This window comes from Cervus canadensis, chromosome X, assembly GCF_019320065.1.
Source record: "Cervus canadensis isolate Bull #8, Minnesota chromosome X, ASM1932006v1, whole genome shotgun sequence".
Classification (NCBI taxonomy): domain Eukaryota; kingdom Metazoa; phylum Chordata; class Mammalia; order Artiodactyla; family Cervidae; genus Cervus; species Cervus canadensis.
Window position 1 is genome coordinate 17,963,873 of NC_057419.1, and position 288,358 is coordinate 18,252,230.

Genomic DNA, 288,358 nt, shown 5'->3' on the forward strand with positions numbered 1-288,358 from the left:
TATCTGTTTCATGAATAATTGAGTTGAACTTGAAAGACAACTCCCCATTCCAAAAGCCTCCCACACTACCAGTTAACTGTGATTTATCCTTTTACTTCTGAAGAATTTTAAGCATCTTCCATCTGATTTGACTGACAACCAATCTGTACTTCCTCTGTCTTTATTCTCCCAGGAAGAAGATGTTACTCGTGAAAGTCGCTTTAATTTCAGTGGTTATGGAATGGGTCACTGCCTTCAAGTGAAAGATGGAACAGCTGTCAAGGCCACACCTGCCAACCAGCTCCCACAGCCCCCCAAAGATGCAGATGCCATCAAGAAGAAGTTTGTGGACCGGGCAAAAAGGATTGACACGATTTCTCGAGCTGCCTTCCCATTGGCCTTCCTCATTTTCAACATCTTTTACTGGATCACATACAAGATCATTCGGCATGAAGATGTCCATAAGAAATAGATGTGCTCTTCAGATCCTGGGACCTTCTTGCCTAACTGCTGTGCTTGTAAATACACAGTGAAATTGTCTTTATATCACTTTGACAGAGGAGAAGACTGGGGGAGGGGGGAGGGAGGATCATGGGGGTGGGTTTCCTGGCACCTACATGAATAAAGATAAGTTATCCGGGCAATGAAGGAAAATGTTTGCACAAAATTAAGGTTTTGCAGAATCATGTGAGCATAATTACATTCATAGTCTTTAGCATTGCTCTTTCAGATGATGCATTAATTAGACATGATATGCAAGGTCCAGTACTTGAGGGCTATTTGTTTTTTGGTTTGGTTTGGACTTATTCTGGTACTGAAAAGATAGTTTGAACACACGTGTGTGTGCGCGTGCACACACACACACACACACACACAGAAAATGCTTACCATCTGACCATAGTGACTAGATTATAGTGAGTTGAGGACCAAACTTTTTCAGGAAAATGCTGCCTTGTTTTTAAAACAGCCTCCTGAGCTATGTTCTTTACAATGTCTGTAATTAGTGTTTCACCTGAGAAATCCTTTTGTGGTCATAAATAATTTCTACTTATTGAGAAAACAACAACAACAATACATACCAATCACAAAGAACAGGTTTCTACTTTATTGTCTGTGTAAGTGTGCATTTTAATATTCTTTTTCTTTCTGAGATGCAATTTGGGGATTTGAATTGTATATTGTGAAGTTGATTTGATCATATGCCCTCTTGAAAATAAATGCCCATTTTCTTTTAGATCCAAGTTAGCACACAACATTTTTTTCCGCTTTGCCTATATTTATGTGCAGTTAAGTGCTCAAGTGTGACTTAGCCATTGCAGCCTCTCAGCCACAGTATTTATGAAGATGATGTGTCCTAAACGATGTAGCTCATATTAGCTTGAACTTCCCATTTCTGCTTTCATTGTAGGTGTAACTATTAATCTTAATGTCAACTGACCCATGATTTCTACTGTCAATCCAAGTGAATATTGTTTGAAATATCTTTAACTAATTTAAAGAATTTTAAAGTTGTACTGTGATTTTCATAACCTGTTTCCTTTTTGGTACCAGAGCTATGTGGTTTGAATCCTGGCTACATGTTTTAAGTAAGAAAAAAAAAAAAAAGACGTATTTTTGCTTACTCAGATAAAAGACAACCTGTAAAAAATATAACGAAAAATTAAATTTTACATGTGCTGTAAAAGGGGTTATTAAAAATATTTGTTCAATTTCAATAAAGCTAAGTGTGCCACAGAAGCTAAGTCTTTCCACTTTTGCATTACAATGTAAATAATTTAGATGAGAATGGTAACTTAGACTTTTGTTTCTGGTCTTCCTCATAAACTTGAAGTACTTACATAGCTATTACACTTTTGTTGTAACATAAAAATGTAGCTCATAGTATCTCCATGAAGAAAGAAAAAATACATCATTCTCATTGTAGAAACAAGGAAATGGAGACAAGGAAGTATTAGTAGTCACTGTAAGCAGAAGCTAATACTGGATATGAGATACAGAACACTTTCAAGAGCACTTAGGAATCATAAAATACCAAACTGAAAAGAAATTTAAAATATCAACCTGTTCACCTATCCATCCTGCTTTTGTTAGGAATAGAGTTCCATGACGAAAAATAATTCCGATAGCCCCAGTGAAATAGAGGTAACTCATCTTGGCCCTTGTAGATTTTTCTTAACTAAAGGTATCCATCATAAAATTTTCAGGAAGATGTGGATTTCTAAGCTGATGTTTATGGCCTTTTAAACCTATTCAAATATTGAATCATTTCCATAGAAAGGAATATTGCAGAATGGCTAAAAGCATGAATTTTAGAGACAAAGACTAGCTCAGCCACCTATCAACAGGGTTACCTTGGATAAGTTACCTGATTTTTCTGAGTAGCTCCTATTTCAGAGACTTTTAAGAGGATAAACTGAGAAAAATGCAAGTAAAGCCATTAACTTGGGGTCTAGCAGAGAGTAAATTCTCAATAACTAACAGATAATAATAAAATTAGTATTATTATTATGAATTGTACTACACTAGGTAAGAAGCTATACAATTCCTAGCCTCAGCTAGATTAATGCCATGCTTTTTGCCTCTTTCCCAAAACACTATTTCTGTCTTATTGCTCACTCCTTCCCAAACAAATAAGGCAAAGTCTTTGATTGGTCTCAAATCTCTTGCTCCCACGGTAAAGTAGTAAAATTGAGGCTAAAATGCCTCCCAAAGATGGGCCTGACCACATAAGTGTACTAGGAAGAGCCCTGAGGCTACATATGGTGGGATGGGGAGGCACCTTGGAGGAAAACCCAAAGCTAAACAATCATGTCTAATTAAAGTGTATACTGACTGTATAATTTTCAGAGGGAGGGTGTAGTCCCCACATTAGAAAAAATGTTTAAATATTCACATCTAAATGTATCTGCCAGCCACACAAGTAGATAAAGACATCCTAGATGGCAAGAAGTGTTCTTGACTTTTCTCTAATTATAGTCCACATTCAGTGGGAAGAACTTTTTTAAAAATTGAAGTATAGTTGATTTATAATGTTGTGTTAATCCCTGAAGTAGAACAAAGTGACTCGGTTATATATACATATATATATATTCATTTTCATATTCTTTTTCATTATGGTTTATTACAAGATATTGAATACAGCTCCCTGTGTTATACATTAGAACCTTGTTGCTTATCCACCCTATATAAAACAGTTTGCATCTACCAAGCTCAAACTCCCAGTTCTTCTCTCTCCCTTCTCCCCTCCCCCTTGGCAACCACAAATCTGTTACGTATATCTGTGAGTCTGTTTTTGTTTGGTCTATAGGTTCATTTGTGCTGTATTTTAGATTACACACATAAGTTACATCATATGGAATTTGTCTTTCATTAGAAATCACTCTTGAGTTTGGGTTATATAAATAAAATCTCAAGGGAAAGATTTTAAGCACCACATATTCTGACAAAATACATAATTCCCTTATAATGGAAGAATTGAGGATATTTTTTCTTTCACAATAGTACTTGAAAGAAAATAGTTCAAAAGTAAAATCATGGCTCTGAGGAAAAGAATTTACCACCAGTTTTCACTAGATTGGAAGCTTCTGGAAGAAAATGGTTATGTTTCTAAGGGTTTTCTGCACTGCTTGCCAAAGCTGAAATGCTCGATGAGTATTATTACTATCACTAAGGGAAAACTTGGTGAAGGAGGCTATGCTGTGCCTGTTGGACAAAGTTTACCTAAGTTTTTTCCAATTAAGCAATGAAAAGTAACCAACTACTGCTACCACTTTTCAGATAATGGATTACTCGGGGATTTGACTTTTAAACATTTTTCAATTCCTACCACTTGGTTTTAAGAACAGATTGAGATGATTCAAGGCTTAAGACTCTTTGTGGCACTCTCAAACACCTTGGTCCAAAATAGATTCTACAAACCAGACTGGCTGTTGATTTTTAAAAATCCTTCCAAACAGTATTAGCACTAAGCTCCTCATCTATGGACAGAGAAGCCTGGCAGGGTACAGTCCATGGTGTCGCAGAGTTGGACATAACTGAGCATACACACACATGCTGCATCCATGCCACTGGAAAAAAACTGTCAAATTCTGAAAGCAAATTTTCCAATAAAGATTAAATGAATATCATTTTGCATTTTGCTTACTCCTTTAATATCAAATAAGTAGGTTCTAACTAAACCACAGCATAAAATTCCATATCATATGATTCACCACTTTGGAAAAGGAAAAAAAAAACCTCTTTGGAATATTTTTTAGGACTTTTGCATCTCCTAGTTTAAGCCTGAAGCCAATTTGTTGAATGAATATAAGCCATATATCTGCCAAATGCTCTTTTTAAATTACTTTTAACTTCTGCTTTAAACTGTTTCTTATTTTCACCAGTTTGGGTTTGGCTTTTTTCTCTTTTTTGCAGTACAGATTGAATGATTCAAGTAATGTACGCTCTTCACAGATTACAAAGTAGAAAATAGCACCACAACTTCATATTCATATAGTGCTTTCAACATATAAACATGATTTTATGTCTACAACAGCATTCAATTCTAATAATAATCCAAGGTAGCCAGATCACAAAGAATTGATAAATAAACAGAAGCTCCATGAATCATATACCTCACTCAAGTCATCTAACATATTAGAGGTTGAACATCTGCCATATTTGTTTCCTAACTCCTCAGACTATTTCCTTTTACTATATCCATGGACTTCTCTTGTGGCTCAACTGGTAAAGAATCCGCCTGCAATGCGGGAGACCTGGGTTCGATCCCTGGGTTGGGAAAATCCCCTGGAGACCACACTGTCTAAGAAAATAAAAGCCTGGAAAGTAAAAAGTCATTGTACCACTGACCCACACTCATGGATAACAAAATAAATTAGTAAAGGACAGCATACAACATTTCTATTGAAAATGCCTAAGAGAGCTAGTACAAATGGTGCATATAGTATTAAGAACATGTTCACTGAGAGTATATGTCTTGTGTTACTGAATGATCCAAAACACACTGGAGTTGAAAAAAAGACAAATGGAATTTAGTTTAGAAGGTATTTATTCCCATTTTTGAAGGAGTGAAAATGACCTTCACACTGTCACACATGTCCTCACTGAAGAAAAGATGCAATATTACTACTTTGGTGAAAATGCATCTCAAAAATAATAAGCAATTCAGCTTCCTCCAAGGTGAGGGTAGTGTGTATTAGATGTTTTTAGACCATGAGCCAGAATTTAGAAAGTTCATTATTAATTTGGCATAAATGATTCATAAATAGGTGAATGTGTCTTCAAAGAGGAGAGCAAAGCTCTGGGTTGCTCTTTGTGAAGTGCGTGCTTCACCAGCCTTTTCCCAGTAAGATTGGTCGTGGAGTAGACAGCTCGGTCAGTCCTCACACACACTGAAGTCTCATCAGAAGTTCCTGGTCCTCAAAAATAATAGAATCAAGAGATAGGAGACTCTTCATATGCAAGGATTAGGACTAACCAAGGCTGTATCACCTTCCATGGATAATCATTTCTTAAGCTAGCCCTACTTTCTGAGGAGAAGGCTTTAGGAGCAGGGTAGTGAAAAAGGCAGAAGAGATAAAAGGAAGACAGTAGCAAGAAAGCTCCTTTCAAGGCATAAATCAGATCATGCCACTCTATATTTAACCTCCAATGGCGTCCCATCTTACTTAGAGAATAAGTCAGAACCTTCACTGTGGCCACATGAGCTGACCTCCCCCCCAACCCTTTTCCACCCCTTCCCTCCAGGCATAGTGCCCAGTGCTTAAACATGCCAACCAGACTTCTACATCAGAGGCTTTGCTGGTGCTATTTCTTCTGCCTGGCACTCTTCCCTAGACCAGGAGTGGTCAAACTTTTTAAGACCAGTTAGTAAAATGGTTAGGCTTTGTAGGCCATATACTGTCTCTGCTAAAATTACTCAACCTGCTCTTATGGTGCGAAAACAAAGAGAATATGTAAACAAATGGAGGCTTCAAGAGTACATGAACCATGAACTTCCAGATGTTCAAGCTGGATTTAGAAAAGGCAGAGGAACCAGAGATCAAATTGCCAACATCCGTTGGATCATTGAAAAAGCAAGAGAGTTCCAGAAAAACATCTACTTCTGCTTTATTGACTAGGCCAAAGCCTTTGACTGTGTGGATCACAACAAACTGTGGAAAATTCATAAAGAGATGGGAATACCAGATCACCTGACCTGCCTCCTGAGAAATCTGCATGCAGGTTAAGAAGCAACAGTTAGAACTGGGCATGGAACAACAGACTGGTTCCAAATTGGGAAAGGAGTACGTCAAGGCTATATATTGTCACCCTGCTTATTTAACTTATATGCAGAGTACATCATGAGAAATGCTGGGCTGTATGAATCACAAGCTGGAATAAAGATTGACGGGAGAAATATCAATGACCTCAGACATGCAGATGACACCACACTTATGGCAGAAAGTGAAGAAGAACTAAAGAGCCTGTTGATGAAAGTGAAAGAGGAGAGTGAAAAAGTTGGCTTAAAACTCAACATTCAGAAAACAAAGATCATAGCATCTGATCCCATCACTTCATGGCAAATAGATGGGGAAACAATAGAAACCATGACAGGCTTTATTTTGGGGGGCTCCAAAATCACTGCAGATGGTGACTGCAGCCATGAAATTAAAAGACACTTGTTCCTTGGAAGAAAAGTTATGACCAACCTAGACAGCATATTAAAAAGCAGAGACATTACTTTACCAACAAAGGTCCATCTAGTCAAAGTTATGGTTTTCCTAGTATCCGTGTATGGATGTAGGAGTTGGACTATAAAGAAATCTGAGTGCCAAAGAATTGATGCTTTTCAACTGTGGTGTTGGAGAAGACTCTTGAGAGTCCCTTGGACTGCAAGGAGATCCAAGCAGTCAATCCTGAGGGAAATCAATCCTGAATTTTCATTGGAAGGACTGATGCTGAAGCTGAAGCTCCAATACTTTGGCCACCTGATGTTAAGAACTGACTCATTTGAAAAGACCCTGATGCTAGGAGGGATTGGGGGCAGGAGGAGAAGGGGATGACAGAGGATGAGATGGTTGTATGGCATCACCGACTCAATGGACATGAGTTTGAGTAAACTCTGGGAGTTGGTGATGGACAGGGAAGCCTGGCATGCTGCAGTCTATGGGGTCACAAAGAGTCGGATGTGACTGAGCAACTGAACTGAACTGGACAGGACCAAGACACATAGCATTAGTGACATGCCTCATACCACACAGCATATAGGTATAACTTTGGGCTCAAAGCAAAATCCCCTGAATGCTATCTTGGTTCCTTTCTAAATACTCCCACCAGCTTTATCCATGTATCCCAAGTAGAAACAGAAATGGAATTTTTCTCCTTCAAATGATTCTACCTCTATGTAATCATTTGCCCATTCTTTTTGAAGGCAGGTGGCATGGTTATAAATGCATAGTTTGTGGAGTGAGAACTGAGTTCAAATTCTCCCTTTGTCTCATTTTTGTCAGGATGAATTTGGGCAAAGCTTTAATGTCTCTAAGTCACAGTACTGAAGATATTATAAAATATATATAACATAATAATATCTACTTATACAATTGTAGGTAAGAGCTAAATTGATTGGTACCTGAATAAACAGTAAACCTAATTTCCCTCTATGTCTACTTTTAATGAATGTTTATTTCACTTAGGACATCATTCAGAATCTATCACCTGTGAATGAAATCTATTCTTGTGTGGTCTACTGTAACTCATACAATTTTAAATTATCATCTAAACATCAAAAAGCCAGACTAAAAGTGAAAAGACCCTTTCTATAGATAGTCTGAAAAAACATCCTTGGTAAAAGGGGGAAATAGAATTCATATTGTTTCACTTTGACCTATTACAGAGAGGAGAATATTTTCCTGATTGAAGTGTTGAAAATGTTTTAGTTGGCATACCAGGTTCAGTGGGAGGAAGTTATTATGACTTTTGCTGTGTTTAACTAACATTTGTGCAGCACCAGGACAGTTTACAAATTGCTTTCACAAAAAATTCTGCCAGATCATCCTGTGATCACAGGCATGGTAGCCTTGGGCAAGTTTCTCTCATAGCCTCAGTTTATTCTCCCGTAAACTAGAGAAGAATGTTTTCCCATCAGAGATCCTAGCCTGATCTGTGCATGACAACCATCATCATCACTGCAATTATCATTCTAGGGAGAAAGAAACTGAAACGACACTATAGTTTTAGCATGTGACACTAGGCAATGTCTGCAGAATGATGATGATGATATTTGCCTCACCTGCCCACCTTTCAAGGATGCTGTGAGACTAAAATGAAACTACAGATGTCAAAAGTATCTGAAAACTTACAGGGATGTGAAAAATAGGGCACAGGGAGGTAAAATAACTTGCCAAGAGCACAAAGTTTATAAATGAAATGTCACAGCCAAGATTCAAATTCAGTCACTCTTTCTGCATAATCTGTGCTCTTAGTCATGTTATTTTGCATCTTCAATATAAAAATGATCTTGATATACATTTATATATGATTATATATACAATTATCATGATGGGTATAGTATGGTTATTTTTGGCAGATTTTATCATGTCATTTAAAATTATTTATTTCCTTATCCATTTCCCCTATAGTCACTGAGACTTTCAAGGGCACAATATTAGTTTCCCAGGGATGTTATAACAAATTATTACAAACTAGGTGGCTTAAAATAGAAATTTATTCTCTCACAATTCTGTAGGCCAGAAACATGAAATCCAGGTATGAACAGGGCCACATTTCTTCTGAAGGTTCTAGGGAAGAATCCTTCCTTGCCTCATGGCTTCTGGTAACTGGAAATCCTTGGCATTCCTTGGCTTGTAGCTGCATCACTCCAATTTCTGCCTGCATCTTCATATGGCTGTCTTCCCTCTGCATCTCTCTGTCTCTCCAAAACTCTGTCGGCTTATGAGAACACTGTACAGGGGCCACCTTAATCCAATATGAGCTCATCTTTTTTAAAAACTCAAAGTATAATCAACTTATTATGTTACTTTCGAGTGTACAGCATAGTGATTCCATATTTTTATAGGTATACTTCATTAAAAGTTACTACAAAATAACAGCTAGAATTCCCTGTGCTGTACAAAGTATCTGCGTTGCTTATCTATTTTATACATAGTAGTCTGTATCTCTTAATCCTATATCCCTATCTTACCCTTCCCCTCTTCCCTCTCCCCATTGGTAACCATTACTTTATTTTCTGTATCTGTGAGTCTGTTTCTGTTTTGCTATATACATATTCATTTATTTTTTAGATTCCACACATAAGTAATATCATATGGTATTTGATATTTCATCAAGCATAATATTCTCAGGTACACCCATGCTGCTACAAATGGCAGAATTTCATTCCTTTTTATGGGTGAGTAGTAATCTATTGTTTGTGTGTGTGTGTGTGTGTGCGTGTGTGTGTGTGTGTGTGTGTGTGTGTGTGTGTGTGTACACACATACCACATCTTCTTTATCCACTCATCTGTTGATGGACACTTAGGTTGCTTCCATATCTTGGCAACTGTAAATAATGCCACTAGGAACATTGAGGGGCATGCATCTTTTCAAAATAATGTTTTCATTTTTTTCAGATATATGGTAGTTCTGTTTTTAGTTTTTTTGAGCAACATTCATACTGCATTAAGTTACATTCAGTGTACAAGGACTCCCTTTCTCCACATCCTCACCAACATATGTTATTTTTGATGACAGCCATTCTCAAATGTATGAGGTGATATCTCATTGTGGTTTTGATGTGCACTTCTCTAATAATTAGCAATGCCGAACATCTTTTCATGTGCCTGTTAGCCATTTGTATGTATTCTTTGAAAAATGCCTATTCAGGTCTTTGGCCCTTTTTTTTTTTTTTTTTTTTTTGATTGGGTTGTTTGTTTTTTTGATGTTGAGTAGTATGAGCTGTTTATATATTTTTAATATTAACCTCCTATAGGTCATATCATTTGCAAATATTTTCTCCCATTCCATAAGTTGTCTTTTTGTTTCATCAGTGGTGTCCTCTGCTGTGAAAAAGCCTTTAAGTTTAATTAGGTCCCATTTGTTTATTTGATCTTGCTTTTACTTCTTTGGCCTTAGGAGACAGCTCCAAAAACTACTGCTACAACTTATGCCAAAGAGTATTCTGCCTATGTTCTATTCTAGGAGTTTTATCATTTCCAGTCTTATATTTAGGTCTTTAGTCCATTTTTAGTTTATTTTTGTATATGGTGTGAGAGAATGTTGGATTTTCATTCTTTTATGGGTAGCTGTCTGGTTTTCCCAGCAGCACTAATGAAGAAATTGTCTCTTCTCCAGTGTAGTAGATTACATGCCTGGGTTTATTTCTGGGTTCTCTATTCTGTTCCATTAATCTATAAGTCTATTTTTGTGACAGTACCATACTGCTTTGATTACTATAGCTTTGTAGTATAATCTGAATTCAGGACAGATAATACCTCCAGCTTTCTTCTTTTTCCTCAAGATTACTTTGGCAAGTTAGAGTCTTTTGTGATTCCATATATTTTTAAAAATTATTTGTTCTAGTTCTCTGAAAAATGTCATGGGTATTTTGACAGGGAGTTCATTACATTTGTAGATTGCTTTGGGTATATGGCCATTTTAGCAATATTAATTCTTCTAATCCAACAGTACAGGATGTCTTTCCATTTCTTTACATTATTTTCAATTTTCTTCATCAGTGTTTTATAGTTTTCAGAGTATAGGTCAGTATGATCTCATGTTAACTAATTACATCGACAACGATCCAATTTCAAAACAAGGACACAATCTGAGGTTCTGAGTGGACATGAACTTGGGGGAAACACTACTCAACCCAGTATATGCACCAACTGTGTTTAATTTTTTACCACCTTCTATGCATGTAGCAGTGTAAGGTACATATAGATTCAGCCAGATATAGCTTAGTGGTTGGGCATGCAGATGCTAGAGTGAGACTGCCTGGGATCATATCTTAGTTGTGCCTTTACTAGCTGTGAGCCTTTGGGCAAAGGTTCCAAACTCTATGTGCATTGGAGTTCTAATGTGAAAACAGTACTTATTTCATGAGTTCTAATGCGATTTAAATTTGTCAATTCATGACAAGTGTTTAGAAAAATCATTAGCCCATAACAAGTGCTTAACAAATAGTATTAGCATTATTTTTAGAGGAAAAAACACAGCATTTGCTAAATAAAATAATGAAATCAAGGAGTGTCAGAAAGCACTGAAAACAGCTTATGTTCAAGCTGTTGATATTATAAAATATTGTCACATTAGCCCTTTCTCTGTGCATGGTCTTTTTAGAGCATGAATGAACATTCAATTTAAAAAAGAAAAGGGCTATAGGAGCAAAGACAGTGAAAACAAAAGCTTGCTTTTCCTTCTCCCTCAAGGGGAAAAAAATTCAACAGAGCTATGAATAAGCAGTAATATTTCTAAGAGACCAATGCTAGGAAAATGGAATTGCTTTTCTGAAAGAAAAGAGATTAATACCTGGAGGGTCTAAAATGTAATTATGGTATTGATCTCAAGAAAGCCTTGGCTGGATCTACGTTTTTTTCCCCTTTTTTGCTCTCCAGTGTCATTAAAATGGGCTCATATTTAAGAGTCTGCAGATTGCAAATATCAGAATATCACACATCAAGACAGGCTAAAAAAAAGTCTGTTAGTGAATTCTGGGAGATATCAAAGTGACATTCAATATACTCAATGCATGGTGCTCCTATTGGTTCCCTCTTACCAGGAATTTTCGTAATGGCTTTGGTGACTGGTTTAACAAGCTGTTAATGAAGTGGCAAGACAACACCAGGCTACATATCAACCTGAAGTTACTGTGTCCTGGCTCCATCCAGTCAGTGGGTTGACTGCAGGGGTAACAGAACTCTAAACCTCAGATTAAAAATGAATTAAGGTTGACTTAATAGTCCCACTTTCCTTTCTAGTCCCACTGAGGATATGATCTTTTCTTTATTCCAGCTATATCTTCTCAGCTTCTTTGCCTTCCAAAGTATTCAGAATCCGACAACGACATTCACCTTTCTCATTTAGTTGGACAAACAAACAATCCAATGTTTTGCTGGGAGTGTATGGTCACTTCTAAATACAATAAAAGCCTTGAAACTGATGACTGGGGACTCTGGATTTTTATGCAACAGTCTTAAGTAATTATGAATATTTTAGGGGTACTTTGGGGCACTTAGTGGGCAAGTTGGAACTGTATTTGAGACCTTTTGGGGATCTGATTCTATGGTTATATTTTTACTAAATCATTCAGTGTTCACTATTAGTGTTCCACATTCTCCTTCATAGAGAAACTATGCCAGCTGCAGATAACTTAAAATGGCTGGCTTTTATTCTGGAATGGGAATGAGAAATAAGTCTAGAAAAACAAAAGCGGGGATGAAAAATATAACATTGCATGCCTGGTTAAGGACCTTGGGATTTCTCTTGTAAGTAATGGTATGCCATTATAAGGTTTTAAGCAGGGGAAGAACAAGATTGATTTTGCATTTCAGAACATAATTCCGGCTGCAGAGTATAAAGGAGATCAGACAAAGATGAAAGAGAGGTGATCTCTAAAGTTTTTAAATTAAATATTCCTGTTGTAACTTGACAAGATTCATCTACTTCTGAACATAACCTAAGCAAAGGAGGAAAACTTCTGGCCTAGACAAAGACATAAACAAAATAGATCCTAGAAATGTGGATACAATTTTTTACTAGTTAAAATTTGTCTAAATTCACCATGTTATCAGCTAAAAATTCAGCAACATTTCACTTCTGGTTACAATCAAGATTTAAATATTGTACGCAAAACAATACAGTATTATCACTCTGTGGTTATAGGATTTAGCATTGGATAGGACTGGGGTCAAGTCTCAAATGTGTCATTCTCTGTCCCTTTTTGTCTCAGGTCCTTTGATGTGTTGCTTTTTCTCTTACAGTCTCAGATTCCCTGTCTGTAATGGCAATAATGATAGCAACACCTGATTTGCAACACCATTGTGAGATTCAAGTTTGTAAAGTGTTAGAACCATAGGATTTGTAGCAAGGGTCTTGTCTCCCAAACTCAGGGGCTTTCTTTACATGTGGAGAGAACTTACTGGGGTATTTCTTCTGGCCTCTCTCAGCTCCTTCCTGGAAAAGTGACTGAATCTGATTGGGAAGTTTGAAAGTGTTTTCCTGCCCGCTCCTCTCTCCTTTCTCTTGGGGAATGGCTGATCTTCCAAAATTACATGTTGTACTCTGGTCTTGCCATATGCTTTCAACATAATGGAAATGTTTCCCATAAAGGAAACGTTTTCAACATTTCCCTTTAGGGAAAGCCCACGGTTCTTCAGCATGATGTATGACTCAACAGATAAGTCTGAATAATTCTACAGAGCAGAGTTTTAGAGCCTGCACACCCACAGATGTAAATCACATTTTCAAATATCAGCACTATTTGCAAAAAAAGTGACACAGGTATATACCACACAGAATGTATCTTTGGTTAATGTTTTCTCAGGAAAATGTCTCTTGGTTTTTAATATCAAAATTTCACCTGAATACTTTACAGGGGAATGAGGGTTGTATTAAAAAATTACATTTATGCCTTAAAAATCAATACAACCTTTTAAACAAAAGAGTGTGTGAGAAACGTTCTCAAGTTTCACTCCTAATACAATTGGCATTTAGAATAAATCAAGTTTGGATGAATCAGAAGCATGCAGAGACATTGTGATGTTCTCCAGAGTGTCAACAAAGGCTAGGATGTTATTGGCACTAAGAGGTGACTGTGACAAAGCAACTGCTTGTTAACAACCATATTAACTATTGGTGTCAAGGAATTCATGTTTTAAGCATTTTACCTCATAATATGACAGTTTGCTCTTTACATATGGGCATTTTAATGTGCTTTAGTTGGTTGGGGGCATGGGTTGATTAGTAATACATAATATTTTTTCCCACTTAAAATAATTGGGAAAGGGATCCTTTAGAATTTGTGTGCAGAACATATAATTTAACTAACAGAAAACCAGTATTAAGCAAGAGATGTCTACATTTGGCCTTCCCATCTGCCTTACCTATCTGTCTGACTTTTCAATTAGTTCACAACTCAATGGAAAAAGCAGACAGCTCTTTGCTGGTCTCCACTAATAAATTACATATGACAAAAGGGACAGGATGTCACTTCTGGAGTCAGGTTACAAAAGACTGTGATTTCTGTCTTGCTCTCTCTTCTCTTTATTATTTACTTGCTCTGAAGAAGCAAGCTCCATGTTGTGAACTGCCCTACGGGAAGGCTTATGTGGCAAGGAACTGAGGGAGGTCTCTGGTCAACACCCAGCAAGAAACTGAATCCCTTCAGACCCTATGAGGCCTATAAGAAACTGAAGGCTGCCAATAATCATATAAATGGTCTTGGGAACAAATCCTCCACTGTTTGAGCCTTGAGTTGCTTGTAGTCCTGGCTGACACTTTGATTCCAGCTTTGTAAGAGACTCTGAGCCAGGGGACCCAGTTAAGCCCCGTACATATTCCTCATCCATAGAAACTGGGCAAAAATATATGTTAGTTGTATTAAGTTGCTACATTCTAAGGACATTTATTGTGCAGCAATAGATAATACATTCAGTAAATGAATGCTGAAGCAAGATTAAATGCATGACAAATTATTCCCCAAAGAGCTCAACTGATTTGAATCCTTAGGTACTTACTGCTAGGAAATCAACCAAGACTTTCTGAATCTGCTCTGGTGTTTATAGAAAACTAAACAGGGCATGAGCCCCAAAATTGGATGGATCCCATTAGTGTAAATCAAGCCTAAATTCAGAGAATTTCTTTCTGGAAAGGAACTTTGAGGTCATCAGCCAAATGCTCTCATTTTATAGAAATGAAAACTGAGGCTCTGAGGCACTATGTGACTTGCCCATGGCCACAAAGTCCTTGGAAGTGTCAGAGTAGATCCAGGACTTCTGGTCCCTTCTCCAGGGCTCTTCTGCAGCATCCCATGGCAGTGTTTAGAGGACAGGAATATGAGAAGGGCTGCAGAAACTCTGATTATAGAAAGTAAGGCTCAAGCAGGGCTAGGAAGAGTAGGTTGGATGAGGGAAGGCATTACATACAAGGGGCGTATGACAGAAAAATAGTTATGGGAGGGCACCTCATGAGAATTAAAATCTTCATGGTTTGGCCAATTAACTTGAAGATCATGTGAAAGCTAAGGGTGGGAAGTCCTTGCAAAGAAATTGTACCTATAAGGAAGAGAAGTCAGCAGAGGAAAAAGGACAAATCTTGGTGGACAGATAAACCAAGCAAGGAATACTCGCATGAGACTTTATAGCAGGTAGCCAGAGTGAATCTGGAAGTAAGAAAAATGGGTAGGCAGTAGAGGTGGAACTGGATAAAAGGCAGTCAAAAAGCACAAACTTCAGTAATAAATAAATACTAAGAATGTGATAAACAACTTGAAAAATATAATTAACACTACTGTTACACATGAAAGTTCTTAAGGGTAAATTCTATGAGTTTTCATCACAAGAAAAAAATTTCTATTTCTTCAATTTTGTATGAGATGATGGGTGGTCACTAAACTTGTAATCATTTCATGATGTAAGTTAAATCATTACACTGTACATCTTAAACCTATACAGTGCTGTATGTCAACCTCATGTCAATAAAACTGGGAGGAAAAAAGAAAAAAAGGCCAGCAGAAAAAGTTAATGAGCACCAGAATTTGGGAAACTTGCTAGTTTCCCAGTCTTAAAGTAGAAGAAAAGAGGAAGCCTCTATCTATAGGTAGAGGGCTCAGATCTGTGCTTATAATGTGCCAAAATCCTTACCCAGATCTTTTTTTTTTCATTTATTTTTATTAGTTGGAGGCTAAAAACTTCACAACATTGCAGTGGGTTTTGTCATACATTGACATGAATCAGCCATGGAGTTACATGCATTCCCCATCCCGATCCCCCCTCCCACCTCCCTCTCCACCCGATTCCTCTGGGTCTTCCCCCTTACCCAGATCTTGTGACAAGAGTATTGTCATTGTTATGACCATATGAGCTGCCAGATATGGTTATATTGTGATCCGTCTACAATGCTGTACAACACAGCCCTGTGATAGTCTAATAAGGCTTTGTGAACTAACATGTAAAATTAACCCACAAGAAGTCAACAGTAAAGAAATTATTAGGAAACTGATTTCTTTAAATTACTAATTCTTCAGACCCAGATTAAAGAATCTTAAATGTAATAATAGCCGATCATAATGAGGTTTGGTAGATTCTGCCATAATTCTCTGACTCCTGACACAGACATAAGGGCATCAGAGAGGAGTCAAAAAGACAGCGGACTGCAGTCACTAGTCTGGTTTCTAGTTCAGCATGACTGAACCTCTCTGCACTTCATTTTCTTCAACTGCCCACTGGAGATAATAAAAGCTGCCTGTCCCATGTCACAAAGCTTCTGTGAGGGCTGAAGTTTGAAAAGCATAAAAGAGCTGTACAAATTCACGGCTATATATAAAAAAGGTTCCTCTAAGTTTTCTATTGTTGCCACAAAAAGGCCTTTTTTTTTTTCATTCTATAATGGCTTTCTTCACAAAGAACAAAGAGGTTCAAAGGCTAAATTACATGAAATTACATCACATTGTCATAGCACATGCAATAAATAATGGGGCTTAAGATGATTCACAAAGATAATCAGATCGGGGCCCTACAAGAACACAGCATTTCCTTCCTATGATTCTAGCCAGTGAGAAAAGGCAGGGAATTTAGTCTTCAGGGTTTCAGCCACGAAAAAAGCACCAGAATCCAAATGACAGAAGTAGGAGGAAATGGTGAGATGAGCCTGGAGATGGCCCATGTGTATTAGTTGAGGTAACTCTGTGTGTGTGTGTGTGAAGTCACTTTAGTTGTATCCAACTCTTTGCAACCCTATGGACTATAGTCCACCCATGGGGCTCCTCTGTCCACGGGATTCTCCAGGCAAGAATACTGGAGTGGGTTGCCATGACCCTCTCCAGGGGATCTTCCCAACCCAGGGATGGAACCCATGTCTCTTCTGTCTCCTACACTGGCAGGTGGGTTCTTTACCACTAGCGCCACCTGGGAAGCCCTAAGGTAACAATAGCTGCTGTAACAGACAAGCCCCCACATCTCAGAGGTTTAGCACAACAGAAGTTTATTGTTCTTCACTCCTGCAAAGTCCAAATGGGCATTCCTGATGCGCAGGTAGCTTTCATCTCTTTCAAGCTGTGATTTGGGACTCAGACTCCCTTGAAGGCTTCAGCATCACCATGGACATAAAGGCCCACACTGAATTGTCTATGTCTGTCCGATATGCAGAAAAAGACAGGGAGAAGGAGGAATATCAGCTTTGAACCATTTATGCCTGGAGATGACACACATCACTATCACATACATTTCTGTAGTGAGAATTTGTCATGCGGTTCCAATAGATACAAGCAAGATAAGAAACATAGATTCTGGTTTGCCAGCACCAACTCAACACTACAACAAGGGAGCTCAAATTTTGGGAAAACCAGTAGCTTCTCTGCCTCACCTGGGAACAGAGAGAACACAGATCTCTACCATTTTGCATTCTTTTCTTTTCCCAGCATTTCTAGATAATACACGCATTAAAGTTTTTATAGCTAGAAATGTTACCAATAAAATAAAGAGCATTGCTTGGAAAGACACTACCATTTATCATTAAATTGTATGAAAATAGTCTGGCATAGCTCTAAATCTGAGATCAGATGTAGGTAAGCTTATGGTAAGGTGTCATTTAAAAATAACAACAACAACAAGCTTTGAAGTCAAGTCAGGCTGGATTCTAATCTCTGCTCTAATTCAAATAATACGGGACTCTGCACAGTTTACTTAACCCTTCTAAACCTCAGCATCTTCGGAAGCAGTGTAAGCTTCATGTAGGATGGCATGGAAGGTGCTTGGGCCATAAAAGTCATGTGCAAATAAATTAGAAAGTTCCAAGTAGACACAATTTATATGCTATGAGAAGTCAGAATGATGGCTACCTTCAGAGGGAACTATTGACTAGGAATAGAGTGAGAATGGCTTGTGGGATGCAGGTAGTGTCCTCTTTTGAAATGGGGGTGGGTGCCTGGCAACAAAGTACCAGTGTCACAAAGCGTGTGCAAAGTCATTAAGCTGTACTTACAACAATAAAAAGGTTTTTTACAAATAGCATCCTTCCCTTGAGAGACTCTCACAGTATTTAAATATTGCTCCTGAGTGCCACAAGCCTTTGAAGAAGGGTGGGGTGCAAAAAGGATCAGGAGGAGAGAAATGTGAAAGCAAGCCATAAAGAGGGAGGTGAGATGGTTAGGATGCATAATAAGGATGCAGAGTACCAAGAACCATAGATATCTACCACTTTTCTAAAAAATGTCATTTTGTGTTATGTATCCCAAATCCCGGACAATAACAAAAGGGTCCAAGCCACTGTTACACAGTGACATTGGTATTCTTATTTGGGCTAAGTTTTAATGCTGCTAAAAATACAAATCTTTCCTATGGGCACTCCACCACATGTCTTCCAGATTATAATGTGTCTTTCTGTTCCATATGCCATCCTGTCATTTCTGTCATTGTGATTCTTCTCTCCTGTGTCAGTTTGGGGAGCTAGGGTTATATGTATGTGTGTTTATTGAGAGGGAGGAGAAGGTGTTGATCCTGCCTAATGCCAGTCCTTGCAATCTATATCACTTACCCCGATCACCAATGAGGCCCTCCAATATCATGATCATGTAAAAGTCATTCTCTGCTAATATCACCCCAGATAGCCTAGCTTCTACAGGGGGAACCATGCAATAACTCAAGCCCATGCCCACTATACTTCCATATACATAATGAGGCACCTATCTACAGCCATAAATACATGGTAGTTATTACATAGTAACAAAGGGTCACTGAGATTACAACACTTGAAGTCACTTATCAACACATTTGGCTTCATTTTATAAGTATTTTGTAAATGTTAGCATTAGTAGGACCCTTGAGAGATTACTTTCCCATGTAGTCGATAAAGAAAACTGAGACGAAGAGAGTTGAATAACTTGCTTTAAAACTTAAAGATAGCTGTGGCAGAAAGAAGACAAAATTCCAGATGTTCTGACCCCTCTCCCTCAGCCTCTTCACTACCTCTTAAAGAGCTTCTGTTGACCTCCACATGTCTTGGGCATAAAATGAACAAGATTCTAGCATCCTCCATTTCCCATTTCAATCATAAGCCCCTAGATCTGATGTATATATAAACACCTATCTTGGCTTTGGCCTACAACAAATGTATTGAGATAATGTTGTTAGGGGTTTCTGAAGAAAGCTACATCAGTTAATATTTTATTTCTTCAATTGTTGAGTTTTTCCTTTCTCCTTTTTAAAAATATTTTGTAACTTAAAGATACAAGAATAGTATAAAAACCTTTATATAACTTTATCTAGGCTGATCAACTTTTAACATTTGCCCAACTGCTTTATAACTCTCTCTTCCTCCCACTTTCCTCCTCCTCCTTCTAACCCTCTCTCTTCTTCCCTCCCTCCTTTCTCTCTCTCTCATACACATTATTATTATTACTTATTCTTTAAGAGAAAATATAATTATTGCTATTTTTCTCTGAGAGTAAGTTGCATAAATCATGTCACTTTACCTCTTACACTTCAGTGTTTACTTCCTAAGAGCAAAGATATTTTCTTACAGTCACAATATAATTACCAACTTTAAGAAGATTGATACTGTCACAATTTTCTATTCTATTGCCCATATTCCAATTTTTTCGATTGTCCCCATCAACGTCTTTTAGAACATTTCCCCTACCCAGTCCAAGACCTAATCCAGTATGATATGTTACATTTAATTTTCATGCATCTTTACTCTTCTCCAATCTGGAACAGTTCTTTGGTTTTTCTTTTCTTCTATGATACTGACATTTTTGAAAAATGTAGGTCTTTTTGGTAACAGAACATTCTTTGACTTAGATTGTACAAGTTAGTTTCTGCTATATAATAAACCATCCCTAAACTTAGAAGCTTAAAACAAAAATTTATTAGAAGAAAAATCTATCATTTCTCACAACTCAGCAAGACGCTAAACAATTCTTCTGGTTTGGGCCACCTTGGCTGGGGCTGGATGGCCTAGGATGCCCTCTTTCATGTGTCTGGAAGTTGGCTGAACACAGGCTGGGGTGACAAGGATGACTTAAGAAGTCATGAGGCCAGCCTGGAGTCAGTGAGGGACAGCACGCCACTAGATCATGGATAGAAGTAGAAAAATTGTAGCCATTTTCACAATGTATCATAGCAGGGGATAAAATTGTTGTTGTCATTTTTAAGGAAGAAAATTTGCTATTAATGGAAGTAATGACAAGACAAAAGCCTCCAAAACAGTGATACACAAACACCTAAATGTATGACTTGAAAGAATTTGAAATGAAGATGCAACACCAGTGAGGGAAAATGATCTATAACACAAGCTGACTGGGAAAGGGTTTGTCACCTGGATTGTTTTTATTGGTCAAAGGGGTCACATTTTAAAGGCTGTAAATGAACTGGAATGCTCACCCGCTGAAGCTTAAATGCACTCAACACAGATAACTGAATGACAGAGAGTTCTGTGTAGAGTGATAGGTCCCTATTACAAGAAAAACAACACAGAGAGAATGTTGATAAAGGGAAACTGATCCTCCCCTTCCCAGATGCTCAGTGCTGCTAGGTAGCAGGGGAGGCCCTGGAATACCACGCTGACTTTTTCTTTTTTAAATAACAAAATCTAGACTTAAGTGTGAAATTTCCAGACTTCTAAATATTGGTTTAAGTATTTGTAAGAGCACATTTTCAGGCTGAGTTAGGCCCAAAGGCCATATTTGAAAACTTGACTTTTCTAAACTAAAATTTAAAAAATCAACCTATAAGAACAGAGAGCATTTAAAAATTGAATACAAGAAATACTTATCCAATTCCCTTATAGAGATATAATACCTCTCTTAACCGGTGACTGTGTAAAACATACTTTGATTTGTGCTCAGTAACTAAAAGACGCAGCATCGTGTATATAGCAAGGCTAAGCCTTTATGTTCCATAACTATTGTTTTTAGCATAATATATCCTATATAGAACAGTTCAGTTCAGTTCAGTCCAGTCACTCAGTCATGTCCAACTCTATGCGACCCCATGAATCGCAGCACGCCAGGCCTCCCTGTCCATCACCAACTCCCGGAGTTTACTCAAACTCATTTTCATCGAGTCGGTGATGCCATCCAGCCATCTCATCCTCTGTCGTCCCCTTCTCCTCCTGCCCCCAATCCCTCCCAGCATCAGGGTCTTCTCCAATGAGTCAACTCTTTGCATGAGGTGGCCAAAGTATTGGAGCTTCAGCTTCAGCATCGGTCCTTCCAATGAACACCCAGGACTGATATCCTTTAGGATGAACCAGTTGGATGTCCTTGCAGTCCAAGGGACTCTCAAGGGTCTTCTCCAACACCACAGTTCAAAAGCATCAATTTTTCGGTGCTCAGCTTTCTTCACAGTCCAATTATCACATCCATACATGACCACTGGAAAAACCATAGCCTTGACCAGACGGACCTTTGTTGGCAAAGTAATGGCTCTGCTTTTTAATATGCTATCTAGGTTGGTCATAACTTTCCTTCCAAGGAGTAAGCGTCTTTTGATTTCATGGTTGCATTCACCATCTGCAGTGATTTTGGAGCCCCCCAAAAACAAAATCTGACACTTTTTCCACTGTTTCCCCATCTATTTCCCATGAAGTGATGGGACCAGATGCCATGATCTTAGTTTTCTGAATGTTGAGCTTTAAGCCAACTTTGTCACTCTCCTCTTTCACTTTCATCAAGAGGCTTTTTAGTTCCCCTTCACTTTCTGCCATAAGGGTGGTGTCATCTGCATATCTGAGGTTATTGATATTTCTCCCAGCAATCTTGATTCCAACTTGTGCTTCTTCCAGCCCAGCGTTTCTCATGATGTACTCTGTATATAAGTTAAATAAGCAGGGTGACAACATACAGCCTTGACGTACTCCTTTTCCTATATAGACAGTACTCTGTAATACTGGCATAGGCAGACATTCAAGACACAATGGAAAACTGACAAAGGATAAGACTATCACACAATTTCTGAAACCAAAAGCCTGAATTTCTTTCTTACATAAGTAAGGGAGAGTTTTACTAGTCAAGTAGAGTCTCCCTGAGAAAAATAAACTGCTGATTTAGGGGATGGGTTTGTCCAGGTTACATTTATCAAAGAGACAGGAGTGGTCAGCCTCAGAAATGTGAAGAATCAGCAGCTTTCCATCAGCTGACTGTCAAAGTGTGAGACTGTTGCCGATTGGCTGCTCTTCAGAGAGTAATTAGTGATGAGTAAAACTGATCCTATTCTGAGGTTTGATTGTTACCATGGCTAGAGAGTGACCTGTCATTCTCCAGTCCCCTTAGAGAGATGTAAGGGCTTTTGTGAATTAGCAGAATTGTGTAGAACAATGGAAGATACCACAAGGGTTACACTGCCACAGCTTCACATGGGCATGTATGCTACTTCACAAGGAGCTGAGTTTAGTACCACATAGGGTAGAGCTTCTCTGTGAAGTCATGGCTGCCCAAGTATAAAGTCTGGGCTACACCTCATCTCAATCTAAGAAGAGCTCTATCAATGTATATGGGGAGATCTTGCTCCTCTGAAAGGTAACGTTCCCAACATCACGAACTACAAAAACCATAAGTCCACAAAATGATGTTCTATTAACAGCATAATCTAATTACCCCAATACTAGCATAAAAGGGGAGAATAAGAGAGAGCATGAGATACTGAAGAGAAACAAAAGGAGAAAGAAATAAGAAGCAAAGGTAAAGTTAGTCTTATGTCTTATTACAACTATGTTTGAAATCAGGAAATATATTAAAATTCAGCCAGCTGGACAGCACTCATTTTTTATATACTTCTGTGAAAGAGTTCCTGAATCCCATGACTAACTTTTTAACCCTTATTGATAGCATGTCCCTAGCTTTAAATTAAATAAGATGTGGACTACCTCTTTAGAAATATGAAGCACAGGTTAAGGGGAAAAAAACCTTCCAGAACAACTCCACAGAGAAATCTGAAGAACATATGAGTTGCAGGCTTACATCAGTAGAAGCTGAAGAGGGACCGGGAACTTCTGCTGAAGCAGAGATAGCAAAAAACTCAGCACGGGGGACCAAAAGAAAAAGAGATACAAAAAAATAGCACAGCCTGCGGTCCAGGAGACACATCACAACGTTGTGACGGTGTGAAACCTCCGAGGACACCGACGCGGATCCCCATCCCCCCTCTTCCTTCTGTCCTGCCGCCTGTCAACCTGGTCGACAGGGACGTCATTCGAGCTTGATGCCAGCAGCTAAAACTGAGCACCAAAGGCCCGAAACTAGATGGATATAAACGACTCTGTGAATATGCTTACCCTCATCAAAAAAACTTTCCTGCCACGGCACAGGAGGCCAGGATCCCGTCACTATCGAAAAGGATAAAGATAGAAAAGGGGGAGCTACCACTGGAATGCTCTGAAGGAGCTGCTCCTCCTGCAGAGGGGCCACCTGCCCTTGAGGGAGCTCCTCCGCCTCTTGAGGGAGTTGTATCAACTTCTGCCCCCGACTCAGAAGCTGTGTTTGCCGCCTGGAGCAGGATGACAACCAGGGCCGTGAAGATGGAGCCAGTACGCTCACAAGAGACTTGTGAGGTCCGGTGGTGCGTGGTCCACGGGAGAAGTCTCCCAGCTAACACAGATGGCTGGGTTCGTTTACAGTTTCATGCCGGGCAGGCCTGGGTGCCTGGAAAGCGAAGGAGGGTGTCTTCACTCTTCCTGATACCTTCTGGTGATTTTCCACCCCCACACCTAGAAGACAATATGCTGTGCCCTGAGTGTGTACATAGGAATAAAGTATTAACAAAAAGCCTGCAATGAGATCATAATAGCAGGAAAAGGGTACAGCTATGATTATAATTAATGATAGAGAAATGACTACAATCAACTCCACGGTGACTTTAGACTTTAGATAGTGGGGCCACTCCACTCTCTCCATGCGTCTGGCTTCCAGGGTGCACAGCCTGCTTACAAGGTCACATGAAGAAAGAAAGCCTGTGAACTGATGGGAAACACAAGCCGAAGTGACTGTCTCTCCAAAGATGCCCAGCCCTAAGGGAGCAGAGGATAAAGGAGATGGGGACATTTAAAAATACTAAGTCACTGAATGGAATTAATTTGCTTGAAAATGCCTCAAGTAAATTTCTACATTGGACAAGACATATCTTATAGGCAACAGTTGCAATTTGGTCATGTACACCTCAACCAGATATTCAACCTTGTCATCACCAGGCATGGTACAAGCAGAAATGTGTTGTCACTGACAATATTCTTGCCCCAAAGAATCTATTCACAGGGAAGCAATCAGTCCTGATGATGCCTCTTGTCTCAGCATAATTAGGTGAGCTTACCTTCTTTTTGGTGTCAGTTACTTAGATGCACCCATCCATATGTAAACATTCACAGCCTATGCACTTAAGATGTCTATATTCTATGTATATGTGAGTTATATATAATTTTTTAAGTGTTCCAGATTGAATAATACATTATAGTGCCTCTAGTAAAAAGGCAACTAGAAAATTTTAAAATTAAAACTTTTATTTTAAAATAAAAATATTCTAGGCCGGAGCAGGAGTGAGGCTGGACCAGGGCTGAGGCAGCGGACGCCCCTCCTTCCCATCTCAGTGGATCCTGCCCAGAGTAGGGGGCGGCTGCAGGCGAGGAGGGCGGAGTACGGCTGGGCAGCTGGGCGGTGCCGGCTGAGACAAAGCTGTTTGCAGTTACAAAGCAGGGATCTCAGCAAACACCCACCACAGAAGCACTGTGGCATTTCTTCCCCCTCCCGCTTAGCAGCCCCCAAGAAGACTAACTGCCTATTACACAGAAACTAGTGGAGACTCTGAAGCCCTTTGGGGTTTTTGAAGAGAAAGAGGAACTTCAGTGCAGGATTTTAATTTTGGGAAAATTAACCTGGTGAAAGACTGGATACGAGAAATCGGCGAAAGCAAGAATCTTCCGCAATCTGTAACTGAACATGCTGATGGGGAAATGTTTACATCTGGATCTTACAGATTAGGAGTACATACAAAAAAATGCCAATATCGATGCATTGTGTGTTGCACCAAGACATGTTGACTGAAGTGACTTTTTCACCTCATTCTATGATAAGTTGAAGTTACAGGGAGAAGTAAATGATTTAAGAGCTGTTGAAGAGGCATTTGTACCAGTTATCAAACTGTTTGATGGGATAGAGATTGATATTTTGTTTGCAAGATTAGCACTGCAGACTATTCCAGGAAACTTGGACTTAAAACATGACAGTCTGCTTAAAAATTTACATGTGTATAAGAAGTCTTAATGATTGCAGGGTTTTGATTTTGTTGCAAATCAATGAAATGGTTTTATGAGATGTTTTACATCTAGTATCAAACATTGACAACTTCAGGTTAACTCTGAGGGCTATCAAACTGTGGGCCAAATGCCACAACATCTATTCCAATATATTAGGTTTCCTTGGTGGTATCTCCTGGGATATGCTCGTAGCAGGAACTTGCCAGCTTTGTCCAAATGTGATAGCATCAACTCTTGTACATAAATTTTTCTTGGTATTTTCTAAATGATGTGTGTTTAGATTACATTAAAATAAAGTTGATTATAGACACTGAAAAATAAAATAAAATAAAATAAATATGAAGCACAGGTTAGATCTCTTGTGAGATTCCCTTCTCCTGACTTTTCATGTAAAGAGAGTCATAAGGAGCCTTAGAAAATTGGGGGAATCTCCAAAAAGGACCACAGGAAGTAGGTGAGTTGAGAAGACCTTGCTGGGTGTTCAGTAACAAATGATAATGCCACATATCCAATCAGTTTTGTATCTATCTGACCCTTTCAGTGGGAATTTTGTCTCCCCTTTCCACAAAATGTATAGATTTTATTTTATATGGCTTTTAAAACTATATGACAAGAGAATGTGTTATTTCTCATAAATGCTCATTCATCCATTCATTCCACAAACTGAGCATTTACTAAGGGTATGCCGGACTGGATGAAGCACTAGCTGAAATCAAGATTGCTGGGACAAATATCAATAATCTCAGATATGCAGATGACACCACCCTTATGGCAGAAAGCGAAGAGGAACTAAAAAGCCTCTTGATGAAAGTAAAAGAAGAGAGTGAAAAAGCTGGCTTAAAACTCAACATTCAAAAAGCAATGATCATGGCATCTGGTCCCATCACTTCACGGCAAATAGATGGGGAAACAATGGAAACAGTGACAGACTATTTTCTTGGGTTCCAAAATCACTGCAGATGGTGAGTGCAGCCATGAAATTAAAATACTCTTGCTCCTTGGAAGCAAAGTTATGAGCAACCTAGACAGCATATTAAAAAGTAGAGATATTACCTTGCTGTCAAAGGTCCCATCTAGTCAAAGATATGGTTTTTCCAGTCATCATGTATGGATGTGAGAGTTGAACCATAAAGAAAGCTGAACGCCAAAGAATTGATGCTTTTGAACTGTGGTGTTGGAGAAGACTCTTGAGAGTCCCTTGGACTGCAAGAAGATCCAACCAGTCAATCCTAGAGGAGGTCAGTACTGAATGTTCATTGGAAGGACTGATGCTAAAGCTGAAGCTCCAACACTTTGGCCACCTCATGCGAAGAACTGACTCATTGGAAAAGACCCTGATGCTGGGAAAGATTGAAGGCAGGAGCAGAAGTGGGCGACAGAAGATGAGATGGGTGGATGGCATCACCAACTCAATGGACATGAGTTTGAGCAAGCTCTGGGTTGGTGATGGACATGGAGGGTTGGCGTGCTGCAGTCCATGGAGTTGCAAAGAGTCGAATACCACTGAGCAACTGAACTGAACTGACAGCCTTCAGAGCACAACAAAATTCATCCTTGTGCTCAAAGCACCATAACCTTAAAAGAAGAAAAAGACGCAGATAAATTTACACACCAAGTGAATACACAGACAGGATCAGTGCCTGAAGGAGGTGGGTATTTGAAAAAGCATCATTCCTTGAGGACACTGAGAATTCACTAAGGTGATATTTGAATTGGATCTGGAAGGAAAAGAAAAGGTTTGCCAGGTAAAGGAAGCTGCATGTCCAAGGACTCATTAGAGATTCACTTTGGTTAATCAATCTACAGGATGAAGGTTCTTGGTGGGGAACGGAAATTAAAAGTAGGTCTGGCCTTGGATTTGGCAATATATTCTTAGTTATGATAACAAAAACACAAATGACAAAAGAAAAAATAGATTAATTGGACTTCATCAAAATTGAGAACTTCTGTGCAGCAAATGGCGCTATAAAGAAAGTGAAAAGACAGGACTTCCCTGGTGGCGCAGTGGTAAAGAATCTGCCTGCCAATGCAGGGAACATGGGTTTGATCTCTGGTCCAGAAATATTCCACATGCCACAGGGCAACTAGTCTGTGTGCTACAACTGAGCCCATGTTCTAGAGCCCACAATGAGATACCCTGCACCACAATGAAGAGTAGCCCCTGCTCATCACAACTAGAGAAAGTCCATGCACAGAAGCAAAGACCCAACGCAGCCAAAAATTTTTTAAAAAATAAAGAAAGTGAAAGACAACTTACAGAATGGGAGAAAATATTTGCAAATCATATATCTGATAAGGGTTTCATATCCAGAATATAGAGAGAACTCTTAAAACACAGCAACAAAAAAAGATAAATCTATGTGTAAATGGGCAAAGGGCTTGAAGAGACATTTCTTCAAAAAAGATGTACAAAAAGCCAATAAGCACATGAAAAGATGCTCAATGGCATTAATCATTAAGGAAATGCAAGTCAAAACCAAAGTGAGATACCATTTCACATGTACTAGAATGGCTACAATAAAAAAATAAACAGAAAATAACAGCTAGCAATATTAGATGTAGAGATGACAATGATGTAGATATATTAGAACTGTCATACTGATGCAGGAAATAGATGGGCTCCACATTGCACGCACTCGGTCACTTCAGTCATGTCTGATCCTGTGAGACCCTGTGGACTGTGGCCCGCCAGGCTCCTCTGTCCAGGGGATTCCCCAAGGCAAGAATACTGGAGTGGGTTGCCATGCCCTCCTCCAGGGGATCCTCCGACCCAGGGATGGAACATATGGTGTCTCCTGCATCGCAGGTGGATTCTTTACCACTGAGCCACCTGGAAAGCCGTGTCTTTTCACTTTCTTTATGGTGCCATTTGCTGCTGGGCTCCAGGTTAGACATTTACAAGCAGCCTCCGGTTTGCATTTCCTGAGGCAAGAGATAGGTGGGCTCCAACTGAGGCATTTACAATCAGCCTCCTGTTTGCTCTCCAAAATGGAAGTAACTACAGAAACAGGGTAAATAGCTAGTGGTTGTCTGTTGTAAACACCTTAAGGTAACAGTCACGGCAAGGACAAAGAGGGGCAAAATCCTGTTTGAGTAAATGATTAAGGGATCTCTGCTCCCCCGTTCTTTTGGGACAAGGGAGACATTACACATGTGCAGAAAGGCTCTTTGTGGGTCAACAGTCAAGAGATAACTTGAGGCCATAACGAGTCTTGCTTATCTCAGAAGCCTTCACTTTGAGATCCATCTTGGCTGAGGGGTGCATGCACATCCCAGGGGAGGGTCCCAGGGTAGGTCAGGTGTGGAAAAAGAAACCAGATCATTGGCCTGAAGGAAGACAAAACCCGGAAGAACTGCCCAATATAAATGACTTAACCATCTCTTCACTGCACTCTTCCTCACTAAGGGGGACACCCACACCCTTTCTCTCCCAGTGAGCATCTCTGCCTTGCTTCTGTCTCAACTAAGCTGTTTCTCTAGGTACTCTCCCACTTGTTGCTGTGCTATATCTCTAATAATAAACTTTGTACCTGCATTTACAGTTTCTGCCTCCACGCATTTTTCACTGGGGGCAAAGATCCAGGGAAAATTAGTTTCTAGCCTCTAGCCCTTGCTGGTCTGGTGGCTAGGATTCCTGGGTCTCATCCAGGCTACCCAGGTTCAATTCCTGGGCAGGGAATTAAGATCTCACTCCATGCCACTGCTTGTTGCTGCCTTGCTGAGATCAATACCTCCCTGAGGGGAATGTAAAACAATGCAGCCCCTGCGGTAGTTACTCAAGAAGTTAAACACAGAGTTAAGATACAACTCAGCAATTCTACTCCCAGGTATTAATATAGACCGAAAAGAACCGAGAGCAGGTATTAAAATAAAAACTTGAGCACAAGTATTCATAGCAACACTATTCATAATCCCTCAAATCTAGAAACAACTGAAATGTTCATTCACGAATATATGGATAAACAAAATGTAGTATATCTATATGGGGTTTCCCTGATGGCTCAGCTGGTAAAAAAAAAAATCTGCCTGCAATGCAGGAGACCCTGGTTTGATTCCTGGGCCAGGAAGTTCCCCTGAAGAAGGGATGGGTTACCCACTCCAGTATTCACAGGCTTCCCTGGTGGCTCAGACAGTAAAGAACCCACCTGCAATGCAGGAGACCTGGGTTCAATCCCTGGGTTGGGAAGATCCCCTGGAGGAAGGCATGGCAACCCACTCCAGTATTCTTGCCTGGAGAATCCCCACGAACAGAGGAGCCTGGTGGGTTACAGTCCATAGTGTCGCAAAGAGTCGGACATGACTGAGTGACGAAGCCCAGCACAGCACAGTATATCTGTACAATGAATATAATAGACATAAAATATATGTATTGTTACAGAGGTAATCTTCAAAAGTTTTAAAGAGTAACATAGCAGTTTAGTATTTGTGGAAGAGTCCAGATAATTGTAAATATTACAGAAGGGGGGAGTGGTGACAGGGAGGTCAGTTGCAGATGATTCCAGAGGTGATAAGGGTCTGGATTAAAGCATGGCAGAAGAAGTAAAAAGGCTAAGCTTTTTATGATATAAGCTTTTGAAACAGAATGGGGAGCAGTTCATGATTGGGTGCAGGGTGAGAGATCAGAAGGAGTTGGGGACACAGTGCTGGTAGAAGATGGTATTGTTACCCAGGTTAAGTGATAACACCAGGAACAGGTTTGAAGGGAGTCCTGGTACTTAAGCCTTCACAGACTAGGGGAAGGTGTGTAGTCAATGGATTAGCAGCATGATTATGACATCTGGGCAAAGACTGAACTTTTCGAATTGCTAAGAAACAATTGCCTCCTTTGACGAGCCCCAAGGAAAGTAAGTCTATTTTCGGTTCATGTATCTCTTCACTTTTCTGAATAGTGACCATAGGTTTTATAGAATGGGCAGTAACAGTCTCAGAAACTCTAAAAGTGAATCCTGATTGTGGTGTAGGTGAAAGGAAAGTGTCCAAAAGACATTTTCTTGACATAAGAAAAAAAAATGAAGTAGGGTAGGGAGCCTGGGCAAGGAAGTCATCTGGAGTCATTGTGTCCAAGTCATTCAAGAGAAGGTAAGTGCATGAAAAAAGGAGTAGAAAGTCAGCAGTAGGTGTGGAAAGCAAAAATTGGTCTTGAAAGGGTTTTCTGAGATAGAGTGGATGGGATTTAGTGAATGGTGGAGAGAAAAACTATGACAGACTGGGGGAAATGAGTGGAGGGTGATGATGGGTGGATAGTGGATACATGGGGAATAGACATGAAACAGGTTTCAGACAGCTATGATCCTTGCTGGTAAGGACAGGCATGTACTAAAAGAGTGAAGAAGGAGGCGCTCTAAAGCTGTGCATAGTGTAGACACAATGGGCAACCCTGGGTAGGGGTGAATAAATAGAGTACACTGGGGTAAGTCTAATCATAACATGAGGAAAGTACCACTTTAGATGGAACTGTCTCAGTGCATGGAGGAGACACATGTCTAACCAGAGAGAATACAGGATGCCCTCTTTGCCCAAGCATAGGCCTGCATTTCCATTACTAACGTATTGGAATCATGGTCACAGGCACTTGGATAGTGGCCCTCAGGCTTTTTCTATGTTCTTTACAGTAGCATTTGCAGAACGTCTGCCTACTATAGGAATGTGTGATACTCGACAAAAGCAAACCAACAGCTCCACAAACCTCCCCATTCTTTCATGAAAAATGCCAGCTAAGTCTTCTGGCTGATCCAGGAAAAATCAATGATTAAATGCAAAGTCCTTTACCAGAAAACATCAACACCAGACTCAATAAACTCTTTCAAGATCAAACATTTTTGTGGTTCACAATTATTGAAATAGTCAATTTGTCTGCCCATACCAGACTTGCTTCCTTTCAATTCATTCTCTAAAACTTAGCCAGGAAGATATATTTTAAACTAATTTTGAGCTTTCACTTACTCTAAGCCTTTAAATTGTTCCTTGGAATAAAGTTGAATTCAAACCTGGCTTGCAGGGCAGGGAGCAATCTAGCACTGGGTTCCCCTTCTGACATCTCTTTAGATTATCCTCTCCTCTGAATAGCTGTATTTCAGAGGGTAGTCTAAACCAAGTTTGGAAAGGTAGGCTGGTGTTACATTGCTTTGTAGCCTGTAAGCCACATTAGAAGTCCCACTCCTTGACTTCAAAAGTTCAAAGCCTTTATCCTATGACCCAAACCCACTGCTGAGTATTTACTCAACAAATGTTGTAGTTCACCAAAGCCCTGCACAAGGATGTTCATTGCAGCACTATGCGTCTAACAGCTCCAAATGGCAAACAACTCATATCACCCAGATAAGCATGAATAAAGCGGCCTCTTCTTGAAAGGGGAATAATCCACAGCCATGAGAAAGAAGTAACTACAGCTACATGCAACAACAGGAATGGACCTCACAAACAAAACTGGGAGGAAACTCGGGTATAGAAGAAAGACCACAGGCTATATTAGTCTGAGTATACAAAGTACAAAAACAATCAAAGCTAAACTATGGTATTATGAGTCAAGACCAGATTACCCTTGCAGAGAAAGAGGGCAGATTACTTTCTGGAATGGGATGGGGAGGGGGTGGGCAGAGCAAGGGGGGGTTGCTCCTCAGAGGCAGGGCGTACTGTTTGCTGAGCTGAGTGATAGTTGCATGGGTGGTCACTTTGTGAAACTTTGTCAAGCCACACACAGGATTTGTGTACTTTTTCTGTCATATCACAATAGTGTATACTTTTGAAAAATTCTCTGCCTTTGTATTTAGCATCTCTTCTTTCTGCCTAAATAATTTGCTCTTCCAACTTTTAAAACCCCTTCCTCCAGAAGCCCTTTCCTGAATTCCTCTTATTTTAACTAACCCTGTGTGTGTTCAAAGTCCCTCTGTTGTTCACTTATCTTAACAACTCTCCACATTTAATTACAACTACTTGTTGAATCAAGTTTTTGCAAATTGGCTTTCTATCTCTTTTCAGGCACATTGTGAAAGTGCACGCTGTTTAATAGAGGGCATGTAAAGGGAGTAAGATTTAATAATACTCTCCCGAAGGTAGACTGTCAGCCCTAACGCAGCACAAAAGACAGAAGGGATGAACTAGTGCTCTACTGCTTTGTAACAAATTACCACACATTTAGCAGCTTAAAACAACACACATTTATTCTCTCAGAGATTTTGTGCATCACAAGTCCAGTTTAGCCATGTCCTCTGCTCTGGGGTCTCATGATCAAGGCATAAATCAACGTGTCACCAGGGATGTATTTCTCCCAGTAGACCCAGGATCTGCTCCCAAGCTCACACAGCTCTTGGGTGAATTTAGTCCCTTGCCACTGTAGGACTGAGATCTCCACTTTTTTTTTTCATTTATTTTTATTAGTTGGAGGCTAATTACTTTACAGTATCGTAGTTGTTTTGGCCATACATTGACATGAATCAGCCATGGATTCACATGTGTTCCCCATCCCGATCCCCCCTCCCGCCTCCCTCTCCATCCCATCCCTCTGGGTCTTCCCAGTGCACCAGCCCTGAGCACTTGTCTTATGCATCCAACCTGGGCTGGTGAGAGATCTCCACTTTCTTGCTGACTGTCATCCAAGGGCCACTTTCTTTCTACTCCTAAAGCCCACCCACCTTCCCCGTCACACACTCTCTAGCTGACATCTCAACAGGGCAGCTTCCTCAAGGCCAGCAAGGGAGAGTCTCTCATTTTAGCAGGCTAAGAGGGACTCAGGCAATGCAAAAGAATTTTGCAAATAAAATCTCATCTCCTTGACCATATAACGTAACCTAATCAAGGTGGTGACATCTCATTACCTCTGTCATATTCTTTTGGCTAGAAGAAAGTCCTAGCTTCTGCCCACATTCCAGGGGAGGGTATGATACAAAGGCATAACTCACTAGGGGTTACTTTAGAATGCGGTCTACCACAGTAGGGTAATATTTGGAGACTGAGACCATCTTACTAGCCACGAAACTGCACAATGTAGATGAGGGAACCAGCCTCCAAGAGGGTACCTATGATCAGATCCTTCTATAAACCCCTCCCATGCTGCAATGTTACCAAAATGTCAGTCCGTGTGCCCAACGCTCAGAGAGACCAAACAATACCAAAACATCAGAATTCGGAGCACAGAAAGGTTTGCTACAGGGCCCTGGAAAGTGATGGGTGGCTCATGCCTTAAAAACTCCAACTCCCCAAAAGTTTTCAGCAGAGCCCTTTTCTAGGAAAGGGTAGGGAGGGGCAAACGTCTTGGTGTCAAATCCTTTGTTCTTGAGGTCAGGTGACAAAGTTCCTGCAAACCTCCACCAAACAAGTATTATTCTCCGTTCTGACAAGAAAGGGCAAGGTCCCAAGGCTCAACATTCACCCTCAGAACTCCAGGTCCTGGTTGAGAGGAGGGGGTCCCTGCACCGGCTGGTCACCCTGCCCCAAAGTGTTCACCCAGCACCCAGGCTGGGTCCTCCCAACCAGTGCCAGGCCTGGCTGAGGAGACAGATCTCAGCTGGTGGCGCCCTCAGGGCCGGGTCCCCAGATCTCGCCTAGCCATCCTTGCTGAGGGAGCTAGGCGCCCAGGGCCCAGCCGGTCCCCAGGCTCCTCAGGTACCTGAAATCGGGGGCCAGTCAGGACCCACAGTCTGTGACCCATGCAGATGGCCGCTGCCATTAGGTCGCAGAGACGGGAGTAGGGGAGAAGGTCACTGCCACCTCAAGGCCTGGGCCTGGCCAGTGGGCGGCCTTGGCCAGGGCTCTGGAGCCCTCCAGACACAGCCCCCAGCCTGTCCCCTGGGCCGCCGGTCCCCCCAGCTCTCCCACCAGCTGGAGGACAGGTGAGCTAACTGCCCCCTCAGAGGGCTGGGATCTGCCTCTTGCCTCAGTCTCCACCTGCAGACCACGACTCCCCGGACCGTTGGCCCACCAACGGTCATTCGTGACAGCTGCTCACTTAGGGGAGGGGCCAGTGCGGTGCTGACCAATGGCTGAGCAGGAACACCACTGCTTGCTCAGTGACAGGTGCTGGCTTGGGGTAGGAGCCCACTGTGGCACTGCCCAATGGCTGAACAACCATTAAGGGTCTCGTGGTAACTATTGTCTCATGATGCTGTATGGGCTGCCCAGCGCACAGCAATGGACACTCGCGGAGGGCTGTGCACTTCAGCACTCTATTATAGTATCTGCTGCTAGGTTGCTTCATCTGTGTCCGACTCTTTGTGACCCCAAGGACTGTAGCCCACCAGGTTCCTCTGTCCATGGAATTCTCCAGGCAAGAATACTGGAGTGAGTTGCCATTTCCTCCTCCAAGGGATCTTCCCGACCCAGGGATCGAACCCATGTCTCCTGCGGCCTCTGCATTGCAAGCAGATTCTTAACCCTTGAGCCACCAGGGAAGCCCCAATTAAAGCATCAGAATTGGTCTATGTCACCAAAAGAAATTGACAGAAATGATGACATGTGACTTTTGAGGCTAGATCAAAACAGACAATGTATTTTCCACCTCTCTGACACTCATTCTCAGGAACGCTGGCCACCATGCCATTGTTGTTGTTGTTTAGTCAGTAAGTCCTGTCCAACTCTTTGGGACCTCAGTCCGTGGGAATCTCCAGGCAAGCATACTGGAGTGGGTAGCCATTCCCTTCTTCAGGGGATTTTCCCGACCCAAGGATCGAACCTGGGTCTCCTGCATTGAAAGCAGATTCTTTGCCATCTGAGCCACCAGGGAACCCCTGGTTGCCATGCTATGAAGACATTAAAAGAAAGAGCCCTGGAGAGAGACATAGCAAAGAAAGTGAGACCTACTGCCAATAAGGCTGTCAGATGCAAAAAAGACTGCCAGAAATTTGAATTTCTGATAAACAATGAATAATAGTTTGAGTATGTTCTAAATATTACTTGTAACACACTTATACTACAAAATTATTTGTGGTTTATCTGAAATTCAAATGTAACTGTTTTGTTTTTATGTTTGTTTTCCACAATCTGCTAACTCAACCTGCCAACAGCCATGTAAGTGAAATGAATTCCTCTGTCCAGCTTCAATCAAATCTTCATCTCACTGCAGCCATAGCTGACATCTTGATTGCAACCTTGGGAAAGACTGTGAGCCAGAATCTCCTGCCTAAGCTGCTCCTGAATTCCTGACCCACAGAAACTGAGATCATACATGCTTGTTATTTTAAACCACTAAGGGTAGGGAGTTCTTTGTTACACAGTAAATAATGACTAATATAATAGACAACTGTCTACCCATTATCTTGGCCAGTCAGCCTGTCTCTCTGAGACAAAAACCAAGAACGGTTCCATCATATAAGAAGCAAACACCTTCTCTAGTCGGAAAGTAAGAAGACAGCTCAGAAATGACAGCTGAGCTCGTCATTTATTAAGGAAATGCCTCAGTATCTATTTGATTGAATTAAATCTGTCAAACAGGACCTCTTGGTTAGAGTAGTCAGAAGGCATTTTTTGTTGTTCCTGCTTACTGAGGTTGGCAATGGCAGCTTCAACATAACAAAGCCTGACAGCTTGATTCAACCCCAAAATGCTGATGACAGGCAAGCAATGTCTGTTGTAAATATGAGGTCCTGCTAGTCCTCAAGCAGAGATGGGAATGGCAAATGCACATTAGACAACTGAGAGAGCCACCAGGATCCAATCAGCCACTGGAGGAATGGAAAGATGTTTAAAAACGATAAACATATTAGTAAACACATAGCTGGAAAGAAAGGAGGAAATGGGGAACCGAAGGATTTTAATAGCCATGGTTCTCATCTGGGATGATTCTGCCCTCCAGTGAACACCTGGCAATTTCTGGAGACAATTTTAGTTGTCAAAATGGGGGCCAGAGGTGGTGGAAGCTACCAGCATCTAGTGAGAAGAGCCCTGGCACTCTTTTAACCATCCTACAGTGCATAGGACAGTCCACTCCCACATCAAAGAATTATCTGACCCCAAATGTCATCAATGCCAAGGTTGACATATCCTGCCCAAGAGAAATAGAAATGAACAACTTGTTATATTGACAAGTCAGATTGCTATAATTCTCTGGTACTCAGAAAATCTCTACTTTGGTTGGTTGGGACTGACATGCACATAGTGCTACACTTAAAATAAAATGCCTTTCCATGAAAAAAAAAGAAAATTTCTTCTTTGAAAACATTTTGTTCACTGATCTATTCTATATAGTTTCATTTATTCAGTCTATAATCATTCATATACTCATACATTTATTTGTTCATTCAATAAATTTTTGAGGTGCTTTGGGAAAAACTAACGTAAGACAATTCACTTAACCATTAAATAAATTAGTCAGCACCTATATGTAATGTGGTTAATTAATCAAATTTGTGTCCTTCCCTCAAAAAACATCAAATTTTGAGTTAATACTAAATGAAAACAGAAGAGAAAACAGGAAAAATAAAGCAAAATCCTGCTGACTTAACAATCAAAACTTTATGTAATCCCAATAAGGGGTAATTTTATTTGGACAAACATTTAAAGAGCAGTTGTCACAAGTCTATAAGCTCGGCAAAGACAGCATCATTGGGCTTCTGTGTGATGCTAGCTGGTCAAGACTGTTTTCATTGATTCACTTTCAATTTTCTTTAACCTTATACAGCATATAGCAATTTACAAAGAGGTTATTTTTAAAAGGTGTTTTAAAAAACAGCAGTTGAGTGAAACCCACTTCAATGATGATTGAAGAGCTAGCTCTAGGACATACACATGCCTTGCACAAAACTTCAGCTCAGAATAAAGTCTGAACAAACATTTCAAGTTAGGAAAGGTGAGGGTCATGAGTGTTCTGAATATACTTCTTATGAAAGGTGAAGTATCATAACAGTGCTATTCGAATCAGAAAATGAGAGGCCCTGGGAGTCTTGGAAGAGGTTTCAAAGGCAAGAAAGGTGTAGTCATAAAGCAGTCTGGCTGACATGAAGGGTGTGGGAAGGAACAGGAGAAAGGGATACCTGTGGAAAGGCCGTGACCACAATTTAGAGGATATTCAACACTCAATAAGATCCTCACATCTAAACAAAGGCATGGAGGGAGGGAGGGAAAATCTATCTTACATTGCTCAATATTACTCAACACAAGCTATCTTTATATCACCTCACACCTACTAGAAGGATTATTACCAAAAAGGTGACAAGTGTTGGCAAGGGTGTGAAGAAAAGGGAACCCTCCTACACTGTTGGTGGGAATGTAAATTTGTACAGTCACTATGGAGAACAGTATGGAAGTCGCTCTAAAACCTAAAAATAAAACCACTGTATGATCCAGCAACTGCAGTATTTATCCAAAGGAAATGAAATCTGTATCTTCAGATATCTGAACTGCCATGTTCAGTGCAGCACCATTCACAATAGCCAAGATACGGAAACAACTAAACTGCTCATTATCCAATGAATGAACAAAGAAAAAATGTGTTATAAAAACACAATGCATTAATAATATTATCTAGCCATAAAAAGATGATGCTGTGAAAGTGCTGCATTCAATATGCCAGCAAATTTGGAAAACTCAGCAGTGGCCACAGGACTGGAAAACGTCACTTTTCATTCCAATCCCAAAGAAACGCAATGCCAAAGAATGTTCAAACTACCGCACAATTGCACTCATCTCACACACTAGCAAAGTAATGCTCAAAATTCTCCAAGCCAGGCATCAACAGTACGTGAACCGAGAACTTCCAGACGTTCAAGTTGGATTTAGAAAAGGCAGAGGAACCAGAGATCAAATTGCCAACATCCACCGGGTCACAGAAAAACCAAGAGAGTTCCAGAATAACATCTACTTCTGTTTTATTGACTATGCCAAAGCCTTTGACTGTGTGGATCACAACAAACTGCAAAATTCTTCAAGAGATAGAAATACCAGACCATCTGACCTGCCTCCTGAGAAATCTGTATGCAGGTCAAGAAGCAAGTTAGAACTGAACACGGAATACCGGGCTAGTTCCAAATTGAGAAAGGAGTATGTCAAGGCTGTATATTATCACCCTTCTTATTTAACTTATCTGCAGAATACATCATGTGAAATGACGGGCTGGATGAAGCACTAGCTGAAATCAAGATTGCCGGGAGAAATATCAGTAACCTCAGATATGCAGATGACACCACCCTTATGGCAGGAAGCAAAGAAGAACTAAAGAGCCTCTTGATGAAAGTGAAAGAGGAGAGTGAAAAAGTTGGCTTAAAACTCAGCATTCAGAAAACTAAGATCATGGCATCTGGTCCCATCACTTCATGGCAAATAGATGGGGAAACAGTGGAAACAGTGAGAGACTTTATTTTGGGGGGCTCCAAAATCACTGCAGATGGTGACTGCAGCCATGAAATCAAAAGACTCTTGCTCCTTGGAAGAAAAAATATGACCAACATAGCATATTAAAAAGCAGAGACATTACTTTACCAACAAAAGTCCGTCTAGTCAAAGCTATGGTTTTTCTAGTGGTCATGTATGGATGTGAGAGTTGGACCATAAAGAAAGCTGAGTGCCAAAGAATTGATGCTTTTGAACTGTGGTGTTAGAGAAGACTCTTGAGAGTCCCTTGGACTGAAAGGAGATCAAACCAGTCAATCCCAGAGGAGATCAGTCCTGAATGTTCATTGGAAGGACTGATGCTAAAGCTGAAGCTCCAATACTTTGGCCCCTGATGCATAGAACTGACTCATTGGAAAGACCCTGATGGTGGGAAAGATTGAAGGCAGGAGGAGAAGGGGACGACAGAGGATGAGATGGTTGGATGGCATCACCAACTCAATGGACATGAGTCTGAGTAATCTCTAGGAATTGATGATGGACAGGGAGGCCTGGCATGCTGCAGTCCATGGGGTCAGAAAGAGTGGGACATGACTGAGCGACTGAACTGAACTGAGCCATAAAAAAGAAGGAAATTCTATTATTTGTGACAACATGGATGAACCAATGGAGCACATTATGCTAAGTGAAATAAGCCAGATGCAGAAAGAAAAATACTGTATATTCCCTGGTGACAAAGTGGCAAGGAACCTGCCTGCCAATGCAGGAGACACAGAAGACAGGGGTTCAATCCCTGGGTCAGGGAGATCCCCAGAGAAGGAAATGGAAACCCACTCCAGTATTCTTGCCTGGGAAATCCCATGGACAAAGGAGCCTGGTGGGCTGCAGTCCATGTGGTCCCAAAAGAATCGGACATGACTCAGCAACTAAGCAACAAGTAACCAGATTAAAACAGTTACTCATAAGAAAACATCAAAGTAGAGCTGTGGGTAGTGATGGTTGTTAGCAAGAGATAGGGGTGTTTATTTGTAGCATGCCACTGTGAACCTAATAAGGATTTGGAGCAAAATGGGGCTTGCTAACACAAGGGCTGAAGACCTGCCATCTGGACCAGAACGGGTAGGCTTTTGGGCAGTCATGGGGATGAAGCTAGGGGAAGAGGCCGGAATAAGAAGTAGAAAGAGGAAGAGAGGCAGGAGTCATCCTCAGTACTCACGTGAGGTTCATCTGGGTAGTTAGAAGATGCTTACAGGGGAGTGGTCAGAGACGCTGGCCCTGTCTACTGCTCTCTGCAGATATTTCTGCCTTCCCACAGGTAAGAATAGGTTGTTTCAAGAAAACTTGCCAGGCATTCCTGGGTCTAAAAGCAGGTTTACCAAAATAAAAACAATAATTATAATGCTGAAATATTTAAAGGTTTACAAACCCAAATCCGCAAAATTCAAAAGCCACTCTTAAATGAAGGTCTGGTGTAGTGTAAATTAGCTGGTTTTTCCCAGGGGGTCTACCTATTAGGGCACCTGCTGGGATCAGTTTCTCAGCAGTTACTATCATCACTGTGGGAAAGCTTGAAAACAGCAAATTATTTTTCTAGGATGAGAAAGTAATGACTTTGTACCTGTTCAAATTCCTGAGATTACAATTTGCAACACTCAATATTTTTTTCAATTCTATCTGCTCCTAATAGAGATATAAATATTCAACGGTGAAAACTGAATTAAGGGGATAATTACTGGATTAGGGTAAAGTTGCAATTATAGTAATTTGACGATTTCAATTACTCTGGCTTTCTCTTTGACAAGTATGACTGAAACAAGTTGAAATTGGAATCCATAGGTCATATAAAGATAAGATTACTAGACAACATTTGGTATGGAAATATTCACTCCTAGATATGCCTCATTAGAATCACAGTCAGAAAACACTGTCAATCTGTCCTTTTAAATAATAAATTGGCACATGCTGTCTGACCCAATAACATTCATTCTATTCTTCTTGTCCCCAATAAAATGTTATCAAGGAAACAATCAATCATTATCCAATATCACAGTCTGTCAATGGCTGCTTCTCAAATACTGGATGGAGCAAGGCAGTCTCTACTCAAATCCTGGCTCCTTCAGAGACTTGAGATATGATATATGTGAGCGCTCTGGTCTTGGAGATTCAGATGTTGCTCAAAGCATGGCTCCTCAAATTCTTGAATTTGAAATATGTGAGTTTCTTCACCTTTACTTTCTCCAATGTCAAAAACCAAGCAAAGTGAAACAACAGCAACCAAAACACCAAAATGATGCACGAAAAATTGCATTATTTAAAGAGAAAAAAGAGGAAAATATTTCCAGAATTTAAAAAGTCCTCTGTTATTCAGCCTGCATGGTTTCCAAAATTTAAATCAACTCTGCACAGTTTCTAGGAATTTCTTTCATTAAGAGGTTCTCAACCACAAGTGATTTTGCTCCCTAGGGGACATCTGGCAATCTCTGGTGACATTCTGGGTTGTCATAACTTGAGGGAGGTCTACTCAGATGTACTGGGTAGATGTCGAGGATGCTGATAAATATCTCACAGTGCATGGCACAGCCCCCGCCCCCCACATTACAAAGAATTATCCAGTCCAAAATGTCAGTAGAGGTTGGGAAGTTCTGCTTAACTCAATTACAAATGATGCATCCTTGGGGATGGTGTTTAACTGGACTAAATAGAGAAGCTCTTCATTCATTCCATGTATTTCAGAAGAGAGACTAATTCAAGATTATGGCTGAGAGAGTACGAGTTGCCAGACACTGGCAAAGTGGGACAACTTCAGATGTGACATGTGTGGAAGACCTCTTATGTGCTAGCTTCCTAGATATATTTTTTAATGACTCTATTTATTTATTTTGGGCTGTACTTGGTCTTCATTGCTGCCTGAAGGCTTTTCTCGAGTTGCAGAGAGTAGGTGCTACTCTCTAGTTGCACAGGCTTCTCATTGCAGTGGCTTCTTTTGTTGCAAAGCACGGGATCTGGGAACAAGGGATTCAGTAGTTGCAGCAAGTGGGCTCAGTAGTTGCGGCTCCTGGGCTCTAGAGTACAGGCTCAATAGTTGGGGCACACGGGCTTATCTGCCCTCTACATGTAGGATCTTCCCAGACCAGGGATCGAACACGTGTCTCCTGCATTGGCAGGTGGATTCTTTACCACTGAGCCACCAGGGAAGCCCTCCTAGGTATCTTTTTTAATCTGCAGAGTAATCCTCTGAGGTATACAGAACTATGCTCATTTAAAGAAGCCTAACCTAAGAGACTAAGAGAAGTTTAAACATGACCAAAGTTTCTTGGCTGGGTAGGGAGCCAAGATTCACTTGCAGGGCTTACCTCGCATGGTATTAGGAAGTAGAAGGTGGTACCTGAAACACAGCAGCACATGCTGGAGGAGATGACGTGACAGAAACTGAGATCCCTCCTACCACTTCTGCGCACCCTTCCCTAGCTTTGGCACGATTCTGCTTGTAAGAGATGTACCTGTGACTTTGTTTAGAAGACATCCTTAGGTGCCAAGAGTCACTTGGCCTGCCCACATGGAAAGCCCACAGTGCCTGGGATTCTAGTTGGCCCTGAGCAGCCCTCAGCCAGTAACTCAGGTCCCTCAAAGTACAGAAGTCTAGCTCCTGCTCTCAAGGCAAGGCAAAGGCTAAAAAGTAACGCCCACCCAGAGCTCCCCCATGGGATGAGGCTGGAGTATCCTCCATGGGACCTCACCTACAATACCACTCTTCCCCATCCTGCATGCCCCATCCCCTCACCCTTTTCTCCTGAGAGCACTTCCTTAAGAAATCACTTACACACAAATCCTTGTCTCCAAGTCTGCTGCTAGGGGCACCTAATGCATAAGAAGAGATAGTGTGGAGGTCAGGGAGGTTGGGGATGCTTCTCAAAGTAAAAGGACATTGAACTGGAGGATCATGGGAGATAAGCTCAGCAAGATAGGTGGCATCCAGGACCAACCAAGGAATCTGCACGCAGCCTGTGAGCAATGGAAAACTATCCTCAATTTTTTTTTTTTTAGTAATAAGGGTGAGCATTCTCCATGAAATGGAATCCACTACATTAATAAACCTTAGTTGATACTAAAAGTAAGTTATTGGATATTTTCCAAGTGTATTAGTAAGTAATGGGGAACTTGCAAGTACAGCAAAATGTAACAAAGGAAAATAAAAAATTCTTACAAAGTGAAACACTTCTCTCTATGACAAGTTAAGTTTCTAACATGAAAGGAAAACTATCGACACTTGGTCTCTCAGAAAAGTATGGTCATTTTTTGTTTGCTTTACTACTGACTATTCCCTACCTGCCTACTATGTGCCAAGCATTCAATAAGATTAGTTAAGAAGTAAATCTTAAGGTTAAACACTGAAATCATTTTCTGGGTTTTTTAAGTCTATGTGCTATACATATAACAAGAAGAGAGACATTACAACATTAAATTTTAGTCTGAGGCCTAAAAAGTAAGTTATTAATGATAATTGGATAGAAATACGTCTAAACTTTTTAAATGCCTGAAATATTCTGAAATAATTGATTTTGATGTTACATAGAAGGTTAGACTTTAGTGTATACTTGATAGTGTTACAATTCAATTTTAGTAGAACATGTATTGCCCAGATTCATTGGTCAGCAAGCTTTTACCGTAAAGAGTTAGATAAGAATTATTTGAGGTTTTGTAGGTCAGATGGTTTTTGTTAAAATTACTCAACATGGCTCTGCAGTGCAAAAGTAGCTGTAGATAATACAAAACTTAATGAGTGCAACCGTGTTCCAATAAAACTTTACACTGAAATGTGATTTTCATGTAATTCTCATATGTCACAAAGTATTTTGATTTTTTTAAACCACTTAAAAACACGAAAATCATTCACAGCTCACGAGCGGGCTACAGAAAAACAGGCAGTGGGGTGGGTTTGGTGCAACAAACTAGGGTCCTAGTTTTGGGTGTCCCCAAAGTAGGGCTAAGGCAAAGGTTTGGGGTGCAGGTAGTTTATTTGGGAGGTGACCCCAGGAAGTGGGAGTGAAGGAGTATGAAGAGAGAGAAAGACTGGAAAAGAGAAACAGCCAACAAAGGATGTGGAATCGTATCCGTTACTGAGGGCAGCTGGACTCGATGGCACCGAGGACTCTCTCAGAAACCAGTAAAATGTGCTCAGACATTCCCCTCTGAAGAATGGGAGGCTCTGGATGGCAGTGCCAAGCTGAAAGCATGGAGAACAAAAACCTCATATGCCTAAACTTTCACCTTGAGGCACAGATTAAAATCAAAGACTTTCTGTAACATGCTTTAAAACATTCTCTCTTAGAGCAATAAAAATAAAATACCCAAAAATCGAACTCTGACTTTGAGTCTGATCACATTCAAGGTTGCCTGCTGAATCACAGTAGCAGTTGGATTCATAGCCCTGCCATGTCTTTAATGTGAGTGAAGACAGTGCTCTGGAAAGAGTGCAATTTTAGCAATTCGAATGGAAATATCTAGAACACTTTGATGAATACTCTGAATCCCCAATTCCCCAGGAAGTGCTTCCCACTGGGCCTCGTGAGTCTGCAGAGCAGTTCTCCTATCCTTGCTTAGAGGAACTCTGACTACCTTGCCTGAGTGTGTGCCTTCATAGAACAAATTAATATTTTGTACCCCACCAGTCATTGTCACCCAGTCAATAACCATAATCAGAGTTCAGCATGCCCTGGGAGAGAGGCTGAGGATGGCATCAAACTTAAGAGAAGGTTTCTATAATGGAAGACCTTTAGGAATTTGTTAAATTATAGCAATGAAAATCAGAGGGATATTTTTGGGAACAGATCTTGAGGATTTTGAACCCAAAGGAAAGAATGTATAAAAGAAGAATAAAAAAGAATGTAATGCACAATAAAAAACAATACATATTTCAGGATGAGAATGCTGGGAGGAGTTATTGACTAGTATTGACTAGTATTCTGGAGTAGTCAGACACTTGCCTGTTCACTGTTCAGCTGTTTGCAGCAGCTTCAAATGCCCATGGATGCAGATGTGCTACGTTAGCAATACGTGCGTGGGTCAGTATGAGTTTCCTATTGCTGCTGTAAGAAACTACTACAAACTCGGTGGCTTTTAAAAACACAAATCTATTCCCTTACAACTGTGGAGGTCAGAAATCTGAAATGGGTCTCCTTGGGCTAAGATCAAAGTGTCCCCTGGAGCCTTCAGACAAGTGCTCCCAAATCAATACCCTCTCCTGGATCCAACCTTTTGCTCTCTCCTCCTGAATCCAGCACTCTCAAGCTCCAATACCATAGTTCTCTTCTGGATCCTAACACCATATGTTGGCTGGCTCCTGCAGCAACTTTGGGACACAGTCCCCTTTCTCCCTTGGAAGGTCAGTGCTTCTGGCAGGGCTGTGCTGTGACATCACCCCAATTTCTCTCCTAACTGGCTGCAGGATATAAAAGCATTCTATCCCTGTTTGCCACTTTTGAAAGTTTTAACAACCCCACCTTCCAAGTTGTTTTAGAGTGAGCTTCCTCAGATCATTTCTGGCACCAGATCTCTTAGGTTGTAGGAGTGCTCTTGGCAACACACGTAAAGGTATGAGGAAAGCAGGTTTGGGCACAGACAGAAGTTAACTGCAATGTTTTCACAACCTTGGCCTCAGGCGAGCATATCTGAAGCAATCTGAAACTGAGACGGTCCCTTAAAGGGTCCTGCCTCGAATGGCTGCTATCCAAAAGTCTACAAGCAATAAATGCTGGAGAGGGTGTGGAGAAAAGGGAACCCTCTTACACTGTTGGTGGGAATGCAAACTAGTACAGCCACTATGGAGAACAGTGTGGAGATTCCTTAAAAAACTGGAAATAGAACTGCCATATGACCCAGCAATCCCACTGCTGGGCATACACACCGAGGAAACCAGATCTGAAAGAGACACATGCACCCCAATGTTCATCGCAGCACTGTTTATAATAGCCAGGACATGGAAGCAACCTAGATGCCCATCAGCAGACGAATGGATAAGGAAGCTGTGGTACATATACACCATGGAATATTACTCAGCCATTAAAAAGAATTCATTTGAATCAGTTCTAATGAGATGGATGAAACTGGAGCCCATTACACAGAGTGAAGTAAGCCAGAAAGAAAAACACCAATACAGTATACTAACACATATATATGGAATTTAGAAAGATGGTAATGATAACTCTATATGCAGGACAGAAAAAGAGACACAGATGTATAGAAGACTTTTGAACTCAGTGGGAGAAGGCGAGGGTGGGATGATCTGAGAGAACAGCATCGAAACATTTATATTATCAAGTGTGAAACAGATCACCAGCCCAGGTTGGATGCATGAGACAAGTGCTCGGGGCTGGTGCACTGGGAAGACCCAGAGGGATGGGATGGGGAGGGAGGTGGGAGAGGGGATCAGGATGGGGAACACATGTAAATCCATGGCTGATTCATGTCAATGTATGGCAAAAACCACTACAATATTGTAAAGTAATTAGCCTCCAACTAATAAAAATAAATGAAAAAAAAAAAGGGTCCTGCCTCGAGGCAAGGGGGCCAGGGATTCCTACTGCATCAGCTAATCAACGGCTATGGCTGTCCCTGAGGAAGGGCCATGACCCTTGTGATGTGGCTCTCTTCAGAGAAGGGCAATCCTCAAAAAGGGACTTTGGCATCCAGCAGATGAGGGGATTGGTGCTTCAGTCCCCAAAGAAACCTGGGTGATAGATAGCATCTACTACCAGGAAATGGTAAACAAACGAACAACAACAACAACAACAAAAAATCAAAAGTTTTTCAAAGCATTGCCCCGGCAGCTTTGATATGTTGAGAGGACTTTTCCTGGCCCCAAAGTGGAAGCTGTGGGGTCTTGGACCTAACATCTAACAGTGGTGGGGTCTGGCCCTTCTCCTTGTCATTGCTTGCCAAGAATGGAACCTGACAAATCAAAGGACCTCCCCCAAAGGAAAGGAACTATTTTAAACTCCCATTTGTGCTAATGCCTGTTTCATCTAGTCTCTCTCAGGCCCTTGTGGCAAGGGAAGGGAGCTGAGGAAAAGTGTACCTTGAATGAGCCTTATCATATCCCTGATAAGAAAGTGAGAACAAGGAGCTCCATAATTAGTAGACAGGCAGCAGACTTGGGTAAAATTGTCCAAGAAGCAGCCACATAATCTATTATCGGGCCTCTACTGGCATCAAGTTCACGACCACCTGAGAACACCATGAGGTTAGCCTTGCCCCAGTTGCCAACTCCTTAGTGCCAAGTTCTCCACGTTTGTGACACCAGAAGGCCTTGTCACGAATCCAATGATAATATATTTCATAGATAATGGATCTAGAGCCCAGTGAGTTGAATGATGAGAAAGGTCAGCATGCAAAATGCTTCACTGAAGAAAATGGGTCAAAGGCAAAATGGGGGTTATGGTTCTGAAGAGAGGTAACTTATATATGGCCTTGGTCACTATATGGTGAATTTCTTGGGAGAACACGCCTCCCTGGGCTGGGAGCTCCATTAGGGGGAGTCAGAGAATTAAATGCAAGGATGTGAGAGGAAGGAACACCTCCATGTCCTTCAGCATTTAAAGTAATCTCCCATCAGTGCCCTCTGACACTCCCTCAGTTCTTGCTTTCTTCATGAAAAGTCATTCAAAACATATATGAAACAGGACTTCCCTGGTGGTACAGTGGATAGGAATCCTCCTGCCAATTCAGGGGACCCGGGTTCAATCCCTGGTCCGGGAAGATTCCAAATGCCACGGAGCAACTAAGCCCTCTAGCCAAAACTACTGAGCCCATATGCCACAACTACTTAGGCCTGGGCACCTAGAGCCTGTGTTCCACAACAAGAGAAGCCACTGCAGTGAGAAGCCCATGCGCTGCAATGGAGAGGAGCCCCTGCTCACCACAACTAGACAAAGCCCGCGTACAGCAACAAAGACTCGGTGCAACCAGAAATAAAAAAAATAAAGCATATATGATGCACACTCCTGTTCACAGCAACATTATTCAGAACAGCTAAAATGTGGACTCAATTTATGTATCCATTGACAGAGCAATGGATATACACATTATGGAATATTATTCAGCCTGTAAAAGGAAGGAATTCTGCAATCTGCAGGAACATGGATGAACCTGGAGAACACTATGCTAAGTGTAATAAGCCAGTCACAGAAACATAAATATTGTAAGATTCCGTTTATACAAGGTACATAAAGTAGTCAAAGCAATAACAATAGAAAGTATAATAGTGATTGCCCAGAGCTGGGGGGAGGGGAGAATATGGGGTTATTGTTTAATGGGTATAGTTTCACCTTTTACAAGATGTTAAGAATTACAGGGGTGGGTGGTAGTGATGGTTGCACAACAATGTGAATGCATTCAATACCACAGATCTGTGCACTTAAAAATGATTAAGATGGTAAATTTTACGTTGCATGTATTTTACTATAATATTCAAAAAGACAAATCGATAAATTAAAAATAAAAGAAAGTTAATTTGTTCATTTTAAAGCTTTTTAAAAATAAATCCACTCAAAATAAGTAACAGGAAGGATAAATACATGAAATAGATGAGACTTTAAATGAGGAGGTCAAGAATAAGACAGGAGAAAATAAAAAGACAAAACAAAAACAGTAATAAGTAAAAACCCAATCTAAAGAAAATGGAAAATTACTATGAATAAGAAGCTGAGATCCAGTGAGAAAAGCAACAAAAACAGAAACTGAAGGCGGTATGGTTAAAATAAACCTTAAATTTTTTTGGTTAAAAGGCGAGGTTAAGAATTAGTAGAAAAAAGGGGGAAATCTGGCTGGATTGTGTCAGAGGTGAAGTTCCAGGTGAAGTCCCGGGGCTAGAGTTGCATTTGGCTGAAATAGCAGGAGTATGACCCACAGACTGAGATCCCAGGAGGCTGATATCAGGCAAGGTCCATGCCAGGTATTTTAATAGAAAAGATTTAATCTAGAGAACTGACTGAACTGTTGTCAGAGAAACCATAAGAGAAAGGTAGGAAACTAAAGCAGCAACCTGTCCCTATAGAAGAGGTTAGAGTTATTGGAATTTAAAGGTTTGGAGTCCCACGGAATTGGAACCCAGAGCTGGGGGCATGGGTGGAAGGGGCGGGCACGGTCCAGCTGGTCCTGATGAGCTCTGAGGGGTCCAAGCGGGCTTCCTACTAGGAGTGTGGCAAGTACTGAAACCAACTGCCACTGTCAGAGTGAAGAACCACTGCTGTGGTGACTGACTAACAGGAACAAACGTGGACAGGAAAAAACAGGTGCCTTCTCCTCCCAACTTTGAAGTCTCCCTCTAGTGCCCCCTACTGGCAGAACCTGGCAAAGGCTTGCAAAGTCTCATCCCCAGCAAGAACACACAGCGCGGTCCAGTCTGGTTGTCACTGGAAACAAGCAGCTATTTAAGTTTCAGTTTAAATCATGAAAATTAAGTGAAATTAAAAATTCAGTTCCTCAGTTGCACTATCAGCATTTAGAGTGTTCAAGAGTCATGTGTGGCTAGTGGCTACCATGTTGTAGGAGATGGTGAGGCCCTAAATCACTTAAGAAGGAATGCAATTCATCTGGATTAGTTTCACTTCCTATGTTGCATCTTCAGACCCAGAGGAACCATTCATACTGTAGCAAAGGCACACTTTCTTCAAAAAAAATAATAGTCTTATGTCATTTAAAAAGAACTTTTCTTCAATATGATGGTGGTGGCGGGGCAGTGGCAATATTTTATTAAGCATTTACATTTAAGAGCCAGGTCCTGTTCAAAGTATTTTGGTTTCAGGATTTCATTTAATAACACAGCACTAACAGCTGAGTACTTTTATGATACAGACATAGAGGAATTTAGGGTGGGTAAGGAACTTGTCAAAACCACACAGTTGACAGCCAAACTCTTGACTTAATATCTGGAATATGTTTTCTCAGGCTATAAAATCGTCACAAGGAGATTTTATTTGCTTGCTATTGTTTGGTAGAACATTATTTTCTCAGAAAAAAATTAATTGGGCCAAGAAAACCAACAATTAATAGTGGTGTTTAATAACATAAGGAATTATGACAATGAAAGTAATTTTACTTTAATAAAATTCACTCCTAGCAGACTTACAACAACCCAGTGAGGAGAAATAAAGGCTCTTTCTGGTTTTTTGTTGAGTCATCCCACTCCATCAGATTCAATGTTAAGAAATATCTTGGATTGAATCATACACCTTTCAATTGGGTTTCCCTAGTGGCTCAGATGGTAAAGACTCTGCCTGCAATGCGGGAAACCCATGTTTGATCCCTGGTTCAGCAAGATCTCCTGGAAAAGGGAATGATTTGTTTGCAAGATTTTTGCTTAATTTATGAATAGAGATTAAACCTCCTTGTGTCCTCATTTTCTATTGCATTAACAACACAGTTATCTAAGTTATGTTAATCAGAGGCCACATGATCAAAACATGATTGGGTCAGTTATTAGCTTTGTGATATTAAATAGCTATGAAGTTTCTCTAAGCCTTAGTTTCCTTATCTCACACAGATATTGTGAGGATTAAATTAGATCATAGATATATGTAAACAATGTTGAACATTCTTGGACATGTATGATAGTGCTATTATTAATGGATGTTAGATGGTCCTGTAACAGAAGGCAAAAGAGACAGAAACAATTATTTCTTGTCTTTCAAGCATGTCTACAGTTATTTGTTCACTCAACAAACATTTATCAAATGCCTACTATGTGCCATACACTATCCCAGGTTCTTTGGACATATCAATGAACATATCAGACAAAAATCTGTGTCATTATGGCAATAACATTATATATAGTCACCATCCATTTTATAAACGACATTACCCCATTTGTCACAAATATAAGTAGGAATCCTCCCTGTCTTTACAAATTTTATATTCCATTACATTAAAAAGCATGTAAAACACCCTCTAAAAGGAACATTTATGAACATATGAAGTATTCCTGGCAACAGGAATTAAACATGTAGTGGGATATGAGAGTTGGACTATAAAGAAAGCTGAGTGCCGAAGAATTGATACTTCTGAACTGTGGTGTTAGAGAAGACTCTTGAGAGTCCCTTGGACTGCAAGGAGATCAAACCAGTCCATCCTAAAGGAAATCAGCCATGAATATTCATTGGGTGGACTGATGCTGAAGCTGAAGCTCCAATACTTTGGCCACCTGATGCGAAGAACTGACTCACTGGAAAAGACCCTGATGCTGGGAAAAGATTGAAGGCAGGAGGAGAAGGGGACGACAGAGGATGAGATGGGTGGATGGCATCCCCGACTCAATGGACATGAGTTTGAGCAAGCTCCAGGAGTTGGTGATGGACAGGGAGGCCTGGTGTGCTGCAGTCCATGGGGTCACAAAGAGTCGGACATGACAGAGCAACTAACTAGGGAAAAGATGCTAATTTAGGTATCAGAGAATCTAGGTTCTAGTCCTCTCCCTGCTTCTAGCTTCTTGTATTATCAATTACACTCTGTGAATTTCAATTTTTCTCACCTGCCAAAATGGGAGTAGGTATTATCAGCAATAAAGTTATTTCTACACATCTACTATAGTCATACTAGCAAGATGCCACATTTATGAAGAGTAGAAAAATATAGTTTTTCATAGTTAATATAACCAGAGGCACTGTTGTCGTTGTTTTTAAGTCGCTAAGTCATGTCTGACTGTTTGCAACTACATGTACTGTAGCTCACCAGGCTCCTCTTTCATAGGATTTCCCAGGCAAGAATACTGGAGTGGGTTGCCATTTCCTTCTCCAGGGGCACTTCCCGACCCAGGGATCAAACCTGCATCTCCTGCATTGCAGGCAGATTCTTTACCATTGAGCCACCTGAGAAGCTCAAATCAGAGGCACTACTATCATGCATAACTTTAGATGTAACCTTTTAGGGGATTGCTTAGTTTTTCTACTGAAGATTGAAAAAGCAGCTGTTTGGATAGTCCCCAAAGCAGAGTTTGAGACAAAGAGATCATGTCAGCAGAGTGTTGGTGATTTGTTTGAGGGAATCCCAAGAAGTTATAGAAAGAGAAAAGAACAGTGAGACAGGGGAGAAAGTCAACGTCTGGGTGTGTTAATGAAGTTACTGTTGTAGCAATTGGGACCCAGTCTTAAAAGGACTTTTGAGAAAAGATGGAATACCTGCCAGAATAATCCATCAAAATGAGAGGAGTCTGGTGCACTTTTTCACTGGGTCCTGTCCCTGACTGACTGAGGACTGCCCCAAGGGTGTCACCTTCTGAGCCCAGCAGCTTCCACAGCTTTAGCTCTGATAAGGCCATGAGACAGAAAGCAAGGTGTATTTAAGGTGTGATGCTGCTATGGGTTGAACTGTGTTCCCCCACAAACTCTGCATGTTGGAATTCTAAGTCCCAGCACCTCAGAAGGTGACATTATTTGAAGACAGATTCTTCACAAAGATAATCACATTAAAATGAGGTTATTAGGATACGCCCAAATACAACATGACTGGCATCCTTAGAGAAAGGAGGAAATTTGGACACAGATAGGGCTTCCCCGGTGGCTCAGTGGTAAAGAATCTGCCTGCCCATGCAGGAGATGCAGGTTTGATCCCTGGATCAGGAAGATCCCCTGGAGGAGGGAATAGTAATCCACTCCAGGATTTTTGCCTGGAGAATTCCATGAACAGAGGAGCCTGGTGGGCTACAGTCCATGGGGTCACAAAGAGTTGGACATGACTTTGCAACTAGAGAACAACAATAAGCACAGAAGGAGAATATCACGTGAAGAGGGAAGTTCTGCTGCCACAAGCCAAGGAGCTGCCAGATCCTGGGAGAGCAGCCAGGAACAGACCTTCCCTGGCACCTCTGGAGGGGGCGTGGCCTGTCAACACCATGATCTGGAATTTCTAGCCTCCAAAACTGTGAGCCAATTCACTTCTGTTGTGTAAGGCACTCAGCTCACGGGATTTTGTTACTGCAGCCTTAGCAAGCTAATGTACGTGCTGCTGCGACACATCTGCACGTGCAAGGAACGGTGTGACCCAGAAATGGCTGAAGTCAGAAGCAGGCGAGGGAAGTGACACGGGTGCTAAAAACATCTTGTAAAGAGTTCCTAGAAGGTGGACGTGCTGGAGCTGAGCGATAACCCTGTTGCTTTTCAGCTCCCCTTCAAGAAAGGGTGAGAAAACTATAACTTGCAATGGCTAAAACTATAACCCAGACTGTCAAAAGATATGTTCTGTGTGTTCACTATACTTAAAGCAGTGATAAACCCTCCTATAATCCTCTCAGTTGTTAATACAACTTTTGTTCCTAAGGCAGCTATTGAGATTCCATGTCCTCTTTTATATGAATGAATTACACTTGTTAACACATTCAACAAAGCGACATTTTAATAGCCTGGTTTCTAGAGCAGCCTCCAGTCCTTCTAGGGTAAGAATGGCAAAAACGAAAAATGAATGACAATCATGTTACACCTAAAAATCTTACATTTATATTCATATTTTTTATTGGGAAAGGTTTAAAAATTGTAATGCATCCACTCAAATGTGTCATAGAACTGCGAGGAAATTGGGAGCATGGATTTTTGCCTAAAATTTGAGTCTCTTTAACTGGGTCAGGAATATCCTGCTAAAACTGCTGTTCTCAGACACTGTCATTTTGTACTTTCCTTCCAAAAGCATCAATCTCAAAAGAAATATGTGCACAAATTAGTGAGAAGAGTTTTTCATGACACTGAATGTTTGATCTGAAGAAAAAGCAAGGCTCTCCATGGAAGTCATCATGCCCTACTTTGGTTAGAACCTGACTCTCCCTCCCCACCTGGCTGACCTGTCCTTCCTGAAAGTAAACCATTTTCTGGGATGAATATATACACTGAACCCTGCTGGCCAACAGAGATAAAGGGCTGGGTTTCAATATCAATGCCTCATTTAAAAAAAAATTAGACCTATTGCCTCATTGTAAAAGGAGTGCTAATCTGTCAAGAGTTTAAAACACAAAAAGTAAGTTGGAAGTAATTTGGACACTTCGTCATAAATAATATTTCCATTTGGAATACTGTAAATTAAAAAAAGGAAATGTGCCATTTAGGATCTATGTTGTTGGATAAGGAACTTAAAGTTCAGATTTTTCTTACATGAATTCATTTTTCTTTTCTGGCCACGTGCTGCTTGCCATGTGGGATCTTAGTTCCCCAACCAATCAGAGGTCGAAATCACGCCCCCTACATTGGGAGCATGAAGTGTTAACCAGTGGACCACCAGGAAAGTCTCTCTAACATGAATTCTCATTCCTTCTTTTTTTCAGCTTTATTGAGATATAATTGATATATAACACTGTGTAAGTCTATGGTGTATCATGTGATGATTTAACACGTATATATTACAAAATGTTTACCACAATAAGGCGAGTCAACACATTCTTCACCTCACGTAATTACCATTTTGTTGTTGTTCTTACAGTGAGAACATTAAAGCTCTACTTTTGCAACTTTCAAGTTTAAAATACAGTATTTTTAACTATAGTTACAGTGCAGTGTATTAGATCCCCATAACTGATTTATTTTATAAATGGAAGTTTGAACACTTTGACCAACGTCTCTCAATTTCTTCTGCCCTTCAGGCCCTGATAACTTCCATTCCACACTGTTTCCATGAGTTCAATGTTTGTAGATTCCATATATATAAGTGAGATTGTACAGTATTTCTCTTTCTGTTTCACTTATTTCTCTTAGCATAATGCCCTTAAGATCTATCCATGTTATCACAAATGGCAAGATTTTCTTTTTTATGACTGATATTCCATTGTATACATATACACTACATTTTGTTTATTCATTCATCTGTCAATAGACACTTAGGTTGTTTTGAAAGTAAGGTATTTAACTCTTATTATTTATCATTGCTTATTACTCCCTTCAGATATTACTATTTGCTCAATATATTTAGGTGCTCTGCTATTGGGTTGATATATATTTACAATTGTTACATTCTCCTGATGAATTGATCCCTTTATCATTATATAATGACCTCATCTCCTATTATAGTATTTGACTTAAAGTCTGTTTCACTTGATATAAACATAGAGACTCTGTCCAATTTTAGCTTCTATTTTCATGGAATAACTTCTTCCATCCTCTCACTTTCAGCTTATCTGTGTCCTTGAAGGTGAGTCTTTTGTAAGCAGCATATAGTTTGGTCTTGTTTTTTATCCATTCAGCTGCTCTGCACCTTTTAATTGGAGAATTTAATCCACTTAAATTTTATTATTGATAGGTAAGGACTTACTATTGCCATCTTGTCAATTTATAAGCTTTCATTTTAGCTTGAAGAACTCCTTTCAGCATTAATATAAGGGGGCTGTAGTGGTAAGTCTTTATATTACCTTCATTTCTTTTTTTAAAATTAATTTATTCATATTTGGTTGTGCTAGGTCATTGCTTTATGCGGGCTACTCTCTAGTTTCAGTACATGGCTTCTCTTGGGGTGGAGCACAAGCTCTAGGGCACATGGGCTTCAATAGTTGCAGCATATTGGCTCATTAGTTGTGGTTTCTGGGCTCTAGAGAACAGGTTCAGTAGTTGTGGTTCAGTTTGGTTCAGTTGAGTCACTCAGTCATGTCCAACTCTTTGTGACCCAATGGACTGCAGCACACCAGGATTCCCTGTCCTTCACCAACTCCCAGAGCTCACTCAAACTCATGTCCATCGAGTCGGTGATGCCATCTAGCCATGTCATCCTCTGTCATCCCTTCTCCTCCTGCCTTCAAACTTTCCCAGCATCAAGGTATTTTCCAATGAATCAGCTCTTTGCAGCAGGTGGCCAAAGTATTGGAACTTCAGCTTCAGCAGCAGTCCATCCAATGAATATTCAGGACTGATTTCCTTTACGATGGACTGGTTGGATCTCCTTGCAGTCCAAGGGACTCTCAAGAGTCTCCTCCAAGACCACAGTTCAAAAGCATCAATTCTTCAGTGCTCAGCTTTCTTTATAGTCCAACTCTCACATCGCTAAATGACTATTGGAAAAACCACAGCTTTGACTAGACAGACCTTTGTTGGCAAAGTAATGTCTCTGCTTTTTAATATGCTGTCTAGGTTGACCATAGCTTTTCTTCCAAGGAGGAAGCATCTTTTAATTTCATGGCTGCAGTCACCATCTGCAGTGATTTTGGAGCCCCCAAAAATGAACTCTCTCACTGTATCCATTGTTTCCCCATCTACCACCATGAAGTGATGGGACCAGATACCATGATCTTAGTTTTCTGAATGCTGAATTTTAAGCCAATTTTTTACCCTCCTCTTTCACTTTCATCAAGAGGCTCTTTAGTTCTTCACTTGCTTCCATAAGGGTGGTGTCATCTGCATATCTGAGGTTATTGATATTTCCCCCAGCAATCTTAATTCCAGCTGGTGCTTCATCTAGACCGGCATTTCACATGATGTACTCTGCATATAAGTTAAATAAGCAAGGTGACAATATACAGCCTTGACATACTCCTTTCCCAATTTGGAACCAGTCTGTTGTTCCATGTCCAGTTCTAACTGTTGCTTCTTGACCTGCATACAGATTTCTCAGGAGGCAGGTCAGGTGGTCTGACATTCCCATGTCTTCAAGAAAGTTCCACAGTTTGTTGTGACCCACACAGTCAAAGGCTTTGATGTAGTCAATAAAGCAGAAGTAGATGTGTTTTTTCTGGAACTCTCATGCTTTTTAGATGATCCAGCGGATGTTGGCAATTTGATCTCTGGTTCCTCTGCCTTTTCTAAATCCAGCTTGAATATCTGGAAGTTCATGGTTCACGTACCGTTGAAGCCTCGCTTGGAGAATTTTGAGCATTACTTTGCTAGCATGTGAGATGAGTGCAATTATGTGGTAGTTTCAACATTCTTTGGCATTGCCTTTCTTTGACATTGGAACGAAAACTGACCTTTTCCAGTCCTGTGGCCACTGCTGAATTTTCCAAATTTGCTGGCGTATTGAGTGAAGCACTTTCGCAGCATCATCTTTTAGGATTTGAAATAGATCAACTGGAATTCCATCACCTCCACTAGCTTTGTTTGTAGTGATGCTTCCTAAGGCCCACTTGACTTTGCATTCCTGGATGTCTGGCTCTAGGTGAGTGATCATACCATCATGATTATCTGGGTCATGAAGATCTTTTTTGTACAGTTCTTCTGTGAATTCTTGCCACCTCTTCTTAATATCTTCTGCTTCTGTTAGGTCCATACCATTTCTGTCCTTTATTGAGCCCATCTTTACATGAAATATTCCCTTGGTATCTCTAATTTTCTTAAAGAGATCCCTAGTCTTTCCCATCCTATTGTTTTCCTCTATCTCTTTGCATTGATCACTGAGGAAGGCTTTCTTATCTCTCCTTTCTATTCTTTGGAACTCTGCATTCAAATGGGTATATCTTTCCTTTTCTCCTTTGCTTTTGGCTTCTTTTCTTTTCACAGCTATTTGTAAGGCCTCCTCAGACAGCCATTTTGCCTTTTTTCATTTCTTTTTCTTGGGGATGGTCTTGCTCTCTGCCTCCTTAACAATGTCACGAACCTCCTGTCCATAGTTCTTCAGGCACTCTGTCTATCAGATACAATTCCTTGAGTCTATTTGCCACTTCTACTGTATAATCGTAAGGGATTTGATTTAGGTCGTAGCTGAATGGTCTAGTGGTTTTCCCTTCTTCATTCAATTTAAGTCTGAATTTGGCATTAAGGAGTTGATGATCTGAGCCACAGTCAGCTCCCAGTCTTGTTTTTACTGACTGTATAGAGCTTCTGCATCTTCGGCTGCAAAGAATACAATCAATCCGATATCGGTATTGACCATCTGGTGATGTCCATGTATAGAGACTTCTCTTGTGCTGTTGGAAGAGGGTGTTTACTATGACCAGTGTGTTCTCTTGGCAAAACTCTGTTAGCCTTTGCCCTGCTTCATTTTGTACTCCAAGGCCAAATCTGCCTGTTACTCCAGGTATCTCTTGACACTCCTACTTTTGCATTCCAATCCCCTGTGATGAAAAGGACATCTTTTGGGGGTGTTAGTTCTAGAAGGTCTTGTAGGTCTTCATAGAACCATTCAACTTCAGCTTCTTCAGCATTACTGGTTGGGGCATAGACTTGGATTACTGTGATATTGAATGGTTTGCCTTGGAAATGAACAGAGATTATTCTGTCATTTTTGAGATTGCACCCAAGAGCTACATGTTGGACTCTCTTTTTGACTATGATGGCTACTCCATTTATTCTAAGGGATTCTTGCCCACAGTAGTAGACACAACAGTCATCTGAGTTAAATTCACCCATTCTAGTCCATTTTAGTTCACTGATCCCTAAAATGTCGATGTTCACCCTTGCTATCTCCTGTTTGACCACTTCCAATTTTCCTTGATTCATGGACCTAACATTCCAGGTTCCTATGCAGTATTGTTCTTTACAGCATCAGACTTTACTTCCATCACCAGTCATATCCACAACTGGGCACTGTTTTTGCTTTGGCTCCATCCCTTCATTCTTTCTGGAGTTATTTCTCCACTGATCTCCAGTAGCATATTGGGCACCTACTGAGCTGGGGAGTTCAACTTTCAGTGTCCTATCTTTTTGCCTTTTCATACTGTTCATGGGGTTCTCAAGGCAAGAATACTGAAGTGGTTTGCCATTCCCTTCTCCAGTGGACCATGTTTTGTCAGAACTCTCCATCATGACCCATCCATCTTGGGTGGCCCTACAGGGCATGGCTCATAGTTTCATTGAGTTGGACAAGGCTGTGGTCCATGTGATCAGTTTGATTAGCTGTGACTGTGGTCTTCATTCTGTCTGCCTTCTGACAGAAAAGGATAAGAGGCTTATGGAAGCTTCCTGATGGGAGAGACTGACTGTGGGGGAAACTGGGTCTTATTTTGATGGGCAGGGCCATGCTTAGTAAATCTTTAATCCAATTTTCTGTTGATGGGTAGGGCTGTGTTCCCTCCCTGTTGTTTGACCTGAGAAAAAAATTATGATGGATGTAATGAGGAAAGTGGTGACCTCCTTCAAAAGGTCCTATGTACACACTGCTGTATTCAGTGCCCCCGGCCCTGCAGCAGGTCACTGCTGACCCACACCTCTGCCAGGATCCTGGGCACTCACAGGCAGGTCTGGGTCAGTCTCTTGTGGGGTCCCTGCTCCTTTCTCCTGGGTCCTGGGGCACACAAGGTTCTGTTTGTGCCCTCCAAGAGTCTCTTTCCCTAGTCCTGTGTAAGTTCTAGAGGCTCTATGGTGGGGTTAATGGTGACCTCCTCTAAGAAGGCTTATGCCACACCCAGGTCTGCTGCACCCACAGCCCTTGCCCCTGCAGCAGGCCACTGCTGACCTGTACCTCTGCAGGAGACACTCAAACACTCAAAGGCAGGTCTGGCTCAGTCTTTGTGGGTGTTTCCTGGTGCACACAATGTTTTGTTTGAGCCCTCTGAGCATCTCTGGGGGTTATGGGGTTTGATTCTAAACATGATTTTGCCACTTTTACTGTCTTCCTGGGGCTTCTCCTTTGCCCTTGGATGTGGGCTATCTTCTTTTGGTGGGATCCAACATTCTCCTGTCGATGGCTATTCAGCAGTGAGTTGTAATTTTGGAGTTCTCGCAAGAGAAGAAGAGTATACATCCTCCTACTCTGCCATCTTTCTTTATCTTAGTAGTTGTGGTGCACAGACTTAATTGTTCTGTGGTATGTGGGATCTTCCCAGATTAAGGACTGAACCTCTGTATCCTGCACTGGCAGGGGGATTTTTCACCACTGAGCCACCAAGGAAGCCATCACCTTCATTTCTTAAAGACAGCTGTGCTGGGTAAACTATCCTTGGCTGGTAGTTTTTTTTTTCCTTTCAGTCCTTTTAATAGATTATTTCATTCTCTCTTGGTCTGCAAAGTTTCTACTGAATAATCCACTGATAGCCTTATGGGGGTTCACTTGCATGAGAGAATTTTTTTTCTTCTGCTGTTTAAAATCTCTCGTCTTTGACTTTAGACAGTTTTATTATAATGTATCTTGGAGAAGATCAATTTGGATCAAAATTTGAGGATGTCTGTTAGCTTCATGAGCTTCCCCCATGGCTTAGCAGGTAAAGAATCTGCCTGCAATGCAGGAGACACAGGTGACACAGGTTAGACACCTGTGTCAGGAAGATTCCCCTGGAGAAGGAAATGGCAACACACTCCAGTGTTGTTGCCTGAAAAATACCATGGACAGAGGAGCCTGGTGGGCTATAGTCCACAGAGTTGCAAAGAGTCGGACACAACAACAAATAAGCGTAACATTAGCTTCATGAATTTGAATTTCCAAGTCTCTCCCCAGGTTTTGGAGGTTCTTGGCCATTATTTCTTTAAATAAGCTTTCTACCTCTTTCTCCTTCTCTTATTCTTCTAGGACTCCAATGATGCATAGATTATTTCTTTAATGGTGTCTCTAAGGACCATAGGCTTTCTTCACTTCTTTTCATTTTTTTTTTCTTTCTCACTCTTTTCTTTTTTCTGGTCACACTGTGTGGCTTGTGGGATCTCAGTTTCCTGACCAAGGTTTGAACTCGGGTCATGGCAATTAAAGCCTGGAATAATAACCACTAGGCAACCAGGGAAACTCCCTTTCTTTTTTCTTTTTGTTCCTTTGATTAGATAATTTCAAATGATTTGTCTTTAAACTGACTGATTCTTTCTCCTTTTGGTCCTATCTGCTGTTGAATCTCTCACTGAAGTTTGGTTCAGTCATTGATTTTTTAGCTCCAAAGGTTCTTTTATTTTTTCCATCTTTTCATTGAACTTCTAACTTTGTTCTTGTATTATTTTCTTGATTTCATTAAATTAATCATTTATGTTGCTTTATAGTTCTCTGAACATCTTTAGAATAATTATTCAATTATTTAAAGAATGATTTCATTATTTATTGGGCAATTCCTGTATCTTCACGTCTTTGGGGTCAGTTATTAGAGGTTTCCTATATTCCTTTGGTGGAGTAATCTTTCCCTGAATCTTTTTCATCTCAGTAGACTTCCATAGGTGTCTACACATTTGAAGAAGCAGTCATCTCTCCCAGACTTTACTGGCTGCCCTTAGTAAGGAAAGACCTCTAATGTGGGTGGGGCATACTGGTGTATGCAATGACCCTGTGCCTTGTGGTAAAAGGTACCAGGTGCAGGCGTAAGCAGAGACTCTGTCTCTGGGGGGCTATGGTGACTTGGTGGTTCTGGGTACCGGGGACCACAGCATCAACCAATACATAGTCCTTGGTGAACAATGTAAAGGGACCACAGAGGTTACAAGAGATGTTGGGGTCCTTAAGGACACTGTTACAAATGCATCTTGTGTGTAATCAAATGAGAGGCATGCTTCTGTTTACATAGAACCAGGCAATGGTCCAGGTTGAAGAATCCAGGGTCAGAATCAAGGCAGAAGCAGGGAGGAAGAGGACATGTTGTAATTTTAAAGACTGAATCAACAGCTTGTTGACTGACAGATCCTGGGGATTAAGACTGAGAGAGAGGAAAATTAAAGCTAGAGGATAATGCAAAGGTTTTTAGATTGGATGACTGAGTGATGTTGCTGTTAATTAAACTAGAGAACAACAGAAGAGAAAGGATGAAAGGAAAGATAATGAGTTACTGTGGTGAAGAGGCCTTTATGAGATGTCTTTGAGATGTGCAGTTACAATCATGGGTTTGGATCTAAGGAGAAAAGTGAGGCTATATAGATTCGTAAGTCATCTGTGAATATAGAAGGCAAAGAAATTGCCACCGTAATAAATGTTTTCAAAATTATTTCATTTAATGTCCATGACAACTCTGAGTTATACATTATTTTTATTGATGAGGACACTGAAATTCCAAAAGACTAAATCACTTCCCCAAAGCTATGTAGCTAGTTAAGCAGCAGACCAGGATTCAACTAACTCTTATTAAATACAAAGTTTACATTCTTTCCTCTGTGTCTTGCTGACCCTCTCTAAGCCATGGCAGTGACTGACTCTCCCATGAAAAGCCTATAGAGTGAGGAGAGAGTAGGTACAGTGTTGGGTGTGATGGAAAAATCAAATGCAGCAAGCTTGTAGTTTACATTCCACAAGGAGAATGTAAGAAATGGTGTGGTTGAACGAGAGAGACAGTAGCTACCCTGATAAAGTGATTCTCACACCTATTAAGGGCTGTTACTCTACTTTCCAGGAAAAAATTCATCAGGCTCTTTGAGTGAATGTGACTTTCAGACATGGCAAAGTAAAGAGGAATCAAGAACACTTAGGTAGCAATAAAAGAAACAGTGTCTTGGGTCTCCAGCCTTTCAGCTTCAATATGATCCTTTAAATGCTGTAGAGTGGCCATTAGATTGCCAAATTGGTAGCTGACCACCAACCAGACACATCTCTATTTTAATACCTTTCTAGCTTCCTTTACTATATCTCTGGAGAAGAGGCTATAACTTCCATCTTAGTTTTTCTTTCAAGAAAATGAAATACAAATTTTGGGGTAGACAATGAAAAAGAGTAACTATTATCTACTAAATGCTTCAGTATTTTCAAAATTAATACATTCACTCATGCATTCAATGACTCTTCATTAACAAGACACTGCTCTTGCCTTCTAGAATACTACAGTTCAGCTGCAGAAAGAGTTCAGTCTTCAATCACAAGTAGTTTCAATGAGAAGAAGCTACTAGAGAGGGAGAAATGAAGATGCAGACCTGCCCATGAGACAGGGCGAGACAATGTGATGCACAGCACAGGTGGAAATATTAGCCTATGAAAAGAGGACATCTCTTTAAGAATAACAGCCAGAGGAGAAGAAAGATTGGGTACAAAAGCAGTTTGATGACAAGAAAATTAAAGGAATTTGTGTCTAGTGGCATCTATTATTTTTCTTGTGGAATTTTCTTCTGAAAATCAAGAAGAAAGTTTCAAATCAGCAGAAAATTTTAGAACAATATTATGTCTTTCATAGGGCTTTTGCCCTGTCCCAAACACAAAGATGCCTACACCCAAACATGACGTAACAGAATTACTGGAGCTGGGAAATCAATTCTGACTACAAAGAGACAAGGACCAAGGAATTGTAATTTGGTCCAGGTATGAAGCTCACTGATGGGAGGGTTTGCTTGGACATAAGGACGAAACTGGAAAATATTGAGAAGCAAAGAAAAGTCAGCACTACAGATCTGTGGCTTTACCTAGACATTTGACAGGCCCCTTACAATATAAGTAAGTGCTCAAGATCCCTTTGAGTGCCTAAAATGCAGGTATTTCGTGATTTTTACTGACAGAAGAGTAAGGCAGTGCTCCTTAAACTAGCCAAGTTTATTGGAATCACCTAGTGTGGTAGTCATCTATTGCTGTATAACAAATTACCACAATACTTAGTAGCCTAAAACAAAGAACATTTACTACCCCATGCAGTTTCTGTGGCTCAGGAATATGGGAATAGCTCAGGTGGGGGTTCTGGTTCAGCATCTCTCATGAGACCACAGTCAAGATGTCAGCTCAGGCTGCAGTCATCTGAAGGCTTGACTGGGGCTTCCAAGATGGTTCTCCCACATGGCTACTGGCAGAAGGCTGCACTTTACAAGAGTCTCCAGAGAGGAGCCAATAGGATATAATGTATATATAAAATGGAGGATTATCTTGCACAGTTACAGAGGCTGAGAAGTCTCAAGATCTGTAGTCGAAAAGTCAGAGATCCACAAGAGTCAATGTTGTAGTTCCAGTTCAAGTACAAAAGCCCAAGACCCAGGAAAACTGAAGGTGTCAGTTACAGTCCAAAAGCCAGCACGCTTGAGACCCCAAAAGAACAACTGCTTCAGTTTGATTCTGAAGGCAGGAAGACGTATGTCCCAGCTCAAGGACTTAGGCAAGAGGAGTCCCTTCTTAGTCTTTTTATTCTAGTCAGGTCTTTAGTTGATTGCATGAAGCCCATCCACATTAGAGAAGGCAATCTCCTTTCCTCAGTCTATCTATTCAAATGTTAATCTCATCCTGAAACATCCTCACAGACACACCCGGAATAACTTTTGTCCAAATGTCTGAGCACCTGTGTCCCAGTCAAGCTGACACATAAAATTAACCATCACAAAGGCCCCAGTTCCTTGCTGGCTGTTGACAGGAGGTCTCATAACATGAGACTCTCTAGGGCTGCTTAGGTGTCCTCATGGCCGTGGTAGCTGGTTTCTCCAAAAGTATGTGATTCAAAAAAGAAAATGCCAGGAGGAAGCTTCACAGTGTTTTATGACACAATATTACTGGAAGTCACATACAGTCACTGCGGCCAAATATTCTTGGTAGAAGCAAGTCACTAAGTCCAGCTCACTCTCAATGAGCTGAAGAAATTAAGTTTTACCTCTTGAAGAAAGGAGGGGTGACTACCTACCACCCCTAGCCCTTCTGATTTAATCAGCCTGGGATTTTTTTTTTTTTTAAGCTGTCCAGGTAATTCTAATGGGCAGCCAAGTGTTCCCTCTAGCATATGCATCCACTCTTCTGTCTCTTAATAGTAAGCCTTCAGCAAGCAAGCACACAGCCCTGTGATTTGCACTTCACCAGCTCTAATGTTGCATAGTATCATGCCAGTGGGTGCGAAAACTTCCTCTGATAAAGAACTCAATTTCATTAATTTTTTTGAAATAATCAAAATACTTTCTTAATGAGAAAAACCAAGTGGTATATTTTACATAGAGGCCTGATACTCAAGAGAAGAGCATTTAATACCTAGAATTTTCAAAATCATATGTATTACAAAGGAAGGCTATAAAGTAAAACAAATAAAAGAGACTTCTGGTTAAGTATGAAGCCTCAAACTTATTGTTGTTATTCAGTCACTAAGCCATGTCCAACTCTTTGTGACTCCATGGACTGTAGTACACTAAAGCTTCCCTGTCCTTCACTATCTCCCGGAGTTTGCTCAAACTCATGTCCACTGAGTCAGTGATGCTATCTAAGCATCTCAAACTCTGTCGCCCCCTTCTCCTCCTGCTCTCAATCTTTCCCAGCATCAGGGTCCTTTCCAATGAGTCGCCTCTTCACAGCAGGTGGCCAAAATATCGGAGCTTCAGCTTCAGTATCAGTCCTTCCAATGCACATTCAGGACTGATTTCCTTTAGGATTGACTGGTTTGATCTTGCGGTCTAAGGGACTCAAGAGTCTTCTCCAGCATCACAATTCAAAAGCATCAGTTCTTCAGTGCTCAGCCTTCTGTCCAACTCTCACATCTGTGCATGACTACTGGAAAAATCATAGCTTTAACTATACAGACCTTTGTCAGCAAAGTGATGTCTGCTTTTTAATTAACTGTCTAGGTTTGTCAAAGCTTTTCCTCCAAGGAGCAAGTGTCTTTTAATTTTGTGGCTGAAGTCACTGTCTGCAGTGATTCTGGAGCCAAAGAAAATAAAATCTGTCACTGTTTCCACTATTTTTCCCATCCATTTGCCATGAAGTGACAAATGTGCCATGAAGTGCCATGAAGTGATGACATCCCATAGATGCCATGATCTTGGTTTTTTGAATGCTGAGTTTTAAGCCAGTTTTTTCACTCTCCTCTTTCACCCTCATCAAGAGGCTCTTTAGTTCCTCTTTGCTTTCTGCCATAAATAAACATATTAGCAAATGATACTTCAAGTTTATAAAGGATCAGATACCTAGTGATAATTCATAACAGAATATGACCAAGTCTGACTTTGGGGGTGTGATGGCTAGTTTTATATATCAACTTGGCTAGGCTATAGTTATTTAATCAAACACTAATTTAGATGTTTCTGTGAAGGTATTTGTAGGTGTGACTAACATCTATAATCACTTGACTTTAAGAAGATTACCCTTCATAATGTGATTGAGTCTCATCTAATGGATTGAAGGTCTTAAGAGCAAACACTGAGGCTTCTTGAAGAAGAAATTCTGCCTCAAGACTGTAACATCAACTGCTGCCTGTGTTTCCATCCTGCGAAACTAGATAGACAGATAGATATACATATACAGATGTGGATATTTGATATTTAGATACAGATTAACATATCTGCGGGCTTCCCAGGTGGTGCAGTGGTAAAGAATCCACCTGCCAATGCAGGAGATGCAAGAGACTTGGGTTCAATCCCTGGGTCAGGAAGATCCCCTGGAGGAGGAAATGGAAGCTCTCCAGTATCTTGCCTGGAAATCCCACAGACAGAGGAGCCTGGTGGGCTGCAGTCCATGGGCTCACAGAGAGTCGGGCATGACCGAGCACACGAACACACACGTAACTTATCTGTATACATCTTACTAGTTCTGTTTCTCTGGAGATCCCTGACAGATATAAATTTTGGTATGTGGAAGTGGGGTGTTGCTGTAACAAATACCTGAAAATGTGGAAACTGTTTGAAATTGGGGAATTTTGAGGAGCTGGACAGAAGAAGCCTAGACTGCCTTGAAGAAATGGTTGGTAGGAATCTGGACATTAAAGTGATTCTGATGAAGGCTCAGGAGGATGTGAGCAACACAGTATAGAAAGCTTCTATGATCTCTGAGAATACACAGTGTCATCATGAACAGAATGGTAATAGAAATACGAACAGCAAAGGTGCCTCTAGTGTGGTCACAGATGGAAATGAAGAAAATGTTATTGCACAGTGGAGAAAAGACATCTTTGTTCAAAAGGGGCAAAGAACTTGGGTGGATTGTGTCCTAGAGTTTTATAGAAAGAGTTTGAAAGTGATCAACTTGGATATTTGGCTGAGGAGATATCTAAGCCAAGTGTGAAAAGTGCTCTCCTTGCTGCTTATGATAAAATGCTAAAGGAAAGGGACAAGTTGAGAAAGAACTGATCAGCAAAAAGCGACCAGCACTTGATTTGGAAATTTTTCAGCCAATTCAGAGAGCAGCAGAAAATGAGAAAGTGTGTAAGAACATCAAGAGTGTGGTCGGACAACAGTTTGTTAAAGGGACCGGACATATGATTTATGGATCCAATCAACCAACTCAGCAAAAGCCAGGAATAGAGAGGTTGTGATTCAGGAAAGGTCTGTGGAGGATTCTCATGTCTAATGGCTCAGACGCCTGTGATTTTCACCTGAAGACTAACAAATTTTTGAGAATTTTATACCAGCAAAAACACTGTCACCCTGTGCTGAGAGGGACAGAGAGACGAATACCTTGGAGAGACAGAGATTCACAGGGGAACGCCACGTGAAGACAGAGGCAGATATTGGAGCAATGCATTTACAAGCCAAGGAATGTCAAGGACTGCGCAAACCACCAGAAGTCAGGAAGAGGCAAGGAAGGACCCTCTCCTAGGGCCTGGCTGACACCTTGATTTCAGGCTTCTCACCTCCACAGTGCGAAGGAACACATTTCTGTTGTTTTCAGCCACCTGGTTGGTAGTAGTTGGTTACAACAGCTCTAGGAAATGAATACAGGAAGCATGGAAAATAGATACTAGCTAAAATTTCCTCTTTCACTGAACTTATATACATTCTGTACCTGCTTGGCAGAACAACAGATACATGTTCTGATCTAATAAATAATTAGGTTAAATTAACTAATGATTAACTAAGTTCATTTATGACTTGGCTTGAAAGTTCTACTACTTGTCATTTTGCGCTGTTTGCCTCTGCTTTGATCTCCTATTTCCTTTTCCCCTCTCACACTGTTGTGAAAATACCAAACAAGATTTCTGCAGGTGAAATCCAATGGAATAAACAACAGTGTTCTCTTGACAAACATCACTGCTCATTAGTAAGGGATTTAAATTCTGCCTGGGCTTTGTTTACATACTCAGACACTAATTGTCAGTCAGCCTGGTATGCACAGTGAACCACAGCAGTGGAAATTACCAAAACAGAGGCACAAGACTGATGAGACTGATCCCCGCCCGGTGTGGCTGCTGGAAGCAGTCTCAACTGCCGGAGCCATAGAGGAGGCTTCCAGATCCCTAGGACCAAAGGGTCAGTCGTCGGCCGTTCCAGTGACTGAGCTCACGAGCCGTTAATCAGGCAACTGTATTCTGCTCTTGGGAGAGCCAGAATTGAGCCGCACTGCACATTTCTTTCAGTTCTCTAAAACTGCAAGGAATTCTCGTCTTCAGTTTGATACTGATGCCACCAACCATGCATGGCTCCCTCCCACAAACAGCTGTTTGTCAGCAGGGCCTCTGGGAATGTGGCTGTCTTCATCTACATCTACAAGCAGGTACCTGAGTCAGAGAGAGGCCGCACTGGCAACAGGATTCCTCAGAATAGGCATCCCGACCCACTGGAGAATTGAAACATCTCTTGCTAGGTCGTAACCAGAATGTTTAAAAGACAAAATAGACCAGGCTAGACTAATTAGAACTGAAACATCAGAATGCCTGCCATATAGGAAAGGTAACCATGTCTTCTTCACTTGTTTTTTTCAAAGTATGTTTGTGCATGTGTTTATGTGTATTAGATCATAACAAAACTGCGTATCCTTCTGATGGGGGGGGGATCATGTTTTTAAATGTTTGAAAAACAGAGCTCAAAGCATAATCATGATTCTCAAATTCCCTTTCATCTAAAAGACCACTAGCCCCTTGCACAGTTAACACAGCCACTCCATCTCCACTTCTTTTTAGTAACACTATGTCCCCAGGCCACTGGTGCCTGCTAGGGAAAATAAAGTGCAAAGACTCCAGTCCCTAGAAAACACAAAGAAAAGAGCATGATGGACAATAAGAAGAGCTTTGTGGCTTATTCTCCTTTCAGAGCTTGGTAATTTGCTTGAAACCTTTGGACTGTGGCCACATGACCTGTCTTAGTCTCTTTTTCTGGCTATTTAGGTAAGAGGGTCAAAGAGAAATGGATCATGGCTTCTCCTGAAGGTATTCCCAGACTGACAGCAAAGCAGGAAATTTCAGATAGTGCTACTGTAAGGTAATGTGAGTGCTTTCGAGAAAAACAAGGTAGCTGCTACCAAGGACAGGATGTTCTTAAAAGATAACTAGGAGTTTCCCCATCAGAGAGGAGGAATGACCCTGCAGGCAGAGAATGGAATATGCAGGGTACTTGAAAGGAATGGTGAGGCAATGGGGCCTGGCATGTCATAGGATGGCATGGCATCATATGATGTGGCTGAAACGTTGGGTCACACGGCAGAATGTCAGACCATGGGGTAAGGAGTGAAGGCAGAGACCAGGTCATAGAGGAAAAGCCTTGGCAGTTACACTAGAGTTCAGACATACTCAGTAGTCATTGGAGACCATCGAGGGGTCTTAAGTTGTAATAAAACAATCAGATTTGCAACATAGAAGGGTCATTTTGTAAGGACCACAAGGCTGATTGCTGAGATCAGGGATGGTAAGCTTTTGGAAGCAGGAAAGTTTGACAGAACACTATTACCTTAGATCAGGTAAGACATGGTGGGGACTTTAATTACATTGGTGTAGGAACACAGAGGAGAAAATAAGAGATTGAAGAGATAGAATCAGGAGAATCTAGAGGACTTCCCTGGTGGTTCAGTGGTTAGGAATCTGCCTGTCAATGCAGGGGATCCCTGGTCTGGGAAGATCTCATATGCCATGGGGCAAGTAAGCCCATATGCTACTAGTACTGAAGCCCATATGCCCTAGAGCTCTTGCTCCACAACAAGAGAAGCCACCACAATGAGAAGCCTAAGCACTGCAAATAGAGAGTAGCCCCTAGCAGCAACAAAGTTCCAGCACATTCAAAAGTAAAAATAAATATTTTTTTTTTAATGAGAGAATTTGGAGACTGGTGAAGAAGCAAGCAGAGTCTTGGATAATTCCCATTCTTTCCCACTGGATACGTGCATGGGCGGCTGTACTATCTATTAGGACAGGAATTATGGGAGGAGAAGCAACACTGGAGAGAGATGACAAATTCTGTTTGGGCTAAAATCAATTCATGTGACTACAGGACATCCAAATGAATAAGGATATTAGATAATAGAATCTGGTACCCTCTTTTGCTTTCTAAGCTGAAATGCAATCAAACAACTCAAGAAATGTATAGGCGTTAAATCAATGAACGTTTTCCTTTAAAGTCGCCAGGCAGTGGTTCCTACTATAGCCCTTGAAAATATATTTCAGAAGAAGAAAAGATTTGGCGTGCACTGAATACAAAAAATTCTGGAGAAATTAGGGCACCAATGCTGTTATCTTCAGATCGAGGTCCTGCTAAGACTTGAATAAGTTCTCTTCATTCCAGGATATGAAAACCAAGCTTCATTTTGAGAGCCAAGACATTTGCACTGGTGGAAAAGAGTCAGTCACAAATTTGTCTCTGACTCCAAGAAAACTACTGTTTTGTACACACCAAAAGGACTGGGTTATGACTCATTCAGCCTTGAGCTCTCCCAAAGGGAGTGATATTTATTCCTAGGGACAAGATGTACAGGTCACCCAGCGATTTCAAGACCTGTCTGTTGATTAGCCATGAGCATGTACGGAGCTGAGACAAAACAAACATGCCACTGGGATTTCAGCAATAAACCTGGTCCCGGCAAATGTTATTGCAGAACAAGACTCCAGTTTAATCTGTTGTCTTAAAGACCTCAGGAATTCCTTTGCCACTCAATGTTTTAAAATGATCACCATGGGGAGGTGGGAGGGGGGATCGGGATTGGGAATACATGTAAATCCATGGCTGATTCATATCAATGTATGACAAAACCCACTGGAAAAAAATAAATAAATAAATAAATAAAAAAAAAAAAGAAATGTGGAAATAAAAAAAAAAAACATTTAGTACAAGAGAAAGAAATTGCAACAGATCATATATATATGTGTGTATACATATATATATATTTTTTAAAGCTTAATAATATCACAAACATAAATACAGGGATTTTGATAAATTCAAAAAAAAATAAATAAAATAAAATGATCACCATGTATTTCCTCATCAATGAAGAAATTACATTTTGAAATGCCTTTCTGAATTAAATTACCCAGTAATAACTTTGGATATGTGTAGGTAGGGTGGGGGGTGCGGTTGGGGGCAGAAGAGTGTTGGAGAGAAGAAACTTATGCAGAGTTTTTTTTTTTGGTGGGGGGGGGTGGTGCTGAAGGGGAGGAAGGCACAGGGAATATTATGTAAATATTAGTAAAGTTAAGATCAGAAAAAGTGTCAGAAGTAAAAAAATTAGTATGTTTCTGGCTTCAAACACCATGCTTGCTTTTCATCCTTGGCACTCAGACATAACAGATATAGTTCTGCTGACTTGGGTTAGATTTCATCCTCTTTTCCAAGTTCATTACCTCAATCTCTCTGCAGATTGTTAAACAACTACCTGCCTCTGCCAATTGCAAGGGGTGCCTTGAAGAAAGGTGAGCAAACTCAAAAGGTGAGGGCCTGCTTCTTGGCTCCACACAGTTTAGCAGAGGTAAGAAATCAAGACATCAAAGGCTGCAGTTCGGCAAAAGGGATCCCACTTCTGTTTTGCTAACCTACAGCTCCAGTCTTGATACCACCCAAGCTCCAGTGCTGACTTTAGAGTGGCTTTTCTATGTCACTCTGTCCACTCAGATTCCATAGGCTCAGATGGTATTTATTGTCTCCTCCTCCTCACTGTACTAGCCACCATTTCTGACTTTTATCTCTGAACCCATCCTTCCTGAATTCTCCTGATCCCCCAAAAAGTAGCTGTGTGAGTCTCACTTGTAGGCCACATGATTCACCCTTAAGCACCAGTGATTCACCCTTAAGCATCACCCATCACTTTCTGATATATATTTGTGTTGTAGAGCAACGTCCTGTTTGGTGGTGGTGGTGGTGGTGGTGGTGGTTTGGTTGCTAAGTCGTGTCTGACTCTTTGTGACCCCATGGACTGTCACCCACCAGGCACCTCTGTCCATGGGATTTCCCAGGCAAGAATACTGGAGTGGGTTGCCACGCCCTTCTCCAGGAGATCTTCCTGACCCAGGAATTAAACCTGGGTCTCCTGCATTGCAGGCAGATTCTTTACTGCCTGAGCCCCCAGGGAAGCCCTGTCATGCTCCTTAAGAACATTCAAAACCAAGCATGCTAAGTCCATGGGCGCTGGTATCTGAGGGTCTACAGCTGCTGATTCAACATCTTTGAGAGGGTGGCACTGGTACCTCAAACACACCATGGGCATAACTGAATCCATGGTTTCCCCCGCCCCCACCCCCCACAGAGTGCTCCTCCTTCCATGTCACCTCGCCTCAGAGAGGGCACCAGCACCCCTCTTCTGCTCAAGTCGGGTTCATCCTCTCACTGATTCATCTGCCCACACAGTTGCAGAGCCCCTTCAATCCCACTGCACAATAGCTCTCAAATCCACTTCACATCACTATCCTTGTCCTGCAACAGCCCTCTCATTTTATAGTTCATTCTTTTTTAAAAAAAATTTACTTATTTATTTGGCTATACTGGGTCTTAGGTGCAGCACTCAGTGTCTTTGATCTTTGATCTTCGTTGCAGCATGGAGAATCTTCATTGAGCATGCAAACTGTTAGCTGTGGAACGTGAGACCTAGTTCTCTCGCCAGGAATCAAACCCAGGCCCCCTGCATTGGGAGTACAGAGTCTTAGTCACTGGACCACCAGGGAAGTCGCTATAGCTCCTTCTGCAATCAAAGTCTTATAACTCTTGTCTAGACTTGACACCGTGGCCCTCTGACCCAAGCCAGAGTGATCTTTCTAGAATGTAGTTTTGAGCATGGCATTCTGCTCCTTCACTTCTTTCAAAAGCTTTCTTCTGCCCACATGATACTTCCCAAGAGCCTCCATGCACTGGCCATTCTGACCACTCTGACCCCATCAACCACAGATCAACAAGCCTCTTGTGCTCTCACATGCTACTTTTTCTTGCCACCAAGTCCTCTACTCCTTCTCACGCTCCTCAAATGCCTGGAGGCCTCATATAGCTTTCTTCTTGTTCTAGAAATTAGGAACTTCCATTTCTAACAATGTGCTAGATAAAAGAAAACACTAATCTGAAAGCCTGTGGTTCCAAAGGGTGTATACTCAGAGTAGAGGGCCTCTATTTGGCAGAATCTCTGGCTGAAGTTTATCAAATAAAGAAGCAGGAGAATTCCCTGGTCATGCAGTGGTTAAGCCTCATGCTTTCGAATTTAAGAATTATCATCATATAATTAATAATGAGTATTATCATGATTATTATCAACATATCATTGTTATTAGCAGGATTCACTGAACTCTTCTGTATTCTATTCTTCAAGATGAACAGAGGATAAAACACAACTTTGTAAAGGCAATTTTATGAAAGTCAAAACAATGTAGCATAAAAATGTAGCTTTCAGCAGTCAAGGTATGAATTTCAAAACATCTAAAGGAATCAATAAACTGCATGTTTTTGGACAATCCTTCTTAAATAAGGATTTGATAATTACGGTGAAGTTACAAGTTGGGTTGGAAAATAGCTATTCTATGCTCCTATGAAGGATACAGCTATATGCTTTGGTTCAACTAAGCTGGGTTAAGAATTAGAACAAGGAGTTGAAAAATCAGGTATTCCTGAAAATAAGTTTTGATACTTGCAGTGACAGGCCAAGAAATAAATCCCAACCAGAGCTAAGATTTTGCTCAGAAAGAGATTAGGTGCCATGTTAACATAAAGACATTTATAAGATGTTGGTGCCAAATGTATAGATCAATATCCCTAAAAGACTTTCACTTAGACAAAATTTAAAGCAGGACACCCAAATATTTACCTGATGCACATGATATTTTAGTAAGATTCCCACAAAGTAACATAACCTTTCAATATATTCTAATTACAAAATGTACCCTTAAATAAGCAAGTAATTAGCTTGCTAGATAGGGATGCTTTCCATAAGGAATTTAATATGGAGAGATGTTTACATATTTGAGTATATTAGTTTGATAAACAATGCTCTGTAGCAATTCTTCCTGAAACTATTATATAACAGAATCCGTTGTCAATCCAAGTCAGTCCTGGTTGTTGATAATAAAACCATATACTTAGCATTGAAAAAAAAAATCAGACTCATGTTTTCACTCCTGAGAGCAGGGGTTCAATCCCTGGTTGGGGAACTAAGACCCTGCAAGCTGCGTGGCCAAAAATAAACTACAGAAGCTGGACTAGGGTTGAGTTAAAGGTTAGGAAAGTCAAAGTGCAGGACATACTAGAGGGGGGATTCTGGGCTTCAAAGGAGTGGGGTGAGGAGGGCTTGAGAGAGATGGAGGGAGAGCCCTGAGAAGGAGCAGGGTAGAGACTGTGTCAGGAGAGTGTGAAGATGAAGGAGAGCCCAGTATCACAGTGACATGCTAAGTCTGAAAAGAAAGACCCCCACTGAGCAATTCCCGGTAATGCGGATGGCCCCTGCATGCTTCAGAAGCGGCGTGCCTGTGATGCAGTGTTGTATGGATCATCTTGACTGTCCTGATGGGCGTGTGCACACAGACCGTGCTGCCCTGTCTGACCAGGGGTGACAGGGGAACAGGCCACAGTGTGGACCGACCACAAGAAAATCAGGTGCACAGAAGAGTCTGGATGTCTTTAGTCAGCATGTTAGATTTTCTCCCACCCAAGGGACTGCAATTCAGGGCAGTTTACTTGACATCCAAGGAAAAAGAGGAGAAGAAACTCCTATAGGCAGCTGACCCTTATGTTACAGTTATAGCTCATAGTAAAGTTAAAGGAGTGCTATGAAGTACATAGATGTTTCTGAGCAGGTAAATAAATGCAATAATAAATATGTTAAATATAAGTTAAAATGGATAAACTTATAGAAGGAGGGTGGTAAAAAGCATGCTGGATCATAGATATAAAGTAACATTACAAGGGACTGACGATAACCTAAAAAGATTGGTCTTTGGTTTCTGAAGACTTACCTTACCAAAAAAGGTAAACCGTTTCCAACAGGTGAGAGAAATAATGACATGGTTTTGATTCAAATTAGGGAGAAAGAGAGAAAGAAATGTGTGGAACAGAAGATGAGAGGTTGATTACCATTGTCCTAGAATTTTCACAATCTCTAATCTAGAAACTCAGGTAAACGAAATAAGGTTTTATCTTCTAGCTTACATAATGGAATTTATATAATGAGTAGGTAAAAGCCATCAAGCTTGAGATGTCACAATTCAGGATATATTTTAATGTCAACAACAATCATTTCAGACATAAAAATGTATTTTTCAAAGTCTAAAAAATATACTCTTTCACATGCAGTCCCAGAAACTATGTGTGAGAACATTTGGAGCTTACTGCCGACTCACTGGATTTTTATAAAGACTAACATCTTTCTAGGACTTCAATGCTAATTGGAATTTGAGAAAGCAATGTGAATGAATCCGTATGTAAAATATCAATACATCCTGAAACCCTAGGCAGAAGCAACACCCCCAGAAATTTGGCGGGACTGGGGGTGGGGTGGTTCAAGAATCTCAGAGTACTTGCTAATTAACTTGGATGTATTAGGATAAGTTAGAATACACTACAATAATAATTTCAAAATTCTCAGTAATATAGCACAAAAAAGATTGGTTCTTACTAATGCAAAGTCTAGCAGACCTGGAGACTGGGTGGGATTGCTGTTCTCCATTGGTGCAGTTTTCCACATCGCTTAGATATTATGGTTTCTCCATACCAATATACACTTCCATGGTTGCTGTGGTCTAGGATGACAACATGAAAAATCATGAACAGGCTTCCACCCATAATTTCCATTTCAGTCACATGACTACACCTAACTGCAAGAGGCATGGGCTGAACAGGCCCCCCACCCCTTAGCACAGCCCCAGAAAAGACGAGTAATCTCAGTGGCAAATATTAGTATTGTTTGCTACAGAAATGTAGCAGATCTTTAGATTTTACTCATATTTCCATAGAAAAGATAAAATAAAAATGTGTCCAGGTATTTTCAAGCTCTTTCCCACCTTCCTCCTACTTGTTCCTTGCTTCAGTATGGTGTAACCAAGAAAAAAAAAATAAATAAAAACAGACTTCCAATAATTATTTGTTTTAATCCAATCCACAGTAGAGAAGGACTAAGCTTTCTTTCTACCTATTGCAAGGTTTCTCACCCTTGGCATTATTGATCTTCAGAGCTGGGCCATCCTTGGGAGCTGCCCTGTATTGCAGAACATTTAGCAGCATCCCTGGTCTAGATCCACTGGATACCAACAGCATCTCTCCCACTTCAGTCTGGAGAACCAAAAATGTCTCTAGACACTGTTAAATGTCCCTGGGGGGTAAAATTACTACCGGTTGAGAACTGCTTTTCTATTTGCTTCTCTGGACCTCTAGAAGTGTTCAGATCATTTAACATATAATAGGACTCAGTACTAAGGAAGGGGAGAAACAGACCAAAGATAATACACTTTCTTTCAGATGTACCATGGAGACTTTAGGCAAATCTCAGAACCTTTCTTTGTCTAATCTATAAAGTGGGGAGAATAGTGTTACCTGGTTCACAAGGTTTTTTTGTAGGAATTTAATGAGACACTAAATAGCCCATGCTTTTCTCTCTGTCTCGGGAAACTACTTTTTTATATATCCAGTTCAAGCACATACATGGAACCTATCTTGACTTTCTGTTCTGTTCTGTCTCTTTGCATACTTCTGTGAGAGTTCTTCACTGTGTTGATTAACCATTATTATCATTAGGCCCTCTATTATCTATAGGTGACCTGTCTGGGAAACTTAGCCATCAGGACAGGAGTTGGAAACGAACAAGTGAAGAAAAGGCCTACAAACCCTCTGCACTGAAGTTCAGACACTTTTCTCACTGTGCAGATGTCTCACAAATGATTTCTTCTTCAGCCCCTGCACCATCTTGCACACAGGTACAGGGACCCAATAAATGGTTGTTGAGGGACTAAATTCCCAATTTCAGACAGAAGTCAAATAAGCTCCTCATGATCGGGTTTCCCAACATCACCTTAGGTTAGGAATCCCAAATTACATGGGATGAGGACAGGGAAGGTATTAATACAGGCAAGATCAGCGTTAGCAATAAGTGACAGGTGACAGTCTGACATTAAAAGAGGACATTAAAGGGCAGACATTAATTAACAAATACAAACCGCTGCTCTGGAGAGTAAGCAGTCATACACATCACAATAACCCCTTAGCTGCATTACACTGTCAGTGTATAATAATTGACATCCCTAATAATGACTCTGACATTTTAAAAAATGCTAATTTCTGCTCAGCATGTTCTATTTTAAAAACTCAGAGTAGTATGCAAGGCATTTGAGAAAGATTTCCGTCACAGACTTATAAAACATGCTATTTGCAATGTATCTTAGAGCTTATCTGTTTTCTATATGAAGAAAGTTCTGGAAAGGTGAAGTACACTTGTCCAAGGTCAGGTGCCCAGACAGGCAGGAATAGAACTAAAATCTTAGCTTGCTGACTCCATGGAAAACTCCTTTTCCAGTACATCTTCAAAATTATAAATATATTTCCTTAATTTATTATAATAGCCAAGTTTAATATTTGGCAACTCGGTAAGGGTACAATTCAACTATTTGGAATATTCTTGCACTGGTCCTTATTGAGCCTTTGTGTTGCTCAAAAAGGAAATCATAGTTTAAATCTGGTAGATGGGTCAAATGAAAAAGAAAGCATGATGCTTGACTCAGTGATTGAACTTTCTAGAAGAGAAGGGAAGTTTTACATGTAAGAAGTCAGAACAATGCAAAGTGGTGTGGAGGGTGGCAATGAATCTGAGTGTGTAGAAACTAAATCTAGATGCTCTGGGAATTAAGAGATAAGAGACATCAACCCATGGCATGTGGTCAAGGATGGTCAAGATGGGGTGGGACAGGTCATCTGAGTTGGATGTTCCAGATGCAGAGAACAATGTTAGAAAACACTAGAAGGGGCTGGAAGCCTAGATCACATTTTCTAAATCATTCACTCGAACAGGTTATCTAACAGTTATGAATTATTTATGAAGATGGAGGGGGTGGTTACAGGAAATATTAAAAATTTAACCTGCCCTGGAAAATCTAAATTGAAGAGAGAATAAATAAAATGACCCAATTGTTCTAGACTAGCACTGTCTGATAGAAATATAATACATGTTACATGTATAATTTAAAATTTTCTAGCAGCCCTATTTAAAAAAGTAAAAAGCAGATTAAATTCACTTTTAAAATATATCTTATCTAACTCAAAACATATAAAATATTATTTCAGTATGTACTCTCTATATAAAAATTATTAATGTCATATTTTACATTTTTTTACTAAGTCTCTGAAATCTAACATGCAGTCCACACTTACAGCATACCTCAATTTGGATGTTAAACTCATCAGAAATAATCTGCACTTAGATTCTATAAAATTTACAATTGAAAAGATGAATTCACCTACCCAAGCAGTTGCAAATACATATACATAAAAGTTTCCCCATAACTTAATCAAATACTAAAAATCATTTCCTGTTAATATTCCCAACCACATTGACAAAAGTGCTTCAGTTCTTAAATTTAAAAACAAATCAAATAAAACTAAATAAACTAAAAGTGGCTATGCTTTAGGCTCTGCAGGTCTAGATGTGGGTGTCAGGAGTGGGAAGCAGAGCAGCCAGGTGACCTGGGGCCCTTGGATGGCTGACTCAGAGTGCCTGGAGGGAGCCTCTGCGTATGAGTTAGCACAGCAAAGGGTGTCACCCTCTCCTACTCGCCAAGAAGAAAGGAGATATCAAGATAAAAATAGATCTCCAGGGAGACTAATCTGCAACAGAACAGAGAAAACAAAAGAGAAAAAAGCAAAGTCAGGAAGACCAAGGAACAGCTCACTGTAATAAGTAAAATGTGAGATAATGAGGACTAGAGCTGGAAGTGGGAAGGAGTTGATCTGAGAGGCTGTTTGTTAAACACAAGAACTGACAGGACTGAAGAATAGATGAGACATAGAAGAAGGGCCATCCGCTGAAGAAGTCAGAGGGACCTGGGTTTTGTTTCCTGGTTTTGTGTTTTGTTTGGGTTTTTGTTCTGTGCTTTTTCTCTATTCTCTCTTCTATGAGGATTAACAGGAAAAATTATAGTCCAGAGCAGTTCCCAGGAGCTCATGGATTCTTGAGATGGAACGCCGGGGAATGCAAAGGGTCTATTGTTAGGAATGAAAGAGAAAAGAGGAGGGGAGGGGAGGAAAGGGGGGAGGAGACATAGAAGGAGAAGCGATGAATTCTGAATTTAGGATTTACCAACAAATAAATAGATCAAACCATCTGAGTGACAGAGATCAATTCATTTCCAGGGACAGAGAAGCCTTCAAAGGAATGTCTCCAATGTGGTAAGCGACTGAACCAGACAGGTTAGGGGTCTGTTCCAGGGCCTCATTCACTTGGTCAACATTTACTGAGACAAAGGCCTCAGTGTGTGCATTCTAGATTCAAGTGAGGTGAACCACCCTGGGAGAGAGCCCTGTTAGGATCTCAGCCAGGACTAAAGCTCAGATACCCTCTGTCCACAGCAGAGTCATGCTCTGGGTCACTGGCAGGGTTCTGGCTTCAGAGATGGGTCAGTCTAAATCATATTCTTTCCACTTGATGATTCATTTGCCACCTCTAACAATGCTCTTCAAGGAAGATCTTACTGTTACTATCAACAGCAAAGTAATTAGATTCATATCTTAAAGGGAAAAGAGAAGATGGGGCTATGGAGAGGTGGGATGAGAAATCTTCATGGTAGAGATGGTGCTAAAGGCAGCACAGGACTTGGGAGAGGGAAGTTAGTGTTGGTCTCTCATCCATTAGCTGATACAAAAAGATGGGTGTGGAGGTATAGAAATGACATAAATTATGATGCAAGAAAATCCAGAGGACATCCAATTCAATATGAACAGATGGCACGTTATACCATTTAATTTTGGAGAGGAATAGTGTTCAAACTGAATTAGGATAGAATGGTCTAACTTTGTAACTTCTCTTTGCATAGAAATGTCATAATATTTTTCCACTAAGGATCAACGGGACCACCATATTTTCACTTGCTCCAAATAGATTTCCATTCTACCCTGGTGAACAGTTGTGATTTTTCATTTGTTAGTTATGAAACTTCTATTTCCTCTGCTTTGTAATTTGGAGGAATGTTTAGTATTCTGAGTTCAAACTGTGAAATACAATAGAGAAAATTACCCATCTTGGAAATGTAATTCCTTTTATTGCATAGCTGACTTTTTAAAAAAGAACTTTAAAGGAACAATCTATTCATTAAATTTAACCATTTGCATAAAACAAGGCTTTACCTCAATTTAGTCCTTCTTTCCAAACTTTTCATAAAAGGTAAAATTCAGTCTCATTAACTCCACACTTCTCTCCGTGATATTCAAGATTCTGAAATCAGAGAACCATAGAGCATGCAGTAAGAAAAAGCAGTTGCCTGGCGTGTCTTTCTTCCCTCTTCATCTGACATCTCCTACAAATCATTCACGTGAACTCCTCTGCACCCTTATAAAACCTCTACTCTTTTGGAGAAATCTACTTGTGTTTTTCTTATGTATGAACACATCTGATTGTGCCAGACCTTCAGGGAAGGACCTTCATGCACATCTTTGTATCTCCGGAGAGTACCCGTAACTGGTCTAGGAAGCATCTGGAGAAATATTTCTGTAAGAAATAAAGAATGGATGTATAAATGATCAAGCAAACGAACTGGAAGAACTGGATTTGATCTTCAGGTGGTAATATTCAGTTGGAACTCTTACCACCTTGAGCAACTCACTCCACCTCTCTGAGCTTCAATTTCCTTATCATAATAAGGAGAAATAGTGGACTGCCCAGTGAACTTGTAGGACGCTGGAAAGCACCACATTTGATAATGTGTGAAAACTCTTGACAAATGGTAATGCACTATGCAAATATTAGTTACTAACTGGTGTCTGGATAGAGACATAAAAACCTAGCCAAGTACAGGACATACATAGAAAGTAAATTCCACATGTCTGGGAATGATGCCATTGTTGACTCAGATCCCAAAGCAAAATCCTAAGAAACATCCTTTATTCCTCCTTCTCCTTCACTCCTAACACCCAATTAGGACCAGTGTCACCTGTTTCACCATCACAGAAGACAATACAGACATGAACAATTATACATTCAAGGCTCTACCCCTGCTGGTAACAGCAAGTCCACTTCCTCCCTCCATGTCACATCTCCCCACAATTGACCACAGCCTCCAGGGCCTTACCCAATTCCAGAAGTGGGACCAGGACACAAAGTATGGTATTAATTTTTCATACAAACGCTCTCTGGAGAAACAAGTAGAGAACTGCTTTCTGTCAGAGTTCTCCCACAATTTTGCAGTTGTAAACAAGTTCCGTACAGTTGACTTCTGCTGGAAAGTCTGGTCAACAGCCCATCTCAGGCTACAAGGATTGCCACATCATGGACCGTAATAGCTCGCGAGGTTAGGTCTGGAGGAGCCTCCAGCTAAAGCCATAGACTATGCCTAAACCAGCCCTTCTCCATAAACTCCAAAACCTGCCCTGGTCTCTGTTCACAAGCCCCCTTTCCTCACTCACTGTATTTATAGGGTCCCATTGTCTGTCTCTACCACTGGTTTGCAGAAGAGATCTTTCTGGCCCAAGTTTATAAGTCTTCCTAACTTTGAATCTTGGGAAGCACATATGCAGTTCTCACATGTCTTCCCACACAGAATATGGGTGCTTTCTCCTCTTATATTTACATCACCAAAGGAGTCAGTAGCTTTTACACAACAATGAACATCAGTTTCAAGGGTATCACCCACCTTGGGCACTCCATTCAGTATCTGTCTTAACATGCGATCTATTACACAAGCAATCACAAAGTTCTGCCCTTTTCAATGCCAAAATGTTTCCCAATTCCCTTCATTTGCGTCGCCACCACCTTGTTCAGGCCACGTCTTTCACCTGGATTGTTGTGGTGGCTTCCTCACATTGCCTGTTTTGTAGTGCTCTGGTCCAATTCTATATCCCAAACAGTAACCAGAATACTCTTTCCAAATGCAAATCAGATCTTGTCACCTCCTGGTTCAACACAAGTCAGATGCTTCCCACTGACCTCCTAGTGAACCCCTTGACGTGATTTTACAAGACCATCGTGATCTGGTCACTATGTATAATACTTCTTCAGCATTATGTGATATCTTCTTCTGCCTCCCCCACTGCTCACTAATCATCCCATTCCTTCTTTCCTAGCCCTATGCTCCCATTTCCCCAAAGGAGTTTCTTGTTGCCTCCTTGACCTCCCTGACCTAACTTTGAAGGAAGAGAGAAGAAAACAAAATATGTTTTCTTCCTGATGAGGAAGAAAACAAAAATATCAGGTGGTTCTCATTGCTTTTCATTTTGAGAAATCTCTAATTTTTCTAATAAGTCTCTCTGAGTTTCTCCTGAATAAGCTGGAGGTAGGAGGTGGGCACTGAACCAACCACTTATGTGATTCAGTCATCACCTGCCAAGAGAGTGACTAGACATTTGACACCTGTTGGTCTCAGCTCTGGGGGCTTCATGGGACACCCCAGACAATAAGAAAAGCCCCCACTTAATATCACTTGACATTAGTTTAACATGGCCTGGTTATGTGACTACACGAATTTAGCAGACTAAAAGAGAACCTTCTGGAATAATCATCTGTTTAAATAATTAGGTCATATATATATCACATTCAATGTTTTTATCTTATTCTGTTATGTTCTATGTCATGTCATGAAAGTGTAAGTGTTAGTCTCTCAGTGGTGTCTGACTCTTTGTGACCCCATGGACTGTGGCCCCCCAGGGTCCTTTGTTCATGGAATTCTCCCGGCAAGAATAACGGAGTGGGTAGCCATTCCCTTCTCCGGAGGATCTTCTGACCCAAGGATTGAACTCAGGTCTCCCACATTGCAGGTAGATTCTTTACCATCTGAGCCACCAGGGAAGTCCCATGTTATGTCAACTGTCATCATCATTTGTCAACTGTATGACAGAGGGTTAATCTGTTAGATGGCAGCATTTTCGGAATATACATATATATTGAAAACATGAAATTAGATAGATGTCTTTTTCCCTGTTTTACTGGCTTTTATCAAGCTTATATCCTCAGTATGGGGCTTCACTTTTCATGTGATTTTTTTTTCCTCTCTCAAGGGTTTTCTGTAATTGAGGCATATAACCTACTACTGGATTGTGGTAAAATTGTAGTATATTTCAACTAAATTGATGTGGCAGTTTCTTACCTAAACAATATTTTAGCCATTGTAGGCATTATGGAATTTTGAGACTCAAAGCTGCTTATGGTAAAAATATCAATTTTCTGTATATGCATTTATCTTTATAGCAATAAAAGAAATTTATAACAGATCAAAACAATTATACTTTAGTAAAGCAATGAATAGAATATTTTAGGTACTTCAAATATCTATATCTGAATTTCTAGATCAGTATTAATTTTGAAAAATGTTCTCTTTTGTCTTGACTTATTTGTGGAATTCATTTTTTTGAAGGGGATTTCATAGCTAAGGAAAGAATGCATGCAAAAAAAGCATTTTTAAAACTTTTAAATTTGAGTTCCTGTATGTGCTTAGTCGATCAGTTGTGTCCAACTCTTTCGCAACCCCATGGCCTGTAGCCCACCAGGCTCCTCTGTCCATGAAATTTTCCAGGCAAGAATATTGGAGTGGGTTGCCATTTCCTTCTCCACAGGATCTTCCTGACCCAGGGATCAAACCCACATCTCCTGCATTGCAGGCAGATTCTTTACCATCTGAGCCACCTGGGGAACCCTGAGTTTCCATATAGAGTTCCTGTATACCAGTCCTCCAAACTCTTCTTATGTTAACATCTTATATAACTGTAACAAAATGCATTTTAGTAATAAAATACTATTTTATGTAAAAATTTAGACAGCTGAGATTATTGCCATCTACTTTCTCAGTTGTCTTTTCTAGATTTAACCTTCAAGGAGGTAAAATCTAGGTCTAATTGGATTTGCACCCTAACAAATGCTATTTATTACCACTTCCTTGCATTGAATAGTTCAGTTAATTTTGATATTAAATTCTATTAGGTTTTATTCATGTATGTGACCTCCAATGATCACATTTTTATTCTGTACCTTCTATTGATTAAATTCTTAAAAGTTCATGCCCTCAATGAGCTTCCTTTCTAGTTGGGAAACAAACAAACCAAAAAGAACAAATGAGATGGGAAATTATAATTCCCACATGATGGGTATTACAATACACTAAAATTAGTTTAGTGGTTGTGGGAATATATAAAACATGACTCTAACCTAGTCTTGAGGGATCAGCAAAGACTTTTCCCATCAACTGGCTTTAAATTGTGACACAAAGGAGAAGTAGGACGTATACCAGTAAGGAATGGAGGGAAGATTACGCCAGGCTAGGGAATAAGAAGGGGGAAGGCTGGGAGGGGAGCCTGGATAGGGAGAGAGGAAGAAAGAGATATTGATTGATTAGTATTTGCAAGAAAGGGAAAATAAATAAGAGGATAGAACTAGGAAAGAAGGAATGGGATGATTAGTGAGCAGTGGGGGAGGCAGAGGAAGATATCACATAATGCTGAAGAAGTATTATACACAGTGACCAGATCACGATGGTCTTGTAAAATCATGTCAAGGGGTTCACTAGGAGGTCAGTGGGAAGCATCTGACTTGTGTTGAACCAGGAGGTGACAAGATCTGATTTGCATTTGGAAAGAGTATTCTGGTTACTGTTTGGGATATAGATTGGACCAGAGCAGTACAAAACAGGCAATGTGAGGAAGCCACCACAACAATCCAGGTGAAAGACGTGGCCTGAACAAGGTGGTGGCGACGCAAATGAAGGGAATTGGGAAACATTTTGGCATTGAAAAGGGCAGAACTTTGTGATTGCTTGTGTAATAGATCGCCTGTTAAGGCAGATGTTGGATGGAGTGCCCAAGGTGGGTGATATACTCTTGAAACTCATTTTCACTGTTGTGTAAAAGCTACTGAACTCCTTTCGTGATGTAAATATAAGAAGAGAAGGCAGCACTATTCAGCTTGAGAAGACTTGTGGGAACTGCATACCAGCTTTAAGATTCAAAGGGAAGGAGATATAGGGGAATCATAGGAAGTCATTCCTCACCTTGGTCCTGGAATGTGGCAGGGTGAAGGCCTCCAAAGAGCTCATGCAAACAAGAGATGAGATGAAGAGCCTGTAGTTGGGCCAGCTGCCTGGACAGAGGTACCAATAGCCAGACTGTGCTAAAGCCAAGCTCTTTGTCTTGAATCTCCACGTCAGGAGCAAGCTGGCACAGCAGAGCAAGTGGAAGTCCAGAATACTGTCTACTCCCCTTCCTCACAGTGGTCTGCATGACTAGGGTCCCAGTCTGAGCTGTGAAGAGAGGAAATCTTTGAATTAAAGGAGAGATTGATGGTTTACATTTTAAAGGTAAATGCACTCATCTTGTTTGACAAAATAGATACTATAAAAGGATCATCGATGAAAAAATCTTATTCCGAACTCTGTTTCAATCACCTAATTCTTCATAAGGGGTAATTTTATTAGTTTCTGAATGAGTTTCTTCTGGCTACTGAATCAGACTACCACAAACCTGGCTGCTGGCATCCTTTGACCTTGGCTGCATCACTCTATTCTCTGCCCTCGTGGCCACACTGCCTTCTCTTCTCTTCATGTCTGCAACCACTGAAACAGACACAGGTTCCAGAGATTAGGAACTAGCTCTATCTGTTGTTGCTGCTGTTTGGTCGCTAACTCCTATCCGACTCTTTTCTGACCCTATGGACTGTAGCCCACCCCGCTCCTCTGTCCATGGGATTTCCCAGGCAAAAATACTGGACTGCATTGCCATTTCCTACTCCAAGAGATCTTCCTGACCCAGGGATGAAACCTGCAGCTCCTGCATTGACAGGAGGATTGTTTACCACTGAGCCACCAGGGAAATCCAGGAACGCAAGAGACTCAGGTTCAATCCCTGGGATGGGAAGATACCCTGGAGAAGGAAATGGCTATCCACCCCAGTATTCTTGCCTGGAGAAGCCCATGGACAGAGGAGCCTGGAGGGCTACGGTCCATGGTGTCACAAAGAGTCAGACACAACTGAGCGACTGAGCACACACACATAAGCAACTACAAGTCTCTTGGGTTTTTGGACCCAATTTCAAAGTGTGGGGGTGGTGGTTTCCACACACCTCCAAGAAACAATTCTCTGGACAACTACTGGGTGTCTTATACTGTGTCCTCCCACATCAGACACCAGTCACAAGCCCAAGTTATTAGACTTTTGTACAGAGAAGGAAATGGCAACCCACCCCAGTATTCTCTCCTGGAGAATCCCATGAACAGAGGAGCCCAGCAGGCTATAGTCCATGGGATTGCAAGAGTCAGACACGACTTAGTGACTAAACCAACAACACAATTATTATTCCTCTTACCAACCAGTTATATATCAGATGTTCCCATGACCCCCTCCTTGGGTTCCATGAGTTTGCTAGAGCAGCTCACGGAACTCAGGAAACCCATTTACTCCCTGGTGGTTTAGATGCTAACTCACGTCCAACTCTTGCAACCCCATGGACTATAGCCTGCCAGGCTCCTCTGTCCACGGGATTCTCCAGGCAGAATATTGGAGTGGGTTGCCATTTCCTTCTCCAATTTACTCCCTAGCTTACCAATTTATTATAAAAGGATACAACTCAGGAACAGCCAGGTGAAGGAAACACATATGGCAAGGTATAGGGAAGGGCACAGAGCTTCTTTGCCCTCTTCAGATGCCACCTGTCCCAAAATCCCACATGTTCACCAACCTGCAAGCTCCCCAAGCCCTGGAGTCTTCATTAGGTAGGCATGGTTGATAAAACCACTGGCTACTGACAAAGGAACTCAATCTCCAGCCCCTCCTCTACAGGGGAGGGGTTGTTGGAGGTAGGGCTGAACCTTCCAACCCTCCAATCACAAGGATGGCTCCACTGACAACCAGCCCCCATCCTTAAGTGCAGCCCAAAGGTCACCTCATTAACTTAGCAAAACACACCACTGGATCTCTCTTTACAGGGAATTCCAAAGAATAGCAAGGAGAGATAAAAATAGCAAGGAGAGATAAGGAAGCCTTCTTCAGTGATCAGTGCTAAGAAACAGAGGGAAACAAATGAATGGGAAAGACTAGAGATCTCTTCAAGAAAATTAGAGATATCAAGGGAACATTTCATGCAAAGATGGGCACAATAAAGGACAGAAATGGTATGGACCTAACAGAAGCAGAAGATATTAAGAAGAGGTGGCAAGAACACACACAGAAGAACTATACAAAAAAGATGTTCATGACTCAGATAACCATGATGGTGTGATCACCCACCTAGAGCCAGACATCCTGGAATGCAAAGTCAAGTGGGCCTTAGGAAGCATCACTATGAACAAAGCTAGTGGAGGTGATGGAATTCCAGCTGAGCTATTGCAAATCCTAAAAGATGATGGTGTGTAAGTGCTGCACTCAATACGCCAGCAAATTTGGAAAACTCAGCAGTGGTCACAGGACTGGAAAAGGTCAGTTTTCATTCCAATCCCAAAGAAAGGCAATGCCAAAGAATGTTCAAACTACCGCACAATTGCACTCATCTCACATGCTAGCAAAGTAATACTCAAAATGCTCCAACCCAGGCTTCAACAGTACAGGAACCATGAACTTCCAGATGTTCAAGCTGGATTTAGAGAAGGCGAGAGGAACCAGAGATCAAATTGCCAACATCCATTGGATATTTGAAAAAGCAAAAGAGTTCCAGAAAAAAAAATCTCTGTTTTATTGACGACGCCAAAGCCCTTGACCATGTGAATCACAACAAACTGTGGAACATTCTTAAAGGGATGGGAATACCAGACCACCTGACCTGCCTCTTGAGAAATCTGTATGCAGGTCAGGAAGCAACAGTTAGAACTGGACATAGAAAAACAGACTGGTTCCAAATTGGGAAAGGAGTACGTCAAGGCTGTATATTGTCACCCTGCTTATTTAACTTATATGCAGAGTACATCATATGAAATGCCGGGCTGGATGAATCACAAGCTGGAATCAAGATTGCCAGGAGAAATATCAATAACCTCAGATACACACATGATACCACCCTTATGGCAGAAAGCGAAGAACTAAAGAGCCTCTTGATGAAAGTGAAAAAGTTGGCTTAAAACTCAACATGCAGAAAACTAAGATCATGGCATCTGGTCCCATCAGTTCACTTCAGTTGCTCAGTTGTGTCTGACTCTTCACGACCCCATGGACTACAGCACGCCAGGCCTCCCTGTCCATCACCAATGCCCAGAGTTTACTCAAATTCATCTCCATTGAGTCGGTGATGTCATCCAACCATCTCATCCTCTGTCATCCCCTTCTCCTCCTGCCCTCAATCTTTCCCAGCATCAGGGTCTTTTCAAATGAGTCAGCTCTTTGCATCAGATAGCCAAAGTATTGGAGTTTCAGGACATCAGTCCTTCCAATGAACACCCAGGACTGACCTTCTCTAGGATGGACTGGTTGGATCTCCTTGCAGTCCAAGGGACTCTCAAGAGTCTTCTCCAACACCACAGTTCAAAAGCATCAATTCTTCAGTGCTCAGTTTTCTTTATAGTCCAACTCCACATACATACATGTCTACTGGAAAAACCATAGCCTTGACCAGACGGACCTTTGTTGGCAAAGTAATGTCTCTGCTATGTAATATGCTGTCTAAGTTGGTCATAACTTTCCTTCCAAGGGGTAAGTGTGTTTTAATTTCATGGCTGCAGTCACCATCTGCAGTGATTTTGGAGCCCCCCAAAAATAAAATCTGACACTTTTTCCACTGTCTCCCCATCTATTTCCCATGAAGTGATGGGACTGGATGCCATGATCTTAGCTTTCTGAATGTTGAGCTTTAAGCCAACTCTTTCACTCTCCTCTTTCACTTTCATCAAGAGGCTCTTTAGTTCTTCTTCACTTTCTGCCATAAGGGTGGTGTCATCTGCATATCTGAGGTTATTGATATTTCTCCCAGCAATCTTGATTCCAGCTTGTGCTTCATCCAGTCCAGCATTTCTCATGATGTACTCTACATATAAGTTAAATAAGCAGGGAAACAATATACAGCCTTGACGTACTCCTTTCCCAATTTGGAACCAGTCTGTTTTTCTATGTCCAGTTCTAACTGTTGCTTCCTGACCTGCATACAGATTTCTCAAGAGGCAGGTCAGGTGGTCTGGTATTCCCATCTCTTTATGAATTTGCCACAATTTATTGTGATCCACAGAGTCAAAGGCTTTGGTATAGTCAATAAAGCAGAAATAGATGGGTTTTTTTGAACTCTCTTGCTTCTTCTATGATCCAGCAGATGATGGCAATTTGATCTCTGGTTCCTCTGCCTTTTCTCATCACTTCATAGCAAATAGATGGGTAAACAGTGGAAACACTAAGAGACTTTATTTTGGGGGGCACCATAGTCACTGCAGATGGTGACTGCAGTCATGTAATTAAAAGACACTTGCTCCTTGGAAGAAAAGCTATGACCAACCTAGACAGCATATTACATAGCAGAGACATTACTTTGCCAACAAAGGTCCGTCTAGTCAAGGCTGTGGTTTTTCCAGTAGACATGTATGTATGTGGAGTTGGACTATAAAGAAAACTGAGCACTGAAGAATTGATGCTTTTGAACTGTGGTGTTGGAGAAGACTCTTGAGAGTCCCTTGGACTGCAAGGAGATCCAACCAGTCCATCCTAGAGAAGGTCAGTCCTGGGTGTTCATTGGAAGGACTGATGTCCTGAAACTCCAATACTTTGGCTATCTGATGCAAAGAGCTGACTCATTTGAAAAGACCCTGATGCTGGGAAAGATTGAGGGCAGGAGGAGAAGGGGATGACAGAGGATGAGATGGTTGGATGGCATCACTGACTTGATGGACATGAGTTTGAGGAAGCTCCAGGAGTTGGTGATGGACAGTGAACTGTGGCGTGCTGCAGTCCATGGGGTTGCAAAGAGTTGGATATAAGTGAACAACTGAACTGAACTTACAGGAAATTCCAAGGATTTTAGGAGCTCTGTGCCAAAAATGAGGCTTATGTTCATGCTAAATCACTTCATTCCCTTTCGACTCTTTGTGACTCAATGGACAATATCCTGCCAGGCTCCTGTGTCCATGACATTCTCCAGGCAATAATACTAGAATGGGTTGCCATTTCCTTTTCCAATGGATCTTCCCAACCCAGGGAGCAAACCCACATTTCATTATGTTTCCTGCATTGGCAGGTGGGTTCTTTACCATTAGCACCACCTGGGAAGCCTGCCAGAAATGAGGATGAAGACTAAATACAGTTGACACTTGAACAATGCAAGTGTTAGGGGCACTAACTCTTCAAAGTCAAAAATCAGAGTGTAACTTATAGTCATCCTTCCATATCCTTGTTTCTGAATTCTCGGATTCAACCAACCAAGGATCACGTAATACTGCAGTGTTTACTATTGAAAAAAATCCTAGTATAAGTGGACCCTTGAGGTCCAAACCTATGTTGTTCAAAGGTCAAGTGTACATATACACACACACAGATATATATATATATATATATATATATATATATACACATATACATTTCTTATTATATATCACAACATCACAAGTAAGGAGTTTTAACTCAAGGGTAACACTAACAACACTAAAATAATAGACACTTGAGAATTTATCATGTGGTACCAGGAGTTCTCCTAAACATTTTATATGTATCATGCCATTTTTTTTTCTTCTTTGCTGGTCTATATATAGTGTAGGATCTCAACTCCCCGACCAGAGATTGAACCCATGTCCCTTGCATTGGAATTGTGGAGTCCCAACCACTGTAGTGCTAGGGAAGTCTCCATCATTCCATTTATGATCCCCCATTTTACAGTCGAAACTGAGGAGTCCAGCTTCTGGCCAAAAACCTACACGTGATTTTCCAGACCCAAGCAGAGGCAGGCGTCCTGATGTGTATCTGACTTCCTAGTCCAGGCACCTTCATTCAAAGGCCTCCTTCTTATCTGGGGCCTTCCTCTGGTGCCTCCCCTGAGGCCTCTTTATCAGAGGAAGAAGACAAGATCCTTGAACACACTTTCCTCCACTCAGACTCAGTCCTTTTCTACTCCTAGCCTCTCCCCTATCCCTTCCCCTACTCCCAGGTCCATAGAGCAGCAGCAGCCCCTTGTGTGGCCTCCCTCAACAGGCAGATGATCCCTCTGCCTGTGCTGACCCACCTAGCGGGCCCTCCCTCGGTGGAAAATGGAACCATGGGTCACTGGTGCTCTCTCTGCTCTTGCTTATACTATCACAGTAGGTGAGTAAATGCTTGAATGCTACTTTTCTTTTGGCTGGCTGTCTTCATCAGCTACTCTGACACCTGGCAGCTCAGCTCTTCGTAGCTCAGCTGAGCTGCAGACAGAAACTTGGGCCCCTGGAGGCTAAATAACTAGCCTAACATGCCTGGCTATAAAGTGGTGGGTCCCAGATTTGAACTTGGACTGTTTTCTAAAATCAGAATAATATACAAGATTAGCTGAGAGTAAATAAAGCCATGATGAGCCATGCAGGGTTCACAAAAATAGTAAACTTCACCACAAGGACAGAGAAGCCTGGTGGGCTGCAGTCATGGGGTCTCGAAGAGTCAAACATGATTTAGTAACTGAACAGCAACAACTGTAAGACTTGATACTCATTGCAAATAATTCACAGGGTTCTGGCAGTATTAATTTTCGATCTGAGCCCTCCTAAAGCCAGGTGTGCGGTTGAGAGAAATGACTCTCCCAGTTCTACAAACTCTAGAAAATTCCCATTAACTATATTTCTAAGTTTGTTTCCCTCTAATGACTCTGCAAAACACTGCTTGCTCTTTTCACCTGAAAAGAATGTTCTCACAAACCTGACCCATGGTAGTTTTTCACTGTGAAAATGGGGATCACAAAATATTCAGTGTTAACTTTATATGTGGGTATATTCTACAGTTTCTAGACAACATGTAAACTGAAACATGATTCTATTCTTACTGTCTGCAGATTAACATCACTATGCTAGCTTGCTTTGGCTTAATGTTGGCATGGTATATCTTTGTCCATACTTTTACTTTTCACCTTTCTGTATCTTACTATTTAAAGTGTATCTCTTATATGTAAGACAGACAAACCTAAACTAAGAAATATACAAATAATGATAACAACTTGTGTCTTTTATCTGGAATACCCAATCCATTTACATTAAATGCAATTTCTGATATTGTTGGATTTATGTCTACTATCTTACTATACTATCTACAATATTTTGGCCACCTGACATGAAGTGCTGACTCACTGAAAAAGACTCTGATGCTGGGAAAGATTAAGGGCAGGAGAAGGGGGAGACAGAGAATGAGACGGTTGGATGGCATCATTGACTCAATGTACATGAGTGTGAGCAAACTCCAGGAGATAGTGAAGGGAAGGAAGCATGGCATGCTACAGTCCATGGGGTTGCAAAGAGTTGGACATAAATGAGTGACTGAACAACAACAACAAAATCTTACAACCGTATTTGTTTTCTATCTGGCCCATCTGGTTTATGTTCCTTCTTCCCTTTTCACTTGTGTTCTTTTTAATTAATAACATTTTGACTACTATATCCCTAGTTGTTTTAGCAATAATTTTTTATCAAGGTAAATTTACATAAAATAAAATTCACAGATTTTAAAGGTATAGTTTGATGGTTTCTAACAAATGTATATTATACACTTATGTAACCATCACTCTAATCAAGATTTACAACTTTTCTATCGCTGCAAAAAGTTCATACCCCTTTCTAGTTAACATCTTCCCCAGTCATAGATTAATTTTGTCTGTTCTAGAACTTCACATAGATAAAATCATAAAGTATTTACTCATTTATGTTTTTGTTCAATACAATATTATGTTTATGAACTTAATCTATATCATTGTTCTTTTTAATTCCTGAATAGTATTTCATGGTAGGGATACAATACCACAATTTGTTTACCTGTTTTCCTTTTTTTTTCCTCCTTTGGATTTTTTATTTATTTATTTTCCCAATTATTTTTATTAGCTGCAGGCGAATTACTTTACAATATTGTAGTGGTTTTGCCATACATTGACATGAATCAGCCATGGATTTACATGTGTTCCCCATCCCAATCCCCCCTCCCACCTCCCTCCCCATCCCATCCCTCTGGGTCAGCCCAGTGCACCAGCCCTGAGCACTTGTCTCATGCATCCAACCTGGACTGGCGATCTGTTTCACACTTGATAATATACATGTTTCAATGCTATTCTCTCAGATCATCCCACCCTCGCCTTCTCCCACAGAGTCCCAAAGTCTGTTCTATACATCTGTGTCTCTTTTTCTGTCTTGCATATAGGGTTCCTGTTTTCCTATTGAAGGACATGTGGGTTCTTTCCTTCAGGGGTTATTATAATGAAGCCACAGAAACACTGGTGTACAAGACTTTAGAGGGATATATTATTTGAGTAAGTACCTAGAAGTAGAATTTCTGAGCCATCCAAACATCTATTCATCTTTAGTGTTTAACTTATAGATTATAAAATGCTTTTTTTTGGCTTACTACAGCCTAATACAAACTATTATTTTTTCATTTTCCTGATATGTTTAGAACCTAATACTCATTTTTAAAAAATTGGGAGTACAGTTGCTTTACATTGCTGTTTCAGTAGAACCTAACAGTCTTAAAATCCATTTCCCCTCCAGACTGCTTTGTAATTGTTGCAATGCATTTTATATTACTGTTTTAATCATTTATATACTTATTTTTCTCAAACAAAAATCATATTTTAAGATGTACAACATATTTTTGATACATTGTGAAGTGATTACCACAATCTAACATTTCCATCACCTCCCTGTAGCTAGTTTTTTCTTCTATGATCTACTCTTTTAGCAAATTTCAAACAGACATTAACTCCAGTCACCATGCTGTACACTAGGCTCCCAGGACTTATTCATCTTATAATAGAAAGTTTGTGCCCTTCGATCAATTACTTCTCCTTTTCCTCTACCCTTCAGGCTCTGATACACACCAATCTACTCTCTGGTACTATGAGATCAATACTTTTCTTTCTTTTTTTTTTTTCTTTAACAATTTTACATATAAATTAGATCATGTGATATTTCTCTTTCTCTGTAGGCTTATTTCATTCGGCATAATGTCCTCCAGGTTATCCATGTTGTCAAATGGCAGGATTTCCTTCTTTTTTAATGCTGAATAATATTGGATTGCATATATGTAACATTTTCTTTATTCATTCATCTATCAATGGACATATCTTGCCTGCTGTGAATAATGCTGAAATGAACATGAGATTGCAGATGTTTCTTCAAGAAACTGATTTTATGTCCTTTGGATATATACCCAGAAGTGAGAATTGATGGATAATATGACTTTTTTATTTTCAATTAAATTTCCATTTTGGATTTTTTGAGGAAAGTGACTGTATCAATTTACATTCTCACCAAGAATACACTGCTTTTCCAGATAATGTTTTTGATGTGACAATTTACATCTTTTATATTGCATACCCAATAACAAATTATTACAGCTATATTTTTAATACTTTCATTATTTAACCTTTACACCAAAGTTATAAGTGAGCCAGATACTATCATTACAATATTAGTGTACTCTTAATTTGACTATATATTTACCTTGACAGGTAAGTTTTATACTTTCATATGATTTCATGTTACTACTTAGCATTCTTTCTTTTCAACTTGAAGAACTTCCTTTAGCATTTCTTGTAAGTATATCCAGTTGTGATGAATTCCTTCAGCTTCTGTTTGCCTAAGAATGTAATTCTCTCTCCTTCATCTCCTTCATTGCTCTGTGTGTGTATTAGTCACTCAGTCGTGTCCGACTCTTTGTGACCCCCATGGACAGTAGCCCCGCAGGCTCCTTTGTCCATGGGATTCTCCAGGCAAGAATACTGGAGTGGGTTGCCATTTCCTTCTCCAGGGGATCTTCCTGACCCAGGGATTGAACCCGGGTCTCCTGCATTGCAGGCAGATTCTTTACCATCTGAGCTATAGGGAAGTCCCTCAACTTTGCTGGGCAAAGTATTTGTGGCTGGCAGATTACTCTTTTACCAATTTGAATATATCATCCTGCTCTTCCCTGGCCTGCAAGATTTCTTTTTTTTTTTGTTTGTTTGTTTTTTTTTTTTTTTTTTTTTTTTTTTTTTATTTTATTTTATTAAAAAAAAATTTTTTTTATTAGTTGGAGGCTAATTAATTCACAACATTTCAGTGGGTTTTGTCATACATTGATATGAATCAGCCATAGATTTACACGTATTCCCCATCCCGATCCCCCCTCCCACCTCCCTCTCCACCCGATTCCTCTGGGTCTTCCCAGTGCACCAGGCCCGAGCACTTGTCTCATGCATCCCCCCTGGGCTGGTGATCTGTTTCACCATAGATAGTATACATGCTGTTCTTTTGAAATATCCCACCCTCACCTTCTCCCACAGAGTTCAAAAGTCTGTTCTGTATTTCTGTGTCTCTTTTCCTGTTTTGCATATAGGGTTATCGTTATCACCTTTCTAAATTCCATATATATGTGTTAGTATGCTGTAATGTTCTTTATCTTTCTGGCTTACTTCACTCTGTATAAGGGGCTCCAGTTTCATCCATCTCATTAGGACTGGTTCAAATGAATTCTTTTTGACGGCTGAGTAATATTCCATGGTGTATATGTACCACAGCTTCCTTATCCATTCATCTGCTGATGGGCATCTAGGTTGCTTCCATGTCCTGGCTATTATAAACAGTGCTGCAATGAACATTGGGGTGCACATGTCTCTTTCAGATCTGGTTTCCTCAGTATGTATGTATGCCCAGGAGTGGGATTGCTGGGTCATATGGCAGTTCTATTTCCAGTTTTTTAAGGGATCTCCACACTGTTTTCCATAGTGCTGTACTAGTTTTGCAATTCCACAACAGTGTAAGAGGGTTCCCTTTTCTCCACACCCTCTCCAGCATTTATTGCTTGTAGACGTTTGGATAGCAGCAGCCATCCTGACTGGCGTGTAATGGACCTCAGTGGTTTGATTTGCATTTCTCTAATAATGAGTGATGTTGAGCATCTTTTCATGTGTTTGTTAGCCATCTGTATGTCTTCTTTGGAGAAATGTCTGTTTAGTTCTTTGGCCCATTTTTTTGATTGGGTCATTTATTTTTCTGGAATTGAGCTTCAGGAGTTGCTTGTATATTTTTGAGATTAATCCTTTGTCTGTTTCTTCATTTGCTATTATTTTCTCCCAATCTGAGGGCTGTCTTTTCACCTTACTTATAGTTTCCTTTGTAGTGCAAAAGCTTTTAAGTTTCATTAGATCCCATTTGTTTAGTTTGTTTAGTTGATCCTCTATGACCCACCTCCCAGAATATTGGAAATAAAAGCAAAACTAAACAAATGGGATCTAATGAAACTTAAAAGCTTTTGCACTACAAAGGAAACTATAAGTAAGGTGAAAAGGCCTGCAAGATTTCTGCTGAGAAACCTACTTATGTTGAAGGCTGGGCGTTGGGATGTGGTTTTTCTTGTATGTAATGAGCTTCTTTTCTCTTGCTGATCTTGCTTTCCCTGGAAAGATGCTCTCTTTGTCTTTGATTTTGACAGTTTTATTACAATGTTTCAATGAAGTCTTGGTTGGGTTGAACCTGATTGAGGACCTTTGACCTTTATGTACTTGGACATCCATATCTTTCCCCAGATTTGGGGCATTTGGGGCCATTATTTCTTTAAAGAAGCTTTCTGCTCCTTTCTCTTTTTTCCTTTTAGGATTTCTATAATATTATTTGGCTTAAGTTGTCCTGTAAGCTTTCTTCATTCCTTTTCATTCTTTTCTCTCCTCTGACTAGATAATTTCAAATGAAATGTCTTATAGTTCACTCCTCTTCATCAAGTCTGCTGTTGGAACTATCTATTGCATTTTTAAATTTCAGTCATTATATTCCTCAGCTCCAAAATGTGTTTGGTCTTTTTAATGTTTTTTTTTTTCTCTCTGTTGAACTTCATTTTGTTCTTGTATCTTTTTCTTGCTTTTGTTAAATTGTCCATCTATAGCTCTCTGAACTTTAGACCAATTATTTTGGACTACCTGTCATGCAGTTTGTGGATCTCCATTTCTCTGCAATCAGTTACTGGAAGTTTACTGTATTCCTTTGGTGGTGTCATGTTTCTCAACTCATTGTGATCTGTGTAAACTTGTTTGTCTGTATACTCAAAGTAGTCACCTCTTCCAGATATAACAGACTGATTTTGGTAAGGAAAAACCTTCACAGTGCATGCTGTGGCATTTGGTCTAGTGGTGTGAGGTGCCAAGTGTGGGGGCATGTGGTGTCTCTGGGTCTGGGGCGGTGCAAGGTTGCTCATCGACTCAGTCAGTCATTGATCACAACGTTGACAACTCCAGGATCCACTGTGGTGAGAGCTGCAGGGTATCTGGTGGCTACAATGGATGTTGGGGTCCTTAGTGATACCTCCAGGTCCAGAAGGGAGGGTCTGGGGCTGGTATTAGTTCTGGCCAGAGCTGGTGGTGTGCACATGTTCAACTATGGACACTGGCTGTAGGTGCCTTTGTGGGGGTGGAGGCCAGCTGAGGGGACACATACAGTGACAAGGGCCAATGTCAAGGGTTGGGGCCAACGGTGGACACAGAAGTACCTGCAGGCTTCCAGGCTATTTAATGTGCCCTCATGTGGCTGCAGGAGCTAGCTGCAAGTACACGCATGGCAGTAAGGTCCAGTCAAAGGAGGCAGGGCCAGCTCCAGGCATACAAGCAGCTGAGGTGCCTGGACTTTTGGCACACCCTCATGCATCTACTGGGGCTAGCTGCAGGTAGCCACAGGGTGGTACTGCATGGACCTAAGCTGGCATTATGCACCCACACAGTCACAAGTGTGTTAGTCGCTCAGTTGTGCCTGACTCTTTGCGACCCCATGGACTGCAGCCCACCAGGCTCCTCTGTCCATGCGATTTTCCAGGCAAGGATTACTGGAGTGGGTTTTGTGGCTAATTGTCAGTGCAGATCCTGGGTCCTGGACATCCTGCAGCAAGTTCTGGGCGAAGACAGAGGAAAACAGGAAGGGACTCAGGCAGCTGGCGTCTGTCTGCAAAGGCAAAATGAGGCCCTCAGGAACAGAAGCTGCAGGGGGCCACGGTGGTTGTGCTGGCCATTGGTTTCCTTAATGTCAAAAGTTTTGGGGACCTTCTGTGGAGTGGTCTGCTGGGGCCTGTGATGAGGTCCTCAGTGATGAAAGCTGCAGGGATCTGCAGCATCCTCAAGGCTTGTTGAGGTCCTCAGTGGCAAAGGCTACTGGGGTCTTTTGCAGAGCAGGTCACTGGGAACCACATTCACTCCCACTGCATGGCTGATACTAGTAGCCCCTGCCCATCTTCCATATTCCTAGCCATCTCCAGATGTCACAACTATGCCAGTCTCTGGGTAGCGTGAAATGAAGCAGGTCTTTTGTGCAGTATCCTGAAAGGCTGGGTAAGCTGGTCACTCATCACTTGTTCCTTTCTTTTCCCAGCAAAGGGAACTATTTTGGGCCAGGGAGCTCCCTCCGGGCACTGCAGTGTTCACTTGGGACTGGGATGATGCAGGCAAAATGGAGCTGTTCTTTCTACTCTTTTTTCATACAGTTATTTTCAGGTTAGTGGTCCACTGTGTTGCTGAAGCTTCCTAAGTGGACTCCTGAATATTCCCAGAGCTATTTTTGTTTGTGGATTGCTCATTGTTGTTCTCTGGAGGGAGACAGAGGCTTGGGTGTCCTGCTCTGCCATCTTGGTAATATCACTTTTCTGTCGTAATGTACTTTAATTCTACAAATAATTTGAAGACATAACAATAACTGTTTTGTACAATATTGATTCACGTATATTGACTATCTTTTAATATGCTCTTCATTCTCTCCTGCAATTTTCATGTTTTCATACAGCATCATTTTGCTCTTGCCTGGAGAAATGCCCTTAATATTTTAGAGCAGGTCTGCTGGCAATGAATTCCCTTAGTCTTTGATTGAAAATGTATGTATGTTATCTTCATTTTTGAAGCATATTTTTACTACATCCATAGTTTTCAGCTCAGTTATTTTCTATAAGCAGTTTAAAGGTGAAATTCCGTTGCTTTCTGGGTTTCAATGTTTCTGATAAGACACTGACTGTCGGTTATACTCTTGTTCTTTTGAAGGCAATGTATTCTTCTCTAACCCTTTTTCAGATTTTAGATTTGACTTTATCAGCTGTTTTTCCTTAATGCACATTAAGTGCAGTTTCCTACTTGTTTCCTGAGTCCCTGAGTTGATGTCTTGTATCAGTTTCAAACAAATTCTCAACTATGACCTCTTCGAATATTGCTTTTGCCTCATTCTCTTTTCCTATAGAATGTGAATTGCATGAATGTTAAACCATTTGAGTAGGTCTTACACGTCTTGTATACACTAATCTTTTTTCCATTCTTTCTTCCTCTGCTTCAGTTTGAGCATTTTCCATTGACCCATATCCCAGTTCACTAATCCTACATCCTGCCATGTCCCCTCTGATGCCAAACTCATACATGATGCTTTAAATTTTAGATACTGCCTTTTTCAGTTCTAAACTTTCGTTTTGATTATTTAGAATCCCAATCATTTTAAATTATCTGTTCTTTCATCTCTTTTGTCCGTATTCTCTATTTAGAATATATCCTATACCATATTTTAGAGTACTTATAAGCTAGCTTCAGTATCAGCAACATCCATGGATACACATCTATTTTTTTTTCCTCTTAATTGCCAGTCTTGCTTTTTGCTCATCTAGAAATTTAACTGTGTGCCAGATAGTGTGAATAGGAAAACCACAAAAGTTTCACAGAAAAGAGGGTTTCCCTTTTATTATGCAATTAAGGTGAGTAGCTAATAAACTCAATCCAATCAGAAATTCAGCTTGATCTGGAACATACTGCAAACTTTGTAAGACCCTGTCTCCTTCTGGTATATTTCTGTTCATAGGTTCTGTAAATACAGATCTCCTTGGCCCTAGAAGCTAACGGATAGTTCTGACTTTCAGATGTTTTCAGCCTCCATTAGCCTCCTACTTCATGCAGCTTTAAAATTTGGGAAATATCTTTAAGGGGAAACTCACCATGTGTTTGAAGCAATGCTCCTCTCTGGCAGCACTGTACAATTGAAAGATATTTCAGATATTTGTCTTTTAAAAGTTTTTGTGCTAGTTCCTCCATTTCTTGTACAGCCACCGATGATGAAAATATTCCAAGGTGAAAACTATGCGCCTTTAGAACCCCTTAATATTTCAATGTCATTACAGTACTATGCAACTGCTAAAAGGCTGCTGGCTTCTCTGTCTTCAAGCAGAAGCCCTTTGCCTGGAACAAGCGTGATCTACAGCCTGCCCCGAGATAAACAAAGGACCAGCAATTATCGAGTCATTTTGGAACAACTTGCCATTTTCTGTAATTTCAGTTCATCCACTTTGTTTCCACAGCTCTCTGAATCCTTTAAAATGTGACTTTGTAGTGCATCCAGTTTTGTCTGGTGGGAGAGTGGCAATGTATTTCATTTCACTGTTAAATGAAAATCAGGGTTTGCTTTTTTCGTCACTGAGTGTATTTGCTCTTTATTTTCATTTATGGACTTTGAATTTTAGGTGCAAAACTTCCTACCAGTCTGAAAGCTTCTTCCAGCACGCATCTCAAGGTTTAGGCTTGCTGAAACAACACATACATCTGCAAAGTTTACCAAGATCACAGAGCTGAAAGTTGTTAGTGAGAGTCCAGTTTTATGGATGCATTTTTCTTTTTGCTTTAAGTTGCACATGTTGTTAAAATGTTTATTTGCATCTCCTTCTCCATTAGTTTTTTCTTTACCATTATCCCTATTGACACGTTCCCTTTACCATTTGCAAGATATCTTCTCTGTATTGTAGATGTTAGTCCTTATTTTAAGCCATATCACAAATAACATATTTCCCATGTTGTCTTTTGACTTTATTTTTTAATAAAGATGTTTTGAGTTTTTCTTTTTATATGACTGAATGTTACGGCTTCTGGACGTTGTGAAATAAATTGATAATCTTTGGAAGTTATCCCTTATTTTCATCTAGTTTTTTGTTTCCTTTTTTTATACTTGAAACTTTGATCCTGGTAATGGGCACATTCTCACATGTCTTCTCCAGATGGCTACTTGGATTTCCTAAGATCACCTTTTGCTCACTGAAGTGGAATGCTGTCAATGTACATATTCTTATATGCATCTGGTTCTATTTCTGAACTTTCTGTTCTATTCTGGTGTGTCTATGTGTACACCAGAAACACATTTTTGCTCATTGATATTTTACTATATGGGCTTCCCTGGTGGTTCAGTGGTAAAGACCCTGCCTGCAATGTAGGAAACACAGGTTTGATCCATGGGTCATGAAGATTCCCCTGGAGAAGGAAATGACAATCCACTCCAGTATTCTTGCCTGGGAAATCCCACGGACAGAGGAGCCTGAAGGGCTACAGTTCACAGAGCTGCAAAAGAGTCAGATACAATTGAGTGACTAAACAACAGCAATTTTACTATACATCTTAATGACCAGTAGGGTGACTCTCCACTTGCTTTTTCTTTTTCAGAATCTTCAAGACTTTTCTGGCTTGCAGATTTTTCCACAAAAACTTTAGAATCAGGATGACTTGTTTCAAAGAAAATCTACTGGTATTTTTATTGGAACTGGATTATATCCAATAATGAACATAGAGAGAACTGACAACTTAATGACATTGAGTTTCTATTTAAAAAGATGTGTCACTATTGATTTTTTTGGAGGGGAGGGTCCTTTAGCAGTATTTGTTTCCTTTCTTCTGGTCTTGCACCTTTCTTGTTAGGGGTACTTTTTTGTTCTTACTATAATTATGCTATATTTGCTTTCTTACATAGTCTCATTTTGTGGATAATGGATTGGAATGAATTTTTCAATACTTGAAAATGAGATTGCTCTTCAGTATTAGAAGTACCAAAGAAGCTATAGGGATGTTCCAGAAACAAGAAGACTGCCTACACTGAGTTCAGCCTATTCAATAAAATACTGTTTTCATAAAATGAAATAATTTCATTGAAGGAGTTCAAGCTATTCTTTTCCACGATTTCTATCACTGTTGTTGTTCAGTCACTCAGTCGTGTCCAACTCTTTGTGACCCCATAGACTGCAGCACACCAGGCTTCCCAGTCCTTCACCATCTCTTGGAGTTTGCTCAGATTCATGTCCATTCTATCATTAACTCAGAAACCTGGGAGCACTCCTTGGCTACCCCCTCTCCTTCTGTTGACCATCTATGAATTGGTTTTTAACCAATGGTGAACATTGGACTCATACTTGTAGCTTTTAAAAATACATACAGCCAAGTTGACCCTTCTGATTCAGGTCTAGGGTAAGTCTAGGCATGTGTATGTGTGTGTATACACACTCAACTCCAGTGATTGTGATGCCCCTGCTTTTAAGAATTATTAATAAATAAAAAACTAAGTCCTGTTGACCATACATTCTAAATATCTCTGCCACATACTTTTCCATTTTTACCTTTGCCAATTTTTTTTCTGAGGCAAGCATTTTATTGGTTAATACAAGGATAGAAATTCGGTAATAAATATCACCTAATATATTTTACTCCTTGGAAGGAAAGTTATGACCAACCTAGATAGTATATTAAAAAGCAGAGACATTACTTTGTCAACAAAGGTCCGTCTAGTCAAAGCTATGGTTTTTCCAGTGGTCATATATGGATGTGAGAGTTGGACTGTGAAGAAAGCAGAGCACTGAAGAATTGATGCTTTTGAACTGTGGTGTTGGAGAAGACTCTTGAGAGTCCCTTGGACTGCAAGGAGATCCAACCAGCCCATCCTAAAGGAGACCAGTCCTGGGTGTTCATTGGAAGGACTGATGCTAAAGCTGAAACTCCAATACTTTGGCCACCTCATGTGAAGAGTTGACTCATTGGAAAAGACCCTGATACTGGGAGGGATTGGGGGCAGGAGGAGAAGGGGACGACAGAGGGTGAGATGGCTGGATGGCATCAGAGACTCGATGGACATGAGTTTGAGTAAACTCCGGGAGTTGGTAATGGACAGGGAGGCCTGCGTGCTGCGATTCATGGGGTTGCAAAGAGTCGGACACGACTGAGTGACTGAACTGAACTGAATATACAACACCTTCAAATAAATAAACAAACAAACTGAAGAGTCATGAGTGGGTGGGGCTGAGGCCTAGGGCTTGGAGGAGCTGCTCCCACACCTCAAAATGCTATTGCAATATAAACTTTGAGGAAATTCTGTGGCTGTGGCTATGGTTGCCCTCCTCAGCCTTGACAACCCACATACTCTGGGAAAGAGGGTGGAGGGGAAGGGTCCTGAAGCTAGCAAGAAAATCCTTAGCAATGTCCTTTTGGTTGCCACCCTGGGACATTGACTGCCTTGGTGACCCCTGTGCCTGGTCTGTCCCTCCCACTCTGCTTTCACTATTACCTCCAACGCAGACCCCAGCTCTTCCCTTTTTAATCCCATCTCTTCCTGTTTTGACTTGCTACCATGTGTGTTTCCTGAATTGGATGTGTTGAGTTATTTGGGGGTAAGTGGAGCAACACCGATCTAAGGAGAGGATGGCAGTCAGAAGGTTTCATGCCAGAAAGGTACATGAGACGGTGGCCCACTCCCTACCTACAGGCACGCTTCCTGGAAGCACCACTTGAGGGCTTGGGTGGGTGCTGGAAAGTAGTGGGCAGGAAGCATGAAGCTATGAGAGCCTTGCACCAATCATTTTGGGCTCCTTTGAGCATCACATCAGGTGGAAATGGGATGGGGCCTACTGCACCTCTTCCCCAGGCCTGGAGGAGTCAGGAAGGCTGGGAGTGGATGGGTCTTATTGAATCACATCCTCTTCCAAGTCCAGGGAGGGCTAAAGGCTCATGGCTTCGGCCTCCTGGCTCAATGAGCGTTGGCGTATAGGTTTCTCCTTCCCAGCATGGGAGCAGGGTTTCAAGGGGGAGGGGAAAGAGAAGGTGGTAAAGGAAGGTCAGAGGTTACAAGTCACAGACCTCCAGGGGCAGGGTGACTACAGTGGCCGGAGGCTGCATCTTCTTTTTGAGCCCGCTGAAGTCCTTGGCCGAGTGTCACAGGCAGATCTGCAGCCCCTTCAGCAGCCAGAAGCTGTCCATCTTCTGGAGGAAGTCACTGTGGGCAGGGCCGGGGGCCCAGGGGGGCTCAGTCCCAGGCAGAGGCTGGGCAGTGGGTAGCCCAGAGCTGCCACAACACCCACGTGTCTCCCAGCACACCCTAGAGGCTGGTGCAGAGGTGGGCCCGGCTGTGGCACTGGTTGACAGTGATGGCCTTGAAGGTAGGGCCACTCAAGTAGAACACGTGGTAGCTGTAGGCGTCATAGTTCTGGGTCAACAGCGGTTTGTCCTTGAGGTTTCGCCACACCTCCAGGATGACAGAGGGCCTGAGCAGAGTCTCTGCCCCCAGCTGAGGTGTATTGAAGTCAGGCTCGTTGAAAGGGGGGGGCTCAGGTAGTTCAGACCGGTCCCGGCCAAGCTGTGGAGCTGGTGTCCAGGTAGCAGGTGAGATCACAGGTTTTCCAGATGGAGAGGCCAGGCCCTGGGTTTCCTATGCAGATGAGGGCTAGGTGGGGGTGGGGTGGGGGAGGCGCCAGAGCAAGGTTCACAGGCTTGCGAGCATCCCCAATGAGTCCCCTGCCACCGGCTCCCCGACATGGACAGCTTGGTGGGCTCCAGCCAAGCACCAAGGAAGCAGCGACCCTGGCCGCCTGGCCCAGCCCAGCCCAGCCTGGCTCAGTTCTACTTATCCCAATTTAAACCAATACTTCATCATCTCATGCCTAGACCACTCCAGCAATCTCCTCATTGCGACTCTACAATCTACTCTTTGTCCCTTACAATCCAGCCTCTAAACAGCTAACAGGGCCATATATGTAAAAGAAAAAGCAGACTGTGCCACATGCTCACATAAATTCCTTCAAAACTTCCCATCTATGATTCTTAAACATTGATCCACTGACAAGTGCCAGTCCCTAAGTTTCCGTTGGTGTGTTGCACAACGAGATTGAGAACAATTAAGACAACATGGTGATTTTTTTAGGAAACTAAATTTATTCAGTTTAAATAATGTGCATTCTATGATTATATTTTTAGCATCAGTATATTCTGTTCTACAAAATGATGCAGGTGTGGGAGCCATTTTTAAAAACATTTTTACATGGTATAACAAAAAGACAGCAATTCCATGCTAGTCTCCACAATTTTAAAAATTACACCCACTCACATGGAACAATGGACTAGTTCAAAACTGGGAAAGGAGTATGTCAAGGTTGTATACTGTCACGCTGTTTATTGAACTTATATGCAAAGTACATCATGTAAAATGCCAAGCTGGATGAGCACAAGCTGGAATCAAGAATGCCAGGAGAAATATCAATAACCTCAGATATGCAGATGACACCAACTTATGGCAGAAAGCAAAGAGGAACTAAAAAGCCTCTTGATGAAAGTGAAAGAAGAGAGTGAAAAAGCTGGTTTAAAACTCAACATTCAAAAAGCTAAGATTATGGCATCCGGTCCCATCACTTCATGGCAAATAGATGGGGAAACAATGGAAACAGTGAGAGACTTTATTTTTTTGGGGCTCCAAAATCACTGCAGATGGTAACTGAAGACATATAATTAAAAGATCCTTGCTCCTTGGAAGAAAAGCTATGACCAACCTAGACAACATATTAAAAAGCAGAGACGTTACTTTGCTGACAAAGGTCTGTTTAGTCAAAGCTATGGTTTTTCCAGTAGTCACGTTTGGATGTGAGAGTTGGACTTCATAAAGAAAGCTGAGCAACGAAGAATTGATGCTTTTGAACTGTGGTGTTGGAGAAGACTCTTGAGAGTCCCTTGGACTGCAAGGAGATCTAACCAGTCAATCCTAAAGAAAGTCAGTCCTGAATGTTCATTGGAAGGACTGATGCTGAAGCTGAAGTTCCAATATTTTGGCCACCTGATGCGAAAAGCCAACTCATTGGAAAAGACCCTAATGCTGGGAAAGATTGAAGGTGGGAGGAGAAAGGGATGACAGAGAATGAGATGGTTGGATGGCATCCCTGACTCAATGGACATGAGTTTGAGCAAGCTCTGGAAGATGGTGATGGACAGGGAAGCCTGGTGTGCTTCAGTCCATGGGGTTGCAAAGAGTTGGACATGACTGAGCAACTGAACAACAATAACTAGTCACATCTGTAACAACTCTATTTCCAAACTAAGTCACAATCTGAGATACTAAGGATTAGGACCTCAATCTATCTTGGGGAGGGCGGGGGATGTGAGGGGAGGACACAATTTAATCCATAACAAATGCCTATGTAAAAACATTTAAATAGTAGTAAACAGGAAGCAGGTAAGTCTCCCTTTCATAACCCATGCTTGAGCCAATCAATACAGGATATTCAAATGCCCACAGGCCATTTCAGGGCTGAATGTGGACAGCAAGACATGAGGGGAGATTATGCTTTGGAAAAGAAGGTTCCTCACTCTTCTGTAAGCTTCCTCCTTCTGGATGGACTGGTGTGTGGAGATGGATACCTTAATATACTACTGAGCTGCTGAATCAAGCCATCTCAAGCTTGCACACCTCTCACCAATTACAGTAACTATGACATCTCCTCCACCGGTAAGTTTGTTTTGTGTTGGATGTTCCTTTAATAGAAGACCTAATGGATAAAAGGTGTCATCTGGAGTTGTACAATCATTGTCTTTCCATTGTTTCAGTATTTGGCATAAGTTTTCATTCTTTGGAATGAAAGAGAAGATACCCTTCCACAATGATTATGGATATAAGGCATTGAAGATAATCTAAATCGGGAAATGTCAAAGAAGAAAGTAAGAGTAAGCTAATGTATTCTTTGGCTTTCCTTTCATCACCAGAGCTGTTGAGACATAGACAATGCATGGCAACACTTTGGTGTAGAATCTGTACCAGTGGAAGCACAATGCGAGAGACGGATGACCTTGCAGTTAGCTAACCTCACATTAGACTGTGAGGATTTTATGGAAGGAAAATAAGATATCTGAAAACTTCCATTTTCCCCAACACAAACGTCCTGACTTTAACAATACCATGAAGTTGCTTATCACCTTGCCTTTCAGATTATGGTCATGAACCAGCAGCATCATGATCACCCGTGAGCTTGTTAGACATGCCGTCTCAGGTCCCCCACCCCGAGACCTGCCGAATCAGAATGTAGAGTTGAACAAGATCCTCAGATTATTTGTATGTACATGAAAGCATGAGAAACAATGGCATATTACATTACGAAGAGAAAGATGACAAAGAGAAATCTGTGAAGCCGTGCCCCCTGAAACGGTCAAGCTGACTTTCTGCTTGTTGTAAGGCACTGGCTCTGGCTGTATATTGGAATCACTGGGGGAGGTTTTAAACTGATGCCAAGGCCAAAGGCAGAACCCAGACCAACTGCATCCGAATCTTTGGAGTGAGGCTTAAGAAGTCCTTAGGTGGTTCTTATCAACAACCACGGCTGAGAATTATTAGTGTAAAGCAAGGGCTAGGAAAAGGAGAACTGAGAATTCATGCTTAATGAATACAGTTTCAGTTTCACAAGATGAAAAAGTTCTAGCGATCTATTGTGCAAAAACGTGAATATACTTAACATGACTGAACTGTATACTTAGAAATGATTAAGATGGCAAATTTAATATCATGCATTTACCACATAGGTAAATAATTCAGATAATCAATTTCAATTAATAAGTATTTCAAAATTGCATGATTTAAATGTTTTAGATCCCTTCTTACTGTGCCAAATGTTCTGGTTTGAACTTCTTTCTTTGTGTATATGTAACTCTCTGAGCATTTTCTTTTTCATTTTTTTTTTTAAATAAAGTGTTTTTTTAATTATTATATTTATTTATTTACTTTTGGTTGTGCTGGGTCTTCGCTGCTGCACATGGGCTTTCTCTAGTTGCAGTGAGCGGGGGTTACTCTCTAGTTTGTTTATTCAGCTGCACCAGGTCTTAGCTGTGGCACGAGGGATCCTCTATCTTCCCTGCAGCATTGGAAACTCTTAGTTGTGGCGGGATATAGTTCCCTGACCGAGGATGAAAGCCAGGTCCCCTGCATTGGGAGTGCAGAGTCGTGGCCACTGGGCCACAAGGGAAGTCCCTCTCTCGCCCTTTCTTAATGTGACAGCAACATGTCTGGAGGATGATCGCCGAATCATCAGGCACAAGACCAGTATATGATAATACCACTTTAGTCCACAACCACCCCAACAAGAATATCCTTAATTTATCAGATCCCTAAAGAGGCCTGTCATGGAAAATGAAGAACTCGTGCTTTCAAACACTGTCCCTATTGGGTACAGTGCCCCAGAAGGGTATTCCCATAAGACCCCAGGAATACTTTTAAGAATTAGTATAGCATAGAGCTCTGTGCCACTGTCTCTCCCATTAAGACTGCAAGTTTTTTATCAAGCTGCAAAGAGTCATATTTATCTTTAGATTCCTAGCAGCTACTTATACACTTAGGCAGGACACATATTCAATGAAATATCAATAAACACATGAGTAGATGAAAGATCTCCACATCCTCTTCCACTTCATACACCATTGATATTTTGAAAGAGACAAATGTTTTCTATAGGCACATCATTGGGAAGGATTAGTGCATACAAAGGATGAAAAAAGAAAATAGAATCCCACTCCTTTTCTTCTCAAGTGATGTACTAATGTGGAATAAAGACGTTAAGTTTTCTAAAAGAGCTAAGTTTTCCTGGAATTCCAAGCTCTACTGCAGTGACTACCAGTCAATGACAAACACTTCAGGGAATCTCAAGACTTTCTAGAGATGTTTCAAAGAGAAGTTATTTAAGGATTATTTAAAGAATTGACACTTTCATTTAAGAAACTCCCAAATATAAATTATTGTACAATAATTCTACACAGTTATGGTTCTAACAAAGATAACTGAAATGAAGTAAGAAATAGAGAGTCAAGTATTCAGATAGAGCTGAAGGCAACAGTCAAGAGAGAAAACTTGGCTGGGACCAGCAATCACCTCTAAGAACTCACCTATTACAGGATTTAAGATAACGTGGCCCACAACAAAGGAAACCATGATAAAATGAAAAGACAACCTATATTTGCAAATGATGTGATTGTTAAGGGGTTAATATCCAAAATATATAAACAGCTCATACAACTCAATAACAAGAAAACAAACCATCTAGTTAAAAAGTAGGCAGAAGACCTGACTATAGACATTTTTCCAAAGAGGACATGCAGATGGCCAACAGACACTTGAAGAGATTGTCAAAATCACTAATCATTAGAGAAATGCACATCAAAACCACAATGAGATTATCACCTCATCTGTCATCACGTCTACCATCACCTCACACCTACCATCGTAAAGTACACAAATAATGTTGGTGAGGATGTGTAGAAAAGGGAACCCTTGTACACTGTTGCTGAGAATATAAATTGGTGCAGCCACTGTGGAAAACATTATGGAGGCTTCTCAAAAAATTAAAAATATTAATAGAACTACCATGTAAGCTGGGAATTTCACTCCTGGGTATATCCGGGAAAAAACCAAAACAAACACCAGTTCAACAGATAACTGGATAAAGATGTGGGGGTGTGTGTGTGTGTGTGTATGGACTATTACTCAGCCATAAAAAAGAATGAAATAATGCCATTTGCAGCAACATGGATGGACCTGGAGGGCATTGTCCTAAATGAAATAAGACACACAGAAAAGGACACATACTGTATGAAATCATTTATACGTGGAACCTAAAAAACACAACAAACTATATATATAACACAAAAGAAGCAGACTCACAGATATAGAGAACAAACTCATGGTTACCAGTGGGGCAAGGGAAGGGGGGAGGGGTGACATCGGAGTAGGGAATTAAGGACAAACTATTATGTATAGAACAAGTTATAAGGATATATTGTACAATGCAGGGAATATAGCCTATATTTTATAACTATAAATGGAGTATAACCTTTAAAAATTATGAATTAGCATATCATATCCCTGTAACCTACATCATATTGTACATTAACTATATTTCAATAAAAATATTAAAAATAACATGTCCCACATTTCCCCTGATATTGCAATATTAATAAATTTATACTTTTATTGAACTGCACATTTGTAAATTTTTTAAACAGTAAGTGCATTTTGTTAATATAAAACTGTGAGAAGACACGGCACCATTTTGTTACAAACTGACTTTATTACAAACCGAGCTTTGCTCTTTCACTACAATGAGCATAGTGGTGAAAGAGCAAAAGTCCTAGAGCTACACTGGATTTCAATCTTGGCTCAGTTCCTTACTAGCCAGATGATCTTGGGTGTAGTACCAAACCTGTGTGAGTCTCAGTTTCTTGATTTGTACATAAGACACAGTTAATGGAGGATATCTTACAGTGTAGCATTGTTTAATAAAACTTTCTGAGACTATGGAAGTGTTCTATTCTGTATGGTCCAAATGGTAGCCACTAGCCACATGAAGCTATCAAGCATCTGAAATGTGGCTAGCACAACTAAGAAACTGAATTTTTAATTTACTTTTCGTTCATTTAAATGTAAAGTTAAATAGCCCCACATGACTAGTGGCAGTGTCCTGGAAACCATAGTTTTAGAGGGTTGTAAGGATCATATGGACTAAGCAGTCAAATCAGTGTCTGATACACAGTGGTACATAAATGTTAGCTACTATTTTCCAGCATGACATACTGTAAAAAACTAGTACTCAAGTGTGGATTACAGTTTTCCTCTTTTCCAAAATTTTATGTAATCATCTTTCCTACTATTTATAGTTCCAGGCTAATTATTTCCCCTTCCAGGTGGCACTGGCTTCAGGAAACACCAGACCAGTCTGCACAACAATTCCCCACATCCTCTTCTTGGGCCCAACACATAAACTACATGGTCACTTTCTCTCAAAGTTTTGCTGACTGTCAAGACTGGGGAAGTACTTCCCCAGTCACGTGATTAGTGGGAAGGAAATTTCCTGAGCAAAATGAGAGTTCTGGTAGGAGAAAAGGAGGAAATCGATGTGGAACACGCAGTCAACCACATGACACCTGCCTCCTACTCCTGATAGACTCGGTATCTCGTGCTAAATGCCTTGGCTGGTTACTAGAAGTATGTTTTACTGGTCCCTAACACTGCTCATACTTTGGGGGTAAGTGACTGATGCTGTGGGGAAATGGATAATCCAAGGTGAAGTTAAAGATGCTAAAGAAGTTTCCTTGCTCAGGACGATTATGTTGACCTCCAGTTACGCATACAGGCACTTTTGTCCCGTAAAGCTGCTGACATCTGCAGTACAAGAAAAACTGCATGGTGAAGAGACAGGACGTGCCTGATATATGCCCAGGAGAGGGATTGCTGGATCATATGGTAACTGTATGCTGTTTTTGTAAGGAACCTCCATACTGTTCTCCATAATGGCTGCACCAATTTACATTCCCACCAACAATGTAGGAGGGTTTCCTTTTGGGAGGACAGGTTTCTGAGGGGAGTCTCAGATTCCTGATGAAGTGGTCAAAGGAATATGATTATTACAGAGGCAAATACAACTGAATCATGCACAGCCAAGGGCGTCATTTCCTCAAACTTTGGCCTTTCTAGTCTGTAGTATGTAGAAAAATTATACTGGAGTACAAAGCTCACTTGTAAAGAGGTTATTTGATACACACAGATTAATAACTTTTAGTTGCTTTATAAATAAAAAATAAACATGCTTTTAAAAAATATTCTAGCTTTTCTACACATAAACTATTATAATTAAATTCTGTGTAGCTTTTTGGCAGCCTCCATTTTACAGCTTAGTTCCTATATTTTCTACCTGGTTGTTCTTCCAGAACATGTCATGGGCAGCTTCATTACATCTATGGAAACATACTGCTTCCAGATTTCCACAATTAATCCTGAAATTATCATATTTCCATTTCCAGAAAGTCTGAAATATTTTTCATTGAAATTTCATAGAAGTAGAGCTATAAAGTGCTATCTCAATTTGCAATGGATTACTAAAAAAAGAAGTAGCATATTATATGGACAGCCATAAAAACCAAGACAGTAATAACCTAGCTTTGTAAAAACCCACTTGCATCATCTGATCATTAAGGACAAGCACATCTGAGGCACAGGTGAAAATTAGCACTTCACTGCTACTAGCGTGAAATGCTGCTTCCTAAAATCATCTTTCTTTCAACTGGGACAGAAACTTCTATCCCACTTACAGATTTTAGAGCAAAAAGGATCAGAAACATTCTTTTTGGCCCATATCTTTCTGTGTCTTTTCCCTTCTCCTGACATTCTCTTATTATTTCAGAAATCTTATTTTTTTCCCAAAAGAAAAGAGAATAGGTTGAATTTTTATTCCTTTAAAATGCCTAATTTGACCCCTTAAAAATCACTCAACTAAAGAGAATTTTCACTTAAATTTCTCAGTCCCTAAAGAGTGTCCCATTCTTTAAGTTACTTTAGTTAGGATTTTACATTTTAGCTTTGCCAAGAGTTGGAATTTCAGATGGCTTAAAGGCATTTTCAACTTTATGAAAATAGTGGCCTGCGAGGTATACTTAGCCTTTTAAGAGAGATGCTTTTCAGAGAAATGCCCCAAAATTTTCACATGCCTGTAGACTTACAGTTTCAGAGAGGTTTTCTAATAAAATTGAATTTAATAAGGGTTTCCACCATTTTCATTTTAGTGGTATCACCTAGACACTCTGCCATTTAAATTTCCACAGGGGCTTGATATTTACAAAACCTTCTGAATCCTGAAAACCTTGTTTATCTGTTTGAAGTTGATTTTTATATGCTAGGTTTTACTAGGGTGCTTCCCTGGTGGCTCAGCGGTAAAGAATCCGCCTGCCAATGCAGGAGACGCAGCTTTGATCCCTGGGTCAGGAAGATCCCCTGGAGAAGGAAATGGCAACCCACTCCAGTATTCTCCCCTGGGAAATCCCATGGACAGAGGAGCCTGGTGGGCTACAGTCCTCAGGGTTCCAAAGAGTTGGACACAACTTAGCAACTAAACAATAACAACAACAAGATTTCAGTAAGCAGAAAATAATAAAAGGACTATTTAAGTTTTTTTTTGAAGATTTAAAACAAAATATCGTTCAATCACTTGCGTGTTAAGTGGAAACGCTAAGGCAGGATTTCTCCACCCCAGCAGTACTCACATTTGGGCTGAATCATTCCTTGCTGTGGAGCTGTCCTGTGCAGAGTAGGAAGTTTAGCAGCATCCCTGGCCTCAACCCACTAGATTCGAATAGCACCCACCTCTTGCTCTCCCCACCCACCACTACTACTTTTGACAACCAAACAGTATCTCCAATTACAGCCAAATGTCTCTTTACCCATTCTGGGAGGCAAAATGAGCCCAGGTGAGAAGTGCTGCTCTAAGGCAGGCTATTTTATGCATCTTCAAAACCAAAGACTCCACAGTGAGCCTCAATCTTCATTTTACAGAGGAGGCATATAATGTAAAATGAAAAAGTAGGACCAAAGCGCTATGGCAGGGGAAAATATTCTAAAATATAATCAAACTGAGAATATAATTATAAATCTGTCAGTTGCTTGGCAGCAAGGTCTGATTTCAGCTGAACTTCAGCTAATTTTAAAGTCATTTCTCTGTAAAGAGCAGCACTCACTTTTAAGTTCGTCCCCAACATTTGCTCCTTTTCTCTCTGAAGTTCTTTTCTGTAGCGATGGATGCTTTCCTTTATGTCTGATAAAGCAGCCACATCATCACTACTCTTTTCTTTGCTTACTTCACAATTCTGCACCAAGCTCGTTTCAACCTTCACTAAGGCAGAAGAAGGAGAACCAAGGGTGACCAATTCCTTCTCCAAAGCTACTGCCAAATGACCAACTAGAAAATCCTCACTTTCTAACTCTAGATATTTGAAGAAACTGTTCACAGGGAGAACTGTGCTGAGATCATGAAGGCACTGGAACAAAACTGTTTGATTCCTGGAATAAAAAAAAAAACAAACACAGTATTACAAAACTTAGTGCAAAATGGTCATGTACAACATATTGTAATAATCAGTTACCACTCATTTCTACATCCTCTAGTAATGAATAGAACCTGTAATGCATGCAGGTGGTCACTGATACAATTCAGACAGTAGTAATCAGACACAGCCAGCCCTGTGGTTGGTTGAATCTGTGGATATGGAACTCATGGATATGGAAGGCAGACCGTACTAAGCCAGCTTATAAAAGGAACTTCAGCATCCACGGATTTTGGTGTCCATCACGGTCCTGGAACCAATCCTCTGTGGATACAGAGGAACAACTGTATACATATCCTAACCAACTCAGTTCAGTTCAGTTCAGTTCAGTCTCTCAGTCGTGTCCTACTCTTTGCGACCTTATGAACCGCAGCACGCCAGGCCTCCCTACTGACTAATAACCTGATTAGGTTGCTTCCTGATTAAAGTTTTTCTCTGAGTCATGAAATCAAAATTATATTTGTAAAATTCCATTGTGGGGGAGCAAAGGCAAATCCTAAAATTATTAGGCCCTACCTAATCAACCCCACCAAAAAACCAAAAACAAACATAATTAAAACAGCTTCGGTTTCTAAATGAGACCACCTGTTTATTCACCTTGTACCAGGTGATGACCTGGACATGTCCTACAATGGCACAGAACACTACTAGAGGGATCCCTGTTGGAATACACACACACACATGCACACACACACACACACACGCACTCTTCCCTGGACCAATTCCAATTTGACGTGAAATACCTGGAATAGACTACTAAAATTCCTTCAAATGGTGTTCTTTGTTTCCAATTGAAGAGTGTCCCATAGAAACTTCCTGGCCTTTTGCAAAAGCAAATTTCTGGAAATTCTTTGATGACTTCACACTTCATGTGTTCTAAGAGCCATAGCCTCACTGAAGTCAGAACGAACATGGGTGACGTGATTTGAAAACCAGCTCTGTGCCATGTTGCAAGAAGTGTAAAGAGATCTTCCATGTGTTCTACGGCAAAAACACCACAAGCACTGTCATTAGACTCTGTCCAGGATCACATAAAAGGAGTTCTTAAAATTTTCTGATTCAATTAGGTATATGATTAAAAAGGACCCACAAAAATTACCTATAGGTTTCTTCTCTGGAAATGTCAGCACGTATTTCCCACTTGAAAGATCTTCTACACTTAAAAAAATTCTGCCACATTGAACATAATGAGCTTCAGAAGAGTTACCATTCTCTCTTATTTGTAGCAGCACAATGCAACAAAAATTACTGAATGTTAAAAGTGGCGGAAGAGCTGTTACAGCTGTAATCATCTGCACATATTCTTTCTTCAAGGGTTGTTCGCAAACAATGCTTTTCTCTTTCTCTTCTTTACTATCAACACTCAACTTGATTCTTTTTACCTCTGATCCTACTTCATATGGCACTGAGCTTAGTACTGGAGAAGAATTCCGAGTCAACTTAAATATCCTATTTTGACACTTAATAAGTGGAAAGGTGGAGTTAGGGCGTTGATCCACTGACAGCAATAAAGTCACATGATTCAGAGACCTGTAAAAAATACAGAGCTCAGTTAAGTCTGAAAGGTCATCAACCAGATGATTAAATGCCTTAAAACAGTAAAAAATTGTTTATTCTCTCCTTCCCTCTCATTTCAAATGTAAAACAGATTTGAAAATTAAGTATAAAAGCAAACATAGTTCCAAAGATCCTGTAATAGCACTTCTCTTGAAACCAGAAAGCAAAAACATTGTAAATATGCTGGACTTTACAAAGGGATTTTTTTTTAAGAGACAGGAAAGGTAAAATAACGCCAGTATTTTCTTTCTGGGGTAGATTTTTCACCTTTCTTCTTAAATAAGAAAAAAAAAACCCCTACTCTCTTAAAAAATATTTATTTATTTTTGGCTATGCTGGGTCTTAGTTGCTTCCCGGCTTGTGGGATCTTCCCAGATCAGGGATCAAACCCATGTCTTCACTGGCAGGTGGATTCTTTACCACTGAGCCACAAGGAAAGCCCTCTATTTGTGTTTAGTATGACGACGAGAACATTTAGATTACTATGCGGCATGCATCATACTTCTGTTGGACAGTGCTATTCCATAGATCAAGATGACACTATCATGTTAGAATTTACTTACACCTTCAAAGAAGATGTGGCTTTCACTCCAACAACCAAGCTATCTTCTATTACCCGATACCATATCTTCTCTACTAGCTGTTCTAAATCTTGAAAATGGTCTGATAACTTTTCATCGAAGGTACAGACAGGATTTTCTTCTTCACCACAAAGAGTAACAAGACATTCCTTATGGAAAAATATGTTTAAATAACTGATTACAAAAACATACCAAATGCAGCAAAACAAAAATACAATGTAAACCAGTTTTTGGCTGGGCCTTATGGCTTACATATTTTAAAGTGAATTATTATCAATGATATAGACAATACATAATTCACTAAAATAAAATTTAAAAAACATACAATTAACTATCTACTTGGAATTACCCTGAATATTCATTAGAAGGACTGACGCTGAAGCTGAAGTTCCAATCCTTTGCCCCTGATGTGAAGAGCTGACTCACTAGAAAAGACCCTGATGCTGGGAAAGATTGAAGACAGGAAGAGAATGGGGTGAGAGAGGATGAAATGGTTGGATGGCATCACCAACTCAATGGACATGAGTTTGAGCAAACCCCGTGAGATACTGAAGGGCAGGGAAGCCTGGCGTGCTGCAGTGCGTGGGGCTGCAAAGAGTCGGACACGACTGACCGACTGAACAACCACCACCCTTGGATCAAGAAGCATGGCCTAACTGTAAATAAGGCTCTGGATACCCAATACAGAGCCAGCAGGGATGTACCCTTGAGTCCATTTTGAAAAATAATCTGACAATACGTGCCCAAGGCATGCTGAAGACAATGCAATCTTTATTTTATCAGTGACTAACACTAAACTTAGAATTGGAAATTTTTGTATGAATAACACTGATTAAACTATATTTGTGAAAATTTTCTTCATTTTTTTTTTCATTCAAGTGTAGTTATTGCCAAAATTTTCTTCTTTTTCCTTTTTTTTTTTTAAAATTCAAGTACAGTTGATGGTAAAGTTTTCTTCTTAAAAGTCCAGGCCACACTCACTCACTTCCACACACATATGGATTTATAATACAAATGTAAATAGGAGGAGGAGTAATGATAATAAAAAAAATACAAAACACTTACTGAATGCTTACTATATGTCAGGCACTGTTCTAAATGCCATTCACGTATAAATATGTTTAACCATCACAATAACTCTAGTACCCTAGGTTGGTAGTATTATTATCTACAGTTCCCAGATAAGGAAAAGTTGAGGCAGAGGGAGGTTAAGTACCTTGTCCCAGGTCACACAGTTGACAAGAGGCAGAGCTGGGGTCTGAACCGGAACCAACCGCTTCCAGAGCCCATGGTGCATATTAACCATTACTCTATACTGCCCCTCTGCATGGTAATTATTGAAAAAAGATATGGGCATCTACATTCTAGTGAACTAAATGTGTTCCTAGGAATTTGATACTTCTGCCACTAACTGTGAGATTTGAGGCAGGGTATTCACCTGAAACAGAAGTTTTTATTACCTGCCAGAATTGCTTTTAAAGATAACAGTGTTAAAGGGCTCAAAACAGTGCCTTGCAGACCGTGATTTCACTGCATTAGTTTCTAACCTTTCTTCCCCTTTTCTAATACCAGCAAAATCACTGGGTTCAAGTAGGGAAGGGAAATGGGGAGACCGAACAATGGCTTTCAACAGCACTTGCATGAGGGTCCCCAGGAGATGAGAATAGTAATACAGAAATGCAACATGATGTGCTTCTGTTTCTTACATTAATGGAATCATTTGGTGCCAAAATCCTCATGTTGCTAAGACTGAAATACAGACAAAAGGCAAAGACCATTATAAGAATGGTAAATCTTAGAGGAAGTCAGAGTAAGATGTTAAAGTCACCTGAGGAAAGAAAATATGCAACTTCAAGTGTGTCTATGTCCAGCTTGTATTATCTGTAATTCAACCATACTATACTGTCTTTCTCTGTATGAAACAAATATATATAAACACTATTTTTTATGAAGTCAAAGCAGTTTTTGCTAATATTTTACACTACCACACCAGCATAAGTAACTGCAAGGTACCTGAAGAGGTTCTTACGATGGTCAACCACAAGGAAAATGAGAATAAAATTATAAAAAGCAAATAGGAGGACTAAAAAGACATAGCAATTTAGGGACATTAACTAGAGGAATAAATATTCTTAGAAATGAATCATGCAACAGACTAAAAGAACAATCATTATATTAAAGATAAAATTAGGTCACCATTAACACAAAATAAAATAATAATTAAGATATTCTGTTGAAGAAGTCAGAAAACATATACAGTTGTCCCTTGAACAAAAAGGGTTTGAACTGTGCAGGTCCACTTATATGTGAGGACTTCCCTGGTGGCTCAGATGGTAAAGAATCTGCCTGCAAAGCAGAAGACCCAGATTCAATCCCTGGATCGGGAAGATCCCCTGGAGGAGGGAATGGCAACCCACTCCAGTATTCTTGTCTGGAGAATCCCATGGACAGAAGAACCTGGTGGGCTAAAGTCCATGGCAAAGAGTCGGACATGACTGAGTGACTACACTTTTCACTTTCACTTATATGTGATTTTTTTTCAATAGTAAATACTACAGCACTACATACTCCCCGTTTGGTTGAATCTGCAGATGGGGAACTAATTACAGAGGGTGCACAGCAATGCTACTTGTGAATTTTTAACTGCACATAGGGCTGGAGCCCCTGACCCTGTTGTTCAAGGGTTAACTGTAATTCACTTAAGAGCAATTTCTATTCAAACTATACAAATAAAACAGTTTAATAGTTACATCTTTAAAAAAAAAAAAAAACTTGTTCCTCAAGGTGCCTGACAACTGAGATTTTAATATCTTACAGAATAATTTGCAAATTGGTTAAATATTGGTTTTTTAACCACTTTTCAATGTCATAAAAGCCCACCATTACATAATCCCTGCCATTGTGCTTCTTGATTCACTGAGCAGCACTTTCTAATACATTCCAATATTCCAATTTAAATAACTCTTAAATAGCTTTTAGATTTTCAATTCGTAAAATGATAAAATGGTCACATTTTTAACTTTACCTCCTCTGCACTTAATGTACTATCATCTTTTCTTTGAAACAGGTTCATTAAAGCCTTGTAAGATTTTGATATAATTTTTTCCTTAAGCAAGAGATGCTGCTGTAATTCCCAAAGAGAAATGAAACCAACCTATAAAGCATAAAGAAAAACCATTGTCAGAGATATAATTTCAAATGAAACCAAATATACTAATAATTCAGTAGGTATCTTCTCCAAATTTGCTTATTAATTCATTTTCCTACAGACAGCAATGAATACTCAGAGCAAAACTATTTTATTTAAAAAAATCTCTAATTACAAAGGAAAATAATACAGCAAATAAATGCAATAGCCATATCAAATTGAGACAATGTCAGTGTATTCACATGTTTCACAACTGAGTTAAGTATCGATATGAATATGAATGAATTTAATCAATATGCATAAAAAATAAGGACTACACCAACAAGAAAACTTTTTCTTATTGAAATAATTTCTGCAAAAACAAGATGTCTCATTATGAATAGAAATGCTTACTTATGATTTAATATTGCTTGAAATCTTCTGTTTATGTGACCTTTACAGCAAAATTTTCAAGGTAACACATAACAGATCCCAACTGTCACATGTTTATTTTTGTGCAAATAAACTCAATGCTGGGGTTAACTCTTAACTACAAGGGGGATAAAATGGCTCTCAATGGGCAAAGAGCAAACTGTTACTGTTATTATACCAGATAAATATATATCAGTACTAAGGATAAAACATTCATGAAATATATTTTACTTCTGAAAATTTAAAGAGTCACGCCATTGAACTTTTAGAAGCTGTTTCATTGCAGATGGTGATCTGAGACTGTTCAAGTATTAATTTGGCTTTTAATATAATATGCTTTTCTAGATTGAAAAAAACAAGATACACCCTGTATTTGCCTTTCTTTTAAATTACATTTTAAAACAGATAATTTTTTTTCCTTCTATCAATGAATAGAAGTTGGAGAATGAAGACTGAACCCTATCTTACCTCACTGCACAAAATATGTCAAGTGTCTAGCTAATATTTCATTTCATTTTATTTTTCTAGCTAATATTTTAAAACTTCCTATGTTGGCCTAGTTCTGAGGGTTCCACATCACTCACACTCCATCACTCACTGGTTGAGTAATTCATGACTGAGGGGACGTGAGATGTACCTGTCCAAGGTGGAGAACCAAGTCTGAAAATGCTGGAGGGGCAGGGGGTGGAAGAAGAGGGACACACGGGCAGGTTGACAATGAGGACCCCCTCAGAAATTTTCCGTGTTCTCTCTTCCTGACTCTTGTCAACATGATCCCAATACTCCAGGAATAAATCGTGAGTCATCAGACTACTGAAATGTTCTATGTTGTTACAAGTTTTGTTATAAAACTATAAAATAAGCCCATGACAATGTATTGAAACAACATACAAAGACATCTCACTTTCCCTTCCTAGACCCTCAATCCCACTGATAAAGACAAAAGACTGTTTACCTTTCCAGAACTTTCTCATGTGTATGTTAAGGGATGTTTTCATTCTTCTCCCCAAAAACAAATAAAACCCACCCCAAACCAAATACAGGAGCACACAGTACTGGGTAACACTGAATCTTGCTTTCCTGTTCTTATTGTGACTGCTCTCATACACGCAGAAAAGTACACAAGATAAATAAACAATTCACAGACTAAGGATGAAGTAGAAACCACTGGAACCATACTCAGGTCAAAAAAGCAGCACTTTCGGAGCAACCCATGGGCCTTCCCCAATCGAGAACCTCTCTCCACTGGAGGCAACACTACTCTCCCCTTTTAAGATAACTTCTTTGTTGGTCTTCATCACTTTACCATCATCATATCAACTCCTAAAGAATATGTTTACTTTGTGTGTGTCTTTTGCTTCTGAACTTTTGCAGGTGGAGTCATTCTGTATGCACTCACTTTTCAGCTCATCCACTTCTCACTAGTAGCTGTAGCTCGGGCCTGCCACTGCTCTGCAGCACCCCATCAGCTCACTACCCCAGCTTCCCTCGCCCCCTCCTGCTGGCGGACATCAGGGTGGATGCCCAGTCGTGGAGCATTCCCACCAACACTGTGAACCTTCCTGGACCCACGCACAACTGTCTCCAAGGTCCTGGCCTTGCCTTACCCCCTTCAACGAGTGGCTGGAAAATAAACTCTAGAGCGGAAAGAACAGTGAGCCGAACTCCAGTTCCAGCTCCACAAACCACCTCATATTTCTGGCTCGCCATCAGCTTCCCTGTATGCAAAATGGTGGAGAGGGTATATCTGTTCATCTCTAAAAGGGCTTCCAGCACTTAGAAATGTTTTTAGCCACAGTGAGAGCTAGTGGTAACATGTGGATACTTGTTTACAGATGGTATTTGGTTATTTTCTGTGAATCATTAATCAGAATGCCTTGTTTCTTCATGTGCTCACTCACCCACTCATGTGGGTGGCTCATTTTCTTTAAAAAATTATTTGTGAGATTCAGAAGAGGCCTAGGATAAATGTGTTCCTGCAGAGGACTTTATGTTGGTTTTGCTGGGTGACTAGGGTTTGAACTATGGTGTTGGAGAAGACTCTTGAGTCCCTTGGACTGCAAGGAGATCCAACCAGTCCATCCTAAAGGATATCAGTCCTCAGTGTTTATTGGAAGGACTGATGTTGAAGCTGAAACTCCAATACTTTGGCCACCTGATGCAAAGAGCTGACTCATTGGAAAAGACCCTGATGCTGGGAAAGATTAAGGGCAGGAGGAGGGGACGACAGAGGATGAGATGGTTAAATGGCATCACCAACTCAATGGACATGGGTTTGGGTGGACTCTGAGAGTTGGTGATGGACAGGGAGGCCTGGCATGCTGCGGTTCATGGGGTCGCAAAGAGTTGGACACAACTGAGTGACTGAACTGAACTGAACTGAGGGTCCTACTGCTTTAGTTTAAATACAGAATGCTTCCAGGGCAAAAATCGTGTTCTGCTTGTCTCTCTGGGTTCCAGCCTTTAGAGTTTGGTCTGCTAATCTACTCTTATATTAATATTTTCAGCTTTCTGAAGCTTAAAAAATATATATTTCAACTACCATTTTAAGTTGTTTTTATTATTAGAGTTGATTCAAAAAAATTAAGTGACATATTACCAGAAAGCCATGCTTTCATAAATTAAATTATTTGGCATCACTTAAAGATTGTATTAAAACGTACCTTATCCTTTTTGACAGCTACATAGTATTCCATGATTCAGTTAAATCATAATTGATTTACCATACTCCTAATGATGGATGTTTAGATTTTGACTGAACTGTATTTATAAATACTACTTAACTATTCCTATAAAATCAGTTTTGCTTACATGTATAAGTACAACCTTAGAACACATTTCTAGAAGTGAAATTGTAAGAGTAAAAAGACATGCAATTCACATTTTAATAGCTATAACAAACTTCCTTTCAAGAGACTGGGCCACTTTATATACTCAACAATACTGTTTTAGAATGCATTTTATATTAAGAAAATTAATCCTCTGTCAAATTTTACAATTTCCTTTTATAAAATTTGTCTTATTATTTTACTTTGGAGCACAAAAGTTTTTAATGTAATCTACCTTTTCCTTTACGGTTCTTTGTCCATTATGGTGCTTTATTTATCTACTGTTCACATTAACATCTAATATGTGTTCACTAAGTATTTAGTGAATTCACTTTAATATTAAAATACTTGCAAAAAAATTTTTTAAGGGCCTGCAAAGTATAAATATTTACTATCTGGCCCTTCGCCAAAAAACTTTGCCAGGGATACAGTAAAACATAAAGGACAACACAAGGAAACAGTCAGACAAATCCAAAAGGAGGGACAACTGGCTTGGCCTCAGCAGTGTCATTTTCAAAAGGAGGGGAGGGCTTATTCTAGAGAAAAAGACCAATGAGACATATAATAATCAAGTGCAAACACTGACTGGATCCTGAAAAAAGCAGCCATATGAAACATTCCTGTGGCAATTGAAGCCCTCTGAATATGGACTGAAGAGTAAATAAAACTAAGAGATTATATTAACTTTCTAAGTGAATAACGGTATTGAGGTTATACAGGAGAATGTCCTTATTTTAGGAAATTCCTGCTAAAACACATAAGAGTGAAATATTGAATATTTGCAACTTTCAAATACATGTACATACACACAAGCAGAAACACATGAGGCAAATATGATTTTTATAAAGTAACAACAGGGGAATCTACATGGGGACTAGAGATGATCACTGTATTATTCTATGAATTTTCTATATATTTGAAAATTTTTATGAATGAAAAAAGGCAGATTATGTGAGAACAAGCAACTTGTAATCACATTTCCATGTAAACTTGTATATATTCATTAAAAACATCAATAAGAATATGCAAGTCAGAGTGTTAAAACTGGCTATATCACAGTAATAGAATTAAAGATAATTGTTAGTCTCTTTTTAATATTTCTTGGCATTAAAGTTTGAGTATTTTACAAGGAATATGCAGTACCTTTGTACACTTGGGAGAAAATCAAAACCTTTTTTAGAGAGCTTTGTATGGAAAACTTGAAGGTAAACTATTCATGTTTGGAACATGTCATCATTCATCATATTTGCTGCTCTTTTAAAAGAGCAACGGTATACTGATCCTAAAACTACAAAATACGTGTTTTCCAAAAGTCAGATGTTTATCTTTTATAAGTTTTATCAAATTTACACAATCTTAATCAAAAAACTATCATTTTAGATGATACGTTTATAAGTAATGTCTTAATGGCTTTTACAGAGGGACCGAAAAAGGAAATAGATCCTTTGAAATACAGGTTTTCCCCACTAACCAAGAAGAAACGGTATAAAGCAAAGTAGCAATTACCTTAGGACACATCTTGGTTAGGGATGCACCAAATAAATCAAGATAGAGCCCAGGTGCTCACAGACCCAGGTGAAAGCCAAGGCGGCTGGCTGCTGAGAGGCTGAGATAAGGTCTGCAAAAGGAGCTTGGCGGGACTACTGTTGCTGCTTGGGATGTGTGCTGCAATGGCTTGTTGCAAAACAAATGCTGAACACTATTTTTCGCTTTCAACTTTTTTCACGAAAGCAAAACTCCTCTTCAGATTTCTTTTGGTTAGCAAAAAACAGTTTTTGCTAATGGAGGTCTTTCATAAAAGCAAAGTGGCGTAAAGCAAAATGGCATTAAGCAAAGTAGCATAAAGCAAACTTTTGAAAAGCGGGAGATAACCTGTACCATTTCTTTTGTCCCCAATCACTGTGTTGCTTATACTTTAAGGACCTTTCCTTCAATGTTCTTTCCTTCATTTAGAACAGCACTAACCCAAAAAAAGCAAAAGGAAACAGACACTAACTTGCAATCTTCTTTCCAGAGGTAGGACCACCAAATAATAATTCTCCTCTTTGTCCTCAAACAGGTCATCTTCACTGCTATCCAATGTTTCACCCTAGTAAACAAAAAAAGCACATTAAAACTGAAATTTTGAAATAAACTAAAAAATTCCTAAGATCAACAAAATACGATTAAAGTTTATCCGAAAAGCAGTGTGCCACATTATACACCATTTTCTCCTAACTAGGAAAAAAATGAATACCACTATTACCACCCATGGAACATTTGTAAACTGCCTCAAAAAGTATCAGCTTACTAGGTTTTTATAAAATGTCCTAACTAGAGAAAATAAGAATTATTGTCATTTTACTAATAAAAAAACTGAGGCTCAGAGGTATTTAAGATAGGCCTGAAACTTTCGGGGTATTGTTTCTCTTAGGTTCAAGATCTTAACACATTGTGAACTGTTACTTCTTTTAATAAAGCACTTTCATTTGATTTTATTCCTTAATAAATCTAATATCACCATGCTTTATTGGCATAAAATGTGCTCTTCAGAAGCAATGATGATGTTAATTTACTGTATTGTCATGAGCAAATACCAGATACATTATATTTCAAATTTACACCAAAAACAGTAATGGTATACTGTTGGTATAACATTTGGTTTACAAATGTGTAACATTTGTTGAAAGGAAAGTCAATATACTATTTAAAAGATTCAGTGTATGTATTTTTAAGTTCTCAAAGTTTTAAGTATGAAATCAAAATATTTAAAAGGTGGGTCAAAAATATGAAATAAATATTTAAAGGTAAGTCAAAAGCTTTAAAGTCTTCAAATTTTCTAAAATGTTTTTAAAGTAATGTATAAAAAGTAAACAGAACCTACTGAAGAGTTGAAGGTGTCATGGCCTATTATTTCAAAGGAACTCTGGCAATCTGAATTCAAGGAGTCCTTAAAAAGTAGCAGTACTTGTTCCGTTCCAGTTCCAAAGAAGTCATCTATCAGTACTGAACTAATTTTCTCCCACTTGGCAGCGATCTGAAAGAGAGTGGTAAAGAAGGAACAAAGAAAGAAACACATGAATACACATAAAGTGAGCTAAATCCTTTTGCTGCAAGTAGTTCTACTTTGTCATCTTCAACCTTACAAGTAAGTCATGAAAATGGTAGTGCAAACACTAAGAACCAAACTAAAATAAAGATATTGGGAGATCAGAAGACATAAGGAGTCATAAATTTGTAGAGAGCAAGATGCTTATATTTAATATTTATTCAACATTTGTCCAGGGGCTGTCATGTTCCTGATTCCTATATAAAAATTTTATTATAATTTATGAATGTTAGCACTTCTCATGACTAACTCTAGTGAAGATTCTTTCTCTAACTGGTTAATTTAATGATAACCCTCACTCCCATGAGCCTTGGTGGATATATATTTATGATCAGACCAATTACACAAGGAATTCAGTTGCGTTAGGTAACTAGAAGGTACTAGCAAACATTTTTAGGAGCTCTCAAGGCAGAGTAAGAGTCCATATGAAATGATAATTAATTAATATATCCTGAATTCTGGTAGGAGAGAACATAGTGATTATGTGGGGCACAGAAGGGAAGAGATCCTAATAGTGGGGCACCTAGAATCATCATAGCCTATTGGAATGATTTGTTAAATTTATACAAGAACATGAAATCCCAAGTTTAAAATAGAAGACAACTTCTTAAAGATCCATAAAGCTGAAGGCTTCCAGATTGATCCCCTGGAAAACTAACACAGAAAAGGATCAGAAATTCCTTCTCCCTCAGGCAGAAAAGCTGAAACCCCCATGCAGAACCCCAGAAGCATGGATACATCATCTTCCAGGTAGAGGAGAACTTGCATTCAAGCAAGAATACATAAGACTCTTCAAGCTACATAATCAAATATCGATCTTTCCTCTGTAAGGCTAATTCCAAAGCAGTGATGTTTCACTCAAAACAGTGAGTTTTCACTCATGCAGGGAGAAAGCTTATTTGTAAACCCATAGCCTCCCTTCTTCCCACCACCCCACCACGAGTAGCATGCATTATAATGAACCATGCCAAGAGACACTGGTAATAAGAATGTGCTCAGCACGCAAACACCACAGCTCTGCACACATGCATGTACATACATCTGCAATCTCTAGCTCCAGAAGAGGGTTGTCCAAAAGAAATACAGGTGAACCACCAACGCAAGGCACATGCATGACTTTCAATTTTCCAGTAGCCAATCAAAGAAAATTCTCTAGTAGCAGTAAAAAGGTGATTTTACTTTTAAAAGGCATTTTAGTCTATCTAAAATGTTATCATTTCAATTCAACAGAATCAAGAAAAATTATTAATATTTTACTCCCACTTTATACTAAGCCTTTGAAATCTGCTGTGTATTTGACATGGACAGCACATCCTAAATCTGACCAGCCACACTGCAAATGCTGAATCACCACCTGGAGCCAGTGACTACTGACCACATCAGATATCACACCTCTAAACATACTGGCCTCTTTCTACCTGACAACACACCACTACCTGTTTCACACATACTTGACAATGATCTCAATTTTGAAATGCCTGCTACAAAGATACTTGTCACAACTTGCAGAGATAATTTCTACTCAAAAGAAAAAGCCTAGGAGAAAAGCTAATCGTGTTTTTCTCCACACTCAGCTCTCTCTTTCAAGCCCTATCACTGGATTAAGGACTAGGGCCTTCATGAAGCATTGATCTCAGAACACAGTAACCTTGATTTTCACTATTTATTCTAATTTATGCTTATTTGTAGTTCACCTATCTTTGTAAGTTGCCTTAATTCCTGTTTGTAAAGAAGTAGTAAAAGGACAGATGGATGAAATCCATAGCCAACCCAAAGGAAGACTGCATCTGATGTTTTCTCCCATTTGGGGGCAAAACCATCCAAGGCACCATTTTATTATTCAATAATGTATTCATTTTACTATTTAAAACCTCTTGATATCACAAACAGGAAATTCCTTTCACTAGGCAATGAAAAAAATATTTTTCCCCTTCCTAGTATGTTCCACTCAATTACAAACCTCCTTTATTTACTTTATTTCTCTTAACTGCTAAACAAAGTGTAATTGCTCAAATGCAATTACTTCCCTTAACTCAGGTTTTCTGACACGATTATTCCCCCTTTTATCTGTAGATTCTTAACCTTTATTCTTGTTGCTAAAGTAATCAAGTATTTTACCATAAGCTACATCAAGTTTTCTTCTTAAGTAGGTATGTATAAATAAACACCATGATAGGGATAGGAGCTGTGAAACTCCCAGAGTGGCAAGGTATTGGAGACAATCTAGAAGCACTTAACTTGTAGGTATCAGCTCCCGAGCATTCAGTACTGAGCACTTGAGAATAGCTTAGAAGTACGGAATCCCTGAAGAGGTAGCATAGCGATTGTCAGTAGAGACGAAGGTAAATAACCTGTGGAAAGGCTGGTGTCTAGTGTAGAAAAAGAACCCTAGGATCCGATTTCAAAGCAGGGAGCCCACCAGTTACAGGCCCACGCACAAACAGTGATGCAGTCTTCTGCCCTGGGTAATGTGTCGGTGGCAGAGCTCTGTGGTGTCCGAGCAGGGGACCCATTTCAAGTAAGAGAGGACTATTCCACTGAGTGAATGAGACAGAAAGTTACTACTCCTTAGCCAGGTGAAGAGGGAACCTTAGGTAAGCACCATTGCTGATGACAGCCCTAGCCCTCGTCCAACACAATAGTAGCTACCACTTTCTGGGCTTCTTTTGAGCACCAGGCGCTGTCCAAGTCACTTTACAATGTCATCTTATTGAATTCTCCCCTCTTCGAGGCAGGATGAGTGCAAATTCATACAGACAGAAAATGAGTTCACAAAAAGCAAATACCTCCCTTAAGGTAACACTAGTATGGTGTTCATCTGGGATTGAAACCCAAGGTTAAGAGTATTCTTCCCACTACTCTGACCCCAATAAGGATTATAGGCTTCACTATTAACAGATGCTTTTCCCCACACCATTTCTTCAAATGAAGAGTAGAAAAAGACAGAAAATGCTATCTTCCCACAAAACCTCGAAATAAAAGTGTGATGAGCTTTTAAAGATTGCTTTCAAAATAAAAACAGGACAGTTTTCAAATCATTTTCCTTTTGAGAATTTAAGTCCTTTGTGTGGTGCAGAGGTTGAACATGGTCACATAATTCCTACTAGCATCAAGGTAATCTACAAGGAAAAGTCCCATAAAACACAATTTCAACCTATTTCCACACACACAAACACACGTATACACATTCAAATTAAAAAAAAAAAAGCCTTTCAAGTTTTCTGAAACATTTATCAATATTTCATATCAAGGTGATAATACCATGAGAGAAATTTCAACTGAGGTTCTAATGAAATGGACAGGGCACACCAACTAAGGCAGTATCTGCTTCTTGTTTTCCAAAGTAGCACAAGAACTTAAAAAGCTGTATAATGTACTAAAAACTGCTTTGGAAGATCTCAAATTATTAACACTTCAGCACACATAACTGAATGTGCTGATAAACATCTTATGCCAGGAGGATGCAATGTTAACAAAACATCAGGGTCAGAGAGATATTATTGGAGACAAATAATTCCAATCCTCCAATTTCCTTTTCATTTTCTACACCTTTTTACTTGTTATTGAACGTTCAATAACAGTGAGTATTTTAAAGCAATTTCAAACCTTACATTAAAAGACATGACTATTTATAGATAAAATGTGAATGCTTTTTCAGAGGACAACTCTGAGTTTCAAAATGTAACATAATGCAATTCTCTAAGCAACATTTTCTAGAAAAATTAACACGTTGCTTTTCTCTGGAGAACCATCATGTCTCTAAAAGGACAATGACAGGCTTCAAGGAACTCCTCTGGATTTCAAGTTTAAAACGACAACTACCAACTTTTTCTTTTTTTTCCAACTCTTTCAAAGTTCAACAACTGATATGAGTTTTCCAGAAAGGCTTCTGGTCTTGCTCTAAGTAAAAATACAAATCCAATTATTATCACATTATGAAAATTAGAAACAGTTATGGTAAAAAGACAAATAGATAGATAATAATTGTAGTTATGTATTCATGTATTTCCAAAAACTCAAGGGTTTTATGACTCAAAATGGCAAGGCAAAACTTATCAAATAACATTCAGATAATCATTTTAAGAAAAAGGAATGCTGTAACATACATGATTTCCTTTTAAGTGCAGGACTAAAAACCAATTTGGACAATAAGACTCTAGGATGAATCCTATGAAGCTTAGGGATGCTTAGTAGGTCTAAGATGATGCCAACTGAATGATTATAAGTACCATACCTGAAAGCTCTTTTCCCAAACAGCACAAGCATCACTGGACCTAAAGGATATGATGAAAAGGAGGCCTTCTTCACCTGAATCCACAAGTTGAACTGCACAAGGATCTCCAAATGGAAGCTGGCACACACTTGTAGGAGTCCCATTTAGGAATGAAATCAGCTGATTTTTTCGAGTAAGGGCAATCAGTGACATTCTTAACTGGTCATTGACAATCTCAGTTGAATAGACATGCACAAATGTTATCATGCTGGTATAAGCAGGAGGGATAATGTATGTATCACTTATTACTTCTGCCCTTTCAAGAGAGTATGCACAAAAGTGGGTATTCCAAGTTGCATAATCTGATTTTGAAGGCTTTGGAGTGCATTCTTCTGCAGATAAATAACATCTCTTTAGTCCTAATAAAACTATACCTAGATTTTCAATCTCCCCTGCCCACTCAACAGAGGAAAAGTTCATAGACACACTGACAACTTTACCAGTTTGAGAAGAGATATAAAAGAATGTCTGACCATGTCTCCATAAAACTAAAGGGCCATTAAGGACCCTTATACTGTCCTTCATCTCATAGCCTAGTCTAAAACTCAAACACTTTTCAAATTTATTGGTGCCATGAAGAAACAGTAGAAAATATTTGAAAATGTTCTCTTCTTTAATGCACTGTATCATAACATAAGGCAGATTAATTCCAGTTCTGAAATCTGAAACACAGTCACAGCACATAATTTTTAAATGAGAACATTCTTCTTTTATGCTAAAGAATCCAGTGGATTTCTGAACAAATCCCCCTGGTCCTCTGCCAAACACCATTCTTCTGACATGTAACACAGGTATTGTTTTAGGCCCTACATCTACAAAATTTCCTTCAGACAAACGAAAAATAAGGACTTCTCCATTATAACAGCAGAACCTTTCTTGTTCATTAGATGACATTGCTTGTTTGCCAGTGAATCTACAGTATCAAGTCCAATTTGTGTTGGTCCAGTTTTGGAAAGTAAGTCAATTCCAGTTGATGCTTTTAAACCTAAAAATGAAATGAGGAAAACTGCCACTGAGTAGGCAGAGCTGAAAAGAAAACACATGTTTTAGTTAGAGAACTGTTACACAGGTAACTGTAAACGTTATCAATATTTTTTAGCTTTTTATGCGATCTTAACATTGTCACACTTATCAAAAACTGTCTCAATAGCGCGATCTGCAGCAACATGGATGGACCTTGAGACTGTCATACTGAGTGAAGTCATACAGAAAAGGAGAAACATCATATGACATCCCTTATATGTGGAATCTAAAAAGAAATGATACAAATGAACTTATTTACAAAACAGAAACAAACTCACAGACTTAGAGAATGAACTTATGGTTGCGGGGCAGGGAAAGGATGGTGAGAAGGGATAGTTAGGGGGTTGGGGATAGACATGTAGACATGAAAATGGATAACCAACAAGGACCTACTGTATAGCACAGGGAACTCTGCTGAATGTTATGTGGCAGCTTGGATGGGAGGGGGACTTAGGGGAGAATGGATACATGTATCCCCTGCATGGATCCCTGCCTTGTTGTGCCAACCGGGCTTGCATAATTCAATGAAGCTATGAGCCATGTCGTGCAGGGCCACCCAAGACGGACAGGTCATAGCAGAGAGTTCTGGCAAAACATGATCCACTGGAGGAGGGAACAGCAAACCACCCTAGTATACTTACTGTGAGAACCCCATGAACTGTATAAAAGGCCAAAAGATATGACACTGAAAGACGAGTCTCCCAGGTTGGAAAGGTGTCCAATATGCTACTCGAGAAGAGCGGAGGACAACTACTAATAGCCCCAGAAAGAACAAAGCGGATACATGTATACGTGGGGCGGAGTCCCTTAGTTGTCCACCTGAAACCATCACAGCATTGTTAATCGACTATGTGCTCAGTCACTTCAGTCGTGTCTGACTCTTTGCAACCCTATGAACTGAAGCCTGCCAGGCTCCTCTGTCCATGGGATTCTCCAAGCAGGAATACTGCAGTGGGTTGCCATACCCTCCTCCAGGGGATCTTCCCGACCCAGAGATCAAATCCATGTCTCTTGCATTACAGGGGGATTCTTTACCCGCTAAGCCACCGGGGAAGCCCGATGTATCCTGCAATTCATATTAATTCTTGCATACTCCAATATAAAATAAAAAGTTTAAAAAAAAATCTGTATCCCAAATATCATTTCTGTAGAGCCCTTAAAAAACAGTTTGCAAAGAAGACAAATAAGTACATCACAGAAGATAAGTGAATTTGTTAACAGCCTCTATTAAAAGGTACAAGTGCTCCATTATAAAGAACTGCAAACTTTCCGGTTCAGAAACCTGGTTTCTCCCTCTATGTCTTAGCCCCTCTGCAATGGCATCTCAGTCAGTCAAGGATTCATATTAGATTGCTCCCATAGCCCAGGCACTTGGGTTTCTGTCTCCCTGAGAAAGGAGCTTCTACAGACTTGATGGTCAAAATGAAAGAGTGGTGAGGTGGGGGACTGGGGCGGGGGGTGGTAGAAACCAGGAAATGCTGTAACATGACTTTAAAAAAAATCTTCATAGGAGTAATAGAAATAAAATTTAAATCTTATTTTGCAAAAGCAATGCAGTTTTACATCCTAAGGAAGTCACTATTCTTATTCAAAGTAGAAAAAAACAGAGGATTAGATATTGTAATGAACACAAGGATTAAAACATTGCCATAAATTGTTCATGCTTATTATATGCCAGGTACAATACATGCATTATTTAATACTCACGAATATTCTTTTAAAGTAAGAATTCTTAATATCCCATCTTTTAATTTTTAAAATTTATTTATTTTAATTGGAGGATAATTACTTTACGATATTGTGATGGTTCCTGCCATACATCAACATGAATTGGCCACAGGTATACATGTGTCCCCCCCATCCTGAACCCCCTTCCCACTTCCCTCCCCACCCTATCCCTCTGGGTTGTCCCAGAGCACCGGCTTTAGGTGCCCTGCTTCTTAAATGAGAAAACTGTATTTTAATGAAGGTCAGAAAATTTTCCAAGGTTACAAAGCTAATCAGCAATAGCACTAGATTTAGAAGAGGGGCCCTCTGGCTCCTGACCCTATACTTCTAACCACTACATTGTCCTGGCACGTATTCCCTTGCTCTGAAGACTGGTTGTAAGAAAGGCAACTTGAGATAATTAGTAAGACAGAATAAAGAACAAAGGAACACCCCCTCCATTGAATCCATGTGAGAAAACATGTAAGTAAAAGATGGTGAAGTCTCTTCATTCACTGGTTATGTATGCTGAGTCACTCCTGTCAGTTTAATTCAGTCGTGTCCAACTCTTTGCGACCCCATGGACTGCAGCACGCCAGGCCTCCCTGTCCATCACCAAGTCCCGGAGTTTACTCAAATTCAGGTCCATTGAGTCAGTGATGCCATCCAACCATCTCATCCTCTGTCATCCCCTTCTCCTCATGCCTTCAATCTTTCTCAGCATCAGGGTCTTTTCTAATGAGTCAGTTCTTCACATCAGGTGGCCAAAGTATTAGAGTTTCAGCTTCAGCATCAGTCCTTCCAATGAAAATTCAGGACTGATTTCCTTTAGGATGGACTGGTTGGATCTCCTTGCAGTCCAAGGGACTCTCAAGAGTCTTCTCCAACACCACAGTTCAAAAGTATCAATTCTTCAACCCTCAGCTCTCTTTATAGTCCAACTCTCACATCCATACATGACCACTGGAAAAACCATAGGTTTGACTAGATGGACCTTTGTTGGCAAAGTAATGTCTCTGCTATTTAACATGCTGTCTAGGTTGGTCATAGCTTTTCTTCCAGGGAGGAAGCATCTTTTAATTTCATGGCTGCAGTCACCATCTGCAGTGATTTCGGAGCCCCCCAAAATAAAGTCTGCCACTGTTTCCACTGTTTGCCCATCTATTTGCCATGAAGTGATGGGACCAGATGAAGCGGCGGCTGCGCGGTGCTCAAGCAACTGTGAGGAGATACCCCATGTCCAAGAACAAAGGAGAAGCCCCAGCAAGATGGTAGGAGGGGCAAAATCGTGTTTAGAATCAAACCCCATACCCACCAGAAATGCTCATAGGGCTCAAACAAACTTTGTGCACACCAGGACCCAGAGACCCCACAGAGACTGAGCCAGAACTGTGTTTGAGTGTCTCCTGCAGAGGGACGGGTCAGCAGTGGACTACCACATGGGCAGGGGCTCTGGGTTCAGTAGAGCTGGGTGTGGCATAAGCTCTCTTGGAGGAGGTTGCCATTAACCCCACCATAGAGCTGCCAGAACTTACATAGGACTGGGGAAACAGACTCTTGGAGGGCACAAACAGAACCTGGTGTGCACCAGAACCCAGAAGAAAGGAGCAGGGACCCCACAAGGGACTGACCCAGACTTGCCTGTGAGTGTCCAGGAGTCTCCAGCAGAGGCGTGGGTCAGCAGTGGCCTGTTGCAGGGTTGGGGGCACCGAGTGTAGCAGTGCATGCATGGGACCTTTTGAAGGAGGTCACCATTATCTTCATGACCTCCACCAGAGTTTGGCCCCAGGAGTCACTACTGTAACAGTTACCAAATGCTTAGCATACGCTAAGAACCATCAGAGCACCCTCTGAATGGTGGGCCTGCTTCTCCTTAGATGTGTGATTTATTTTATTTTTTTTAGATGTGTGATTTAGAGCAAGTTATTTAGTCCCTTTATGCCACCTGACATCCACATCTGTGTAACAGGGTGTGGTACCAGCACCAAACCTACAAGGTACTAGAATTAATGAATAGAACTCGCTTGAAATAGAACCTGACCCATAGAAAGTGCTAGACAAGGCTAGCTCATTCTCATCATCATGGCTAGCTGTGGTTCATACAGTACCTAATCTTAGAAACATCAGAGCAACTGTATACTTAATGGTTTGTGAATGCTGAAAGGTCTCTTGTCATTTTAAATAACTCTAACTCATACTCTCTCTTTTCTCTTATTTGTGGATCATTTACGCCAAGAAAATCAAGTACTTTAGAAATAAATGAAAATGAGGTCATGTACAAGTAAGTAATATAGTTTTCCTCTTTTGAATGAGAAGCAAACTCCAAAGGCTTAGGTTTTTTCTTTTATTATAAAAATCTACCAACAATCCAATTAGAAAAAAAAGTATCACTGAACCATAATCTATTGATTTAACAATGTAGCCTGCATTTTATCAAAATGACTTGATTTACAGGCAATTCTACTTAAAAGTATATTAAATCATTCAAATTGGAGATGCTGCACCTTATTGTTGAACTTCCAAATACATCACTTGTGGTTTTAAAAGACCCTCACAAATTTCTTTGAAACTGCTGTCATCAAGAAGTGGCACTTAAATCTCCTCTCCTTGAGTGAGGCCTGGTCATCATGACTCATTTTCAGGCACAGAATACAGAAGAAGACTAGGTTACAGAGCATGGTGGCTTCCTCAGTGACCTCTTCCTTGGATTATTTGCACTGGGGAAAATCCCCTGCCATATCGTTAAGACACTCGGGCAGCCCCGTGGAGATGCACACGCAGCAAAGAACTGTGGCTTCCTTCCAACAGCTAGCAAGGGACTGGGGCCTTTTGCCAAGAGCCATGTGAGTGAGCCTTCCTGGGATCACATCTCCAAGCTCCAGTCCAGCCTTCCTGAGCCAGAACCACCCCTAAGCTGTTCCCAAAAACCTGGTCCTCAGAAATTTTAAGATAATGAATGCTTGCTGTTTTACATTGCTAAATTTGGGAGTAATCTGTTACACAACATTTCTTTTCAAATCAAATTTATGATATTGTTTTTGAGAATTTCTAGAAGAATTACTGAAGCAACTGGAGATACTGGCTAATACAAACTAGCAAAAGCCAAATGACTTCCTGGCTTGTTAGGCAACTCATGCAAAGATCTGGGGAAACAGGTATCCCAGAGCAGCTTCAGCTTTATCAGTAAAGCAGATAGGCAGTGAAACCAAAGGTGTAGCTTTTACTTGTGAAACTATGTTTTACTTGAAATTGGTTACATTACATGAAAATGTATGACTAATACCTTCTTTTTTTCAAATTTCCCACAGACATCTCAGACCTCTTAGGAGACTTATAACAGAGTTTCCTATTTTGGCACTAAATGATACTTTTAAACATTATATATTCCGAGGTAAAGATACAAGAACTCATCGTCTTTTACTACCTAGTCACATCAACAGGTCTTGACTTCCTAATACTAAAAATAAACAAAAATAACTTGCATCCAGAAAAGGATTTTGTAATTTTAATATTAAATGTCACAACTAATGGGTCATCAACACAATGCTCTGGTTTACCCACACCCAAGTGTGGCAGGAGTAAGGAGGACCTTAGTGCTAAAAGGTCAGTAGAATCATCCCCTTCAATAAACTTGAGAGTATGTATTGTTGCCCTTTCATAAAGTGAAGAGTTAGGAAAATCGGGCACCTTACATTGTATTCTCTTAATGCTATCACTAAGTTCCTTAACTTAGAAACTTCTTCCTTACAATTTTCTGTCCCAGTTGTGTCTGTGATGGTTCAAGCTTTCATCCCTCATTTAGGCTGCAGCAAACGCCCTTTAATCAGCCTTCCTTACTCTAGTCTCTCTCTCCTCCAATATGTCCATTCATTTATGCTGCCTCGGTTATTGTTCTAAACTTATCTGGTAACTGGTCCCTAAACTTATCTGGTAACTGGTCCCTAATTCAAAAGTTTTGCATGCACCTGTTGCTCTACTCCCCCACTCCCGCCCCAACCAGCCCCCAAATCTATGATTTGTGTCCCTGAACTATGACCTGGAAAGATAGACGCTGAGTGATAACAGAGATAAAAAGTTGCAAACCACTGCTACAAGCTTTCACTGTGAGCTCCAGGCAAAAAGCAAAGTTATTCTCATGGACTTAGATTCAAATAGATTTAAAAACACAACTGTTATATGAAAGGCTATTTTTTTATTTTTAAGTACTACTGCAAAAACATGCACATTTTCAAGATACGCTATTTTACATGGATCATCTTCAGAGCTAAAAATCAGAAGCGAAACTACTAATTTATAAAGATAACTTTTTTTCCTTCAAACTTTCTATAATAATCTCAAGGCTTACTGAATTCACATATCTGTGAATATGTTTTATTTTATACTAATGCAACATCTACATTAAAGGTAAAAGTTCTGAGCATATGTTCACAAAACAGAACTTTAAAGCTATGGAATAAGTGGTAATATTCATTTTTAAGATATAAATAATCTGGAAACAAGTGAAACTAAGGTTCAGTGTAGAGGTTCTTAAACCAATATAAACAAGTCTTGATTAATCAAATCAGGACACCAGGCTTAGTATTCTAGCCTATTAGTCATTTGACTTTTTACTTAGTACTCTTACGACAGTGGCTGCAGAAAAAAACAGGTAACTCAAACCAGTTAAGTGTTACCTTCAGTCATAGCTCTGGAGGAGGCTGGGGGAGAGAAAGAAGCAGGAAGGAAGATTTGGATGCAGATTATTTATAAAATACTAGGCAGTTAATTTGAGCTTTTCCTGTTCTGTGTCACCACACATCAAAGTTGACTGTATATTTTACACATAAAATGAAAACAGATGTACGAGTATATTAGAAAAATGATACATGCTAACCTAAATATAGGCAACAAATTATCACCCTTATCCATCCTTCTCTCTCAGTCTCCCAACAAATAAACAATGTTTCTGTTAAATGTTAATAAATACATTTGGCATTATAAATTTCAGAACCAGGTCTGGTACAGGAAGATCATAAAAGAGCACTATATTATTTATATATGAAAGCTATAAAATTCTCTAAGAAACCAATCGATAGACTGCGACCAGTGGAAAGTGTCTTTGGAATTCTACCTTTGGGAAAAAGGTAGAATTACGACATTCAACTGTAAACTTCACCTAATAATATTAAGCATAATAATAGTATGAGCATAATACACAGAGATAATCATTTTTCCAACATACAGGACATTGTTTACCTAGTAAATTAACTTGGCTACAGAAGAGGTTCACTGTTAAAACTTCTTCTACCTATATAACTAAAAGTCACTTGTTGAGGCCTGCCCAGAGTCAAATCTCCCCTTTCCCAGAAACACTTAGTGTGTCTGAAATGTGGATGAATGTGATCCACTAAGAGAATCAGGAAAGATTAAAGGTTCTTGATGCCATACTAAGGACTTCTAACTTTCTCTAAGGAATGTTAAACCACTGAAAGATTTCAAAAATAGAAACCGCAGGAGTGTACTTCTGAGTAATAAAGATCCTGGTGACAGTGTTGAAGGCAGGGGAGTGAAGTGACACTGGGGGTGGAGTCATAAATTAGGAAATAATTACAAGGACTTAATTAAAGGGAGACTTTGGAAGACAACCTGGCAGTGAACAGAAATGCATACACCTAGAAATTTCATTTCTAGATATGAACCCAGAGAAATAATCCTACATAATAATGAAGACTTTTTTCTGGAATGTTCACCATGCTATTTTTTTTTCCCAAAAGCAAAAACTTCAATGACCACCAATAGGGGAATGAATAGATATGGATGGAATAGCATATTATAGCTAAGAGGAATGAATTATATGTATATCATTGAGCCTCTTGATGGAAGGTGAAAGAGGAGAGCAAAAACGCTGGCTTAAAACTCAACATTCAAAAAACTAAGATCATGGCATCTGGTCCCATCACTTCATGGCAAACAGATGGGGAAAAAAATGAAAGCAGTGACGGATTTTATTTTCTTGAGCTCCAAAATCACTGTGGATGGTGACTGCTGCCATGAAATTAAAAGACACTTGCTCCTTGGAAGAAAATCTATGACAAACCTAGACAGCATATTAAAAAGCAGGGATGTTACTTTGCCGACAAAGGTCCATCTCGTCAAAGCTATGGTTTTTTCAGTAGTCGTGCATGGATATGACAGTTGGACCATAAAGAAGGCTGAGCACCAAAGAACTGATGCTTTCGAATTGTGGTGTTGGAGCAGACTCTTGAGAGTCCCTTGGACAGTAGGGAGATCAAACCAATCAATCCTAAAGGAAATCAACCCTGAACATTCATTGGAAAGACTGATGCTAAAACTGCAATACTTTGGCCACCTGATGCAAAGAGATGACTCACTGGAAACGATCCTGATCTGGGAAAGACTGAAGGCAAAAGGAGAAAGGGGAGGCAGAGGATGAGATGTTAGATAGCACCACCTACTCAATGGACATAAATTTGAGCAAACTCAGGGAGATAATGAAGGACAGGGAAGCCTGGTGTGCTGCAGTCCAAGGGGTTGCAAAGAGTCAGACACGACTTAGCGACTAAACAGCAACATTGTGGCTTGATTTCAAAAATCAAATGAAAAAAGTTGCAGAAATATGTATACTGTAGTATATTAGGCATCAAAATCAAAACAGATAAAACAGCATGATAAAACAGCATGATATACTTTGTTTACCTACAATGGCTACATTCCCTGACTGCTTTTTCTGTGCCAGGCACTGTTCTAAGCACTTTGGACTAATGCATTTCTTCCTCAGAACATCCTTATGCTATAGGTAGTATTATCCTCAGATGGGGAAACTGAGACATGGAATTTAAGGATATTCACAAAGGCCTGCAGATTGGAAGTGACAGAGACAGGATTCAAACGTAGGCAGCCTGGTCCAAAATGAAAAAGCAAAGGTGTAAGGATTCATGACAAATCCCAGTGACTGTCTATTCTGGAGAAGAAGGATATCAGAGTAGGGGAGTAGAGTCATACAGAGACTTTAGCCATACTTGAGATACTGTTTCAAGGATATATTCAAATACAATATTACAAATAAAATGAACACAATGTTCATTTTCCCCCATAAAAAAGTAAAGATACAAAAAAAGTTTGGGGAAAAAGATGCTCAAGTGTCCATCCTGTTTGACTATGCCTGGTGGGAGTATGGGGACTGTTCTTTTCTTCTTATAATTTCTTTGCAGTTTTCCGTTGCAACAAGCAAAAATGTCTCCAGACATGGTCAAAAAAGTCCCCTGGGGGGCAAAACTGCCCCAGGTGAGAACTATCTTAATACATCATGCACAATGCCAGGCTGGATGAAGCACAAGCTGGAATCAAGATTGCTGGGAGAAATATCAATAACCTCAGATATGCAGATGACACCACCCTTATGGCAGAAAGTGAAGAACTAAAGAGCCTCTTGATGAAAGTGAAAGAGGAGAGTGAAAAAGCTGGCTTAAAACATTCAGAAAACTAAGATCATGGCATCCGGTCCCATCACTTCATGGCAAATAGATAGGGAAACAATGGAAACAGTGAGAGACTTTATTTTCTTGGGCCCCAAAATCACTGCAGATGGTGACTGCAGCCATGTAATTAAAAGACAATTGCTCCTTGGAAGAAAAGCTATGACCAACCTAGACGGCATATTAAATAGCAGAGATATTACTTTGCCAACAGAGGTCCTGTCAAAGCTATGGTTTTTCCAGTAGTCATGTATGGATGTAAGAGTTGGACTATAAAGAAAGCTGATCGCCGAAGAATTGATACTTTTGAACTGTGGTGTTGGAGAAGACTCTTGAGAGTCCCTTGAACTACAAGGAGATTCAACCAGTCAATCCTAAAGGAAATCAGTCCTGAATTTTCATTGGAAGGACTGATGCCGAAGCTGAACGCCAATCCTTTGGCCTCCTGATGCAAAGAACTGACTCACTGGAAAAGACCCTGATGCTGACAAAGATTGAAGGCAGGAGGAGAGGGGAACGACAGAGGATGAGATGGTTGGATGGCATCACAGACTCAATGGACATGAGTTTGAGTAAACTCCAGGAATTGGTGATGGACAGGGAGGCCTGGCGTGCTGCAGTCCACGGGGTTGCAGAGTCGAAAACGACTGAGCGACTGAACTGAACTGAACACGCTTTATATCTTTAAACTTTATATAACTGTTTCAAAGATTTCAAAGTTAAATCTTGTGTTAAGTATCTCACACTCCAAGTGAGAAAGATGCTGCAGAAGTGAAGGAAGTTGCAAGTGAAGTAATTCCCAAATAGAGAAAGTACTAGGAATAATCTAGTTGTCATTCCAGAGAAAGAGGTGAACAGGCCTGGGGATGCCCACTTCCTAACCGCTCTTCCGCAATAACGGGACTAGGGGAGCCAAGCCCAGCCCCGCTACCTCTAGGCGAAGATCGGGTCAGGGAACAAGCCGCCAGCCCTACCTCTACGCGTGAGGCCCTCGCTCAACACAATAGCAACAGCCCCGGAGCAGCAACGCCAAAAATACTTACAGTGTCCTGCAGCTCCAAACCTCCCGCCTGCGCGCTGCATCTTGGGAGGTCCAGGCCGGAGGCTGCGTCCAGCGCAGAGGAGGCGGAGCCTGCCTAACCGGCCAGAACTCGGTTGCCATGGGAGCCTGAGGAGGCGGGGCCTCCGGGGAATGTTGTAAAAGTGAATGGCAGGCGGAGCTCGCACGGGCGGACCTCTGCAAGGGAAGAGCCCGAGATTCGCGGGCTGGCGGGGGAGAGTCCGCAGTTCAGGGGACGTCGGGGGCGGGGCCCGAACGCGAAGCGAATGGAAAGCCAGGTTGAAGGCCTGGTCCCGCCTCCAGACCCGAGCGGACGCACCAGATTGGGCGGCGTGGCGACGCTTCCGCCCTCCTTCCGTTGTCACGCGACCGCCTCCACCTCCCGCCCTTCTCTCTTTACCTCCTGGCCAGCTTGCCCAGTGCTGAGATATTCGGACCGCAGCTGTGGAAAGGGGCGACGCCAACTCTGATCATGTCCACGACCGCAACTATCGCTGAGGTGAGGAGCTGACCGCATCACTGCCGGGCCCCTCCATCCCGGACCCCGAAGCAGCCTCTGAGGCTAGGGGGCCGCGCGCCCAGGTGCAGGTGGGCTGGGCTGAGGGGAAGTGGGATGATGCCTGTAATGTCTAAGCGTCCCCTCGTGTCTCTCTTCTAGTATCAAGCCCAGAATAAAGCCAAGCTCATCTCTGAGGTCCGACGGAGGTTTGAAGCTGAGTATGTGACAGGTGGGTACCGCGATTTTGGTGTTGAGGCAGGTGTGCCATGAGCGGCCCCAACTTTGCTAAGATGTTTGTTTGGGTCTCTGTGGAAGCCGTTAGGGACCATTTCGATCCCCACGAGGACCGTGCCTTCCACGTTTTCTAGGTTTTCTCTTCGTAGTATGGCAAGGATACTGCTCCAGTTGGGCAAGTGACGTGTCTCTTGCTTCCTAAAGGGTTAATGTGAGTTGGAAATTAGTGTTTTGAGTATCTCGAGTTTATGGAACTTTCAGGACACTTGTTAGGCCCTCAGCTCAGGTGACGCCGTTCCTCTGCTGACCTGTCAGGAACAACAATCGAGATAATGAACCTGGAAATTGCCGAAATACTATTCACGTGTGCTTAATTGGGTATCTGAATCCCTAGGTTAGTTTGCCTAATTCCCCTTTATACAACCCAGCAGGCGCCCGCGAAGTAGGCCCCCCTGTGCTGGAGCAGGTTCTTTTCATCTCACAATGTACCTAGCAAAGTACCCGTGCATCCCAAATTGATTTATTGGGTGAACTTCTCTGTCCACATGTCACAGATAACTGGAGTTGTCCAATATTTAACTGATGATTTAATACCTGTACAGTAATTTTCAAAATCCTGCAGGATAATTTACTGTAAGGAGGGACTAAAGTCCAATCCTGACCCTGCCTCTTAATAGCTTACTTGTCTTTTCTGAGCCCCTGATTCCATATTTGTGAAGTTTGACTAACGAGGATGATTAAATGAAAATATGTATAGCAAACTGTGTAGCATGGGGTTAGCATATAGTAGGCTCTCAGTAAGTAGTTTTCCTCAGTAGTCTTTTTGGTTACATGAAAGAAGTTCAGTGTCTACATCCTGACTTCAGTGCTGAGGGTTCCCTGCAACTTTAGATGCCACTAGCTTGTATGTCAGTTGATGACCTAGAACAAATAAATCTGTTCCGAATAACCTGGTCAGTAAATCTTTTCATCCCTCCCTGTCAATTTTCTTCACACCCCAAATCTTGTACCAGAGAGTTGCAAAAGCATTTAATTCACTTTTAGCAAATGAGATAGCTGGTTCCAGTAAAGAGATAATTCTAAAATTGATTTCTATGGAAACATAATTCTTAGCTGTATAGTTTATAATATTGTAAGAAGTAACCCGGAACTTGACCTAATGTGCTAGTACTCACCAATAGTTGTTTGCTTAGGCCCAAGGGAGGAAGCAGGATATAGCCAGGAGAATTTAGTAACAGATAAAATCTTAAAGGTCATCTCCGTCCAGCCTTCTCATGTTTACAATGAAGAAAGTGAACTCTGGAGAGAGTAAATGATTTGCTCAGACTCCTTGGTAGCTAAGTTGGGGCTGGGTCTTCTGAATTCACTGTAGTAATCTTTCGACAACACCAGCATATCTAGTTAGATCATGACCCTCCCCAGTTTGAAACCCTCTAGTACCATTCTACTGTGTTTAGGAAAAAAAAAAAATCTCAAATTATTTTTGGTGACCTGCAACACCATCTTCATGTTACTGCTTATCTGGGTCAGTGCAGATTTCACCACTGCCCACAATAAGAAATGTATTATATATTGCAGTCTAGTACGCACTCTATACACATTACTGAAGCAACAGTTCATTAAAGAATACTTCTGTTGAAAACCTATGACTCCCTGGTACACTGATGCACAAAATTAACATCATAACCTACAAATGTGACCCACAGAATAGTGTGACCAGCTTCTTTTATGCCCTTTAAACTGACTTGAGTCTGTTTCCATCTTGGGACTTTTCCATTTCTCTGCCTGGAAGACTCTACCAAGCATAGCTAAGTTCTGCTTCTCCATCTTGGTTTAATTGGATCTGAGAGGCCTTTGCTGTTTATTAAATGGCCTCCCTGTCTTGTCTTCCTAATGGTTATCACCTGTAACCTTCCTCGTTCATTTGTTGACTTATTATTGTTTATTTCCTTCAGCAAAATGTGGGTCTGGGGCAACCTGTGGGCCTTGAGGGCAGGGTCTGACTCATCTCTATATACTTAGCATAGTTCTCAATACATAGTCATTGACTGAATATAGCAACACTTAAATATAAATATATATATATGAAGATGAGTCCAAGTCTGTATGAAGAGCTGTCCTGTCTCCTCTCCCCCACAAAAATCTGGCAAAGAGCAGCCCTCACAAAATGTCTCATAAAGACCAGTGTTGTTTCAAAGTAAAGCACTGTCTGGTATTAAGTTTAAGGAGGATTTTGTCACACCTGGGTATGTGTGAATGAGTTATCTGCACAGCCATGGCAAATACTGATTTAATTAATTTGAAGACTTGCATTGGTAAGGAAAAGAAAAATTCTTGAGACTTTCTCCCCTTAAAGTTTCTGTTGTTTCGTGAAATAGAGCATTGGGTATAGGTAGAGTAGGAAACTGGCACAGAGGGTTGTATGATTTGCCTGTGTTCTCCCTTTCAAGTTTACTTTTTAAAAGTTAGTTAGAAAAAAAAAATTTTTTTAAATAAAAAATAAAAAAATAAAAGTTAGGTATTGAGAACAACCACTTTCCTCCTTCCTCTTTGATTTTCCCCTTTCTCTCACCATTAACTATTTTGTTTCAGAAGTGGCTTTAGGTAGACTTAAGCAAACATGTTTTTTCTAAAGGAAAATATTATTTGCAGTGTATCAGTTTACACACTGGCTGAACTCCAACAGCTCTTTTGGAGGTGGGTTCTTGGAAATTCCAAGCATGTTTTTGTTTCCACAGAAATTGTTAACCAATTATGGATAGATTTGTAGCTGCAAAAAGAACAAATTTGAAGGTCATAATTGTTGTAGCACTGCTAATTGTCCTTTTTATCCCTCATTGTTTCTCTGAGAAATTTCATGCTGAGTCTCAAATGAGAAACTTTTCCCATTCTCTCTTCCTCCTTCTTGTGTCCAGGGCAGGAGACTAGTCTCTTGTGACAAAAATTTATTCAGTTCCTGTTTAATTCTGGGGAGCAGTGTGCCAATATTAGAGATAGAGCCCCTTCCTGAACTACTACTACAATCTAGTAAAGGCGTTAAGACAGAAATACTAAAGGCAAATGCTGCCCAGAGGAATAGGAATGCTAAAATCATTTCTGTAGGAGTCCAGGACCAAGAAAAATCACATCTAATTTGGGTGACTGGGTTAGCCCAGAGTTGGAAAAACCTTCTCAGAAAAGGCGGTGTTTCTCAAGAACTTTGGAAGATGCTAGAACTCGGCCAGCCAGATAGCGAATGTGATTCAGGTGGATCAAATAGTCCAGGTTGAGATGCTTAAGTGAGAGGGTATGGGGCATGTTTGAGAAGCCAGAGGAAGTCCACTTTGATGATCCTTAAGGAGAGTAAGCACACCTGACTAAAATTATTGGGAGTATAGTGTGGCGAACCATGGCCACTGAAACAATACATTTGTACTTTAGTGAGTTTGAAAAACAACTGAGGTTTGTGGGTTTTATTGTTTTAGGTTTGTTGTCTGATTCTACAAGTATGTGAATTTATTTAAATAAATTTGTGTTATACCAAAAACTGTCCAGAGGATCTCCCATAAACTTATCATAAAGAGATATAGCTCTTACAACAGTGAACAAACTTTTTTCTGTACATTAAAACAAACACTTAAAAGATCATTCTGTATGTAATTTTCTGTGTTCTATTTTTTATTGCCATGATTTTATTTCCCCATATTAGGAGGTAACCAACATTTAACATTACTTAATATTCAGTTCTGTAAATAAAAGAGAATTTTCTTTTATCTGAAATAGCCTCTTTTGGACATTTAGATTTTTTCCCGTTTTTTGTTGTTGTTGTTGTTGTTTGTTTGTTAATATAATATTTTGTGCAGTAGTTCAGTTTGTTTCCTGAAGAGTCATGTCTAGAAGTAGGATTATTGGTTTGAAGAGTGAATAGTTTAGGACACTGACATGTGTGTTTAATTCTCCTCTATATAAATTGCACCAAGCTTAATTCCCACCAGTACATAGGAAAGTGTTAGGGTCACTACAGCCTTACGCAGATTAGGATCATTTCTTAATGCTTTTTTCTTGGTTTTAATTTGCATTTGATTACTAGTAAGAATAAACTTCATATATTTATATCCATTTGTAGTTTAAAATTCTTTTTTTCATTAGTGTGTGGCTTTTAAAATTGGTTTGGGCTTTTCTTGTTTGTCACTCTGACTTTTTTTCATTTTTTTGAATGAATGTATTCAAAATTACCCACTCCTTTGTGGTTTCTTCCATTGCTGTTGCGTTAAATAATTGTCCTTCATTCAGTAACTTTTTCTAGTGCTGTTGTTTTGTGTTGGTCTCTTATTTCTTAATTTTGAAGTATATTTTACATACAAAATATATAAAACATAAAATAAATACCCGTATATTCACTACTCAGAACTTTCTGTGTATCCCCGACCCTGCCATTCACACGGTAGTTGCTGGTCCTGCATTTGCTGTTACTCAGTCTCTTGCTTTTCATTAGCTTTGCCACCTGTGATGTATTCCTCACCATTGCTTTATTAAGTTTACCTCTTTTTTGAACTTGAAATAAAAGCTGAATATATTTCTCCATGATTTGCTTCTGTTGCTCAAGAGTCATTCTTGTTGTAGTTGATTCCTTTTTACAGTCATGGTGTATCAACAGTTCACAGACTGAAAATACCAATTGATGAATTTGGGGTTCTTTCTAGATTTTACTACTGTATACAATGCTGCTATAAACATTCTTAAACATGTGATGCCTAGATTTTGTCTAGAGCAGTGGTTCTCAAAATTGGTCTAGGAACTATCGTTTCTTGAGACAATTTCAGAGAGCTTCAGAGTCCAAACTATTTTCGTAATAACACTAAGACATCATTTTCCTTTTTCACTGGCATTCTCTCGCAAGCATACAGTGGGGTTTCCCAGAGGTTACATGGCATGTGATGATATTACTCTGACAGATGATAGAATACAGTGCTTGTGTGTCATTATATTTAAATTTTTTCTCAGTTATGATACCTAATGTAGTAACTACCAGTAAATACAGCCCACAGAAACAAAAAAGTCTTTAGAGGCCTCAGTTATTTTTTTAAAACTCATTATTTTATATTGAAGTATAGTTGATTTACAATGTTGTAATAGTTTCAGATGTACAGCAGAGAAACTCATCCATACATATACATGTATCCATTTTCCCCCAAACTCCCCTTTCACCCAAGCTGCCACATAGCACTGAGCAGAGTTCCCTGTGCTATATGGTAGGACCTTATTGGCTGTCCGTTTTAAATAGAGCAGTTTGTACTTGTCATTCCCAAACTCCTGACCATCCCTTAACCTCATCTTTCCCCCCTGGCAACCATAAGTTCATTCTCTAAGTCTGTGAGTCTATTTCTGTTTTGTCAGTAAGTTCATTTGTATCATTTCTTTTTAGATTCCACATATAAGGGATGTCATCGGGTATTTCTTCTTGTCTGACATAACTCAGTGCAACTATCTCTGGGTCTATTCATGTTGCTACAAGTGGCATTATTTCACTCTCTTTTATGGCTGGGTAATATTCCATTGTGTATATGTGTTGCATCTTCTTTGTGTGTGCCTCTGTCAGTGGACATTTAGGTTCCTTCCATGTCTTGGCTATTGTAAACAGTGCTGCCTTGAACATTGTGGTGCATGTATCCTTTCAGATCATGTTTTTCTCTGGATATGCCCAGGAGTGGGATTTCAGGGTGGTATGGTAGCTCCATTTTTAGTTTTTTAAGGAACCTCCATACTGTTCTCCATATCACTTGTAGAAATTTAACATTCCTACCAACAACGTAGGAAGGTTCCCTTCTCACCACATCCTCTCTTGCATTTGTTGTTTGGATTTTTTGATGATAGCCATCTTGAGTGGTGTGAGATGATATCTCATTGTAGTTTTTATTCCCATTTCTCTAAAAATTAGTGATGTTGAACATTTTTTCATGTGCCTCTTGGCCATCTGTGTATCTTCTTTGAAGAAATGTCTCTTTAGGTCTTTTGCCCATTTTTTGATTGGATTGGTTTGATTATGTTAAACATTATGAGCTGTTTGTAAATTTTGGAGACTAATCCCTTGTCAGTCGCATCATTTGCAAATGTTTTCTCCTAATCTCTGGGTTAGAAGAATAGATGCTTTTGAACTGTGGTGTTGGAGAAGACTCTTGAGAGTCCCTTGGACTGCAAGGAGATCCAACCAGTCCATCCTAAAGGAAATCAGTCCTGAATATTCATTGGAAGGACTGATGCTGAAGCTCTAACACTTTGGCCACCCAATTCAAAGAACTGACTCATTGGAAAAGACCCTGATGCTGGAAAAGATTGAAGATGGGATGAGAAGGAGACGACAGAGGATGAGATGGTTGGATGGCATCACCAACTCAATGGACCTGAGTTTGAGTAAACTCTAGGAGTTGGTGATGGACAGGGAGGCCTGGCGTGCTGCAGTCCATGGGGTCGCAAAGAGTGACATGACTGAGCAACTTAACTGACTGAACTGGGTTATCTTTTTGTTTTATTAATTGTTTCCTTTACTGTGCAAAAGCTTTTGAGTTTAAGTAGGTCCCATTTGTTTATTTTTATTTTCATTATTCTGGGAGACAGATTGAAAAAGATATTGCTGGGTTTTATGACAGAGTGGGTTCTGCCTATGTTTTCCTCTAGGAGTTTTATAGTGTCTGGTCTCACATTTAGGTCTTTAATACATTTTGAGCTTATTTTTGTGTATTGTGTTTAAGAATGATCTGATTTCATTTTTTTTACATGTGGCTGTCTGATTTTCCTAGCACCATTTGTTGAAGAGATTGCCTTTCCAACATTGTGAAGTCTTGCCTCCTTTGTCATAGGTTAATTGGCCATAGGTGCATGCGTTTATTTCTAGGCTTTGTGTCCTGTTCCATTGATCTGTATTTCTGTTTTCGTGTCAGTACCATAGCGTTTTGATGACTATAGCTTTGTAGTATAGTCTGAAGTCAGGGAGCCTGATTCCTCCAGTTCTATTTTTCTTTCTCAAGATTGCTTTGGCTGTTTGGTGTCTTCTGTGTCTCCATACAAAATTTTGTTCTAGTTCTGTGAAAAATGCCATTGGTAACTTGATGGGGATTGCAATCTGTAGATTGCCTTCAGTAGTAGAGTCAGTTGCACGATACTGATTCTTCCCATCCATGAACATGATATGATATTTCTTTCCATCCGTCTGTGTCTTCTTCAGTTTCTTTCATTGTCTTACAGTTTTCAGAGTACAGATCTCTTCTCTCCTTAGGTAGGTTTATTCCTAAGTATTTTATTCTTTTTGATGATGGTAGATGGAATTGTGTCTTGAATTTCTCTTTTCCATTTTTTGTTGTTAGTGTATAGAAATGCAACAGATTTCTGTGTATTAATTTTGTAACCTGCAACTTTACCAAATTCATTGAGTTCTAGTAGTTTTCTGGTAGCATCTTTAAGATCATCTATGTATAGTATCATGTCATATGTGAACAGTGACAGTTTAACTTCTTTTCCAGTTTAGATTCCCTTTATTTCTTTTTGTTCTCTGATTGCTGTAGCTAGGACTTTCAAAATTCTTTAGAATAAAAGTGGTGAGAGTGGACATCTTTGTCTTGTTACTGATCGTAGAGGGAAAGCTTTGAGTTTTTCACCATTGAGTATGATGTTAGCTATAGGTTTGTCATATATGGTCTTTATTATATTGAGGTAGGTTCCCTTGATGCCCACTTTCTGGAGAGTTTTTCATTGTAAATGGCTGCTGAATATTGTCAAAAACTTTTTCAGAGTCTATTGAGATGGTTATATGATTTTTATTCTTCAATTTGTTGATGTAGTATATCATACTGATTGATTTGCAGATACTGAAAAATTCTTATATCCCTGGGATAACTCACACTTGATCCTGGTGTAAGATTCTTTTAATCTATTGTTGGATTCAGATTGCTAATATTTTATTGAGGATGTTTGCATCTGTGTTCATCAATGACATTGGCCTGTAATTTTCCTTTTTGTGGTATCATAAAGATTTTGTATCTTTGTGATTTTGGTATCAGGGTGATTGTGGCCTCATAGAATGAATTTGGGAGCTTTCCATCCACTGCAATTTTTTGGAAAAGTTTTAGAAGGATATCTAAATGTTTGATAGAATTTGCCTGTGAAGCCATCAGGTCCTGGACTTTTGTTTGTTGGGAGTTTTTTAAAATTAGTTTCAATTCAGTGCTGGTGATTGATCTGTTCATATTTTCTATTTCTTCCTGGTTCAGTCTTGGGAGACTGTACCTTTCTAAGAAACTGTCCATTTCTTCCAGGTTGTCCATTTTATTGGCATATGGTTGCTTGTGGTAGTCTCAGGATCCTTTGTATTTTTGTGGTGTCAGTTGTAACTTCTTCATTTCTAATTTTATTGATTTGAGTCCTCTGCATTTTTTTCTTTAGCTTAGCTAAAGGTTTAGCAATTGCATTTCTCTTCAAAGAACCAGGCTTTAGTTTTCATTGACCTTTTCTATTATTTTCTTCATTTTTCACTTATTTCTGCTCCTATCTTTATGATTTCTTTCCTTCTACTCACTTTGGATTTTGTTTGTTCTTCTTTCTGTATTTGTTTTAGGTGTAAGTTTAGGCTGTTTGAGATTTTTCTTGTTTCTTGAAGTAAAATTGCATTACTCTGAATTTCCCTCCTAGAACTGCTTTTGCTGCATTCCATAGGTTTTTTATCATTGTGCTTTCATTTTCATTTGTATCTAGCTATTTTCTGGTTTCCTCTTTGATTTCTTCAGTGATCCATTGGTGGGTTAGTACCATGTTGTTTAGCATCCACCTGTTTATATTTTTTAATAGTTGTTGTTCTTATAGTTGTTCTTATATGGTTGCTTGTAGCATTGTGTAACCTTGTAGCATTGTGATGGAAGAGATGCTTGATATGATTTCAGTTTTCTTAAATTTACCAAGACTGGACTTGTGGCCCAGCATGTGGTCAGTCCTGGAGAACATTACATATGCATTTGGAAATAATGTGCATTCTGCTGGGTTTTTTTGTGTGTGTTTTTTTTTTGTATTGGGATATAGCCAATTAACAAACAATGTGATAGTTTCAGGTGAGCAGCAAAGGGTCTCAGGCATTCATATACATGTATCCATTCTCCCCACACTCCCCTTCTGCTGCTTTAAACAACATTATTACTTAATTTTGACTATGCTGGGTCTTTGCCACTGCATGCAGGCTTTCTCTAGTTGTGGTGAGTGGAAGCTACTCTCTGTTGCCATGCATGGGGTTCTTATTGCAGAGCACAGGCTCTAGGGCGCATGGGCTTCAGTAGTTGTGGTGCACAGGCTTTGTTGCCCCACTGCATGTGCAGTCTTCCCAGAGCAGGGATTGAACCCATGTCTCCTGCATTGGAAGGAGGATTGTTAACCACTGGACTACCAGAGAAGTCCTATTCTGTTGCCTGGGATGGAATGGAGAGCCCTCAGCATAAAAGGGGTCCAGAGACCAAGAAGTTTGAAAACTGCGTCTCTAGTCTGTAGCCAACTGTGAACTGAGTGGGTGGTAGAATAGATACTCAGTCCACTTTACTAGATAATGCCAAACTAGTTTCCAAAGTGATTTCACCTGCTTTTATTTTAACCAGCAATTTTTGAATGTCCTTGTTTTTCCACACCTTAAAAACTGGCAGTGTTTTGTTTTGTTTTTTTAATTTTTTCCCATCTGATGCCATTGTTAGAATATCTTATTGTGGTTTTAGTTTGCATTTCTTTGAGTACAAGTGAGATTGAGCATCTCTTCATATCTTTATGGGCCATTTGGTTTCTGCTTATGAAAATCACTTCTTCAGATTCTTCTTGGCCCTTTGTTCTTATGTATAAATTTTAGAATCAGTTTATTATGGTTTTGCAATCCCGCCCCCACCAAAAAAAAAGAACCTCTCTGGGGATTTTGAGTGGAATTGTGTTAAATCAGAAGATCAATTTTGGGAAACGACATAACAATGGTTAAATCTTCAAACCATCAGCCAAACTCTTCCTTATGGAAAAATTTATAATTTTGTCCATAAAGGTTAACCCACTTTTATTCAGTTTATTTCCACATATTTTATATGTTTTATTTTTGTGGTGCTTTAAACAGTATCTCTTCAGAATGTATTTTCTAGATGATTGTTGCTGGTTTATAGAAAGTATGTTTGACTTTTTACAGTAATATTGGACTCAAGAACCTTATTCTTATTCATTTCAATTAATTTATCGCTAGATAAGTTAGCAATTTCTTTGTATATTGTAGTATCACCTTGAAATAATGATAGTTTTCTAACTTTTTAGAAAGAAAACTAATTGTCATTAACGATTTTTACAACTTTAAGTGCTTTTGCTTTATACTGGCTGGAACCTTTAAGAACACTGTTGAATCAGTCATAAAAGCCTACTTGTCTTATTCCTGATCTTGGATAGCCCCAAACAAGATCTCTGTAAATGTCTTTTATCAGAATGAATAGGTTTCCTTCTGTTCGTGCTTTGCTAGTTTTGGTTTTTGTTCATTGTTTTGTTTTGTTCCCATCACAATTAAGGGGTGAATTTTACTAAATACAGTTTCTTCATCTGTTGAATACATTTATTGTATCTGAAATGTTCGCTTGGTTTTTCTCTTTTAATCTGTTAATATATTTTATTGTATTAATCAGTTTTTAAATATTTATTTTGCTATAGTCAGTTGATATTTTCAGTAGCTAATATTTTCTTTGGAAATTTTGCATCTGTATTCAAAAATTGGTCTGTAAATTTCCTTTCTTGTATTTTTCTTGTGTGACTTTGATGTCAGAATTATTCAGGCTTCATAAAATCAGTTAGGAGTGTTTCCTCTTTTCTCTTCCCTGAAAGAAATGGTCATTGTGTAGTTCTAACTTGGTTCCTCATAAATTAACTGCTCTTCCAATTTGTTGTTGTTGTTTTACATTAGTGTTTGCTTTTATACCATGTATTTGCCAATATCTTTATCATTTCTTCTTAAGTGTCAGATCTTTTATCTGGTATCATTATTATCTTGAGTATAATCTTTAGATTTTCCCTTGGTGCGATCTTGGTGGTAAATTTAATTTTGAAAGTGTCTTTATTTTCACTGCCTTTTTAATTACACAGTTACCCTTGAGGAATGCCTTCACCTTACTAGGCTGAGGGAGAGAAAGTGGTTAGAGAAGTAGAAGAACCAGGAAACTTTAGTATCATAGATGATCTCTGAGAGGAGAATTTCAGGGACAGGAAGATAAGTAGTGAATAGAAGGAACCTCTGTGGTTAAAAGTACATAAAACTGGAATTTTTCTTATCAACTGCCCTCTCTGGAAAGGAAGAGTGGAAGGAAAATGACTTTTAAAGTGTAATTACACTCCTGGATATTTTACATAAACTCTCTCGATTATGAACCATCCAAGGAATCAACCCAGGCTTTGTTCATTTTGCATCTGCAATTCCTAGCTCTCTTTTGAGCTAGCATATGATGCTCATAACTATTGAATTATGTTTTATCCCCAAGAGAGGAAGCCTTTAGAAGATAGGTAGATAGACAGACACTTTGATTTCCTTAAATTGTGCTCTGACATTTTCCAGGTCAACTTTTTAAAGTTGTCATGGTCACAATAAGAGGAAAAGATGTTAAGAGTTTATCAATTTTTGTCCTTATTGCATATCTACAGACCATGTAATATGATTTAGTAACTTTGTATGTAGAATATATAGTTGTGCTTTGAGAACTTTTGTAAATAGTCCCCACATATTAAGTCATAAAGGAAGTCTTAGAAATTCCAAAGCAACTAGATCATACAGACCATGGTCTCACCCCAGGAAGCAACTGTATGAGAAGTCATAATCAAAAGGTACTTAAAAGTAAATTGAATGTTAGGAAATTAAAATAACACCTCTAAATAACCATGGATTAACAACTTCCTAGCAATGTATGCAATTCTTCTGCTAAATAACCCAGAGAGTAAAGAGGATATCACAGTGGAAATTACAAAATACTTAAAGCTGACCAAGAGAATGTCTGTGGTCTTTACATTCATTTCTTAGGAATCAAGGCCCAAATAAAAATCAATTAAAGATTGAATTCAAGAAACTAAAAAATGAACATGAGTAAATAAAGAGAAAGTAGAAGGGAATAAGAGCAGATAATTATGGTATAGGAAAAAAGATAGTAGATGTAATCAACCTAAGCTGATTTTTTGAAAGGACTAGTAAAATAGACAAACCTACGATGACCAAATAGGAAGAAAAGGAGAAGGCAAAAACATACACTAGGAACAAAAAGCAGATAGAATTATAGATGTGGTAGAGATTTTAAAAATCATAAAAGAGAATATAATGACAAGCTTTATCACAGTAAGTTAGAAAACTTAGATTAAATGGAAAACTTTCCAGAGAAAAGAAAAATCATCTAAAATTGTCTCAATAAAAAGTAAAAAGCCTAAATATATCAATGACTGTTAAAGGAGATTGAATTGATAGCCATAGTCCTCTCCACTGTCTCTGCCCTACCACCACAAAGGCGCACACACACATACGGCTCAAGTAAGCACTTTTGTTAGCCCCAGGAATGTAAAGATAATTCATGATTAGAAAATGCAGGGGAGGAACTTACTATGTTCACAAAATGCTTCTCAGTTAAATTTTGATGGGCACAGTTCAACCACCAAAACTATTTCGAAAGGTAAGTATTGAGAAGTGTCTTTCATCTCTTGTGTCTCTTCATTCCCTTTCCTTCTTGCCTTTTTAGCTAGCCACATCTGTTTTCTCTCTTTTTTCTATATTTGTTGAAGCAAAGACAAACATATTTGCAGTAACAAGATTAAATAAGGGAAAATGTGTATTTCAGTTAAGACAGAAACCACATTGGCTATAATTCACCTTTATGAAAAGCAAACAGAACTTTTACCAGGGGTAACTTGTTTTCTTAGCTCTTCTAGAAATCCTACAGCAGAAGTCATGGTTAATCATGAAACTTCAAAATGATTCCCAGAAAGTCAGGCAAAAGACAATGATCTCCAACATTATTTCTATAATTCTGCAGGATATATTACAACCTAGTTATCAATGCAGCAAGGAGAATAAGAGGTGTAAGGTTTTCAAGTCTTGTCATTATTGGCTCATGATAGCAGCACAAAAATCTCTAATCTGAATTCATATGCTCAATATGTACAAGACATTATATCTTGGTGACTTGCCTCTCTATCTGTTGGAATCTTCTTTCAACGTTCTTTGAGCATGTGAATTCAGTTCTTGAAGGATAGGAGCTGAAGCAGAAAGCCCCTTCCCTCTCTACAACAGACCAGAAGTCAGAAAAGTTCTGTTGTGTGTTGTGTCTTATTTATTTATTTTTGGTTGCACTGGCTCTTCTTTCCTGTGTCCAGGCTTTCTCTAGTTGCAGCAAGCGGAAGCTACTGTTGGTTGTGGTGTGCAGGCTTCTCACTGTGGTGGCTTCTCTTGTTGCAGAGCACAGGCTCTAGGGCACACAGACTTCAGTAGTTGCAGCGCTTAGGCTCGGTAGTTCCAGCATGTGGGCTCTAGGGTGCACAGACTTCAATGGTTGTGGCTCTTAGGCTTAGTTGGCTCTGCAGCATGTGGAATTTTCCCAGACGAGAGATCGAACCCGTGTGCCCTGCATTGCCAAGTGGATTCTTATCCACCTGACCACCAGGGGAGTCCCTGTGTTTGTTTTTAATAGCCCTGGAACTCAGAATGGTTTTTCTATTTGTAAAGCGTTGCTAAGAAAAAGAATCAGCAACAGAGGCCATATGTGGCCGTCAGAGTCTAAGCTCCTTAGATGTTTATCCTCAGGCCCTTTACCAATTTTGCCAACCCCTGTAGTAGCCCCAGAGTTTTCAAAGTGTGGTCTCTGAAGCAGCAGCATTCTGTAGGAACTTGGTGCAAGTGCAGATTCTGAGATGTCACCCACAAATTACTGGGCCCCATGAATTTAGAGGTAGGGCCCCAGTCATCCCTGTTTTAACATGCCTTCCTGGTGACTCTGAAAGGTATTAAAGTTTGAGAATCGCTGGTGATGGCCAATGGCTTAATCCCACCGTAGACAGCCGCCTGCTTGTCAGTCTCTTCACCTGAAAGCTTCACAGGAAAGAGGAGATTCAGGGTAGGTTGTGGCCAATCAGCAGAGGATGCCCTTAAGGGAATATTTGTTCTTTCAGCCTGATCACTCCCATTGTTGACATATACAGGCTCCAGCCAATAGAAGTCGTCCATCCGGTACAAATGTTCTTCCAGGGCCCCAGCAGGACTTTTAAGTGGATCTTGCTCAGAGTCTTGGAGAAATAACAGATGCTAAGAGGTTTTAAGGGCTTCCCTGGTGGCTCAGTGGTAAAGAATCTGCCTGCTAATTCAGGAGGCTCGGGTTTGATGGGTCAGGAAGATCCACTGGAGAAGGAAATGGCAACCCACTCCAGTATTCTTAACTGGAGAATCCCATGGACATTGGAGCCTGGTGGGCTACAGTCCATGGGGTCGCAAAGAGTTGGACATGACTTAGTGACCAAACACACACGCACCCACACACACATGAGATTTCACACTACTGTAATGTTTGAGTTGTATATTTGCTGCATTTTGACATTACGACACCCAGTTGATAACTGTTCTCTGTTTTTCATTATCAAAATACTGTTGCATTTTTTAACATTTTATATGCATTCTAGGCACATTTATTAATAACTACAATATAATTTCAAGATTTTCTCAACTGACTAATAGGTCAATTAGAATTTAGTTTTCTGTTCATGGGTAGCATTCTATCTTATGTTAATAAAAATTCATTGGTATTGTGTTAAAAGTTTTCAAAGTGTCCTTGATCTTCATAAGACTGAAAAGGCAGACCTTATCTACATTTTACAGAGAAGAAAAGTCAGGCCTGGAGTGACTTGCTCAGTCTCCCTGAACATAGTTAATAGCAGGGGTCTTCTGATTGCATCACTGTCCCATATCCTGAATCTGGCTATGAATTTTTTTTTTCATATTTGTTAACCTTAAAACATAGTTTCTGGCTGGTTTGTAATTTCACCAGCCAACAAATACAAGAGAGAAAAGTTAGTAATGGATTAGTTAATTAGTAATTTGCTGTTTTATGAGTAAGCACTGTATTCTCTTTATCTTGCAACGTTTAAAAGTGTGTATGTGAGAGAGCTCAAAGGAAGTGTGCATGTGCACGTGGGGGAAGAAAGAGAGTTGAGAGGAGTCATCTTTTCTCTGGAACAGTTAGTCCTGTCTGACTCAGAGGTATCACCATTGCCACTTATCTGCTGCTTTCTCAGCAAAATTAGGAGTGTCCAGTTGGCTTGGTGATATACTGTATAAATATAAGATCAATTTATAGAGCAAAATTCATATAAGGAGAAATAGTAGAAAGAGACAGTAAACCATAGTAAGTGTGGCAAAGTTCATTAGGGTTTCTTAACGGAGGAGTGGCCAGAAATGAGCTTTGAACTGTTTTGAACAAGTGCAAGGATGAAGTTTAAAAGTCTGCTACTTGAGATTCACGTTGGTTTGTGATGCAGTTTTCACTGGTCCTCAGCAAGGTGAAAGTAATCAGGACGAGGTATTGACAGTGTACACATATATCTATGTATGAGACTGATCTCTATATCTCTGTGCTTTAGTCACTGAGAAGTAAAGTGATGTCTTAGGTGGGGAGTGGGGAAGGTTTTGATATCTTCCTGTGTGTTTTGATATCTTCAGATACCCTCTGGGTGTACATCTTTAGCTTTTCCCTGTAACATCTGGATTTACCAAAGGACAGGTTTTCAGAAAACTCCCTAACACCTGAGGGTTCTGTGGAAATTCCTTCTACCCTTCTAGGTTCTTTAACTGGACTCATAAATTGATAAAAGGCAGATGAACAGGAGAAAAACAAACACATTTAATAACATGTATACCTCCTTTATACGTTGGGAGAGACCCAGGAGAACTGAGTCACTCTCCAAAGTGGCCCAAGTCACCACCTTCACTACCATCTCCAGCTAAAGACAAAAGAAAATGTTGGGGTGGGGAGTCAGGTATTAGAGATGACCAGGAAGAGCTCAGTAAACAAGGGTATGGTTGTGCAGATTTAAGTCCTTGCCTTCTATGTTGACAAAGAGTTTCAGGAGATTTCGTATCATTCTTCTCTTCCCGTTACAGAGAGGGCGGCATCCTTACAAATGGAGACTTCCCTTATAAAAGGATGAGTTCTTATAAAAGGATAACTTTTTCTTATAAAAGGATGACTTCTGCTCACCTTCTAGAGATTTTCCTGTATCTGCTGTTTATTAAAAATAGCTCAAAATAATCAGTATACCAGAGAAGCATGTTTGGGGCTGTGTATTTTGCCTCCCCTCAGCTCAGTTGTCTGGGAGCTGTGTTGCAGCAGACTGATGTCATAAACAGTACTGCACTTGGTCTTGTGGTCCAGGTCAAGTGTTCCTTACCTCGAATGCTCAGTTTTCTGTTTCTCTGTCTCCTTCCTTCTCTCCGTCTCCTTACCGTAGCCCTCTTCTCGGTCCTCTTCTGCCCCCACTTGTCTCGCCTCTCTCCCTCCACCTACAGAACCTTCTCCCCAGTCCTCTCTTGCTCTCTCTTTTCTAGCGCTCTATTTCCATTTCTTTGTATCTAGGGATAATGTCTAACAACAGGCATCTCATGTGTTTAAGTACATGTTTTATTAATAACAATCATTTTCATCTAAATGGAGATTTCTGATTGCAAAAATCTTCATTCCTAAAAGCTCTCCAGGAGGAGTAAGCTTTACATTTCTTGGTAAGGGACACTGTAGTGGTAATACCAACAGGGGTAGGAATAATGATAATAACAGCAAGTATGTTTGATTCTTCCACTTATGGCAAATAATTTTCCCAGTTTTCACCACTTAAACCACATGTTGTCCTGGGGTTCTCAAGAGCTTAGTCTCTGCATCCTTGGAGATGCCAAGGTCTCTCCAGGAACCCATGAGGTCAGAGCTGTTTTCACAGTGATGCTAAGAAGCCTTCTGCACTTTTCATTTGCTCTGATTACATGGAAGCATTGGTATGCAAAGCTGTCACCTCCTCAGCCTGAATCAAGGTGAACGGCCAATATAGTCTTCATTGTCAGCACTCTCAGTTAAAACTTTTTTTTAAAGTCAATGTTATTTTTTTTCAATGTTATTTTAGAAAGCCCCTAATGAAGCAGTAAGTTTTATTAAATCTTAAAGAAAGTGCATGTTCTTTAAGTGTCCTGGATAACAAAGTCGAGAAGTATGCATAAAATACTTTTGTGCATTTGAATTACCAACTAAATTAGTCATATTTTTCGTGGACCACCCTTTTTATTTGAAAGAACAACTGTTAAGTAAACTGTGGTTATTCAGACTTGGGTTTTTGGGAGAAATTTTCTTGAAGGCAGACAGTAATTTCAACCATATTGGTCCATTGGAGAAAGTTGTCCAGTGGCCAAACTGGATGGTCCTTCTGGAGGGGCAGGTGTTCCCAGGGGCCTTTTTGCTTTGAATATTGATGAATGTTTGAATAGCAGAGCTAAAATACCATTTTCCAAGGTTTACCTACAGCAGAGTATACGTTAGAAAAGTAGAGACCAGATATTGAAAGCCATATCCAAGCTAACACTCTACAATACATGACTTATGGCCTCATCTTATATTTTATAGTGCTTTAAACTTTCAACTACTTTTATATATATATGTACATTTTCATCTGATCCTCACACAACTCTGTGAGTATCTAATGCAATTTAAAGATGTGGAAATTGGGTCTCAAAGAAGATAATTCCATGAATGCACTTTATATTCCCCTGCCCTTTCATCTGTTATCCATGAGGGCCTGAAAAACAAAGTCGAGAAGTATGCATAAAATACTTTTGTGCATTTGAATTACCAACTAAATTAGTCATATTTTTCGTGGACCACCCTTTTTATTTGAAAGAACAACTGTTAAGTAAACTGTGGTTATTCAGACTTGGGTTTTTGGGAGAAATTTTCTTGAAGGCAGACAGTAATTTCAACCATATTGGTCCATTGGAGAAAGTTGTCCAGTGGCCAAACTGGATGGTCCTTCTGGAGGGGCAGGTGTTCCCAGGGGCCTTTTTGCTTTGAATATTGATGAATGTTTGAATAGCAGAGCTAAAATACCATTTTCCAAGGTTTACCTACAGCGGAGTATACGTTTGAAAAGTAGAGACCAGATATTGAAAGCCATATCCAAGCTAACACTCTACAATACATGACTTATGGCCTCATCTTATATTTTATAGTGCTTTAAACTTTCAACTACTTTTATATATATGTACATTTTCATCTGATCCTCACACAACTCTGTGAGTATCTAATGCAATTTAAAGATGTGGAAATTGGGTCTCAAAGAAGATAATTCCATGAATGCACTTTATATTCCCCTGCCCTTTCATCTGTTATCCATGAGGGCCTGAAATAAGTCAGAACAAATGGAGAGGAGATAGAATCTATACAATTTGGTAACTAACTAGGGGCAAAAAAAAAAATGGAGATGAAGGTGATTTTCTGAAATATCTTCCTTGGGGCCCTGGGAGGGTACCATTGCCCAAGAAAATAAAAATAGGAAAGGAAAAGATTCAGTCCACAAATATTTCCTAAAAGTCTTTTCATCGGCTCTGCTGTAATCCGCTCTGGGGGCTTCTTAGGATGTATAGACTGTGCTGTTAAGATTTCTGTACAGGAAGATAGGGCATAAATGCCAGTAACTCGGATTCAAGGGGAAATGCGCTAAGTGCCTTAAGAAAGGCATAGTTCAGGTCCACTAGCTATTCACAGGGAAGGAATTACTTCTGGGCCTAGGGAAAATTTTATGGGAGAGGAAGCATTTGAAACGAGTGTTAGAGAATGGTAGAATTTGGATGTGCAGAGGTGGTTGTAAGGAGACAAGGAAACTTCAGTTACAGGAGAATAGAGTGGGGCGTGGAAGGAGGGTATAGAGGTATGTAGAGGTTGATGTGGAGAAGGCAATGGCACCCCACTCCAGTACTCTTGCCTGGAAAATCCCATGGACGGAGTAGCCTGGTAGGCTGCAGTCCACGGGGTCACGAAGAGTCGGACGTGACTGAGCAACTTCACTTTCACTTTTCACTTTCATGCATTGGAGAAGGAAATGGCAACCCACTCCAGTATTCTTGCCTGGAGAATTCTAGGGACGGGGGAGCCTGGTGGGTGACATCTATGGGGTCGCACAGAGTCGGACACGACTGAAGCGACTTAGCAGCAGCAGCAGCAGAGGTTGATGAGAACACAGCTTGTGTGTAGGTGGATAATGAGACAATATTGGCAACAATTACTCTAACTAGGGCTTCCCTGGTGGCTCAGGTGGTAAAGAATCTGCCTGCAATGTGGGAGACCTGGGTTCAATCCCTGGGTTGGGAAGATCCCTGGAGAAGGAAATGGCAACCCACTCCAGTATTCTTGCCTGGAGAATTCCATGGACCTCTGTCCATGAATGTAGCCTGGCAGGCTACAGTCCAGAGGGTTGCAAAGAGTCGGAGCAACTAACTCCGACTGAGCAACTAACACAACACGCACACACATTCCAGTGAACTATGGGAAATGTTGACTACTACATACATCATTTCCATTTTGGATTTAGTTCCTTTTCAAAAAAGACATTTGTCAAATACATGTCTTTTTAAGTACAACTTAGTTATTTCTTTACACAAAAGTTCATTTTTCATTGACTAGGGTGAGGACTTCAAGTTCCAATAATGTAATTGCTCTTCCAAGATCTTCGTTTATGGTTTTAGAGAGGGTTATGCAAAATATTTTACTATGTTCTTTTTTTTTTTACACCTGTGGTGGCTTGTCTTGAAATAAAGCTGCAATTTTTAGATAACTTTATTTTAGTCACACTTAGAAATTCCATCAATCCTTTAAATTGCATTTTCATCTGAACTGCATCCCTGTGTCTATCTTCAAATAGCTTAGCTTTATCCTTCGGGTCTTTCTTCTCCTTTGGTATTAGTATTGGTTATCATTCACTGCAGAATTTATCTGACATGGATATTTATTACTGTTTTTCCCCTAGATAAGTCAGATAAGTATGATTCACGTGATGTTGAAAGACTACAGCAAGATGATAACTGGGTTGAAAGTTACTTGGCTTGGAGGCATAATGTCGTAGATGAAACACTGAAGATGCTTGATGAGAGTTTTCAGTGGAGGAAAGAAATGGCTGTCAATGGTAAGCTGTTCAATTTAACCTTGACTGTGTACTGTATCCCTCCCCTGCATAAATGTTACTATTTTACATTTATCAAATAGCGTATTTGGAAATATTCTTGGCATCACCATAAATACCAGGGTACGAGGTTTTATAAAGACCCAGTAACACTTTGAGAGAAGCATCTTATAAATAAGTCTTAAATGTCGGATTATTCACAAGGAAATCAGATTGCCAAGGAGCCAAATCACACTCAAGTTCTTCACTAACAGCACAGTCTCCTCTTCTGTAGCTTTTTGGTTTAGAACCTTAATTAAACTAGCAGCTCAGCATCTTCACCACCAGGCCTGGAGAGAGATACTATTTGCCTGTTTTTCTCAGTTGTTGCCTGGTGTCTGCCTCTATTCCCAGGGTTGCTTGTGCTAATAGGTGCTCCATGTGGAATTACTAGACGAATGGGAATCCCCCAAATGCAAGCTTATCCCCAAGGATGCCTGTAGCCGCCTCCTCTTAACATCTTGATTTCAAGGTCCAATTCTAGATTGAAATTGTGCCCCCCCCCAAAAAAGAGTTTTAGATCTTAGAGGGGATTATGTAGTAGTCTTCAAGTAAATGATGATCTCTTTTCAGGAAAAGTTACCCATTATCTCTCTCCTCCTAAAAAATTTAACAGGAAGAAACAGGCATAACTACTGGTTTCAGTTCAGTTGCTCAGTCGTGTCCAACTCTTTGCGACCCCATGTACTGAAGCACGCCAGGCCTCCCTGTCCATCACCTGGAGCTTACTCAGACTCATGTCCATCGAGTTGGTGATGCCCTCCAACCATCTCATCCTCTGTCATCCCCTTCTCCTCCTGCCTTCAATCTTTCCCAACATCAGGGTCTTTTCAAATAAGTCATTGAAACTACTGGTTTTAATGAGGTTTAAAGAAGGGTTTCCTGACTATAAGGATTATAAACTCTGGAGTGACCGAGTCTGGAAATTTAATATAAAATAGTCAACAAATAAATCCAGAGCAGATACTCTTTCCAGTCATCATATTTGGAGAAGGAATCTATCAGAAGGAGGGTATTTTAAAAATAATTTGATTGGAAATATAAAAACTGTAGGTAATTTGAACAGTGAGCATTTATTAATCCAGCAAGAAATATAAACCTGATATTCCTAAATCGTTTTAAGTACAGGATAAACCTAAACTCAGCAATAGTTTTCTCTTACATAGAATTGCTAGTTTCTAGTGGCCAATGGCAGAGATATGATGAAAGAGGGGTGGGGAAAGATAAAGACATCTTTGAGAGTTCTTAGGGAAGTACTGATGAATGACACAAAAGCCTTGGCATTTGCTGCCTTGCTGTGTTGGTTCTTGACCTTGCTAGAGAGGAGGCCTCCTGCTAAAAGATCTAGCATTTTTCTTGAAGTATTTCCCACCTGTGCCAAGATTATAAATGTGTTAAACTCTGCTGGTTATCAGACTTTGTAGAAAAATAGACTTTGTAGAAAAACATTTTACTAGAGAAACCATAGTGATTTCTTACATCACCTCCGAGACTATGATGTGGATATTTACTGCCATGTTCTTCTGAAATTGTCCAATAGTAATATTTGTTTGCAAGTCATTATGAGAAATAAAATCAGAACATGAAAATGTGTCCACATCATAATGGCTGACATGTAAAAGGAAATTGATTTTTTCCATTTTTCTCATCTCTGTCTTTATGTAGTTTTTTCCTACTTAGTAAGAAACACTATTTTTTTTATCATCAGAGGTACTTTCCGGATGTTTGCAAAAGCTGTATCTTTTAAAAAAAAATAGCCTTATCTTTTTCTGTATCAGAACCACTATGTAATAGTAACCTTTACGTTGTAAGTATTCTCTTTAAAAGACCTCTGAGTTAGAATTACTCATTAAAGTTTGTCACCTTTTAGACCTGACTGAAGCCTCCATTCCCAGGTGGCTGTTGGAAATTGGTGGCATTTATCTCCACGGTTATGACAAAGAAGGCAACAAGTTGTGTGAGTATATTTAATATATGTACTGGCTTTTCAGGATTTTGAGACGTCATCCATCTCAACTGAATTGATTATAGGCATAACTTTCTGTGTATGAACCACATGTCAGGTTTCCTACAGTGGGAGTGGTTAGGGCCAGGTGGACCAAGTAGTTGAATGTGCCATTTACATTATAATAAAGCAGGCTGTAAAGGCCCAAATGCCACATCCCATCACACAGCCGAAACGATGTAACTCAGAGTCATTTTCTTCTTTCTAATTTACTGATATGAAAATTCAACCCGCATCCTGATGGAGAATGTTTTTGACAGTCACTGAGGATGGCTAAATGGACTTTTTTTCTTCTCGAGTTTCCCACAGTCTTCTCCCCTTGCTTCTTCCTAAATCAGTGTGTTGAGTGAGGCGACCGGCAGCCTGCCAGTCTCCCTCATCAGTCCTCTCTCCCCTTTGCCCAGAACACAGCTCGGTTGGCACCACGGCTGGGCCTCGGCGGCCACGGCGGAGCCCCCATCCTAGGCAGTCAGCCTGCCAAAGCAGTGTGCTGCACGCTCCGTGCCCGCCTCGCACGCCCGGTCTGCGGCCTCTCGGAGCGTTTTCCTCCCAGTGCCGGCTGCTCCTGCTCAAGCTTGCTTTCCCGTTTCTCTTCTTCCACTTGGTGCCTCACAGGTGTTTCCCAGGCTTTGTTCCTTTCCTGGTCTCTTTTCCTTTCTAGCTGATGCCGCCTCCTTGGGTGATGTCAAGTACCCGGGCTCCTTCAGCCCCCATCCACCACACCGCGGTGACCCCAGGCTGGCCCCCAGGCCACATGCACATACATGGCCAGCTGCGCACCGGCTCGGCGGTTGGCGCCTTCAACACAGCACTCACACACATCCCGCCACCGCCTTCCCTGTACTGCCCAGCTCAGGTCCACAAGCCATCGACTCTTCCCTGGACAGAGCTTCACTTGAGCCCCTCCTTTGATTTCAGCAGCACTTCCTCACTTCAGTCCCAGCCCATCCCCACCCCAGGATGCAGCCTGCTGGGCCTCCCTCTCTGCCTCTTGCCGCCTCCCCTCTGTGCTGCTGCCTAGAGATGTTCGAAATAGGAAAATGAAAACACCTTAGCATTTAACGCAGAGTCCTCCGAGCCCAGCCCTGTCTCTCTGTTCAGCTACTCCTCCCACTGCTCGTCACACTTTGTCCTAGCTGCCACCACTCTCAACACACGCCACGCTCTGCCCCCACGCACGACACCCGCTTTTGCCACCATGGTGCTTCTGTCTGGGCTTTTCCTCTGGATAACATGCTTCTCTAGTGCCTTCTTTATTGTTAAGCACAGGGTAGAGTACTTGTAGGTTATTAGCAAATATTACTTGTTCACCTGTATTGTCTTTCTTCCCTTGCTTACCAAGGGGGAAAGTGTATTTTCTAAGGGGGCGGAAATGCCTGTGACTCTTTAAGAGTAAGAGAAACAAGTATACACTGTTTCTCATTTAAAAGAAGGAAGAGATGTTTTTAATCTGATAAACATAATGAAATATAAATTTAAAAATTTCAAGGGAAAGGAATGATATATGCATAAAATAGTATTAAAATGCTCTAAATATTTTTTCTTTTTATCTTATGTTCTGCTTAAAGTCTGGATCAGGGTGAAGTACCATATAAAAGACCATAAGACCATGTTGGACAAAAAGAAGCTTATTGCATTCTGGTTGGAACGGTATGCTAAGAGAGAAAATGGGAAGCCTGTTACAGTGATGTTTGACCTGTCAGAGACTGGACTGAATAGCATAGTAAGCATTTTTCATTAATTCTGAATCATTGTTTATCATGGTGTCATCCGCCTCTCCTGTCCTTCCCATCACCGGCCACTCAACCAAAGAATCCTATAAAATTGAGCTAATCAAGTCATGTTTGGAATTTATTCCCCCTGCCCAGAATTGTGATTGAAGTCAAACATGGAATAGGAGTTGCAAAAAACCTAAACCTATTTGGCATTGAAACTGTATATTTCCTAGAAATGTTCCTTGCCTGATATGCAGGATATTGGATGTCAAGGCTGGCAGGGTAATGAGTAGATGTGGTAACAGTAACTTTTCTATCAGAGCCAATATCCTCTATAGCACCTCCCCTGTGCCTGGCACAGAGGAATGCACTCCGAAAATAGGAGCACGGTGGTGGAGGCTCTCCAGCATACCATTACTGCATGCCATGATTTTGCAGTGGCAGGATGTTCATTTGTGTTTTTGCATATCCAGCACTTTGTGATTTTGTTGGAGTTTCTTGTTTGCTCCTTTAAATTCACTTTCTGTTTGATTTGGTTAGTTTTCAAACCCAGTTTTCTTCAGGTGATTCTTGCCAATCTTACAAAATAAATAAAACTTACCAGTCTTTCATTTGAGCCCTTAGTGCTGACTGCAAACCCTTCAGCAGTGATGGGGATTTGTTGTCTGTTTATTAGAGCTGTTGTCTCTAACCCTCAAACCTAGGCTAATGCTGGTGGCAGTGAAGTGGCGTTTGGGGACCCGCCTGCATCAGTGTTGAAATCTTTTTGAAAATCCATTTGGCAAAGTATGTTAATGTCGTTCAAGTGTTCGTATTCATACTCTTTGCCTGGTAATTAACTTCTGGAAATCTATTCTAAAGAAATAAACCTTGGTACAAAAAATAAACCTTTGTACATCAGAATTTTTTTTTTCAGAGTGTCATTTAAAATGGTGAAAAATTAGAAAAATGTAAATGTCAACACAGTGAAGTGGTGACTTATGGTATATCTAACTGATGGCGTATGTGTAGCTATGTACAATGCTGTTTATAAAGAATTTGCAGTAATACTGGAAAATAGCTTTTTTTTTAGATGAAAAAGGTGACAAAATTATATCATAGTGATATCTCACCCCAAAAAGGGAAACTTTAGACATTTAAAAAAAAAAGCTAGAGTTTTTTTAGGCAGTAAGCCCACATTTTTTTTCATCTTTCTGTATCTCTGAGTCATTTGCCCTTGATTCATTTTTCAATCTAGTTTCCATGTCAGTGAGTTCTAGATTACAGAGTAAATCATTTTATATCTCAAATCTAAACCAAAATGCCTAGATAAATAAATATCCCATGAAAATAAATTATGATTCTGTTATCCTTTATGTATGATAGTATTCTAATAATTAGTATTTGAATTAACCCAGAATCATAAAAAAATGTTAATGTTTTTTATTAACAAATACAGGGGCAGAGAGTTGAGCTGTCTGATAATTTTTCAAACTACTTATATTTTATTTCATTAACTTTAATTTATAAATAAGATTTATTTGCATTACTTAGTATGTAAATCATTAATATTTCCAAGTACTAGAATCTTACTGAATTATGTTTATATAGTTTATATATTTCTATGTTTATACATAATAATGTTTATATATATATAATTATATGTAATCCTCACAATTCACAAAAGGTTTAAGCTGGCCTGTAAAGATGTATACAGAATTGTAAGTCAAAAATTTTTACAATTATTTATTAGAGTTAGGCCACCAATTTGGCTTTAAGCTTGCCTGAAAGAAATGGAAACATTTAAAATTACTCAGTGGACATACTTTAAAACCTGTGTCTTAAGAGAAGTTCATCCATTCCTGATACTTGAACTAGAAGAAAAGTCTTTCATGGGTCTTCAAAGGGAAGACGTCTTACAGGATAATGAATAGCATCCTTGAAAATATCCTCACAGATTGCGGAGCAGTGGGTTTCATGGAACTTCTTTATGTAGTACCTACCAATATACGTACACCAGTGGCATCCTATTAAATCAACTTGAATTAGCAGTAATTTGGGATTTTATAAGCCAGGTGATTCAGTTAAATAAATGGTGAAAACAAGAATATTGGACAAGGACTTTTTAGGCAAAGTCTGGGGGCCACAGATCATGTACTAGGTAGTTAAATATGTAAATTTTGAATTATTCTCTTTGACTCTTACTTTACTACAGATTATTAAAACCTGTGTACAGTAGATATAATGACTAGTTATAAAAGTATTATTATATGCTAGGGTTTATTCCATAGTAAATACTTAAGGATGCTTATTTTCAGTTTATTGGAGTTAAAAGATGCTATAACTCACATGCTAGGAATAACTTTATAGACTCAGATCTCCAGGACAGCTCACCTTTTAGTAATTGATGCCTTTAAGTTTACCTGGTTGTATTTTTCATCCTACAGTCCTTACAAGATAGTTGATGAGTAAGTCATCCCATGGCCAGTGGAAACATACAAAATGAAATGATCCATGTAAATAGTATCCCTGATAATCTAATTTCATGTTGCTGTGTTCGGTGCAGTAGAACCAACAGTCAGCTATATTTCCCAGAAATTGAAGTCAATGAAGAGTATTTAAATATACACTAACAAAATTCTTATTCTTGATTCCTACATAAGAGGAATAAAGGTAGAAGTAGATCCAGCGAGCTGGTATGATCAGATTAACTGCTGTGTAAAAGATTAATAAAATATATCTTATGACTATTATGAGGTATAGAAATTAGGTTTAAAAAAGAGACATATCAGAATTTATGTACATATATATATTGCCATTCCCAGTAGTCAGGCTGTAGTCTGTATATTTGTTCTAAATAATTCTTTATTTTTTTTTAGGGTTTTTTTTTTATTTTTTCCATTTATTTTTATTAGTTGGAGGCTAATTACTTTACAATATTGTAGTGGTTTTTGCCATACATTGACATGAATCAGCCATGGATTTACATGTGTCCCCATCACCAATCCCCCCCACCTCCTCCCATCCCATCCCTCTGGGTCTTCCAGTGCACCAGCCCCCAAGCACTTGTCTCATGCATCCAACCTGGGCTGGTGATCTGTTTCACCCCTTGATAATAACATGTTTTGATGCTGTTCTCTCAAAACATCCCACCCTCGCCTTCTCCCACAGAGTCCAAAAGTCTGTTCTGTACATCTATGTCTCTTTTTCTGTTTTGCATATAGGGTTATCATTACCATCTTTCTAAATTCCATATATATGCATTAGCATACTGTATTGGTCTTTATCTTTCTGGCTTACTTCACTCTGTATAATGGGCTCCAGTTTCATCCATCTCATTAGAACTGATTCAAATGAATTCTTTTTTAATGGCTGAGTAATATTCCATGGTGTATATGTACCACAGCTTCCTTATCCATTCATCTGCTGATGGGCATCTAGGTTGCTTCCATGTCCTGGCTATTATAAACAGTGCTGCGATGAACATTGGGGTGCATGTGTCTCTTTCAGATCTGGTTTCCTCAGTGTGTATGCCCAGACGTGGGATTGCTGGGTCATATGGCAGTTCTATTTCCAGTTTTTTAAGGAATCTCCACACTGTTTTCCATAGTGGCTGTACTAGTTTGCATTCCCACCAACAGTGTAAGAGGGTTCCCTTTTCTCCACACCCTCTCCAGCATTTATTGCTTGTAGACTTTTGTATAGCAGCCATCCTGACTGGCGTGTAATGGTACCTCATTGTGGTTTTGATTTGCATTTCTCTGATAATGAGTGATGTTGTAAATAATTCTTTAATTGTTCAACAGATGTTTAGATTTTTTCTATGAGAGTTCCTTCTTAGATCCATTTTATAATGCCACATTTCCTTAGCAGCCTTCAGTATCTAACTAGTTTGAGGTAAGATGAATGATGTGTAAGCATTTCATTTCTTTAACTCGATTTTTTTTAACTTTTTATTTTGTATTGGGGTATAGCCGATTAACAAACAATGCTGTGATAGTTTCAAGTGAACAGCAAAGGGACTCAGCCATATATTTAATTCAGTTTTAAGATTGATTATTTTAAGTATGTTAATGACTTAAAAACCAAATTCTGGGAATATAGATACTTATTTTATGAGCTATTTTTAAAGAATTTAATAATTACCTCATTTTTATTTAATTGATCACCCTTAGAAATATGCAATTTAAAATCTTCTAATGTGGACATTATTCAAATTTAAATGTATATTCTTTATTTTAGGACATGGACTTTGTACGCTTTATCATCAACTGCTTTAAGGTTTATTACCCTAAATACCTCTGTAAGTAACTTTCTTGTTTATAAAAATATACTGAAACCATAGACGACAATTGTGAGCTTTATATTATTATAGCCTTTAAAACCTGAGACATTACTTTTTGGTGAAGAGCTTTAAATGTGTTAATAGAAGTTTAAGTGCATATCCTTGTAGGTACAGGAGAAAATTTTCATAAATAAATAATCACTGTCCTTTATAATCTGTGTATTTGTCATCCTGTAACACACACATACACACACATGTAGAGACATAAAAACATACATATATTTCTAAGATTGTACCATTTTTAACTAATATTTTCAACTGAGAAATTAATTTTAAGTATTATTTGGAGCTTCTTACATGCAAGAAACAGATGAGCAGTATTGATAAGTATACTGTGTGATAAGCAATACTCAAACATAAAATGCACTGCTTCTATTGATTTGATATTTTTAAATTGTTACTAAGAAAACATTTGACTAGTTGGCATTTAGATTTTGTTTTTTAATTGTGAGTCTTCTGTTAATTACCTAAATGAGGCACTCCTACATGTTATATATTCATGTTTGATTGATTAGATTTATATGATGGTTTCCCCCTGAAGAATCAAGATGCCATCCCACATAGATAGTCAAAAACTTTTAACCCCTGTAGGATGAAAGTAAAGAGACAGGAGAGATGCAACAGGGATATCAGAAAAAAATTGAGGTCTGGTTGGATACACCCCTGGCAAATTCCACAGTTGGGATCTTTTGGAACTTGTAACTCAGGTGACACTAAAGCAGGAAATCCCTAAGTCATTATATTTTTTTTTTAGGTCAAGCTTTTTTTTTTTTGGTGAGTTTTTTAAATTAAATTATTTATTTTAGTTGGAGGCTAATAACTTTACAACATTGTGGTGGTTATTGCTGACATGCTTTCACGTTAGTGTTAATGTGAAGTGAAGAGCAGACAGAAAGCATGATGGATATCAAGGATCAGTGCCACTCGTAGCCCTGTGCTCTCATGTTTTCAGAGAGAGTATTCATGAACATTTTTAGGTAAAAGGAATGTTTGGTTTGGGGAACCTGTAGGATCTGCTGTTCCTTCTGAATTCTTCCTGGATCTGGCATGTACCCTGATTCATTAAGACTTGCTGAGTGGTGCCACTCATTGGTCAGTAGGGAAACACTACCCCATATTATTAGGTTTTCTTTCTTTTATGTACAAGATGAAAGAAAAATCTCCCCTCGTTTATTGAAATATCCAAAGCAGTTTGTGAAGAGCCATTTTTTTTTTATACTTACACTTCAGTTTTTTTTTTAAAAATGGGTGAAGAGCCATTTTGAAGAGCACAAATATTATTACTACTTTATAAAATACATCTAAGATTCTTTTGAGGAAACTGTTAATAAGTTCACGGGTCTATGTGAAGATGAATTGAACACTATTATTCCAAATAACTATATAATGTATATATTCTAGCTGCATAATGCTTTGCAGACATTGAATTTTATAGAATCTTAGATTCAGTTCAGTTCAGTCACTCAGTCGTGTCCGACTCTTTGCGACCCCGTAAATCACAGCACGCCAGGCCTCCCTGTCCATCACCACCTCCCAGAGTTTACTCAAACCCATGTCCATCGAGTGAGTGATGCCATCCAGCCATCTCATTCTCTGTCGTTCCCTTCTCCTGCCCCCAATCCCTCCCAGCATCAGGGTCTTTTCCAGTGAGTCAGCTCTTCACATGAGGTGGCCAAGGTATTGGAGTTTCAGCTTCAGCATCATTCCTTCCAGTGAACACCCAGGCTTTAAAATTTGTCATGAAATGTAACTATTATTTCTTAAACTATTGAATCCAGATCTTTTGAGGCATATCTCAGATGAAGACTGAGGTATTAAGCACCAGGGTACCTGTTTCCATGTACCTTCTGCCCTACATGTACTTTACTTGTCCTACATTAATTATTCTAGGAGGTTCCCTGTTCAGAGAAGAATGAAATTGTCTTTTGATTCGTCTGAAATAGAATAAATTTTATATCAAAAGTCCCCTTTGTGAGTTCTGATTCTTTGTCACAATTGTTAATAGAGCTATTTAATATCTTCATCTAAGTATACAACTAATGTTTCTGTATACTTCGGAATTATTGGCTTCCTAGGGCTGATAATATTAAGAAAAGTTGAAACAAGTTTTGTTTCTTAAAACATGACTTACTAAAAATGAGGACAACTGTCAAGAGTGGGTTTAACAATATAATCTCTATAAAATTATAATTGAAACCATAAATTAGACATTGAAATCATTTTAAAGCTCAGTGGACTTTAGCACTAATACCACATGCCATATCCATAGTCTCCACTTACCCAGTTAACTATTTTTTGTACTTTTCTGCAAAAAACAAAAGCTATAAATGAATAAAGGAACAGGGTATTTGCCAGCGGGCAGTGATAGTGCATTTTTCATTACACATAAGCCATCCTCCTGGGTGAACCCCTCACCATTGTGAGAAGTTAGTTTACTTCTAGCACTACTCACACTTCACGGGATTAAACCTGAGTCATATATCTCAGTTTTTAGTTACATTTACGTCACTAGTTTTTTCTTGATCAGGTGTGAGTGATACTGCTATTGCAGGACTGAGTTACAGTCAATGAATTTTTTTCCCCCATCTTTCAGCAAAAATTGTGATCTTCGATATGCCTTGGATAATGAACGGTGAGTATATTACTTATACTTTCATAATACAAAATGTCCGATTCCTTTATTTCTTCCCAGTTTAGCGATATTTCTATACTTGTTTTTTAAAACAATGTTTGTATTGTGCTCAGTGTGTACTTTTAACAGGCTGGAGATGGAATAGTCAAAGGCTGTTCCTAGGCAAACTGGGCTAACATTCTGTTCCCAGACTCTGGGGACACCCTTTAGTCATGCCTAAAAACAGCTTTTAAATATTGAACCATTCAGGTAAAACTGTAGCCAGAAGCCTCAGTCGTCACCTTCAGATGAGGTATATCACAGAACGCAGGCCTTAGCTAGGTTTTCTCCTGGGCTTCAAGAGTTGAGCAAGAAAATGGGATGAATCTAATACTTACTCAAATCTCTATTGTCACATGATCCTTATGACAGTCATGATATGTTCTTTGACAAAAAAAGTTTAAACCATTGAAAAACTTTCTTTAGCAGTTTCAGTGTGGTTGTAAATTTAATGTTATTTTTAGAATGTGCATTTTCATTCGTGTTTGCCAAAGTCAGTTGTTACATAGAAAGCAGTACAGAAAAGCAATGAAATTAAAACGTGGTTCTTTGAAAAGTTCAACAAAATTAACAAAACTTTGGTTAAACTGATGAATGAAAAAAAAACCACTCAAATTATTAAAGTCAGGAATAAAAGAAGAGACATCACTGTAGACCTTAGAGAAATTTAAAGGATTGTAAGGGAATATTGTGAATAATTGCATGCCAAGAAATTAGATAACCTTGATGAAATGGACAAATTCCTAGAAAGACACAAACTATGAAAATGGACTCAAGATTCTGAATAAGTATAACAAAAGAACTTGAATTATTAATTTAAAAAATCATAAAAAATAGCCAAGACCCAAAATGGCTTCCCTAGCTGTTGTTCTTTAGCCGCTAAATCATGTCCAACTCTTTGTGACCCCATAGACTGCAGCATGCCAGCCTTCCCTGTCCTTTACAATCTCCCAGAGTTTGCTCTAACTCATGTCCATTGACTTGGTGATGCCATCCAACCATCTCATCCTCTGTCACCCCTTTCTCTTGCCCTCAATCTTTCCCACCATCGAGGTCTTTTCCAGTGAGTTGACTTTTCCCATCAGATGGCCAAAATATCGGAGCTTCAGTTTCAGCATCAGTCCCTCCAATGAATATTCAGGGTTGATCTCCTTTAGGATGGACTGGTTTGATCTCCTTGCTGTCCAAGGGACTCTCAAGAGTCTTCTCCTGTGCCACAGTTCAAAAGCATCAATTCTTCAGCACTCAGCCTTCTTTATAGTCCAACTCTCACATCCATACATGACTACTGGAAAAACCATATCTCTGACTCTATGGACCTTTGTTGGCAAAGTGATGTCTCTCCTTTTCAATATGCTGAATAGGTTTGTCATAGCTTTCTTTCCAAGGAGCAAGTGTCTTTTAATTTCATGGCTGCAGTCTCCATCCACAGTAATTTCGGAGCCCAAGAAAATAAAATCTGTCACTGCTTCCACTTTATCTCCTTCTATTTGCCATGAAGTGATTGGACAGATTCCATGGTCTTAGCTTTTTAAATGTTGAGTGTTTTTGTTTACTTAGAAAACAAGTCTTTTATTTGGCAGAGTATTTAATTTTAAATTAGTCAAATATAACCATTTGAATGTTGAGTTTTAAGCCAGCTTTTTCACTCTCTTCTTTCACCCTCATCAAGAGGCTCTTTCCTCTTTGCTTTCTGCCATAAGGGTGGTATCATCTCTATATCTGAGGTTGTTGCTATTTCTCCCAGTAATCTTGATTCCAACTTGTGATTCATCCAGCCCAGCATTTCACATGATGTACTCTGCATATAAGTTAAATAAGTAGGGTAACAATATTCATTCTTGTTATACCCCTTTTCCAATTTAAAGCAGTCTGTTGTTTTCATGTCTGATTCTAACTATTACTTCTTAACCCACTTACAGGTTTCTCACGAGGCAGGTGAGGTGATCTGGTATTCTCATCTCTTTAAGAATTTACCACAATTTGATTTGATCCACACAAAGGCTTTAGTGTAGTCAGTGAAGCCAAAGTAGATGTTTTCCTGGAATTCTCTTGCTTTTTCTATGATCAGTGGATGTTGGCAATTTGATCTCTGGTTCCCTTGCCATTTCTAAACCCAGCTTGTGCATCTGGAAGTTCTAGGTTCACGTACTGCTGAATCCTAGCTTGAAAGGTTTTGAGCATAACCTTACTAGCATATGAAATGAGCACAGTTGTATGGTAGTTTGAACATTCTTTGGTGTTGCCTTTCTTTGGGATTGGAATGAAAACTGACCTTTTCCAGTTCTGTGGCCACCAGTGAGTTTGCCAGATTTTGAGATATTGAGTGCAGCACTATAACAGCATCATCTTTTACTATTTTAGATAGCTAAGCTGTAACTCCATCACCGCCACTAGCTTTATTCTTTTGTAGTGCTTCCTGAGGCCTACTTCACACTGTGGGATGTCTGAGTCTAGGTGAGTGACCACACCATCATGGTTATCTCGGTCTTTAACACCTTTTTTGTACAGTTCTTCTGTGTATTCTTGCCACATCTTCTTAATCTCTTCTGCTTCTATTAGGTCCTTACTGTTTCTGTCCTTTATCGTGTCCATCCTTGTGTGAAATGTTCCCTTAATATCCCCAGTTTTCTTGAAGAAATCTCTGGTCTTCCCCAGTTGATTGTTTTCTTCTGTTTCTTTGCATTGTCTATTTAAGAAGGCCTTCTTATCTCTCCTTGCTATTCTCTGGAATTCTGCATTCAGTTGGGTATATCTTTCCCTTTCTCCCTTGCCTTCCTCATCTCTTCTTTCCTCAGCTATTTGTAAAGCCTCCTCATATGATCACTTGGCCTTCTTGCATTTCTTTTTCTTTGGGATGGTTTTGGTCACTGCCTTCTGTACAGTGTTACGAACCTCCATCCATAGTTCTTCAGGCACTTGCTACCAGATCTAATCCCTTGAATCTGTTCATCACCTCCACTGTATAATCATAAGGAATTTGATTTAGGTCATACCTGAATGGCTTAGTGGTTTTCCCTATTTTCCTCAAATTTAAGTCTGAATTTTGCAATAAGGAGCTCATAATCTGAGCCACAGGCAGTTCCAGGTCTTGTTTCTGTTGACTCTATAGAGCTTCTCCTCTTTGGCTGCAAAGAATATAAATCAGTCTGATTTCAGTATCGACCATTTGGTGATGTCCTTGTGTAGAGTTGTCTCTTGGGTTGTTAGAACAAGGTATTTGCTTCACTAGTAAATTCTACTAGACCTATATAGAAGAAGAAAATACCAACTCTTCTGAAACTCTTCCAGAAAATATAAAACATGTCCCAACTCATTTTATGAGGCAAGTATATCCCTAATATCAAACATCACAGGAAAAGAAAACTAGAGACTAATATTCCTTATGAATATAAATGAACCAACCCTCAAGAAAGTATTAACTAACTGAATCTAGCAAGCATGTGAATGGTATTATATGCTGTGATCAAGTGGGATTTATTTCAGGAATGCAAAGTCGGTTCAACATATGAAAATTAACCAGGTATTCAACATATTAATAAAGGAAAAAAAACACGTGATAATTTTAATAGTCACAAGAAAAATTTGAGAAAATCCACTGCACTCTCCTGATAACAGTACCCAAGAAACTAGGAATAGAAGGCAGAAAGAGTTGGAATGTCTGAATAGTTAGTGGGGATCACAGTAGTTCACACAAGACTACTCTCACTTCTGATACCAACTGTAATGCAAAGGGGTTTCCAAAACCACCCTTAGGTTTACTACGGTCACACAGAATTCACTGAAAGGTGTTATACTCAGCTATGATTTATTACTGAGAAAGGATTCAGATTAAAATCAGCCAAGGAAGAAAAACATATGGCAGAAACCAGGAAAGTATCAAATGTGAAGTGCATTACTTTCCCACCATCAGTACGTGACAAGTGCTCGTAGAGTATTGCCAACCAGGAAAGCTCACCCAAACACTGACGTTCACAGTTTTTATTGGGGCTCCATTACTTAGGCCTGACCAGTTTATCACATGGTTCATCTCAGTCTCCAGTCTCTCCAGGGGTCTACAGATACGGTGTGACCCAAAGCCCCCAAACTAAATCATATTGTTCAGTGACTCAAGCGTATAGGCAAACAAAGACACTCCAACAGACATGAAGATTACTTCTGAAAACTGAGGATAAAGGCCAGACCTTTCTTTGGGTAGAGTTAATTCTTCACAGAAGAGAATTTCCTCACCCTGATAAAGGACATCTGTGTAAAACTTCATCTTTGAAAACCCCCAGTTAGCATCATGCTTAGTAAAAGAACGGATACTTTCCCCCTAAGATCAGGAGCCAGATAAAGTTGTCAGCTCTTACCATTTAGATTGTCAGGGCACTTAGGCAAGAAAAAGAAAAGCCATCCAGATTGGAAAAGAAGTCATACTGTTCATATTTGCAACTGACATCTATATGGAAAATTTTAAGAAATACAAACCATACATACACAGAAGCCTGTTAGAACCAGTAAACAAGTTCAGCAAGGTGACCTGATGCAAAGTCAATACATGAAACCAATTGTGTCTCTATGCATTAGCAATGAATAACCCAAAATGATATTATGTAATCATTCCAGTTGTAATAGCATCACAAAGAATAAAATACTTAGAAATAAAAATAATAAAAAGTTGAAGCCTCATACGCTGAAAACTATAAAACACCACTGAAGGGAATTCAAGATCTAGGTAAATATTCATGTCTTATTCATGGATTAGAAGACCTATTAATTACCAAGATGGCAGTGCTTCAAAGTTGATTTACAGATTCAATGCAGTTTCTGTCAAAATTCCAACTGCTGCCCCCAGTTTTTTTTTTTTTAACCAGATTCGGACAAGTTTGTCCTTAAATCATATGGAGATGCAAGAGACCCAGAGTAATAAAAATAGTCTTGAGTAAGAACAGTGAAATTGAGGGACTCACACCTCTTGATTTTATTAATTTTTAAACTATTTTTGACTGATGATTTTTTTAAATTATTTTTTTATTTTTGGCTATGCTGGGTCTTCACTGCTGTCTGGGCTTTTCTCTAGTTGTGGAGAATGCGGGATACCCTTCGGTTGCAGTGTGTGAGCCTCTCATTGTGGTGACCCCTTATGTTGCAGAACACTGGCTTTAGATAAGCGGCCTTCAGTAATCATGGCACACAGGCTCAGTAGTCTCAGCTCGCAAACTCTAGAGCACTGGCTCAGTAGCTGCAGCACACGGGCCTAGTTTCTCCGTGGCATGTGGAATCCTCCCAGGCCAGAAATCGAACCTGTCTCCTCTTCATTGACAGGTGGATTCTTACCCACTGCACCAACAGGAAAGTCCATCTCTTGATTTTAAAATTCACTATAAAGCATTAAGACTTTGTGGTGTGAACATTGTAATAGAAATAAAGATCAGGAAAATAGAATTGAGAGTCCAGAAATAAATCCTAACATTTATGATTGATTTCTTGACAATGGTGCCAAGACAATTAAGTGGAGAAAGATTAGCCTTCTAAACAAATGATACTGGGACAACTGAATATCAGCATTCAAAAGAATGAAGTTGGACCTCTACCTTCCATCATCTATAAAAATGAACTCTAAATGGATCAGAGTTAAAACTATAAACCTGTTAGAAAAACCATAGGGGTAAATCAGTGTGACCTTGGAGTAGACAGTGGTTTCTTAGGTATGACCCAAAAAACACAAGCAACAAAGGAATAGATATATTGTACTTCATTAATATTGAAAACTTTTTTACCTTAAAGGACACCATCAAGAAGGTAAAAAGACAGTTCTCAGAATGGAAGAAAATATTTACAAATCAGACATCAGAAAAGGGACTTGTGAGTAGGATATATAAATGACTTTTATAATGCAACAATAAAATGACAAGTGGCCCAGTTGAAAAGGACAAAAGATTTTAATAGATATTTTGCCAAAGAAAATATTCAAATGGCTGATAAACCCATAAAAGCTGCTCAACATCATTAAAGAAATGCAAATTAAGACCAAATGAGATACTACTTCACATCTACTAGGATGGCTGTAATCAAAAATACAGAATAAACTAACAAGTGTCCATAATGATGTAGAGAATTTGGAACCCTCATACATTGTGGGTGAGAATGTTAAATAGTTCAGCCACTGGAAAAACAGTTGGCCATTCCTCAAAAAATTAAATACAGAGTTATCATGTGACCTAGAAATTTCACTCCTAGGTATATGTCCCAGAGAATTGAAAACGTGTGTCTACACAAAGAGTTCTACACAAAGGTTCATAGTAGCATTATTCATAGTAGTGAAAAGTGGAAATAATCCAAAGTTCATCAGTTGATGAATGGATAAACAAATGTTCAGTTCAGTGGCTCAGTCGTGTCTGACTCTTTGCAACCCCATGGACTGCAACAGGCCAGGCTTCCCTGTCCATCACCAACTCCTGGAGCTTGCTCCAACTTATGTCCATCGAGTTGGTGATGCCATCCAATCATCTCATCCTCTATCGTCCCCTTCTCCTCCCACCTTCAATCTTTCCTAGCATCAGGGTCTTTTCCAGTGAGTCAGTTCTTTGCATCAGGTGGCCAAAGTATTTGAGTTTCAGTTTCAGCATCAGTTCTTCCAATGAATATTCAGGACTGATTTCCTTTAGGATGAACTGGTTGGATCTCCTTGCAGTCCAAGGGACTCTCAAGAGTCTTCTCCAACACCACAGTTCAAAAGTATCAATTCTTCAGCATTCAGCTCTCTTTATAGTCCAATTCTCACATCCATACTTGACTACTGGAAAAACCATAGCTTGGACTAGAGATCTTTGTCGGCAAGTAATGTCTCTCTGCTTTTTAATATGTTGTCTAGGTTGGTTACACCTTTTCTTCCAAGGACCAAGCAGCTTTTAATTTCATGGCTGCAGTCACCATCTCAGGTGATTTTGGAGCCCAAGAAAATAAAGTCTGTCACTGTTTCCATTGTTTCCCCAGCTATTTGCCATGGAGTGATAGGACCAGATGCCATGATCTTCGTTTTTTGAATATTGAGATTTAAGCCAACTTTTTCACTCTCCTCTTTCACTTTCATCAAGAGGCTCTTTAGTTTCTCTTCACTTTCTGCCATAAGGGTGGTATCATCTGTGTATCTGAGGTTATTGATAATAACAAATGCTAATAAACAGCAAATAAACAGATGTTATATAACCATGAAATGAAAAATTATTCAGCCATAAAAAGGAATTAAATATGATACATGCTCCATTACAGATGATCCTTAAAAACATGCTGAGTGAACAAAGCTAGTAGGAAATAAAAACACATATTTATAAAAACACAGTTATAAAAATGGGCAAATCTATAAAGACAGAAACTAGATTAATGGTTGTCAGGGAGAAAGGAAGATAAGGAGAGATTGCCCATGGGTGGAGATTTCTTTTTGGATGATGAAAATGTTCCAAAATTAGATAGTGGTGATGAGTTCCACAACTCTGTGAATATACTAAAGAAAAATCATTGATGAGTATACATTAAAAAAGTGAATTTTATGGTATGTAAATTTTATCTCAATAAAAACTGTTATAAAAAGTCAGCTTTAGCACTTTAGTTACTTTCAAGTACCATAGCTTCAAACATGCCAACTCAGACTTTTTAAATTGAAATTAATGAAAATGTAAATGTTATGTAGAAAATTTTAAACATAATTAGCCAAAGTAAAAATGCAATTTTCTGAACTACTGTTTAATGTTCATTATCATGCTGTTTTATTTCCTGACTTTTTCATTGATGCTTTTGCAAATTAATTCAGGATTTCTCTTTTAATTCCATTAAAATGTGCTTAGGAAGTCATGATGGAAAGAAGGTTAAAAAGTTTATCAAAATGGCATGATAGAACAAAATTGTAGTTACTAAATAGCTGTGTTTGAGAATTTTATTCTTGGAGATTGTATAATATCGTCATAACTCTAAGCTGCAGGGCTTAGGAGAAACGCACAGAAGTTTAAGGTTAGGGTGGAAAGTCTGGGTCTGGCTCACATACATAAGGGAAGTGCTTTTTCTTTCTCTTCCTGACTTCCCATTTTAGAAGATTTTTTAGATTGGGGATTTATCAGAGAAGCATAAGGCAAATGACTCTTCCCATAGTATTGTACAGGTAGTGAATCACAATGCAGTTTGGTTCATTGTCTGGAAATCTTAGAAGTCGGGATCATTGATGGATTTGTTCACAGGCCAAAACCATAAGTTTGTTAATGAACATCAAGGTAATTTAATCCAGAATCTTCCTGGAACATTTGAAATCCATCAGGCACAGTTAAAGTATAAATGCCTACAGGGATTCAGTGCAGTTCAGTTGCTCAGTCGTGTCCAACTTTGCAGCCCCATGGACTGTAGCACTCCAGGCTTGCCTGTCCATCACCAACTCCTGGAGCTTGCTCAAACTCATGTCCATTGAGTCAGCCATCCAATCATCTCATCCTCTGTCGTCCCCTTCTCCTCCCACCTTCAATCTTTCCCAGCATCAGGGTCTTTTCCAATGAGTCAGTTCTTTACATCAGGTGGCCAAAGTATTGGAGTGTCAGCTTCAGCATCAGTCCTTCCAAAGAATATTCAGGACTGATTTCCTTTAGAATGGACTGGTTGGATCTCCTTGCAGTCCAAGGGACTCTCAAGAGCCTTCACCAACACCACAGTTCAAAAGCACCAGTTCTTCGGTGCTCAGCTTTCTTTATAGTACAACTCTCACATCCATACATGACTACTGGAAAAGCCACAGCTTTGACTAGAGACCTTTTTCAGCAAGTAATGTCTCTGCTTTTTAATATGCTAAGTTGGTCATCACTTTTCTTCCAAGGAGCAAGCATCTTTTAATTTCATGACCGCAGTCACCATCTGCAGTGATTTTGGAGCCCCAAAAAATAGTCTCTCACTGTTCCCATTGTTCCCCCATCTATCTGCCATGAAGTAATGGGACCAGATGTCATGGTCTTAGTTTTCTGAATATTAAGCTTTAAGTCAACTTTTTCACTCTCCTCTTCACTTTCATCATCAACAGGCTCTTTAGTTCTTCTTCACTTTCTGCCATAAGGGGTTAGAGAATGTGAATATAACTATCATGCCATGGAAAAATACATATTAACAGATTATAGCCCAAACTAATCTCAGAGGACCTACATTAGCACATACGGTAAGTAAATCGAGAAAGAGAATGAAAGGAATTTAATACAGTGATTGTCTTTTTCTTCAGCTGCTTTCAAAATTGTGAAAACTTGGCTTGGTCCAGAAGCAGTGAGTTTGTTGAAGTTTACGAGTAAAAATGACATCCAAGACTATGTCAGTGTGGAATACCTGCCTCCTCACATGGGTGGAACTGTAAGTACAGTACCTAAAACCTGTTTTTAAAATAAGACTGGGTCGTGACACATGAGGCTGTATTCTTTCCTCAACAGAAACAGAAAAGCAATATCTTAACATCCTAAGAAAAATTAGATACTCTAAAATAGCAACCAGAGTTATAGACATTTTTTATTAAAAATTTTGAGTTTTTAAATTATGTTTGAATAGGTCATGGTTTTATATGATTTTAAACTAAAAGATACTCAGTAAAAGTATTCAGAAACAAGTATTCGATAAAAATTCTTTGTACTGCTATGGCTACCATCCTGTTCTCCGCTTTAGTTTAATTTCTTTTTTTTTATTTCCAGGGATCTGTGTTACCTATATAAAAAACTACACTAAATATGTAATATATAAACAACTATAGTATTCATATATATATATAATTCTTTTTCCCTCACATCATGGTTTTAACCAAGTAGTGTATTTATACACTATTGTGTGAGCTGCTTTTTGCTTCACAAAATCTCTTATAAATCATTCAAAATCATTATGTGATAAGCTGTCTTATTCTTGTTCGTGGCTGCATAGTATTCCACTGTCTAGAGATGACCCATAAATTGTTTAATGAATGACTATAAATCACTTAATTGCCTTTTGATGTCACTTTAGTTTGATTTCAGTTATTTACTGTTGAACAGTTTTTAAAGTTAATATATACTATAATATTTTTTGGAAATGATCATACTACTTACAAATAAGAGACCAGGAGTAAGTAGTTATGTGTTAAATTTTTAGTACTCCGTAGCAATGAACATAATTGGATAAGGACTTTTTTTTAAAATAAACTGTTAAACCTATGGATTTTGTATGCTTTGGGTTAATTTAATTGATAATACTTCAGTTATTTGACTTTTGCAATCTACTTTGTACTGGCAAAATTACATTCAACTAGAATCAAAGGAGTAGCAAAATGAAAAGTTTTTGTGTATTGTTTTCTGTGTTTTCTTTTATTGGAAAAAAAACTTGAATTGTTAATTTTGGGGGGAAGTTATCAACCTTTTGTTTGTACAATACATCTGGAACCTATGAAAGACTGGATAAAGTATCTGAACCACAATTGACTCTCCACCAGAGTGGTGTATTATACAGAAAGTTCTCAGCAGCTTTTGACAACCAGCTAAGGATGATTTTAAGAAAAGAAAGGCAGAATAGTATGAGGTCCTTAGATAATACTTATGAACTGAGACTTAGATTTATTTTAAAAGATATAAAATATATATATCCTTATGTCTGAGACTATTTCCGGGCTATCACAACATAATCCTACAGAGAACTCCACAGCACTTCAACTCACTGCAAAAGAAACTGGATGGGATGAGGGTAACAAAAATAGAAATTTTTTCATATAGAGACATGCACAATTATTTCTTCAGCCAAACTGAACCTTAAACTGGTTATGAGTATCTTGATTCCTAGACATCTGAAAAACCAAATGAAAAGACTCTTATTACTGAATGATGGTCATTAAAGATGATTTCAAAGATGTTTCTTTTTCTTCCCCTAATATTGAATTATTTCTAATTTTTTTAACTTTTATTGTCAGTTTCAGGTGTACATCAAAATGAATGAATCAGTTGTACATATATCCATTCTGTTTCAGATTCTTTTCCCATATAGGTTATTGCAGAATGTTGAGTTCCCTGTTCTATATAGTAGGTTGTTATTAGGTTGGTGCAAAAGTAATTGCAGTTTTGCATTGTTGAACTTTGCCATTTTTTTAATATATATATTTTATTGAAGTATAGTTGACTTACAGTGTTTCAGGTGCTCAGCAAGGTGATTCAGTTATACAAATACACATATATTATTTTTGAAATTATTTTCTATCATAGGTTATTACAAGATATTGACTATAGTTCCATATGCTATACAGTAAAACTTTGTCGCTTATTGCATATCTAGTTTTTAATTAGAAATCTAGCATTCTAGTCATACTAAATCAAACAGGTGGAATCAAAATGTCATAATTTTTTAGTTAGGCAAAAATTCATAAGTTTTCTAAAATATATATATATTACACATTTACATATGTTTATACAAAAGTTTTTCTACTACACTTGATAAAGGCTTGAGAAAGAGTATCCAAAAAAACGAAGAGATGGAAAAATTAGAGAACATAAACTAAATGAAATGGGATCCCTGAATATGAAATAGAAACAAGTGAAATATACTAGATAAAACTAAAAGATCATGATATAGTCGAGTTGTTTTTAAACATGACTGCTCGTTAGAAACATATGTGGAGCTCTGGAGAGAAAAAGAAATACCTGAGCATTTGTATATTTCAAAAAGTTTCAAGATAATTCTGATATGCATCTAGATTTTAAAAAGTGATTACAGGTTTTTTCTGTTAGATCCTAGTTTTGGTGATATAAAGGTCTATTATTTTTCTGTTGACCAATCATGATACAGTGGTATTAAGTGAGTAATATAATCACAAAAGTAAAAGATGTTTATCAGTTTTCACAGTCAATAGCCAGACAAAAAATAAAAGTTAGTAACAATTGTAAGCTGTAATGGGAACATGATTAACTTAACAATATAAAATAATTACATACAATTTGGTGGGGAGGTCAAGCAGACTGATGTGGTAAGTAGAAGTGTGTACATGCACATGTTTTCATCCACCCTGCCAGTCTATGTCTTTTGGTTGGTGCATTTAATCTATTTACATTTAAAATAATATCGATATGCATGATGTTGTCAAAAGCTTTTTCTGCATCTACAAAGATAATTATGTGGTTTTTATTCTTCTGTTTGTTAATATGATATATCACACTAATTAATTGGCTTGCATTGAAGAATCCTTGCATCCCTGGGATAAATCCCAGTTGATCATGATGTATTGTTGGATTTGGTTTGCTAGTATTTTGTTGAGGATTTTTGCGTCTGTTTATCTGTGATATTGGCCTATAATTTTCTTTTTTTGTGCTTTGTCTGATTTTGATATCAGAGTGATGATAACCTTTTAGAACGTGTTTGGGAGTTTTCCTTCCTCTGCAGGAGTTTCAGAAAAATAGGTGATAAGTTTTCTCTAAATGTGAGGTATAATTCACCTTTGAAGCCATGTGGTCCTGGACTTTGTTGAGAGTTTTTAAAATCACAGTTTCAATATCACTTGTTATTGGTCTGTTCACATTTTCTAGTTTGTCCTGGTTCAGTCTTGGAAGGTTGTGCCTTTCTAAGAATTTGTCCATTTCTTCTAGATTGTCTGTTTTATTGGCATGTGTAGTAGTAGTCTCTCATGATCCTTTGTATTTCTGTGGTGCTTATAGTAATTTCTTTTTCATTTGTAATTGTACTGATTTGAGTCCTCCCTTTTTTTCATGATGAGTCTGGCTAAAAGTTTATCAATTTTGTGTATCTTTTGAAAGACCCAGCTTTTAGTTTCATTCATCTTTTCTATTGTTTTATCTCCATTTCATTTATTTCTACTCTGATCTTTATGATTTCTTTCCTTATGCTAACTTTGGAGTTTGTTCCTCTTTCTCTAGTTGCTTTAGGTGTAAGTTTAGGTTGTTTATTTGAAATTTTTCTTGTTTTCTGTGGTAAGATCATATTGCTATAAACTTCCCTCTTAGAATTGCTTTTGTTGCTTTGCATAGGTTTTAGATTGTCATGTTTTGTCATTAGTCTCTAGATATGTTTTTATTCTCTTTGATTTCTTTAGTGATCCATTGGTTTAGTAACATATTGTTTAGCCTTCACGTGATTGTATGTGTGTGTTTTTTTTCTTTACAGTTGTTACATGTAATTTAATTCTAATCTTACAGTGTTGTGGTCAGAAAAGATGCTTCATATGATTTCAGTTTTCTTAAATTTACCAAGGCCTGATCTGTGGCCCAAGATGTGATGTATTCTAGAGAATGTTCCATGTGCACTTGGGAAGAAAGTGTATCTGCTGCTTTTAGATGGAACGTTTTGTAAATATCAGTTGGGTTTATCTGGTCTAATGAGTCATTTAAGGCCTATGTTCCTTATTGAATTTCTGTCTAGATGATTTGTCCATTGGTGGAAGTGGGATGTAAAGTCCCCCATTATTTTCTGTTTATTCTCTATTTTTTGTTAAACTTTTTATTTTTTACTGGGATATAGCCAGCTAACAATATTGTGATAAGTTTCAGGTGAACAGTGAAGGGTAAAGTCTCCCATTATTGTGTTACTGTTGATTTCCCTTAGCATTTGCCTTGTATATTGAGGGTCTCTATGTTGAGTGCATATATATTTATATTGTTATATCTTCTTCTTGCATTAATCCCTCGATCATTATGTAATGTCTTTGTCTTTTATAACAGTCTTTATTTTAAAGTCTGTTTTGTCTGATATGAGTATTGCCACTCCAGCTTTCTTTTCATTTCTATTTGCGTAGAATATCTTTTTCCATCCCCTCACTTTCAGTCTGTATGTATTCCTAGGTCTGAAATGGGTCTCTTATAAACAGCATATATATGAGTCTTATTTTTGCATCCATTCAGGCAGTTTGTGTCTTTTAGTTGGAGCATTTAACCTATTTACATTTAAGGTAATTATTGATATGTATATTCTTATTGCCACTTTTTTATCTTATTGCCATTTTAAAAAATTCTTTTGAAGTTGTTTTTGTAGGTCTTTTTCCCTCCCTTTTTGTTCTCTTCTCGTGATTTAGTGTTTGTATTGCTTTTTATTTTGTGTGTGTATCTATAATGTATCTGTTGTAGTTTTTTGGTTCACATTTCGCATAATGTTTTTTAATATTATTTAGTTTTTATTGCCCTGGGTCTTCATTGCTGCTCACAGGCTTTCTCTAGTTGCAGAGAGTGCGGGCCACTCTGTAGCTTCAGCGTGCAGGCTTCTCATTGTGGTGGTTTCTCTCGTTGCAGAGCATGGGCTCTGGAGTGCACGGCTTCAATAGTTGAGGCATGTGGGCTCAATAGTTACAGCTCGTGGGCTCTAGAGCAGAGTGGTTGTGGCACATGGGCATTAGTTGCCAGAGGCATGTGGAATGTTCCTGGGCCGGGGATTGAACCTGTGTTTCCTGCATTGGCAGGCAGATTTTTATCTACTACACCACCAGGGAAGTCTTCCCATAAGGTTTTGATATAGCACTCTATCTATCTATATGTATATATATACAACATTGTTTTAAGTTGCTGTTCACTTAATTTCAAATGCATTGCCCATTTTCTGCATTTGTACTCTCCTCACAGTTGCCGGTTTTGATACCATATTTGTGTGTGGATGATTTCCTACTTTTGCTGTATGTTTACTGGTAAGCTTTCCCATGTGGATTTTCATATTTCTAGGTGTGGCCTTTTTTTTTTTTTAACACCTAAAGAAGTACCTTTAGCGTTTGTTGCAAAGCTGGTCTGGTGATGCTGAATTCGCTTAGCTTTTGCTTGTCTGTAATGCTTTTCGTTTCTTTGTGGAGTCTGAACAAGAGCCTTGCTGGTTAGAGTGTTTTTGGCTGGAGATTTTCTCCCTTTTGTCAGTTTGAATGTATCATGCTACTCTCTTCTGGCCTGCAGTTTCCGCTGAAGAATCACCTGATAACTTTATGGGAATTCCCTTGTATGTTATTTGTTGCTTTTCCCTTGTTGCTTTCAATATTTTTTCTCTGTATTTTAATTTTTGTCAGTTTGATTAATATGTACCTCATGGTGTTCCTCCTTGGATTTATCCTGCCAGGGACTCTCTACACTTCCTGCTCTTGGGTGACTATTTCCTTTTTCAAGGGAAACTTCGGCTGTAATCTCTTCAAATAGCTTCTCAGGCCCTTTCCCTCTTTCTTTCTCATTTCTTATTGTTTTTCATTCTATTTTCGTTTGTTCTGCAGCCATGATTTCCACCACTCTTCCAGTTCATTTATTCATTCTTTACCTTAGTTATTCTGTTATTAATACCTTCTAGTATATTTTTAGTTTGTATTGTGTTTTTTGATTTTTAGATTTTAAAAATATATATATTTATTTTTTGCTGCACTGAATCTTTGTTGCTTTGTGTGGGATTTCTCTCGTTGCAGCAAGTGGGGGCTACTCTTCATTGCTGTACATGGGCTTCTCGTTGTGGTGGCTTCTCTTGTTGCAGAGCACAGGCTCTAGGCACACAGGCTTCAGTAGTTGTGGCTCATAGGCTCAGTACTTGTTGCTTGCAGGCTCTAGAGTGCACCAGCTTCAGTAGTTGTGGCACATGGGCTTAGTTGCTCCCTGGCATGTGGAATCTTCCCCAGCCAGGGATTGAACTCATATTGTCTCCATTGGCAGGTGGATTCCTATCCACTGTGCCATTAGGGAAGCCCCAATTATTGAATTGTTTATCTCTAATTCTTCATTCTCTAAATCTTTTATCTCTTTGTTAAACATTTCTTAAATCTTCTTGGTCTGTGCCTCCATTCTTTTCCCAAGATTTTGGATCATCTTTTCTATCATTACTCTGAATTCTTTTTCAGCTTGATTGCCTATTTCCTCTTCATTTAGTTGTTCTTGTGGGTTTTTATCTTGTTCCTTCATCTGAAACATATTTGTGTCATCTTATTTTGTCTAACCTTCTGTGCTTGTCGTCATCTTTTGTGCAGGCTACAGGATCCTAGTTCTTCTTGTTTCTGGTGCCTGCCCTCAGTGGGCAGGGCCATGCCAAGGGATGTGTTTAAAGGCGTCTTTGAGCTCAGTAAGGGCTTCCCTTGTGGCTCAGCTGGTAAAGAATCTGCCTGCAATGTGGGAGACCTGGGTTTGATCCCTGGGTTGGGAAGATCCCCTGGAGAAGGGAACAGCTACCCACTCCAGTATTCTGGCCTGGAGAATTCCATGGATGGGGTCGCAAAGAGTCGGGCACGACTGAGCAACTTTCACTTAACTTCACTTGAGCTCAGTATGACTTGAGGCAGCCTGTCTGATGCTGGATGGTGCTGTGTTCCTGTCTTGTTGATTGTTTGGCCTGAAGTATTTCAGCTCTGGAACCTGCAGACTGTTGGATGGGGCCAGGTCTTGGTGCCAAAATGGGGACCTCCATCTGGGAAAGCTCATATCCATCAATATTCTCTGAGGTCTCTGCCACCAGTATTCTTGCCTCCATAGGGAGCCACAGCCAACCTGCACCTGGCGAGGAGACTATCCAAGACCCATAAGTAGGTCTAGACTCTCATGGAGTCATTGCTTTGCCCTGGAGCCCAGTTTTTGAGACCTTGTGTGTACTCTCCAAGAGCGAAGGATCTGTCTCGCCCCAGCCCTGTGGAGCCTGCTCAGGCAGTAGACCACTGGGGCAGTGGTCAGTGTGTGTGGACCACCGAGGAGGTAGCCCCTCCTGGAGCCCACCAAGGCAAAGGTCAGTACATGTTGAAAGAGCCTGCAGTGACAGCCTCACCCTTTACATGCCTCTGAACAATGGCACTTTGCTTCTATGGCGTCCCAGGCTTCTTCCATAAATATTCCTGGTTGTAGAGCTCCACCCGCCCATCCCTTCAGGCTTTCCCCCCACCACGGGCCGCAGGCTTTCCCCAGGTCTGCTCTCTCCAGACCCAACATTCCAGCATCCAGCCCGTTTGCATCTGCAGACACATCTTGGGCTGGGGTGCACAGGTTGTGGCATGGACCACCTGTGGAGGTCTCACTCTGCTGCCCGCCACAGACTGGTTGCTGCGTTCTCTGAGCCCCTGAAACTCCTTTTCTGTCCCAGCTGATATCCCTGCCAATGAGGGGGCTTCCCCAGGCTCAGGAGTCTCCTCTCTTGCCCCTCCCTCCTTGAGGTGCAAGATCCCATTCAGCTTCCTGTTTCTTCTTTCTTTCTTTCATTCTACCTGGTTATGCAGAGATCTTTGTTGTCCTTTCAGCTGTCCGAAGTCCTCTTCTAGTGTTCAGCATGTACTCTGAGAATTGTTCCATCTGTAGGTGTATTCTTGATGTATTTGTGGGAAGAGGTGAGCTCCCTGTCCTCCTAGGCTGCCATCTTGACTCCTCCCCCGAAGCACTATTTTAAACTTCATGTTTCCTCCGTTCCTCTTCTGAGGCTTTACATTTCACTTCTAAACCTAGAAAAACAAAGTATGGTTCATTTCAAAAAATATGTTTCATTTCAGATACTACCCTTGGTTAAAATAACTATTTGATTGGTTTGTTCTGTTAAATAATTTGCCAATACAGGTGTTGTTTCTTAAAAGTAGTTTTTACTACATGCTATTAATTTTATTTTTGTGGGTAGAAAAAGGTATTTTATTTCCCTTCTCTGTTGTTGGAGATTTATTTCCTCAGAATTGTAGTTACAATAGTAATAGGACTACTGTTCCTTAAAGTACATTTTTCCCCTAAATACATACACACTTCCTTAAATAAAGGAAACAATACCAAGGACTGAAAATTATAGCAGCACAATGAAAATTAAAAGTATGTTTACTTTTCCAAATCACTGCCACTACAATTCCCCCAAGCAGTCACTGTTTCAGAGTTTTTTCTTCTAGAAATACTCAGTCCATTGTTGTTTTTTAATGTAGTCATTATATGCTATTTAGTATATTATTCTGTTGTGTTTTTTTTCATATCATTTATTTTTAGGTCATACCATATTGATTGCTAGAGATCTAATAGATTCTCTAAACCATTGCAGAATACTCCATTGTGTGGATCTAATGATGTATTATTATTCTATTCTCTTTTAAACTACCATTAATTTTCTAATCTTTTACCATTACTAACACTGATTCAGTGAATATTCTCATAACGAATTCTTAATACATGGAAGCAGCAGTATCTGTAGCAGATAAACTCCTTGAATTGAAATCATTAGGTCAGTCGTTACATTTAGTTTAAACTTCAATAGCTGATTTGTGATACCTGTTACCAATTTCTGTAAAGAGATTGTACCTATTTAATGTGTGAGAATGCTTGAATCACATCCTTGCCAACACCTATTTTCCTTATTTTAATCTTTGTCAGTCTCAGGTGAAAAAGACTTAACTATGGTTTGAATTTGCATTTTTTATTGTAAGTGATGTTGAACATTTTTTAATGGTTTAAAAGGCAATCTACTTTTTTCTATGAACTCTCCATCATTCCTTTATTCCTTATTTTGTTGAGTTGTTACTCTTTTCTTGTTGATTTTTCTATAATAAGAAAAAGTGGTTTTTGTTTCTATTATATGTAATACATATTTTCCCAGTTACAGACTTTTTAAAAATGCTTTGTTTATAAAGTTTTTTTTTTAATTTGTGGTTGGTTGATTTATTGGTTAGATTTTGTTTTGTTGCCATTCAGAAATATTTCCGTTTATTGTTTATTTTCTATTGGAGTATAGTTGATTTACAATGCTTATTGAGAGTGAAAATGAAAGTTGCTCAGCTGTGTCTGACTCTACCAGCTGAGCCACAAGGGATGCCAAAGAATACTAGAGTGGGTAGCCTATCCCTTCTCCAATGGATCTTCCCGACCCAAGAATCAAACTGTGGTCTCCTGCTTTGCAGGCAGATTCTTAACCAGCTGAGCTACCAGGGAAGCCCTAAACTGCTGCTCCCCCCACACCCAAACTAGAGACTAGTTGTTGTTATTTAGTAGCTAAGTCATATCTGACTCTTTCACGACCCCATGAACTGTAGCCCGCCAGGCTCCTCTGTCCATAGGACTCTCCAGGCAAGAATACTGGAGTGGGTTGCCATTCCCTTCTCCAGGGGATCTTCCAACCCAGGGATCAAACCTGGGTCTCCTACATTAGAGGCGGATTCTCTTCCACTGAGCCACAGTTCAGGTATACAACAAAGTGATTCAGTTATACATATATGTGTATCTATTCTTCAAGTTATTACAGAATATTCAGTGGAGTTCCCTGTGCTGTACAGTAGATCTTTGTTCATTATTTATTGTATTTTATTAAATTTATTTATTTTTTAATTAAAGGATAATTGCTTTACAGAATTTTGTTGTTTTCTGTCAAACATCAACATGAAATCAGCCTAGGTGTACATATGTCCCCTTGCTGCTGAAACTCCAATACTTTGGCCACCTCACGAGAAGAGTTGACTCATTGAAAAAGACCCTGATACTGGGAGGGATTGGGGGCGGGAGGAGAAGGGGACGACAAAGGATGAGATGACTGGATGGCATCACCGACTCGATGGATCTGAGTTTGAGTAAACTCCAGGAGTTGGTGATGGACAGGGAGGCCTGGCATGCTGCAATTCATGGGGTCGCAAAGAGTTGGACACAACTGAGCAACTGAACTGAACTGAACTGAGTGTATATATGTCAGTCCCAAATTTCCAATTTATTCCTCCCCTCCCAGCTTTTCCCTTTTGTTACCATAAGTTTGATTTCTAAGTCTATGCACTTGTTTCTGTTTTGTAAATAAATTCAATTGTACCATTTTTTTAAGATTTTGTATATAAGTGATATCATGAGATATTTATCTTTGACTTCACTTAGTATGATCATCCCAGGTCCATCCATACTTCTGCAAATAGCATAATTTCCTTATTTTTAATGGCTGAGTAATACTGAGCAACTAGATTCAACTCTCAACTTACTATCTCACAATTTTCCTTTCTCTGCTCCTCTAAGCCTAGGTGTTGAGGAGTAAAATTTCTACTCTGCCTCTCATTGATTATCTGGAGAAATAGCCTGCTATCCAAATTTCAGTATGACAAAAAGCATGAAAGGTGATAAAGAAATCCAGAATCCTTTCGTTTTAGAAAGTGGACAGAGAGTTCCAGTTTCTGGTTTTGCACGTTAGATGCTTGGAAGTTGGTACCTTGTCCTAAAAGTAAAAAGCTGAAGAGAGTGATGACAGCAACAGCTCTTCATGAATTCGTAAGAGAGGGGTAGACACAAGGCAGACTACTCAGACAGTCAAGTCTATGTAGGGAGTCTAGGTTTTCCAGAGTGGAGACTCACAAAGCAGAAACCACTGCAGGAGTTAAAAACCTAAATGGCAATTGGTGGATTGCTGGAGGCTCACTGGAAAATTCTCAGTTAACAACTCCAAGGGATCCAGTCACAAGAGGGACCCCACAACACTGTGACATTTACCTCCAGGAGCTCGACCAGATTTCTAAAGTAAATACTAGGGAAAAATCTCCTAGAACTTCCTGCAGGGGGAGCTGGAAGAAGAGCCATTTTGAAATGCACCAGAGGACTCAGTTCTTCTGCCCTCATGGGAAATCAGTTAACCAGAGCCTACCTTCCTGTGGCATTATTATCAGAACCTAACTGACCTAGACAGCATATTAAAAAGCAGAGACATTACCAACAAAGGTCCGTCTAGTCAAAGCCATGGTTTTTCCAATAGTCATGTATGGATGTGAGAATTCGACTATAAAGAAAGCTGAGGGCTGAAGAATTGATGCTTTTGAACTGTGGTGTTGGAGAACACTCTTGAGAGTCCCTTGGACTGCAAGGAGATCCAACCAATCCATCCTAAAGGAAATCAGTCCTGAATATTCATTGGAAGGACTGATGCTGAAGCCGAAACTCCCAATACTTTGGTCCCCTGATGCGAAGAGCTGGCTCATTGGAAAAGACCCTGATGCTAGGAAAGATTGAAGGCAGGAGGAGAAGGGGACGACAGAAGATAAGATGGTTGGGTGGCGTTACCGGTTCAACAGACACGAGTTTGAGCAAGCTCCGGGAGTTGGTGATGGATAGGGAAGCCTGGTGTGCTGCAGTCCATGGGGTCGCAAAAAGTTAAACATGACTGAGCAACTGAACTGACTGAATATTCTATTGAATATTTGTACCACATTTTCTTTATTTATTTCTCTGTCAATGGACATTTAGGTTGCTTCCAGGTCTTGGCTATTGTAAACAGTGCTTTGGTGAATATTGGGGTGCATGTAACCTTTTGAACATGGTTTTCTCCTAATATATGCTCAGCAGTGGGATTGCTGGATCATATGGTAGCTCTTTTTTTTTTTTTTTTTAAGGAACCTCCGTACTGTTCTCCATAGTGGCTATCCCAATTTACATTCCCACCAACAATTCGTGGGGATTCCCTTTTCTTCAAACCCACTCCAGCATTTATTGTTTGCAGACTTTTCGATGATGGCCATTTTGATTGGTGTGAGGTGATAGTTCATAGTTTTTTTGTTAATTTATTTTTTAATTGGAGGATAATTTCTTTACAGAGTTGTGCTGATTTCTGCCATACAACATTGCAAATCAGTCATAACTACGCATGCACACACACACATATATACACATATACCCTCCCTCTTGAACCTCCCTCCCACCCCCTCACCCCACCCCTCTAGGTTGTCACAGAACACCAGGCTGGGCTCCCTATGTTATGTAGCAGTTTCCCACTAGCTTTCTGTGTTACACATGGTAGTGTATATATGTCAGTGCTATTTTCTCAATTCACTCCACCCTCTCCTTCCCCCAGTGTGTCCACAAGTGCATTCTCTTCATCTGCATCTCCATTTCTTCCCTGCAAATAGGTTCAATAGTAGCATTTTTCTATATTCCATATATATGTGTTAATATACAGTATTTGTTTTTCACTGTCTGACTTACTTTACTCTGTGTACAAGCTTCAGGTTCATCCACTTCAGTTCAACTGATTCACATTTGTTCCATATTATGGCTGAGTAATATTACTTTGTATATATGTACTGCAACTTCTTTACCAATTCATCTGTTGATGGACATCTGGATTGCTTCCATGTCCTAGCTTTTGTAAATAGTGCTGCAGTGAACATTGGGATATGTGTGTCTTTTTGAATTGTAGTTTTCTCAGGGTGTATGCTCAGTAGTGGGATTGCTGGGTCATATGGTACTTTTATTCCTAGTTTGTTTATTTTAAAGGAATCTCCATATTGGTCTCCATAGTGGCTTCATCAGTTTACATTCCCCGCAACAGTGTAGGAGGATTCCTTTTTCTCCACACCCTCTCCAACATTTGTTGTAGAATTTGTTGTTGTTGTTGTTGTTGTAGACTTTTTGATGATAGCCATTCTGACCAGTGTGAGGTGACCTCATTATAGTTTTGATTTGCATTTCTTTAATATTTGATGATCTTGAACACCTTATAATGTGTTTATTGGTCATGTGTCTGCCTTCTTTGGAGAAATATCTGTTTAGGTCTTCTGCCCTTTTTTAATTGGGTCTTTTTTTTTTATAATGAGCTGCATGAGCAGCTTTTATATCTTGCAGATTAATCCTTTGTCAGTTGCCTCATTTGCAATTATTTTCTCCCATTCTGAGAGTTGTCTTTTCATTTTTTTATAGTTTCCTTTGCTGTGTAAAAGCTTTTTGGTTCAATTATGTCCCATTTGTTTATTTTGTTTTCCTATCCATTACTCTAGAAGGTGGGTCAAAGAGGATCTTGCTGCAATTTATGTCAGAGTGTTCTGCCTATGTTTTCCTCTTAAAGAGTTGTATAGCTTCTGGCCTTACATTTAAGTCTTTAATCCATTTTGAGTTTGTTTTTTGTATAGTGTTAGGAGGTGTTCTAATTCCATTCTTTTACATGTGGCTGTGCAGTTTTCCCATCACCATTTATTGAAGAAGCTGTTTTTTCTCCATTGTATATTCTTGCCTCCTTTGTCAAAGATAAACCCAGGCACCTATGGGCACTTTATTTCTGGGATTTCTGCTTATTCCATTTGTCTCTATTTCTGTTTTTGTGCCAGTACCATACTGTCTTAATGACTGTAGCTTTGTAGAATAGTCTGAAGTCAGAAAGGATTATTCTTCCACCTCTGTTTTACTTTATCAAGATTGCTTTGGCTATTAGAGGTCTTTTGTGTTTCCATACAAACTGTAAAATTTCTTCTTCTAGTTCTGTAAAAAATGCCATTGGTAATTTGATAGGGATTGCACTGAATCTTGATAATTAGGTAATTTGCATTTGATAGTGGATTGTTTTGAGTATTATAGTCATTTTCACAATATAGATTCTTCCAGGAACATGGTTTATCTCCCCATCTGTGTCATCTTTGATTTCTTTCATCAGTGTTTTAGTTTTCTGCTTATAGATCTTTTGTCTCTTTAGGTAGGTTTATACCTAGGTATTTTATTTTTGTTGCAGTGGTGAAGGAGATTGTTTCCTTAATTTCTTTTTCTGTTTTTTCATTGTTAGTGTCTAGGAATGCAAGGAATTTCTGTGTATTAATTTTGTATCCTGCTACATTACTAAGTTCATTGATTAGCTCTAGAAATTTTCTGGTGGCACTGTTAGGGTTTTCTATGTATAGTATCATGTCATCTGTAAACAGAGTTTTACCTCTTTTTTTACAATCTGGATTCCTTTTATTTTCTTTTCCTCTAATTGCCATGGCTAGGACTTCCAAAACTATATTGAATAGTAATGGTGGGAGTGGAAATCCTTATCTTGTTCCTGATCTTAGAGGAATATCTTGTAGTTTTTATTTGCATTTCTCTAATAATTAACAGTGTTGAGCATCTTTTCATGTGCCTCTTGGCTCTCCATGTTTCTTCTTTGGAAAATTGTCTATATACGTCTTCTGCCCATGTTTTGATTGGGTTGTTTGGGTTTTTTAATATTGAGCTGCATGAGCTCTTTACAGAGATTAATCCCTTGTCAGTCACATCATTTGCAAATGTTTTCTTCCATTCTCTGGGTTGTCTTTTCATTTTGTTCATGGTTTTCTTTGCTATGCAAAAGGTTTTCAGTTTTATTTGGTCCAATTTGTTTATTTTTGTTTTTATTTCCATGACTGTAGGAGTCAGCTTGTAAGAGATATTGCTGCAATTTATGTCAAAGAATGTTCTGCGATGTTTTCCTCTAGGAGTTTAATAGTACTCATTAAATAGTACCATTAAATGGTCTTTAATCCATTTCGAGTTTATTTTTGTGTATGGTTTTAAAGAATGTTCTAATTTCATTCTTTTACATGTAACTGGTTTTCCCAGCACCATTTGTTGAAGAGATTTTTTCCCCCAACTTTTAGTCTTAAATCCTTTGTTGTACATTAATTGACTATACATGTGTGGGTTTATTTCTGTACTTCTGTTCTATTGATCTGTATTTCTCTTTTTGTGCCAGTATGATGCTGTTTTGATAACTGGTAGCTTTGTAGTATAGTCTCATGATTGATTTGGCTATTGGGGTCTTTTCTGTCTCCACACAGATTTTTCAAATTTTTGTTCTAGGTTGCAAAAAAATGCCATTGGTAATTTGTTAGGGATTGCATTGAATCTGTAGACTACCTTCGGTAGTTGATTATTCTAATCAAAGAGTATGCTATATTTTTCCTTCTGTTTGATTTCTTTCATCAGCATCTTACAGTTTTCAGAGTATACACCTTTTGCCTCCTTATGTAGGTTTATTACCAGGCATTTTTCTTCTTTTTGATGTGATGATGATGGGAATGTTTCCTTAATTTCTCTTCTGAGCTTTCATTGTTAGTGTATAAAAATGCAAGAAATTTCTATGTATTAGCTTTGTATATTGCAACTTCACTGAATTCACTGATGACCTCTAGTAGTTTTCTGGAAGCATCTTTAAGGTTTTCTATGTATATAGTATCATGTCATCTCCAAACAGTGACAGTTTTGCTTTTCCAATTTATATTCCTTTTTCTTCTCTAATTTCTGTGTCTAGGACTTCTGAAACTATGTTGAATAAAAGTGATAGTGAATATTCTTGCCTTGTTCCTGATCTTAGAGGAAGTGCTTTCAGTTTTTCATCATAGAGTATCATGTTAGCTGTAGGTTTGTCATAGGTGACTTTTATTACTTTGAGAAATGTTCCCTTTATGCCTATTTCTTGGAGAGGTTTTTTTTAGCATAAATGGGTGACTTTTTAAAATTTTATTTTTAATTGGAAGATAATTGCTTTACAATGTTATGTCCGTTTACGCCCTACAACAACCTAAATCAGTCATAAATACATGTGTATCACTCCCTCTTGAACCTCCCCACCCCCCATCCTCTCTCTAGCTTGTCGAGCGCCAGGTTGAGCTCCCTGTGTTATACAGCAGCTTCTCACTTGCTGGCTTGTTACACATGGGAATGTACATGTTTCAGGGCTACTCTCTCAATTCGTCATACCCTCTCTTTCCCCCAGTGTATCCACAAGTCTGTTCTCTATGTCTGTCTCTCTTCCTGCCCTGCAAATAGATTCATTAGTACTATTTTTCAACTTTTCACATATAAGGGTTAATACACAATATTTGTATTTCTCTTTCTGAATTACTTCACTCTGTATCAGGATCTAGGTTCATCCACCTCAAGTCACCTGACTAAAATTTGTTCCTTTTTATGGCTGAATAATATTCTATTGTATGTGTATACCACAACTTATTTATCCATTCATCTGTCAACAGACATCTAGGTTGCTTTCATATCCTGGCTATTGTAAATACTGTTGCAGCGAACTTTGGGGTACATTTTGAATAATGGTTTTCTCAGGGTATACACCCAGTAGTAGGATTGCTAGATCATTGTTGTTGTTGTTCAGTCGCTCAGTTGTTTCCGACTCTTTCAACCCCATGGACTGCAGCACGCCAAACTTCCCTGTCCTTCACCGTCTCCAGAGATTGCTCAAACTCATGTCCATTGAGTCAGTGATGCCATCCAACCATCTCGTCCTGTCTTCCTCTTCTCCTGTCTTCAATCTTTCCCAGCATCAGAGTCTTTTCTATTGAGTCAGCTCTTTGCATCAGGTGGCCGAAGTATTGGAGCTTCAACATCAGTTCTTCCAATGAATATTCAGGATTGATTTCCTTTAGGATTGACTGGTTTGATCTCCATGCAGTCCAAGGGAGTCTCAAGAGTCTTCTCCAACACCACAGTTCAAAAGCATCAGTTCTTTGGTGCTCAGCTTTCTTTATGGTCCAACTCTCATGTCCTTACATGACTACTGGAAAAACCATAGCTTTGATTAGACAGATCTTTATCAACAAAGTAATGTCTCTGTTTTTTAATATGCTGTCTAGGTTTGTTAGAGCTTTTCTTGCGAGGATCAAGTATCTTAATTTCATGGCTGCAGTAACCATCTGCAGTGATTTTGGAGCCCAAGGAAATAAAGTCTGTCACTGTTTCCATTGTTTCCCTATCTATTTGCCATGAAGTGATTGGATTGGATGCCATGATCTTAATTTTTTGAATGTTGAGTTTTAAGTCAGCTTTTTCACTCTCCTGTTTTACCTTCATCAAGAGGCTCTTGAGTTCCTTTTCACTTTCTGCTGTAAGAGTGATGGATCATATGGTAGTTTTATTCCTAGTTTATCAAGGAATCTACATACTGTTCTTCATGGGTATTTTGTCAAGACCTTCTTTGCATGTATTGAGATCATCATATGATTTTTATTCTTAGTTTGTCAGTGTGGTATATCACACTGATTTGCAAATATTGAAAAATCCTTGTGTCCTTAAGGATAAATGCTACTTGATTTTGGTGTATGATCCTTCTAAATGTATTGTCGAATATGGTCTGCTAGTATTTTGTTGAGGATTTTTGCATCAGTGTTCATCAGTGATACTGGCCTGTGATTTTTTTTGTGGGGTGTGTGATATGCATCTGGTTTTGGTATCAGGATGATGCTGTCCTCATAAAATGAGTTTAGGAGTGATTTTTCCTCAGTGGTTTTTTTTTGAAGATTTTCAGAAGGATTTGCCTGTGGAGCCATCTGGTCCTGGGGTTTTGTTTGTTATGAATTTTTCTAACATAGTTTCAAGTTTCATACTTGTGATTGGTTGGTTCATATTTTCTGTTTCTTACTGGTTCATTTTTGGGAGATTGTAACTTTCTAAGAATTTGTTTCTTCTACATTGTTCATTTTATTGGCTTATAGTTTATAATAGTCTCCTGTGATCCTTTGTATTTCTGTGGTATTTATTGTAATTTCTCTTTTTTTATTTGTAACTTTATTTAATGGAACCCTCCACCTTTTTTTCTTATTCATTTATTTTTGGCAGCAGTAGGTATTTGTTGCTGTTAAGGCTTTCTCTAGTTACTGTGAGCAGGGACTACTCTGTAGTTGTGGTGTGCCGGCTTCTTATTGTGGTTGCTTCTCTTACGTGTGGAGTATGGGCTCTTGAGCATTCAGGCATCAATAGTTGTGGTACATGGGCTCAGTTGCCCTGTAGCTTGTTGTATCTTTGTGACCCAGGGATCAAAGCTGTATCCCCTGCATTATCAGGCAGATTCTTAAAGACTGGACCATCAGGGAAGTCCTCACTTTGTTTGTTTGTTTTTTTTTTTTTTTTTTTTTTTTTTTTTTTTTACTGATGCTGCTGCTAAGTCCCTTCAGTCGTATCTGACTCTGTGCAACCCCTTAGATGGCAGCCCACCAGGCTCCACCGTCACTGGGATTCTCCAGACAAGAACACTGGAGTGGGTTGCCATTTCCTTCTCCAATGCATGAAAGTGAAAAGTGAAAGTGAAGTCAGTCATGTTCGACTGTTCACGACCCCATGGACTGCAGCCTACCAGGCTCCTCCGTCCACAGGATTTTCCAGGCAAGAGGACTGGAGTGGGTTGGCATTGCCTTCTCCTTTTTACTGATGAGTCTTGCTAAAAGGTTTATCAGTTTTGTGTATCATCTAAAAGAACCAGCTTTTAGTTTCATTGATCGTTTCTGTTGTTCATCTCTATTTCATTTCTTTCTGATCTGATATTTATGATTTGTTTCCTTCTATTCACTTTGGGGTTTGCTTCTTCTTCTTTCTCTATTTGCTTTAGGTGATGTTGTTCAGTTCTTAAGTCATGTCCGACTCTTTGCAACCCACCAGGCTCTGCCGTCCCTGGGATTCTCCAGACAAGAACACTGGGGTGGGTTGCCATTTCCTTCTCCAGTGCATGAAAGTGAAAAGTGAAAGTGAAGTCACTCAGTCATGTCCGACTACAGCATGCCAGGCTTCCCTGTCCTTCAGTATCTCCCAGAGTTAGCTCAAACTCATGTCCATTGACTCAGTGATGCCATCAAACCATCTCATCTTCTGTCTCCTGCCGTCAATCTTTCCCAGCATCAGGGTCTTTCCCAGTGAGTCACCTCTTCACGTCAGGTTGCCAAAGTTTTCAAGCTTCAGCATCAGTCCTTCCAGTGAATATTCAGGGTTGATTTCCTTTAGGATTGACTAGTTTGATCTCCTTGCTGTCCAAGGGACTCTCAAGAGTCTTCTCCAACACCACAGTTCGAAAGCATCAATTCTTTTGTGCTCAGCCTTCTTTATGGTCTCTCACATCTGTACATGACTACTGGAAACACCATAGCTTTGACTATACATACCTTTGTTGGCAAAGTGATTTCTCTGCTTTTTAATACACTCTTTAGGTTTGTCATAGCTTTTTTTCAAAAGAGCATGAGACTTTTAATTTCATGGCAGGAGTCACCATCTGCAGTGATTTTGGAGCCCACGAAAATAAAGTCTGTCACTGTTTCCATTTTTTCCCCATCTATTTCCCATGAGATGATGGGATCAGATGCCATGACCTTAGTTTTTTGAATGTTGAGTTTTAAGCCAGCTTTTTCACTTTCCTCTTTCAGCTTCATCAAGAGGCTCTTTAGTTACTTTTTAGTTTCTGCCATTAGGGTGGTATCACCTGCATATCTGAGGTTGTTGATATTTTCCCTGGAAGTCTTGATTCCAGCTTGTGATTCATCCATCCTGGCATTTCACATGATGTAGTCTGCATAGATTAAGCAAGGTGACAATATACAGCCTTGATGTACTCCTTTCCCACTTTGGAACCAGTCCATTGTTCCATGTCCAATTCTAACTGGTGCTTCTTGACCTGCATACAGGTTTCTCAGGAGACAGGTAAGGTGGTTCAGACTCCCATCTTTTAAAGAATTTTCCACAGTTTGTTGTGACCTGCACAGTCAAAGGCTTGGGCATGGTCAATGAAGCAGAAGAAGATGTTTTTCTGGAATTCTCTTGCTTTTTCTAGCATGTGAGATGAGCACAGTTGTGCAGTAGTTTGAACATTATTTGGCATTGCCCTTCTTTGGGATTGGAATAAAAATGGACCTTTTCCAGTCCTGTGGCCACTGCTGAGTTTTCCATATTTGCTGGCATATTGACTGCAACACTTTAACAGTGTCATCTTTTAGGATCTGAAAGCTCAGATGGAATTCCATCACCTCCACTAGCTTTGTTCATAGTAGTGCTTCTTAAGGCCCACACTCACTTGATTTCACACTCCAGGATGTCTGGCTCTATGTTGTTGACCATACCATCATGGCTATCTGAGTCATTAAGACCTTTTTGTATAATTCTTCTGTGTCACCTCTTCTAAATCTCCCCTGCTTCTATTAGATCCTTGCCATTTCTGTACTTTATTGTGCCCATCTTTGTATGGAATGTTCCCTTGGTATCTCTAATTTTCTTGAAGAAATCTCTAGACTTTCACATTCAGTAGTTTTCCGCTATTTCTTTGCATTGTTCTCATAAGAAGGCATTCTTATCGCTCTTTGCTTTTCTCTGGAATTCCGCGTTCATTTGGGTATATCTTTCCTTTCCTGCTCTGCCTTTTGCTTCTCTCCTTTTTTCAGCTATTTGTAAGGCCTCCTTTGACAACCATTTTGCCTTGTTGCATTTCTTTTTCTTGGGGATGGTTTTGGTCACCAATTCCTGTACCATATGTTATGAATCTCCATCCATAGTTCTTCAAGGACTCTGTCTATCAGATCTAATCCCTTGAATCTGTTTGTCATTTCCACTGTATAATCATAAGGGATTTGATCTAGGCCATACCTGAATGGCCTAGTGGTTTTCCCTAGTTTCTTCAATTTAAGCCTGAATTTTTCAGTAAGGAGTTCATGATCTGAGCCACAGTCAGCTCCCAGTCTTGTTTGTGCTGACTGTATAGAGCTTCTCCATCTTTGGCTGCAAATAATATACGCAGTCTGATTTTCGTATTGACCATATGGTGATGTCCATGTGTAGAGACGTCTCCTGTGTTGTTGGAAGAGGGTATTTGCTATGACTGGTGCACTCTCTTGGCAAAACTCTGTTAGGCTTTGCCCTGCTTCATTTTGTACTCCAAGGCCAAACTTGCCTGTTACTCCAGGTATCTCTTGACTTCCTACTTTTGCACTTCAATCTCCTGTGATAAAAAGGACATCTTTTTTGGTGTTAGTTCTAGAAGGTATTGTAGGTCATCATAGAACCGTTCAGCTTCTTCCATATTACTGGTTGGGGCATAGACTTGGATTACTGTGATGTTGAATGGTTTGCCTTGGAAATGAACCAAGATCATTCTGTCAATTTTGAGATTGCGTCTGAGTACTGCATTTCAGAGTCTTTTGTTGACTATGAGGGCTACACCAATTTCTAAGGGATTCTTGGCCACAGTAGTAGATATAATGGTGATCTGAATTAAGTTCGCCCATTCCAGTCCATTTTAGTTCACTGATTCCTAAAATGTTGATGTTCACTCTTGCCATCTCCTGTTTGACCACTTCCAATTTACCTTGATTCATGGACATAACATTCCAGGTTCCTATGCAGTATTGTTCTTTATAGCATCGGACTTTACTTCCATCACCAGTCACACCCACAATTGGGCATTGTTTTCGCTTTGGTGGTATCTCTTCATTCTTTCTGGAGTTATTTCTCCACTCTTCTCCGGTAGCATATTGGGCACCTACCAACCTGGGGAGTTCGTCTTTCTGTGTCATATCTTTTTGCTTTTTCATACTTTTCATGGGGTTCTCAAGGCAAGAATACTGAAGTGGTTTGCCATTCCCTCTCCAGTGGACCATGTATTGTCAGAACTCAGTTTAGGTTTTTTATTAGAGATTTTTCTTGTTTCCCAAGGTAAGATTGTATTGCTGTACGCTTCCTTCTTAGAATTGCTTTTGCTGTTTCCCATAGGTTTTGGATCTTTATGTTTTCATTGTCATTTGTCACTAGGTATTTTTTAATTTACTCTCTGATTTCTTCAGTGACTCACTGAGTGTTTCTTAGCATATTGTTTAGCTTTTACAAGTTTGTGTTTCTTACTTTTTTCCCTTTTAGTTGATTTCTATCTCATAGCATTGTGGTCAGAAAAGATAGTTGTGATTTCAGTTTTCGTCAATGTACCAAGCCTTACTTTGTGGCCTTACTTGTGATCAATCCTAGAAAATGTTCCATGTACACTTGAGAAGAAAGTGTATTCTGCTGCTTTCATATGGAATGCTCTATAAATATTAAGTTGATCTATTTTAATGTGTCATATAAGGTCTGTTTTTCCTGATTGACTTTTGGTCTGGATGATATTTCCATTGATGTAAGTGGTGTGTTAATATCCCACACTATTAGTTTGTTACTGTAGATTTCTCATTTTATGGCTCCAGCCTTTAGTACCAGCTTTATATATTGAGCTGCTCCTATATTGGGTGCAAGTATATTTACAGTTGTTTTATCTTCTTGGATTGATCCCTTGATCATTGTATAGTGTCCTTTCTCTCTTAAAACAGTCTGTATGTATTTTAAAGTCTATTTTGTTTGATACGAGTATTGACATTGCAGCTTTCTTTTGATTTCTATTTACATGGAATACCTTTTTCAGTCCCCTAACTTTCAGTCTGTGTCTCTAGATTTGAAGTGGGTCTTTTGTAGACAGCTTATGTATGTATGAGTTTGCATACATTCAACCAGTCTGTCTTTTGGATAGAGCATTAAATCCATGTACATTTAAGGTAATTATTGATATGTTTTTGTTTTACTGTCTTTTCTTTTTTGGCCTTGCTGCATGGCTTGCAGATCTTAGTTCCCTGACCAGGGATAGAATCCAGGCCATGGCAGTAAAAGCACCAAATTCTACCCACGCTACTGCCAGGAAATTCTCTTGTCATTGCCAGTTTATTAATTATTAAATTTGATTTTGTAGGTCTTTTTCCCCGCTTCCTCTTTTTTTCTGTCATGATTCGATGCCTAACTTTAGTGTTGTGTTTGATTTCATTTTTCCTTTTGTGTGTGTGTATTTATTATTTTCAGTTTGCTGTTACCGTGTTTTGATACAGTAGTCTATAAATGAGATTGTTTTTAGCACTTGTTGCATAGTTTGTTTGGTGGTGGTGTATTCTCTTAACTTTCGCATGACAGCATTTGATTCCTTCGCGAACTGTGAATTAGAGCCTTTATGGGAAGGGTATCTTGGTTATGGGTTCTTTTCCTCTCATCACTGTAAATATATCATGCCATTCCATTCTGGTCTGCAGAGTTTCTGCTGTAAAATCAGCTGATTTAAAAAAATCAGCTGATAATCTTTCAGGAATTCCCTTGTACATTATTTTTTGCTTTTAATATTTTCTCTTTAATTTTTGTCAGTTTGATTAACATGTGTCTTGGCATGTTCCTCCTTGTGTTTATCCTGCCTGGGACTCTCTGCACTTCCTGGACCTTGGTAACTATTTCCTTTGCCATGTTATGGAAGTTTTCAGCTATTATCTCTTCAAACATTTTCCCAGGTCCTTTATCTCTTCTCCTTCTGACACCCCTTTAATGTGAATATTGGTGCTTTAAATGTAATCTCAGAGGTGTCTTAGACTGTCCTCATTTCTTTTCTTTTTTCTCTATTCTCTTCTGTGGCAGTGATTTCCACCATTGTGTCTTCCCACTCACTCATCTGTTCTCTCATTTATTCTGCTATTGGTTTAATCTAGTGTGTTTTTCATTTCACTTATTGTAGTTTTTGTCTCTATTTGTTCTTTAGATATTTTAGGTGTTTATTAAACATTTTTTCTTTCTTCTCAGTCTCTGCCTCCATTCTTTTTCCAAGACCTTGGATCATCTTTACTGTCCGTACTCTGCATTCGTTTTCAGGTAGATTGCCTGTCTCCACTAAACATAGTTGTTGTTCTTAGATTTTATCTTTTTCCTTCATCTGGGACTTATTCCTCTGCTGGTCTCATTTTGTCTGACTTCCTGTGATTGCGATTTCCATCCTGCAGGCTGCAGGGTTGTAGTTCATTTTTGCTTCTACTCTCTCTCCCCTTGTGGATGAGGCCAGTCTAAGAGGCTTGTCCTGGGAATTCCCTGGTGGTCCAGTGGTTAGGAGTTCACACTTTTACTATTGAGTACACGTGTTAAGTTCCTGGTTAGGAAACAGATTCCACGAGCCATACAGCATTGTTAAAAAAGAAAAACTATTTAACAGGCTTGTGCAGGCTTCCTGTTAGGAGGGACTGGTTCCTGCCAACTTGTGGGCAGAGCTGAGTCTTGTGTCTCTTTTACTGAGTCCAAGTTTGCTCTGGTTGCTATGACAGGCCAATTAACCGAGAGATGAGGTGTTGAGGCAAGGAATACGAGTTTATTTGGAAAGCTGGCAGACCGAGATGACAGACTAGTGTCTCCAAAGCCATCATATCAGGGTCTGGATGCCAGGTTCTTTTTATAGAACAGGGATGGGAGAAGGCGAGGAAGTCAAGTAAAAGTTCCATTAATCTTGCAAATATCTCCTGGAATAGCCAGTCTCGTGGAGAGGATGCATTAATTCTTTCCTGTAGCCATCCACAGGTGGACAGGGCCTGGAGCAAAGGCATTTTGGTTTAACATTCCGGCAGTGGGGCAGGGTTACCCAAGGCAGGCCACTATGTATGGACAGTATCCTTTTAGTGAACAAAAGCAATGGGAAGCAAAGGTTAAAGTAGAAGAAACAGATCCAACGTGGAGTCAGTTCTTCCCAGTAACAGTTGCACACTGTCGATGTCCATTCCACAGTCTTGTAGAAAGGGGGCCATGACCATTCTAATTGCTTCCTGCTGTATCTTGTCAGACAGATGTCTGTGGGAATGTCTGCCATCAGTGCCAGTGTTCCAAATGTTGCTTCTTTTGTTCCTATATGGGAAGTGTCTACTTTACACCTGTACACTTAAAAAATATTCACAACCTAAAAGTTAAGAATTATGTTCTTTTCCGTGGGAATTTTGAGGACTTAAGGCCTGAGAGGCAGCCCCTCAGGTAAAGAATTTAGCAACTTTTCTGTGTATGTGAAGATGCAAGAGTCAGGGCTCATTGAAATCATTTCCTTGACATGTACCTCAGGTATCTGGGGCCTATAATCCTGTATTCTCATATCCCGAGTTTCCTCAGGACTCACCATAGCAAGTGGCTGAAGTCTTGATGGCTGCTAGATGGGAGATATTCTTCTCCTTCCTGAGTGTCCTATGGCTCACCAGGTCATGTTGGGCAGGGGGCTGCAATCGCTGATGTCTGATATGGCAGGAAATAATTCCATTTCTCAGATCCTCCCCTCTTGGTCAGAAATTTAACCAATACTTGGGAGACATTTTATGATGAAATTTTGTCCTGTGACACTGGAAGGCCCCTCCCAGATCAGGCAAAAGTACTTAATATGCCACTCCAGGTGCTAATTTTTGGATTCAGTTCAGTGACTCAGTCGTGTCCAACTCTTTGTGACCCCTTGGACTGGAGCACACCAGGCTTCCCTGTCCATCACCAACTCCCAGAGCTTGCTCAAACTCAGCATCTATTGAGTCGGTAGACCCCCATCAATAATTAATGATTCTCTAGATCTGTCTAATTATGATCCAGGAGACATTTTCAATTATTACCTCTTCCCATACCTAGAACCACACTATTAAAATTATTTTATGTTATCAATGTGATGTATTTCCCTAAGATGATTAGCCAGAGAAGTTTCTTTGGAGGCCTGTTTGCACACTTGGTACTGTGATAGACAACTCATCTTATAAATGAGATAGGATATAAGTAATGCAGCAAGCAACATTTACAAAGACATAATGCAGCAGGGAGACACAAAGCACAAACATTCTGGAGACAAGAAACAAAACAGTGATTCGTGGAACTAGTTGTAATCCAGTTGCAATAATCCGGCAATGGTCAAAAGTCAAAAAAAGATCAGACATGGAGTCACTTCTGTCCTGGAACACCTCTAGTGGGCAAGATCATGTGAAGGGGTGTGTTTAGTGGGCACCTGTGGGCTCAGGAAGACTTCATGCAGACTGTCTGCTGATGGGCAGGACTGTGTTCCCACCCCGTGAGTTGTTTGGTTTGAGGCATCCCAGCATTGGAACCTATAGGCTATTGGGAGGGACCAGGTTTCAGTGAGGAAATGGTGGCCTGCAGGAGGGCTCACACCCATGAATACTCTCCAGAACTACCACTACCGGTGTCTTTGTCCCCACAGTGAGCCATAACCACCCCCTGCCTCAGCAGGAGTTCCTCCAGTATTAGCAGGTAGGTCTAGCCCAGGCTCCTATGAGGTCACTGCTTTCCCACTGGGTCCTGGTGGTCACAAGATTTTGTGTGTCCCCGCTGAGAGTGGAGTTTCTGTTTGCCCCAGTATTGTGGAATTCTTGCAATCAAATCCCATTGGCCTTCATAGCCCAATGCTCTGGGGGCTCCCACTCCCAATGCCAGACCCCCAGGCCAGGGAACCTGATGTAGGCCTCTGAACTTTCACTCCTGTGGGAGAACCTCTGTGATACAATTATTTTCATTTGTGGGTCACCCACCTGGCAGGTAGGGGATTTGATTTTATCATTCTTGTGCTCATCCTACTGTCTCCTTATGACTTCTTGTTTGCCTTTGGATATAGAGTATCTTTTCTGGTCGGTTCCAGTGTTTTATTCTCAATGGTTATTCAGCAATTAGTTGTGATTTCAGTGTTTTCATGAGAAGAGATGAGCTCACATCCTTCTGCTCTGCCATCTTGTCTCAGCCCTCAATCAGAAATGTTTCCTTTTTTATAAATATTTTTTATGCCTTCTAGGTTTTGTGTTATACTTAGAAAGGCCTTTCCTTACTCAGCTTTTGTGTTTCTTGGTTTTGTTGTTGTTTTTAATCCCCCTATTCCAGAAACTTACATGGTTTTTTAAAAAAATACACACATTTAAAGCTCTTACCCATCTGAAATTCTTTTTGGTATAAAGAATGAGCTGAAGATCCAACTTGGTTCTTTTACAGATGGCTGGCCAGTTGTCCCACACCACTTATTGCATTTTCCCATGCTGTTTTGAAATGCTTGCTTTGTTTTAAATTTCCCTATCTAATTAACTCTGTTTCCTTGGCCAGAGGAATGGATTTTAACTTTACTAAGAGAATTATTTCTCCACCCACCTCTCAGCAAGCTGATACAAAATTCTTTTTCTCAGGATCCTTTCAAGTATAGCTATCCACCACTTGTAGATGATGATTTCCAAACACCGTTGTGTGAAAATGGGCCTATTGCCAGTGAGGATGAAGCTTCAAGTAAAGAAGATATAGAAAGTGATGGCAAAGATACCTTGGAAACAATTTCTAATGAAGAACAAACAACTCTTCCTAAAAAGGTAATTTTAACAAAAAAATTTAATAGAGACAAAAGATGTGATCTCGTCCCACCAGCTGGCTATGTGAGTTTGGATAATTCACTAAATTTGCTGCCCTTCTATATCTTGAAATGTAAAAAGAAGAAGGATGGCAGTAGCTGACTCTTAGTACCACTACATTATATAAAAGGCTGATTCCATGCTTTATATAAAAATTGGCAAAACACACCTTGAAAGAATCCTTTTATCCAAAAATTTTTTTATCTAAAATAAAAGTATCTTAAAACGTACCCTTGATCTACCCCATCTTTGTCATTTTTAAAGTGCACTGAGTTGTTATGTTTTTATATCAGGAACTTGATAGGATATAAATATATTCTATGTAGAAAAGATTTAAAAATCCATAAGGGAGGGGAATTTCCTGGTGGTCCAGTGGTTAGGATGCAGTGCTCTCACTGCCCAGGGCCCAGGTTTAATCCTGGTTGGGGAATTAAGATCCTACAAGCCATGCAGTGTGGCCAAAAAAACTAAAAAAGACTCTTAAGAGAAAGACCATGTTACATTTTCTAAAGGGGCTTCTTTATATAGTAGGCACTCAAATATAGGTTAATGATCTGATTATTATATCTAAATTATATATTTAACATATAGTAAACTTAGCTTAAAGATTATAATTTGGATCGAGTTACTATAATGCTTACTTTGTGACCTAATGAACTGCCTGTCACTGCCTGTGTGAAACTGAATTTTTTTATCTTTCTTCATATATATATATATATATATATAATTTGTCTTTAGGGTAACATAATGGAACCTATATCCAAAGCAGATGAGAATGAAAAAGTTGATTCCAAAATGAAAACTTTCAAGAAACCACTGAGTGTGTTTAAAGGGCCCTTATTACACATCAGGTAATGGCTGAGGATTTTATTAGCTATGCTTTTGTAACATATCTTGATTGTTTTGAGAGAACTGCAAAGTTAAGAAAATTTCTGGACTTTTTTTGAAACTGTGGAAATATAAAATTAAGGGGTATCTGAAGTCTCACCTTGGTTTTCAAACATAGTGGATATTTGTAGCTACCTTTTTATTTATTCTGGTGAGTTTAAAAGGCCTTTATCCCACATCAGGTAATAATGATTACTCCTGTACTAACAACAAATCTGAATGACATACATTTTTCTCATTTTACTGATTGTCTTTGACTTGCATAAGTTTGAGGTTGCCAGAAATGACACTGAAGTAGCCCTTTATTGATTTAACCTTCCAAAACTAAAATTGAACCAGAAAAATAGGATTTTTACCAAAGCCAGATTTCAGCACATCTCTATTTTTCTCTCCAGGGTGTTCAATCCAAAAAATTTAGTATCATTTCTTTATCACTATGTAGAGAGCTTTCTCACTAATGATGCTTTTGGTTGGTAAATCTATATAACCTTATTTAACAGTGCTTTATCAACTGTCTTTAGTAACGGCCTACTGTATCATTTTCTATCCTTTTACTTGAAACCTTTCTATATAACTGTTAAAGACTCATGAACACTAGAGCCAGACATTTTAAAGATCAAATTTGAAATTTTCTAACTGACAAGATTGATTTGTTGACACATATTTTGATTACTGTTATATTTGGATTTATCTTGTCCATCTGCATGAGTGTGTATGTGGGGGCTGCAGGGAGGGAAACACACGTGCCTGTTCTCCTTTCCATGGTTTTGCTTTGTCATTTTCCCTGCTTCAGAATTTTTTTCCCCATTTTGCCCTCTACTAGTTTGCAAACTAGTGTTTTTTTCCCTCTGGAGGCCTGTCACAGCCTTAGTTCCTGGGCTACAGCTATCGTGATATGGCTGGAAGAGCCAGCTAGGGAGAAAGCCAACTCTGCAATGCCCACCAGAAAATCACAGTGCTTCTCCTCCATAGACCCAGGGACCTAACCAGCCTCTGTCTCCCCAGACCTTTTCATGGTTTTTGTGCTGGGTACTGAGAGCAGTTGAAGACAGAAACTTCCTATCTTTTCTGTGGTATATTTCACATGGGTTTTTAAAGGAAGCCAGCAGTCATGCCAATTTATGTCTTGTCCAAAGCTAGGCACAGCTCTCCAGGGAGAGCTCTTATTTAACAGTGTGTGTTCTCTACATGAATAAATATCCGATATGCAGACATTGCTGATATAAAATGAGTGTTTAAAGATGGAGCTCAAAGTCAAGGGCTATCTGGCGAATTCACCTTTTTATTAAAAAATCATAGTCCTTTGCACTGTTTGGAGAGGCACCTGATGCAATTTAAATTTAGCTCATGTAATTAAATTATACAAACTTTGCTTGAGTCTTTACATTTTTATTTTAGATCCTGGGCATTACAGTGGCTAACAGTAAAAATTGCTTTTTGAAGCTTAGTGATTTTTTTGGCCAATTTTCCTATAGTTCCCACAGCAAATCTTTTGTTATTCTCCTTCCATGTTACTTAGAAAAAAACTATATATAGTCAGGAATTATTCTGTTACTTAAATATATCTCTGACTTTTTTAAGTTGGTGTATAGAAATGTGCCCCATTCTAATGTTTGTAATTAGGTAAAGTTGAAGTGGCAATTTCTTTTCTGGTTCTTACCTATCACCTGCCAAAGAGTTTCAGTAAATAAACCTGAAGATGGTGCTGGTTATGGGACTAATTTAGAATCCTCCTAATTCTCCCTTCTGTTCCTGCCTATTTTTCTTTTAGATCTTGGGGGGAAACCATAGGACTTTTCAAATAGCATGCATTCATTCAGTCAGTAAGATTAAAATACAAAATGTATTAGGTAATTGTTTTGTAATCTTTGATGAAATCTCTTTATACAAATGGGCATAACCAGATATTTTTCTTCAAGCTGATGATTAGGTTTTTCATTTCTCCTGAACAATACCAATGCCTTATGCTTTTATTACCACGTAGCCCAGCGGAAGAACTGTATTTTGGAAGTACAGACTCAGGAGAGAAGAAAGCTTTGATAGTGTTGACAAATGTAACAAAAAACATAGTGGCATTTAAGGTAAATATCTGAAAGATAACTTATAAGTTATGTGTGGAAATTGAAAGATTGATAATTTTGAGCTTGCATGTTTTTATTTATGATATTTTTAGGCTTGTTAAAGTGCCTTTTAGCTCTGAGCTTATCTAAAATGTTCCCTTGAGGTCTGTATCTGTCTTTAATATGCAGTAATAGGGTACTGTCCAAATTAGTCCCAGGGTTTAATGTTTGTTATTTAAAAAAAAACAAAAATCCTTTTTTCATTATATGAATAATACGTAAGAGTGAAAAATAAAGCTATAAAATCAAAAGTGCATTTCCCCCCAAGTGTGGTATACTCTGGAGTGTAGTTTATACTGGATACTAACCTGTTGCTGAGCAGTAAGTAGAACAGGACTGAGCCCACTATTACCCATATGGTAGGTTTTACTTCCTTAAATCATCTTTCTGGATGCCCTTTGATTATCTAATGTTTTTAAATTTCTAAACACTGTTGTAACATGTATTCTAATGTAGGATGTGTTTTTGAATATGAAATATTTATCCTGTTAACCACCTGAATTTAATAATTAACAGTTGGGCTCATTTTTTTAATTTAAGAGGAGGGCTCAGTGACAGTTGGACTGATGAATGTTTCTTCCCAATAAATTGAGGTGCTTTTTACCTGTTGATGGGAAGAGATACATTTTAACCACCAGGGTGGTTTTATGGACTTTATTAACTGGTTTTTAAAAGTCATTTTTAAACCATTTCCCCCCAAAGAGCATGAAAGTTATTGTGACTACTGTCCTCATAAACAGGTGAGAACAACTGCTCCAGAAAAGTACAGAGTCAAGCCCAGCAATAGCAGTTGTGACCCTGGTGCATCAGTTGATATAGTTGTGTCTCCCCATGGCGGTGAGTTGTCACCTGAGTGGCTGCAACAGGGTATTTATGGGGGACCTAGGGCTGGGCGATGAGTCAGCAGAGCTCGACTGGAATCCCAAAACTGGACTGTCAGCAAGTCACCTCACCATACTCTGGCCAACTGTAAAACCAGATGGTTGAATGAGTCTCATTTAACAAACTGAACAACTAAACGTGTTGAAACTAATGCCAGCTGAAATTGAATTTCAAACCACAAAAGTCCTCGTCTTTATAGGAGAGCTGCCTGTTTTACAATAGTTCCATATTATTCTTTTTCCTTAGTGTTGTTTTCTAGAACAGTGCCTAAACCACATGCCCAACCCTTTGTAAAGGTTCCTGTTTATGTATTAACTTGCCCTTTTGGAATGCAGGTTTAACAGTCTCTGCCCAAGACCGTTTTCTGGTAATGGCTGCAGAAATGGAACAGACATCTGGCACGGGTCCAGCAGAATTAACTCAGTTCTGGAAGGAGGTTCCTAGAAACAAAGTGATGGAGCACAGGTACACTTTTTGACTCATAAGCTCTCAAACTGCGATGGGAAAAATCCCACAGAGGGATGTGTCTACCTGGGCTAGGCAGGCATTCCTTCCTTCTTGCGCTTGGCAGACACTAGGCTTACACTGTGGGCCCCACGTGCTGAAAGGCTCTAGGGTGCCCAGGTGAATGGGACCTGGAGTGGCTCTAGGATTGCTAACAGCAGAGGCTTGCTGGCAGGCTAGTGCAAGATTCTGGATGTGTCAAAATTACAAGCACAGGTGTTTCTCTTCCAGCAGTTAACCTTTATCGGAATGCTCATCTTATGTACCAGAATGTTTGCTGCAGCATTGTTTGTACTAGTGAAAAATGAAAAAGAGCCCAAATGATCATCAGGAAAGTAACAGTAAAATGCATTTGAGAATAGCCACACTGGGGAGCACACTGCAGCCATTCAAGAGTGTAGTATGTCTATTTGTTCTGTTACAGGAAAAAGACATCTGATATAGTAGTAGGAAAAGAAAAGAACCTGCTCACAGAAAAATATGTATGACAATTAGCCTATTTAAGAGGAGAAAACCCCATGACTGTATAGGCATATTACACATGTACATCTGTGCGTGCATGCATGCAAGTCTTTTACATCTTAAAAAGATGTATAGGAAAGAGAAGGTTGGTTATGGGTCTTTTTTTTCCCCGTGTGCCCAGTTTTGCCCCCCAAGGGACAGTTGTTTGTCATACTGGAGACACTGTTGAGGTCCTAACTGGACATTGGGATGCTGTGGGCATCTAGCAGGTAGACATCAGGGATGCCACTCAGTGTACCCCTCTGCACCCACCCCCCCACCCACCGCTGAATGGTGCAGCCCAGAAGGTATTGAGGAGGCTCAGTTGAGGATAGTTAAGATGGCCACTCTGATGACATGTGAGTAGGATATGAAGGAAATGAGAGAAAGCCACATAGATAACTGGGACAAGAGCTTTCCAGGTAGAGAGAACCACAAATGAAAAAGCTGTGTTCCTAGCCTGTGTGAGGAACAGTAAAGTCATTGGAGCCTGGATCAAGTAAGGGGGCAGCAGAGAGCCAAATCATTCCCATAGTGAGAACTGCTGATTCTGAGGAGAGACCATTACCTGGTGATGAGCAGAGCCATGAGGTGAGTGACTTACGTAAAGGATTACTCTGGGAGGCTGTGTAGAAAATAGACTGTGGCAGACATAATATTAACACTTAAATAGAACCTCCTATATGCTAGTACTGGTGTAAGTGTGTTACTCATATTTATTCTTTTAGTTACTAGGACAACTCTGCATGCATACTTAGTCACTTCCATCGTGTCCAACTCTTTGTGACCCCTATAGACTGTAGGCCACCAGGCTCCTCTGTCCGTGGGATTCTCCAGGCAAGAATACTGGAGTGGGTTGCCATTTCCTTCTCCAGAGGGTCTTCCTGACCCAGTATCGAACCTGTGTCTCTTAATGTCTCCTACACTGGCAGGTGGGTTCTTAACCACTAGCGCCACCTGGGAAAGTTAGGTATAGGTAATTATTTTTCTCGCTTTATAGACGAGAAGCTGGGAAGTCTATTAATGGTTTTGGTTGATTTAAATCTACAAAAATAGAGGAGGTTATATAACGCATATGGCGGGAACAGAATGTGAGAGGACCCATACTAAGAAAGACTGTTGGAGAGGAAGCAGGGCCCAGAGGAGGAGTCTGGTCACCTTTGTAGGAGAACACTGACCTGATGTGAAATGCCTTGGACAAGATTACCATTTTCAGGTCATTCATAGGTAAGAGAGCAAGAGAAATAGGAAAGGGTCTAGAAAGACAAGCTGTATTTCCACTAGGCTAGGTCTGACTTTTCCCCAGTGAAAGAGGGTAAAAGTTACAGTTAGACCTAGCCTAGAGGAATATTTAGTGGCCAAACAAAGGAGGACAATACAGGGAGTCAGGAGGGAAACCAGTAAGTGAGCTGTGCCCTCAAAACCCAGGTTAGAGTATGTTTCATGAAGGAGCAAACTGCTACCAGTGTCTGTCAAAGATGACGTGTGAGTGGTGGCCACTGCTGATGACATCACAGAGGTCCTTGATGACCTCACGAGGATCAGTTTCAGTTGGCAGGAGTCAACTGCCCAAGAAACATAGGTAATGAGTCTCCTGAAGGTTTGGGTCTCGTGAAGGTTTGGCTTATTTAGGTGGGACCAGGGTCATCTTTAGAAGGACAAATATGTTTGGGGTTTTTAGTGGGAGTTGTTTGAGCACTGTTTAAAACCACGATAAGAACGATTTTAGAAGGAGAAGCTGACCTTCCAAGGTAAATCACTGACCATGAAATTCCTGAGAAAGAAGGAACAAAACCTAAAACCCAGGTAGAGGTCAGCCTTAAGTCAAGAGGAAGAAAGGAACACAGATCCTAGATAAGGCTCATGCTGGTTTTGATGTGTTTTTAAATGGCATATTTAGATATTTAAATTTCAAGTTATATTAGGCCTACTTTTGAATTGCTTATGAAACCATACCTTAAAATTACTGGGTTTTTTTCCTAGTCTTGTTACATATGAGTTGTTTTGTTATCTTATTTTCTAAATCAGTTCCTAATGCCTTGCTGTTCTATAACTGTCAAAAGACAATCCATCACTTACAGAAACAGGGAGACTTGGTGGTTTAGTACTGAAGGCCAGGTGAGAGCACTGCTTCCCATGTAGAAAGGGTGGTTTCCTTCAGATCCTAAGATTGGGTGAATTCTATTGAATACTTTATATAAAAGAAAACTTCTCATAGGTTATTGAGGACTGTGTGTAATTGTGTTCTTTGATTATGCAATAAAGTTAGAAGATGTAGGAAAGGAAAAATAATTTCCCCTCTACCCTTCTAAGTTCTTGGCTGAGACCCACTGTATAAGAGACAGATGAACAGGAGAGAAACAGAAGTTTCATAACATGGATACCTCCTGTATATGTGGGAGAAACCGAGGAAAACTAAGTAACTCAGCCAAATGGCTCAGGCCATCACCACCTCCAGCTGAAGACCAAAGAAAGCCAGTTCTGAGATGCTGTCAGGGAAAGCACAGTAAACATGGGTAAGTAAGGTTATTGTGCCAATTGAGGCAAATTCCTCTCTTCTTGAGGTCCCCAAAGTATCCTGAGGTTCCTGAGCTTGCCAGGAAGTGACTTTCCTTACCTAGTAAGGCTGTCTGAAAACAAGGTACCAGGTGAGTTTCCCCCCCAAGTGTCTTTAGTTCCTTACAGCCATCTGGTCATACCTGCTTTATGCATTTCATTTTCAATAGGACATTTGAGTCATCAACCTTGATAATATAACCATGTCTCCAATTGTGCCCTGTTACAAGGGGAACAGATTCTCATTGAACTTACGCAAATAACTGTATCACCATGAAAATGAGAATATCACTAAGTGTTTCCAGATTTTGGAGGGATCAGGTAGGGGAAAACATTGTCTCAATTCTGCTTACAAAGGCATAATTCACCAAATTGCAGTAAATCACAGATACCTTAAGAGAAAAAGTTTTCCTTAAGTCTGGAGAAACAAAACATTCTATTTCTAACCAAAAGTCATAAAAATTATAATCATTTTCATCAGCTTCATTCAATTCCGTGTTATTAATTTTTGTTCTGCTTGAGTCCAGTTTTTCCATTAGTTCTGGAAATTCCTACCCAGTTCAGTTTTATAATCTTCAAGTTATCAGAAACCTGAATCCTACAGTATTTGTCAGAGTCCTTTTTGTGAGTCTCTTTGAAGATGAAACATGTATCTCTACAAATACAATCAAGAAGGTTTAGTATTCTTATTTGACAATGTGTCTCACATAATTTGGGGCTTCCCTGGTGGCTCGGATGGTAAAGAACCTGTCTGCAATGCGGAAGACCTGGGTTTGATTCCTGGGTCAGAAAGAGCCCCTGGAGAAGGAACGGGTAACCCACTCCAGTATTCTTGCCTGGGAAATCCCATGGAGAGAAGGGCCTGGCGGGCTACAGTCCATGGGATCACAGTCGGATAGGACTGAGCAACTAACACTTTCACTCACATAATTTATCAAATAAGCCTAAGTGGTTTAATATATTTTTTATAATGAAAGAAAACACATCTTTCCACAGAGGCCCTGTGGAAAATCCCAAAGTTAGTTAGAGGTCAGAAAGATTTCATTTAGAATTTGAAGTGGGGAAGTTTGTCAAAAATATCAAAGGGTTTTGGACACTTGACTAAATAGAATCATAAATTAATATGGAACAATATTTAAGGATCCAATTAACCAAAGTGACAGTTAACTTTCAAAGGCAAATACAGATGGTCACATAGTTGTGACCAAAACTTAGCTCTTAATCTTTAAAAGACTGTTTGCTAAAGTAATCAAAGACCTGATGATAAAGATAACTAGAAGTACAGGAAATCATTTTAATACAATCTAAAATCTTTGATTTCTAGGCAGATTACTTAGAAAGGGTAAAGAAAAACCTTTCACAATCTCCTATCAGGGGCAGACCAGTAGTCTAATAAAACTGTCCTTTAACCAATAAATGAAAGAAAATTTTGTTTTATGTAATTAGACTATTGATATTAAGCTTATTTTTAAAACTCTTAAAACAGTTATTCAATTTTAGCCCTCTTGACTACACAAGGTAACATTTTCTGTTCCTCTCTCTTCCCAGCTTTCTATATGCCTTTAATTTGTCCTTTATTCTCCTACTTTCTATTCTGAAATAACTAGTTTTACTTTAGGATATAACTACTTTCACTTCTCCTGGTCAAAAATATCCTAACTCTTGCATATAGTAATTATACTAATTTCTAGCATTATAATTTTCATAACTCTTGGAAACTAATTTCTAGTGAAAACAAGCACTTGTAATCTGTTACACCAGCATTCTTTAAACTGGAAAATTTATGAATATAGTTCATAATTTCTAAAAGCAGATGTTTCCTCCTAGTATAGCTTTTTAACATGGCACAAGATATGACTATGTCTTACATATCCAAATATCTTTCATTCTGTACTAAGAAGCCCAAAGTAGATAAACCTATGTTTAGTAATGTTTCAGTATTTTATCTTATTTGGAAATGACCTAGATATTCAGTTAATTCCCTATCATTTAACTTAGCAAAACTCTAAACTTTCAAGTAATCAAAGATATTTAGAAAACTATTTTTAAGAGATATAAAACATCCTCAGTGCTGAAAAGCTCACCTACAAACTTTTATCCCTGTGACTTGTTAGGTCAAGTGATTTAGATAGAATTGTTCAGTTTACTCATAAAGACATCAAGGCACAGTGTCAGAGGTGTTTTTCTTGCTGACGGATTTTGTAACAGAGCTAACATGAGCTTTTTTGAGAGGTAAGTCCAGGTAGAATAAGTTGCATCTCTCTCATTGTATTCATCTTGATAACTCGGAAGATCTGCCTGTTGAATTAAACCAACAAACTTAACCCAGCTTTTTATTTACCAAAAATTATCCCAGATCATGTGAACTTGAAAAATAAATTGGGGTTAGTTTCTATATTTGAGAGTTCTAGGAATATTTAATTTGAAAAGCACTTATTTTTCTTTATGCCAATTAAATATAACTTTTATGAATTAGTTTTTACAGTACCATTCAGAGATAGAAAAATACCACACATTTGTTAACACATATATAAACACATGTAAACATACAAACAGAGACCTTAAAGCTTTGGTTCCAAAATTTTAGCCCTAATTTTTGATACAGTAACAAAAAACTCACTAGCTTATAAAAGAACAGGTGAATCCAAATTGTGTTTCTGGCAGTTGGAGTAAGTTTACCTGCTCAGGGTGCTAAGATTTTTTTTTTTAACTAATATATATATATATGTTTTTTCATTTGTCCAGTTTCAAAATAGCTCCTTTTTTGCCTTCTTATGAAAATCATTTTCCGAGAATTTGCATTTCTAAGAGCTGGCTATCAGGTCCTAAAGAAGGTGGGGATAGAAAATTTATATCACAGAGAAAGTGTCTTAAGTTTCTTGCCTGGAGTTTTGGAGGTACTTTGCCTAATATCAGAGGTTTAGAGTAATTACCATTTAAAGTTTTTCCAAATGCAGAACAGTTCTATTTCCAGTGTCCTGGTCTTTTACAATGCCTACAGATATTTTGAGGTATTAATAAATAGCGCAGGTTTTCGAACTGAATTGCTTCTAGAGCTGAATTTCTGGCTTTGTAAAGATTTGCAGGACAAAGACAGTTGCTTTTAATGCCTCAAAAAATTGGATTGAAGCCTGAATGATATCAAGGGACTGACCTGCCCATCCAACTACATTTTCTTCAATTTGCTTTATATCAGGGAGAAGATTTCCAATTAAGATGGAAATCAAATGATTTCTATGTTCTGGAGTTTCAGGGCTTAATGCAGCATGCTTTACAAAGTTCAGATAAAGCATTCAACAAAGGCCTTTGAATGCTCTTTTTCTGAGTGTACAATTCAGCCTTGGACCAATTCACCTTCAGGGAGCGGGTAGGGGAAGCCCTTACTATTGCTTCTAACAGCCTCTGAATATTGGTTTATCCATTTCCTGATAATTTGGGAGGAATTGTGGTCATATTTCCTGTGTGAGTGTGCCTGTTTTCCCCAGGGGGCCATCTGGTGTATCTGATAACTGCAGTATAATTGTGGATGTTAAGAACACCCCTGCACAGCCAATCAAGGTCCCTGGGAGCGGGGAACTGATCTTTTTAACTCTTCTCTAAATTTGATAGATATGTTCTAAAAGTGGAGGTAAAAAGAACTTTGTCATTTCATCTTGCTAAGGATGTCCCTAAGGCTGACTACCATACTCCTTCATGTCCTCCTTTCAAGTTAGTCTTTCCCTAGATAGCGAAGAAGGTAATTGTTTAGGATGAGAGCTCTGAAACATGTTAAACACAAAAGTTTCTCCAATTCAAAAGATCCATCATTTGGCCATTGACAAGTAACATCTTATATTACTTTCAATAGCAACCCACACCAATAAGCCTTTTGATGACTTAACCATGGATGCAAGAGGCAGCCCAAAACGGGGTGCAAAGATGCAGCCCTCAAAATTTCAGAAAGCTCACTTGCAGAGTTAGCTTCAGGAAGCCAAGACCTTCACTGTCACAGGTGCTAAGGACAGTGTCATAAGTGTCTCCAGTTTCCCACAAGAATGTGATAATGCTTTCAGTTACAAACCTCCTCATCTGTGACACCGGGTGGGCGCTATAGGAACAGGACTTTTCCCACACTAAAGGACGCAAGGTTGCGAGGACAAGGGCCCTTTATGCCAAACTCCCACAACAGCTGGAAGGATCAGAGAAGGCTGCTTATCACTTTGTGTCTCGGATCCCCGGCCTATGCAGTTGGTCATGAGATGCATGTAGATAAGATCATCATTTAGCTGGCAGTGACCAGAGAGAATACTCTCAATGGTCATAAAGCCAAGCTCTCAGGACAGAATGAAACAAAAGCAAAGTCTCACCTGTCCTGTGGTTCTCCTTATGCCAACCACCACAAAAGACAGAGAGAAAACAACAACCATCTCTGGGAGGAAAGAGGACCAGTAGAAAACAGAAGTCCTGAAAACAAAAGTCTCTACCAGAGTCACAGGAACCAGCTCAAGATAAACCTTGTGCCACAGAGGCACATTTTGAGGGGGTGACAAATTCTGCTGCCCTTCGAAGATACACGCTGAGCGGCTCCCTTAGGCATCTCTGGGCAGACAAGTGAATGCTTTCACCACTGTGACACACACTTCTTTCTGTGTTTACTTTTTTTCACCTTATATTTTACTTGTTAAAAAATTCATTAACAGCTTCAAGAAGTTGTGTTTCCTTTGGATTTTTATAGGTTAAGATGCCATATTGTTGAGAGCTGTAAACCATCCAGTCTTACATTGAAAGATCACGCCTTTAACACGTCAGATAAAACCAGCGAAGACCTCTACCATCAGGTAAGTGTTCTTTCTTCCCAACTAAAACAAAGTCCTTAATGTTAATCAATATTAGAAATTCATTTTTCCCCACTGACATAAGGAAGCCTTTTGGCATAGACATGACAGAAACGCTCTCCTCTTTGTGAAGGGAAGCCAGATCAGAAATGGTAAGCAGTGAGTTACTTTCAGAGAGCTGTTTCTTTCTGAAAGCTCTGTACTTTCTGAAAGCTCATCGAAAAACATGATCTCTGGGAAAAGGTACCATGTAGTGCATTTACATTTGAAAAAGGTAGAGGGCCTCTTTCTGAAGAGTTGGCTTCAGTACCTCCAGGAAATGATATCTTCGCTCCTTTCTCAACTTGAAAATTAGACCTTTTCAAAACAAGAATAGAGAGAGGCACATCTCCACATCAGCCAAGTCTAACTCCTCATTGCCTTTCCATCCCAGCCTCTCAGAGTACATGGACTCTCTCCCGTACATGTTTGTGGGGTTTCTAATATTCGTTTGGCATGCACATGATTAATGTACTGTTGTATTGATACAAACCTTTCGTCCTCTTTTCCCTCTTCAGCTCAATCGTTTGGTAGAGAGCACTAGGAAGCTTGAAGACCAAGTCCAACGATGTATCTGGTTCCAGCAGCTGCTGCTTGCCCTAACTGTGCTCTCGCTTGCTTTTATGGTTTCTTTTTTCTATCTGTTGTACAGTTAAAGAAGTGGGCCTTAGTGGGAGAAAATAAGACTCAGAACTTCACCACCATGCTCCAAGTGTCGCACATCTGTGCTTCCACCAAGATGTACGGCATTTAGGGGCAGAACTGAAACATTCTTGAAATAAACTAGTAGAATAAGCAAACACTGAAGAGACTGATTATGAGAGTCTATAGGTACTCAAGTAAGTAAAGGCATATCTGTTGTGTGACTTAATAGTTTAGAGATAATTTATTTTCCCCTCCTGATCTGAATACTTTTAAAGCTCGTTTTATCATATATATATAATATATATATATATATATATGTTAGCTGAACAGAAAAGTACCATGCTTTGTTGCAGCCAAAAAACGTCATCTGCTTTTTTTTTTTTTTAACACAGTTATTATAGCTGAGCCAACTTAGTTTTTCTATACTGTGTATATAGAACAATGTATATTGAAAAAAAAAAGACGTACTTATAGAGAGTCATTTCTGTAACCAGGACTTTGTCATTTTGAGAACTACTAACACATGCTAGTTGATGTTCTTTTGGAATGTACAACTACTTAATGCCAAACCACCTTCAGCCTTTGTTTCCTATCCGTCTTCCTTAAAGGCCTGCCTGCCTTTTATTAATCTCAGACTTTGTATTGAACAATCACACTCTCGTTGAGGTAGGACTGTGGAACTAAGTCTGATTGGATTTTCTCTGAAATCTGTCAGTAACATCTGGAAGGAGAACTCTCCAGTCTTTTTTATGCAGTTTCATGTTGCTCTCTGGCTGGACACACACCTTTTTGCTTCACCTATTATAAAGGCCTGATCCTCCATTGGACCATCTTCACCTTTTCTAAATGAAAGGAGTTAGATAAATATATTTTTTGAAAAGTTAATTTTTGAAAAAGATGCCTAGCAGTATAATTCATTTACATTTCAGTTTCTTGTTAAAATCAGGCATGAGAGGGGAACTTGACAAAAGACTGGAGTATTTAAGAGGGTGGGGAAAAAAATGAAACCTAGGTTGTCAGTTCTCTGTTTAAGAGTGAAAAATATTACTTGATGACTGACTGTCCAACCTTCAGACCAAGGTTAACTGACTTGATCTTCCACCTTTGTCACAGCAATACTGAGGACAGTTCCTCAATTCCTAACATGAAACACCTCGCAGGAGCAGAGCCTGATGAAAGTAGTTTGTTTTCTCATCAATATAACCAGTTCGGGTCCCTGTTGGTTCACATGTAAATCTACTTTATATGAAAGACAAAAAATAGCCTGTAAAATAAATTTTGAGTTGTGATTGAGCCGCGTTTGGAGAATGTTTTATTCTGAAGTTGTAGTGTTGGCGGCTTTCATCTTGAGAATTTGATGAATCCAAAGTGGCATTATGAAGAATGGAGAGAGAGACTTCCTTCAAAATTGGCCTAGGAAATAAAACCTTAAATGGACACTGGTCTCATACTTTGTCTTAATTTGGGTTTTTCTGTTTCAGTTTGCCACCTCCAGAAGTGAAAGTGACTGCAGTCCACCCTGAGTACTGTTCATAGTTTCTCCCTGTGTGTGCACAGCGGTTGCCCCTTATATGGTAGATCGCTGGCTTTACCGTAATCTAATTGTCTGTGTTTTGTTCTTCGGCAGATAAATGTGGAAATAATTAGTCAAAATTGGAAATGTACTGTCCTAACGGTGTCCCTTTAATGTTTCACGTGAAAATTACATCAACTCACTAAAATGTTTTTCCCTGATGTCTGGCCAGTTGAATTTAATAACGTATCTTGTTAACATTTGTGTGTCTATTAAATGTGACTAAGCAAAATGTACTGAAAATTAACCATAAAATCAAAGGCATCTAAACTTTTGTACTTGTCTTGATTGGTTACATATATTTGATTTTATTCTGTCTTCCTTTGATTTTATTTAATCACATTTGTATGATTATTTTGAGTACTCTATAATTATTTTTTAATATGTCATTACCTGTTTATGACCAGATTACCAAGGACCAACATTTAGATTGTTTTCACTTGGGAATGGAAATTCATAGAGTTTCCATGAAAACATTAATGAAGTATCATTATAGGCAAGTAGCCTAAAAATACAATTGCTGGTAAACCTAGCCTCAAATTTCATAATATACCATAACTGTTTTTATATCTTGCCACTAATTTTGACTGGATTTAATAGCACTTTATTGTACAATTGCGAAAAAAAATATATTCCTAGAATTGTTGCCAGTGTAATTTCTCTAATGTTCTGGTGCTTTTCATATATTTTCAGTATTTTTATTACTATATTGGTATTTTCTTTGTATAAATTGATCAAAAGAACATGCTTTCTATTTTAATATGTTTTAGAAAAATAATTACATTTATGCAATAAATATCATCAGGAAAAACCTCTGGTCTCTAATTCATAAAGCATCTTAAAAAATCAATGCTCAGGCTCACACTGACCTTTCAAAGATCACATTAATTTCTCCTGGACATGCTTATCTTTTTATTAAGGAGGGCACTGCAGAATTCCAAAGACAATTGTGTTTTCGGGAGAACCCGACCTCACTGTATCCTGTTTCTTGTCGCCCAGGGTCTGCTCGGGGCCGCTCTCCATTTTCCTGCCTCAGCATTGGCCTCACTGTCACAGCTGGGGCTCCATCGTGGAATCTACCACTAGAGCGGCCACCCAAATCACAATCGCCCCACATCCCCCGTCCTAGTACCCACACACCTGCCTGTCTGCCTGCCTGCCAGGAACCTGTAAGGAAGCAGGCTGACAAGTCTTGCCTGGCTGCCGGGCATGTGGCAGAAAGTCCCTGCGAGAAGGCATCAGAGTGGCTGGGGGTGGGGGGCAGCCCTGGATGGGAACCACAAAGGCCCTGGAGAGTGTGTGGGCTCCTCGCCATTGGAAAACACAACTCCCAAGTGCAGCTCCATTAAAATAGGACCAAGGACAGGTCCATCTTCTAAACTGTAAAAGAGATGGAGATAGAAAACCACTTGCGAAATTAAAAATAGAGCCACGAAGACCAGTAGTAACCCACGAGGGAGCCCCATACCTAACCCGGGACAGTGAGGGTGTGACCTTTCCCAAAAGACACAGTGTTATAGGGAACAGAAGAGCTAGAAAAGGATCAGTTACTTTACAGCAACCCAGCTCTTCCTCTAGATTTTTACTAGCAACTTGAGGTTTCTTGATGTCAGCACCACATGGGTCCCCAGAAGCACAGGGCTCCCCTTTTTCTCCCTGGACCAAGAGCACAGAATGGAAATCCCATCTGTCTCAACTGGGGCAGGGGTAGCCAGGAGTGAGGGTTCTGAACCAAGACCACCTGGGTTCCAGTCCCCTTACTGTCATTTGATTCCTGTGTGACTCAGGAATGTTCATTAACCTTTCTGCCTCAGTTTCCTCATCCCCAAGTGACTGTGATCATCAAAGCACTACTTCCCAAGAGGAGTGTGAGAGGGAGGAGATCTTGCATTTAAAGCTGCCCTGGAGAGGCTCGCCTGGCTCTGCTGATGTTGCCTCCACCACCTTCCTTCCCAGCCCCCAGAGCTTTTCACACTGGGGTTGGTCTTTCTGAATATCCCATCTCACTCAAAGCCACACATCAGTGCCCCAGACTTTTTCCCTGTTTTGTTCTATCCCTTTATTGCTTCATCACTGAATTCTGCTTTCCAGGTGAAGGGACACATGGAGAAAGCCAGTGAAGATCGGCTGCCTTGAACCCCATGAAGGAGTATCCCCCACCAGTCAGAGGAAGACTTGTTTTGACGCTTCCTTCCGCCATGGCACCTAGACCCCTCAAAACACCACACCCACACCCTAAAGTGATACCACAATTTTCCACCCAGAACAGTTTCCCCCTGTATTTGTAACAGTTCCATAAAAATATCACATAGGATCTTTTATATCTTCATGACAATTCCATCTTTAACACTGACTATAATTACTTCCCTGTAATGTCCGAAGATCCTCTTCCCTACCCCTCTCAGGTCCCCTGCCACACTAATCTCTGGCACATGTTAAAATGTTAGAGACAACTGGTTCAGCTGGCAAGAATATAAAGGAACATCTCCCTGACCCACAGAAATGAGATCATGCACACTTGGCTGAGCTTTCTTTCAAGTCTTTCTAGACTTGAGAATTTGAGTGATGCTTGAAACTACCAGTTGTTCATGTTCCTTTGTTTGAACAGTGTGAGAAGACATGATAAGATCTTGTGTTTTACAGATATGGAAACCAAAAGCCTGAGAAATCACCCTTTTTCCCAAGGTCACAGGCTAGTTGGTTTCAGAGCCAAGAGTTGAACTAGTCTCCCAAGTCCACTGCTTGTTACAACCACTCAAAACTGCCTCGACTGAGTAACAGGTTACCATATCGAAGGACAGGTCTGAGAATTCCACATTCCCTAAACAGCAAGAGAGGAAAATGAGAGAAGATAGCTAACTTGAGAAGCAAAGTTGACAAAACACAAATAACCACTCAAGACCCTTGGCTGGAAAAGTTTCTTGGTATTCTAAGCTACAGACAGACCTTATTGAAAAAGATTTGAAAGGTACAGGTTAATGTCCTGTTTACTTTGATGAAGGGCCGCGTTGTGCCTCATCAACTTTCAGAGAGGTTTATCCATGAGTCTATAGAAGGGCATCTAGCAGGGTGCAGCTACTAGTTGTCTCAGCCACAGTCTAGTCACCTCAAGAACTCAAATCATGTAAGTTTTCTATTAAAAGTAAAGTGAAAGTGTTAGTCACTCAGTCGTGTCCGACTCTGCAACCCCATAGACTGTGGCAGCCCACCAGGCTCTTCTGTCCATGGGATTCTCCAGGCAAGACTACTGGAGTGGGTAGCCATTCCATTCTTCAGAGGATCTTGCCAATCCAGGGATCGAACCTGGCTCTCTCACATTGCAGGCAGATTCTTTACCATCTGAGCTATGGCCATGTAACAAATTATGATAAACTCAGCATCTTAAAGCAACCCAGATTATTTCCTAGTTCACATGGCCGAGTCTGGTACACCCTGGCTAGGTTCTCTGGATAACGTCTCACAAGACTAAAATCAAACTGTCAAGTCACCTGCGTCCTCCGTGGAGGCTCAGATGGATAAAGGTCCCCTTCCAAGGGCTCACCTGATTAGATCAGACCCACCCGGACAATCTCCTTTCTGATGAACTCAAAGGTAACTGATTAGAAACATCACATCTGGGGACTTTTCTGGTGGTCCAGTGGCTAAGACTCTGTGCTCCCAGTGCAGGGGTCCTGGGTTCGATTCCTGGTCAGAGAACTAGATCCCACATACTGCAATGAAGACTGAAGATTCTGAGTGCCACAACTAAGACCTGGTGCAGCCAAATTAATATTTTTTTTAAAGAAAGAAACATCACATATGCAAAATCCCTTCCTCTATGTAAGCTTGGGATAAGTGTTATTCCATCACATTCATGAGCCCCAGTCCCCTCTCAAGGGGAAAGGGTGTGTGTTGGGTGGAATCAGCAAGCTCAACCAATATGGTCCCCTCATTTTACAGATCAGGAAACAGGATCAGAAAGCTGACCCAATCTTACCCAGTCTGAGTGCTCTGAATTCACAGACGTCCTGCACATGAAAAGAAACAGACTAGAACTTCTGTGTTAGGCACCGAATGACAGGTGTGGAGGACAGTATGTGTCTATCCCAGCTGGTTTCCTTGCCTCATAACTTCACTGCACACAACAATTCAAACTTTTGTAAATAATCTGGTAAGGGAAAGAATGCCACCACTATGTCAATGTTGATTAAGTCGTTAAAAAAAAAAAAAAACACCCAAGAAACATTCTCACAATGAGTTCATGTGCTGGGGCAAAAATGACTTCCAGTAATTGTGTGCTTTTGTCAAAAAAGCTCCAGTGAAAAACAGTTTGGTTTTTTTTTAACTTTCTCTTTTCTTTCAGAATAATCCATTTCAGTTAGTTTTTTTAAGTTAGTTTTCTTAGACCTATATATACTCTCTTAAAGTAACTACAAGAAAAGGTTAAAACAAAGGAAGGAAAAAAACTCCTTTCCTCATGGAGACTTGCCTTGGGACTCCCAGCATAGTTACTGTCTAATTTACTTTGGATCAAAGTCCAGTGCCCTGAGTTCTATTATGCCAGAAAGTCCTCTGCAAATTTTCAGGTCCTTCTAGAGCTGTGTATGTACATGTAAGCGTCAAAAAGTCTCAGTAGTTTCTGGAAGCCACCCCAAACTCCTTCTATGTGGATTTGCAACTGCCCCATAAATTCTAACTTGACGTTCCCTCTACGTAAGTATGTAGTGTTGTTTCTTTCTGACTGCAAGAAACTTTAAAACCACTAATATTATGACTATCCCCTTTTGCAGAATCTGGGACTATAACAAACTAAGAAGTGAATCATTTGTCTTTCCCACGCCAATACTCCTCTCTTTTCTGCAGCAAACCCTCACCCTAATACTGTCACAGAGACTCATTCAGTAGAACTTCCTATTTGTAATTCAATTTTCCCTGAACCGCTTTCACCCACTAACGGGAAAGTGTGCTTGAGTCAAATACCAAATCACTGTTCTCGGTCATAAAATAAATGCCAGAAATGTGTTTTGGGTACTTTTCCAACTCTGTAATTCCAGTGACTTCTTTTTAGGGAGGTGGAGAGGGAGAAAGTTATAAATAGGGGGAATAACAATCATATGATGCAGTCTACCCAAACTTAAATTTTTTTCATGCAACTGAACTAGTAAGTTGCTTAAAAGGAAACTGATGTAAAAAGCAAAGCTTCCTTGCAAACCAGTATTTGCTGCTCTGAGATCTCTTAAATCACTTAAGATCTTAGTCATCAGAGGTGAGGGTATGTCTTATAGAGATTGGAACTATAAAGTCAGTGCTTAGGGTAGAATTGAGTATAGTCAAATTCATTAGGAAGATGCCAAAACAGAGGTGATATAGTAACCATATCCTGGTGAGTCCAAACCTTTTTAACAGCAGATAAAGCATTTGGTTTGCTTCATTTCATGGTGGTGGTGGAGGTCATGTAGTACATGCAATGAGTCCTAAAACTAGAATCACCATCAGCAAGATTCTGTTGAAAGACACAAGAAAATTGCAAATGACTGAAAGGAAAACATATTTACCATTCTATCCACAGTGAAGTACAATCATCTTGTTTCTAAGGGTTGAGAGCCAAATATAAGTGAGGTTGCTTACATAGTTAGGGCCAAAGTCAGAAATGAAATATGGTCTTCCTCTTAGACAAGCCTCTTTAGGAAGGGTCCTCACCATATCTCCACTTCCATCTTGCTCCATGCTGTCTCACTCCATCCTAGTGTCTATTACTGTCACTGCAGCAAAACAATACTTGCTGAGGTCAAGCAATGACCTCCTTATTAGGTCATCCATTGCACGTGCTTTAATCAGAATCAGAAGTGAATTCATGCAGCAGCATTTGACTGTATTAACCACAAGGTTTCTGACACAACAAACTCCTGCTTTTCTTTTCTCCTTGCCTCCTTTTCCTCCACCATGTCTTTAAGGCATTCAAGTTAGAAGTGGGCTCTCTTTCCTTTCTCTCCAAAGGTGACCTCCTCTATACCCAGACCTACAGTTAGCATCAGCCAGCCATTAACCTTCTGATGGTCTAACCATAACTCCCCCTCTAGGTCTTAGACATATGTGAGTGAAAGTCGCTCAGTTGTGTCTGACTCTCTGCGACCCATAGACTGTTCATGGAATTCTCCAGGCCAGAATACTGGAGTGGGTAGCCTTTCCCTTCTCCAGGGGATCTTCCCAACCCTGGAATCGAACCAGGGTCTCCCACATTGCAAGCAGATTCTTCACCAACTAAGTTATCAGGGAAGCTCAAGCAAGCACAAGGAGCCGGGCATGCCGGGAGCCGGGCCCAGGGTGATGCACGGCGGCATGGAGGAATGAGGGGGGTAACCCCCCACCCCATCACCCCAACTCAGCAGTTCCAGGTGTCCATCAGAAAATGTCAAAAACGACTCATGATCCTCCCCCATACCCAGTCCTCCAGGTCCTATATCTCAATGGAAGGTATCAACCTCCATCCATGTAAAACCAAGTATCCCTAAAACCGAGTTTATGATTAACCTCTCTACCCAAAACCTTATTGCCTTTCTTGTCCTGCACCTATTCCCCCTCAAGATTGAGGAGTATCAAGGAAAAGGGAGGGTTGTAACCGAGCAGGACCCTGTGGGGCCTTCCCAAGAGAGACCCTCTCCCCACCATGTCCTCTGCCTGCCTCTCGTTTATAGAAAAACTTGAGCCTTTTAGGCCTTCCCCGAATTCCAACAAGCAAATTCAATCAGAGGAGTGAGAAAATGCAAAAACAAAGGAAAACAAGCAAGCAAGACAAAATGACAATAGTTTAGTCACTGAACAATGTCAACGACCTTTAGTTCCCCCTCAGGGACTATAGATAATATTATGACCATATCCTTGAGCTATTTTGCAAATACTGAAACCCCCATCAGCTGGAAGAAGTTAACTGTATGTGAACCACAAGCACATAGACCCTAGATCAGTTGGAACCAGAAGACTGATGATGCTGAGGCCAGGTTACTTTACCACCACCAAATCAGAATGCACACAAGCTGATCGTGTACCCTAGAGCCCTATCTTTAAAAACCTTTCGCTGAAAGCCAACAGATCTTTTGAGCATTAACCACTCATATTCCCTGCTTGTTGCCTGCACTTTCCTTCACCACAACCTGGTATCAATAGACTGGCTTCATTGGATGTGAGAGGGGAAAACCCAGTTTGGTTTGGCAACACATTTACACCAGCCAGAAACCTGACCTTCACCCTTGACCCTACAGCGCCTCTCCCCTCCCCACTGCAAATTCCCTCCTTCAATCCACAGTGTCTCTCACGTGACTTCTGCAACAATCTTAGGCAGTGTCTGGGCTTTCCTTCTGACTTTAAGCAGTCATTTCCATAGTCAGGGACACTGAGGACCCTTGAAAATGAACATCTTGTCATACCCAGGTTAAAACTTTATGTGGCTTCCATGGCTCTCAGCCCATGATTAAATTTCCTAACTTGGCCTACAAGCTGCTGAATGAGCTGGCCTTTGCTACCTTCCCAGCCTCATTTCCCCCTCTCTCTTGCTCTAAAAAGTCTGGTTTCATGTCTCTGCCTGGAACTTCCTCCCATCCCAACCTCCCATTCTCACTTCTTCAAGATGGTTCTCAGCTCCTCATTTGTTCATAAAAGGCACCTCTCTGCCCACTCTCACCACTTTTCTTCAACATGGTATTGGAAGTCCTCGCCAGAGCAACTAGGCAAAGATAAATAAAATAAAAGGCATCTAAATTGTAAATAAGGAATAAAACTGGCAGATGACATAATATACATAGAAATACATAGAAAATCCTAAAGACCTCACCAAAAAATGTAGACTATATGAATTCAATAAAGTGACAGGATACAAAAATCAATATACAAAAATCTGTTGCATTTCTACACACTAATAATGACCTATCAGAGAAATTAAGAAGATAATCTCATATACAAGTGCATCAAAAAGACTACCATACCTAGGAATAAGTTCAACCAAGGAGTTGAAAGACACATACAGTGAAGCAATAAGTCATTAGTGAAAGAAACTGAAGAAGACACAAATAAATGGAAAGATATTCTGTGCTCATGGATTAGAAGAATTAATACTGTTAAAATGGCCCAATGGCCCAAAGCAACCTACATATTCAATATAATCCCTACCAAAATTCCACTGCCATTTTTCACAAAAATTGAACAAACAATCTTAAAATTTGTATGGAGCCACAAAGGCCTTGAGTAGCCAAAGCAATACAGAGAAAGAAGAACAAAGCTGGAGGCATCACGCTTCCTGATTCCAAACTCTACCATAAAGCTATAGTAATCAAAACAGTATGGTAAATAGCATAAAAACAGACATACAGATCAAAAGAACAAAATAGAGAGCCCAGAAAGAAACCCATGCACATATATGGTCAATTTGTTTATGACAAGCTAAAAATATACAATGGGAAAAGGGTAGTCTCTTCAGTAGATTGTGTTGGGAAAATTAGATAGGCACATGCAAAAGAAGGAAACTGGACCACTATCATATACCATGCACAAAAGCTAACTCAAAATGGATTAAAGACTTGAATGTAAGACCTAAGTCATAAAACTCCTAGAATATATGAGGGTAAGTAAGCTCCTTGACAGTGGTCTAGGCTATGATTTTTTTGGATTTAACTCCCAATTCAAAGGCAATAAAAGTAAAAATAAGCAAGAGGGACAATATCAAGCTAAAAAGCACAAGAACAACAAAAAAAGAAAGAAAGAAAGAAAGAAAAGACAACCAGCAGAATGGGAGAAAATGTTTTCAGATCATATATCTGATGATGGGTTAATATCCAAAATCCATGAAGAGCTCATATAGCCAAATGGCAATAACAACAAAAATACAATTTAAAAAATCGGCAAAAAGTCTGAAGAAATTTTTTTTTAAATGACATATAGATGGTTGGTAAGCAAGGTAAAGGATATAAGGCATATGAAAAGATGTTCAACATTACTAATCATCAGGGACATGCAAATCAAAACCACAAGGAGATATCACCTCACATCTGTCAGTCAGAATGGCTATCATCAAAAAGACAAGAAATAACAAGCATTCATGAGGATTCAGGGAAAACAGAACACTTGTGCACTGCTGGTGGGAATATGAATTGTTCCAACCACTATGGAAAACAGTATGGAGGTTCCTGAGAAAACTAAAAACAAAACTACTGTATGATCCAGCAATTCCTCTCCTAGGTATATATCCAAAGAAAACAAAATTACTAATTCAAAAAGATACATGCACCCCCATGTTCACTGCAGCATTACTTACAATAGCCTAGACATGGAAACAACCTGTGTCCAGTGATGAATGGATAAATACACAATATATACACAATACAGTATTAGTCATAAAAAACAAGAAATGTTGCTACTAATGACAACAGGGATGGATCTTGAGGACATTATGCTAAGTGAAATAAATCAGACAGAGAAAGCCAAATACCATATGATCTCACTTATTTGTGGGCTCAAAAAATAATCACTGAAAAAAATGAACTCATAGCTACAGAGCATGGAGGCAGAGGGGGGTGGTAGGCTAAACGGTACAAAGTGCTAGTCATAAAATAAACAAGTTCTGGGGATGTAATGTACAGGATGGTGACTATAGTCAATAATACTGTATTAGATATTTGAAAGTTGCTAAGAGAGTAGATCTTAAAAGTTTTCAACATAAGAAAAGAAATTCTGTTAACTACATGTGGTGGTAGACATTAACTAGATTTGTTGCGGTGATCATTTTGCAATATATACCTATTCTGAATCCTTATGTTTACAACTGAAACTAATATAATGCTCTATATCAGTGATATCTCAAAAAGAAAAGGCCTCTCTTTCCAAGGATGTGATTGTGACTAGTCAATTTCCCCTATCAGATGTCCTCTGATAGTACCATGTTTTCTTCACAGCATTCATTGCTACTTGTATTTAGATATTTGTGTGATGTCACACAAATACAACTGAAGTATAATTGATCTACAATGCTGTGTTAGTTTCAAATCAGCAAAGTGATTCAGTTATGCTGTTGTTATTGTTGTTTAGTCACTCAGTCGTGTTTGTGACCCCATGGACTGTAGCCCACCAGGCTCCTCTGTCCATGGGATTTCCCAGGCAAATACTGGAGTGGGTTGCCATTTACTCCTCCAAGAGATCTTCCCAACCCAGGGATCGAACCCACATCTCCTGTATTGGTAAGTAGGTTCTTCACCACTGAGCCACCAGGGAAACCCACATGCATTTACATTATCTATTCTTTTTTTTTTTTTTTCAGATTCTTTTCCCATTTAGGTTATTACAGAATACTGAGTAGACTTCCCTGCACCATACAGTAAATACTTGTTGATTATCTATTTTATATACAGTAGTGTGTATATGTGAATTTCAAACTCCTAATTTATCTTCTCCTGCCTTTGGTAACCATAAGTTTGTTTTCTATGTCTGTGAGTCTGCTTCATTTTATAAATAAGTTCATTTATATCATTTTTTTAGACTCCACACATAAGTGATATCATATGATATTTATCTTTCTCTGTCTGATATACATTACTTATTATGATAGTCTCTAGGTCCATCCATGTTGCTGCTTGTGTGATATTTATTAATGCCTTTCTCCCTGTTAGACTATAAACTCTGCATGGGAAGACATGACAGTCACCATCGAATCCCTAGCACCAAGTACATACATGCCACAGGGGTATAGCCTACCTGATGAAGGAATTAATTCCTAGGTTTTAAAAAACAGACTAACATATGCAAATAGATAACCAATGGAAATTTGCTATATGACTCAGGGAACTCAAACTGGGGCTCTGTAATAACCTAGATGGGTGGGAATGGGCAGGAGGTGGGAGGGAGATTCAAGAGGGAGGGGACATATGTATACTTATGGTTAATTCATGTTGATGTATGACAAATCAAACCGATACTGTAAAGCAATCATCAATCAATTTAAAAGAATAAAAACAGACTATCCGGAAGTCCAAGGCTTGCCTTCCCCTTCCTCTTTTCTAGCCTTTTCCCCCAAGTACGTCAATTAACTAACATTTACCAAGCCCAGCTTTACACAAAGCATGTAACTTAGCGGCCGAGAAAAAGGAGCGAGTAAAATAGTCAGTGGCTGCTCTCAAAGAATCGAGAATAGCTGGTTTGCAGCCCTGATGGGAAGTATAGGTCAGCAGGGCCATTCATTGTCTTTCCAAGACTCACGTTGATGGAATTCCTTCCGTCTTCGTTTGTCAAGGGCTCATGGGGGTAGGATGGTGTTTGGGCTCACCCACAATTTGAGTGCACAAGGAGTCCCCCAGCTTTTCTTACCCTACTCATATCACAGCAGAGATAACTTTGGCTTCATTGAGATCATGCCTGAACAGTTGCTCAAGTGCTGCCTTCTCTTTCCATAGGCCTGCATTTCCACCCCCCATCCTAGGAGATCCTCCAGAGCACTAACTGTATAGTTTATTCTGGGCCAAAAAATTTCCATCGTCATACAATTTTGAGAAACCCTGTATTAAATAAAATTGTAGCTTTCTCCCATAGACTTTCTCAGAATTTTAAGGTACAAATGTACATGACAAATCTCTGAGAATATTGTGTATTTACCCAATTTTTATAACCATGGAATCCCCTTTTCAAGCAATATATTTTGGGGCTAAGGATCCTGAGCCTACACTTGGGAAAACATTGTGTTAGTATTAACACTCGAAGGGTCCTGTATGCCTGTAAGAAGCGTATTAAGGCCAAAGTGATGCTACAAAGTTAAAATGCCATGATACTTGTAAACATAAAGCTCTATACTGTTCAGCCTGCTACAGCTCTTTCGATTCTCATTCTTTAAATTTCATTTGTAAAATTAACTGAATATGGCGGAAAGAGTATTTTAACTCAAAGCAACCTGCACTCTCCAAGACTTTCCATGGATTTCCTTTTCCACATCCAATTTCCTCCCTATAGCTAGTTTATATTTCAGTCATGGCCAGACTACAGATGTCTAACTCTCCCTTAGACATTCCTATCCCTATCTGGACCAATATTGTCTGTTATCTTTCTGTGGATCAAACATGTGAAGTGTATTTGTGACTCCCTTAGATAGAAGCTTATCATGAAAGCCAGCCATCATTGCTCTCTGCTCAGCAGGATTTCAGCCAACCTGTACATGACTTTGGAACCCAGCTCATAGCCCACAGGCAGGTATTACTTCCAGGAAGCATCCCTAATTTTGTTGGCTTTCCTTCATTAAGGGCAAATCCAAACAGACCTCAAGGGCTTTATCGGAATCTTAACTTAGAGGATTTCATTATAGCCACTAAATGCAAGTATGTTTCAAGTTAATTGCATTTTCTAAGTATTGGCTGACTTGGATATAACTGCATATAATGCTTTCACCTCACCCTGCCTCTCCCTCTGCGTTAATGGCATTTCCTTTTTGAGCCTTCTTTCCCATCTCGATGTTTCTCTGAAGACTGAAATTCTGCTGAGAGCTCTACTTAAAGCCAGTTGTATTTTCTTCTTCACTTACATCCATGAATTTCAATGTTTCTGGCTCCGATCTTTGGCTACTTGTACCTATTAACCCTTCCATTTCATGGTTTAAAAATCACTATACAGTTTTTAGGAATTCTCTGGTGGTCCAGAGGTTAAGACTCCATGCTTCCACTGCAGGGGTAGCAGATTTGATCCCTGGTTGGGGGAAAAGAGATGCCGCATGCCACACAGTGCTGCCAAAACATAATACAAATTTATTTTTTAAAAAATCCAGGGACTTCCCTGGTGGTCCAGAGGTTGGGACTGTGCTCCCAGTGCAAGGGGTCTGGGTTCGGTCCCTGGTCAAGGAGCTGAAGCCCACACGCCACAACTAAGAGTTTACATGCCATAACTAAGACCTGGTATGCCAAATAAATAAATAAATAACATTTTTTCAAAAACCATATACATTTTTTTGTTAAAGGTTCGGGGAGGGAAAAAAAAAAAGGTGACTGACTCTGTGAGGTACCTAAATACAATGCATTTTATCTACCTCAGGTATATCCTTCTCTAGTTATTGAATCTAATGTTCTTTGACTCAATTATAGGTGAAATTTCCACATGCCTTTTCCTGTCCACAGGACTCATTATTCAATGTTGGATTTTCCTGCCCTCCAGCAAGTAGCACGCATTAGACTGTTTGATTACAAACTTGTGCTTCTTGTACACCTTTCACAGTTTTGAACCAGTTTGCTTTTATTTAAAAACACTATTAGACTATTTGCCAGGCAGCTCCTAAACAAAACATAGTTTCAAATGGATTGCAAGTTCAAAGTTTTATGGTTTCAGAAAGTTACAAGAGATAGAAATCTGCTTTGTTGCCCCTCAACTATCAGCTTGGAAAAGCCAATCAATTATAAAGGAGCTATAGAAGATATATCGTTATATATAGTGATATAAGAAGAAAATATCACTTCTCAAGAAGGACCTGGTGACCTGAAAGAAAGAGAGCATGCACAATAAAGAGTTCTTGGCCCTTTGCAAAGAGTGAATTCAGAGGAATCAAGAACCTATGAAAAAAAAGAGCCAGAATCTGATTAAGAAAGGCTGGGCGGGGCCAAAGATTCTGCATTTCTAACAGGCACCTAGGTCAGGCTGATACTGCAGCTCCTGACCACAAGTTGACTAACACGGCTTTAGAAATGTTAGGAAAGACCATCTCAGAGTCCACCGCAGACCTCTTGCATTAGAAGATGCATAGAGGGACTTTCCTGGTGGCTCAGTGGTGAAGACTCCCCACTTCCACTGCAGGAAACACAGGCTCGATCCCTCGTCAGGGACTAAGATCCCATATGATGTGTGGTGCAGCCAAAAAGTTAAAAAAAAAAAAAAAGACATGAAAAAAGAAGAAGCTACATATAGACAGGATCCCAAGTAGTTCACATGCACATTAAAGTTTAAAAAGCACCTATCAAAACAACTTCTACCTTTCACTCCAAAGTCCTTTTACCTAAGGCCCTTTCCATTTTATTTGACTTTTCATCATTCCCTTGGTTGCAACAGTTTTGGTGAGATGTTATGCTCTTCTTGTGGTTCAGTTGATAAAGAATCCACCTGCAATGAGGGAGACCTGGGTTCAATCCCTGGGTTGGGAAGATCCCCTGGAAAAGGGAATGGCTACCCATTCCAGTATTCTGGCCTGGAGAATCCCATGGACTCTATAGTCCATGGGGTCGCAAAGAGTTGGACATGACTGAGTGACTTTCACTTCACTTTATACTGTTCTTACAGATTTTGCTAGTTAAATAGTTTGTGGCCATTTATAAGTGGTTATATTCCATACTTAGTTAAACATCTAATGCGTGTTCTCTAGGTACTGGTACTGTGCTGGGCATAGTCTTACAAAGAGGAATAAGTGGTTTCTATCCTCAGGGAATCACAGCCTTTGGATGGGGTGGCCCTGACCCAGATTTAACATACAGGGTATCAGTAGTCATGTACAGATGTGAGAATTGGACCATAAAGAAGGCTGAGCCCCGAAGAATTGATGCTTTTGAACTGTGGTGTTGGAGAAGACTCTTGAGAGTCCCTTGGACAGAAAGGAGATCAAATCAGCTAATTATAAAGGAAATAAACCTTAATTATGCATTGGAAGGACTGATGCTGAAGCTGAAGCTCGTCCTTTGGCTGCAAAGAGTAGATTCATTGGAAAAGGCCCTGATGCTGAGAAAGATTGAGGGCAGGAGGAGAAGGGGACGACAGAGGATGAGATGGTTGGATAGCATCACTAACTTGATGGACATGAGTTTGAGCAAACTCCAGGAGATAGTGAAGGACAGGGAAGCCTGGCGTGCTGCAGTCCATGGGGTTTTGAAGAGTCGGACACAACTTAGTGACTGAACAACAGCAATCACTTATACAAAATGAGCTATTTTTGTCATGAAACTTATTAATTTTATATTCTGATAATTAAAAGGATGACAATGACATTTTCCAGCTGGCCATGAAACCCACAAACTCCAGGGACATTTATATAAGTAGTCCTATAGAAATCTGGTATATCCTGACAAAAACATTCCATCAGTTAGGATACCCCATTAGCAAATACCATCACGAAGTCCAGCAAACATATCTACATGATCTGCTCAGGTCATTGTTCGCTGATGTGACCCCAGGGATTGCAGATCAGCTGTTAACTCTTTTCTTCCTACTTGCACAGATGTGTCAGGCTAGGAGCTGGCTGACGAAGTTCACTGTTTAGAGTGTGGGCTTTTCAGAGGCAGGACAGGAGAGGCAAATACCTTATTTGTAACAAAACATCCTGGAAATGTAGCATCTGAAGCAGGGGAGGCCCTCAAGAAATATTTGCTGAAGGAAAGAAAATGTAAATCTGCCTTAGGTCAAATAGCTTAGAATACTTACCCCAATACATCCCTGCACTGCTCTTGAGGAAACTGATGATTACCCTCTTCCATACCGGTGGCAGCACACCTCTTGGTCAGTGTTCGTCTTGCACAGTAGAACAAAAGAAGGCAGGGTATGGCCTGACCTCTACTTGGCAGGGTCAAGTTGTTAGAACTGTTGGTGGGATCACTAGTGATAAATGGCTCTAGGCTTAGTCTCATTTCAAAAACTACTTTGATATTCAGCCTTGCAAAACAAATTCTGATGTGTAATGTTCCCCTGAGAATTAATGGATTCATTTAATGTTTGAAACCCATTAGCAAAACAGAGTTTATTCTGGGGACCAATTATTCAATATGGTGAGGCTCTCCAAAGCGCCTATAAAAGAGACACCTCAGCAGGTGTCATTTACAACTTTCTCCCCCCTAAGATGGTCCTTGGAAACAGAAAATGCCAAGGAAACTCTCTCCTGGCAACGGTTCCTATTAAGCATGTTTCCTTTGGGTGCTAACGAAATGCATCTTGGCTTTGCTAGATCTGTGAAATGACTCTGTTTCTTGTTTAGCTCCTTTAGAAAACCCGTAACTCCACGACTTTGTCTCCTTTGTTTTCTTTATATTAAAAAAGGACTCCTGAATCTAGGACTAGCTACCAAGTATTTCCAGGGCTGGCGAGAAGGGTGGGGTTTTAGATTAAGATTAATGCCAAGGAATGTCACTGGATAGGGGAAGAAGAGTTGTTTTGGGTGGGAAAGCAACTCTGTCTGTCGCTCAAAAGGCAAGAGCAAAAGGGCAAGTTTACATCTACAAACAGGTTCTACAAATACCACTGAACAAAAGCAGTGACTCGAAGGCTTTGCTGCAACTTGACAATCAGATGCCTTCTTCACAAGTGAGGAAAGTGCTTGCTGTATTGGAAAGGGCTCTTGGCTCAAAAAGCCCTCTAAGTAGTTGGTGGGGTGTTCAGGATATCAGGGCTTTGCTGATAGCTCAACTGTTAAAGCATCTGCCTGCAATGCAGGAGACCCTGGTTCGATTCCTGGGTTGGGAAGATCCACTGGAGAAGGGAAAGGCTACCCACTCCAGTATTCTTGGGTGTCCCTTGTGGCTCAGCTGGTAAAGAATCTGCCTGCAATGTGAAAGGCCTGGCTTCGACCCCTGGGTTGGGAAGATCCCCTGGAGAAGGGAAAGGCTACCCACTCCAGTCTTCTGGCCTGGAGAATTTCATAGACTGTATAGTCCATGGGGTCCCAAAGAGTCAGACATGACTGAGCAACTTTCACTTTCACTTCTCAGGATATCAAGTCGGGGGCTTATCTCTCCAGGTGAGGAAATAGGGGACCTTTGAAATTCACTCGTCTGTGTAAATCCAGGCACCTCCAAGACATGCTCAGAATGGTTTTTAACTGTTTAAGACCTGACAGCAGGCCCCAAGCAGAGCTGCTTATGCTAAACCCCATGTCATCAAACCAAGATATAATTACAGTTTCAACTTTTCCAGAAACAGAATCTTAAACCAGTTGGTAAGAAAATCACCTGATCAGCACTAGTTAGGTAATCCACTTGATAGACCCCTCCTATCTCAGGTGGCGCTAGAGGTAAAGAACCTGTCTGCCAATGCAGGAGATGAAAGTGAGGCAGGTTCAATCCCTGTGTCAGGAAGATCCCCTGGAGGAGGGCATGGCAACCCACTCCAGTATTTTATGTTTCCAAGGACCCTCTTAGGGGGTAGGAAGTTGTAAATGCACCTGTTGAGGTGTCTCTTTTATAGGTGCTTTGGAGAGCCTCTCAATGTTGAATCCCATGGACAGAGGAGCCTGGAGGGCTACAGACCAGGGCGTTGCAAAGAGTCGGATGTAACTTAGCGCGCACACGCACACACACAGACACACACAGACACACAGACACACAGACACACACACACACACACACACCCCGAGGAAAGTAACTTTGCACTAACCAACCTGGTTTTTTGCCCAGAACAACTTCCTGTTCCTGCTGCCTTCTGCCTAAGTGAAAAGTCTTTCGCTAAGTACAGCTCCTCAGAGCTTCTTTCTTCCTGATAGACTGGGTGCCGCCCTTCGTGAATACCTGAATAAAGCCAAAAGATCTTTCAAATTTACTCAGATGAGTTTTACTTTTTTAACAGAACCCAAAATGAGGCAAAGATCATACAGTGACAAAGAATAAAGACAAAACAAAAACAAATTTTGACTTAGTTAAATAATTTTTTGACGCTTTAAAAGTGACATTCAAAAACGTTAACTGTCAATCATGAAAAACTCCAATGAAAAAGAGCTGTCACTGGGTATTAACAAGCAGCATAAACACAACTCTAGCACAAACTCTGACGTGTTGTAGACACTCCGTATTTCCACAGCTGTTCTCTTTCCTTTTCAAACAGGCACTAGTGCCCTTTCATTTTTTATTCATTATAGCCAAGATCTCAAAACCTGAATTACTATTTTGTTTCCTCAGTTAATGGAGCATAAATAATGATACACATGAAGTCTCAGAAGAACCCACCCCTGTAAACTTGCATTTGCTAGGTCAGTGATCTGGGTATGGTTTAAGATTTCCAGAATATTCTGCCTACTCCAGGAAGAGCTCCAGTCTGCCTCTGATTCCCCACATCCAACTTTCACCCACTCTTTATACCTCCCCGATGTCTTCTGGAGGATGTCCACTTTCTCCAACTCTACATGATACTCCTCTAGAGCAAGACTCAGCAAAGTTTGTCTGTCAAAGGCTGGATGATGAATGTTTTAGGGTAAGTTCCCATGGCCTCTGTTGAAACTACTCAACACTGAGAGGAAGCAGAGAGAAAGCAGCTGAAGGGGAGCAGGATGTGCCACCCCAAAATGGGCCTCTTGGGCCCGAGGATTATTTTAAGCTGGGTATTTTTGAGGCCTAAAATAATCAGCAGACACAGGACATTCTCTGCAAACATCGCAGAAGCTACTCTTATAAAGTAGCTTTACAAGTAAAGAACATTCCCATTTATAAAGGAAATCTCCATTTGTCTCCCTCTTGCACCAGGAAGAGAAGGATGACAAAATGTCCACAAACTCTCCTCCGTGAAGAAGGCACCCACTTGAATCCACTTAACCTGACCTTTGTTCACCATGCTTCATTTCCTGCTAACCTTCCATAACTGGTCTCCTCCCCTCTCCAACATCTGTGTTTTGTCTTTAACCAAATAGAAGACACCTAAAGCGTTGGCTTGGGTCATTTGGGGGAGTTTTTCTCAGTTTTCCTGGGTCTCTCCAATGTATACTGGAAGTATAGATGTTATTAAAGTATCTTTGATGACAAGGTTCCCAGCCAAGAAATCAGAAGGATACAGAGAAACAATGACTGCTCCCCCTCCACACAGCCACAGACAATGTCTAAGTATGTGACCTCACTCTGCTGCAATGAAACTTTAAAACAAGCAGGAGGCCAAATTTAGCTTATGGTCAGTAGTTTGTCCAGAGAAGGCAATGGCACCCCACTCCAGTACTCTTGCCTGGAAAATCCCATGGATGGAGGAGCCTGGTAGGCTGCAGTCCATAGGGTCGCGAAGAGTTGGACATGACTGAGCGATTTCACTTTCACTTTTCACTTTTCACTTTCCTGCATTGGAGAAGGCAATGGCAACCCACTCCAGTGTTCTTGCCTGGGGAATCCCAGGGACGGCGGAGCCTGGTGGGCTGCCGTCTATGGGGTTGCACAGAGTCGGACACGACTGAAGCGACTTAGCAGCAGCAGCAGCAGTTTGTCACACCCCTGTCTTTGAGTATTCCACTGTCTCACCCACTGGTCTGCCTACCTCCAGTCTTTTTTCTCTAGAACCTGCCCTCCACACTGCTATCTGAATCATCTTCCTGAAATACAAACCTGACTGTGATGGAATTTTCTACAGAGATATGGCTATTAAGCATCTTTTTCCTCCCACTTACTCTGTCATGGAGTTCTAGTCTTTAGTTTAGCACATGGCCACCCAGAAAAACAAATACTAATAAATCACCTAGGACTTTCCTAGTGGTCCAGAGGTTAAAAATCTGCCTGCCAATGCAGGGAGCACAGGTTCGATCCCTGGGACAGGAAGATTACACGTGCTGCAGAGCAACTAGGCTCGTGCCCCGCAATGAGAGAAGCTCCCACAATGAGGGGCCTGCTCCCCGCAACTAGAGAGTAGCCCCCACTTGCTGCAACTAGAGAAAAGCCTGAGCAGCAATGAAGACCCAGCACAGTCCAAATAAATAAATACATCACCAAGTGTCCTTCACAGCAAAGTGCAAATATGTAACATAGTCCTAATCACTGAACTTTATGTAGGAGTATGATGTGAGACTTCAAGGGTGACTCCTGGCAAATTAAGAACTGGTCCATTGACCTGGGGGGCAGTTGTGATGGGTGGAATTTCAGCAAATATCATGATGAAAGAAGTCAAGCAGTGAAAAGGACAAAGAGAGAAAACAGAATTCCTGGGGTTTTATGGGCAGGAACTGCATATGAGCCTAGACTGCACACTGCTGATTTTCTCTGTGACAGTAGCGAATGTATTTATCTTTTTTAAGCAAATATTGTTTTGGATTTCGTGTATGTACAGACACAACACTGACTGATACATTAATGATATGCCATTCTGGGCTAGTCACAGGAGTGCTTTCAGCCCAGGGAACACAGCCTCATTCAAGGCAGAAAGAAACAGCCAAGAGAGCTGCCGGCCACATGTTTTATTTTCATCGGGGAAACAGTAGTTTTCTCGAACATTACTACAGTGCATCTCCAGTGAGGGGCTCTACCCTTCCTCCAGCCACAAAGGAGTCTGGGAAAGTCGATACTGAGCTCCATGCACATCTACCTGTGGTACCTGTGGCAAAGGCAGTGCCTAGGGATACCAGCTTAGCCAACCTCCAGTGCCTAAAACCCTTGTAATGGTTATCTGCACCCCACAAGATTAGTGTTAGTCGCTCAGTTGTGTACGACTCGTTGTGACCCCATGGACTGTAGCCCTCCAGGCTCCTGTGTCCACGGGATTGCCCAGGCAAGAACACTGGAATGAGTTGCCATTTCCTCCTCCAGGGGATCTTCCTGACCCTGGGATCTAACCTGCATCTCCTGCATTGCAGGCAGATCCTTTATCATCTGAGCCACCAGGGAAGGCCCATGCCTTTATCCTGAGGGATACAGGTAACAAAAAACCTTGTAATCTTTTCCTGTATCACTCAGGATAAAAGCACCATAAACAATCCAGCCTTCCTAAATCTCAGAACAGACTCTGATTCAGCAGATCTAGGGGTAGGGCCAGAAAGTCTGCATTTCCAATAAGTTCCCCAGTTGATACTAGTACTTGTCCCAGGCACCGGAGCTGGCATAGCAAGGGCCGACCAGGACTTCATGATCTGACCCTTGCTCTACTTTTATGGCAGCATCTTTTTGTCTTTTCCCCTTCCTCTCTCAGCTCCAGTCATATTTTACTTTCAGTTCCCTGGAAGGGTCGTGACTAGCTGCTGACTGCCTTACACACAGTACCTTCTGCCTGAAATTCACACTCTGCCTGCTCTGCTTCTTCCTGTGAATCGTTACTCCTGTCTTGGGACCTGCTGGGTATCACTTCCTCCAGGAAGGTTCTCTGAATGCCACACCCTCCCCTCAGGGATGGAATCTCTTCCTCACTCATCTTCGGATCCCCAGTCCCCAGTCCAATGCCTGGTACACTGTGGGGATGTTGAACAAATGCATGTTGAATTAATGAACCAATGAATGAATCACAGAAATGAGGACAGAAAGGGAGAATAAGAACTGGGAAACCTGTCTGCGAACTTTACAGAGTTATTTTATCTCATTTGAATCTAACCATAACAAATTGCTTTCTATTTTATGTTCTTTTGTTACTTCGCTTTTTTACAGTAATTAATTTTTACTGTGTTTCAAAATATATTGGTTCACAATGGATTGGAAATTTTTTCACAACTGGTTTTCCCTACAGATCATTAGGGGACCACTGCTCAAATTTCTCTCATCTGGGTCAGATCTAAAGCAGCAGTTCTCAACTGGGGGGGGGGGTCATCCTGCCTTCCAGGGGACCCCAGTCACCAACTGGAGGCATTTGTGACCCTCACAACTGCAGAGGAGGGGTAGGTTCTACTAGTATGTAGTGGGGAGACATCAGGGGTGCTGCTCAACAGCCCACCATGCCCAGGAGAGCACACCCCACCAAGAATGATCTGGCCCTAAATGTCAATACTGCAAGGGTGAGAAACCCTGATCTAAAGATCTAAACCCACAATCTGAAGCCAGTTTAGGGCCTCAGACTTTTTATTTCTTTTGCCTCTTCTTAGCTGGTGAGTTGCTTCTGCCCATCGTAAGCACCAATGGGAGAGTCACATGGTCAACCTGCTCACAGGGTGAGATTTGATAAGAATTCCCCTGGTTTTGTTTTCTTCTTTGGGTCAAAGATTCTTCCTCCTGACACCCCTGATTTCTCTAAGGCAGAGCAAAAAGAGAAGCACAATCTGATGATTTTGCAGTGAGAGGGTCTCATGACTCTTTCCCCCCTCTCATCACTTTTTCTGACAGCCGGTTCTTTGGTTTCTCAATCGTGTACTTAGAATATACGTGAACTCGAATGTGAAAGCAATGCTTAAATGTTCACGTTCCAAAGAGCCCTCTGCTGACCCTTCTGGCAACCATCTCAAAGGGGACTAAATGAAAACTCTTTTCATGCTGGACTTGAAATTACTGTTCAAAGTTCTTGGAACAGAACTTCTCAAACACATGTCCACAGGCTCTCTCAAGGTTTGCTGAAGAAAATAGGAAGCATTGGATCTAAAGTTGTTCATGCTTATTTGCACTACTCTAAAAAATAATTTCACCTCAGTTTTCTTTCAGTGACCTGATCCTTTTCCTTCATGTTGGCAGGGTCAACGACTCATTGGAGATAAACATACTCATTGGCCACTGGGCCAATGCACGTGAACAACTGAACCCAACAGATTTCCTGAAGTTTTTGGAAATGAGGTCTTTGCAATTTTGACTGAGGCGCTTCAGAAAAATAGTCTGTCCTCTGCTGTTGCCTGGTATTTTTTAAATAAAGAATGTGGTTGATTTTACATTGTTTATTTATTAAAATGCTGTTTATAAAGCTTATATTCCACTGGGATGACCCAGACGGATGGGAGGGGGAGGGAGGTGGGAAGGGGGTTCAAGATGGGGAACACATGTTAATCCATGGCTGATTCATAATCAATGTATGGCAAAAACCACTACAATATTGTAAAATAATTAGCCTCCAACTAATAAAAATAAATAAACACACACACACACAAAATAAACCTTATATTCCATAATAAGAGTTCTGATTGGGCTGCTATAACCATAAGAGCTAATACTTTTGGAAGGCTCACTTTGTGTAGGTTGGTCACAATGATTAAGTGAGATAAGTGCTTAGGGCTTTAAATATATTACTTCAATCATTGTGACCAACCTACACAATATGTACTACCATTGTTCCCACCTTATTGTTGACGAAAGTGAGGCACGCAGAGGTGACAAGACTAGGCCAAGCTTATAAAAGTAGTGAGCAAATGGGCTAAGATCCCAACTCAAGCACACTGGATCCCAAACTGTGATCCTACCCATCCTCCCTCTCTTACAAGATTGTTGTTGTTTAGTTGTTGTGTCTGATCCTTTGTGACCCCATGGACTGTAGCCCGCCAGGCTCCTCTGTCCATGGGATTTCCCAGGCAAGAATACTGGAGTGGGTTGCCATGCCCTTCTCCAGGGGATCTTCCCAACCGAGGGACTGAACCCATACCTCCTACATTGGCAGGTGGATTCTTTACCACTGAGCCACCAGGGAAACTCCCTTGAAGGATTAAAGTCATATAAGTAAGAAATGCTATAGAGAAAAAAAGAAAAAAAAAAAGAAAAGAAATGCCATAGAGGAGGAAATTGAAGGTTATGGTTTGTGTGCTCTCAGACTGGTCAGGAGAAGCATCAAGAAGAAACTAATGTAAATAAGTTCTGTACCTTAAGGAACTGCATCTTACCCATCTTTGTTTCTCCCAGGCTTGTTGGGTACCATGAGAGTGCTTCTCGCAGAAGGAACCAGTGGTCAGTATTAGGGGCTTTGACCCACACTAGAAGCTGGCCACCCACACCCCTGCTTTCCACTCACTTCATCTTTATCCCTCTGTAATGTGCAAGTCTTGTCTGGAAACAGTAGCTACGAAACCATGCATTCCTTCCCTGGGAAGCCCTCAATGATAACCCATGAGTCATAGTCACACATCTGTGCTACAGACTATCACTATCTCTAGCTGCCTGTTTGCTCTTGGAAGGGATCATGGGAGGTGATGTTCAAGATAGATTAAAAGACAAAATCTGCAGCAGCTTTGCTTTTTAGCCCTGGGATGGAATGTCTCAAATTCCTTTCCAAAGTGAAGGGGGGTGTAAATAGTTAGGACCAACTCCCCCCTCTCCTTCAAATCAAGGTATCTAAAACTTCCTTTTTGGGGGTCTTTTATTAAAAATGCTTCTTAAATTTTATATTGGAGTATGGATGATGAACAATGTTCTGTTAGTTTCAGGTATACAGCGAAGTGATTCACTTATACATATAGATTGCTGTTGTTGCTCAGTCACTCAGTTATTTCCGACTCTTTGTGACCCCATGGACTGTAGCACGCCAGGCTTCCCTGTCCTTCACCAGCTCCTGGAGCTTGCTCAAACTCATGTGCATTGAGTCAGTGATGCCATCCAAGCATCTTGTCCTCTGTCATCCCCTTCTCCTCCTTTCTTTCCCAGTATCAGGGTTTTTTCCAATGAGTCAGTTCTCCTCATCAGGTGGTCAAAGTATTGGAGCTTCAGTTTCAGCATCAGTCCTTCCAATGACTCTTCAGGGTTGATTTCCTTTAGAATTGACTGGTTTGAACTCCTTGTTGTCCAAGGGACTCTCAAGAGTCTTCTCCAACACCACAGTTCAAAAGCATCAACTCTTTGGCATTCATCCTGCTTTATGGTCCAACTCTCACATTCATACATGACCACTGGAAAAATCACAGCTTTGACTATACTGATCTTTGTTGGTAAAATAATGTCTCTGCTTTTCTTAATGCACTGTCTAGGTTTGTCATAGCTTTTCTTCCAAGGAGCAAGTATCTTTCAATTTCATGGCTGCAGTCACCATCTGTAGTGATTTTGGAGCCCACGAAAATAAATTATTTTACTGTTTCCATTGTTTCCCCATCTATTTGCCATGAAGTGATGGGACCAGATGCCATGATCTTAGTTTTTTGAATGTTGAGTTTTAAGCCAGCTTTTTCACTCCCCTCTTTTACCTTCACAAGAGGCTCTTTAGTTCTTCTTTGCTTTCTGCCATTATGTCATCTGCGTATCTGAGGTTATTGATATTTCTTCTGACAATCTTGATTCCAGCTTGTGCTTCATCCAGCCTAGCATTTTGCATGATGTACTCTGCATATAAGTTAAATAAGCAGGGTGACAGTATACAGCCTTGATGTACTCCTTTCCCAATTTTGAAGCAGTCTGTTGTTCCATGTCCAGTTTTAACCGTTGCTTCTTAATCTGCATATAGGTTTTGCAGGAGGCAGGTAAGGTGGTCTGGTATTCCCATTTCATAAATATACATGTATCTATTCTTTTTCAAATTCTTCTCCCGTTTAGGTTATTATTGAGTACTGAGCAGAGTTCCCTGCTTATTTAAAAAGCAGATTATTAAGCCCCAACAGGCCATGTGAATCAGAATCCTCCAGGAAATCAGGCAGCTTGTTACTGTCTACCATTCTGAAGTAGCTTCAAGTTCGAGGACCACTGAATCGAGTATTTCTTCTTAAAGGCAGATCAAACTGGACATTGGAATCGTGTTCTTGATCACACCTAGAAGTGAACTGACTCACATTTCTTCCCAATATTCCAGTTTAGTCAGACAGACCCACTTGCAGAGTTTCGCCATCTCCCTGATGCTCAGGGAGCAAAAGTAAAACTATAAAATTTCCATATAGTGACGGAAGTGTCACGTTTTGTATAAATGAGCTATTTCAGCATCTGCACAATAACTTTTTCTAGGGATTCTTGACTCTAAAGGACATTTATTGTGAGTGTTGATTCAGACATCTTGAGAGTCACAAATTATAGGGCAGAGAAGTTTGCAACATGGATTCCAGTTTACCGAAGGGGATGAACAGCACTGACGACCATTTTTCTTAGCTACCCTGGCCTTGGGTGTTCTCTGGAGGGAGGCTATCACTCTTCTTTATTTATTTTGTAATATTTTTGGAGAGCTGCTCGACCATGCTCTAAGGATGCATCTACTTCTGATTGCTTTTGCTCTCTCCATGTGTGTATATGAAGTGTGCTTCTTGGTTTATTAAGAGTTGGCTGTGATTGATCCATAATGTCACTTGACATCATTCCTTTATTCACTCACCATGAAGGCATGTCTGTAGGAATGAACAGATGCCTTTAGCCTAGCTTCAACAAAAAGCCAGGAGACTTTTGACAAAGGCACCATTTTTCTTGGAAAATTAGCAAAGACTTCACAAATGAGGTGGCATTTGGGCTGGCCTTACAGGATGAGTGAGAATTTGTCAAGCAGGGAATAGAGGTCTTTTTCAAAGATAAATCATATACTGAAGATTAGATGAGAATATGTCGTATTTCTGTGTCTAAATGAGCCATAGTACCACAGCCGGGAACTAAGGGTACCATTTTCTCAATGATTAAAGTCTGCTATAGCTTCCCTGATGGTTTAGACGGTAAAGAGTCTGCCTGCAGTGTGGGTGACCCAGGTTCGATCCCTGGGTTCGGAAGATCCCCTGGAGAAGGAAATGGCAACCCACTTGAGTATCCTTGCCTGGAAAATTCCAAGGACGGAGGAGCATGGCAGGCTACAGTGCGTGGGGTCACAAAGAGTCGGACATGACTGAGCAACTTCACTTTATAGGCACATTTAGAAAAGTAGGTTCCCCCAAAGAAGACAAACTGGTGAATGAAATATTCCATGAAATGAAGTGTTACCAAACCAGACCACAAGTCCCAAATGAAGTGGCTTAGACTAAGCCCCACGTCACCAAAGCAAGACTTAATTAGTCTTAGCTCTCCCCCAAATGGAATCTTAAACCAATCCATCAGGAATCACCCCATTAGCACTAGTTATGTCATCTGCCTGATAGGAAGTCACCCTGCAATAACCAACCTGCTCTTTCCCCCTATATAACTTCTTCATTTCCACTGCCTTCCTTCCACGAGTCTTTCTTTCTTTTTTTTTTCATTTTGTACAGCTCCTCAGAGCTCTTTTCTATCTGCTAAATTGGATGCTTGGTTTGAATCACTTTTGCTCCAATAAACTAAAATTCTTTAATAGGCCTCAGTTTATCTTTTTTTTTCTGAACCATATCTTCATCACTTTATTTTTTTTGTTTTTCTTTTTTCATTTATTTTTACTAGTTGGAGGCTAATTACTTTACAATATTGTAGTGGTTTTTGCCATACATTGACATGAATCAGCCATGGATTTACATGTGTTCCCCATCCCAATCCCCCCTCCCACCTCCCTCCCCATCCCATCCCTCTGGGTCATCCCAGTGCACCAGCCCTGAGCACTTGTCTCATGCATCCAACCTGGGCTGGTGGTCTGTTTCACCCTTGATAGTATACTTGTTTCAATGCTATTCTCTCAGAACATCCCACCCTCACCTTCTCCCACAGAGTCCAAAAGTCTGATCTGTACATCTGTGTCTCTTTTTCTGTTTGCATATAGGGTTATCGTTACCATCTTTTTAAATTCCATATATATGCATTAGTATACTGTATTGGTGTTTATCTTTCTGGCTTACTTTTAAGTTTATCTTTGAAGAGTTCAAATGTAGTTAGCCCTGTAAAATTGTCAATTAGGCCCAAAACAAAACAAAAAACCAAACACAAACCAAACTCACGAAAAAGCCCATACATGATGCAGAAATCCATTTCACTAGAGCCCAGTGACCCTTGACTGGACTGGGGGGGATTGTGAACCCCAGGAAATATCTGGTCCTGTCTGGAGACACTGTGAAGTCGCACCTGTGGAGTGTGTAGACCCTGGGGCCCAGAGACACTGCTAAACATCCTCCAGTGCACACAACAGCTCCGCCCCCCGACAAAGAGTGGTCCAATCCAAAACATCCACAGCGCGGAGGATGAGAAACTCTGTTCTGCTTGATGCCACATGACTAAGGGGATATTCACTGAAGCTGGTGTGCTTCCACTGGTGGAATGGAAATCAGTGCTGCTCTGCTCTTTCTTCCTTAGACAGTTTAAAGGATGACATGTAAGATTTACCTTGTCCTGCCCTCACTGCTGCGCGGCTCCATGTATAAACAGGGTCCTCATGAATTTAGAACAATGTGCACACTCATGTGAATTTAATAACTTGAGTTGAGGGGAAATTGTATAAGAATCCAAGTGTGGGGGAAGACCATCATGACTTCAAGGCCGGGGGCCCATTACTGTCAGTACAACATAAATATTTATGAAAGCACATTCCACCCAGAGTGCATCTGTCTAGAAGAGAAGTGTGTCATCAGGCTATAAGCAGAAGCAAGGTTTTCTAAATACAGCCTGTATTATTTGAAATGAGTAGCCCTACATTTGCTCCAGGGAGGAGTAGCGCAAGAATTTAACATTCAGTCAGCAAACATGCAAAGAACAGCGGGTGGGGAACAAGACTATTTTGGTTTAAAACTATTTATCAATTTGGTGGCTACTAACCACATGTGGCTGTTGAGTACGTGAAATGTGGTGAGTCCAGCTGACATGTGCTATTAATATAAAATACATAGGACCTCCCTGGTGGTCCAGTAAACAGGAATCTGCCTGTCAATGCAGGGGACATGGGTTTGATCCCTGGTCCAGGAAGATCTCACATGCTGCAGGGCAACTAAGCCCATGCGCTACAACTACTGAAGCCCGTGTGCCCTAGAGCCCATGCTCTGCAACAAGAGAAGCCACCGCAATGAGAAGCTCATGAACCACAAGTAGAGAGTAGCCCCTGCTCATTGCAACTAAAGAAAGCCTGTGCGTAGCAACAAAAACCCAGCACAGCCAAAAATAAAGAAGCAAACTAACTAAAAAAAAAAAAAAATACTGCCTTTCAAGGACCTATTATAGAAAAAAAGGAAAGCAAAATGTCTCAACAATTTCTAGCTTGGTTATGAGTTGAAGTAATTTTTCAATATACTGAGCTAAATAAAATATATTATCAAAATTAATTGTACCTAACTTTTAATTTTATAGTAGAAAATTTAAAATTTTGTATGTGTATATAATATATAGTTGTATATATTATGTATTTCTACCAGACAACATTGTTCTAAAAGCACACATTTCTGTTGTTCTTTTTAAATTTTATTATGATGCTCTGGAAAAATCTGAGGAAATTACACTGGAGACCTGTTAAAAAATATTGATGCTTGGACATCCATCAGCAAAACAAACCAAAAATCCCCCTAGACCTAAATCCCACATCTTATACAAAAATTAATTCAAAACAGATCATGGATTTAAGTGCAAAATATCAAACTATAAACTTGTAGAAAAGAAAACAGACGGGAAGAGCTTCAGGTTCTAGGGCTAGTCAGCAAATTCTTAGACTTTTATGTAAGTACCATCCATAAAGGAAAAAAATGGATAAAACTCCATGAAATTTAAAATCTTCTGTTCAAATGACACCAAAACAAAAACAAACACACACCAAAAATCCCATATCAGTTCAGTTCAGTTGCCCAGTCATGTCCAACTCTTTGCGACCCCATAGACTGCAGCATGCCAGGCTTCCTATCCATCACCAAATCTTGTAGCTTGCTCAAACTCATGTCCATTGAATCGGTGATGCCATCCAACCATCTCATCCTCTATCGTCCCCTTCTCTTCCCACCTTCAATCTTTCCCAGCATCAGGGTCTTTTCCAGAGTCAGTTCTTCGTATCAGGTAAAGTATTGGAGCTTCAGCATCAGTCCTTCCAATGACTCTTCAGGGTTGATTTCCTTTAGGATGGACCGTTTTTATCTCCTTGCAGTCCAAGGGACTCTCAAGAGTCTTCTCCAACACCACCGTTCAAAAGCATCAATTCTTTGACACAATGAGGGAGACCTGGGTTCGATCCCTAGGTTGGGAGAAGGGAAAAGCTACCCACTCCAGTATTCTGGCCTGGAGAATTCCATGGGATTGCAAAGAGTCAGAGACAACTAAGCGACTTTCACTTTCAAAATCCCATATATGACTCAGAAATTCATTTCACTGGAGTGAATCTCAATTGGGGGCAACCCCCAATAAGCTTCATCAAAGTCCATTGAGGAAGACAGACTACAGACTAGGAGAAAATACTGAGAAGCCGCATATGTAAGAAAGTATCTAGACTACCCAGAGAGGGCTCAAAGTCAACAGTAAACATACAAATCATCTAATGAGAGGATGGGCAAAAGACATGGACAGATATTTCACTGAATGAGCATACAGAGATGGCACATTAGCACGTGGGAAGATGTTCGACATCATTAGTGAGATGCAAATTAAAACACCACATTGGAATCCACAATGATCTCAATACAAATTTCAATTTTCAGAAGTACTACGATCCCCCTCTTCCCATCCTCCCACTCCTCTAGCCTCTGATTTAAGTGGTCCAGAGTATGGCCTGGGCATTGAGAGTTTAAAAATCCCCCCTCCACCATGATTTTCATGCACAGCCGAGGTTGAGGACAATTCTTTGGGGATAAAGAACATAGCTTAATAGGCAGGTGAGGGAAGCAACTGACTTGGGGCTTTTGGATTGAAGGTTATCTTCACACTCAGCCCCCAAATAGGAGAATGCAGCTTATTCTCAGGAGGTTTTATGTTCTAGCATAATGTCACGCCAGAGGTCCAGCTATTTCTAACCCCTGGAAAAAACAGGATTTGGGCAAAGTTAAGGTGGATTAAACACTGTGAGCTCTTCTTATAGGAAAAGCAGCTTTAAAAAATGTGGATACCTGGGTCCTGCTCCTGGCGATCCTCATTTCCTAGGTGTGGAGTGTGAGCAGGGCATCTCCCCTGGGGACTCGAATACAGAGAAGGGAAGCAGAATATGCCAACCCAAAATCTGCCTGCTTGGCACAAAGATTATTTTGAGAGACAGCAGGCACAGGGGAAGTTCTGAGAACAGAGTAGAAGTTACCCTCTTGGGAGGGACATTTACAAGGGAAAGCTCCATTTATCAGGGGGTCTCCCTCTCTGTACTGGGAAGAGGAAGATGACTAAATCAACCAGAAAGTCATCCATGGAGAAGGCACCAGCTTAGTCTTCATAACAAGCCTTACCCTGTTGACCCTGCTTTTCCTGGTCACTTCATCTCCCCACCACTTTTCTTTTGTCTTTAGGGAAAGATGGTATTTAAGGTGGTAACCTAGGTCATCTTGAGGCCACTTTAATGAGTTACTCATTTCCCCTGGGTATTTCCCATGTATACATGAGGTAAACATGTTAAAAAAAAAAACTCTCATTGTATTTCTCTTGTCAATCTTTCATCACAGGGGTCTCAGCTAAGAACTCGGAAGGGTTGAGGAAAATTACTTTTCCTTGCCTTCAGCAAGGACTTTTGAGGACCACTGTTTTACGCCACTGGCTCTCAACCTTGCCTGCAAGGTAGAATTACCTAGGGGAACTTTCCTATCTCCTGAGGCCTGATAGCCAAAGACCCTGATTGCTCTAGGGTGTGGCCAGGTCAGCAGATTTTTAGACCCCAATTGCTTCCAACATGGAGTCAAGATTGAAAACCACTGGTTTAGGTACTCACCTTCCCTAATCTTCTACAGCAATGTTGATACTAAGGGGTTGTTGGGCACAAAAGCCTTTCTATATCCCCCTTTCTTGATTATAGGAAATAGGCTTCATTCAGCCTCCAAGACCTTCCTGAGTTCCAAGGAACAGGTTCAAATGGATGCTTATTACGGAAGGGAGAGGATGAGGTAACAAGGGAATAACAGCCAAAAGAAACAATAGTGCAGCCTTGGGCAGGTCCTGGTCCACCCTCTCAAGGCATATACAGAAAATATTTGAGCTATTTCACAGATACTGAAAGCCCCACCAAGTGGGAGAAGTTAACTGCGTGCAGCCCACAAGCACTAGACCCCAGACGTGATGGAACCAGAAGGTTGCTGATGCTGACTACCACTTATCTCTTCACCAACCAATCAGAAGACTGCCCACGAGCTGACCACACCCTCTCTGAACCATTCCTGTAAAACTCCTCACTACCCTCTCCAGGTCTGGACACAGGGTTTTGAGGACAGGAGCCCGCTGAGGCCCTCTTTGCCTGGCAAAGCAGTTAAATTATTCTTTTCTGCTTCACCCAGAACTCTGCCTCAGAGATCTGATTCAGTGTCAAGGAACAGAAGCTGAATTCAACTGCAATATCAGTTGTGTTTTGGCACACAGGATTCAACAGTGAATGCTTCCATAGGAAGGAGAAAACTTTACAGGTTGGGGGGCGGTGGCTAGAACCCCATCTGTTTCTCCAAAATCACTGATCACTTTACCTGTTTTCAAGGCTGGTAAACTTGCCACTTACTCTCATTACCAGGGCATAGCACAGTATCTCCTTTCCCTCGTGAAATGGATTCATCTATCCTGAGTCCCCAAGACTCTTCCCAACCACCCATTCAACAGCCATGTCAATTGTCCAAGTCAGTGGTTCTCAGTTTGCTGTGTGTTAGAATTTCCTGGACACTTTTTTAAAAATACAAATGCCTGCGAGGGTGGGATGTTTCAAGAGAACAGCATCAAAACATGTATATTATCTATGGTGAAACAGATCACCAGCCCAGGTTGGATGCATGAGACAAGTGCTTGGGCCTGGTGCACTGGGAAGACCCAGAGGGATCGGGTAGAGAGGGAGGTGGGAGGGGGGATCGGGATGGGGAATACATGTAAATCCATGGCTGATTCATGTCAATGTATGACAAAAGCCACTACAATGTTGTGGAGTAATTGGCCTCCAACTGGTGAAAATAAATGAAAAAAAAGAAAAAAATAATAAAAATCAGTTATATTTCTACAAGAAAAAAAAAAAAAAAATACAAATGCCTGGGCCCCACCCAGATGGTCTGATGTAACTGGTCTAGGGTGCAACCTGGGTCTTGGGATTTTTTTTTTTGTCAAGCCATGGGGCTTGTGGGATCTTAGTTCCCTGACCAGGGATTGAACCCAAGTCCTGGAAAGTGGGAGTGTGGAGTCCTAACCACTGGACCACCAGGGAATTCCCAGGACCTTGGGATTTTTAAGAGTCTCTGCAGATCCTAATGTTCAACTGTTTGAAAACCACTGGTCCCAATGAGATTTGATTTAGTGTTGAGAAACTGACTTTTGCACCAAAAGATTCTAACAAAAATAGTCTATGAGACAAGCAGCTATGCAGAATTGTCATATTTTCAAACTAAGAACTCCTATACAATGCGATGAAGTGCTGTAAATGCAACAGAGAATGCTCGGAGATGAATCATTACTGGGAACACTGTATTCCAAATCTAAATTGCCCCTTCCCACAGTTAAGACCCCTACAGTGTCTTGGAGTCTCTGGCATGATCTATGCAGAGTTCATGGGCATGCCAGTTCTACAGATGTGAAGGCAAAGTACTTCTGCATAACAGCGTCTCTCAACTCATCAACTCTCTACCTCCTGGTGGGCCAACATTATACCAACATCAAATGCAAATTACAGATAAACTAATTTAAGTCCTAACTGCCTCTACCTCATCTCCCAAGGGGGGCTGCTGTTTGTGATCACACCTCCAAAGCAATGTGCCACCTGCGGACTGTCATTTTCATCAGATGTGCCTAATTACACAGCCTCATTCTGAAACTATCCTCCTGCATTCATTCCCAGGATCCCCAGTGGTGGAAGACATTTTCCCCAGTTTAAAATATCCTCTCTGCACATTTGCAGAGGACACTCTCGATGTCCAGAGGAGCATCTGAGAGGAGTTGCCACTCCTGGCAACAATCTTTAGGGAGCTTTGGAAGAGGAGTTTAAATAAATGTCAGAAGAGAGAAGTGGATGCTTTGTTCTGTGGTGAAAAGTCCATCCTCTGGCTGAAAGGGATGCATGCCAGACGATGAGTCACGCCGAGTGGGATGGAATGTGAAAAGCAAGGAACAGTACGTAACAGGGGCCTTCTGAACCATGGCTGAAGGCAGACAAGCAGGAGGAAAGCTTGTGGCCTCAGATTTTCTTAGGCTGAGCGATCTGGAAGCAAACAGACAAAACATCTGGGAGACACTGTGGTGGTTTGGCCTGGCAGATCCCCCTGGGAGTTCTCGCCACATGCAGATGGAGATACGAATTCAAGAAAATTGGGGGTTAAAAGGGAAACTGCTATTTGTCAACAACCCCCTGGTTAGACATGGTCCTCTTCCCACACCAAGGGCAGTCTGTCTGGTGAAGAGATGACTCAACCAGGAAGAAAAACCACTCTGTTAGGGAAGCGCAGGAGATTCTGCCCCCAAAGCTGTCTCTCCAGGTCACGGCCAGAAACAGAAATGAGAAGCAGTTGTGTTTCATTAAACCCACTGGCTTTTCCAGACTGAGTTTCAAATTCCAGTAAAAATACAATTCTGTACAAGTGGGTTTCACACTTCAGCCTGCATCAGAATCCCCTGGGGAGCCTGTGAAGAAACGCTCCCCCCCGCCAGGGTTTCCGTGTCTATGGTCCTGCAGGGCTGCGTGAGGGTCAGAGAATCTCCATCTCCAATCGGTTCCCAGGGACTCCAATGGGCCAGGGGTCATGTTCTGAGAGCCACTGCTTTGAGGATGATGCTGGGGGTGTTTAACCATAAAGGATGACTTACACGTGACTCTGAGCACTCATACCCAAGTACCTCTGTGTAAATATCTAGGTCCCCAGTAGGTCAAGTGAGCACAGGACCAGGAGTCACATGCAAGATGCTGACTGTGGCTGCCCAGGACGTGACTGGTGTGACAGCCACTTCTTGTTTCATATACTAAATAGCAGCTAAATGTCAAACAAGAAAAATACCATTAAAACACTGGTGGGAGCATAAAGGGAAATACCACACCCCACGCACAGAAAGCAGTGTGTGTGTGGGATGGAGTGGGGAGGGGGAGCAGTGCGGTGAGAGACTCAGAAGATGAAGGAATGTTATTTTGTGGATGAGATACTCATCTTTTATATGGAAGACAGACCAGCCTTCAGGGAAGGAGCAGGAGGGTGTTGGTTATTTATTTACTAATCTCATGACTATTAATGTCCACAGGGTGCATGGGCTTGTGGTGAGCTATACATCTGAAAGAATATCCTAGTCTAGAGGTCTGTGATGTTGGGGTAAGGAGCCAGTGAAAGTGGAGTCTGTCTTCCCTGAAGACTTAAATTTGGGACTCGACCATTGTTTATCGGGCAGCCAGGGCTGGTTTTAGTTAGACTCTCCTAGACGCAGGAGAATGGATATAATGATATCTCAAGTGCTGTTTCTTCTTTAGGTAAAGAAAGCATGTAAAGAAAAGTCAGTGCTTCAGTGGGAAGCTATGCACTGTCTATAGTTCACCCTTCCCTGTGACCTCATTCTGAGTCTATGAAAGCTATTTAACAACTCTGTAAGCTGGAAATAATTGATAGCAAAGTAATTATTGCCTATAGACATGCAAATGGAGGGCCCAGCACCTTCCCTCTCTCACGGGAAGAACGAAGAAGCAGGTTTCATCTCCACCATCCTGCAATACCACTGTGATGCCAGCCTGGAGGTAGGGCAGACTCAGCAGGCTAAGGGCACAGTCCGCAATGAGATCGCCCTCATTTCAGATGCCAGCTGCAAGTTTGGGGGTCCTCAAGCTACCAGCACTTCTGACCAATTGGCCACTAACTCAGGGGAGCCCACTACTCCTTTATGCTTGAGAATTCATGAGAATGACTCACAGAACTCAGGAAGTCTCTATAGTTATGATTGCAATTTTGTAATATATGGTACAAATGAGGATGGGTCAGATGAAAAGACATGCGGGGTGAGGTCCAGAAGGGTCTCAAACAGAGCTGCTGCATCCTTTTCCCGTGGAATCAGGGCATGTAAAACTCAGCACACGGGTGTTTACTAACCAGGAAGCTCTCTGGAGCCCACTGTTAAGAGTTTGTACAGGAGTCTCATTACATAGTTATGATCAGATGGATAATCAGCTACATGATGGAACTCAATATCCAGCACCAACCCCACTCCTTCCTGGAGGTCCAGGGGACATCACCTGGCTCATAGCCACAAACCTCTAATGACAAGGTTGTCTAATCACATGATTGGCCCCCATCCTGAGTTGTCTTCTAAGCATGAACACCAATGTGGTACAAGGACCCACCATGAATAATAATCCTTCTATCATTTGGGGCTTCCCTGGTTGTTTAGACTATAAAGAATCCGCCTGCAATGCAGGAGACCTTGCTTCAATCTCTGGGTCAGGAAGATCTCCTGGAGAAGGAAATGGCAACCCACTCCCGCATTCTTACCTGGGAAACCCCATGGAAAGAGGAGTCTAGAGGGCTACAGTCTATGTGGTGGCAAAGAGTCGGACGCGACTGAGTGACTCTCACTCACTTTCTATCACTCAGGAAATTCCAAGGATTTAACATTTTCCTCCCAGGAGCTACAGAGACAAAGGCCAACCAATTCTTTATTATACGTCAGTCCCCATTTTGAATATAAAAATATATGTTTTTGTATTCTCGATCCATATACATGTCTGTTTTTTTGGATGGATCGTTCAACTGGTTACAACATCACTGGGTTCCTTGGTTTTTATTTTTAAAACCAAGGTATCTACAGCAGGAGGAAAGCTAGGACTGCTCTCGGATAACCCCATCATTTTGTGGTTAAGAAGACAATGCCAAGAGATGAGGGATGTGCCCTGGAGTCTCATAGCCCGGTGGAGCCCACTTGGGATTGGAATTCGTGCTTCCAGACTCTAAGCTGTGTTTGTAGCAGAGAAAAATCATTTTCCCTCTACCTTTTCAGGTACTTGGCTGAGATGCCCATAATCAAAGAACAGAAGTTTAACAACATGAATACCTCCTGCATGTGTGGGAGAGACCCAGCAGAACTTAAAAGTGAAGTGTTAGTCACTCAGTTGTGTCCAACTCTTCACGAATCCATGAACTGTAGCCCGCCAGGCTCCTCTGTCCATGGAATTCTCCAGGAAAGAATGCTGGAGTGGGTTGCCATTTCCTTCTCCAGGGGATCTTCCTGACTCAGGGATCGAGCCTGGGCCTCCTGCATTTCTGGCTGATTCTTTACCATCTGAGCCACCAGGGAAGCCCTAGCAGAACTCATTATCTCCCCAAAAAGGTCCAAGACACCACTGTAAATACCATCTTCAGCTAAAGACAAAAGATGTTGGGTGGAGGGAAGTGGGTTCAGGCAAGGTTTTCAGGGAAAGCACAGTAAACAAGGGTAAGAATGTTAACCAGATTTAAACCGATGCCTTTACCACAGGTAGAATTTCTAGACATTAAGAATCATCCTTCTTTCCCTGGTACAGAGACGGAGTGTGCATGCATGCTCAGTCATGTCTGACTCTTTGTAACCCCATGGACTGCAGCCACTAGGCTCCTCTGTTCACGGGATTCTCCAGGCAAGAACACTGCAGTGGGTTGCCATTTCCTTCTCCAGGGGATCTTCCTGACCCAAATATCAAATTGCGTTTCCTTTATCTCCTGTATTGGCAGGCATTCTTTACCACTGAGCCACCTGGGAAGCCCACAGAGAGGGAGACGCCCTTACAAATGGAGATTTCACTTATAACCAAAGGGTAACTTCTTTTCTGTTTTCAGAGCTTCTCCTGTATAGGCTGTTTCTTAACAATAATCAGCTCAGAATAATCCGTATGCCAAAGAGGCATATTTGGAGAGGGGGTGGCGTGTCCTGCTCGCCTTCATGTTCCTCACCAACATGTATACCACGTAGCCAAACACTCTGTTCTCCTCCCTCCCCTGCCCTCGACTCCTGAAGATCACAGCATCCAAGCCCTGATTCACTCCCATCAGGAACTCTCTGCTTATCCTGTCTGGCTCTTCCTTTATAGCAGGATTTCCCTGGTGGTCCAGTGGTTGACTCTGCACTCCAGCGCAGGGGCCCTGGGTTCAGTCCCTGGTCAGGGAACTAGATCCCATGTGCTGCAACTAAGACCTGGCACGGCCTAATGAACAAATACTAAAAAAAAAAAGAACTCCTTGTGGCTGAGTGTAGAGCTTTGGCCCAACTGGCACCTACATTACCTAAGACAATTCCACCAGCATGTGCAATGTACTTACAACTGTTGGCAAATACATAAATGATACTTAGTGCAAAAGTATGTAAGTGAATAATAGCAAACAATGATGATTAACATTCATAGGACATTGACTTTCTGCCTGCAAATTACTTTCCTTGCACACATGTAAAACTCACATCAGCTCCACAGATTAGGTATTATTATTATTGCTACTTTACAGCTGAGGAAAATGAAGCTTATAAAGGTTGAAAACAGACAAGAAGATGGCACAAGACAGAAGATGGCAGAGTATGGTCTGTTTGCTTGTTGAGTTGAAGTCAATCCCTAGGCCAGCTTTCCTCAAGCTTGAGTGTGCGTCAGGATCAGCTCCTGGAGGGCTTGCTAAAACACCTGGGGTGGGATCGTGGAATTAGCATTTCTAGCAAGTTCTCAGGGGACAAGGATGATACAGGCTTTGAGTCCACAGGCCCACCACTGCTCTAGGCTTTGCTGGCCGACAGTGAACAGAAATAAACACAGGTCAACACAACCTAAGGAGAAATGTAGGCCACGTTTTATACACTGAGAGCAATCTGGTACATTTTTCATTTTTATCAGGAAGACATGAGTGACCCAGCTTTACTCTTTCACTGTTTATTAAGCATATGATGGGATTGGGGCAGAGTGTGAATGAAAGGAAGGGATGTCTTCTGGCAGTCTTAGGATCTTTCAAGAAATGGGGGTCGGGGGGGAATGCCAGTAAAGTTATCTATTTCTGTGCAGATTCCAAACTGAAATACAGTTTGAAAACTGTCTCCAAATCAGAACATCATATCAACTAGTGTGTTCTGAGAAAATGATACAGGGGAACAGAAAACAATTATGTGAAAAATTATGTGAAACTCTTTTTCTTTTTTTATCTATCCAAGCCTGTGCCAGCCAGGAAGAAGGTGGTGGTGGTAGGTACCTGCAGTAGCCTTTAGAGGAAAAAATACATTCATTGTTCATCAGCCCAGGCCTTCTGTGAGAACACAGCCCCTAGCTGTGACATCGTGGTCAGCTGCTGCTCTGTTGACCAAGACCCACACAATACCCCTTGTCTTTCTCATTTTAAGGTGAATGGATCTGGACTGTTGGATTGGCCATCAAACACACATTGGAACAATCCATTCAAGAAGCACCCACACTGATCAAGGAAGAATCTTTGGTGAGAAAGAATAGGCCATTTAAAGCAGAGGTTTTCAAAATTCACTGCAAAATGACATCACTTGGGGGAGCTTTTATAAATCTGAAGTCCAGGCCTTAGTTCAGACCCATTACAACAGAATCTGCAAGTAGATCCAAGCACTGGCATCTTTGAAGTTGCCCAGGCGACGCCAACGTGCAACTAAGCTTGAGTCACTGTCCTGAGAATTCCCTGGATGCCGAGTGGTGAGGACTCTGTACTTCCACTGCTGACAGCATGGGTTCAATCCCAGGCTGGGGAACTAAGATTCCACAAGGTGCACAGAGTGGCCAAAAAAACCCAAACAGTCAGTGTCTTGAAGAACTTCTGATCTATTAAGTTGAATAAGATTCCCCAGGGGATCTTGCTAAAAGGCAGACTCCTCTGACTTAGTAAGCCTAGAGTGGGGCCTAAGACACTGCATTTCTAACAAGCTCCTAGACAGAATGTATCTCAAGCATAAGAATAGCAGCAAAATGCCTAGCAAAGTTGTGCTCCACTGAATGCAAAGATATCCAGCTGCTGAGACCTTCTGGTTTGGCTGGAGTCACAGCAAGCACCAGATAAAATCAAGACATCAGCCATTCAGCCCCATTGAGAGTGTTATATCCTGTCTCTGGTGAGGCAACAGCTGAAATCCTAATTTCTCTTACCGGGCCTCACTACATGAAATGCTCAGCATTTCCTAGCATAGAATATTGTGCCCTCTGGACAGACTGTTGGATTTGATGAACCCTCAGTAATCCCATGTTTACCAGCATTGCTCAGTGAAATCAGATTTCAGAGGACAGCATGTTCTTCCATATGGTATGCATGGGACTAAGCCTTGCCAATAATTTTCTAAGTCATCAGGCATTCCCCTCTCCCTCCACCACCAGAATTCTGATTTGTACCAGGTATATGTTATTCAATGACATCCTCCCCTCTTCCTGCCCATGCTAGCAATTCACCAAACCCCACCATCTTCTTCCCTACTTGTCTACCAATCATAGCCTCCTGTGCTATTAGGTGTGGTCACGTGACTGGATTGTAGCCAATGGAATGTAAGTAGAAATAATGTGTGTGGCATGCAGACCAGGCCCATAAAAATCTCTCTCCATGTGATCTTCTATGTGCTTTCCCCTCTGCCAACTTTGTGCAAATATGCTCAGCAACTTGGAAGCCATGTGCTACAGATGGTAGAGCCACAAGATGGAGAGGGAGCTTCCTGCCAATTAGGAACACTTCTTTTTTGACTTTATGGAGAAATACAGTTGTTTTGTATTTGAATCATTCCACCATTTGTAAGTTTTGTTTTTTTTTAACAGCTGCTAAACATATTTTAATTACTATACCTTGTAACCATCACAGTCTACCTTCCATGGGCAAGCAGAACTTGGGGATATGGAGAGAGAACCATGAGTCACCCAGTTGACAGCACAGCCTGCACCCCATCCTAGACAGCAAAGTGTTTGTTTGAGGAATGAAAGAGTCTCCCTTCTTCTTCATGGATCCCTCTTACTATGCCTCTCTGCTGCTAGACTGTTGCAAGAGGGTTTGGAGAGTCTCTCTATGAAGAGAAGAGATATGGTGAGCCAAAGAAAGAACAAGGAGCAGCTGACTGCTGAGATCTACTTTTTGTGTTGGTTTTAAGAATGAGAATGATGAGACATGCACCCCAGTGTTCATAGAAGCACTATTTACAATAGGTAAGACATGGAGGCAACCTAAATGTCCACTGACAGTGGAATGGATAAAGAAGATGTGGTACATATATACAATGGAACATTACTCAGCCATGAAAAAGAATGAAACCATGCCATTTGCAGCAGCATGGATGGACAGACAGATTATCATATGAAGTGAAGTAAGACAAAGAAAGACAAATATATGATATTTGTCTAGGCGGAATCTAAAAGAAATGTTAGAAATGAACTTATTTACAATACAGAAATAGATCCACAGACATAGAAACCAAACTTATGGTTACCAAAAGGGAAAGGGGAGGACAAATTAGGAGTTTGGGATAACCAGATACAAACTAGTATATATAAAATAGATAATCAACAAGGCCCTACTGTATAGCACAGGGAACTATATTCAATACCCTGTAATAACTTATAATGGAAAAGAATCAGAAAAAGAATATATATAACTGAATCATTTTGCTGTACACTTGAAAGGAGAGAAGCTAGGGAGAATAAATGATGGTGATGATAAGTAACACGATTAACAATTTAACACATGCCATCACTGTTATACAGTTTTACACACACTACCTCATTCATTCTGCAGAACAATCCAATTATTAAGTACTATTAATATTCTCCTTTCACACAGGCAAAAATAGAGGCCCAGAGAGATGAACTTGATACTCTGTTAGAGGCAGAGCCAAGAGGCAAACCCAGGCAGCCTGCCTCCAGTTCTCTCACTGGTATCCACTGTACCGGACAGTTTCAGGGTCTGGTAGAGATCCAACCACCAGTGAAAGGTAATGTGTGTGTCTGTAGTTTCTTTGCTGTCTTAAGAGTGAAACTGCAGCTGGACAGAGCAAGAACCTGGCAGAATCAGGGAAGCCTAACAACTGGAGAACCCTCAATACATGTGGCATAGTATATGAAGAAGCCTTTTAGGTAGCTCACATTTTGGCCAACTACATAGTCTATTTTTCACCATTGCTCCTGGTTGAGACCCAAAATAACACATTCAAACATAACCTCATGGGGACCTTAAATGAATGAATACATGCATGCATGATAATAGGCTCTGTTTCTTTATTCTTTTTTTGCCACACTAGCAGTATGTGGGATTTTAGGTCCCCGACTAGGGATCGAATCCACGTCCCTAGCATTGTCTTAACCAGTGGCCCACGAGGGAAGTCCCTCAGTTTCTTCCATGCCTATTTCCTTACACTTATAACTTATTTGCATCCTCAAAAATTTTAATTATCTTGAAAAAAACTATACAGCCAAAAAGGGTATGCAATATATAAGTATATTGGAGGATAATAAAATGCACATCTCTGCATGTACAACCAAGCTGAAGATAAAAAACATTCTAGGATCTTTGAAGTGCCCTGTGTACTCCTTCTTAGTCTCATATTTTTACTCCCCCACCTCCAAAAGGTATTCAAAATCATTTTAATTATCCCTTTGCTATCTTTTTCACCTTACCCCAGAGTTCCTCAATAGTGGCACTACTGACATTTTTGATGGGATAATCTCTTGTTGTGAGGGGCTGTCCTATGCTGTTATGAGTTGAATTATACTCCCCCCCGCCACAAGATGTAGTGAAGTCCTAACTCCCAATATCTCAGATCTGACCTTATCTGAAAAATAGAGTGGTACTAGAGTAATTAGTTAAGATGAGGTTATACTGGAGTAGGATAGGTCTTTAATCCAACATGACTTGTGTCATATAACTCTATATATTAATACATGGAATTACACATGTGTCCTTCTATGACTTGCTGCCTTTTTGATCAGTGTTATGTGTCTGAGGTTTACCCAGGTTGGTGCATGGGGCTGGTGTGTATTCATTTTCTCTGCTGTATGGTATTCCATGCTGCCAATATGCCTAGTTCCCCACTCCTTCCATCCAGGGAAAAGACAGAGACAGGGAAGTTTCTCAGATGTCTCCTCTGTGTTGTGGGTACATTTCTTGTTCACCCTAACACCAAAGGTGAAACACTTCAGGATCATCGCCTTATGGAGGGTACTCCTATTAAGATCTCTACCTTAATGTTCCCTAGGCTTTATTGTCTCCCAACCCTTGTCCCCAGCCCCATGAAGCCTCTAAAACAGAACTTGAGGGTCACTTTCCCTTCCCCTTTGACCTTTGTAGATTTCCTTCCTGCTTGCCAGTTTAGGAAGTGCATTTGAAAAACTTATTTTTCCAGAACTCTTATCAGGACTCTTAGAACTGAAGAAATGTGTATTTCTCTTCCAAGAAAGAAGAAAACAAGTTATTGGAAATGAACTGATTAGTCTGGTAAATCTTAAGAAGTCTTAGAGTTGAACACTGAAACACCTCAAGAAACAGTATATTTACAGCTAACCACCATCTTTCATGAAACATAAGGAGATCTTGAACCATCTATGGAAGACTGCCCCTCCAGCATTTCACTCATCCACCACATCACTATTCATTACTTAACTGAATAATTTCACCATTAAGCACACATCCATCCCTGAGCCTAGTTCCAGGAGAATCCACTTTGATTTATGTACAGAATCAGAAACACTGAGCTTAGAAGCATGATCTGCATTCTTACTCCAAATTTATAGAGGTCATGTGCCCCCTCTGCATTTTGTTGAGCTTTCTAGGGCTGTTCCATAATTTTAGAGTCCAGTCATTTTCCTGCAGAAATTTCACTACTATGACTATGAGGCTTGCCTTGTAGAAGCTGCACAATCATGCCAGAAGCCACCTCTGGGGCATCCTTTCCTATCAAGAGATTTAAATCCAAAGCAAGAGGTGAACTTTTATGCAAAATGAATGAAACAAAACCAGGTTGGGGAGGAGGGGAATACTGCAAATATTCTGACATATTCCAAATGCCAAAAGCCCACAAGTCTATTTTCATGCATGCATGTATTCACTCATTTAAGGTCCCCACGAGGTTGTTTGAATGTGTTATTTTGGGTCTCAGTCAGAAGCAATGGTAAAAAATAGACTATGTATTCGACCAAGTGTGGGCTACTCCTTGTCAATTGCTTCCACCCCTGTCATTTGTCTCTCTCAACACCTTCACCCTGATTTATTGTCCTGTACTTAAAATTACATTGTTTACTTATTTTTATAATCTTATAGTAAAAATATTATATTAATTTTGATAATATATAAATTATTTATTTTAGCCTAATTACATTCTTTCTTCTTAGCAAGAAGATATTGGTTACCTCTGTATCCAAGCTTCTCTCAGAGTTTGGCATACAGTACATGCTCAATAAATATTTGCTGAATAGTGAATGGATATATGAATTCAGAATTGGAATTTGAAAGAAAAATAAATATATATATTTTTACTCAAAAGTATGTGCTATTATTTAACTATTTCAACTCATTTTCTGCATTTATAATTAGGGACCAGGTAACATTAATCTAGCATTTTGTGGGACCAGTACTCCCCACATGAACAAGACAGTATTAACATTAGAACACAGCTGACTTTTGAGCAAAGAACTTTTCTATTAGGTTTTGATCATGATCAAGTCTCCTTCATCTGGATAAAAAGAAAGAAAACTTCCTTTGAGTTCATTTTGACCCCATTTCCCACCCCCAGAAAATGCTCCCCTTTCCCTCTCCCTTTAAACTCACTCCGTGTCTGAACTTTCAACATGCTTTCACTTCCCAGCAAGCCTTTCACCAAGTACCTTTCATTCATGTCATCACAATCTCTAAGCCACTAAAACGCATAGAAACTCTTCTGCTCCCAACCTTCCTGAGCTCTTGGCATCATTAAATGCACCCCTTCCAAAAGCATCCTCGGGACTTCCCTGGTGCTCCAGTGGCTAAGATGCTGCACTCCCAATGCAGGGGGCCTGGGTTCAATATCCAGTCAGGGAACTAGATCCCATGCTACAACTACAAAATTCTGCATAATGCAATTAAAAGACCTCGTGTGCTGTAACTAAACATCTTGCATGCTGCAAGTAAGACTCAGGGTGGTCAAATAAATATGTAAATAAGTATTTTAAAAAACAGAAGCATCCTGTTTATGGTGCTAGCATGACACCAGTTTTTCTGCTTGTCTCCCTAAGGCTCTGAATGCTCCCTCAGAATCCCTTTGTCTCTTCTATTTCACCTTGAAGTCTAGTTCTTCCCCTTTGTTTCTCCCCTTTCTTCTTCCTCTCGATTTTCTACCCATGTCATTCATTCTCTGGCCTGTTTTAGCTATTGCACCTCCCTCGGCCATGAATAGAAGACTTGTATGCCTAACTCTTAACTCTCCATCTTCGTCCAGTTGTGGCAGAAGCACCTCCATCTTAACATGTCGCAAACCAGATGTGCACTCTTTCTCCCATCCTAGGGATTCCTCTCTTTGGGGATGGCCCCATCAACTACCCACACAGTTTATCAGGAATCATTTCTGATACTCTTTCTTCATGTCCACATCCCAACCAGGCAGTTAAACATCTGACACTGTATTTCACTCCATTCCCATGGCCCCATTCTAGTCCTCACTTGCTATAACCATCTAAGCTTCATTAAAAGCAATTTGTCCCCATCAATTAGTTTACTAAAGATATCATTTTAAAACCCAAATCTGTTCATGTATAAGCATTTCAATTTCTTCCAACTACTCTCTGTATAAGACTCAAAATTCTTACCTGGGTATTTCACATTCTCATTCTTCCCTCCAATCCTCTGCCCATACCTGACATAGAAAACTCTCATTATGAAACTCTCAGTTTAAGTATATTTTCCACCATAAACCCCTATCCTGATTCCCAGATAGGTGAGAGCTCCATTATTTGCTTTCTTAGCATCTAGTACTTCTTAGCACTTGTCACAAAGGTAATAAAGTGATTATAAATAATAACTGTACAAATTATTATTTTATGTATGTATGTCCTTGTAGGAGGTTGAAAATTCAATGAGGTCAGGGGTTTGTCTATGGTTTTTAATCACTTCCTAACCCTTTCCTGCATCAAAGCATGAGGAGAAAAATGATATTTACAAGAGAAATTGGAATAATGAGGGCAAGAGGCTATTTCCAGCCAAAGGCCACCAACCTGTGGTCTCTGGTTGGCTGAGACTCTGCCCTCCACCTTGGGCTGGAGTAATAAATGTGTCCGCACACATGGCTACTGAGCTAGTTGGGAAACTCACCTTTCCACTGACATTATATCCCTAGGGCTTGCATAGTTTTTCTACTCTTAACATATTGCTTCCCAACAGAGCTTTTTTCCCCCATTGCTAGAGATATTTAAGATGAGTCTAAAGGAAATTTATTCCAAGTCTAAAGTTTACCCAGTAATCATCCAGCAAGGCCTTGGAGACTTCACTAGTTTAGGAGATGAACCAGGGGATTGTAAGTACAAGCCCACATGGGAAGAGAGGAGGAGGGCAGCCACAAAAATGTCAGTGAGGGCTCTCCTGGTGGTTCAATGGTAAAGAATATGCTTGCCAATGCAGAGGACAAGGGTTCAATCCCTGGTCTGGGAAGATCCCACATGCCACAAAGGAACTAAGTTCAAAGGCTGCAACTACTGAGCCTGTGTGCTAGAGCCTGGGAGCTACAGCTACTGAAGCCCAAATGCCCTAGAGGCCTGTGCTCCACAAGAGGAGCCACCGCAATGGGAAGCCCGTGTACTGCAGCAAAGAGTACCGCTCACCACAACTCGAGAAAAGCGATGAAGACCCAGCACAGCCAAAAATAATTAAGCAGTTAATACAATTTTGAATAATTCCAGTGAATACAGGCATTACAAAAGGAGCTCCAGCATACAGAAGCCTGGACTTATGGCGCCCAGTTTTGATGTACTGCAGACTGCTCTAAGGGGAAATAAAAGGAAATGTAAGTACCCACCTACTGTTACATGCTTGGTTGTATATTTATAAATTATATACATATATTATAGTTCTGATACAGTACATACATTATAAAAGGAAGCAAAATTGCAAACTTAACATGATACAGATGAACTAAAACAGATCTTAAGTCTCGCTAATTAGGATGCTTCCTATTTTTATTTACCAATATTTTAAACACAATTTGAATCAGTTCTAATGAGATGGATGAAACTGGAGCCCATTATACAGAGTGAAGTAAGCCAGAAAGATAAAGACCATTACAGTATACATATATACACATATATATGGAATTTAGAAAGATGGTAATGATAACCCTATATGCAAAACAGAAAAAGAGACATAGATGTACAGAACAGACTTTTGGACTCTGTGGGAGAAGGCGAGGGTGGGATGTTTCGAGAGAACAGCATCGAAACATGTATATTATCTATAGTGAAACAGATCATCAGCCCAGGTTGGATGCATGAGACAAGTGCTCGGGCCTGGTGCACTGGGAAGACCCAGAGGGACCGGGTGGAGAGGGAGGTGTGAGGGGGGATAGGGATGGGGAATACATGTAAATCCATGGCTGATTCATGTCAATGTATGACAAAACCCACTACAATATTGTAAAGTAATCAGCCTCCAACTAATAAAAATAAATGAAAAAAAAAAAAGAGTAGGTACATAAAGAAGGCTGAGAACTGAAGAACTGATGCTTTCAAACTGTGGTGCTGGAGAAGATTCTTGAGAGTCTCTTGGACTGCAAGGAGATCAAACCAGTCAATCCTAAAGGAAATCAATTCTGACTATCCATTGGAAGGACTGATGCTGAAGCTCCAATACTTTGGCCACCGGATGCAAAGAGCCAACTCACTGGAAAAGACCCTGAGGTTGAGAAAGATTGAAGGCAAAAGGAGAAGGGGGTGGCAGAGGATGAGATGGTTGGATGGCATCACCAACTCAATGGACATGAATTTGAGCAAACTCTGGGAGATAGTGGAGGACAGAGGAACCTGGGGTGCTGCAGTCCATGGGGTCACAAAGAGTGGGACACAACTTAGCAACTGAACAACAAAAACTTTTTCTTGAGTCTATACTCTTTTGGTAGGGCTATAGTTAAAATATTTGGATGCATATGAATTTGAGCTTGGCACCAGCAGACTTTTGAGCCAGTCCCAGCCCACTGTGAAGGATTAAACAGGGGCCAGTGTACAGGGGTATACTTGGCTCACATATATAAAAATGAATCAAAATAAAACTACCCTTTTCCTGCTTTTCCAGAATGGTTCTTTTCCACAAATGGTTATATTTCCACATCTGATGGTATGGAAAGAGACTCTGGATTCTTTTCCGGCCATGAGACCATGGGCAAGGTATGTATTAATAAACAGCTTACATTTCATTTTCCTTACCAGGAAAATGTAAATACTGATAGTGACCTTAGAGGTTTGATAAGTAAAAGATTGTATGCATAATAGGGGCCCAGTGTCAAGAATGTAGCAAGCACTCAGTAAAAACTAATCATTATTATTTATATTTCTGCACATATGTATTAATATATAAATATATAATATACATACATTATATATATGTATATATATTATATATATATGTATATATAATTATATATATATAATGTACATATATATATATATATGTACAACGATAGGATGCTGCCATCTTTGCTTGCCAATAATGGTCAACTCAGTGAATTCTCTAGTGATCCAGTGGTTAGGACTACACATTTTCACTGCTCAGGACCTGGGTTCGATCCCTGGTCAGTGAACTAAAATCACGCAAGCCATGCTGCATGGCCAAAAGAAAAAGTCAACTATCAGCCCTTTCATACAGTCCAACATAACACACACCATGAGAGCCCCTCTGATCTTGGGGCCTGGTGGTTTACCCTCTAAGACTTTGATTCAGTGACCTACAAAGTTGGCACCTGCTTTCCTAACCTTAACCTATATTTAGAATTCTTGGAGCCTAAAAGTATTTATCACCTTGTACTATTTCTTGGGAGGAAGACTCTTCGTGTCAAATTCCCTTTGTGAGAGCCTGAGTTTTGACTGCCCTCATCAAGAGGGTGGGCAAATTACAGCCACAGGCCAAATGGGCTGCCATGTGTTATTGTAAATCAAGTTTTACTGGAGCAGAGCCAAGCTCATTGACTCATGTATTTTCTGCTTCTTCTCTGTAAGAGCCGAGTTGTGTAGATGTGAACACTGATTCAGAGAGCAAAGAATATTTACTCTTTGCCCTTTTATAGAGGAAGCTCACTACCCCCTGGTTGAAATTTGTTTTTGTTGCTTAGTCGTTTAGTCATATCTGACTCTTTGAGACCCCATGGACTGTAGCCTGCCAGGTGTCTCTGTCCATGGAATTCTCCAAGCAAGAACACTGGAGTTGGTTGCCATTCCCTTCTCAGAGGATCTTCCTGACCCAGGGATCAAACCCAGGTCTCCTGCATTGATGTGGATTCTCATACTGCTGAGAGACCAGGGAAGCCGCTAGTCGAGACTAGAGATCTGCAAAACAGAGTCCACTAGTATAGGGCAGAGGAAAGAAAACTTTTCTTGATGGTCATTTTTCTCATTATAAACCAAGGGAACAACTAGATCAGCAAGGAGCCAGTGGCTCCTCTGCCTTCATTTTCTGGCTGTCAACATATCATGAAATAGCGCACTTTATGAATACCTGTGCAGTGTGTCTCCAGATTGTGTTACTGAGCGGTAACTAACTTGAATCCCCCAAATGGACAAGTGACTTTAAAAGATACCAGTAAACAACAATAGTATCAATAATACTAATAATGCAAGCATGGGGCCGGGGTGGGAGGGATGAGATGTTTATCAGTCTTGTTAGAAATGAAAATCAATCAAATTTTTTAAAAAAGGTCAGCTAAGAGAAATTCAAAATGATCAAGAAGTTTACTTGAAATAAAGTTTTCATGCAGCACAAGTAAGAATAAAATGCACCTGAAACTAACACAACACTGTAAATCAACTATACTTCAATAAAAAATTTGTTAAAAAAAGAAAAAAATTCACAAGGGTGAAAGAGGAGTGTGAAAAAGCTGGCTTAAAACTCAACTTTCAGAAAACTAAGATCATGGCATCCGGTTCCATCACTTCATGGCAAATAGCTGGGGAAACAATGGAAACAAGGACAGACTTTATTTTCTTGGGCTACAAAATCATTGTAGATGGTGACTGCAGCCATGAAATTAAAAGACGCTTAGTCTTTGGAAATAAAGCTATGACAAACCTAGACAGTGTATTAAAAAGCAGAGACATTACTTTGCTGACAAAGGTCCAACAACAGGATATATATCCAAATCTTTTAAGTAGCTACGTCTGAAGAGGGAGGAACAGCAACGGCCTAGGGAAGGGAGCAGAGGAGAGTTCAACTTCTATCTCCATAATTTCATTTATATTAAAACAATGCACAAATTAACATATGTTTATTTTGAGAAATAAGTGGATGATATTTTAATATTATTTTAAACATCTTTACTGTATTTCAAAAAATATTTTTGAAATAGTCTTCAAAAGGAAAGTTTTTCCTCCTTTTTTTTTTTTAAAGATGTGGATACTTGCAAGCATGTTTTATAGTGCCTCTCTGTGCTTTTTAGTAAAAAGGGCCTTGATATATGCCTGTAGTAGTCAGCAGTGTAGCTGAGTTATTTACCATGAAATATCAAAGTTTTGTTTTGCTTTTTTTAAAAAGCACCCCTGCTTATATCAATAATCTTAGTATTTCATTTCCATGTTCATTTGGTAATTCATGAAGCTATGGGCAGAATGTACTTGGGTCATTACATTTTTTTCCCATTATTAAAACATCATACCTACACCTAGAATAGTAATGCAAATTCAGCAGAGATATTTTCTCACAGTTGAGACATTTCTTAATAGATGGCCTGTATCCTATTAGAGTTTGGCCCAATACAATCATCATATACAGACTCCAGCTCCAAGCAGAAATATAGATTATGCTGCTGACATCCAGTTTCATCAGGTTGATGAATGGATCCAATCAATTCCTAAGCTTTCAAAGACTCTCTATACATTTTCTGTCATGCTGAATTCATATGAGAACATTATATTTAAATCCATTATAAAATGTGTTCTCTGAAAATAAAGAGAAATAAAAAATCCAGTGCCCTAGAGCTACAGCAGTAAGTCAGAAGAAGTTACAAAAGCACTTCAGATGTTAGCCTTACGGGTCCTCATGTTGAGGATGGGGAACCTTTGATTTTCAAAGACCATTTATGATGAAAGGCTCCTGTAGGGCTCTAAGAGTGAGGGCATCTATCAAAGCACTGAGCATTTACATTTTGTAAAATACCTAAGAGGGTCACTTAGGCTGTAACTACTGAAGAGGCAGGTTCTGGAGTCCCTAAGTTTCCTATAGCACAGTTTCAAATGATGCCAAGGAGACATCAATCACTGGAGCCCGTGGTGTCTTTCTGTCCCAAGTGGGTTCTAAAGCAAACAGAAATTCTTCAGAAAGGATCAGAATAAATATGTTTCTCTGTTAGAACTCCTTTTCTTCAGGGATAGTTGCCAGAAATTGCTTTCCACAGCTAATACTAAAAATTTCTCATTTAGTCTTATAAGTTTCAGGCCTGATGAGTTGCAACATGATTAGAAATTTGTAATTTATTGCAATTGGAGTTATGTTTTCATTTATGCAAACATCTTTTTGCAATTTGTCATGTAGCCACAGGAGGCAGAGTTCCATATTAAACTGAGCCCTCTAGAGAACTGATAATGTTCTTAGATAAATGCTTCCTCTTTTGGTAGAGCTCAGAAGGAGGAAAAACAGAAAGAATGTTTGCAAAGATATAGGGTAGTTGGAGGTGCATTAAAATAAAATATTGTAAGTTAGATATAAAAGACTAAGTATTTTTCTCTTTTAGATTTCAAATGGTATGTGGTTATGCAATATTTCAGATGAAATAAAGTATTCTGGTTAATCAAAGCTCTGGTTCCTAAAACTTTCACAAGATATAGATTATCTCCTTTTAAGGAATCAAGATTGAGGAAGGTAATATTAAGATTATTCTTAAATACAATCTTATAACTAGTGTAATTGAGCTCTTAATGTGTGCTAATCACTTTAGAATACTATCTCTTTCAATTTATTACTACACATATTGTTAAACATGACTCCACTGGAAAAAATAATTTGTCCTTTACTTGGGAAAAATAAGATAGATTGATTGGTAGAGATTTTCAAGTGATTGAATGGTTGCTAAGTAAACCATTTCATTATAAATAATGAAAATGAAAGGAAAATATTAACAATTGAACTGCAAAAAACTTAGAACCATGTTGAATATTAAGCAATCCTAGCTTAATTATCTTAATCTTTTTCAACTTTACAGGTAGCCCACTATGAACCATCAAGGAAATTGATACCGTCAAGTATATATGGATAAAATGTATACATTAGCAACTCCAGTGCCTGGTGAAAGCAACCTTCCTATTGATATATAAAGACCTTTTATAAATGAATAAGAAAAAGACAATGCTAGGGGAAAATAGGAAAACCACCTGAACAGGCACATTCCAATAGAGGAAATTCAAATGGTCAGTATCATATGAGAAGGTGTTCAACCTCATTGGCAACTAAGTAAACACAAGTTGAAACTATAAGATGCCACTACATACACATCAGAGTGGCATCTGCTATTACTCATGTATCAGAATGGCAAGATCTTTTTACATATATGGCTTTGATAGATATTAACAAGGATGGAGAGCAATGAGAACCCACACACTGTTGATGGGAGTAAATACTATAAAATCACTTTTGAGTGTGTCTGGCAATACAGCTGGAAATGTGTACAGTCTATGACCTAGTGATTCCAGTTCTGGCTCTCTAAACCCCACAGAAATGCATTCTTATGTGCACTAGGAAACATGCCCTTGAATGTCCCCAGTAGTATTGTTAATAGATGTTCCAAACAAGAGCATCAAATAGGAGAACTGGTAAGCAAGTAGAGGCAGGTCCACACCACGCTCTAGAGCAAGAAAATGAATGAACTACACCACCATACAACAGCAGGAAGAAATTTTAAGCACTGAAGACTGAGCTAAGGAAGCCAGATGACATATTGTATGATTCCATTAACATGTATTTCAAATGTAAGCCAAATTAAATTAAACCATTATTATACAGTGGGCTTTCCAGGTGACTCAGTGTTAAAGAATACGCCTGCCAATGCAGCAGACATGGGTTTGATCCCTGGGTCACTCCAATATTCTTGCCTGGAGAATCCCATGGACAGAGGAGCCTAGCAGGCTACAGTCCATAGGGTCACAAAGAGTCAGACACGACTGAGCACAGACACACATACAATATGTTAATTATAATATAGTTATATGATAATTATGCATAACTCCAAAGGATGCAAAAATAATACAAAGGAAGTCAGGACAGTGGTCTCTGGCAGGAGGTTGGGTGGGTTTAGGATTGGGAAGAACCAGGTGAAGGCCTTCTCAGGGGCAGATGCCATATTATGTTTTGACCTGCAAGGAAGACACACTGATGCTTTTCAATAATTTATTAAATTAAATCTTTACGTCTTATGCACATTTTGTATGTTGTCTTACAAGATAACGTAGTAAACTTATTTTACTGGTATTTCAGAAAGATGAGTTTATTTCTGCCATAAATATTTAGTAAATGCCTAGGGTACTCTGGGCTTGTGCTTGAGATAGTTCATGAATTAAACCAGGCGAGGCAAAAGGGAACCAAGAGAGACCAAGGGAATATCATTGATCTTATTTCATTAGAGTTATCAACCAGAGTATGACTGGGAGATGCTGCAGTTAAGAAGGAAAGGAACAGAAAAACTGGTGACTGAATAGAACCAACAGACTGTCAATGGTTCCAGGAATCTCTTACTCCTGGGAGGAAATTTATCCTCTAATGAATTTCCTCCTCTGCTTTGAGCACTGTCCTCGAGCTGATTTGAAAACTGCATGACCTCTCCCTCTGGTTCTTTGTGCTCTTTCCATATTGCCTGTAAGGATGTCTTTTTCTTTTTATTAATTTCCTTCAACTACTGACCATGCACTTATACCATTCATTATTTGGAGGAAAAGCAAAGAAATCAACTTTAATCAATTTGAAAGCCCCCATCTAAGTGTTGGAGCCTATGGGGTAAACACAAAAATCAAACTTGAGAACTTTTAACCTTCTTCTTACTGATATATGTTGAAAGCAATTACATGAATGTGTATTTCTGCCCTGGAAAAAGAACAAAACAAAACACGCAGCCAGGACTAAAGTTCCCACAAACGGCTAACTGAGCCATTTTTTGACAGCTTTCTCTACTACCATAATTTAAAACCTTGAGTGTGATAAGAGAGTTTTCAACAAAGGTTGTGACTCTTGAGTTAAGCAGTTTAGAAGTTGAACTCTGAACAAAGGAGTGGGGCTTTAGTCAGAACGCACTTGTGCATCAACCAGTATATTGGCTAGAAGAACAGTATTATAATGGATAACAACTTCCTAACATCTTATTGTGAGCAGCATAGGAGACCAAATTTCAATGCAAATCCCTTAATTAAAGCAAGCAAACCTGTGTTCTACCACTGCAACCAGGTAAGAGTGGGAAGTGAAGAAACGGAATAGATTTGTCATGAAGATGATGAATAAGGGATGACTACTGAGATGAAAGTACTCTTATCTCTGTTAAAATACCTTGCTATATCCTGTTTAAATACATTTCAAAAACACTCTCTGGGAAGCTTAGACAGTAACTTCAAATCTTTCCAGAAAAGCACATCTACTATCCACGCTAAATGTGTGAATCAGCTATGGTTGCTAAGAGACCAGAGCTTTTAAATTAGCTCTACCTTCAAAGGGCAAGGTTAGGAGGAAAAAAAATTCATTTTCTCCTAATTGGGGAAAAGAAGTATGCAGTTTCATGTTTAACACTATAGAATGTCTCTATTTGTCTCAGAATTCATTTGCATGTTGCTGGAAATCATTTAGAACCATGTGTCCACTAACTCCTGGCAAAACAATTTGCAGCAAGGGAATGTTAATTAAGAAAAACTAATGCTTGTTTCTGATTAAATGTATGCAGAGAGTTAAGCTTTTTCTAGAATGATGTAGAAACTTCCAACATGTTAATGTCAAAGCTGTCTTAACCTTCTCAATCTATGAGCTTCACTTTCCCATCCACTTAAGACTTCTACACTCCTAGTCATCTTTTAGAACATAACACTGCCTAAAAATTTTCCACCTCTAAAATCTTGGACTCTGAAGTATTGCTCGCAGTTCACAACCTTGTCTGGTATGGTTAGCGCATTCTTTGCCTCTCAGGTTTCTGCCTTTAGCATTTGGCAACATTATGGAAGGATTGTTACTAAGGTACAACACACTGAAGGATAAGCAGATTTTGGAGGTGAAAATGATGAGTTCAAGTTTCAATACAATTAGCCAAATATGCCCTTGAGACAATAAATGTATCTGGAGCTCAGGAGAGAGAGAGAGAACCAGTCTGAAGCCACCGACACACAGACAACAATGAGGTCATGGCAAGTGGTAAGATCATTCAGGCAGAGAGTAAGGATGAAGAAGAGAAGAGGGTTTAGAGTCAGTGTCTCAGGAACTCTAGCATTTAAGAGATGATTAAAAGGAGAGAGCCTTAGAGTGGCCAGAAAAGCATGGTACATATAAGCGAAAGAAAGATAAGCATTGAAACATGCACATTATCATATGCAAAACAGGTGACCAGTGCAAGTTTGATGCATGAAGCAGGGCACCCAAAGCCGGTGCTCTGGGACAACCTCAAGGGATGCGGTGGGAGAGGGAGGTGGGAGGGGGGCTCAGGATGGGGCTGTACACATGTGTACCTGTGGCCAATTCATGTTGAGGTATGACAAAAACTATTATAATATTGTAAAGTAATCATCTTCCAATTAAAATAAATAAATAAAAAATAATTTTTTTAATTTAAAGAAAGAGTACAACATCATCAAAGGTAGGAAGTGAGATATTAAGTCAGAAGTATGAAGATTGTCCATTGGATTTAGCAGCATGGAGGTCACCAATGATCTTGGTAAAAAGTAGTTTTGATGACATGGAAGTTGTAGAATAAAATGTGGAGTGAGAGAGGACAGTGAAGAAATGGAAAGTATTGAGCATCCTTTTGAGAAGTTTGTGTTGGAAGGGGAAGAAAAATAAAGCATCCATTAGACAAAAATTGGCTAGCAAGAGGGATTTTGAATTGGGAGAGGTGTGAATGAGTTTGAATGCTAATAGAGAGAGAGAAACCTGGATCCAGAGCATGGGTGACACCTAGGCTTAGAAAGGAAGAGACATTTTGCCACTGTAAATTTGGCTTGCAAATTTGCTGATGGGCTGTCTAATAATTTCGATTTGCTCCTTGAAATAAAAGGAAAATTATCTGTTGAGTTTACAGCAGAGAGCTCACCAGACTAAATGTCATGCTTTAGGTGTGGTCTGAGCAGTGCTCTGGCTCCATTTCTCGGTCATCTCCTCAGCTCTTCCCTTTTTCAAGAGTCGGCCTTCTTCCAAGACAGGCTTTCCCCATAATGGTAAGATGCAGAAGAAGTTCCAGTCTTCACATTTGCATACCACAGTACCCATAAGGAGAGTTGGTTTGTGTTTCAGATTTCCCCCAAAGAAGTCCTGAGATGCACTCAGATTGGACAGGCATAGGTGATACACCCACCCACGAGTAGATAGGCAGAAGGATGACTTGTTTTGACTAGCTTGTCTGAATTCATTTCTGACTCATGGGCACATGAGAAAAATAAGGACACCTTGGTTCAGTTCAGTTCAGTTCAGTCGCTCAGTCGTGTCCAACTCTTTGCGACCCCACGGACTACAGTATGCCAGGCCTCCCTGTCCATCAGCAACTCCCGGAGTTTACTCAAACTCATGTCCATTGAGTCTGTGATGCCATCCAACCATCTCATCCTCTGTCATCCCCTTCTACTCCCGCCTTCAATCTTTCCCAGCATCAGGGTCTTTTCAAATGAGTCAGTTCTTCACATCAGGTGGCTAAAGTATTGTAGTTTCAGCTTCAGCATCAGTCCTTCCAATGAATATTCAGGACTGATTTCCCTTAGGATTGACTGGTTGGATCTCCTTGCAGTCCAAGGGACTCTCAAGAGTCTTCTCCAACACCACAGTTCAAAAGCATCAATTCTTTAGTGCTCAGCTTTCTTTATAGTCCAACTCTCACATCCATATATGACTACTGGAAAAACTATAGCTTTGACTAGATGGATCTTTGTTGGCAATTTAATGTCTCTGCTTTTTAATATGCTATCTAGGTTTGTCATAGCTTTTCTTCAATGGAGCAAGCGTCTTTTCATTTCATGGCTGCAATCACCATCTGCACTGATTTTGGAGCCTAAAAAAATAAAGTCTGTCACTGTTTCCATTGCTTCCCCATCTATTTTCCATGAAGTGATGGGAGCAGATGCCATGATCTTAGCTTCCTGAATGTTGAGTTTTAAGCCAACTTTTTCACTCTCCTCTTTCACTTTCCTCAAGAGGCTCTTTAGTTCTTCTGAAATGCACCTAAAACCTGTGAATCTCCAAGGAAACAGAGGGTTGTTTGAAAGGTGGGAAGCAGAGGTAGAAGGAATGTCCTTGTGACCTGAGTGCTCTCTTGGATCAACTCTCCTACACTGGGTTGACAAAAGGGGCACCATCTAACAGAGTCTCAGAATCATCCATGGAACCCAGAATCATCCCCATCAATATTCAAGTCATAGAAAATAACTGTCAACAGGTGATGTTAAACCAGAGCAAGGACAAGAATGGGTTTGTGAAACAGGTAACTAATAAGGACCTACTGTATAGCACAGGGAACTCTACTCAACGCTCTGTAATGACCTATGTGGAGAAAGAATCCAAAAGAAGAGTGGATATATGTATAACATTCACTTTGCTGTAAGCAGAAACTAATGACATTGTAAATCAACTATATTCCAGTAAAAATTGATTAAAAAAAAAAAAAGAATGGGCCTGTGGTCAGCTAGCTGCATAGGCTTGCACCAAATGATTCATTCATAATGTGGTAACACAATTCAGCTTTTTGGACTCACTTATCGCTTTATGCTGGGGAGAAGTTCCCGTATTTTTTTATCCTTGGCTGTAATTGTGTGTCCTTCTCATAAATACTGTGATTTGTACTGCATCTTAAGATTGATATGCTATACTTAATTGACTTCCCCTCTTACTCAAATATCCCAACTCCCCCATATTATTCCCATTCTTCCTCCACCAGTTAGTATACATTTTTCTATGAGAAGTTTTGCCTTTTTAGATGGTAAGATATTATTACCTACCTGTTCAAAGTATAGTCCTGATACAGGTAAAATATATACACAGAAATAACTTGCACCAAATGACTGCACCATAGATCAGTGTTTATGCAAATTTAAATCTTCAGAGCAAAAGGAAATTCTATTCTATTACCAGTCCCAGCCTTAGTAGGGCTTAACCTTACTCTTCTCTCATCTCTTCCACTTGATGAGTATCCATGGTTACTGGAATAAAACTCCTATCAGGTATGAAAGTGGAGGCTGAATGTGCTGGAACTCACATTTCAACATCTTAAGACCTGTCTTAAGCTTGGACTTAAACTTGTCTTACAGCTTGGACTTGTCTCTACTGTTCTGCTTTATGTGACTTTCATCATCATTTGAAAAGCGTGTACTTCTTCATCTGAAGTACCTGCTGGTTCAATACTCGTCACACTTCCTTGATATCATATTTAGAGAAGATTCTCCTCCTGCCCTACTGTCTGATGTTTCTCCCCACCCTCATCCCCTGGAATCTATTTCCAAGTAAATAGAATAAGAAGTGGTTTTACGAGCATTAAACAAGTAATTCTCTGGCACATTAATTTTGAAAGCTTTGGATGGTAGCAACTCTCTGGAGAAAGAACAAAGCTCAAGGTTGACATTTTCTACTCTGGGGAAAAGAATGCTTTTATTCATAGATTACCTAAAGCAGGTAGCTGGACATTCAATGATTTAATAAAAATATAAACAAATATATGATTACTGAGTGCCAGATAGTGTATTAGACAAGGGAAAGAAATTTTCTCATTTCTAACATAACAACCTTGCAAAAAAGAATTTATCATCTCTATTAAACATCCCAACAAATAAGTCCCGGAGGCTGGAGTCCAAGACCAAAAATCCCACCCTCACCATGCATCATTTACTGTTTTTGAAAAATGATTACTAAAAGCCAATTTTTATGCTAGGTGCTTTTAAGACACTGTGATCTTTTGTTTTACAAAACTTATCCTTGAGAGATTTGATCTATCTCACCATGTTATGGTAGACCTTTGCATCACAATGACTTTTTAAATTCCCACTTATGAAATGTGGGTAAAATCATAATAAATGGCCACTATTAATCTTGATTTTATTTCATCTTCTATTTCCATAATAAATTCATGAATGTTTGTTGTCATTTTGATGAAAGTGGCATATCTAAGAAGAATGAATTAATATGTTGTATGTGTCAAAGCAATGATTATTGACATATTGCCAAGATTTTGCCTTACTACAATCTTCTCTCTTTAAGGACTCAAGGTAACATGAAATGATGGGATCTTAGCTTAGCCCACAACTAGTTGAATGAACTTGAGTCATTTCTTCACTTATAAAAAGAAAGGTAATAATACCAACTCACTGAGTTTTTGTGAGACTTGGAAGAAAACATGAATAAGAATATTTTGGAAATGGAAATGCCCTTTACAAATTTTACATTTATTACAATTGCTGCTAAATTTGGAAATGCCTTTCTTCAGTTTGATTATTTTCAGATCATAGTACAATGGAATCAAGAATCCAAGTTGTAATTTTCTCATTTAAGAGATTCAACCCACTTTCCATGAAAACCCAAGAAAGCCCGAGATATTAATGTGTTTTTAAAAGAAAATATGATCACCATTAGTATTCCCCATTTTCTTTGAGTCAGTCTAAATACGCCACCAGGGGATATAGTTTCAAGATTCAAAAAAAAAATCTTAACAGCATTCCCAAAGCCTGTAAATCTTTAAAGTCATTTTTCCATTTTAAAATGAAATATTTTGAAGAGGACAACAACTGGTGATGATCAACATTACTGTCCAACTACAGAGAACATATATTAAGGTAACACTCCCAAGGGTGCGAAATGATACTAAGTACAAAGTCAGTGTAAGTAAAGGTAACCTCAAGGATGGACAAAGGTCAAGAACTATCAGGAAAATATCTGTAAAGCCTAAGAAATTTTGAACTGCCATAAGCTCTGAGACAATCATGGGAATCCTGTTGGGCAACTAAACCAGCGACAAAATTTTTCTCTCTATTCAACTTTCAACCTGGGACCACAAATAGGTGCAATTAATTAATAGACGTCTTACCTGTTTTTGAGCTATTGAGGCTGAGTGAAAGTCAAAGAATTATCTTCTTTTCCACTTGATTTATTCAATCATTTACTAATAACAGTGTGGATGCATGCCTATTTATCTCACACTTGGGGTTAGAATCCAATACTACTTTGTTTTTCAAATGGTTCCTGTTTTGACCATTGAGAGTTCAGATTAGCTCCTGATATTCTATGTTTTGCTGAGCTTTGGAAAAGGAGAAATGACTGGATTGTGGTGCCTGGAAATAGGGGTAAAGCATTGAACTGGAAATGAAGAGACTTCAATTCTAGTCTCAGTCCTGAAAGAACTGGTTTTGTGACTTTGAGCCAATCAGTTAGTCTCTATGAGCCCCAAAGACTTAAAACACTATAGCTTAGTGGTTATGGGCAAGTCTTGGAGCCAACCACTTCCGCTCATAGTCAGGCTTCTCCACTCACTATGCTACCTTGGGCAAGTCAATTAACCTCTCTGTACCATAGAGTCCTCCTCTGGAAAACAGGGATGAAAACTGAAACTACCCTATAGGGTTGTTGTAAGGATTAAACAAGTAACATGATGTTCTAATCGAATCTGTTTAGGACTATGTCCAGTAAATTGCGAGCATTGAAATATATGGTAAATTGGGGCCAATATAACCTGCCTTACTTCACTTCTTCAGGTGTTGTGACACATAGGAAAGGCCAATATACTCCATCAAATTGTTGCTGCTTTGTAATGAAGAATAAACAGTAATACAGTGTTTTATAACCATTGTTCATCTTTCTTCAGATCACCACCCCACATACCCTCTCATTTTGCTTTCTTTTTTTTAAATTTGGATTTCCCCAGTATTTGGCTAATGTCTTTTTTTTTTTTTTTTTGCACTTCAGAATCCTGTCCAATATACCACATTGAATTAGCTGTCATGTCTCCTTAGGCTCTTGGTCTGTTTCTCACACTTTCCTTGCTCTTAATCCTCAATTTCAGTTTGTCTGTTTTCTCATAATTTGAACTAGAGATACAGATTCTGGAGGAAAGGACCACACAGGTGAAGTACCCTTCTCATCACATCACATCAGGGCATACATAATCCACATGACTTATCATGGGTGATGTTAACTTTGACCACTTGGATAAGGTGCTGTTCACCAGGTTTCTCCACCATAAAGTTATCACTTTTCCCTTTCCATCCTCTATTCATTAGAATGAGTCACTACACCCAGTCCACACCGGGGTAGGGGTCGGGGATTAAACTCCACCTCCAGGAGGGAGTGGGTATTTAAAAATATTATTTGAAACCCTTCTATAAGGAAAGTATGTCCTTTCTCCTCTATATATTTATTTGATCATTTCTTTCTATTTGTTTGGGTGCTTGGCTGTTTAATTTCTACCTTGGGTTATAACCCAATACTACTTTATTTAGTGGCTCAAATTTTTCCAGCTTTGGCCATCGAGAACATGTTCAGCTTGGCTCCCACGTCCCTTCACATGCCGCCATCTTTGTTTTTGACTACCTCCTTGCTCTGTGGCACTGCAAGACACTCCAGGCTCATCTTGTCTTACCTGGTCTTCCCTGCTCCAGTTCGAGAATCGGCAGTTTCTCTAAGAGGCTCTGGTACCTTTTAACGGAGAACAGTAGAGCTCTGATTCTTAACAGGATGGGAACAATACAGGGTCTGAGGTCCAGATCTGAGTCCTGACTCCCAGCACACAACAGCTGTGTAGCTGGGGACAAGCTCCCTGATTGTAACATGGGGTAAGGAGACAGGACACCTCCTAGCACTCAGCACAGTGCCTGGCACACAGGGCACACCCAATAAATGCTGCTTATTATATTAGTTTCTTAAGGCTGCTGTAATAAATGGCCACAAATTTCGTGGCTTAAAACAACACAAATTTATTATCTTATACTTTGCAGGTCAGAAGTCTGAAATGAGTTAAAAGGAGCAAAATGAAGGTGCTGACAAGGCTGGGACCTTCTGGAGGCTCCAGGGAGGAATCTGTTCCTAGCCTCTTTCTTACACCTTCTGGGAGCTTTCCTCTTTTCCTTGGCTCCTGGTTGCATCTCTCCTATCTCTGCCTCCTCCTTCACAGAACCTTGATCTCCCCCTGTCTCCCCCTTATAGGAACCCTTGTGGATCACGCTGAGTCCATCTGTCTAATTCAGGATGCTCTCCACACTCAAGAGTTTAAACTTAATCACACCCGTCCAATCCCTTTCTAATGTAAGGTGTTTCCAGGGATTCAGATAAGGACATCTTTGGAAGCTATTATTCAGCTTGCCGTCTTTGAAAGTGAAAGTTGCTCAGTCATGTCTGACTCTTTGCGACCCCATGGACTATATAGTCTATGGAATTCTCCAGGTCAGAATACTGGAGTGGGTAGCCTTCCCTTCTCCAGGGAATCTTCCCAGCCCAAGGATCGAACCCAGGTCTCCTGCATTGCAGGTGGATTCTTAATAGCTGAGCCACATTATTCTTGTTATTTCAGGCCTTGATTTGTTAAATTAAGGGTGTAGGAGAAGAGGACACTGAAAAGAAAGAGAGTGAAAAAATCAGATATTGATTTTCATGACAAAATTAACGATGATTAATAATTGTTACTATCTTAACTAATAATTAGCTTGGGATCTTGCCCCATAGGGCTTAGAAATGCATTTTTGAAGTTACTAGCCACACTTGGCATTCTCTTTTCAGCATTAGAGGTCCCTCAGCTAGAATGAACTCCCGCCTACTTAGGAAATGTTCTTTTGTAGCTAACCCCTCTCTTTTTGTCTTCATAATGGTTTTTCTTCTTTTCCACCAAAAAGTCACTTGTCTTTTCCATGATGCTCTCTGAATCTCTCCTCTGGCTCTGACCTGATCTCATTTTTCTCTCTGCCAAGCCCTGACAAAGAGCTGCACACACCAGCTGCCGAGTTATTACTTTTTAATAGTTTACTGTAATAAACACATACATGAATTATTATAATGCTATATTATGTGGTAAGTGCTTATTAGTTACTAATAAATTAATACATTAAAAGAATTCTACTAACTACCTAAAATCTTATTTTGGTCTCCTCTTCTCTGGTGCAAATACATGCTTGAAAGTAATCAGTAGCATCTTAAACCAGCAAGCACAATAGCTATGTCTTTGTTTTCTCTAGACATTTGTTACTATTCATTTTGAGGCTCTTCAATCTTTTCCTTGCTTGGAAAGAGTGTGTGGGAAATGCCATTACTGTTGACCAGGTAGTCACCTCCTCTGCCTCCTGCTCTATTTCCATGGGAGAAGCGGTATGCTTCCCATTCCCCTATAAGTACTGAACTTGACCACTGAAGAACAGGCCAGAGGGACAGGGAGTGAGTTCAAAGGTTAGGCCCTAGATGGCCTGGCGAGCTTTCTCCCACCCCTCTGGGAGTCTGTACCTCCTGCCCTGGGGAGAATGTGTCCACTAAGCCACTGTCCCTCTCAACTGAGTCAGGGAGTGAGGCGTGTGTCACAGCTCAAGACTGAGGCAGTGCAGTCGCCATTGTGGACCCTATGGGGATGAGATTGGAGATGGTGCCATGAAGGGCACCACCAGCTTCTACCTCTGTGGCTCTTTGCCAAAGAGCTTCCTCTGGCCACTGGAGTCCAACCTGCCATGCTCACACGGGCCAAAGATGCTGTGAAGTTTACATCTGTGAGAATAATTCTCAACTCATCACTGACGAGGATGCCTACAGAGCACTCATTTCCCTTCCCTCACGAGCAGGAAAACTCTAAGGCCCATATTCTACACTGGCTGGAAACTGAGCTCCAGCTGGCTTCGTTGCTCCATCACTTCCTACTCCTTTTCTGCATTTCTCATCTAAGAGTATGTTTTTGGGGACCTATACTAAGGCAGTAAGGGGACTGGACCCATCCTGTTGATATGCCAGACAAGCACTCAGCGAGGTGACCTCAGAACACCTGGGGTGGGGGGTGAGAGGCTGAACAGGGCTAAAGTTGAATGTGTCAACCTTTTCAGGGTTTTGGGCAGTGAGAGACGCCCTGAACTTTATCCCCAAGATCTCATACCCTTGAACTCCCAGTCCACAGAGAGCCAGGATCCGTCTCCTTTGGATGTCTACCACAGGGTTATCAAGGATCAGAGATATCTAGCGACGTTATGAGAGCCAGAGAGCATGACAACAGCCATCTTTTTTTTTTTTTTTAATTTTTTTATTAGTTGGAGGCTAATTACTTCACAACATTTCAGTGGGTTTTGTCATACATTGATATGAATCAGCCATAGATTTACACTTATTCCCCATCCCGATCCCCCCTCCCATCTCCCTCTCCACCCGATTCCTCTGGGTCTTCCCAGTGCACCAGGCCGGAGCACTTGTCTCATGCATCCCACCTGGGCTGGGGATCTGTTTCACCATAGATAGTATACATGCTGTTCTTTTGAAACATCCCACCCTCACCTTCTCCCACAGAGTTCAAAAGTCTGTTCTGTATTTCTGTGTCTCTTTTTCTGTTTTGCATATAGGGTTATCGTTACCATCTTTCTAAATTCCATATATATGTGTTAGTATGGACAACAGCCATCTTAAGTCAAGAGCACTTGTCTCCTTCCTTGTCTCTCCTCCTGTCTCTCTCTAGTTAGTTCTGGAAGGTTGAGTGGGGAAAACCATGTCTTCAGAGCTGATTAAGCTCCCATCCACTGGTTGTAATCATGATGCTGAAGGAGATGAGCTATATAAATGATGTCTGAGATTGAAGCTTTAACCTGGGCTGGTCTTGAAGTAACTGATAGGCCCCAGAAGGTAATTGCCCAGCCTACCAATAAGTGATTCATTATGTGCCAGGGAAGGGAGATATTACAGGACGTGGTTGAAAGTAGTGACTAGAGGGAAAAAAATCCAGTTGTATTTAAACCCTCTTCTCAAACTGGTTATGAGAGTAATTTCAGAGATGAATAAAACCCAAGTGCCTATGTCAGAATGGTTTT

General features: G+C 40.0%; 3 protein-coding genes and 3 pseudogenes across 6 annotated transcripts in view; 4 read left to right on the forward strand and 2 right to left on the reverse strand.

The window, feature by feature from the left end:
* The window catches only part of GLRA2 (glycine receptor alpha 2), a 183,276-nt gene extending 182,734 nt beyond the window's left edge, over nucleotides 1-542 (forward strand). Inside the window, exon 10 of the mRNA XM_043458680.1 lies at nucleotides 173-542. Coding sequence (XP_043314615.1) covers nucleotides 173-451 — 279 coding nt within the window. The 3' untranslated portion in view covers nucleotides 452-542. The remainder of the gene's footprint in view (nucleotides 1-172) is intronic.
* A 17,504-nt stretch (nucleotides 543-18,046) lies between these two features.
* On the forward strand, nucleotides 18,047-23,943 carry LOC122434744 (annotated as a pseudogene).
* A 307-nt stretch (nucleotides 23,944-24,250) lies between these two features.
* Nucleotides 24,251-25,682, forward strand: LOC122434745 (annotated as a pseudogene).
* Nucleotides 25,683-74,509: 48,827 nt separating this feature from the next.
* Nucleotides 74,510-141,011, reverse strand: FANCB (FA complementation group B). 3 transcript variants are annotated; one of them, XR_006267483.1, is made up of 12 exons: nucleotides 140,823-141,011; nucleotides 129,536-130,600; nucleotides 125,077-125,229; nucleotides 124,210-124,302; nucleotides 118,852-118,980; nucleotides 115,809-115,975; nucleotides 114,788-115,218; nucleotides 114,432-114,669; nucleotides 113,323-113,644; nucleotides 84,668-84,916; nucleotides 79,824-79,911; nucleotides 74,510-75,238 (listed from the first exon to the last, which is right to left on the reverse strand). XR_006267483.1 is itself a non-coding variant. In XM_043458678.1 (9 exons), the coding sequence occupies exons 2-9, from the start codon at nucleotides 130,466-130,468 to the stop codon at nucleotides 113,230-113,232; spliced, it is 2,559 nt and encodes an 852-aa protein (XP_043314613.1). In that variant the 5' UTR covers nucleotides 130,469-130,600; nucleotides 140,823-141,011; the 3' UTR covers nucleotides 112,742-113,229. The 3 variants fall into 3 exon arrangements, 2 of the variants coding, with proteins under 2 accessions (XP_043314613.1, XP_043314614.1); XM_043458678.1 differs by lacking the exons at nucleotides 74,510-75,238; nucleotides 79,824-79,911; nucleotides 84,668-84,916 and having other exon boundaries at nucleotides 112,742-113,644; XM_043458679.1 differs by lacking the exons at nucleotides 74,510-75,238; nucleotides 79,824-79,911; nucleotides 84,668-84,916; nucleotides 140,823-141,011 and adding an exon at nucleotides 130,751-130,784 and having other exon boundaries at nucleotides 112,742-113,644.
* LOC122434881 lies at nucleotides 103,330-104,308 on the reverse strand (annotated as a pseudogene).
* A 191-nt stretch (nucleotides 141,012-141,202) lies between the features above and the next one.
* On the forward strand, nucleotides 141,203-224,432 carry MOSPD2 (motile sperm domain containing 2). Of its 2 annotated transcripts, none has more exons than XM_043458712.1 (15): nucleotides 141,203-141,338; nucleotides 141,498-141,567; nucleotides 161,610-161,765; nucleotides 163,672-163,758; nucleotides 165,375-165,529; nucleotides 169,743-169,803; nucleotides 172,439-172,477; nucleotides 181,746-181,870; nucleotides 208,884-209,060; nucleotides 209,838-209,950; nucleotides 211,972-212,068; nucleotides 212,848-212,944; nucleotides 213,325-213,454; nucleotides 221,265-221,367; nucleotides 221,922-224,432. In XM_043458712.1, the coding sequence occupies exons 1-15, from the start codon at nucleotides 141,312-141,314 to the stop codon at nucleotides 222,057-222,059; spliced, it is 1,575 nt and encodes a 524-aa protein (XP_043314647.1). In that variant the 5' UTR covers nucleotides 141,203-141,311; the 3' UTR covers nucleotides 222,060-224,432. The 2 variants fall into 2 exon arrangements, with proteins under 2 accessions (XP_043314647.1, XP_043314649.1); XM_043458714.1 differs by having other exon boundaries at nucleotides 223,530-224,432.
* Nucleotides 224,433-288,358: the final 63,926 nt, after the last annotated feature.

Bases quoted from the DNA above. Each gene is read 5' to 3' on its own strand.
- FANCB (XM_043458678.1), bottom strand. From the start codon at position 130,468: ATGTCATCTAATGAACAAGAAAGGTTCTGCTGTTATAATGGAGAAGTC. The intron at 125,230-129,535 runs GTATGGTACTTA...ACTCTCTTTCAG, and splicing joins TTTGGGAAAAGAGCTTTCAG to ATCGCTGCCAAGTGGGAGAA. The intron at 114,670-114,787 runs GTAATTTTTGTG...TTTTTGCCGTAG, and splicing joins TCCAGAGAAGAAACCTATAG to AACACATGGAAGATCTCTTT.
- MOSPD2 (XM_043458712.1), top strand. From the start codon at position 141,312: ATGTCCACGACCGCAACTATCGCTGAG. The intron at 181,871-208,883 runs GTAAGTACAGTA...TCTTTTTCTCAG, and splicing joins CTCCTCACATGGGTGGAACT to GATCCTTTCAAGTATAGCTA. The intron at 212,069-212,847 runs GTAAATATCTGA...CCTCATAAACAG, and splicing joins AAAACATAGTGGCATTTAAG to GTGAGAACAACTGCTCCAGA.